This window comes from Syngnathoides biaculeatus, chromosome 5 (assembly GCF_019802595.1).
Source record: "Syngnathoides biaculeatus isolate LvHL_M chromosome 5, ASM1980259v1, whole genome shotgun sequence".
Classification (NCBI taxonomy): domain Eukaryota; kingdom Metazoa; phylum Chordata; class Actinopteri; order Syngnathiformes; family Syngnathidae; genus Syngnathoides; species Syngnathoides biaculeatus.
The window spans coordinates 9,435,643-9,724,000 of NC_084644.1; the positions used below are offsets into that span (position 1 = coordinate 9,435,643).

A 288,358-nucleotide genomic window follows, 5' to 3' on the forward strand; every position below is an offset into this window, starting at 1 on the left:
CAATGTTATTTGCGTGTTGTCTTCATGATGTAGGTGTGTACAATAGTCACCTTTTAAACGGTACAGCGTGTTTTTGTTTGCAGAATAAGGACAAGACCTTTCTTTTAAAACTAATTTTAAAAAACACCACCTATACGACAATTTTTTCTTCATGTTTTTGATATTACAGGTTGAAAGTGTAGGGTGGACCGTATACGTGGCAACAATGGGGAAATTGTTTAGTAATTTGCCAGGTAACAGCTTATCAGCAAAATATTGCAAAAGAAAAAAAAACTATGAAGTAGTTCCTTTTTTTGACTGGTGTACTTAGTTCAAACTTTTGAATTGTGATCTGAACTAGTTAATGTTTGGAACGATGAACGGAGCTTTGAATTAGTTCATCTAATAAATGAGCATTCTCAACAGTGAACTGATTAATACAGCACGATTAGCTATACAGTCCATTTAAAGTCAATGCAAATGAGCACAAATTTGTATTGGGCGACCCAAGAGATGCACTAAACTCGAGTCGGGTGCACAAGTTTCTTAGCGGATTCGTTCCAGGTGGAACATTCCAACTTGAGCCACAAATTCATGTGCTGTTGTTTTTTTCCCCCCTCTATTAATGTTGCATTTTGGCTACTAGTACTGGATGTCGTGAGGGAAGACACGAGGGCAGTTGGGGTTAGAGAGGAAGATGCAGAAGATAGGCTAAGATGGAAAAAGATGGCACGCTGTGGCGGCCCCTAACGGGACAAGCCGAAAGGAAAAGAAGAAGAAGAAGATGCAATTAAACTGTACTAGTAAACCATTGTGCTGCACCAAAAACAGTCCTGTCTTCAAATTGTAGACACGGTAGCCTACTGCACTCTACTTGTCTGGCACCAATATTCCCACTAGTAGTTAGCCTCCTTGTTAACAAGTTGTCCTATTTGGATTTTGAAAGTAATACAATGAATTATTACTACTACTACTAGCATTCAGATGTCAACAAGTGGACTTTTGCCCAACTAGTACCGGTAGTTGTATTACTAACATACTACTATACCAAAGTTTAATTACACCGTATGAGTATATGAACCTGAAACTGGATGTATCTAGTAATAGTACACTATTTGTCCTCATTAGTAAGATCATTCAGTGCACCAGTAGAACAAGCAGATCACACTAGTACAACAAGTTGTCTTACTAGTCAATGTTTCCCACTAATAGCTTGCTTTCTACGACTGCATGACATTTCTGCACACTACTATGACAATTACGTAACTAGAGAGGCAAAACTATTGAAGGTCATTTTAGTGCTATTAGTGGAAGGCTACTAGTATGAGACAAATGCCTACTAGCTGAACTACTACAAATGCTCCGTCCTAACTAGTACAATTTGATAATATTACTAAAAGTACAAGTTGTATGCAGTTGTTAACAAGTGGATTGCTGTGGCTTACCCATAAAATGTAGTTGTCATACTAGTATGCCAAAGTTCTCCTATCAAGTGTTCACAAATGTATATAATATCCATAACTAGGAAAGGCAATAGCGATGTCAGACTAACGGAAGAGAAGCTACTAGTTAGAGGCACTCCTTCTATTAGTGCACTGAATTGTCTTACGAGTAAAGATACATCATAGTACATATATTGTAAGCTGGCTATTAAATACAGTAAATTGAACACTATTTCAAAGGCTTTCTGTTTGGCAATGATGTGATGGATTATTCATAATTTATAAACGGGCGGTGTTTCAGGAAGCTCCTGTTGACGCAAAGGGGGAACTGGCTCTGTCTTGCCACACTTTCTACACAACATAATGCATATACACACTAGATAGGTTAAGTGTTGGTTGTAACCTCATTTATGTGGTGTAAACTAATTCCATTTAACTTTATGGAGCCTTTTTTTTTCTGAATGGTTTTGTTTGTATTCACACTTCTGAGAGGACCAGTGTTTGCTCATAAATGCCTCGACCGCAAAAGAAGCACTTTGTCAACAGGGGTTCGCACATTCTGTGTGTGTGTGTGTGTGTGTGTGTGTAACATTAACAGTTACATAACATCATGGAGCGCTAGACAAGATGTTAAGCAGCAGCGGAAGAGGAAATCCAAATAACAGCTTGTTTGGCTTTAAATATCCTCGATTATTTTTAGGAAATGATCATTGCGGGCCCACAGAAACGTGGGCCACAAACACCGGAGTGGGATAAAATACCGCTGACTGTTGGCTTGGGTTTGGCCTGTCGACAAGATGTGGAAATTTCCGTCTGAGCAGATGATTGGCAAATTAGTCAAGTCAATTTGACAGCAGACTACTGTTACTCTCTGTTGATAAAGAAGTTCAAAATCTGAAGTTAAGTCAACACTCGGTGATGAATTACGTCTAACTCGTGGCGTAAAATACATAACTAATCTTTAAAAGATGAAAGACATGAATCAATTGGTTTAAAATCAGTTTTGGAGTTTCAAGTTAGGGTTTCAAACCGTGGTTGTAATTAGGGCTGGAAGTCACGTTTAGGGTTTAAATTTTTGGTTTTCTGTCTGGTTTGGGATTTTAAAATCAGAGTTTGAAAAAGTGGGTTGGGATTTCAAACCAAGTTTACAGTTTCAAACGTAGGCTAGGCTGCGATTGGCTGGCTACCAGTTCAGTGTGTACCCTGCCTCCTGCCTGTTGACAGCTGGGATAGGCTCCAGCACTCTCACAACCCTTGTGAGGATAAGCAGCAAAGAAAACGGATGGATGGATGGATGGATGTGGGTTAGGCTTTCAGATCCGTGTTTCAAGTCTGAGTCACTGTAATTTCTCGAGTATAATGCATCCTGAAGTATAATGCGCACCCCCAAAGTTGACCTAAAAAAATAAATCAGGAAAACCCTTCTCCCAATGTACAATGCGCACCACCCATTTGCTGCTACCCATATGCTCAAAATATTGGGAATTATCTGTATTTATATTTTGTTAGGTTTCTACTTCATTGTATTGTTTTTCAAAAAAAACTGGTCTGTACAACAATCATTAATAATAATCATTAGACATCGAATATTATATTGAAATGTATCTGTATACCTTTCTTTTTTACACCTTACCTGTACACAACTATACAATGTGATTTTACTTTTTATTTTTCATCCAAACCTAAATATAATGCGCTCTATCAACTTTTTGAAAATATTTTTGAAAAAATTTGCACATTATTATCGAGAAATTACGGTATGTTTTCAGGCCGGTTCACCTTGCTGGATATTTGGAAGCGTCATAACCAGTACATCCAGTATTTGGATTACTACATGATTGTTGGCAAACTATTGCGTTTAGACACTATGTTGAGTGAGTTACGTGCCATTCCCAAGTGCGTACAGTACAGTTTTTGCATCTGTGACAGTAGAAGCAATAAAAAGTAGATTTTTTTCCCTGCTGAGCACAATGCGGTCAACTCCCTGCGACACATTATCATCCAACAATCCTTAACGACAGAGGATTTAATCACAGAGAAACTTTCAAACAGCACAGCATCTGCTTCCGACAGCAAAGTGTGTCATTAAAAAAAAAATAAAAGTGTAGCAAACCCTAATTGCAGTTATGCAAATACACCGTGATGGGCTTTGCTTACCGGCTTTTTGGGTTTGCAGGATCCGCTCGTAGACCCCGTCAGAGTTCTCCAAGAGTGTCTTGCTGGTCTGGATCACCTGACAAAAGACAACGTTCAGTTTAATAATGAGCTACCATGGCTGCACTGTGGTTTTCCAGGGGCTTCCACCCATGCGAGGTCTCTGAAAAAGACAGCAGCCATTATTACAGGAAGGCCTGCGTGGGCGAGGTCGCATTCGCTAAAGCCCAAAATTAGAGGGAAAGTTGAAAGGAGAACTTTTCTATTAAAAGTCACGCGTCTGGAAGACTCAAAATATAGACGTGACTGGCTTTGAAAAGAGAAAATGTGACTCTTGCGAGGTAATTTTAGCTAGTCAAACATCAGGGTGAGTCATAGCAGAATAGTTAAGTTTAGCTGTGATGCTGATAAATGGAGAGCACAGACTGTGGGGACCTGCAGACAGTCGCTCATAAGATTGTACCCCTTCAAGTCGTTGGGAAACCGCATCCACCACATTCCACACATTGCATTTGAAGTGAATATTTACACAAAGTAAAGATAGTCTGATGTCCTAATTAGACTACAACGATATGGTCGGTTGATTGGTATCAGTCAATAATTAATCTGCTTTCATGTCATAATTTGCCAGTCATTAATCGGCTCTCCAAAAGACTTTTACTTCACGTCGCCATCTTGTTCAGTATATTTGAATCAAAATGCTGCTTCATTTTTAGCCTTGTCACGTCTTTTGAGAGAGGAGTGTAAATATCTGACAGTAAGTACATAATAATAATAATGTGGAAAAAAATAGCTGCGTGGGGCAGAGACGTGATCCCTGGCCAGTTCAGACAAATTTGATCTTTTACCATTTTACTGTCAGGCTACTGCAATCAAATCCACTATTCCAATACCGCCATATCCCGTCTTTTACGGGAAGGGGACTGTCTCAAAGTACCTGTAGAAACTTTAAACGTCTACAATGTCTTTTTTTAAGTACAAAGTGTCACTGCAGAGCTACATACAGTACCAAAGATGATGACAGCTGATGTTTAGGCTTCGTTTCCATGCATCACATTTGTATAAATAAATGACAGACGTATTCAACTGATGGCTGAAGACAACAACAAAGAACATTTTAGCGACTTCGGCTTCAAAGAACCATGTCATCAATACAAGTTATGCCCGTTAGCCCAGGAAGTCAGCTATCCTGTGCTCCACGTTGGTTAAGTGATGTTCCACATGTAGTCGAATATCTGTTCAAAACATATGTAAGGTTAATTTTCCACTACTGTCTGCACTCATTTTATTTGCAAAGTAGTGTATAGTCTGATACTTAATTGACTTCACTAGACTCCTTCATTTTTTCATTCATCCATCTTCAGCTCATCCTCACTAGGGTTGCGGGCGTGCTGGAGCCTATCCCAGCTGACATCAGGCAAGAGGCAGGGTACGCCCGGAACTGGTTGCCAGCCAATCCCAAGTTAGATAGAAAACCATTTGCACACACATTCACCTTTATGAGCATTTTAGTCTTCAATTATCCTACTATGCGTGTTTTTGGGATGTCGGAAGAAATCTGAAATCCAAAGAAAACCCACACAGGCATGAAGAAAGCATGCAAACTCCAGATAGGGAGGCCGGATTTGAAACCAGACCCCAGAATTGTGAGGCAGTTGTCTTAATCCTTTACATTTTTTTCCAATTTGTTGATCATCTGTCCATTCCTTTATTACCACAAAGTAACAAGTCTTTTGTTGAATTGATGTGAACAGACTCGGGATGAAAATGAACCAATAATTTCTCAAACATTTGCTTAAACCACAGGTTTCTATCTGATGTTATCTGATGAACAATAGTTAATACAAGTCTGATAAAGAATTTGCTTCAAAAATTAAAAATAAACATTTAAGTTTTCCGTTCAAAGTATTAATTTTGTAAGGTTGCCTGCAGTTGGGCGGCACGGTGTCACAGTTGGTAAAGCATTGGGCTCACAGTTCTGAGGACCCGGGTTCTGTGCGGAGTTTACATGTTCTCCCAGTTCCTGCGTGGGTTTTCTCCGAGCACTCTGGCTTCCTCCCACATCCCAGAAACATTAACATTAATCGGACACTCTAAATTGCCCATAGAGTGTGATTGTGAGTGCGACTGCCGTCTGTCTCCATGTGCCCTGCGATTGGCTGCCAACCAATTCAGGATGTACCTCGCTTCCTCCCTGTTGACAGCTGGGATAGGCTCTAGCACTCCTCACGACCGTTGTGAAGATAAGCGGCAAAGAAAATGGATGTATGGATGCCTGCAGTTGGTTTATGAACACAATGTAATAATATCCCGTCAAATTTACTTTGCATTGTGAAGATAAGCGGCAAAGAAAATGGATGTATGGATGCCTGCAGTTGGTTTATGAACACAATGTAATAATATCCCGTCAAATTTACTTTGCATTGCCACCAGCGAAAATTATACATGCAGATACCAACATTCATCTTAAAGCAATACCAATTTTCAAGGGTTGACAGTTAATTAAAACAAAAAAATAAGCTTGTGGTCGAATATTGTTTACTAGATTCATCCATCCATTTTCCATATCACTTATAGTCGAAGTATGTGGAGAACATGCAAACTCCACACAGGCGAGGATGGATTTGAAGCCAGATCCTCAGAACTGTGAGGCACGTACTAATCAGTCGTCCACCATGATGCCCTTTACTAGATGCACTGTTCATCTCAACATAGCTCAGTGGAGCTCTCCCCCACCCCTTTTTTAAGCGATGATTATATTTTCTAGTAGCCCAGCGAAGGCGCGACGGTGCAATGTCGGCGACACCGGAGCTGCAGTCAACGCACACTGTCATTAGCTCCCCTAGGGTGAAATCAAATGGCCATGTTATTTACTTTCAGAGTCTGCTTCAGCCTCCAATGAGACAAAGCGCTTGACTCGTTCTCAATCTGAGATGCAACTGCACACCCCATCACACGCTTTTTCTTTGGCTTTTACAAAAGAACAGTAATACAATACCATACAGTAGGGCTGCAAAACTAAAACGGATTTTAATAGTGATGACGATTTTGGCTGACACGAGTAAATGAGACTGATTGTGAGTTTTTGTGTTGAAAATGCGGACAGTCTTGCTTATGAAAAATTTTGCGTGCAGCAATCTAGTCAGCCAGCCACCAGGGGACAAAGGTATGGTTAAGGCTTCAAAGCGCTCAGTGGCCAATTTCAAAATAAAAGCTTTAAGAAGCAATGATGATTAATGTAGTAATACACTGTATGAATCTTATATTTTTCAATTGGAGAGAGGCGGAGTGTAGCGGTAAGAAACTTGTTGTACCAGCTGCCTTGACTTACACTTTTCGTCAGGCCTGACTGTGGTAAAAAAAAAAAAAAAAATTACAATAAAAATAAATGGAGAGGGAAATCACAACTGTCAAATTCTTTACAATATGTGACCATGCACAACTAACAAACCAATAAAGCAGAACAACGGAGACTTACTCGTCCTTGATATTTCACTATACTGACAACAGGGATTTTCAAATGAATGCCAAACATATATGTGCGTTCATCTGAGATGACACGCTGTGGCGACCCCGAAACGGACAAGCCGAAAGAAGCTTACTTTTTTAGTGCTTACAGCCCAATGTTATTGCGTTTTATTTGCCTCCCTTAAATTCTAATTCATAATTTCACTTTGAAATAGCATATTTATTCAGTTAACACCTGGTAAATTACATTTTCTGGGGTACGTCCAGTTTTATAATTATTATCTTTATTATTATTTATTATGGCGGCACGATGGTTCAGCTGGTAAAGCGTTGGCCTCACAGTTCTGAGGACTTGGGTTCAATCCCGGCGCTGCCTGTGGAAGTTTGCATGTTCTCTCTGTGCCTGCATGGCTTTTCTCCGGGCACTCCGGTTTCCTCCCATATCCCAAAAACATGCAACATTAATTGGACATTCTAAATTGCCCAAGGTGTGATTGTGAGTGCGGCTGTTTGTCACTATGTGCCCTGCGATTGGCTGGTGACCAGTTCAGGGTGTACCCTGCCTCCTGCCCGATGGGAGGTGGGATAGGCTCCAGCACTCCCCGCGACCCTCGCAAGGATAAGTGGCAAAGAAAATCAATGGATGGATTATTCATTACCCATTATTTATTCTGGTTTTGTTTATTACAGTTTATCACAGTTTCACAATGTAGTAACACCATATAACTTATTGCACAAACGCTCTGGTATAATTTTCAACACACAATCCATTATATGTACAGTATTATATGTACAGTATATGTGAGTTCCAGACTCATTTGCACCCAAGTTTGCACTTTTTGTTCTCATGAAAGTTTCTTTTGATAAGACACACGGGGCAGCCCTGGATTCTCCTATCGCCAATTAAGAACCACAAACATTGGTCCCCCGCGGGTGGCTCAAAAACAGCCCAGTGTTGCTAATGATCTCCACTTTATTTATAGTGCTCCTGTTTTTTTTTTTTATTAGGTTGGTAGCACCTATTAGGGCCTCTGCTTTCAATTGGATTGATTCTGCTCCTCTAACACCAGCCACCCCCCTCCCCTAAATTCAATTGTCCTCTTTCCATCACAAACAATTACCTCCACAAGGGTCACCTTTACAAGCACAAGCGCATATTACATAATCGTGTACCTCCGTGACAAATAAAACGTTAAACAGCCATGGCGTGCTCACGTTGCGCATTTGATTAGCTGCTAAATTATTCAAAGCGGCAATGACTGACTACAACATCCGCTTGTCTAATGTGCCAGGAGGGTCTGGAAGGGAATCAGTCATGCGTGCGTAAATAAATAAATAAATAAATAAAGGGAAGACGGGGATGCCTGGTGTGTTGCGTAATGCCACGGAATTGATTTTATTACTTAACGCTAGCTGGGGCGCTATTACCTCCCCGAGGCCGCTGTCCCCATTAAGAGCGGCAAAGTCGAGGTATCGATCGAAACTGAGAAGATGCTGATTATTTTTCCATGGTGCTAGACGGCTACACGGGCGGGATATTTACAAACACATGCATCTAAGTGCATCCATCCGTGCAGTTTCTACAGCACTTTTACTCATTCAGGTCATGGATGAGCTGGAGTCTTTCCTGGCTAACTTTTGGCGAGAGAGGCGGGCTAGACCCAAGCCAGTTCACCACTCTCCATTTAATCACAGAGCACAGAAAGACAAACAAAAATTCACATTAACACCCATGGACCATTTTGAGTTTTCAATGAAGCTAATGTGCATGTTTTCAGGATTTGGGATGAAACCTGAGTGTCACACAAAACACTTTTGCATGCTCTATGATTGACTGGTGACCAGTTTGGGGGAGTATGTTGGGAGACTGGCTCCAGCTCACCCACAAGCCTAAAAAGAGTAGGCCACATAGATAATAGATTAAACCTATTGGTAGTCTGCCATTTTTGTTTTAAAGGCTCCTATTTTTATTACGTTTTCTGTTCTTCAGTTCAATGTCGGATGATTTTTTTTCCTTCTAAGTGTAAGTACTAATAAATCATGCTATAGTGACACTATCGGTAAATCAATAAACCCCGAGTGAAATTCTGCACTGCTTTAGTGATGTATAACCATCTAAGACCTCACAATAAATTTAATACCTCATAAAATTCAGCTGAGCACCTTTTAACGGTCTTAAATCTTTTACAATATTAAAAATCTTTTTACCTTTAAAGGAGTTAAAAACCTCAGACACACCGATGGAGTCCCCACTCAAAGTACTTATTGTCAGTACACTGCTTAAAGGTCTAGTGTCATCCCTATAAACATTCTAAAATAGATATTGAAATGAAAAACACAGATTATTCACTCCAATGTCTACACGAAAAAATAAATATGAGTGGAGAGCGCGTCATCCATGCGCAAAGTTGCGGAAGTCTCATTTGACATCCAAGTGGTCACCATATTGGCTGAATCTAGTGTCTGTGACGTCACCCCGGATGTTCGCCATTGAAAAAACACTGTGGCCCCTTACTGTAGGACACGCCCCTTCAGACACGGAAACTCTTTTCGAAGAAGACAACATCACACAACCGAGAGAAGTTATCGGGGCAATATTACCCTATTGTTTCGAGCCATATTTAGATGACATGCGATCACGGCCAAACCACCTCCCTGGCCTATCCAACCTAACGCCCACTTCTGCGGTGGACACGAGCCAACAAGGCGACGAGCCACCCCGGCCGACAAGTCCCGAGGCAGGCTCGGCTTTGTCGAGAAGCCCAAGCCTTAGGTAGCGATTCACAAGGCCTCCGGAGGCCGTCCTTCAGTGGCTGCTGCACGGAAGCCTTCCGATGCACACATTGACACATTTAGCACCCCTGACATATGGATTACCCACCCCCACCCCCCAACTATTGCTTTTTTTAGTAGCTGTATCCACACCGACCTGTCATTTGGAACCCACGAAGCTCTTGTCTATTGCAACAGTGCGATCCATCTTTCACAACGAACCGTGTCTCTTGCAAACTTATGAAGGGTAAATCCATCCTCCCAAGTGTTCGAGCAATGTCCAGCAATTCGACGAGCCGACATTTTGGCTAACACAAAGGAACAACGAGCTACCTTCCCGGAGGTAAAATTAAAAGAAACAAACGAGTCCACTTGAGGGCGGCCCTGCCATGTACGTCACTTCCTGCTTCTTCTCAAAAACAAATTCCTCGAGAGGATTTTCATGGCAGTAGTTACAAAAAGCCATTTCCATCCAAATCATGTTTTGTGGTGGGAAAAAAAACAGATGGGTCCATACTGGCTGCCGTTTTTTCATGAATAACATACTAAAAATCGTGCATTTCATGACAGTGGCACTTTAAGAAACTTAATTTTTCTTGTCACTCACCAAGTCATAGGTGGTGACCACTTTTTTGAGGACCTCAGGAAGCAAACCTTGGGGCTCCATGATGGGATAGTGGTCAGCAAGGTTGAAGAGCAGGAGTGGGCCGCTGTCCGGTGCAGTAAGTCGAGGGGAGAGGGCCAGGATACACTGCTTGAGGTTGGCCACAGCCGAAAGGCCACACAGCTCTTTGAAGGAGACGATGGCATTCTGCAAAGTGGAACGAAACATTAGGAAATGACTACTTCGGTGTCATGGCCAACAGACATTCTAGAAGAAGTTGCAATTTGGTTTGCACCTATGACCTTCTGCAATTGTAAACCACTGAACCACAACAGACTTTTGGTGGCAATAATGTACTATGGAAATTGGTACACAGCCAATATAGGAAGTACATCTGGTTCAGTGATCCTTAAAAATCCTTTTGATTGTCCAGCTTTTGGCTCTGCTTCTCTAAGTAGAAGCTGCTCACAGAGTTACAATGGAGTCAGTCTGGCCCAGTCACCATGGTAACGAAAGCTTGGTTAATGAGTATGCTCTTACAGCATTTGATTAGAGCATGTCTCATACAATTTCTCAAGACATCTCGGAAGTGTTTTAAATTTAAATTGGATGACTGGATCTCGGGACTGTTTTATATTATGGAAAGATGGATTATGTTTCCTTTAATTTTTGATTCTTGGCCCATGTGCAAGGACCCTTAGGAACAAAACTGAACAATTAGTGATCAAAACAATTTACCGGCCTGATTTTCAAAAGTGAAATGACAAATTGGTTTATAAAATTTCTGACCTGCATGTTTTCTCTGAGGTCCGTGGCCTCCCTCAGTGGCAGCATGGCTGTCTTGAAGACGTCGTCCAGGGCCTTGATGAGCAGCACCCTCATGCTGGCATACTCCCTGCTCCTTTTGCCCTTGCGCACCGACAGGCCCCTCTTGTGGGGCTTGCCGCCGCCCCTCCGGTTAGTGATGGCCACATGGACGAAGAGCAGGGTGTGCGGCAGGACCTCGCCAGTGAGTGACTGCAGCGAGATGTGGCGGAAGCCTGGCTGCAGGCACTCAAAGGGGATGGTGTACTGGCCGATGAACTCGTCCCCGATGTAGTCGTCATCCAGCACCACAAAGCGAACTATGGTGAGCTCGGGCAGGTTAATTTGGAACTCAAAGCTCTCGTCAAACAGCGGATTGTCCCCGTTCTGATTGACAGTCTTAGTCCTTTGCTCGGCACAGTCAGCAGGAATGCCGTGAATTTCCACGTACACGTAAGGATCGACCACGTCCCCTTTGGCACCTGAGCCTTTGGGCTTGGGGAAGTTCTGTCCACTGATGATCTTAATGTGCAACAGTTGTGGAGACACACCAGGCACTGAATCTTTTGTGTTGGCACTGAAATACGACACCTGCTCGCGCATAATTGCTGGCCGCAGAACGTATCCACAGTTCCCATTCTGCCGGAACCAGCCAATGTTCAAATCCATCATAAGACCGGGAGTTTGGTAATTCATCGCCACAATCTGACAACCGCACTTCCAGAAGTCCTGCGGGTTCATATTGCTGGAGTCGATGCGCATGGGACTGGGGTAAACCCGTGCCAGGAACTTCTTGTTGTAGTTCACAAATTCTCCAGGAAAGTCACTTGCACAACGGCCGGCAAACACCTCGTTGAACGAGCAGAGTTCCCAATGCTTTTGGCCCTGGAACGATGTTGGGAAGTCCTTAAACTCCACGGACTTGCACAATGTGATCAGATCAGAAAGGTCCTTTGACAGCTGGAACTTCTTGGGTGCAACCGTCTGTTGTTCAGGCGAGTCGACGCTCATTCTCTGTGACATCTCCGCCCCCTCATCCTCATCTGTCACCTCCCCTTCAGAGGCAGTGCAGTTGGTGCCAAGTTTCTTACCCTTCAGCAGAATCTTTCCCTTCAGATCTGAGGGGGAAGGGAGGTAGCAGGCATCAGGTTCAGGGGGATCAAGGCAGAGTTTATCTCCCAGGATCTTCTTGAGGTGCTGAAACATGACTGTCTGCTGCTTTAACGAGCAGTGGTTCTCCAAACACAAGATGAGTGGGAACTCGGACGCGACAAAGGCATACTTGTTGACCACGTCAATGACGCTGCGGAAGACAATTTGCGAGGTCATGGTGTGACCCGTGTAAATCACAGGTTCATTATCAGGTCCGTCCCAAACATCCAATTCAACACTGCGACAGCCCATCTTAAGGGCACGGATGTACCCAGTGACGTCAGAAGGACCCCTGAATTGATCCTCTATAAGGTACGTGTTGTGAGACGCATTGATGTAATAGTGTGACAACGGCTGGTTCATGTCTTGGCACACGGTTTTGTGCTCCGGGTCAAATATGTGGCACTCTGGAGACAGAAGATAGTTGGTGAACCCATCCAGAGAGAGCCAGCCTCTGAGCCGACCCTCCTTGGACGGTTCGTATTTCTGGATGACCTCGACACTGGTGTTCTCACTGAGTTGTGCCATTCCCTGCTCGGCCTCCAGGAATATCATTAAGTCCTTTGTATCCAGAAACTCCTTGTTGCTGGAGAACTGTACGAAGAGAAAATAAATTTCCGGCCTTGTGCAGAGGTCATGAAAGACCTCGATGAACTCATCTCTCGTTACCTGAGAGCCGACCTTGTCTTTTACTTTGTGAAGCTCCTTGAACTTTAGCTCGATTTTCACATTTTTAAGTCCCGGATTCAACTTTTTGACCAGCTGCACAGCAGCACATATTGCGATCTGTTGACTGTTGTTACCGTCCACTTCACTAAAAAGTTCACCGAGCCAAGAAGATCGCATGTTATTTTGAGTGCTCTCTATCATGTTCAGCGTATGTTTCCCGTAGGATATCAGGTACCTTAGGCCCGTAATCCAGGTGTTGGCTACATCTGCAGTGTTGGCCACCAAGTCCAAGGACTCATAGTTGTCCCCAAAGATGATGGAGAATGCACAGTCCTCTGAGATCTGATCATAGGTTCCGTTGGTTCTAAAAGTATCCGTATTCTTCCCCGTGCGAACTTCCTTGATAGACTTGACGTCGATCTTGGCCTTGTCAGACTCCTTCTTGGAAGGCTCCCACCGCAGGGACTGCATATCAGCATCCAACAGGAAATAACGATGGTAGATCCGTGAGTTGGAACGCACCTTTTTCAACTCTGAGCCGTCCACCATGGCGGTGATGCAGTCACTGGCGCTGCTCATCTTCTTCTCGGTGGGCATGCTACTGAATGACACAGTCTTCTTCCTCTCCTTACGTTGTCTTGAGGAATCCTGTGAATTTAAAAAAAATGTGTATTTAGAGGCGATCGATTGACTGAAAATGAACATTTGAACAATGTTTCTCAGCAACTTATTATGAATTTTGATTTGTGGGGGGCAGTTACTGCGTATATAAGATGGACTGTGATGTCTCAAACCTATTTATAGAGAAACAACCTCCATGACTAGTTTCTTACATAACTTCGACTTGGCACATAGGCTGGCCGAAGATAGAGAGCCACTCAAGGTTCAACCGGACAAGGCTGTGAAAAACACTCTAATGTCAAAGACACAAGGTTAGAAGAGCTGGACTGAATTTTGTTGGATGCACAGATTACTTTCTATGTGGCAAATACTTGACTGCTTTCTGAAGTTGCCACTGCAGTGTGGTCTGAGGTAGCTGTTTTTCTCATCAATGTGTAACATTTATGCACAAATACATAGATCTGCTACACAGCGTAATCTGGTGGCTTGGTGATAAAGAACTTCCTCAACTAAGGAAAATATTAAATGCTGTCTCTGGAGGTCCAGTACACACTTTGTAGTTCACAATCACTTTTTGTAAATTGGGAGCTTGCCCCATTAACTCCGCCCGGAGTCATTGTGGTAATGGACTCTGCACTTGCGCTGGGTTAGCAAAATATGGTGTAGGGTGAGGCTGGGTTCGCTTAAGAGACGATACCGCCCACTCAATACTGGCTAATTTAGAGATAGTGTGCTACAATTCAATATCCTTGGTGTATTTTGACAAAAGCAGGCAGACATGATTGTGATTATGTCACATAGGAACTGTTCCATACTGTGAAAAAGAGAAACGATTCTCCTTTAGGGCATGAAATCACATCCAAAACTGCCAGCAGCCTAGTCATCTCCCGAACTGTGAACATATTTTACACATCTGACGTTAGCGGCGGACTACCAGTACCTGTCACTGTACATTAGTGAGAAGTTCCTTTCAGGAGAGAAGAGTTACCCACACGAATCAACTCACATCCTCCAGGCAGCGTTGACATTTTCAGTGAACCCAGTTCCTTTTACCTTCCTTTTTTTCCTTATTTCCCCCTCGTCGCCAAAGCAGCAGGTTTAGCACAAGGTCAAATGTATATACCCATTGCGAATTTTGGGGAATTCTTGGAAAGCCAAATTGCTCCTCATCATGTGAGGAACTCATGATAGTTATTAAAATAAAGGGAATAAATTAACAAATATATAAATAAGTAAATTTGGCATTTCAAGACATGACATGCAGCAGCCAGGAAAATACTCTTTCTGCTCATTTTCATTTAGGTGTTCCATGAAAAGGATCAAAATCTCTGTGGTTTAATAGTGTACAGTCAAACTCGGGATTCTTTGATATTGTTTTGTTATAACATTTTATCATCACTTACAACAACTAAAATAAACTTTTTCCCGTTATGGACAGAAACCTCAGGTTTAGGGAAGCCATTTCTTTTTAAATTGCAATAAAATGCACTAGGAATAGGGAATTTTGTCTTATACCATATTTTTAAAAACAATAGTCATATTGCTTATTAGTACATCAAAAAATGTTCACGTCAATAGCTGTTTAATCATCGAAAACATTTTTACATTGGTGTTTATTGATCCATTTACTTTTAAAAAAAAAAAGACATGACAAACATGACACTCAATATAAAAAGATGGTTCGCAAAATTTGGGATTGACATTCTTGACGTATCAAACGATTAAGAAACAGTAAATGTTCAAATATTGTCATGTTTTCCAAAGAACGTCAAAATTTGTCTTTTAGGAATATTTTTTTAAAGACTTTAAGCATCTGAGAACTGGGTTTCCCAAAAACTCCATAAATCCATCTAGATAAATATCTGTACATTGTCATCTGACACAAACAGGTAAATTTACCGCGAACGTCAAATAAGTCATATTCCACGTGTTGAATGTATGAATTCAATAGTTAAATGCATGACCGCAAATCATCCTTGTGAGCAGGGGAAAGAATGCGAGCGTGTTAATGCGGAGTCAAAACAGCGGCGCGCTAATGGTTTGTGTCAACTTCCTGTAGATTAACCTCCACTTCCTTAGGTCAGATTTTTTTTTCTCTGTCCCGTCTGACTGATCTACTCCATCCGAGGCATCGTCCCCTTTAAATTTCTAATGCAAATTGTTTTTCTATGGCCGGGGGCCATTTGAGCAATCCAGGAAACGAGAGCGGGTAAGGCGAGGAACGCTTGTGTAACTGAGTTAACACTCCAGCTGATGCAAGAATAAGCAATGTGCACACACACAGTCACACGCATCAGCAACGGTTGATAGAACATCTTCAACATGCCAGCAGTTGCAGCACCTGGCATACGCCCAAAGACACTAAGTGACAACGAGACCCTCTCTCAAGAGTTGGAGGGTTGGAAATAAATGAAAAAAAAAAAAAAAAAAAACACAACTTGTTGTGCTGAATAAACAAAACACCTTGGTCTTCTCGGAGTCAGGACGTGATGGTCACATGAGATGAGACAAGCGCCAGCTGTGTGGCTGGCTTATGAATGCTCAATGTGGACGTTTATCAACGACGTCAGTGAGAGACCCCATTCTTGAATGGAAAAGGTGTGTGTGTGTGGGGGGGGGGGGGGACAACTGATTTCTATCCCTTGATCGACACAGGGGTATATTAAAAGAACTATTAAAGTTCCTCTAAAGTGAAAATAAATGTCTCCCAAACAGAATTTACGTTGATCTGATAGGTTTGATCACTGTCAGACGATAATTAGCATGTTATGCTGATCGGCTTTGATGTCATAATTCGCCGATCCGAAGAACAGTTAGTTTCTTTTTACCCTTGTGGCATATTTTGACGTGGTACTGTTAATAGCTTGTAAAAAATGTAAAAAAAAAAAAAAAAAAAAAAGTCGAAGGTGTGGGCCAGATCCCAGATCAGGCAAAGACAAATTTGCTCTTTCACAAGTGTGCATCGTCAGACTACAGCCATAAAATCATTCTGACAGCATCACATCACGTTTTTTACAATCACTGAGCTTATTTTGCCAAGTCAAACCTGACTGTATACGCTCGTTACCATGACAACAACAATCGCTTACATCATGTCCATTATCAGAATAACCTGGAGAAAAAAATGCGTTGATAATCAGTGTTTGGGAGATGGCTTTCATTCTAGGATTGGTTGAGGTACCTTCACATAGTAAGTAAGTTTCTCTCGGCTTGTCCTGTTAGGGGTCGCCACAGTGTGCCATCTCAGATGAACGCTCATATTTGTTTGGCAGTTTTTACGCCGGATGCCCTTCCTGACACAACCCCTATTGGGGAGTAGAGGCCCCAGTGAGATACCAACTCACGACCCCTGGTTTACCAAACCGATGCTGTAACCAATGAGCTGTGAGGCCTGGTTGAGGAGCCTTCACATACTTTTAATAAGATACAACTTGCAAAAAAATTGGCAAATATATCCAGTATAATGAGACAAAAATAGTGAAAAATCATGTTCTCTCGGCTCTAAAAATGGTGCCCATGTCCTGCCTAACGATCAATCAAGTACCACTACAATTAGTAGCAATGTTACAAGATTTCCCCAAAAATGACAGTCTGACTATGGTTGGAATGGCCACTTAACCTGAGAACAGCGCACCAAGAATTTAGAAAATTGGATGGTGGGTTCCAGAGAAATCACTTTTTTTTCCTGTTCAGAAAAACAGCATTAAATGGGAGTGTTTTCTGTGACATAATCTACAGAGAATTTTTAAAGAAAAATAAAAAGTAATCATTAAAAAAAATAATAGTAATAATAAAAGTGTACATTTTTAACAGCATAATCTTTTTGTTTCCCTACAACTTAGGGAAGCCACTCTGATTGGGGAAAATTTCAGTTAAAAAAAAAAAAAAAAAAAAAATCCCACCAATGAGTTCATCCATTCATCCATCAATTTTCTTTGCAGCATATCCTCACAATGATTGCAGAGAGTGCCAGAGCCTATCCCACCTATTCACAGGCAGGAGGCGGGGTACATCCTGAACTGGTTGCCAGCCAGTCGCAGGCCACATGGAGGGATTGAACCCGAGACCCCAGAATTGTGAGGCCAACGCTTTGCCAGCTGATCCACCGTGCCACCCCAATGAGCTCATATGGATTAAAACTCCGAGTCTCCAGGTCAACACGTCAGAATTACCATGATGTTTCAAATAGCATCACATGCCTTAAACACTTGATTAAATTGTGCAAATAGTTCATTATTCATTGAAAAAGCAGTATGGGATGTACAACAATAGATTTTATTTGTGAAGGACGATTTTAGAGGTCTTTGAAGTACTCATTCCAAATCTTTAGAACATTTTGTTGCCACTTGTCACATTGCTACAAGTACTACAACCTGGAAAAAAACGGATGCTACTTTCCCTACTTCCCATTTCTCTTGCTTACAGATAGCTAACTACATGTTTGAGACGGCAAAATACAGCCACTCAAAGCCGGTCACTGGGTCCTTGATCGGCTTTTCCAAAGTGTGACAACGAGGCGCTCTAAAGCCGCCAAGCCACCGTAAAGCCTGTCAACGCGTTGGTTGTCACTTGAGACTCCCCACTGAACTGATTGAATTTCTGAACATACCCGAAATACCCAATCATACATGTTATTCATTGTATGAAGTGATTATAGATGAAAGCAGAAGTCTGGCGTCTAACTGTTGCATTCACAGCATGCATGATGTCACTCCCATTCACCACAGCAAAGTTCAGAGTAAACAAGTTACTGTAGCGTTTGTTGTGGAATAACACATCCAGAAAAAATATCTCCAGTCTCCATTGTCACCACACCACTCCTCATCTCAAGCACCTCCACTCCACTTTGCCCACAGTACTCGCCCACCTCCCTCTTCCATTTGCACAATTGTAGGCAGTCTACCAGCTGCGACCTTTTCGCGGCTGTAGCCAGAGTGCTGCCTATCGCGGCGCACAAACAACAATCGGTGACAGAGAAACAGCGCAGATATTCCCATCACCAGAAACAGCGCTGCTGTAAACCTGCTGCCTAGAGGACGCAACAGTCAAGCACCGACAGACGTTCTCCTTCAACGAATGTCTCGCTGCTACTGAAAACAGTCCATCATGGGTCCACACAAGGGACTTCGAATGACACCAAGTGAGAAAAATGTGAAAAAAAAATACAACTGAGATCTTGAAGACAGATGCCTACTTCACATTAATTCACTTGTCACTTTATTTAACAGATTGAACAGATTCTGTTTACTGAAATCCATAATTGCACTTCAGCTTTTGTGAGTAGGAATGAAAAATTCTATCGTAGCGGTTGCCGTGAACAAACACCTGCTAATTTGCAAGTGTTAAATACTGGCAGCCAGATGGACCAGTTCTATGTTTTCACGCTGCAAGGCAGTAAACACGCCATCGGGCCGGCAAACACTACGTTTTTTGCTGAAGTGGTTTCGAGTAAAAGTGCAGTTCAGAAGCCACACCCTTGTTCTTGTCGCAGAATTGATACTACAGAACGTGGTTTGCATTTTGCTCACCACATCCTCCGTCGTTACTTCGCGGGAGTGAAATGAATGTTTAACTTTAACCCTCAAGCCTTTTTCAATTTCACGTTAGTCACAATTTTAAGATGGGTCGTGCTTTTTTTTTTTTTTTTAATACATATATATATTTTTTTATAACACCTCTCCCACAGTTCTGAGGTTAGGAGTTTGAATCTGGGCTGCCAGCCACCCAGATGCGGTTTATTTACGCCCCGGCCAGTATGTTCCAACAGAAAAACAGCAACTGATACGCCACATCTAATACACAAGATTTTTTTTTTATTGAATGGAAAAAAAACATGCCATGACTTTCAAGGAAGAAGAGAACAGCTACATGAAGAGGAAATAAGTGAGAATAAGGTTTATAATTTATAATGTGTATAACACAAGTAACAACAAATTGTAATTGTTTAATGTTTTGTATTATTAAGGTGGGGGGAGGGGGGATCCCACCCAACATGGCCGTGTGTGAAAAGTGATTGCCCTCCAACTGTGCCGCCTTGTATGATTCAATAATGTACATAAGGAATTCAAAAACATGTTTTCATGTGTTTCAACTGGGTCAATGTGGCCACAATACAGCAAAAAATAGAATTTGGTGTAGACGGGATATGTTTGATATACCGAAAGAGCTGAAGTTGCAAAAAAACAGATAAAAATCCCCACACTTGGGAAGTTTCATTACATTTGAAAATTGACTTTAAAAAACTGAGAAAAAGAGAGCGAGGTGGACACAAGTGGCCGACATAAAGCCCACAAGGTGAAAGCATGTGTCCATGTATTGTTTTAATTAAGCAATAATTACATATAATAATAATTAATAATTAAGCAATGTTACTTTTAATTAGCCGGAGGCTAAATTGTCTTCACAATTCCCGAGTAAACAATAAACGACGAGGGCAAGTTAGGTCAGACTGGTTTGCTGCAGTGTAAAGGAAAACAAGAAGCATGTTTGTCCTGCAGTGTTTAGTTTGGTGCAGATGATTGCAATTACCAATTACCACTTTCCTAAAAAGTAAAGATTTAAGCTTACATTTCTGTTATGACAGCTGGATTTTGGTTTTCACTGAGAAATGGTTGATCGTAAACTTCTGTCCGGTATTTGGTATTACAAAGGGAGGCAAGTAGACTTCAGACAATTGAGAGGATTCAGGAGCAACGAGCAATTGGCAATATTTCTGCTTGATAGCTAAGTTTATCACCTCCGTTCCTCTATCAATCCATCCTTTTCCAACCACTTAACCGAGGTCGGGTCACTTGACAGTAGCTTTAGCAGGAACGGTCAGACTTTCCTCTCCCGAGCCATTTCATCCAGCTCTTCCATTCCCAGACCAGAGGAAACACATTTCAGGCACTTGTATCCGGGATCATGTTCTTTCGGTCACGACCCCTAGCTCTTGAGACTAGGAACATAGATCGACCCGTAAATTGAGACTTTCACCTTTCGTCTTAGCTCCTCTACCAAGACGGACCAATACAAAGTCCTCATCACTGCAGACCCTGCACCTATTTGTCTGTGGATCTGTCGTGGGGGTTCCTCCCAATCATACCCTTTCAAGTCTCAGTGTCATTGCCCTGCTAGAGAGGTGACGGTCCATGTCCCTAGAGCCAACTTCTGTAGCCGGGGATCAGATCTCCAAGGTCCCTGCCTTTGGCCACCCCCCAGCTCGCACTGCACATGACCCCTGTTGCCCCTCCCACAGGTGGTGAGCCCATGGGAAAGATGACACATGTCGCCTTTTCGGGCAGTGGCCGACAACCAACACTATTTATCACCAAAAGAACAGCACAGCTACAGGGGAAGCACGGTGGTGGCAGCATCATTAACCCAAAAACTTTTTATATCCACAGTATCTTTCACCTGACCAGGTGAAACTCTTAAAATCATTGAAAAAAATTAAAAATTATGAATTTTTTTAAAGATTACTTTAAAACATAATAAACAGCTGTTTTGAAATCAGCCGGAGTGGCCATAGTGGATCGTCTCTCTTGAAATATACCAAACCACAATACAATTGAAGTATTTACTATTGGATTGATATAACACAACAGCTCGAGTCAATCTTTAGGGCGTTATTTGCTTCATGTGTTCTCTTAATGTCATCTTAACGTCACATTTGAGTATGACTTGGCGTTCAGTGACTCATGCAATGTTTATCCATCTGTGTTGGCAAAGCAAAAGGCCAGAAAAGCATGCCGTGATTTCAAAACTGACTCACCGCGCATATCAATTATCCCCCCATGCAGATTCACAGGGGCTCTGGATGGTGTTATATGATTAGGGGACGCTTCTTTTGTTTTTTTTTTGTTTTCAGGCCACTGAGGATTGTAGCTTTGCAGGGTAAAAAAAAAATAATGTTTGAATGTGTGGCACTGATGATGCTTTGCGTGGAAACTTCTGGACAAGAATGAGAGCAGCCACAGTTTATGGTGGTTTCAAAATCTTCTTTAAGAAAAAAAAACCCAAGAGGCTTTAAAGTAGGTCTATTATTCATTCAGATAGTATATACCTCAAGCGAGGTAAATGCCAGCGTTTAAACTGCACTTTGCCAGCCTGGGAAATTCTCTGACAGTAATAGATTTGGATCTTTGAGGGATATTCAGATCAATATTACTTCAGTGAACCGCAACAATATAGTCACTGGCCTGTAACAACAGCAAAGTGGACAGTAGCAGCACAACAGAATCATGGTGAGCGTCCATTTCTATGCCGTCAAAATAAACTGATTTGTTTTCAAGTCAGGCCATTAATTCATTGAGGATTTAAACAAATTCCATCTTTAACACATCTGGAAAATTGAATGATTTGAGTCTGAAAACAAAAATTTAAAAAGAAGAATGGAGTACTCAATTATCAAAATATAGCGTAACCACCGTTTCACTTATCCTGTTATTTGGAGGCAGGGCTAAATCAGGCCCAAACTATAAAAGAGCTTGATTTCCTTTGTTGACCTAAGCATTTATCTAGCGCAAATGCATTGAGGGGGAGTCCAACATGACAGCTTGCATGTGGATGGGGGCTTCAGGCCGGCTGCGATGTTTTCCATAAACTACGTCAGTCCAAAACACAGGAAACCTTAAATACGACACGCGTGGTTATCATCCGGAAGGGATACAGGCGAAGATGAACGTTCAACTAATCGATTCCAAAATCTCTCGGCAGAACTGCTCATCAATTCTTCACAGCTGATCAATTTTTACACTCTCTACCTACTGTGAAGTAGTCATTTGACGTGGTAACGCTCTAATAGCAACCAAAACAGAGACATCACACAAACGGAAGAGTGTGAAACTGACATGTTAAGAGAAAATCTTGCATATCTGGAATGGATGGGTAGGCATGGACAAACTTAGTTTTAAATGGGATCAGTTCCTAACCCTCCACTGACACTACAGGATGAACCAAGCGAGTGAAACCACACACAAACAAAGAGTATCAGGCACAAATTCGCGCATTTCTCTTCTCCAGTTTAGCCAAATAAAACCACATTTAAAGCAGACATGTTGTGCATTTCTTTCAGAATTCTAAACGGTTAACTTAAAATTATTAACACTTCAGTGTCAACCGGTGTGTCGATCAGTGCATCTCCTGCATGCAGTGTACTGTACACATTTCCAAACAACAAACACCCAGCCACGCACTGTGCTAATGACTTATTCGACCTACCAATAGCTATGTCGGTTATCTGAAGCCAGTGCAGTTCATTAATGCTAATTTGCACAGCCAACAAAAAAAAAATGCAGTGCTACGCCCTATGGCCCTCACTTCAAAATAGCTCATTCTTAACCCAGCCTAGGTGCCATGTCATTGGGCAGAAAAACTCACTGTGATAGCTGATATTATTTTTAAAATAGCGTAAATTTGACTTTACACGGCTACTCATGACCGAAAGAACAAGATGCCGGATACAAGCAGCCGAAATGAGTTTCCTCCACAGGGTGTCCGGACTCTCCCTTAGAGATCAGGCGAGAAGCTCGGTCCTCCGGCAGGGGCTCAGTGTCGAGAGGAGCCAGATGAGGTGGTTGGGGCATCTGATTCGGATGCCTCCCTGGTGAGGTGTTTCAGGCATGTCCCAGCGGAAAGAGACCCCGGGGACGACCCAGGACACACTGGAGAGACTATGTCTCTCGAATGGCCTGGGAATGCCTCGGGATCCCTCCGGAAGAGCTGGAAGAAGTGGCTGTGGAAACGGAGGTCCCCCACGGCCCGACCCGGAAAAGTGGTAGAAAATGGATGGATGGAAATTGGGCTACCTCATAAATGCATTTTGGGAAATAAAGACAAATTTACTTCCGAGATGAACTTCATACTTGATGGCCAAGCCCCCAACAACAAAAAGACACCGTGCTACATATGAACATTCAGATTTCAAACATCCGTACATACAAACGTCCGTATTAGCGAAAAAATTTGTTCGCAACACTTCCACGAGTCGTACTGCGGCAAATCCACAAAGCACCATCGCTGCGGCATTAGTTTGGTGACATCTGTCTGGTTGTGCTCAACCTGTTCATAGTTCCTTTGTTAGGGTTTAAAAAAAAAATGGGGAAACCCCCAGATCTGGCTATGAATCCTCTGACCACAGGAAAAAATATCTAAACGGCATTTCACGTGTGATTTTGAACTGCAATTGCAAATGCCACTGAATCAGAAACAGTTGAAGATTGCTCTGAAAAGGCTAGAAGGAAAGAAACGAGAATTTACCATTCCTAAATGATCACACTGGTACATCCTCTACTTCAGTTTTAGCAGGAAAAATACTGGTGTTTTCTGTTTATGTATAAAGAAAACCCTTGCAATTTCCCAATAATTCAAGAGACAAAACAAATTTCTTAATTTAAGTACAGGAAAAAGCCCTTACTTACATTTACAACCAAAACTGTCAAAACAGATTTTCACGCATGTGTGTGTCTCCATCTAATTTGTCCTGGTCCTTTGCAATCAGCAATACTGACTGACCCATGTGATTTTAAACTACATTAGCAATGGACAAACAAGCTGGCCCCTTAATGACATCACATTCTTTCCATCCTCTGATTGGATGGTCAGAGAAAAATTTCTTACAGCCATTTTCAAATGGTTTCCAATTACGCCATCTTATGTGTCACAGATCTCAGAGAACACAGGTGATAGGTGAAGCGTGAAGTTTTTTTTGTATCGTTAATTTATCCGATTGGTCTAAGGTAGGCGGCATGGTGGCTCAGCTGGTATTGGCCTCACAGCTCTGAGGTCCCGGGTTCAATCCCGGACCCGGCTGTGTGGAGTTTGCATGTTCTCACCTGTGCGGGTTTTCTCGGGGCACTCCAGTGTCCTCCCACATCCCAAAAACATACAACATTATTTGGACACTCTAAATTGCCCCTACGTGTGATTGTGAATGCCACTGTTTGTCTCCATGTGCCCTGTGATTGGTTGGCGACCAGTTCAGGATTTACTCCGCCTCCTGCCTGTTGACAGCTGAGACAGGCTCCAGCACTCCCCGCGGCCCTTGTGAGGATAAGCAGCTAAGAAAATGGTTGGATGGTCTAAGGCACAGGTGTCAAACAAGACCAGGGGGCCAGATCCAGCCTGCCACATGATTGTATGTGGCCCACGAAGCCAACTCTAGAGTGTCAATTCAATTATTCTTGTAAAAATGTGTACAAAAATTTTAAATTGTCATGCATCATAAATGATAAAGTTGAGGTATAACAAGCATTTTTGTGCTACCAAACATGCATAGTTGAAAAACGCATTACCCTTGATTCCAAAAGTAGATCATAAACTGATGATGTAAATACAATGAGACGATTAAATATTTGTATTGTTTCACAGTCATAACGGCCCTCTGAGGGAAACCGGAACCACAATTTGTCCCGCGAGAAAAATGAGTTTTTGACATTCCTGGTCTAAGGGAATCCTGGGACGGTGGTGATGTCATTGGAAACCTCTCCACAGCAGAACACATCTGCAGGGCTCCACACACGATTAAATAATAATTATTTTTACACTGACTTGGTATGACAGACAATTTCTTTTAAATAGCTTACATTTTTTAATCATTTCAATGGATATATTGATTCCGCATTGCCACAGATGATGAACATGGCAGGTGCCAGCTGTTATATTGGCTTTTTTGGATTGTGCTACTATTGATGCTCATCTAAATCCACATGCATGGCCGCCACTGAACAAGTCACTTTTTCCATGTAACTAACTCATTTGCAGCAGACTATTGTGACAACAGAAGAGCAAAACATGACTACTGGTTAGCGAAATCGTCTTCAGGGGGTTTCGACATGAGAGAGGCTGGACTTGTGTGTGTGCTGTCATGATTTTGCTACCTGTTAGGCAAGCTGAAAAATGACTAATGTTTGCAAAATAGTTACAGCACACGTTGTACTTATTGGTGCAGAGAAGCCATTCAAGGTCTCGCGATTATGGGTATACGTTAGTATAAAAGTGGAAATGATCGTAAATGTTTTCCTGGAGGTTGACTGAAATATTTCTACCCACCCACCTTAATGATGCTGCTCCTACGGGGCATGTCCGCCTTGATGTCGGGCTCGACGAAGGCTTCCACACCCCTGCCGCCGCCACCTTGGCCGACCATGTTGTCTTCGCACATTCCACAGTCGCCGTTCGACACCGAGCCCTCGCCCGGCGTCTTCACCGCCGCCTGCACGCCCACCTCGGCCGCCGCGTTATCCAGCAGGCTGGCCCCGTCCTCTTCGAACTCCGCCATAGCCACACACACTCGTTGTCCCTCTCAAACACGGTTAAAAAAAAATAAATAAAGGTCCTAGTTCGGATTTAGTCCAATTTCCTGCTTGGGCACATCCCCGCGGGGTGCTGCTTCTCGACCATCCGCCAGCCGGGTGCTCGGAGCGGAGACGCGAACGCGGGGCGACGGCGGAGGAACCACTGGGGGTGTCGGCACACCACACCGTGACATCGGACCCAGCATGTAGCGAGCTAGTGAGACCGAACACAGACCGGACGGGTGGATACGTGCCCGCTTTTAACGGCTAACCTCCCCGCGGTGAGTCACCGGGGGAGCTCCAGTTCGTCAGCGGCGTAGTAGCTGCCCATGTAAGGGGGGGGGGGGGAGGCGGCGAAGGTGAGTTCACAGCTGCTCGGGCTAGTTAGCCGCGGATAGCCACCTAGCCGTCTACCTAGAACAGCCGACCGGGGGACACTAACTTTACTTGAAAACTTTGGACCGCCCTCAAAAAAAAAAAAAAAAAGGACAGGGAGCCCACCACCTCCCCCAGCATGAGCACTGCGGGGAGGCCAGTTTCCTTCTTTCGGTTGTCCAAGGAACGTGCACGCGGCAGTTGGGACGCTCCAGCAGCGAAGACCGCAAATCGCAAACGTGGACGCGCAACGCAAGTGGGGCCGCCTCGTGGACGCGCGCGGGGCAAAAACAGGATGTGCTGTCAATCAAACTTCATGATTATGACTACAATTGCTGCTGCTTCTTCTTTGTTTTTTTTTTTTTTTTTTTTCAAGTGGGAGGCCAAACAGCGAACACTTTGAATAGTATGGAGAGTTATAGTTTGTCGAGTCGTGACAACACTTGCCACACACGCATATCAAAGTTGTTTCTTTTGTCACCATACAACATGATGAAACACCTCAAATGTCGACATTTTGATGTTTCATCAGCTTATATTACGATGTTACTTCCGTCTTTTTTCTCCTTTGCCATTTGTCGTGGCTGCATTCATTTTGATATCGTGTGTTTAAAAAAAATATATATTTTTGTATGGAAGTTAAGTGAAGGGGCAAATCGGTATAAAGACTCGAGATCAAATGTCGGCATTCTCGCTTTCTGATGGAAACATAATATTTATCGCTCATATGAAGATTTTGACAAAATAACTGATGCATAGTATCATTGTCTGTCGTAGTACAGTACTGGTACAGAAGCATCAAATATAAAAATTAAGGATTTTCAATCAAATCAATCATCCATCCATCCATTTTCTTCGCTGCTTATCCTCACGAGGATCGCGGGGAGTGCCGGAGCCTATCCCAGGTGTCAACGGGCAGGAGCCGGGGTACACCCTGAACTGGTTGCCAGTAATCGCAGGGCACCTAGAGACAAACAGCCGCACTCGCAATCACACCTAGGGGCAATTTAGACTGTCCAATTAATCAAATAATTTTTTTATTATTTTAAGACGGGTTGTCAATCAAACCTCATTATCGTTAGAGCAAATTGTGTGGATTGATAGGACTGTAAGTAAACCATTTAGAATAGCAATGATACATATTTGTATATATATATAATATATAAATTGTATATATGCAATATATAAATAAACAAATAATTCACCAAACTATATCTTTGTTTCATTTCATTCATTTTTTTCTTGACTGATACCGTCATGTATCATAGCTGCAAATCAATATTGCGATGTATTGTCGTGTCATTGTCACAATACAGTATCAGTACACTAGCATCAAATATCAAAATTCATAATTATTAGTTTCTTTTATTGCAAAAGCAACTTATTGAACTATTTCCTGAAAAGTATTTCATTCCCACAACGTAACTACTGCTTCATGTGCACAAAATACTACTTTTCAGAGGTGTGGACTCGAGTCATGAATTTTATGACGTTAGACACGACAAAATGATACAAGACGTGTGACTCAAGTTGGATTTAAATGACAATAACTCGTTATTTCGGATGATGACACGGATGACAAAGTTGCGTTTTTCTTTTTTCAAATTGTTTTGTCACGAGTTAAGCAAGTCAAGTGGACCTTCACTTTTTTTTCATCAGGTTTTCAGATAAAAACAGTTTAGTAGTGTGTTTAGGATTTTCTTTCTTCTTAATTTTTGTTTGACACTATCAAAAAGTGTGATAATTTCCACAGAACTCGAAATGGAATTAGCATGTAAAAACACAGTAACACGGTTGGTACTGTAAGGAGAGGGGGCGGGTAGCTAGTTGTACAACAGCGCTATCTACCGGTTGAAGACGGTTAGCGACGTCTCAATGATCAAATCTGATCATTTTTTTTTTACAATTCAGTTTGAAAGTGAGGATAAACTGTACGGAAAATGGATGGAGTGATGGATGTTGAATTTTAATCATGACATCATTTCTTCATTCATACCAATTATCATATTCTCCACAGCATGCAGCTCAAAGGTTCTCCGTGGTCCAGAATGCATTTGTCATCCCTTGCCTGAGCACTGACTGCCACCTTCTCGCTACTAAAACACAACAAAAATTAAAAGATTAGATTATATCCACACTGGGATTATGAGTGACACCTAAATCAAGGACACACATTATGGAATGTTCTCACCATATAAAACAGACCCCAGGTGTGCACGTAATATGGTGTGCGGATGTCTGTAAAATGTTTTTTTTTTGCAAAGTACCCAGGTATTTTTTTCAATATGTTTGAAAAATAAATAAAGCTCAATAAACTTCCCGAGAGTCCTTTGAATCTTTCCTACACTCTCATTTACATCTACCTTCTAATTTAAACACTTTAATTTCTCTTGAACACATTTTAAACTCTTGAACATAATAATGCACAGTGGGATCGTACACTACTTACGATGTTTTCATGATTATTTTTTAAAAACAATTTTAATGTTTTATGTGTGAAAGTGTTTATTTGACCAAAAAAAAAAAAAAGACAACGAATTATCGACAATTTGAATATGGGGAAAAATGATGAATAAAATGGAAAAATATATGTAAGTTCAGCAACTCCAAAAAAAGTTCAATTCAATTAATTAAAGAGTCAGAGTGCAAATAAATGAATCTAACTTTGATTTTCCTCTCACTTTTCCACAACTTCACACCACAGTCACGTAAAATGTCCTCCATCATCCATCATGAGGTATTGCACAATTTTTTCTTAATCCTGACACGGGAGTTGACACAGCCATTTTTTTTGTGTCTTTGTTTATCCCGTGTACTTGTTTGCGATCCATTAGACTAGATCATATTTGCACATCTCGGGGTGGATATGAAGAGTAAATATCACTCTTAATCATGTTTGCAATGCGTGTTTGTGTTTGTGTTTGCGTAAACATGGCCACCCAACAGGAGATCACCGCCAGTTGAGGCGAGCAGTTCGACCCGATCGGCGTCAGATGTGCTGAAGATGGTCAGTGGTACGTCCTTTAAAGACATATTTTATCGTCAAAAAAACTGAGAAGCAAAAAAAATTGTCATTTGAATGCAGTTAATCACTGCCAATGACAGCTTTAGAAGTCAATGTTAAGTGGGAAAGCTGGGCCTTGCCGCCCAGAACTAATTTGCGTCGTCTAGAACTATTTGGCCAATGTCGGACCAGTGAAAAATATTGCCAAAAACAGAGTGTCTCAAAGTGATTTTTAAGACACTATTAGATATGTACTATACATATAACATGACGTATGAGTGAGCTGGTAGTTAGCATTTTTTTCCCCTATAATGGTAATTGCTAGCGTGCTAATGCAGATTAGCATTAGCGCTCCAGCTCACCGTTTGCTAAAGCTATTTCTGTTGTCTCCAATTCTGTACACAACTTATATCATACACATATGTACTATGTACAATTTAAGGATGAAGTCCAGTATAATGTATTCAAACCTATTTACAAGTTTACAACCTGCAAGGAGAAAAAAAAAAGTTAAAATCAAACGGAACTCACCACAACACGAACTGAGCTCACTCCTGTTAGTATGCTAACTAGGAGCGTAAACAAACATCAAGGCATCTGCACCGAGACATAATTTGAAAAGAATTATCATAAACCTTCTGCTAACAATCCACAAACAGTTTGCAGAAAGCATTCCTGCTAGGTAAAATAAACAAAGTCTTCGTTTGGGAGGCATCTTCACATATTTACACATTTTCCCTCATGCGATAAAAGACAATGGTTAATTTAAACAAACATGCCACTATTAAAATATGATGGAATAATTAAGATAGTTGTCTAGTTGGTGTATGCTTTATGCAGATATTACCTTCTAAACTGAATGCACATTAAAGATAGAAAACATTCTAGTCACTAAATGCTGCCAATGCCAATGCCAGTGGTTGCTTTTTGAACGGGTTAGTTAGTCTTAGCTACATGAAGAAGACGCACCGGATCCTTGTTCTGGAACCTGGGTGACTTCATTTTAACCTCACAGTAAATCCACGATATATCACGGTTTATCTTTTGCAAAATTGAAACCAATCCTTTATTTCACGTTTGTTTGTTTTGTTTGCCACAACCTGCCGGGCAGCACTGAGCCCCAGTGGAAGCGATGCAGCATAATGAACTGCAAGATGAATATGAATAGAACGCTTTTCACGGCGCCATATTGCCAGTCAAAAACAGCTGCTCGACAGTGGGGGAAATTTAACCGGAGCGGAATATTCACAATGCCCGAGACTTGTTGTGCTGTTCGTTGTTACAACAGACGAGACAGATATTGAAACAGGTCATTCTATGGAAAACCAGCTGAAAAGACAAGAAAAGAGCGATGGATTTGTCACATCCCATCGGAACGAGAGTCGGACCCAAATGCAGGACTCGGAAGATGCAAGGTAGTTCAAGGAGACACGTTTATTATATGCAGAGGTAGGAGATCGAGGAGGCAGTCCGGTGCAGCAGCGGTAGTTGGGACGTCGGGCGAAGAGAGCAGGTGAGCGGGCAGGCAGGAGTCGGTACACGGGGAAACAATCAACGCAGGCAAAAGGATCAAGGAGTCAGGCTTGCAAGGTTGGTCGGAGAACGGATGAAGGTCGGTACACACGGGTTCAATCAGGGATACCGGAGCACACGAACGGGACATGAAGATCATTACGAACTGGCGCCGGCCAGTTGTCATCGCGGTCATATAAATCCACAGCATAATCAGGCTGCATGAGGGGCAGGTGTGCACCTCCCAATCAGCGCACCTGCGCGGGCACCCGCACAGCTCGTGCTGGAGCGGCAGGATCATGACAGGATTTCGGCATTTAAACGTGATGATGGTGCCCAACTAAAATACACACACGCCTGTGTAGCGATCGCTTCATTTCAGCTATGAATTATTCTTCTCTCTCTCAAATTACCAAGAAGTATTTATAATGCCCAGTTGGATCATTTGAGAACAATGCGTAAAAAAAAAAAAAAAAAAAAAAGACAGGGAGTCATTTCCAATGTACACAGAAGCATGTTGCGGCCACACATTAAACTTCGGTAAACCTCTCCCGACAGACTTTTTTTTTAATATGCATTGTTCTCAAATGAGTGTATTTAAAAAAAGAAAATAAACCGTCGGTCACAGAGAGGTTTACGTAGGTTAACGTGTGGCTGCAATACGCTTCCTTATACGGGGGCTGAAGCCTATCCCAGCGGTTTATTTACTTGTTTTAAATACGCATTGGACAAATTTGAGAACAATGCATATTTAAAAAAAAAAAAGTCTGCCACAGGGAGAGGTGTACCGAAGTTTAACGTGTGGTCGCAACACGTTTTGTGTACAAAGGAGCCGATTCGCTTTTCAATCATAGTTAATGAATGCGAGTTTGTGTAAAACCAGGGGTCATTTATTGAAATATTGGTATTTGTATTGGAAAAATCTGAGTGGCTAGTCACTATGTGGGATTTCTTCTTGATTGAGAACGGATCCAGCAACGAAGTATTTGTACGCGTCCAGACTTTTCTACGCTTTCAAACTCTTCCGTGTAAATCTCGATGACTTCCATGTGTAGATCGCGTTGTCCAAGACAAGCGGAAGCTGGTTGATAGTCCAATTTCTTATCGGCGAAAACATCGACTTCGGCATTAAATATGGGTCCTCTATGCCAAGTGTCTCCCATTTTTCCACATACCTTCATTTATTATCACCTTCTAAAAGTTTAACGGTATCGTCGTGCCATAAGACATATTTTCGTGCTCTCTCCAACGGTCTTAGCATCGAAGAATGCTTTGCTAGACCGTCAATATGGCCAGTCACGTGACTTCGGTGACGTAGATGCACGAGCTCTATAAGGTTCCCCACTAAACTACAGCGATGGTGATTGTTCCCCAAAAAAGAAAGAATACACTCTATTCCAGTAGAGTAGTTCGCATGTTCTGTTTGTGTGTTGCTGTTCCGTATGGTTTATATTTATATTTATCTTGATAGCTGTGTCATGAGTCACCACCCTTTTGGAAACCGAACGCTACTTTTGGGAAACGAATAAAGCGACGGTCAAGCAGTTTCGTGTTTATTTTTCTTTTGTTGCGTGTGTTTTACTTAGAGAGACGGATAAACAGATTGAAGCGAGCATGGTACGCCTCTAATTTTAAGAACTGTGAGAGCGAGGGAGTGAGAACAGATGGGATGACATATTTTCAAGCGCGTGTTATCATGCATTTAAAATGCGTCAAGCAGAAGATTTGCTGAGATCACATCATCATGTTTGGAGTTTTTCAGCGTGTTGGTTGAGCTCCAATTTATACCACCTTTTGGAGCGTTTCATTTCAATGCTCCTCTTTGATGATGATAAAGTGTTAAGTTGCAGCTATACATAACACTGAGACATCGTTTTGTTTTTTTTTTTTTTTAAACACACATCGTCCTCATTAAAATGTAAACAAACAAGAGCAAGTGGGAATCATCGACATCGGTGGGAATAATCCATATCTCTCACTTTATCTTGTGAAATGTTGCGAGGAGACGCCCGTGTCCTTTATTTCTATTTTTGTTTTAACGAGCTGACAGTGTGAAAAAGAAACTTTGTGCAAGGTTAGCTTTTTAATCTCTCAAGGCACAATAGGCATTTTGTTTGTTCGTTTAGAGTGCGCGTGTTCAAACACGCTACTTTCTCCTTGATTAACGGAGCTTCAGTTGTTTCCCTTACCAAGAACAATGTTGTGGTGCCTTGAGATACGACGGACCCGACTGAGACCTGGACTAAATTTGGCAGTGAATTCAGCTTACTTCGCTACAAGCAACAGTTTGGCAGGCAGTGAACAATTCTTGAAAAAAAAAGATGTTTTAAGATGTTTTTTTTTTTCTTTTGCCACTACCACTTGAAGTTTAAAATCAATTACATGGAGTGTATCTAAAACCAAACTATTTGGCCTTTCGCTAGCTAACTGCTAACGCACAATGCAAAACGCTATAGAGGGGCTAATGAAGAGGATCTCTGTTGAATTTATAACCCTTTCAGCAAAAGATATTTAAAAACAAACAAACACCAGACCAAGAAATATATAAACCAATATTCCCTGTAATTTTTGACGTGTCTGAGCAAACACTAAGGCCGTGAGCTCTCCTTTTGACCACTGTGAGCAACATCAGACGTACGCATTGCGATCAATCAATGTCATCCATTGACGTTACACGGCTCATTAAAAATGTTCAGATTACATTCCCATCAGAACATTTTTTAAGAACAATTTTGTGTTTTTGCAAACTTACACAGGAAAATGCCAACAAACAAAAACATAGATTGCTAACCAAACCAGACCTACTATGAACTATAAATTTGAAATGTCGCTTCTAACTTTGTTTCATTTTTTTCTAACCCACAATGATATCCCCGTCTGTTTTTCTTGGTGTAAAACTGAATTATTGCTTGCAGAATATCTTTCGCAATGCATGTTGAAAGCTGAATGATGCTCCCAAACAGTTTTAAGGTTGTTATGTTGCCTTCTATATTTAAAATACAGAATTTCATCCTCAATCAGGCTGTGCCAAGGAGGAATTTTAACATTCCACATCAATTGTAATTACCCCTTTAAGAGCGGAGGGGGTGGAGTCAGGTAAGTTGAGTGTGTGGCCTATCAGCAGCTCGTTGTGAGAGGCAGAAAAAAAATTGACTTCAGGCTGTTGTTCACTGCGCTGGATCTGCACTGAGAGTGTGTGACAAGTGCGCAAATGAGCTTAGAGGGAATATTGATATATATATATATACTGTTGCTGGCCAATCGCAGGGTACATCAAGACTAACAGTCACACTCCCAATCACACCTAGGGGCAATTTAGAGTCTCCAATTAATGTTGCATGTTTTTGGGATGTGGGAGGAAACTGAAGTGCCCGGGGGAAACCCACACAGGCACGGGGAGAACATGCAAACTCCACACAGGCGGGGCCAGGATTTGAACGCCTGTCCTCAAAACTGTGGGGCAGACGCTTTACCAGCTGAGTCACCGTGCCACCAGGAAAGTATCGGTATGTCTGTATTATGCTGCCCCCGGTGGCCAATGTGAATAGACTAAAAGGAGCAGCACAATAGCCATTGAAGTGATGCAAGCAAAAAGTGGCATTCCTTTTCTTTACATCCTCATTAATTATTCCATTAGTTTCAGTTGTTTTATATGTTCAGTCCAATGCTTATTTAAAAAAAGACACAATTGTTGGATTTTTTTCTTGTTGTTGTTGGCATTTAATTTCATTTAACTGAGGAAACCTCACTGGAGGTACGAGTGTTTTTTGAGTTATTGAAGTGATCACCGCGATGACCAAAATGAACTCTTAAAATCTTAAGGCACCACTGTAGCTAGTATCCCATCGATACGTCATCTGGCCGTATGGCACTCCAGGAGAAAACAGTGCGAAGTTTGGATGGGGCGATTTGAACCTACTACAGCAGAGCACCTTTGAACGAGGAAAAATGCACCCCACTTGAGGTTGGATCCGACATATTTGAAGTAATAGCTGCCTTCAAGTCATCAGCGCCAGCAGTGTGGAAGCTGACAGTTGAATGCACCAAGTGAGAAAGCTGGAAATGATGGGGGCAATTTTTTTTTTTTTTTTTTTTTAAATTTCAAATCTCTTTTGTCTGGAGGGCGGAAAATAGAAAATCACAATGTAGTGAGCACAGCCCGACTTGCTTCTCTTTAGCTCCATTATGTATTCAAATGAACTTTTTTTGTTGCTGTACGTAGATGAACTTCTAAAGCTATTAGAAGGATGACAAAGTCTGTTTTTACTTCCATCCATCCATCCATCCATCTTCTACCGCTTTTCCGGGTCAGGTTGCAGGAGCAGTCGGTTTCCCTTTCCCCAGCCACCTCATCCAGGTCTTCTGGAAGGTTCCTGAGACGTTCCCAAGCCAGCCACGAGATGTAGTCTATCCAGTGTGTCCTGGGTCCTCCCCGGGGTTCCTTTCTGGTGGGATGTGCCCGGAACACCTCACCAGGGAGGCGTCTGGGATTGATATTTCACTACATTGTAAACCCACGCAGGCACGGGGAGAACATCCAAAGTCCGCACAGGCGGGTCCGGGATTGAACCCGGGACCTCAGAACTGTGAGGCCAACGTTTTACCAGCTGAGGCACTGTTCTGCCGTTTTGAATAATAGTTATTTCCACACTAGAAAGACAGTTAAAAATGGGGAAAAAAAAGAGTGTTCAGTGAAGAATGAAATAATATATATATATATATATATATATACACATGTAATTTCTTGCAGTATTTTTTTTCATAAGCACAAAAAAAAAAAAATGTTTACATCTTATTCTGTCCTTACAATTGTTTTAGGGAATAGTTACAGGTAACACATGAAAATGTAACTGGTTAATTCTATCATGTGTATGACAGAAAAAAATGTGCATTGATAATTTTTTTACTACCATTTTTCTTCACTATTTCACCTCAATTCAATCGAATAAATGAAATAAAACATATTTGAAGCGCACTAGGCATTGTAATTAGTACCTGTACCTAGTATTAAAAATAAACTTGTCACATAACCACTTCTTTGGTGCAAATAAAATACATATGAATGCGTAAATAAAAAGTAATTTCAATTTTATTTTTTTATTATTGTTTTAGGGCTTGAGAAGAAACCAAGTGACGACAGGTAACCAAAAGACTGCTTTTCCCCACACTGAACACCAGGAGGCGCTCCGGCCTGGCGAAAAATGAACGCGAACGGCTCCGACACGCCACACCTGTTTCCTGTTCACTGGGCCAACAATGAAGGAATGGCGAAGATTAAAATCAAAGTAGAATCTAAAATAAACACTTCCTCGTTCACTGAACCACCCCAAAGTGAGCATTATCTCAGGGTAGGGACAGAACGTTTGATACAACTCTTGTATTGGGTCACATTAGAAAGTGAAGTTACTGTTAGGAATGGAAACAGTTTATACACAGTTTTGTGGTACTCTATTATATATAATAGCTAGCTAGCTAGCTAGCTTGGTAAGTATCAAATCTCTATTACTGCATTAATATGTAGTATGTAGGCCTATTGTATTGTAATTACCGTGATCACGATCATATCTACTGTATACTCCGGCACATCTATCAGACAGTGTTTTAAATAAATGAATTCTCAACTGTTGCAGGAATGTAAGAAGGTCAAAGCAATGGAAAGATGAATACCGCTCTATAAAACAGAAATAAAACAAAACTACTCATCCGTCGAAGCATTCCTGATGGAGACTCTAGGTCATCCATTACGCATTTTAATATTTTCAAAGTTAATCACTGTGGGGAAAGGGGAAATTTGCCTTATGGCTTGACAGCCGTATGAAAAATGATGTGTGAAAAAAAAAATAAAAGCAGATGTCGGGCCCTATCTTGTCCATCTGATTGAATTTTACGGCGACAGAAGGTGTGATTTCCATAGTGTCAATCATTTGAAGTGCACTCATCACGGACAAAGCTTCACAAAATATTGAGTGCTATAGCAACATCATGAATGAGTTTTTTTTTTTTTTTTTTCTACGGCAACAAGGTAGCAACAGGTCAGCGTGAGGTCGCGGCAGGTCGCGCCTGTGAGCGCGTTATAAATGGCTGACGCTTCGCAACTCGGGCTTTGGCTCTGATTGGGTGTTTTTCTCGCACGCAGTGGTTTATTGTATAAATTAAAGGCACAATATGGGGCAGAAACAGCAAAACTGTTTCCACAGCTCTAATTTAGCATATACTGCAGCCAAGTCAGAATGACTCTTTCAACAAATAAGATCAAAAGATTTATTTATTCATGTTTTGTATTAAACTCACACATTGACAAATTGGGTAGGGGGAGAGTACTGCGTGTCGGGGCGATGACTTGATTCCCCTCAAAGACAAAACACAGTCATGGATAGAATGTAGAAAAAAAATGCATAATTGTATTATTTGGATCGAGCAAAAGAAGGGAGGGAAGTTAGAAGGAAGAATGGTTAGTAGGAAACATTGATGGTAAGGAACAAATTAAGGGTGGTATGACTGGGAGGAAGGATAACGGTAACTCGAGATCCTATTTTAAATTTATAAAATGAAATTGTTTAATCAGTGTAGGCTAATTATAATATATGTGTAAATCCGGGGTGTCCAAAACCTTTTCCTTGAAGGACCGCATAGAGAAAAATTTAAGAATGCAATGGGAACTTTGACAATGTTTGACATTTTTTTTCAAACGTGCTAAAATCAATTCACATGTTAAAAATAATGTTGTAGTTATTTTGAGAAAATGAAACATCAGAGCTTTCTTTTAAACCTATGCATGTATTTTTTTTTGTTTTGTTTTGAGCAGAACCAAAATATTTCATATATATATATTAATTATTATATATATTTCTATAATTCGGTGGCATTCTTTAAATCAGTTTGCTTTTGAGGACCAGAATTGATTGTTGTGATATTTTTACATATCAGACCTTGAGACACTACCGTAATTTCCGGCCTATAAGCCGCAACTTTTTTTCCACACGCTTCAGCCCTGAGGTTTATGCGGCGATGCGACTAATTTGTGCATTTTTTTTCCCCCTCACGGCCGCAAGGGGGCACTCGAGTGGAAAAGGTACGAGTGAGACCGGTGGGATATATGTGCCGAGGAAGTGACTTTTACCGGTCTGACCCTGTTAGTGCTGCGCTAGCGTGTTACTTCCGTGATTTTTACCGGTATGTTTTGTTTTTTTTAACCAGCCCTGTTAGCGCGGCGCTAGCGTTAGTGTTAAAGTCTCTGTGTACCATCTATCTGTGTAAATATCTTGTGTTTCAATGAGGGCACTTGCGGATTTTACACAGCTTCTGCGGCTTATGTATGTACCAAATGGTACTTCCTTTACAAATGTACTGGGTGAGGCTTATAACCAGGTGCGCTCTGCTCCCGCCGAAGTCACAATATCGGGGCGTAGCCATCTTTAGCTTGCTAACTGCAAGTTGTAAACGGACCTTGTTAGGGAAGCTAAGCACAGCTAACACATGACTGAGTAGCATAGCCCCCCCCCCCCAAAAAAAAAAAAACATCACTTTGTCCTTATATGGGAGATGGGGACGGGAAACTTGGGCTAGAAAGTTTACACACCAGCTGACATCACGGGGCAGTTTTAGCCCCACCCACAAAAATATGGAAAATTATAGCGGCGAAAAAAATGCTTAAGGTATATCTCACCAAGCAAGACCTTGTATATATGTTTTCAGCACTTACATCAACGTAAACTATTTCGAAACAATGCATGGATATCTGCTTAGTTGCACATTAATATTAATAAATGTAGTTTGGACACCGCTGGTGTAAATGTAACGAAACGAAATTTTAAAAACTGGATGCAGTACCAACTCTAATTTTGACATGAAAGTCCCATCAGATTGAATGGTCTCACATGAGTCCATCCCAAAAACACGTGCCACCCCCCTCCCTCCAACTCTGGTATTTCTCAGCGAAGCCCCCACCGCTCCGCATCCCCCCCCCCCCTTCCCTCACATCTCCTCAGATGGATTCTTCAGCCAGTCGAGTGGAAGCTGCACGGCAGACGCGGACGCGGACGCGAGGCTGCCGGGTCACAACACTCGCACACAGACGATCGCGTGAACGCGCATTGCACACACGCGCCGGGGGGGGGGGGCGGGGGCGGGAAGGGGGGGACGGAGGGGGAGAAGTATAACAAGGAGGAGGAGGAGGTTGTGAATAATGTGACAGGATGTGGTTTCCCTGAGCTGGCAGAACATCTGCGCGCGCTAAGCGGGGACTTGGAGCGTTTTCACCCCGCTCGCGGAGGACCGTGTTCAGCCAAGGGTGGAGACTGAGCACGGAACCGACGCCGCTTTCAAGCCGTCTATCCTTCGTCCACGCGTGGGATGCTTCTCTCCGCCTGACGCACGCACGCTCTCCACTTTGATCCACCGCGAGAGGTAAGTACTGAACCCGCTTCTCCGCATACATTTCCATCTATAACATGATTATTTGTATTTATTACAATAATACGAACGCAGTCGTGAGCGCGTTTTGGTCAGTCGGAAAGTTGACACCATCGTTTGTTTTCCGTGACACTGGCGGCCAAGTTGGGCGCACGCGTGCTCACGCCGACGTCACGGTACCGGCAGCCGGAGCGCGTGTCCGTTACATCTGGACGTCCGATCACGCGCGCGTGCACGTTAACGGCGCTGACGCACGTACGGCGCGTGTGTGTGATGGTCATGATCGATCGTGGATTACAAAGTATCGATAGTGGAGTCTTTTAATGACCAAATTTGACACTAATATATCGCCAGGTGTTTTGCTATATGAAAGTATTAAAAAATAAACTTTTGTGTGTCTTTGATCATTAGTTTTTGTGGTGGTATTTATCCATACATCAAGTTATCGTTGTTCCACATCAATGTAACATCATACTAAAAATGTGAGGGTGATCCAGCGAGTCGAGATACAAATATAATTTGTTTATGCTACTAATAATTGCCTTTATGAATAGTTTACACCATCACATGTGCAACAAGCTACAGGCAGGAAAACACGTCATCATTTTCAAACCCTAGTTATTTTGTAACAAATGGCTTACTGATGAGTTTATTTTGAAAAAAAAAAATAAAAATGTACTGGAAGTGAGAGGACGCAGGCGTGAATGAACCTGTAAAATTACCACTTCCTACTTTCCAATTTGCCATATTTTTCCTTTATTGATTCTGGGATATACACATTGGCTGTGTTGGGAATCATTCACCGTCATTTGAGCGATTCACTCACTCATTCATTCATTCAGCAGCAGTTTGGCAAATAGTGCGCATTTGGTAAAAAATAAAAAGACAAAGTTTTTTAATGTTGTTTTGTTGTTTATATTCTATTTAATTCTCTTCTTACCACATGTCTTATGAAGTAAATATTGAGTACGATTTTCTCGATTAAAAACACTTGGGGTTTTTTGGCAGACAGTGGAGTATAATAGCATATATCAATTACCTTCAAGAAACTAAGATGATTTTAGATTCCAGTGTTTTTGAGTTACAGGCATGGTAACTGGAAGAATTAAACTCGTATCTCAAGGCACCTCTGGCGAGCGCACATTGCATACTCGGATTCAATATGTTTTTGTTCTCATCCATCCATCCATCCATTTTCTTTGCCGCTTATCCTCACGAGGGTCACGGGGAGTGCTGTAGCCTATTCGCAGCTGTTCACGGGCAGGAGGCGGGGTACACCCTGAACTGGTCGCCAGCCAATCGCAGGGCACAAAGAGACAAACAACCCCACTCACAATCACACCTAGGGCAATTTAGAGTTTCCAATTTATGTTGCATGTTTTTGGGAGGTGGGAGGAAACCGGATTACCCGGAGGAAACCCACGCAGGCTCGGGGAGAACATGCAAATTCTACATAGGTGGGTCCGGGATTGATCCCGGGACCTCAGAACTGTGAGGTCAACGTTTACCAGCTGAACCACCGTGGTGCCCATTATTTATTTTTTACATTTATTTATTCTTTTGTTTCTTTTGGGGGGGGGGGGCGAGAAAGGGGCAAACAAAGAAACACCGGCGGTTTGTCCCCCATTTATTTAATAATATTTTGGGTTTAATCTCCCATCCCCAGTGCAATTATAATGGGCATCAATTATGCCCATATTTGAGGTCCTGGTTCACTGTATTACAAATGACTATCTTTATTTGTAACTTCCTGTATCTTACATTTGGTGGCATAGGAGAGTTTTAGCTTGTTTCCGCAGCCAAAATTCCGACGAGGCGCTGGCCCACTGGATGGTTGTGATACCGCAGTCCAAATATGGCCATGTTGCTGCATCGTATTGTACGTGATGGTGGATTAAAGGGGAAAAAACAAGCTGAGGGATGTCAGTGAGGAGGAAGTTTGGGGGCATGAGAGAGGAAAAGGAGTGCGTGTTTGTGTGTCTGTGTGTGTAGAGAGTGAGAGTGCAGATAATTAGTTCCAGCTGGCGGCCTGTGGAATTAACTTTACACTGTTGGTACACACTCGCAGCAAGCGTGTACACACACTCCACACACATGCACGGTTTTAAATGTGGAAGTGATCGGCGTTGCGTCACGCCGCAGCCATGCCACCGAGCCACGGGAAAGAGGTCAAAGTTGAACTAATGGCCGGGTTAATGCTAACAAAATGTTGTTGTTGTTGTCGTCCCCTTTCTTCTTCCTTCTTTCTTCTCTGCGCTTCAGATGTTTGCATCCCTGGTCGGACGAGACATCACATGAACACAGTCTGTGTTTACCTTTTTCTTTGGCTTTTTTTTTTTTTCCAGTGATACTTATTCCAAAAACCAGAACCCTCAACGAAGTTATCTTTTGTTATTTTTTTACACTTATATGTTAGTTAGTGGGTGGCATGGTGGATCAATTGCTAAAGCATTGGCCTCACAGTTCTAAGGACCTGGGTTTCGATTCCCCCCCCCCGTGCCTGTGTGGGTTTTCTCCGGGCACTCCGGTTTCCTCCCACATCCCAAAAACACATTAATTGGACATTCCAAATTGCCCCTAGGTGTGATTGTGACTGCGGCTGTTTGTCTCAATGTGCCCTGCGATTGGCTGGCAACCAGTTCAGGGTGTACCCCGCCTCCCGCCTCCTGCCTGTTGACAGCTGGGATAGGCTCCAGCACTTCCCGCGACCCTTGTGAGGATAACCGGCTAAGAAAATGGACGGATGGATAAGCAATTAAGAAACACACCGTGAGCAACATGGCTCGAGTTGAATGTCATAAGCGTTTTTTTTTTTTTATGCCAGGAAGCCATGAACTGCGATATCTTTACTCAAGATTGTGACGTATTTTCTATTAACTACAACAATATTTATACATACATGCACATACTCTGTTTGAGTGACAGGTGCCTGAACTCGTTCAACTTTGAAAGTGTTGGTACAGTATTTTGTCACCACACAGTCCTTATTTTCGGCCAGAGGTGGGTAGTAACGTGCTCCATTTACTAAGTTACATTTACTCGAGTAACACTTTCCAAAAACTGTACTTCTCGGAGTACTTAAAATGCTCCGTATCGTTTACTTTTACTTGACTATTGATGCAAGTGCACGTCCATTTTTAGACCCCATCTTCAACTTCCGCATAGGGTGCTCGTTGCGCAAATCAGATCACATAATGCAGTCACAGGCAGTCACTGTGATTTGCGGGCGCGTAACTCGCAAATCTGCACAGTCGAGCGCGAAAAATCACATATGTAAAATTTGTACACAGATATTGAAAGATCGCTTATTTTGGGTAGTCTTGATCAACGTTCCCTCTAAGCTGCGCCACTTCGCAATTGCGCACTTGTCACACACTCTCAGCGCACATGAAAACCGATCCAGCGCAGTGATCCACAGCCCGACATCTTTTTTTTTTTTTTCAAACAGGCAAGCACACGGTCTATAACAGCGACCTGTCGCTCAGCCTACTTCTACTTCATAGGTTTACCTGACAAAGCCCCCCCCCACACCCCCGCTCTTAAAGGGGTACACTCATAATTACAAACAGAACACACTCCCGTAACTTTATGTGTGGGCATGACTGGTGGACCACACCCGTACATTTTTTCAAATGTGAGTGACTGCAGATAGCCTTTGCAAGCCAATCAAAATGACTCATTTTGGGGAGGGAAAAAAATGTATTTAATTAAAAAAAAAAACAGCCCGCCAGTGTTTACTTTCCAAACTATGAAAAAAAATGTGATTGTGATTTATTCCAGCTGACTTCTAACTTGACAATTCATTTTGCCGTTAACTGCAGATGTTTTCTATTTTTGTTTTGGCAGCGATATGGCAAAATTAGCCTTATCATATGGTGTTGGACGTGCACACACAATCGCTCAGTTTGCTTAGCAAATAGCTTCTTCATCAAGTCGTTTAAGTAAATAAAACAAATAATGTTTCTGCACACTATTATGCACGTGTTGATGTTTTAAGGGCATTTTAAAATTGAAATAGCGGCAGATGTGTGTTGACTCCCATATATTTATTTGATTTCATGTTTATGCTCCAATTAAAAAAAAAAAGAAATAAAAATAAGAAGTTAATCACAAATTACTCTTGAGTGGTTCCACCCCCGAATCAGAATCATCTTTATTCGCCAACTGAAACAGATGAAAATTACTATTATTCTTATTTTTTTTTTTTTTTTTTTACAATTAATTGTGGAAAGGATGCAGAGTCCTATAGGATTTAGAGAAGTTAGAGTGCCTAATAGAGCATTGTGCAAACGGTTTCAAGACTTCAAGGAATGTACGCGGTTTAAAGTGCCTCGTCGTGCGGTAATTTGTCGGTTCTGCAAGTGTTGCAGATTTGCCTCAGTCAACTGTGCAAGTGGAGCAGCTGCTACTCTGGTGCGAGATGCTAGTATCGGTCAACAACAGATGAACAGATGGTACAGCGTAGTGAAATTACGATAATGACCGGACGAGCAATGTATGATATATGATAATAATTGGAATGTGACAAACTTTCTCCCTCAGATCCAACATCATCTTACAAATTGACGAAATTTCCCACAGACGCTCTCCAAAATTCTCAATTATGACACGTGCGTACTGTAGCTAACTCGGTAGATAAGCGCATGTTTACACTCATGGCTCAGGCGACGCCCCCTGGGGAGGCCCGCCTCACGCTTTGAAAACAACGTCAACACAGACGGCGACACGGGTAGGAGTGGACATTGGCACGAACTTTCACACGTTGGCACTTCCGCTGATGGGATATTTACCACCACGCGTCAATGTCTGCTTTAATGACTTCATGGTGGAGTCTGTGTGATTCCCATGTGCCCGATTTAATGTCATTGAGGTAAATTGACTGCTGACTCCAATGTTTTCTTCCATTTATAGACAGACGAGGATGAGTTGAGGAGCTTTTAAAGTGCAGGAACCTAATCCCAAAACTTTTGGTAGAACTATCATGTTTGGAACAATTGTAATCTAAATTTAGTTATGGGGCCAATTTAATGTGAACAAAAAGAAAATTACCATTTAGGGGTCATACTTGAAACTCTAACCATGGATTTAAACACTGATTTGAAACCCTAACTGGAGTTTGAAACCCTGATTAGAAACCTTAATCTCCCTTTGAGATGCTAACCGTGGTCTCAAATCCTAATTTGAAACCTTAACCTAGACCAGTGATTCTCAAACATTGTGCCGGGGTACATTAGTGTGCCGTGAGCGCTCTTCAGGTGTGGTGTGGGAAGTTATCCAATTTTATGTAATTGCTAAAAAAAACAAAAACATTTATTTCAAGAAATAATGTATCAGTATTCATCTATTTATGCCAGTGAGGCAACAATGACAGACAGAAAAAAAAAAAATCAGGAAAAAATCATGGCAGGAAGTACATACAGTAATTAATTGATCAATTTTTGGTGATATTTCCTTTTTTTGGTGTGCTGTGGCATTTTTCGATTGTAAAATATGTGCCTTGGCTCTATAAAGGTTGGAAATCACTGATTTAGACTGAAATTATAATACTAAATCCTAATTTGAAATGCTAAAACTATCTTGAAGACTAATTTGACACATTTAGTTTGAAACCCTAGCCTGGCTTCAAACACTGATTTGAAAATTCTCACGTTTGAAAAGGTTTGAAACACCAAAGCCCAATTAGGAATCCAACATCCAGGTTGAAAATTTAATTGGCTTGACACAAATGTCCTTCTTTAAAATGCAAATTTTGACTTCAAACGTTAATTGGCATTCCTAACATTAGTTTGAAATGGCAACCTTTGAAAACCCGACTCGACTTTGAAACCCTAATTTGAAATTCTAAATCTGAACCAGAATAGCCAACCTTGATTTCAAACCTTTAACCTAGACTGAAACTATAATCCTAAATTCTTATTTGAAATGCTAGAACTATCGTTAAAGACTAATTTGACACATTTAGTTTGAAACCCCATCTTGGCTTCAAACACTAATTTGAAAATTCTCTCGTTTGAAACACTAAACCCCAATTTGGAACCCAACATCTACGTTGAAAACCTAATTTGAAAGCGTGACCTTGTCTTAAAAATTCTAATTTGAAATGTTACCATTGGCTCGACACCCAAGTCCTTCTTAAAATGCAAATTTTAACTTCAAACCCTAATTTGAAACCTTAACCTAGACTGAAACTATCATCCTAAATCCTTTTATTTGAAATGCTAAAACTATCTTGAAAGACTGATTTGATACATTTAGTTTGAAACCCTAGCTTGGCTTCAAACACTGATTTGAAAATTCCCTCGTTTGAAAAGGTTTGAAACCCCAAAGCCCAATTTGGAATCCAACGTCTCGGTTGAAAACCTAATTTGAAAGTGTGACCTTGTCTTCAAAATTCTTATTTGAAACACTAAGATTGGCTTGACACAAAAGTCTTTCTTTAAAATGCTAATTTTGACTTCAAACCCTAATTTGCATTCCTAACATGAGTTTGAAATGGCAACCTTTGAAACCCTAATTTGAAACTCTAAATCTGAACCGGAATAGCCAACCTTGACTTCAAACCCTAATTTGAAACCTTAACCGAGACTGAAACTATAATCCTAAATCCTTATTTGAAATGTGAAAACTATCTTGAAAGACTGATTTGATACGTTTAGTTTGAAACCCCATCTTGACTTGAAACACAAATTTGAAAATTCTCTCGTTTGAAACACCAAAGCCCAATTTGGAACCCAACATCGAGGTTGAAAACGTAATTTGAAAGAGGGACCTTATCTTCCAAATTCTAATTTGAAACTCTAACGTTGGCTTGACACCCAAGTCCTTCTTTAAAATGCAAATTTTGACTTCAAACTCCAATTTGAATTCCCAACCTTAGTTTGAAATGGGAACCTGTGAAACCTTAATTTGAAACTCTAAATCTGAACCAGAATAGCCAACCTTGACTTCAAACCCAAATTTGAAAACCAGCATTTTTAATCGCTGACACAGGTGTCAGCACAGTCTTACTCCCCTTTCATTTAACCTCCTGCGGATTCAAACTGTGCAAAATCGTCCGTTTCGGTGGCGTTAAATTGTCTTGTTTCGTTTTGGATGGCGGGAGCAGTCGGACGACACGCTGAGCGACCCGTTTCGAGACGGCCTTTGGCATTTTCACCACGAGTGATGTCATCTCCATTGTTGTCTTTTCACTCCTGCTGCAAAATTAATTTTTCCTGCCCTCCCGACAAAGACACCGCGCATACGTCTTTGAAATGTATGTAGCGTCGCTGTTGGATAACAACCATCCACCTCCGCATTTAGTCTTTATATTCATGCAAGGATCACTGACTTGTTGGGAAAATTGCGACGCGCATTGATTGTGTAATGTGCACATCGATAGACGCCTACGGAGAGAACAATTTCAGCTCCAGGCAGCTTTTTCATTTATTTATTCACTTAATGAGCCAGCTCGGTGCAACTTTTTGCGTAAGTTTTGTCATCTTTAAGAAACCAATATGACACTAATGTCGCTAAACCCAAGATAGCTAATAACGTGATATATACAATACCATGTGTGGAAAAGTACTCCAGATTCACACAAATTGATGAGATAGTATTACCACCAATAAAGATATATAATATGCTTTACACCAATTTTGATGTGCTACGATATGATACTAGACGCAATACAACATTGACTAATTATGATACAATTCATTCCAATTACGATACCATCAAATCTACATACGAATGCATTATAATACGATATCATTTAGTCTAAGCACGACACGATGAACCACTACCAATTATAAAATGATACAATACGATTCTTTTTAATGACAATATGCTCCAATACGATTCAGTCCACTTACCGAGTGATATACTGCCATTACAAAGCGATGCAATACAGTTTATGATTGGCACAAATTTCAATAATATATTTTTTACAAGGCGGTAAGCTGGTAAAGCGTTGGCCCAACAGTTCTGAGGACCCGGGTTCGATCCCGGCCCTGCCTGGGTGGAGTTTGCATGTTCTCCCCATGCCTGTGTGGGTTTTCTCCAGGCACTCCGGTTTCCTCCCACATCCCCAAAAACATGCATTCATTGGAGACTCTAAATTGCCCCTAGGTGTGATTGTGAGTGTTAAAAGTGGTTTGTCCCTGTGTGCCCTGCGATTGGCTGGCAACCAATTCAGGGTGTATCCCGCTTCCTGCCCGCTGACAGCTGGGATAGGCTCCAGCACTCCCTGCAACCCTCGTGAGGATAAACGGCAAAGAAAATGGATGGATGGATGGATATCATTTACACTTATTTCAGTGCGATACAATATGATTTATTCTCATTGCAATGTGATAATAATGTGACTAATCTTGCTGCAGCTGACTGAGTAAATTTTCAATCCCTTTTCTGTGTGCTTCTGGCTATATTATACTGCCCTCAAGTGGCCAAGGCGCAGACAGCAGAAGGAGCAGCACACTGTCCATAGAACTGAACAAAAATATGTTCAAAACATGGTTTAATTCTTTATATTATGATTGTTAAATGTTTTCATAAAGTATCTAATTATTAATATTATACAGTCGGCTTTGTGATAATAAGGCGATCCGATCAATGACATCATCGATTGGCACCACTAAAGACATTTACTCCGCGTCAGAATATTTGAAACCTAAAGATGATTTCTTTTTAGCCTTGTCACATCCCTTTTGACATAAAAAAAAAAAAAAACATGTCGGCAGCGTGAGAAAGACAACACGTACTGCCCGGGATGAAATTGCAAAACAAATTCGGTCTTGTACGATCGCACTATTTCAGACGAGCGCAAGAAAATATTGTTTTCTGGTACAACGACATCCCGTCTTTTCCAATCGCCGGGGCTTTGTCCTGCCAACTCAAATGCCACCGTATACAGTCTACGCATTACCATAGCAACAACAATCGATCACATCATGTGCATTATAAGGCCAAATGAGGAAACAAAATATGCTGGAGGTCACCGCTGCTCAGGAGAGAACTTTAATTCAAGGCTTGCTTGATGTATGTTCGCATAGTTTTAATACTGCTAGGAAGTGTTTTAATTATTATTTCTGGCATGTTATGTTGGTTTGACATGAGCAATTGGACTAAATGATTTGACGCTATTTTTAAAGATGTGCAGTGTACAGTACACAGGAATCCACCCATTCGTCCATCCATTTTCTGAGCCGCTTATCCTCACGAGGGTGACAGGAGTGCTGGAACCTAACTCAGCTGTCATCGGGCAGGAGGCGGGTACACCGTGAACTAAATTCACAAGTCATTTAAATAGACACGTTACTCCATCTTGTCATCGGTTCGGTGATTTTGATTTGATTTGATTTTTTAACTTGCTAATCTATGATCGGCCCCAAGGATCCTGATTGTGTAAATGCTGTTAAAAACACTTGAATTTTTGCTGGGTTTTATCAGGAAGTTTGAATGGATTAGTACAATTTTCCTTCATTTCAATGGAATCATTTTTATTCAATTTCATCACAATCATACAATCTATAATATAATACAATCTATCCAGATCAGTAAAACGTTTCTTTTGTTTTTGTTGTTTTTTTGCCACATTTGCCACACTACACCACGATAATATTTCAAAACTTATGACCATGCCTCTGTGGCTGTTTTTGTTCCCCATCTTCCTCCCCAGACACAACCTGGAATCCCCTCGTGTTTATTGAATTCACAAGTTTTAGGCCGGCCGACATCCTGCGGGGTGTTTGCGAACGTATGCCTCAGACGCTTTTTTTTTGGGTGTGTGTGTGTGTGTTTCCCTCAACAAATCTCGGCGTGGAAGTATTATGCGGCGCAAATCCAACTCATGACCGCCGAAGGCATGCAAGAGGAGCTGCAAAGGGGAGGAGGTGGGAGAGGAGAGAAGAGGAGGAGAAGGTGGTGGTCCTGAACAGAGGCAGAAAGGGAAAGTGACAATGAATGAAGGGACAGGCAGAGATAGAGATTGCTGCCTATTATTCTTCTGAGAAGCTGACATATGGTGAGGGGCTCGTTCCCATGGCGATAGCTGTCTTTGTGTGTGTGTGTGCATCTGCGGGCCTTGCGACAGCGCGGAGGCACGGGCTGGTTTTTCGCCGTGGTCTGCGTTATGCCACTTACTTCAGACTATTGTTTACTCGCCATTTCATCGTTTTCATCCGCAACTCCTCTGCAGCATCCTCTAATGTCTGTGACCCGACTGAGAAGTTTTTGGAGACCGGGCCAATCATTCGCTTGATGGACTGTTGGTGTTTTTAATACTGGACCTGGGGAAATATAGCTTTATAAAATCATCTCCAGGCCTACAGTAAATCAAGATTTCACATCTATAGATCCATCCAGGGCGGTACGGTGTATCAGCTGGAAAAACATTGGCCTCACATTTCTGAGGTCCCGGGTTCAATCCCGGCCCTGTCTGTGTGGAGTTTTCTTGTTCTCCCCGTGCCTGCGTGGGTTTCCTCCGGGCAGTCCGGTTTCCTCCCACATCCCAAAAACATGAATTGAACACTCTGAATTGCCCCTAGGTGTGATTGTGTGTGTTAATAGTAGTTTGTCTCTGTGTGTCCTACAAATGGCTGGCAACCAGTTCAGGGTGTCCCCTGCCCCCTGCCCGTTGACAGCTGGGATAGGCTCTAGCACTCCCCGCGACCCTTTTGAGGATAAGCGGCAAAGAAAACGGATGGATAGATCCATCCATCCATTTTCCAAAATGCTTATCATCACAAGGGTCACTGAAGCGCCGGAGCCTATCCCAGCGATTGTCTGGCAGGAGTCGGAGTACACCCTGAACTGGCTGCCAGCCAATCGCAGGGCACACAGAGACAAACTACTATTAACACACACAATCACACCTAGGGGCAATTTAGAGTGTCCAATGAATGCATGTTTTTGGGATGTGGGAGGAAACTGGAGTGCCAGGAGAAAACCACGCAGGCAGGTTAGAACATGCAAACTCAACACAGGCAGGAACGGGAATTGAACCCTCGGTCTGCAGAATTGTGAGGCCAACGCCCTAACCAGACATCCCACTGTTTTTTTTTTTTTTTTCTAACTCGATTACAATACTTGCTTCATTTTTGGCTTGTTTTCCAGGTATGAATCTTCTTGAAATCTACAAACTATTCAAAATTTTCTCTCCTGAACGTGCTTCTGTTGTGAAATATTGCAAATCAACAAATGACCGATAAAACCTCTTGCACTGAAATAAACGTGAAGACGTTGGTTGCTCCTTTAGCAGAAGGGAAACCGACTAATCTCTTCTTCCTGTTTTTGCCCGACAGCTCTTGTTGCACAAAGCAATGATTTGAATCTGGGTGCACACTTGTGCTAAAAAACTGATCCGTGCGGTGAACTGACAAAATGACTGAAAACAGGGTCAACTGACAACAATTTCCTGCAATAACTCATCTCTAGAGATGCAGAGTGAAATTCTGCACCTCGGTGACGATACAGTTTTACACCGAACCTCCCAAAAGAAAGACTATGCACTCTTCTTTCACCTCAAAAAGTCTGTTTCTAGCTTTTTCCTTTCTTGAACAGAGCATTTCACCAAAATCACGGATTTATCATTAAAAATTAGAGAAAGTGAGCTTTTTGTGACAATGTCAAGGAAAATAATCATTTATTAACACGTATACTGCCAAACATAGCTCGATTTTAATGTCAGTGCCCTCCTGAGCCGTGACAGAATCTTGGTGGAGGTCTTTGTGTGTTCCAATGATCCTAGGATCTAAGTTGTCTGAGGCTTCATGCCCCTGGTAGGGTCAACCCATGGCAAACAGGTCTAAGGTGAGGGACCAGACAAAGCACAGCTTCATAAACTCCCATGATTAGTAATACAAACGGAGATTTAGGTCATTGGGGCCCCCGTCTGGAGCCAGGGCTCAAAGGCGACCCCCTGGTGGCTAGGCCTGCACCCATGGGGCCCGGCCAGGCACAGCCCGAATGGGTAAAGTGGGTCCCTTTTCCCAGGGACCCACAACCTGTTGGTTGGGCCATAGAGTTTGAGTGTAGTGTGAGCTAGATGGTGGCCAAAACCAGGGACCTTGGTAATCCAACCCCGGGCTTCAGAAACTGGCTCTAGGCACGTGGAATGTCACCTCTTTGGTAGGGAAGGAGTCCAATCTGGTGTGTGACTTTGAGAAGTTCCGACTATATATAGTCAGGTTCTCCACACACGGCTTGGATTCTGGTATCAGTCCTCTTGAGAAGGGGTGGAACCATGTGAGCAATGACAGTGAGACCTGGAAAGGCATGATTTGGAGGGACGATCCTAGCGATCAGAACCTCGAGTGGTGTTCTCTTATTGGAGGAATCTGCTCACCATGGATTGTCCATAACAAACACCATGTTCAAGCATAAGAGTGTCCATACTTGCACTTGGCACCAGAACAACCACGGACGGCATTCGATGACTGACTGCGGTTGTGTCATCGGACTTGCGGTCGCTTGTCTTGGATGCTCGGGTGAAGCGAGGGTTGGACCTGTGCACTCATCACCACCTGGTGGGGAGATGGCTCCGATGGTGGTGGAAGATGCAGTTCAACCGGGCGGGCCCAAAGTCTGCTGTGAACGTCTGGCATAATCTCCGGTCGGAAGGAATTTCAACTGACACCTCTGGCAGAACTTCACCCAAGTCTCGGGGGAGACGTGGGACAAGCAAGTAGGTCTGTTCCAACTTTAGGGGATCACACTCCAAATTAAAATGTCTATGACCTTGAAATTGTTTTTCGACTCTACACAACAGGATAATCACTCAGGATCAGCTTTAGAAACATCCAAAAGTGTATTTTAATTTGAAAGGTGTGAAAATGCTTACATTTGTCTCGATTGTCAGTCCGCATTTGCACCGCCCAACACTTTCAATTGCTGGCCGTGACTGTTTTCCGAGAAAACTGGGGAACAAAATATCTCTTGACACACCCCACACCACAAGATAATCACTCGAGATGATCTTTGGAGTCATCTGATAATTGAGTTGAATCAGAAGGGAGGAAAGGGCTCAAATTTGGCCCGCTGTCACGCACGTTACCACGAAGCTGTCGGATTATGTCGTGTCGAACTCGTAGGTTTTGCAGCTTATCGTGATATGAGTCACGAGTGCCGTCTGCCATCCTGTAAAAGGTTTCGTTAGCCACAAGACTTCCTGTTTGTCCGTAAGACTCTGATATACGTTGACTGGCACGAATTAATCTGCGGCATCTCCTCCCCTCGCTCCTTTTGTTTGCTCTGCCGCCGTATCTTCATTTCTCGCTCTTCAGTCCCGCGTTCCCGTTTTCTCCCTTGATTGAGACTCACCTTTCCCATTCTTGCCGCTCACCTCATTAGCAATTCCGCCGTCTGCTCATTTCCTCTTCTTGTCACGCGACCACCTCACGACAGCGCACACTTCCTGCGGTTCAAACCCTGCAAGTCCACAATCTCCCCCCCCCCCATCCCCCCCTCGCACTTCCTGTCCTGTTGTTCATTGTGTTCCGACAAAACCTTCTTAGGTTCCCCAAATAGACCCGCGCTTTTTGAAAGATCAAGGATACAATTTAATATGAATTAATGTATTCAATTAATAACCCATCTGTTCTATGTCATAGAGGGGTGTCAATCTAATCTTTTTGTTTTGATTTTGGTGATTGAAAATACAATTTTGAATTTTCTTCTTTTGTATGTCAGTGTTTCCGTAAATGTGTATTGGCTAAAAATGTTGGAGAACAGGAAGCGAGAGTCTTCTTTCGTCAAAGTGATGTTATATGATAATAATATTGTTTCTTGACAGCAAGCGGGAGAACAGTATAAAAAATAATGCTTTAAAAAGTGTTTTAATGAGTTTAAAGCATTAAGGAGCGTTAAAAATATTTTATATGGTCTCATGCAACAATCAACGCAATAATCCATCCATTTATTCAGCTAGCCTTACATACAGTGAAGAAAATAAATATTTGAACACTCTGCTATATTGCAAGTTCTCCCACTTGGAAATCATGGAGGGGTCTGAAATTTTCATCGTAGGTGCATGTCCACTGTGAGAGAGAGATAATCCAAAAAGGAAAATCCAGAAATCACAATGTATGATTTTTTTTAACGATTTATTTGTGTGATACAGCTGCAAATAAGTATTTGAACACCTGAGAAAACCAATGTTAATATTTGGTACAGTAGACTTTCTTTGTAATTACACAGGCCAAAATGTTTCCTGTAGTTGTTCACCAGGTTTGCACACACTGCAGGAGGGATTTTGGCCCACTCCTCCACACAGATGTTCTCTAGATCAGACAGGTTTATCGGCTGTCGCTGAGAAACATGGAGTTTCAGCTCCCTCCAAAGATTTTATATTGGGCTTAGGTCTGGAGACTGGCTAGGCCACGCCAGAACCTTGATATGCTTCTTACGGAGCCACTCCCGGTTTTCCTGGCTGTGCGCTTCGGGTCATTGTCATGTTGAAAGACCCAGCCACGACCCATCTTCAGGGAAAGAGGTTGTTCCCCAAAATCTCACAATACATGGCCACGGTCATCCTCTCCTTAATACGGTGCAGTCGTCCTGTCCCATGTGCAGAAAAACACCCCCAAAGCATGATGCTACCACCCCCATGCTTCACAGTAGGGATGGTGTTCTTAGGATGGAACTCATCATTCGTCTTCCTCCAAACACGGTTTGTGAAATTATGACCAAAAAGTTCCATTTTGGTCTCATTTTGTCAGAATTGTAGCTGATGGACAGGTGTTCAAATACTTATTTTCAGCTGTATCACACAAACAAATCGTTAAAAAAAAATCATACATTGTGATTTCTGGATTTTTTTTTTTAAGATTATCTCTCTCACAGTGGACAAACACCTACGATGAATATTTCAGACCCCTCCATAATTTCTAAGTGGGAGAACTTGCGATATAGCTGGGTGTTCAAATACTTATGTTCTTCACTGTACATTCTTCTATCCATCCATTTTCCTAGCCACTTATCCTCATAAGGGTCCTGCAATTGTCAATTCACCTGGTATTCAATCCACCCATCCATCCATCCATCCATCCATCCATCAATCCATCCATCAATCCATCCATCCATCCATCCATCCATCCATCCATCCATCCATCCATCCATCCATCGTTTCTTCTAGCGCATCCATCGCATAATGTTTTTTTTAACGAATACAATTACTCCGTATTCTGATCCAGTCATTTGTGGCCTGAAGATATCTGTTTGTTGTCTGAGATACAGTGGGGTTTGCCTTCTTCTCTTATTTTATTTCATTTTTTTTTAACTTTTCTTTTAATGTGGTCTGGTGGGAACAAGGAAGAGCAAAGATGTGAAAAAAATCAACCTTTTCTACTCCCCTTTATTTACTCATTTAATTGAGGATGCCGATCCATCTTCCGGTTCCAGTTTCAATTTCCTACACATTTTTTTAAACTTTACGCTTGTCTACCTTCCACACACTGTACAGCATTACCTACCACCCGCATAGTAGATTATGTTCCATAATTTGAGGAAAAACTAGTTGGGGTACAGTCGTAACTCTACTGCTGTTTTAATGCGGATTACATATTCATAGGTTTTCCTTCATGTCTTTGAACCTGATATTAAAAAATTAATGAGCTCGCTCACTCCAAATATGTTTAGCAGTACTTACAGCATCAAAGGGAAAAGACGATTACAAAGTGGCTGCATTGATATGTTCTATTATTAAAATGCGGCATTACGGCACTCTAATGTAGTTTTTTTTTAATACAGTAAAAACAAAGTTGTTTAATACTTTTTTATTAAAACAAAAGATTTGTAATAATCCACAGCACTAAATTAAACGTGTATTGTTGTTTTTTGCAGGAAACCTCACTAATCTGCCGGCTCATCATTTGCTCCGATGGTTCTGTTGTGGGTTTTTTTTCCCCTCCTCCTCATTCCGACAGACTCCCGAGCCTGGCGGTAAAATAACAACAGTTTAGTCTGTAAAGAGGTTGGCTTTGGAAGATAATCGTAGGGGGAAAAAGCTCTCAAAAGTGAAGGCTGAAATGGAAAATCATCCGTGGTGTATTTCATGTGTTTCGATAATGAGTTGTGACTTTAATAAGAGTTGACGATCTGGGACTTTTTTTTTTTTGTTCAGTGTGTCATCATACTGACGGGGCCCTTATCAAGTGCTTTTATTCGAGATATGACTCAATCCCGGTTTGTTACATGAGTACAGGTGAAGTTTTGCATTACTAATTTTTTTTTTTTTTGGTTATAACCAGAACATTTGGACCAAAAGAAAATATAATTTCCGCTGTGGAAAGCGTTAATCAAGGAGCTATCGTTTGAGGTATGATTAAATGCGGTGTGTCGTAAATTGATTTTGAAATAATTACAGGTGACATTATCAAGAAAATTACTTAGTTCGTCATTGTGTCGAGATATGAGGATGTGCTGTATTTACATCCATCTGTTATCTGAGCCGCTTATCCTCACAAGGGTCGTGCTGGAGCCCATCCCGGCTATCTTTGCGCAGGACCCTGAACTGGTTGCCAGCCAATCGCAGGGCAGAGACAATTTGCACTCACAATTACACCTACAAGCAATTTATACTCTCCAATGAATGCATGTTTTTGGGGATGTGGGAGGAAACCGGAGTTCCCGGAGAAAACCCACACAGGCACGGGGAGAACATGCAAACTCCACGCAGGCGGGGCCGGGATTCGAACTCTGGTCATCAGAACTGTGAGGCAGATGCTCTAACCACTTGCTCCACTGTGCCGCCCGATATAAACAAACTCATAAGATGCAGAAAGCTTTTGTCAAGGGCATTCGTTTGAAATATGATTAAATTTGTTGCAAATTGGTTTTGACACAACTGAACCGAGACATCAAGCAAATCACTTTGTTTAGTCACTATGGCAAAACTAGGACAGTTTAAATGCTTTCATAAAAGATATGACAGTGTAATTTTTTTGAAATACATTTTTGGTTGATCACAGGTATATTTTATGGTTTTTCGATTCAAGTCACAATCAATTTCCATCAAAAACTAATCACCCGAGTGGTCTGCTACTTACTACATGTCCACCGAATTTGGAGTTTTACACAAACACTTTGTGATGGTGAAACTTTTCAAAGCAAAGAACCTTAACAGCTAACATCGAACGTTATCGTGATGATTTGCGAGTGAAAAGTGAACATTTGTTGGCTCTTCAGGGTTGACGGTACACCGAGCGGCGTCATGGGCTGTGGACTCCGTAAAATGAAGCCCACCTCGGAGGATAAGTCGCCGGGCAAGATTTATTCTACGTTGAAGAGACCTCAGGTGGAAACCAAGGTGGGCGTGGCCTACACGTACCGCTACTTGGACTTCCTCATCGGCAAGGACGGTAAGACAAATTTAGTGCAGTACAGTATCCTACCTCTGTGTTAAAAGACATTTCCGGAAACAATGTTTAATATTTAAACTTCAGTCGTGCATTTTCCATGTAGATGAATAACGTACAGCAGGGGTGCTCAATGCGATCACAAGGCAGTTTCGGTCGATCTCGAAACAACAAAAAAAGACATCAGCCATATTATCTTTTTAACTGTAGCTCACCGCACGTGGGCAAACAACGAAATTTAGTACTGTAAAACACGCTAGTCGGCAAGTTCCCTCCTATTTTAAAGAAATCTTGTCAAACGTGAGTATGGATGTTGAACTAAAGAAGACAAAACTTTCATACGGACTGGGAGGCGGACGACTTTTTCCACAATGTTTCACATTTTCAAAGGGCGTTTGACTCATCTGCCAGAGTAGTGAAATGTGGAGCGGCATTTTCGAACTATTTATGGAAAATACGACACCGACATTTTGCCAAAAAGCGAGCAGAGAATGAGAAAGGTGAACGAACTAAATCCCATTTGGCCACACAGCAGTCACTTTTCACACAATCTAGTTCAACAGCGAAAGCCACCACCGAAGTCAGAAAAAAATGTTTAAAGTTAATGATGTGTAATATTGGCTCATGCTGTTATGCAAGACACACAAATATACATTTACACAAAGACTCCTCAATGTACTTTAAAATAAATATGTTTTGCATTTTTGTAGTCGGTAGATCTTTGTGACTTGGTCATTCTATTTCATTAAAAAAAATAAAAAATAAAACAAAATGAGGAAAAAAGAGAAGTCCGCCACCCCCCGTCGATGGTGAGTGGCTGGATGCTTGAAAAGTAGATCTTGGGGCAAAAAAGTCTGGGCACCCCTGACGTACAGTTTCTATAAAATGTGTGCTTGAATCATTTGTTTTATCTCTTTCAATTGACTGAAGAAAAAAAAAAGGGAAAGGGACAAAAGTATTTTCAATATGAAAAAAAAAGAAAAAAATGTTTTCACATTTCAATTTTTGTCTTGGATCGAAAATACAATTTTAAACTTGAATTCATCAGATCTATGTGACCAGAACGTTTGATAACAAACATTAATAGAGCCACATGAGCTTGTTAACTTCTGCAGCCAATCAGGAACGCGACCATCCATCCATCAAATGATGGGAGTGGGGGGAAATCCAGATTTTCCAAGATTTCATTTGCATTGTTTTGGTTAAGGAATGATCAGTCATTTTTATTAGCTTGGCAAGTGAAAATTCATTAAACAAATGAAATACAGATTAATCAGCTTCTTGATGAATGAACTTTCCGATCGCATTATTTCTGTGATGCCTACACCGGAGGAGATTAGACTCCTTTCGTGAAGCCGCCACCAAACATTTAGCGCTTAAAATTCATCGACTTGTGGCTCCTTGTTCATTAAAAAAAGACGACGTCTTTTAATTAGTTTTACGCCACTGCTCTCTAAGCACTTTATGTTTTCAGTGACGATGAAGCCGAATTACAATCACCCATCTTTTACTGTGAAGCGAGCTGATTTGTTTTTTAATTTTTTTTTTTTTTAATGAGAAACATTTTAGGCCGAATGTGACATTCTGATTATGAATGTAACATCATGTATTGAAAATGGACATGAGAATATGTCAGGAAGTTGGACACACTTGCCTGTGGCCTTAATTTATGTCGCTCTTGGATTTGGGATTATTATCATAAACGTACCTATTATTATAAGGAAATAAATTGTGTGATGATTTTAATCATCAACCGAGGGACCTTAGGTGTGTTCGATAAATTGGGTGTGCTGATTCTGTTGGGATTCAAGAGGGAAAGAATAAAATGGTGAGTGTGCATTTTTCTGCCGAGTGCAGACAGACTAACCATATTGTTTCCACTTTAAAAGTTTTTGCGCCTGCTGACTAAGGGGAAAGAAACCAAAAAAAAGAAAACAAAACAGAAAGGCACCGCCCACTTGGCGGGAAGTGAGGTGGAGGCTGAGTTCACTTCCTTGTTTGTTCCTCTTAGCGGAGGCGCTTTTGTTAAATTTAGACGCTTTGCTCCTCTTCAGTCGGCCCAGACTGCATTTCACCGCCCTCGATAGCGACGTATTGATCCCAGCCAGAGGCCACTCAAAGCCAATGAAGCTTTGCTTTGATGTTGGCTGAAAAGAAGCAGCAAGGAAGCACGCCGGGTAAATAAAAACGAACGTTGTGGGGTTAGGAGGGCTGCATAATTTACACCATACGTCATTTTTCAGACGCTTCTAAATGAGTAGAATATTAAATGTCATTGAAATGTTTCCTAACTGTCCCCTGAAGAGTGCCCAAATGTCCCCTAAATGTTTACTAAATGTTTCATAAATGTTCCCAAAAGGTTCCAAAAAATGTTACCCAACTATTCCCAAAATACTCCCCCAAATCTCCCTTTAATTTTCCCCTAATATTCCTGAAATGCACCCATAATTGTTGGTAATGCTATTCAAATCTTCCCTAAATGTCCCCTCACTGTTCATCAACTCTTCCCCGAATGAGCCCCAACTCATTACAGGTGTAAAGATATTAATAAAGTGTAAATAAGGCACTTTGGACATCTATTGAACATTAAATGTTGTAAATGACAATCTTCCTGAACCGTTCCCCCAAAATTCCCGAAATGTTTTCCAAATGTTCCCTAAATGCTCTCTATATGATCCACAAATGTTCCTTTTCTAATCAGCAAGGTTTTGTTTTGCTCTGTTATTAAAATCTTAAAGTTTGCTGTTGTATTTGAGGGAATTTGCGCAAAACATTTATGGATTTAACCCTAAATGGGGGCGTCACCATAATTAATAATGACCTTTTTATTTTGGAACCCTTATTCTGCAATTAATCATTTTGGGGGTATTTTTTAAGCCAAACCATTTTGCCGGACTAGAAAGGGGGGAGGGTGCGGGGGGAATAAAGGATGGCGAATTCCCGACTCAATGTCACGGTGGCCTTCAGTGAGATGGATTCAATTCCAGCTCTCCATCCGGGGAGCCGCGGGGATAAGTCCCGGCTACCCTGGCGTCCTGTCACTAATCCCCCTCCAGTAAAGACACTCCGGCGCGACGCTTTCACGTTGACCTCTTCTACGGCGCTGAGGTGCATCTAAGAGCCACTGAGCAGAAAAATCACAGGGGGTGGGGGGTGAGGGGGGCAGCAAGTAGAGTGCCACGGGGAAATAGTTTTATGCATGAACCTCACCTGACGCAATGACAACCGCTCATGTCAACTGAGGAGGGAAGGAACTCCGGGGGTCTCATTTCACATCACAAGGTGATTTCAAAAGCCGTCTGATGTGTCATTTTTCTGGCGTTGTGAGGACAGAACTCTGTGACATTGCAATTGCATTGTGATCTATAATCCATTGGGGGGATCTATAGAGTTTGTGCACCTACGTCATAAAATCACGTGACTTTTGTTTACCTCGCCGTATTGTCGGTCTAGCAAAGCATTGTTCAATGCTAAGTCAGTTGGAGACGGCACGAAAATATTTCTTATAGCACGACGGCCCAAGTCTTGCCCGATACCGTTAGACATTTAGAAGGTGAAAATAAACGAAGGTACGTGGAAAAATTTGATAACTCGGCACAGAGGACCTGTATTTAATGCCGAAGTCAATGTTTTCGCCGATAAAGGGGACTGTTAATTTGCTTCCGCTTGTTTTGGATAACTGGAACCTACACATGGATCTGGTGAGTAAGTCGTCGAGATTTACACGGAAAAGTTTGAAAGCGTAGAAATGTCTGGACGCATACAAATACTTCGTTGCTGGATCTGTTCTCAATCAGGAATAAATCCCACACAGTGACGGGTTGACGGCTCGTGAACGCAGAAATGTGTTCGCGCGACACGTGAACCTTTGCAGGAATCCATCGATCTTTTCAGCTAGTATTCAATACAAATACCAATATTTAAATAAATGACCCCTGGATTTACACAAATATCGCATTCATTAACTATGATTGAAAAAAATAAAAAGTGGACAGAGTCGTATCCACGGAACGCACACGGAAGCGATTGCGGCCACACGTTAACCTCCGTAAACCTCTGCGACGTATGCAATATGTCAACAACAATATGCATTTTTCTCAAATGAGCCAACTTGGCATTATAAATACTTCTTGGTAATTTGATATTGAGAACAATAATTCCTTCATGAAATGAAGTGATCGCTACACAGTCATGTCTATTTGGTTGAGCACCACCCATCATGCTTAATTGCCGAAATCCATCGACCTTTTCTGATCTTTTCAGCTGGTGTTCCTTAGAATGATCTGTGACAACCAACAGCACAACGAGTCTCCAGCATTGTGAATATTCTGCTCCGGTTCAATGTCTCCCACAATGTCGCGCAGCTGTGTTTGACCGGCAAAATGGCGCCACGAAAATGGTGACGTCACGTGCACGAGCGCTATAATCCATTGGGGGACGTGCTGCATTATGGGAGACCAGCATAGCATGAAGTTGAGGCAAATGTGACGATGTATTGATGGCGTCATTATTTTTTCAGTAACATACAGCAGTCCCCAACGTTGATTGCACCACTGACCGGTTTCTATTTGAAACGTATAAACACTAAGGATTTAAAACACGGGTGCCAAACTCAAGGACCTGGGGCCAGATATGACCCGCCACATGATTTTATGTGGCCCGCGAAGAAAAAAATCATGTGTGTCAACCATCATTTTTGTTAAAATTTGAAACAAAATTTCAAACTATCTTATCATAAATGATGACGTTGATATATTGCAAGCATTTTTTGTGTTACCAAACATCAACAATAGTTGAAAAAACCCTTTACCCTTGATTTCTGATTCCAAAACCAGTTGGTAAATTTCACTTGTAAATATGATGGGTCAATTACAGATGTTCTTGGTTTCGGTCATAATGGCCCCCTGACAGAAACTGTAACTACAATGTGGCCCGCGATAAAAATGAGTTTGACACCCCTGATTTAAAATATGGAATCTGAACTCGTTATCTTAAAAAAAGTTGTCTGCCCATTATTGAACGTAACATTTTGTTAAAACATATGATTCATGTTTTTGTTGACTGTTTTGATGACATTTAGTTTTTGTTTTATGCCATGTCACGCGTTCCCGATGTCCTCACTTCATCCATTCATCCATTTTCTACCTCTTATCAGAGGTCTGGTCGCAGGGGCGGTAGCTTTCGCAGGGAGGACCAGACTTCCCTCTCCGCAGCCATTTCATCCCTTGTCATTCTCGGGCAAGGCGAGAGACGTTGTCTCTCCACCGTGTCCTGGACTGGCTCTGGCTGTAAACCTCACTGCTCCACCTAAATTTAAGATTCGACTCCCCAACCCACCCTCTTCTTCAGCACCCCTGAATAGACTTTACAAGAGAGGAGTGTGATCCTCTTGGAGTTGGAACACACCATCCGGTCCTCCTCCTTAAAAAGGTGGACCATCATCCCAGTCCCCCATCCAGATGCACTGTCCCCGATTTCCAAGTGATGTTGCAGAGGTGTGTCAACCAGGACAGCCCTACAACATCCAGAACCTTTCAGAACTTTGGGCGAATCTCATCCACTTCGGTGACCTCAACCCAAGAAATAGAAGAGCCCAGGAGGCTACCTTTTCGTCCACCTGCCATGGTTCTGCCGGTCCAGCCCTGGCGCGGGTTTTTTCCGATTTATCTCTGCGTCTCCCGAGTCCTGCATTTGGGTCCACCCTCCGTATCGATGGGTCGTGACACTGCCGGAGTAAACCTCAACGTACAGGCACCTGGCCGGGGGCAATAAGTATACCCATATCTGCTGGCCGCCTCTCACCGTGGGCAACTCCAGAGTGGAAGAGAGTCCAAAACTTCTCAGGAGGACTTGTACCAGAGCCCAAGACAATCGTGTAGGCAAGCCTGACTTTATCTAGTCGGAACTGCTTGACCTCACACACCAGCTCTGGCACCTTCTCGACCAGATAGGTCACATTCCTGGCTAGAGCGATCTTCTCGAGCAAGAGATCAGCTCGCCAAGCTCCCTGCCTCGGGCCACTACCCAGCCCACGCTGTACCAGATGTCTATGCCCCCTCCCACAGGTGGTGAGCCCATGGGAAGTCATATGTTCTAATATTTTTATCAATTGCATTTGGGCTATATCTGATTTTGGGCGCTTTCCCAAGGCTGCAGCAGTCACATCAACAACATGGGAGCGCTTTCTCATCGCCGTGGCCTTGCCACCCCAATATCAGCCTCTTTCGGGTATGTGGCGGCTGTGAAATAAAAGCAGATCACAAGCTTTATTACTTACAGCTCTTCTCCAATTTACACTGGCTTTCATCAGCCAAAGCTTATTTTGGTACACTTGGAAGCAGTTGAGCAGCCTGTCGAGGCATCCGCTCTCTCTCTCTCTCTCTCTCTCTCTCTCTCCCCCTCCCTCTCTCTCCCTCCCTCCCTCCTCCTGTCTCTCCAACCGTCTGTCCCCACGGCCTCTCAGTCTCAGGACAAATGATCAGGGAGTCTAAATCTTGTTTTCTCTCAAGGAAGCATTGATGCACGAGAGGTTTTCCAGCCTCGGGAGTCTCACTTGCCTCATTCAAATTCTCATGATTACAATAATGAATGACAGATATCTATTTTTTTTATATCCATCCATCCATTATCTGAGCCGCTTATCCTCGCAAGCGTCACGGGAATGCTGGAGTCTATATCCCAGCTGTAAACTGGCAGAAGGCGGGGTACACCCTGAACTGGTCGCCAGCCAATCGCAGGGCACGTGGAGACAGACAACAGTCGGACTCCCATTCACACCTAGGGGCAATTTAGTGTCCAATTAATGTTGCATGTTTAGGGGATGTGGGAGGAAACCGGAGTGCCCGGAGAAAACCCACGCAGGCACGGGGAGAACATGCCAACTCCACACAGGCGGGCCAGGATTGAACGCTGGACCACGGAACTGTGAGGCCAATGCTTTACAGCAGCACGACCATGCTCTCGGACATTTTTTTAAATATTCAAAATGATCCTTTAAAGTGTTTTTTTTTTTGTCTTTAGTGCTGAATAAATTACATTTTCTAAATATATATAACTCACAAAATGCGCTTTATTGAATTGGACAATAATAATCATTGATACGAATACATTCCCTAATTTTTTTCCCAAAACACTGAAATTATTAAAAAAATTTTTTTTGCTTTTTAAGGTTTACATACATAAATTCATTTGATTATTTGTAAAACAAATAAAATTTCGCTTTATCCTTTAATTTATTACTTTACTTTTTACTGTTGAAACAATATTGGGAGTTGTCTGAGTCATCTTCATTGAACCAACATATGAGTTATCACGTTATGACCGGTCAGATTAATAAAAGCGCCTAATTCCATCATAGATATGAATCTTAGATCGATTCAACATGACCGCAGTTCTGAAGAATCACAAATTAATTTCAAAATGGCTACTGAATACCCATGATGCTACAGTCATTTTTATTGCCTGCACCTGCCAATCAAACACAGATAGCAAGACGCTGACCGAAGCAAAAAAAAAAACCAAACCCCATCATCTCACACTTATCTTAAAAAAAATGATCTTTTCATGAAGGTGTTTGTATTTCTGTGCGCCCATCTCACACTTCTACCTGGTCTTCTTCGCATCTTTAATCGAATAAAGCGCTACAGTAAAAAAGAAACGAGGTCATTCGTTAGGAAAGTGGGATGCGAAATGTGCTGATGCATTGAAGTCAGTCAACCACTGGGGCGGCGCCGGCTGGGAGACCTTCAGGTCTTACGGCAGACGTGCTCCCTCGGGTAAGGCCGTATATGCGCACACGCACAAAACCTTCTTCCATCAATCCCATCCCGTCCCGTCTTGTCATCCTGACACACTAATGGAGACTAATCAAGCGCCCGGGGGAGCACAATGGGTCCTTCGTCTCCAGACTTCCCGGACCACCCGGCTCCCCTCCCACCGTGTCATCCGTAATGTGATTCATGTGCAGAAATAACTACGTAGACGCTTACTGACTGCTTCATTTTGGTACACCTGCCTCAATCACATTGGATACGGAGTTGACTGTATTGTGTCGGTATTGCGCCGTATTTGGAGTTATTTTTATTCTTTTTTTAATTGGAAAGAATGCTATCGTCACTGCAACCAATTGTATTCTAATATTGTCATAGGAGTGAATCGTATTGTATTGTAATTGGAGCAAGTTGTACTGCATCATGCAGTAATTGGAGTTACTCGTGGCATAATTAGAGTGAATTATATAGTTTTATAATTGGAAGTCATTTTTATCAATAACTGGAGTGAATCCTATTGTAAATGGAGTAAGATATATTAACTGGTGTAAAATGTATTGCAATATGAGTAAATTGTATGATATTGTAGTTGGAAAGAGTCGGATTGTAACTTGAGTGAATCGGATCATAATTGGAGTGATTTAAATCTGATTTTAATTGGAAAGAATCCCATCATAACTGGAATCCATCCATCCATCCATTTTCTTGGCCGCTTATCCTCACAACGGCCGCGGGGAGTGCTGGAGCCTATCCCAGTTGTCAACGGGCAGGAGGCGGGGTACACCCTGAACATGTTGCTACCCAATCGCAGGGCACATTGAGACAAACAGCCGCACTCATAATCACACCTACGGGCAGTTTAGAGTGTCCAATTAATGTTGCGTGTTTTTGGGATGTGGGAGGAAACCGGAGTGCCCGGAGAAAACCCGCACGGGCACGGGGAGAACATGCAAACTCTGGGATTGAACCCGGGACCTCAGAACTGGGAGGCCAACGCTTTCCAGCTGATCCAGCGTGCCGCCACTGGAATACATTCTATTGTAATTGGAACTAATTGGATTCTATCATAATTAACATCGGAGTCACTGATGGTGTAGCGGTACACACGCCTGCCTTTGGTGCACGCAGCGTGGGATCAATTCCCACTCAGTGATGGTGTTGATATCTACCCTGCGACAGAGTGTAGCCTCTCGCCCGAAGCTACCTGGGATAGGCTCCAGCTTTCTGCAACCCTTGTGTGGATAAGCGGCTTGGATAATGACATGACATAATTGAAGTCAATCATATCGTAATTTGAGGAAATTTTATCGGATCATAATTGAAGTGAATCATATCGGAATTACAGTGGACTATATCATATTGTAATTCGAGAGAATCATATCACATAGTAATTGGAGTGAGTTTTGTTGTAGTTGGAGTCAAATAGTATCACATCATAGTTAGAGTCGTTGGTATCGTAATTGGATATTGGAGGTCACCGTATCCTAACAGGAGAGAATCACATATTACAATTTGGGTAAACTTGATCATGTTTGGAGTGAAATCTTATCATATCAGGATTGGAGTTACCGGGAATGAATCGTATCGTCATTGCAGTTAATTTAGTCGTTACTGGAGTAAATTATGTGACATCATAATTGAAGAAAATCACATCACAATTGACGAGAATGAAATCATTGCAGATAATCGTCTCGTGTCGAAATTGGAATTTTGTACCATAATGTAGCATATTCAGTAACTTCTTACCGTATGTATACCAACGGTATTGTACCATTGGCGATGTATGAAGAGTGTCCCCACTAATTACCACAATCGCGGACGTTCAGGCCGGACCAATCAACCACAGATCCTCGGTGAGCGCAGCACGCGTGACCTTGAAAAGCAACAAAACAACTTTTTTTCCCCCCAATCCAGCAGGTCGCCCCTGCCTCTACTCCGCTCGCACATAATTGATGAAGGTTGCATATCATTAAGGCAACTTGAAAGTAAGACGGATGTGACTGAACAGATGTTAGCATACAGCCAGCGTGTGCTAGTTCAGAACGTGCTGATGCAAACTGTCGAAGTGTCATGGATTTTCCAATGCATTTCAAACTCGTAATGTTTCACTCAGGTAAAATGCACCTTTCGCACTGTGTATTTTGTGTTTCACAATGTGGTAATATGGTTGGAATCTTTTGTGTGTGTGTGTGTGTGTGTGTGTGTTTGTGTGAGAGAGAGAAAACCTCCTGGAGGTTATTCATTTTCCCAATGTCATATTTCTTTTGTTCATTTCAGAGCGCTTGTCCTTTATTGATTTGTGCGTCTCCTTGTGGGGAATTTATGTAGATTTTAAATTTTAAAAAAGTTTCTGCTGAATTATACTATTTTTTTTTAACTCTTTGGTGCTTCCTAAAGGCCTGAAAATCCTATCTTGATCCTACCTTCAATCTAAAATGGCTGACGACAAATGTATTATACAGCTGAGGTTATTCTTCAGTTTGAGTGCATCTTGTCGAGATGAACGTGTGCTGCATTTAGAAAGCACTCCGAAGGAGCTGCTGTAGGCCATAATTCACGCCCGAACACGCACTCGCAGTCTCACCACCTAACCAGACACCAGCACCTTATGTCACTTACTAAGCCATAGACCCTAAAGGCACACGACACAATACGTACAGTACGAACTGTAATTATAAACCAGGTTGTTTCTTTAATTCTATTATCAAGATGAACAATTCCTCCCAAAAAAGATTGGTCTTTTTCATACCACTTGCACTTGAAATTTACTGTCAAAACAAAACAAAAGAGAATTATTCGTTGTGTAATCAAAACATCGGCTGTATTTTACATTCCGCTTCCTCAATAATAACACATGATGCAAAATGCCAAAACTAGTGAAAAAATAGTATAGATAGTCCCTCAATGACTCTTAAAGCAGTGGATATGTGAACACAAATGGTGCATTAACACAAGTAGACTTCCAATACCCAAATATTATATCATTTACATCATATACCGCAATTCCCGCCCAACAGAGGCAACCTGATTATAAGCCTCACCCAGTACATTTGTAAAGGAAATACCATTTAGTACATACATAAGCCGGACCTGTGTAAAAGCCGCAAGTGCCCACATTGAAACACGAGATATTTACAAAGAAAGATGGTACACAGAAAGAGTTTTCAAAGTTTTGATACCTAAGCTTAGCTTAACATGCTTACGGGCATGCTAGCCCGAGAAAGCCCGATCATGTCAGATCTCGGAAGCTAAACAAGTTTGGGCCCTGGTTAGTACTTGGATGGGACACCGCCTGGGAATACCAGGTGCTGTAAGGTTGTCTCCCAGGCTAAATTGCAGAGGGGTTGCGTCAGGAAGGGCATCCGGCGTAAAACTGTACCAGACAAATATGCGTTCATCTCAGATGACACGCTGTGGTGACCCCTAACGGGACAAGCCGAAAGGAAAAGAAGAAGAAGAAGCTTAGCTGAACCCATTCGTGGGCAGCGACATCAAGATTTTCACGTATTATATCCTTCAGTTTATCAAAACATTTAAGTGTTTTAATCTGATTCTGATTCTGGTTTTTGTGACGATCTACTAAGAAAACCCAAGTACCCTCTTCGGGCAGCTTCCCATTTTTGGGACGAGATTATAAATTAGTAAAGTTATCATATAACTTAACCATAAATGAAAAAGAAGTGTTATTTCTTTGTGGCCTGTTAGGAGACTTTTATCTCAATAAGGCAAAATATTTCCACCCTGGGTTAACATAGCAACAACACGGAAGCACGAAAAGGGCTGGTAAAAAAATAAAAACAAAAACAAACTGGTCACAAAAAAAAAACCAAAAAACAAATGCTGTGGCAGCTACACAGTAGCAACACGGGAGCACAGCACTAACAGAGTTGGTTAAAAAAACAAAACATACCGGTAAAAATCCCCAAGACAGCAGCAACACGTTAGCACAGCGCTAAAAGGGCCTGTTTAAAAAAAAAAACATACTGGTAAAAATCCCTGAGACACGGCAGTAATACAACAGCAACACGTTAGCGCAGCTCTAACGCGAGCCCAGCGCTAACAGGGCTGGTTAAAAAATAAACATACTGGTAAAAATCCCTAAGACACGGCAGTAACACAGCAGCAACACGTTAGCACAGCTCGAACACTATAGCACAGCGCTAACAGGGCTGGTTAAAAAAAAAAAAAAAAAAAAAACATACCGGTAAAAGTCACTTCCTCGGCACATATATTCCACCGGTCTCACGCTTACCTTTCCCACTCGAGTGCCGCCTTGCGGCCGTTAGAAAAAATGCACAAATTAGCCGCATCACCGCACAAGCGTGTGAAAAAAGTCGCGACTTATAGGCTGGAAATTATGGTATATTCTTTAGCATCTGTGAAAAATGACTAATGTAAAGTTACAATAAATCAATGTCATCAAGATGTTTAAATTCTTTGCATTGTATTTAAATATTACAACCATCCATCCATTTTCTGAGTTGCTAATCCTCACAAGGGTCGCGGGAGCGCCTAACCCTACCTAACAGAATAGGAAAAATAGTCCAAATACCAATAAAGGTGTGTTTTTCCAGTAGTAGTTCTAGTAGAACAAATGAAAGACGTATGTCACGATGAACACACACGCGGAATTGAGTGTACTGTACATCGGACAAAATGTAGTGAGCCAGCGTTACATGTATTTACCTGCCGTCGTTTTTTTTTTGTTTTTTGTTTTTTTTATTCCTGTCGCGGCCAGTGAAGGGCGGCCTGATTGAGGCGCTTTTGCATGCGCGCGGCTCTTTGATTGCAACCATTTGTCGGCGTGATGAATTTGCAGACGTGCGAGAAAGACGACGAGGGGAAAAGCAATCAGAGTTCACCTTGCCGCTGCCGCTACGGATTCTCTCGTAGCGATAAGGACCCCCCACCCCCCACCCCCCTCCCTTTGGATGCCGTCATGTTCCAATACGCTACGCTTAGTCCTGCTCGCTTGCTTTTGGTTCAGCTTGTCCCTGCATTGTCACGTGTATTCCCTTCATAGCGTCTTTGCTTTCACAATGTTTACCTTTTACTCCACTCAGTCGATATTTTTTAGTACACTCGAACCCTTCTTTGAAATCCTTACTTTTAAACGCTAACCGATTCTTGTTTGAAACATGATTTGAAAACCAAAAGTTGGCTTGAAACCCTAACGTCAAACCCCTGAAGCCTTGCCCCAACCCTTGAAACTATCCATCTTCTTATCTCCCTGCTTATCCTCACAAGGGTCGCGGGGAGCGCCGGAGCCTGTCCCAGCAGTCAACGGGCAGGAGGCGGGGTCCACCCTGAACTGGTTGCCAGCCAATCGCAGGGCACATGGAGACAAACGGCCAATCGCGCTCACAATCACACCTATGGGCAATTTAGAGTATCCGATTAAATTTGCATGTTTTTGGGATGTGGGGAGGAAACTGGAGTGCCCGGAGAAAACGCACGCAGGCACGGGGAGAACATGCAAACTCCACACAGGCGGTGTCCGGGATTGAACCCGGGACCTCAGAACTGTGAAGCCAATGCTTTACCCAGATGATCCACCGTGCCGCCATCCTTGAAACCCTTAACATGAAATTCTCAGCCAGCCTTGAAAACCTAGTTTGAAACCGCAAACTTTACTTGAAAATATAAACCCGTTTTAACGTTTAATCTCGAGTTCTTACTGTGATCTTGATTTGGTTTGACACCGTAATTTTAATGCCTCAATCAAGTTTGACATCTGGTGGCACGGTGGTCCAGCTGGTCAAAGCGTTGGCCTCACAGTTCTGAGGTCCTGGGTTCAATCCCGGATCTGTCTGTGTGAAGTTTGGATGTCCTTCCCGTGCCTGTGTGGGTTTTCTCCAGGCACTCCAGTTTCCTCCCACACCCCAAAAACATGCAACATTAATTGGGCATTCTAAATTGCCCATAGGTGTGATTGTGAGTGCAGCTATTTGTCTTTATGTGCCCTGCGATTGGCTGGCAACCAATTCGGGGTGTACCCCGCCTCCTGCCCGTTGACAGTTGGGATAGGCTCCAGCAGTCCCCGCCACCCTCGTGAGGATAAGCGGCAAAGAAAATTGATGAATGGAAATTTGACATCTTAATTTGAGAAACCAAACCATACTTGAATCAGTAATTCAAACCTTAGTTTCGAACCTGAAATTGAAATTATAATCTTGACCGCAAACATTATATTGAAGCCCAATTCAGATTTGAAAATGAAATTTCAAACTCTTCCCATCTTGAAACTGTAATTTGAAACCCATCCTAAAAGTCACCCAGACTCAAACAGTGAGCGTCACTTTAAGTCGCCAAATGAAAAGACATACTTTCATTTCATGAAGTTAGTCCACTGGTTAAAATGGAGAAAAAAACAAACAAACAAACAAAAAAAAAAAACCCCACTGCATAATCCGAACAACAAAATGTAATCAATCAGGAGTGAAACTAAATGAATCTGCACGCAGATATTTCACTCCTGTGCGTCTCCAGCGTTCGCATTGACACGGCAGAGGTGGGCGTCAGGTTTTTTTTTAATACCGGGAAAGACCACCTGTCGCTCAAAGGGGAGGTTGGGGCCCCATCTATAATTAGACTTAATTACTTCTCACGAAGCAGGGTGATGGATTAGCCCCGTTTCCCTATTAGCATACGCTGCGGCTCGCCTTTCGTTTGCCGAGATAACGCTTCATTACGTGCGATCTAACGGCCCTTGACTTTGAAGGGAAGAAAAAAAAAAACAAACAAAAAAAAAAACACTTTCATATTTGTCGCCTTTGGTTTGTTAAACATCGTAAAATCAAGCGTTAACGCACAGTTGTTGTCTGTGCATAATGACGCCACGGGTATTAACTTTTTAAGACTAATGGCAAACAGAATAGCCAAAGCTAGCAAGGATAATGTTGTTCCAGACATTTCGGTGTGTTACAGTGAGGAAAATAAGTATTTGAACACCCTGCTATATTGCAAGTTCTTCCACTTAGAAATTATGGATGGGGTCTGAAATTTTCATTGTGGGTGCATGTCCACTGAAAAGAGAAATCCAGAAATCACAATGTATGATTTTTTTAACGATTTATTTATGTGATGCAGCTGCAAATAAGTATTTGAACACCTGAGAAAACCAATGTTAATATTTGGTACAGTAGACTTTGTTTGTAATTACACAGGCCAAAATGTTTCCTGTAGTTGTTCACCAGGTTTGCACACACTGCAGGAGGGATTTTGGCCCACTCCTCCACACAGATGTTCTCTAGATCAGACAGGTTTATCGGCTGTCGCTGAGAAACATGGAGTTTCAGCTCTCTCCAAAGATTTTCTATTGGGTTTAGGTCTGGAGACTGGCTAGGCCACGCCAGAACATTTATATGCTTCTTACGGAGCCACTCCTTTGTTTTCCTGGCTGTGCGCTTTGGGACATTGTCAGGTTTCTGGGCTGTCGCTGAGAAACACGGAGTTTCAGCTCTCTCCAGAGATTTTCTATTGGGTTTAGGTCTGGGGACTGGCTACGCCACGCCAGAACCTTGATATGCGTCTTACGGAGCCACTCCTTGGTTTTCCTGGCTGTGCGCTTCGGGTCATTGTCATGTTGAAAGACCCAGCCACGACCCATCTTCAGGGAAAGTGGTTGTTCCCCAAAATCTCACAATACATGGCCGCGGTCATCCTCTCCTTAATACAGTGCAGTTGTCCTGTCATCCTACCACCCCCATTGCTTCACAGTAGGGATGGTGTTCTTGGGATGGAACTCATCATTCGTCTTCCTCCAAACACGGTTAGTGGAATTATGACCAAAAAAAGTTCCATTTTGCTCTCATCTGACCACAAACCTTTCTCCCATGACCCTTCTGGATCATCTAAATGGTCATTGGCAAACTTAAGACGGGCCTTGACGTGTGCTGGTTTAAGCAGGTGAACCTTCCGTGCCATGTATGATTTCTAACCATGACGTCTTAGTGTATTACCAAGAGTCACCTTGGAAACGGTGGTCCCAGCTCTTTTCAGGTCATTGACCAAGTCCTGTCGTGTAGTACTCGACTGATTCCTCACCTTTCTAAGGATCATTGAAACCTCATGAGGCGAGATCTTGCATGGGGCTCCACTCCGATTGAGATTGAGCGTCATGTTTAGCTTCTTCCATTTTCTAATGATTGCTCCAACAGTGGACCTTGTTTCACCATTTTGTCTCTGGTATCTTTGGACAGCTCTTTGGTCTTGGCCATGTTACAAGTTTGAGTCTTACTGATTGTGTGGGGTGGACAGGTGTCTTTATGCACTTCACGACCTCACACGGGTGCATCTGATTCAGAATAATACATGGAGTGGAGGTGGACTAACAGGTCTTTGAGGGTCAGAATTCCAGCCGATAGACAGGTGTTCAAATACTTATTTGCAGATGTATAACACAAATGAATTGATGAAAAAAATATACATTGTGATTTCTGGAATTTTCTTTTTAGATGATCTCTCTCACAGTGGACATGCACCTATGAGGAAAATTTCAGACCCCTCCAGGATTTCTAAGTGGGAGAACTTGCAGGGTGTTCAAATATTTATTTTCTTCACTGTATGGCAATTCCTGAAAGTGAATTGGACAGATTTCTTTTTTTTTTTGCTTTTGCCATCTCATGTGTCAAAGTTTGATCATTTTGAAGATTCGCCAAGTGTTGGACTTTGTCAAATGGATGTTTGATCATTGGAACTCTTCATGTATTGTGGTTTAAATTTGACTTATTGGACTCCAAAGTGCAAAAGGGCTCCAACTTTTGTTTCCAAACTGTTGAACTCAAATATCAAGGGTACAAAGCAGAAATTGTGGCTGAGATGAAGCATTGTTGTCCGATGGCCATCATGCACTTTGTTTTATGAGAGCGAGGCCACCGAAAGAATAAAAGACTGCTCAATGGTTTTGGAGATAACGCCGAGTGTTGCGTTCAAACTTGAAGCAGTGGTGCAGCGGATTCAACATGGTGGCTTCAAACTGCAGCAAATAGCTCACTGGAGGCCTCGCTCGGTTCCGCGGTCGGGAGCAATTTGCGAGTCTGAAACCGTTTTCACACATGCGCGCTATTTTTAGACACTCCAGCGAAGGTGAACGCACTTGCTCGGGAAACGGTTCGTCGAAGCTTCAGGCTTTCGAGGAGAAGCTTTTCGCGTCATTTTAGGTGGCTGCGTACTTGCAGAGTGTTCGACTCCGCTCATCTACGAACAGGACTATTAATTAATCGGATCATCAAATGCAGCCAGTGGGATACATTTTTGTTTTGTCACTAAATATTTCATGCTCATTAGAATTCCATTTAAAGGTAAGTCATTTAACTGGATCTCAGTCTTGGCGTTCGGGCTGTGGTTCAGAGGCAGTAGAAAGCCCCTTCCACCCTCCCTTTTATCCATTCATCCATTTTCTGAGCTGCTTATCCTCACAAGGGTCACGGGAGGGCTGAAGCCTATCTCAGCTATCTACGGACAGCAGGCACGGAATGTAACCAAACTGGTTGCCAGTCTATCGCAGGGCACATAGAAACAAACGCTCAAAATCACACCTCGGGGCGATTTAGAGTCTCCTATTAATGCATGTTTTTTGGATGTGGTGGGAAGAAACCGGAGTGCCCGGAGAAAAGCCACGGAGGGAACACGCAAACTCTACACAGGCAGGACCGAGATTTGAACCTCAGTCCTCAGAACTTCACCCATTCGTGGGCAGCGTCCCATTTTTGGGACATCATGATTTTCACGCATTATATCGTTCTTTATATCAAAATATTTAAGTGTTTTCATCTGATTCTGATTCCGGTTTTTGGGGACCATCTACTAAGAAAACCCAAGTACGCTCTCGTGCGCAGCGTCCCATTTTTGGGAGGAGATTATAAATTAGTAAAGTTATCATAAAACTTAACCACAAATGAAAAAGAACTGTTATTTCCTTGATTTTGGCCTGTTAGGGAACTTTTATCTCAATACAGCAAAAAATTGCATGAATGGGTTAATCAAACACAAGACTTACTTATCCAGCCCTGTTCTATTATTGTCACAGTCTGACAACTATTAGATAATAATTTGATATTATCTGAATGCAGAAAGCTGTTCTATGTAAGTAAAATCATGCTCTGCTGGGTTTTGTGTGAAATGTGCAATTTTTTTTTTTTGGGGGGGGGGGGGGACCTCAAGCCACTTTAATCAGGACCCAAGCAAATTTTTTTTTTTTTTTGATTGATCCCCAGAGGCCAATTCGACTTAGCAATATGAAACTTGGCTGGCATGCTTATCAAGGGTAGAGCTACAAAAACCAAGTTCTTTGTAAACTTGCTTTTGAAAATTCAGCCCCTGAAGCGAGAAAAAAAAATGATGATAGGCACGTCTATAAAGAGTGCGCTCACAAAAAAAAAAAAAAAAAAGTCTCTACAAGGGATGCCCAAAAAGCACATCAAGTGTGCAATTTTGGTTTACAGCAGCAATCTGACGGTCAAGATGTTGTGGTCCAGGGGGTCCTTAAAAAACGAAGTGGTTTTTGGGGGTGCGACGCCATGAAGGGGGGGTGGTAATTTTTTCAGTGCCCCAAAAAGTTTGAAAACCACTCTGTGACAGAATTAGTCTGATAGTTACCATCTGAAGCAATAGAAAGAAGGGCACTGTGAATTTGTGTGGGTGAAGAAGGGTGGCAAAAGTTGAAAAATCATAAAAAAAAAAAAAAACTCATGTAAGGGCCAAAAACATAACATACAGTGCCCTGAAGCCAGTCAAGAAAAAATGTATGTTCATCATGAGTAGACCAATAAAAAGGTCTCAAGAATTCATAGCATATTTAAAAAAAAAAAAAGTTTAAAGGTCAAGTGTCATCTCGATAAACATTCTAAAATAGATATTGTAATGAAAAATACGTATAACATTATTCACTTCAATGTCTATATGAAAAAATAAATATGAGCGGAGAGCGCGTCATCCATCCGCAAAGTTGCGGAAGTCTCATTCGACATCCGAGCGGTCGCCATATTTGCTGCATTTACTGTCTGTGACGTCACCCCGGAATTTCACCATTGAAAAAACGCCGTGGCCCCTACTGTGGGACGCGCCCCTTCTGACACGGAAACTCTTTTCGAAGAAGAGAACATTTCACAATCGAGTAAAGTGACCGGAGTAATATTACCCTTTGGTTTTGAGCCGTATTTATATGATATGCGGATCACGGCCAAACAACTACTAAAAAAAAAAATAATAATAGTTTGGGGTGGACCACGTAATCCATCTCTCATAACGTAACAAAAGATCAGCGTACGTATGACAGGGGTGCTAAGTGTGTCGAGGTGCAAAAGCCATCCGATGCGCACATTGACAGGTTTAGCACCCTTATCATACTTATGCGGATCTTTTGTTACGTTATGAGAGACGGATTACGTGGTCCCCCCCCAACTATTGTTCGTTTTTTAGTAGCTGTAAACACACCGACCTGTCATTTGGAACCCACGAAGCTCTCGTCCTTTGCACCCATGCAATCCATTTTTCACGACGAACCGGGTCTCTTGGAAACCTATGAAGGGTAAATTCATCCTCCCAAGTGTTCGAGCAATATCCAGCAATACAACGAGCCGGCAGTTGAGCTAACACGAAGGAACAACGCGCTACCTTCCTGGAGGTAAAACTAATAGAAACAAACGAGTCCGCTCGATGGCGCTCCTGCCCCGTGCGTCACTTCCTGCTTCTCTCGAAAACAAATCCCTCGAGAGAATTTTCATGGCGGGAGTTACAAAAAACCATACACGTCAAAATCATATTTTGTGGTGAAAAACAGCATGGGACTACACCGGCTGCCATTTTTTCATTAATAACATACTTATTTCATGACAGTGGAGCTTTATAAAATGCTTAAAATTCCTTAAGGAAACAGGAGTGATGAGATAGATCCAAGTCTGCAGAAAGCACACAGGACTCATTTTTCGCCCGGTCAACAATTTACACACCCTTGAGGTACGAAGCTTAGCCGTATCCTGGCCAGGCACGTAACGCTAAATAAGAACAGAGGTCCTCGGGGTAAACAAGGCATCTAAATGCTAATGCAGACGCATTCGCTTTTGTGCGGGCATCATTTAAGACACCAAACGCTAGCCGGGCTGCCGTTGGCTAAAAATTGGCTAATTTTCTCTTCGCTCAAGACCAAATGTCGTGTTTTGAAGGCACGCTAAGTGACAAGGCAAGTCAAACTACCTATAATTTGTTCGGCGAAAAGCTTTTTCAAGAAAAGCAGGGTCTGGGATTAAAGTGGACCTCGAGCACAGGAAGCGACTGTATTTAGTCCGTCTTTTCCACTGCTGACAGTTGCCAAGAGACGAGCGAGGGGCTTAGACGTGGAGGCTCTTTTTTTTTTTTTTTTTTTTTTTTCTTAGTTCCGAGCTGCTTTGCGCAGGCTGCCGCACACAACGTCCTGGTCTTCAAACACGCTGCCATGAGTCAAATATCACGTGATCCTTAAAAGGCAGACGTTCGGTTGCCATTAGCATAATTTAGACGTGGAAATGCAATGATTACGCTCTCAGGGTGTCGAGGCGGCGCCGCGGGTCTTCCATTAGGGTGCACTGGATTGGTGGGCAATTACCTTGTCATCCTTGAATCAACTGGGGCAAACAAATTACTGTATAATGGGGGGTGAACAATTTGGCGTTTTCTGATTGAAATTGCAATTTCAGAAAACGCGATCATGTAACCGCCAAAGCTGCATTTTTATCTTGTTTTTTTTTTGCAACGCACATGACTAGGGTTGGCCATCCCTTTGAATTTTCGAGAGATTCCGTTCCCGATTCCTTACGATTCTCGATTCCGATCCATTTACGCGGACGGGTCCAAAAAAAAGTTTTCATGGATTCAATAAAGGGCAGCACGGTGGAGGCGCGTTGGCCTCACACCCCCGAGGACCGGGGATCAAATCCTGGCCCCGCCTGTGTGGAGTTTGCATGTTCTCCCCGTGCCTTGTGTGGGTTTTCTCGGGGTATTCTGGTTTCCTCCCGCATCCCAATGACATGGATTCATTGGCGACTCTAAATTGCCCCTAGGTGTGATTCTAAGTACGACTGTCTCCATGTGACCTGCAATTGGTTGGCAACCAGTTCAGGGTGTACTCCGCCTCCTGCCCGAAGATAGCCGGGATAGGCTACAGCACTCCCGCGACCCTCGTGAGGATAAGCTGCTCAGAAAATGGATGGATGGATAGATTATTTTGCCCTTAAAGCCCTTTCTCAGTCTTGCTCTGTGGTTTTATACTCAAAGTCTGCTTAACATGTTCTTGTTCCCGTGAAGCTCGTTTCCTCCAGTTTTTGGTCAGAAACTGCTGTTTTTGTTCATGTTCTAATGTTGATGTACTGAAGAATTTAAAAAAAGCTACGTTTTTTTTTCTCAGGATAAAGAAGACAATTTGCTTTCTTTGCTAGGTTCAGTGCTTATATTGTCACAGTCCAAAACGATTTGTGGGTCTTAGGAGATCAGACAAAATGCTCTCCAACTCCAAGCACTTATACACACGCAAAGCAGCAACGCTGGAAAAGTGGGGCCCTTTTTAACAGGCTCATACTGTCTCTGCTCCGTATGAAAAATGACTATAACTGAAGATGAGTTGGGTATCCCCTCTGCATCTTCTTGCTGTTAATTACACTCCATCTCCTCCAGAAGAACTCTGCGCCGCATATTGTAGAACAAGGTAGTAATCTACTGAAAGGGCACAACTTGAAAGACCCTTGTGAGGATAATCGGCAAAGAAAATGGATGGGTGGCTGTAACATGTGTTATCAACAGTTTTAATCAAATCTGATGCCATTGTTTAGCATTTATTTTAGTTGGTTGAGGGATTCTGTTCTGACAATTGCAGGGAACAGGACAAGCGTGTCCTGTGCCCTGTCCCGAGATATATATTACCCCTGCATCAGTACATGCATAAAGAATATTATTGATGATTGTCATATGGATGATTTTTTTGAAAAACAATACAAGTACAAACCTAGCAAAAAAGAAATACAGATAATTCCTAATACTTTGGATAGCAGGAATATGGTGGTGCGCATTGTACATAGGTAGAAGGGTTTTCCTGATTTTTTTTTTTTTTAAGTCAACTTTGGGGGTCCGCATTATACTTCAGGACGCATTATATGCGAGAAATTACAGTAGCTTTTTACTGAAGTGCGTATACTTTTTGTGACATTTTTGTTTGCCGTCCTGTCAGATTTTTAGCACGGAAATTACGAGCCCAAGTACAATCAAGGCGGGAAAAGGAATTTAGGATGAGTGGCATATAGTCTTTCATGGGACAAAAGTGGAAGTGTTTTGACTTTCACTTGACATTCTTCCAGCGCGGAGCTTGAAACGTCAGTCCTGTAGCGACTGCCTGCCTCATCGCTTCCTTAGCGACAGGAGACAAATGCAACTTGTCACCTGGGAGGTTCCACACAGACAGCCAGACTTCCTGACTGGGAGGCGGTCGGTGTCACTCTATTCTGGAGATTCGTGTCAGAATTTACTGATCAGTGCAATTTCGTTCGGGAACATCGAGTGACGGAGGAAATGTAGACGTCAGCGTATTGACAGACGGCATCGCGTTACACACGTAATAATTACACATTTGGAATGTGCTGTTCCCAAATGTGACTTTCTTCACTGCTTAAAAAGAGGACAAACTATTGAGTTGTTTCACCTTTTAAAATCTATGATTATCTCATTTTTGTCTAGATCGTATATTTGAGAAGCTGCAGTTTCGGAGAATTTATTTATACTAGTTTGACAATTTAGGGTAAACTTTCTTAAAAAGAAAGGAATGGAAGTGAGCATATGTTTTAAAAACTTACTTTTAACATTTTCATAGTGGGCACGGCGGATGATTGCTGAGTACATTTGCATCACATTTGTGAGGACTGGGGTTCAAATCCCAGCCCTGCCTGTGTGGATTTTGCATCCTCTCGCCGTGCCTGCGTGGGTTTTCTCTGGGCACTCAGGTTTCCTCCCACATCCCAAAAACATGCGTGGTAGGTTGATTGAAGACTTTAAATTGCCCCTGCGTGTGGATGTGAGAATGGTTTTTTATATGTGTCCTGCGATTGACTGGTGACCAGTTCGGGGTGTACCCCATCTCTCCCCCCAAGATTGCTGGGATAGGCTCCAGCACACCCGCGACCCTTGTGAGGATACGCGGTGAAGACAATGGATGGATGGATGGATAGACATTATCTGGTTGAATTCACAATATTTAATAATAGGAGGCTCCATTGCTCGAAGTTTTTGATTTTCATGTTCTTGTTTGCAGAAAAGCAGTTTTTGTATTTTGGCTGCTTTACATTTAACCAGTGTGTACCGACCTGTGATTTCTTTGGGCGTACCAACTCTAACCATGACTTGAAGCCTTATTTGAATACGAACCCTGATTTGAAAACCCCTAGTTTGAAACAGTAACCCAACGTTGAGATGCAATTTTGGCTTAAAACCCCAACCCTGGCTTGAAACACTGACCTGAGCATTAAACTGTGCCTCGAATCTTAACCCAGGTTTCAAACCCTAATCCTCCTCTAACCTTCCTTAAAACCCAAATTTTGAACTCCCAAGTCGGAAGTGCAACCTCAGTTTGAGACCTTAATCCCATCTTTAAACTCTAACCCGATTTGGAAATTTGGTTTGAAACACCAATCATGTTTGAATCGTCAATTTGAAACAATAATTCAAATTTAAATCTCAAATTCTGCAAACTTTGAAAGACTAATCCTGTTTTAAAACCTTAATCTCAGTTTGTAAAACTAACTTGAAGCCTCAACCAGGGTTTAAATATGTTAATAAAAAACCTTACTTTGAAATCCTAACCCAGGGATCATGAAACCCGAATTTAAAAGTCTAAACCCTGTCTTGATTTTTTTTTTTTTTTTAAGCCTGAACACCGTCTTTAATCCTTGATTTGAAACACAAACCCTATTTTAAAAGCCTGACCCTGATTTGAAACCCTAAACATTACTCGAATCCTTAATTTGAAAGCTAATAATTGTCTTGAAATCCTAAATCTGGATTGAATCCGTGTTCGGAAACCCTCACCCTTTGCTTCAAACCCTAATTTGAAACTCTAACCCATATTCAAACTCTAATTCTGTTTTCAAACCCCAAAGTCGGCTTTTATTTGAAACCCTAACCCTGGCTAAAACCCGAACAAACGCATCGTCGAAGAGCAGCAAAGTCCTGAGTGCGGCAGCAGTGGTCCATTGAAGCGGCTCCCTGGGAGCTTCAAAGTGGCAAAGACAGAAGGTACTCGTCTGCCACGGTGAGTAAAGGAAGAAAAGATGAGGATGAGGAAAAGAAATAGAACGGAAGGCAACGGAAGGGGAGGCGAGTGCGGTGGATGCATTTTGTGGGGCTAATGATGGGAAACAGGGACGGCCGCAGGGGTCCCTGCAGGTCTGAGGCCTTTTTTTTTTTTTTATTTTATTTTTTAATTGGATGAATAACAAGACCGTGACTTTGCGGGGAGGGAAAAAAAAAAAAAAAAAAAAATCGACCGCAAAAGGCCAATTACAGCAAAGACTTAATGGGGACGCAGGGTTGTATGAAGCATGCCATTCATTATTCAAGTGCTCTCATAAAGGAAGAAGTACGGTACTTTCTGGAAGTGGTGGAACGGGCGTCTCAGATTACCACTGTTTTGTTTCTGGAATCATATTTTGAAACACAACGGAGTGCCAAGAGAGGAACTGTGGTACTGCGTGCGCAAGTCTGGTGTGTCCGAAGAATTTAAGGTAGAGGTGGGACTGCATCAGGGATCCGCGCTGAGCCCCTTCCTGTTTGCGGTAGTGATGGATAGGCTGACAGATGAGGTTAGGCTGGAATCCTCGACAGAAGAGTCTCCGTTAGGATTAAGCGCAAGGTTTATAAAACAGTGGTTACGCCGGCCATGATGTACCGATTAGAGACGGTGGCACTGAAGAGACAACAGGAAGCAGAACTGGAGGAAGCAGAAATTAAGATGCTGATGTTCTCGCTCTCGAAGTGAGCTCATTCGCAAGAAGAAGAAGAATTTTTCCCCTTGATTCAAAAACTAATTTGAAGCCTCAAGCTTGTCTTGTCGAAATCCTACATTAAAATCCAAACCCTGTGTTTGAGGGCCTAATTTCAAACCCAAACCCAGGCTTGGAACCTGATTTTCAAACCCTAACACTAGTTTAAAACTCTGAGACTGTCTTTGAAGCCCTATATTGAAAGCCTAAACTTGGTTTGAATCCCTTTAAAAACCTTCAACAAAGTCTGAAACCTGAGTTTCAAACCCTCTAACTCGAGTTTGAAATACTAACCCCATTTTAAAACCCTAATCCATAAGTGAAAACCTAATATTTGTTTAAAATCTTATCTGGAAACATTAACCCTGTCTTGAAGCCCTAATCCAGCCTTGAATCCTACATTAAAATCCAAACCCTGTCTTTGAGAGCCTAATTTCAAACCCAAACCCAGGCTTGGAACCTTATTTTCAAACCTTACACTAGTTTAAAACCCTAACACTGTCTCCGAAAACCTAAATTGAAAGCCTAAACTTGATTTGAATCCCTTTAAAAACCTTCAATGAAGTCTATAGCCCCAGTTTCAAAGCCTCTAACTCTGAAGTCTTATCTGGAAACATTAACCCAGTCTTGAAACCCAACTCTGAAACCCTAATCCAGCCTTGAAACCTACATTTGAAACCCAAGTCCTAGTTTAAAACCTTAGTCCTGTTTTAAATTTCTACTTTAAAACATCAATCCTGCATAAAAACCTTACTTTAAAACCGCAACCACTCCCTTGAAATCTTAACTTGAAACCTCAACCCTGTCTTGCAATCCTAATTTAAAATCATAACACAATTTGAAACCCCTCATCCAGTTTTGAAACCTAACTTTTAAATCCAGACCTTAGTATGACTAACCCAGGTATAAAACCCGAATCTGAAACCGTAACCCAGGTTTAACACCCTAATTGTGAATCCTTAACATTAATTTGAAAGCACAATTGAGTCTGCGTGTGTGTGTGAGTTTGTCTCAGGGGAGGCTAAAACAAACCCACCACAAAGCTCCTGACATTCATCGTCATGGTAGCGGGCACATAATGGATGGCAGCCTATTTTTCCCTCTCTCCGCATGCAAATTTTTCCTCCCGGAGGCGTTGCGCGTGTGCATATTAATTTCATATTTATTCATCTATTTTTAAACCTGCTGAGTGATGGCGGGCTCGCACAACCGAGGCGCCAGAGTAGACTTGATTGTGTGACTTTCTCACTTTTGAGGATGAAATGTGCCGCTTATTGTTACGTTGATTTTGTCGCCTCCCGGGTATGATTAATTAATTGTTCTATATATTTATTCATTCATTTTCCATAGCGCTTATTCTCAGAGGCATGCTGGAGCCTATCCGACTTGACTGCGGGCAAGAGGCACACCCTGAACTGGTCTCCAAATAAATATGCCATAATTTCCCCACGTTTTCAACCCTGCGGTTTATGCGGTGATGCGGCTAATTTGTGCACTTTTTTCTAACGGCCGCAAGGGGGCACTCGAGCGGAAAAGTTAAGAGTGAGATTGGTGGAATATATGTGCCGAGGAAGTGACTTTTACCGCGCTAGCGTGTTACTGCCGTGTCGCAGTGATTTCTACCAGTATGTGTTTTATTTAACCGGCCCTGCTAGCGCGGCGCTAGGGTTAGTGTGGCACGAGCATTGGCGTGGCGCTTGCATTAGCATTAGCACGGCGCTAGCATAAGTGAGGCGGCGCTAGCGTTAAACTTTCTGTGTACCGCACCGTTTTTCTTTGTAAATATCTCACGTTTCAAGGTGGGCACCTGCGGTTTTCACACAGCAGCGGGCGTATGTACAGTATGTACCAAATGGTATTTCCGTTACAAATGTACTACGTAAGGCTTACAACCAGGTGCACTCTGTAGGCCAGGAAATACGGTATATAAATAAACAACCATTTACATCGCGGCCCCACCTGTGTGGAGTTTGCATGTTCTCCCCGTGCCTGCGTGGGTGTTCTCCGGGCACTCCGGTTTCCTCCCACATCCCAAAACCACGCATCGATTGGATTCTCTCAATTGGCCGTAGGTGTGATTGAAAGTGCGACTGTTGTCTGTCTCCGTGTGCCCTGCGATTAGCTGGAAACCAGTTCAATGTGTACCTCGCCTCCTACCTGAAGATACTGTAGCTTGGATAGCCTCGAGCACTCCTGTGACCCTTGTGAGGATAAGCGGCTCAGCAAGTGGATGGATGGATTAGAGTTTCAACCAAGAGTTACGGTTTCAAATTAGGCTACAACACAGGATTAGTGTTTCAATTGTTCTTTTCTTGCCAGGGTCAGTGTTTCAATTTAGGGTTTCCAGTTAGACTCGTGGTTTTCAATTCTAGGTTTCAATCTCGGTGTCAACCTTGTGTACCAGACTAATCTTTGATGAGTCAGATGACGTTAAAAATCAGTAAGCATCTTGTCGGGGCATGAAAGAATCACCGGTGCACTAGACCACCTGTGATGTTTGACGCTCTCTGATAACGGTTCTGATCAATAAACCTTTCCCTCGGACAAGGAACGGCAAAATCAATGTGGTTCTTACTGACGTGAGACAACAGTTTAATTAAAATGGAGAGCTGACGACTTTTGGTGACGCACTTCATTAATTAGAATTCACCCTCAGGGTCCAGGAATTATTATTTTTTTTTTTCTTCATTAACAAGGTTCTCGTTTTGTTCATAATTAATTCGGTGCGAAACATTTACCATAACATGCTTCGACGCCGACCTGTTAAACACTTTTGGGATGTTTGTCCATGCTTCAAATTAAGGTTTTCAACAAGAGAGGGTTGAGATTTCCAATTAGAATCGAAGACAGGGATAGGGCTTCAAACATAGATTGAGTTTCAAATCTGGGTTAGGTTTTGAATTAGGATTTCAAGACAGGTTTTTGCTTTCAGGCCAGGTTTACGTTTTCAAATTTGTTTTCAACAAGTGTTGCGGTTTCAAGACAAGCTTATAATTTCTAATTAAGGTTTTAATTAAGGTTAATTAAGGTGTCAAATTAGGGTTAAGGTGAGTTTAATGTTTCAAACCCATCCAGCCATTTTATTTGCCGCTTATCCTCACAAGGGTCGCGAGGAGTGCTGGAGCCTATCCCAGTTGTCAACGGGCAGGAGGCGGGGTACATTCTGAACTGGTCGCCAGTCAATCGCAGGGTGAAACAGCCGCACTCACAGTCGCACCTCGGGGCAATTTAGAGTGTCCAATTATTGTTGCATGTTTTTGAAATGTGGGAGGAAACCGGAGTGCCCGGAAGAAAACCACGCAGGTACCGGGAGAACATGCAAACCCCACACAGGCAGGGTCCGGGATTGAACCTGGGACCTCAGAACTGTGAGGCTAACCAGCTGAGTCACCGTGCCGCCTGTTTCAAGTCTGGTTTTGTAATTCTTATTCGGGTTTGGAGCTGGAGTTGGGGTTTGAACTCTGAGTCAATCATTTATATTCCGGTTTCAAACCACATTCGTGATTCAAACTTGGAACTTTGATCCTGGTTTAGGGTTAAAAATTAAGGTGAGGGTTTAAAAATCAGGGTCCTCAGCCTTTAATTTTGGGTTTCAAACCTGGCAGAGGAGTCTGTAATTAAGGTTTCAAGTCCTGGGTCAGGATTCTAAACTTAAGTGTCGAGCCAATTGTGTTCTAAATTAAGGTTAGAGTTTCAAATTAAGTTCGGCTTTCAAACGTGTGCATTAACACTCACCTGCTCCACATTTTAAGGCAGTAGTTTAATTGAGTATTCGGCCTAATCTTTGGAAAAGGCTCCAAAATTCACAGTTCTCCATTTCCGGTAATTTCCATTCCCGGTCTACTCGTTTTGAAAAGGTTTTGCTGCTCCAAAGCGCCTCACGCTTCGAAATGTGTCTGCATTCAAATCCTTCGCTTACGTATCCCGTTTCACGTCGGCAGACCACTCTGACTCACTTTGACGCGTCTCGTAACAGATACATGGAGCAGATGTGCTTTAGTTATTCATTTACATAATGTTTATTTCTGGATGTGCTCGACATGAATATTCACACGGCATGTATTGTTCATTATTTTAACATTGTTTTCACCCTTTGCTGTTTGTTTATTACGGGCGTATAAGTCTCTCTCATCAAGTGGGAATTTGTTTCCCCATATAATTTACTTTCCCCATGACACAATCTTTGAAATGATCTAATTTTGTCATCCAAAAATGGATTCTCCAACAACATCCCAAAAACTTGCATTCATTGGAGACTCTAAATTGCTCGATGTGCCCTGCGATTGGCTGGCAACCAGTTCAGGGTCTACCCCCCCCCCCCGCCCGATGATAGCTGGTATCGGCTCCACCACTCCCGCGACACTCGTGAGGATAAGCGGCTCAGATAATTGTTTTTCCATAGTTACCTTAACATGAAACTCCAAAGGCCAGAGGAATTTTGTTTTGTCATTTGTAATCTGGATTATGCAAAAAAAAAAAAAAAAAAAAAACGGCAAATCTGAGTTCCTCGAAACGTCGCGAATAAAAATGTCACGGCCCATTAGAGCAGCGCAGACGAACGCGGCGGGTGGCGTCATGTCACCTGCAGGTCCAATTTCCTCCTCAAATTGTTCGCCGCCCTCTTTGATTAGGAGTTGTCACTCCGTCAGCCCTTCGGCGTCCAACCCCCGAGGTTACCTGTGCCAACTTCGTGCTACATCCACAAAAACAAGATCGCCAAGCCGCGCTGTGTTTAGTGTTCCTGTCTGACACTGCGCTAACATAATTACACGGAAAACCAATTTGTTGTCTGTCAGACAGAAAAGCGTCTATTTTTGCCGTGATTAGTTATTACGCCGGTTTGTTTCCAGGTACGTTATACACACACGCGCGCACACACACGGACGTCAAGAGCATCCTGTGTTTCATATCTTTTTTGTTGAAGATGCATTTTGCTGCTACATGGACGGTTACTTTCATGACTTATACAATATATATACACACAAAAATGTACTACAAAAGCAACACAATTTCCGTAATTCCCGGCCTACAGAGCGCACCTGGTTATAAGCCTCACCCAGTACATTTGTAAAGGAAATACCATTTGGTACATAAATACGCCGCAGCAGTGTAAAAGCTGCAAGTGCCCACTTTGAAACACTAGATATTTACTAAGAAAGACTGTACACAGAGAGTTTAACGCTAGTGCTAGCACTAACGCTATTGCCCCTCTAGCGCTAACACCACGCTAGCGCTAACACTAGCGCTACACTAACAGGGTCGGTTAAAATAAAACTTCCTGGTAAATATCCCTGAGACACGCCAGTAACAGCAGCAACACACTAGCACAGTTAACACTAGCGCAGCGCTAACAGGGCCGGTAAAAGTCACTTCCTCGGAGCATACATTCCACCAGTCTCATTCTTACCTGGTTAAAAGCCAGACCTAGTACATTTGTAAAGGAAATACCATTTGGTACGTACATACCCCGCAAGTGTGTAAAAGCCGAAGTGCCCACATTGAAACACGAGATATTTATAAAGAAAAATGTTACACAGAGTTTAACGCATGCGCTGCCACGCAAACGCTAACTGGGCCAGTTAAAAAAAAAAAAAAAACGGGTGAAAAATCACAGACACGGCAGTAACACACTAGCGCAGCACTAACGGTCAGACCGGTAAAGGTCAGTGCCTCGGCACATATATTCCACCGGTCTCACTCTTACCTTTTCCGCTCAAGTGCCCCCTTGCGACCGTTAGTAAAAATGCACAAATTAGCCGCATCCCCGCATAAAACCGCAGGGTTGTAAGCGTGTGAAAAAAGTCACGGCTTATAGGCGGGAAATTACGGTAGTCATCATAATATAGTATTATTAGTATTTTACCTGTTATAGTCATAGTAATAGAGTTTCAAGTACGTGTGACTTGAGTTTCTGTGCAAGTTTTACATTTTCTTGTCATTGGCTGGAATTTCCGGGACTTTTGATGGACTACATGTCAATCATTATAACAGCACTGATTAGTCGTGGATGACAGTAGCAAACGAATACGAAGGACTCCATTTTTAGGGGTCCAAAAAAAAGCATCGTACATTTTTTGGAAGTATGTATGTAGCACTAAAAATGTTTGTATTGCAGTGGTCTTGGATATGACAACCTGGAACTGACTAAGTCGTGCCTCCTCCCACCTACAAATTTTGGGAAAACAACAGGTTTTACAAACACAAAATTATGTGTACACGTCTATCACAAGGCGGCACGGTGGATCAGTTCTGAGGATCCGGGTTCGATCCCGGCCCCGCCTGTGCGGAGTTTGCATGTTCTCCCCGTGCCTGTGTGGCTTTTCTCCGGGGAGTCCAGTTTCCTCCCACCATCCCAAAAACATGCAACATTAACTGGACAGACACTCTAAATTGCCCCTAGGTGTGATTGTGAGTGTAGCTGTTTGTCTAGATGTGCCCTGTGATTGGCTGGCAACCAGTTCAGGGTGTACCCGGCCTCCTGCCCGTAGACAGCTGGGATAAGCTCCAGTACTCCCCACGACCCTCGTGAGGATAAGCGGCAAAGAAAATGGATGGATGGATGGATGGATGTCTATCATAACAGAATACACATAAAAGTCCCAAGCAACCATTTCCAAAATTGAACATTTTGGTTTGAAGCAGCCATTTTGGGTCAATTCCTCCACTCTTATTTTGATGAAATCCTACTTGGGAATTTGTCCAGATAAGCCCCCTTGAATAGCGCACGCAGGTTTAATTTTTAGTTTTGTTTTTTTTTAAGACAGAAATTGGACTTGGATCAAATTTTTATTTCAGCCATAAATATACAAATAAATAAAATATTAATTAATTAAAAATATTGTCCCCAGTATTTCCCAGGCATAGAGACAGACCCCTGCTACAAACCGTGGAAATCTGTAAATTATTGACAATCCCTCACAAAATTTGTGGCAACTGCTTTTTCCATTGATTGATTCAAATCTATACTTCCAACATCTAAACCAAAATTGAAACGGGATTTTTTTTAAGGGTTGAAAAGGAGTAGGATCAAGTTAAAAAAAAACCAAAAAAAACCCAACAATTTCCTTATGATTACTACGTAACTATTTCACACTTTCACTGCGGCTCTGTGATCTCCAATGATGAAATTAACGTGTGTGTGTGTTTTTATAAGACGGGATTAATCGCGACTCCCAGGGTGATTAGCGCCCACTCGCGGAAGAAGTTGGCCGGCGGCGATGTTTCCACAGCTAATTGAAATCGCTTCTTATTTACTCTTCTCCCGCTTTTCACGTCTACTCCGAACCTCGTCGCGCCACTACAGCTTCCCTCCTCCAGGAGTTCTTCTAGCACCAAAGGCAAGGAAACCAAATTAGGGATCACAGTAGGATTAATGCGCCAGCGGTGCGGGAAGATGGAAATTGGAGGAGGGAGGCGTGTTTCAGTCATTTTCCATGGCGGCCTACTTCTTTGTGTTAATTCCTTCATGCCTGTTAGTTTCCGGAGCGGCGGCATTGTGGTGCAGTAGGACAGAGTGATTGAGAAATTTGGGGGAAGTATTTTTAGACGGGGATCACTTACGCCCACTCAGGACACTTTTTTTTTTTTTTTTTTGATCTTCTCTTGCTTCTTCTGTCAGCGCTTCTGTAATACTTTGGTTCCTGGGAGGACATGTTTGGATGTCAGATTTGTACTCTCGCGACCAGGCGCAGTTCTCAACCGGGCTTCTTCAAACGTGACTCAATGTCATGTCAAAGACTATTGATTTTGGATCATAAATGGATGTATTCGGCAAATGTGGAAGAGGATTTATATTGTGTCTCGGTAGACACGTTTTCTATACCGCGAGTCCTCATTAGGATCACATGTGAGATGGACTCTATCTTGGCTGACTTTTAGTGAGAGAAGTAAGGTTGCAGCTATGAAATATTTTTAAGACCAAGTACTCCTAGCAAGTACTGTATCAATGAATCCGACAATATCAGAGTTATTAAACAGTAACATGTTTTTATGTGATGCAGGTATTATTTTTGTCCATCTGACTACCATGCTCATATTCGAGTGTAGTATCTGTGACTTTGGGTTCATATGACGGGCCCTGGCCTGGTGAGTGACATAGGCGTCAGCAATGATTGTCGAGTTAGCTTGCTGTTAACGGGATAGGCTAGGGGTCAGGAACCTACTGTCATGAACCAGCGGTGCGGAGGCTGACCCAAATGCAGGACTCCCAGGCAAAGGCATGATGTTCAGTGGGCTTTCTTATAAAATAACTTGTGCACGACAACACAGTCCAAGAAGGCAGGATCCAGAAAACAAGAAACGAGGTCTGATAACTATGAGACAAATAAAGAGCATAACAAAAAACGCGACTGGACTATAATGGCGCAGTGGCGGAGTAATCCACGATGCGATAAAGCATACTCAACGAACTGGCAAATGCCAGTGACAAAACTCCAAATTATATAAATGGTCTAATCACAGCGCCTCATGTGAAACAGCTGTGACCGACGACAGGTGTCATAGATGAAACCGCTCAACCGCAGTGGCCAGGCCATGCCCTTCTTGGCCGTGGTCCAGCCTTACATATAACAGAGCCGACCCCCTCGCCCCCAAGGCGCATATCCCAGATGTGACAAAAACCAAAAAAAACAGAACAAAAAAGATGACCAGGGAAGGTGGAAGGGGGACCGGGGGAGGGCACCAATCCCCCAACCCCGTCAGTCTGGTGGCCGTCCAGGCCACCCAAAGCGAGGCATCCTGCCGAGCAGGTCAGGAGGTCGGCCAGGACGCCAAGCACCAGGACTCCCAGGCAAAGGCATGACGTTCAAGGGGCTTTATTATAAACTAAGTTGTGCACGACAACACAGTCCAAGGAGGCAGGATCCACAAAACAAGAAACAAGGTCTGATAACTATGAGACAACTAAAGAGCATAACTAAAGCGTGACTGGACTATAATGGCGTCGTGGCGGAGTAACCCACGATGCGGTATAAGCATACCCTTCTTGGCGGTGGTCCAGCCTTGCACATGACACCTGGCTCTTTTGGTGGTTGCATATGGCTCGCGGAGCCCTCATAACGACATACTGTTTATGTGATTTCTGTCGTGCAGGGAAGGATTGTCCTAGTGGGGTTGCCGGAGTTTGGTGTGGGAGGCAACGCAAATGACGCAGACACAGTTAGTCCTAGTCGGGTTGCCGTAGTTTTAGAGTGGTCGTCGGTGTCCACAGGCTCAGAAGTTTCTAACGCCGATCTCGTCGGAACAGCTAATTATGGAAACGCTTTTGACAAAGGTCGCTCAAAGAAAAAACACGCCTTTTGCCGGCAAGAACTGTTCACCATCGCACCAGCACGATAGCAAATTATTATTTAAAATAATTCATTATTTATTGTACTCTAAAAGTGTTGTACTGTACTTAGTTTTTTAAAGACTGTATCACTCTTTTGAAATGACATTTTAAAATATTTGGCCTTTACAGCTCCCCCAGTGGAAAAGGTTCCCGACCCCTGGGCTAGGCTATTAGCCAGTCTGCATGTTGCATGATTTGTGGCCACCGGGGGCGTCTGTGTGAATATGCTTATTATGTATTTCTTTTCTTACCATTTGCTCATTAGGTGCGCCGACACAAGCTGATGATCTCTCATGGTGCAGTCGCTGGAAATTATACTCTAAATGTTACCGGCATTCTCTATCAAGCCCCCCTAGACCATGAACGATCTTAGCAAAATGAGTTGGAGGCCGATGTACATTTCTGTGCGGCTAACGTGTTTTTTTTTTTTTTTTTTTTTTTAATTTAACAACGCTGGCTGATTGCGGCTCATTAGCCCACCGCTAACTACCACTCTCGGACCGCCGAGCCAAAAAAGCACGTGCGGCGTCAGCAATCAGCGCTGATTGGATTTTGATCTCCTCTGATTAAGTCTGAAGCGGCGAGGCCAATTTCGCAAAACCAACCTGGAGTGAATTCTTAATCACTTTTGCTATCTGAATTGCCAATAATCAGATCTTTTATTTACATCTTTTTTTTTTTTTTTGCATCACAGTTTTAATTATCGTTAACTGCCACTGCAGCTGGAGATTCTTGCTCAAAAATGTCAGCCAATGTTTGTGTTTCATCAGTTGTAAAAGTCATTTTTTTTTTGAGGTGTTTTTTTATGTATGTTAATGAGGCAATCAAGTTATAGTTGATTAGTTTTACGGTGAGTCATCAAACTTATTAGGCATGCTCTGCCTACATTTAGTGATGAACAGGAACCCTGGAGGTGGCAAAATGGCCGATAATATTTGCTTCAAACTCAACTGGCAGTCTTCTTGTATCTTTTCAGGCACGGTTTCCTGAACTGCGTTTGCGAGTCGATATATGATTGTGATTGTTTACCAAATTTCATGCCGTTAAATGAAAGTGTTTTGGATGCTACGGGAAAGCCATGAACATTTTAGATTTACTGTATATGACAAAGAAATAAACTTATGTCCCTGTTTGTGTTTGTGTCACTCAGGCGGGACGTCCACGTTGCGTCTGTCGTCAGTGCGAGAGCTGCCGGAACAGTTGCAAGAGCTCTACCAGCAGGGTTTCCTCCTGGCGGCCATCCACCCGTTCATCCACCCCTGCGGCCCAGAGTCCAACAGCCTGCAACACCAACTCTACCGCGCCATCTTGGTCCAGAGCAACGATGTGTACGTGCCCAATTATTATTATTATTTTTTTTTCATATAAACACACAATGTATTTACTGGACAAGTAATAGTTTGGTGTTTAGTAGCTGAAAAGGAGTTTCTATAAAAGGTCAATGTTGTAGCTGGGCTGCCTGGACAATTGATAAATGATAGTACGTGGGGATCGGCTGGAAAGCGTTGGCCTCACAGTTTTGAGATTCCGGGTTCGATCCCAGACCCGCCTGTGTGGAGTTTTCATGTTCTCCACCGTGCCTGTGTGGGTTTTCTTCGGGCACTCCGGTTTCCTTCCACATCCCAAAGAAACGCAACATTAATTGGACACTCTAAATTGCCCCTAGGTGTGATTGTGAGTGCGGCTGTTTGTCTCGATGTGCCCTGCGATTGGCTGGCGACCAGTTCAGGGTATATCCCGCCTCCTGCTCATTGACAGCTGGGATAGACTCCAGCACTCCCTGCACCCCTTGTGAGGATAAGCGGCTAAGAAAATTGATGGATGGATAGTACGTGGAGAAAAGCCATGCATGCAAGAATAGCACACGCAAACTCCACACAGGGGAGCCCGGATTTTCTATTTATTAATTTAATGACAAGTTCTAACATACCAAAGTTAAAAAAAAAAAATGCTATTCAAAGTTATTTTCTGTATAATTAAAATCTTAACTCTAACTAATATCATGATTTACTTAGTCTTGGAAAAGAATTAAAATGTGGAGAAAAAGTAAATTGTTTTTATATTGTGATATTTTTTTCAATGTACTGAATTTATGCTCAAGCGGTCATAGCAAATTTAGAATTAAACATCGGAAGACACTTATGCTGTGGCATTACTAAAGCTCCTCTGTAAAAAAAAATTACAATATTTTTGATTCATTTTAATAGTGAATTTGATGACATGGGATAACAATAATTGTTTAAAAATACCATTTGAAATTAATTGACTTATGCAAAGAAAAAAAAAGAAGAAATTCACTCATCTACATTACTGCTAAAAAAAACTGACCTAAAAAAGCTCATTTTTGCCTTTTTTTGCATAGATGAAAGCACAAATTGTCAAAGGACAACAACAAAACATGATCAAAAACAGTGTAAACTCTTTAGCTCACAGGACTACCTCTCACTTGTCTGACAAAGGGTGCAACTTGCCCCCCCCTCCTCCTCCCCCAACCTTGCATCATAACAAAAATGTAAAATGTCAACTGTCAAACCCGTCACTGTTCCATTAGTGAGTGACGTTGCGAGGTTACAGTTGAGCAGGCGTTGGCTGATGGGAGGTATTCGTCATTACTGGCTGATTGCAAGAGAGGAAGAAAAAGTGTGTGCGTGTTGGGTGGGGGGGGGGTGTGCGTTGGGTGGGGGGGTGTAATAATGAGGTCCCCATTAAAGAGCAATAGAGGTGAGCGGGCAACATAAGAAGACTCGCAAACAGGTGAAAATGTGAAGAAATGTTCTCTGGCACACCGTTGTCATAGTGATGGATGGAAGCCGTGGATGGATGGAGAGAAGAAAGGAAGGCGGCAGGGAGGGAGCGCTTGAGTGGTGGGGGGGGCGGGGAGGGGGAGAAAAGAAAGGCACCGGGAGGGAGTCGACTTCTCCGCCTGGATTTCTTTTTATAGTCTGGTCGCCTTTTTACATGAGAGAAAGACTTATGATGTACATTGAGTGCGCCTTCGCCCGTGCCTCATAAGCGTTCACTTATCTCGCAGGAAGTGATGTCACAGAGCCGGCACGCAAACAAGTTGCATTTGAAAAGGTTGACCAACCAGGGTTTCGAAATCTAAGCATCTTGCTTCATTGCTCTATTTTCATCCTTCGGGGTTAACCTCAAGTTGGCTTCAGATAGAAAATAAAAATGTAAAAAATATTAATAAGGTTCTTGTTTTTGAATTTTGCTCTTTTATCTGTAAAACTTTCACAGGCGGTTGTCCATAGCATGCATTTTTAGCTTGACTTCTGTGAACGTATCGTATCTTTTTTTGTTTGTTTTGAGTCGTGACCATGAATCTCCGATTGATTTCCCCTCCTCACACTGGTGAGCGTGGTAAGGAAGTGAAGAAACGGGTCCAAGCGGGGTGGAACAGTTGGCGGAAGGTGTCCGGTGTTCTATGTGACAGAAGGGTTTCCGGTAAGATGAAGGGCAAAGTTTATAACAGAGTGGTGAGGACGGCCATTTTGTACGGAATAAAGATGGCGGCAATGAAGAAACAACAGGAAGTAGAACTGCTAAGGCTTGAAACCAATAGCGTTGACGCTTTGACAAACTATTTCAAGTCATCCATGATCACCAAACAGTGTCATCAGTCGCCTTAAGCAAACGTGAAAGTTGTTCACACCCAGTGTGGGTGACAAGCCTGGGGGGGTCATGAGGTGTGTTCACCCAGCAGGAAGTTCCCGTCTGTGGCTGGAGGACATTTGTCAGAGGGTTAAGCAGGCGACAGTCGTGACGCAAGAAGACAAGAGTTCACACCGCAGGTGACGCGCTGCCATTTTTAACATGAACGCCCCCGGGATGCAAACACTTCTGTTTTCTATTTCTGTCCTTCTTCGTCACTCCTTCTCATTTTCTCTGTCTCTCTCTTTTTACTACACAGCCGTCACTCTGTCATCCCCTGATCTTTACTTACATGCTACCTCTTTCCCCTCGCCCTCACTCCCTTCTTCCGATCCCTCATTTCCCCCCTCCATCCTCTTTCTCACTCTGGCTGAACCTCAAAGCTATGATCCTTCCAGTGACGAAAATAAGTATTTGAACACCCTGCAGTATTGCAAGTTCTCCCACTTAGAAATCATGGAGGGGTCTGAAATTTTCATCGTCGGTGCATGTCCACTGTGAGAGAGAGAATCTAAAAAGAAATATCCATAAATCACAATGTATGGGGTTTTTTTTGGACAATTTATTTGTGTGATGCAGCTGCAAATACGTATTTGAACGCCCAAGAAAAACAATGTTAATATTTCATACAGTAGCCTTTGTTTGCAATTACAGAGGTCAAACGTTTCCCGTAGTTGTTCACCAGGTTTGTACACACTGCAGGAGGGATTTTGGCCCACTCCTCCACACAGATGTTCTCTTGATCAGACAGGTTTATCGGCTGTCGCTGAGAAACACGGAGTTTCAGCTCCCACCAAAGATTTTATATTGGGCTTAGGCCACGCCAGAACCTTGATATGCTTCTTACGGAGCCACTCCCTGGTTTTCCTGGCTGTGCGCTTCGGGTCATTGTCATGTTGAAAGACCCAGCCACGACCCATCTTCAGGGAAAGAGGTTGTTCCCCAAAATCTCACAATACATGGCCACCGCGGTCATCCTCTCCTTAATACGGTGCAGTTGTCCTGTCCCATGTGCAGAAAAACACCCCCAAAGCACGATGCTACCGCTCCCATGCTTCACAGTGGAGATGGTGTTCTTGGGATGGAGCACATCATTCGTTTTCCTCCAAACATGGTTAGTGGAATTATGACCAAAAAGTTCCATTTTGGTCTCATCTGACCACAAAACATTCTACCATGACTCCACTGTATCATCCAAATTGGCCTTGACATGTGCTGGTTTAAGCAGGGGAACCTTCCGTGCTATGTATGATTTGAAACCATGACGTCTTGTTGTATTACCAACAGTCACCTAGGAAATGGTGGTCCCAGCTCTTTTCAGGTCATTGACCAAGTCCTGTCGTGTAGTACCGTTTAGCTTCTTCCATTTTCCCAATGATTGCTCCAACAGTGGACCTTTTTTTCCCACCAAGTGGCTTGGCAATTTCTCCGTAGCCCTTTCCAGCCGTGTGGAGTTGTACAATTTTGTCTCTGGTGTCTTTGGACAGCTCTTTGGTCTTGGCCATGTTACAAGTTTGAGTCTTACTGATCGTGTGGGGTGGACAGGTGTTTTTATGCAGCTAACGACCTCACACAGGTCCATCTGATTCAGGATAATCCATGGAGTGGAGGTGGACTTTTAAAGGCGGACTAACAGGTCTTTGGGGGTCGGAATTCTAGCTGATAGCAAGGTGTTCAAATACTTATTTGCAGCTCTATCACACAAATAAATCGTTAAAAAAAAATCATACACTGTGGTTTCTGGATTTTTCTTTTCTCACAGTGAACATGCACCGACGATGAAAATTTCAGACCCCTCCAGGATTTCTAAATGGGACAACTTGCAACATAGAAGGGTGTTCAATACTTATTTTCTTCACTGTATCTATATGTCTGTATTATACAGTCCCCAGTTGGAAGCAGTCGTTTCTTATTTATTTACTTATTTAAAAAAATTGTTGTTCTCGGGGAGCTAGAACAGATTCATGGCGTTTCCATTCATTTCAACGGGGAATTGTTTATCGTTAAAATCGTGCACATGGAACAAGTCAAACCTGCATGTGAGGGTACCGATAGACCCCCCCCCCCACCCGACGCTCCCACCCCGTAGTTGCCTCCTTTATCGTCGATGCCGGTGACGGATGCATTGCTGGATGCGGTCTCAACCTTTTCCCGTCAAAATCAAATTACGGCGCATTAGAGCCCCCGACGTCCGGATGGTCTCAGAGGAACCGTTTTTGACGACTCTCGGAGCATGAATGACAAAGTGGACGCCCACCCGCCATTTGCGTGTTCATGCTGAAAGATTTTCATTTCTTTTTGTCCGCACAGTAACACGAGAGCAGATTGTGAAAAGGTCCGTCATGCGCGTATGTGTGTATAAACGACAGCTCCTATCACTCCCTGGACGCTTGCAAACGGGGGTACAAGAGTGTATGGAAAAATAGATTAAATGGAAAGTTACAAACAGAAATGTACGTTTGTTCGTCTTTGATGGCAATTTCGACATTATGACTGTGAGCGGCAAAACAACAGGATTTCATTCCTGCATTTATTTTACCAATTGGACCATAACTACATGACACGGGGGGGGGGGAATACTTTTAAAACGCAGCAGATGAATGTGACGCCACATTGCTGGACTCCAGTGACACGTTGGCTCTTACTGTTATAACAAATCACCATGACGACCGAGCCGCAACGCTTTCTTAGACCAGGCCGACCAAGGTTTTTTGTTTTGTTTTTTTCATATCATGCATTTTTTTTGCGCCCGACAATTTAAAACAGTAACAGGTCTCTTCATAGAAGTATACAAACATTCTTTGGTCAAAAATCCACAATGGATGAAAAAACGGCACATCCCATTTCCAATTTGCGTCGCTGCATTTATGATGCGATTCAGTCCAATTTAAATACAATCCAAAATGATTCAATCCATTTCCAATATAACTCCAATTCCACTATAATAGATGATGATTCCATTTGAATTGGGTTCATTCTATTTATGATACACTCGGTTGGTTCACAATATTATTCAGTCCAATTCTGATACAATACAAAACTGTTATTTGTAATCTATTTCGGACATTGATCATCATTTGTAGTACTTGCACTCCAATTATTTTGATTCATTTCAATTTCGATATAATTCACTCAATTTATTCCAAGCAATGAATCCCTCCAATTATGATATAATTCACAATTTCAAAATAATTAACGCCAGTTACAGTATGATTCAATCCAATTATGTTGTGATACATTTACAATGATAAGATTCACAATAATTACAATAAAATTGACTTGAGTTATGATATGATTCCCTCCGATTACGATGCAATACATTTCACTCCGATTTTGATGCGGTTCACAACTACTTAAATGGTGAACTTCAATTATGATGATTCACTTCGATTATGATGTAACACTCCGTTCCGAGACACGTAAATCCAGTTACAATGTGATCCATTCGACTCCAGTTATGATTCGATTCACTTACTGTAACTCACCTTACACTCCAATGATGATGTGATTCACGCTAATCGCGCGATGATTCACTCTTAAGTACCGTGCGATACAATTCACGCAGATTATGATACGATTCACTCATTCACTCCAATGGCGCGTTTCACCTGAAATGGCCAAAATTACAGGTAGAGAAGTCGCCACGACTGCTGTGGCCGAACAGTCGCAGCACCGTAATTCTGGCTTACAGAGCGCACCTGGTTGTAAACCTCATCCAATACATTTTTAAAGGAAATACCATTTGGTAAAATCCGCAAGTATGATAGAGGTAAAATGATTCACACCAATTACGTCTCACTCAAGTTATGTGATCCAGTCCACACTGGCAGAAAGCAATACAATTCAATTCCATTATGAGATAATTTTATATATATATTTTTTTTATATATAGTGTATTGTTTGTTGATGCCTGGACCTTAAAGCCCCACTGACATCCCTGTATACATTGTAAAATAGATAGTCATGAAAAATACACGTAACATTATTCACTTCAATGTCTGTCCGAAAAGATAAATATAAGCGCAGAGCGTGTCATCCACGCGAAAAGTTGTGGAAGTTTCATTCGACATCCAAGTGGCGGCCATATTGCCTGCAACGTCATCAGCAGATGTTACACCGGGACATTCGCCATAGAAAACACGTCGTGGCACCTGCTGACATGGGAGCTCTTTTCGAAGAAGACAACAGCTCGCAATCGAGTGAAGTGACCGGGACTGTATTACACTATCGTTTAGAGGCATATTTAGATGATATGCGGATCACTTTTCACTAACAACAGACTCCGCGACAGTATTTATTAGCATCCGCCAGGGACGAGGGGCAGCACCGACGGGCACAGACACATTTAGCAGCCCTGACTTTGTTACGCGGATCTTTTGTTACGTTTTGAGAGAAGAATTACGTCACCCTCCCCCGCAACTATTGTTTTTTTTTTTTTTTTTTTTTTTTTTTTTTAGTAGCTATATACACACCTACCTGTCATTTGGAACCCACAAAGCTCTCGTCCTTTGCAATTAATTTTTCACGACGAACCGGGTCTTTTGGAAAGGTATGAGGAGTAAATCAATCCTCCTGAGTGTTCAAGCAATATCCAGCAATGCAACGAGCCGGCATTTTGGCTATCACCAAGGAACAAAGAGCTAAATTCCAGCAGTTAAAACTACCATAAACAGACGAGACCGCTTGAGTCCGCTACTGCCCTCTACGTCACTTCCTGCTTCTTCACAAAAACAAATCCCTCGAGAGGATTTTCATGACGGGAGTTACAAAAAACCATATATGTCAAAATCATGTTGCGTGGTGAAAAAACGGATGGGTCCATTCCGGCTGCCTTTTTTTTTTTTTTTTTTTAATTAAAAACATACTAAAAATAATGCATTTCATGTCAGTGGGTCTCTAATTCTGAAATGAAACTGAATGTATAGCTTGATACAATTATCATATATGCAAATCAGTCATTGAACTCAAAATTTACGAGAAGGATATAAATCCAAAGTTTTTCCTGGATCGGGGGTCGCCGCCCTCGGTGCCGTCATAGTTTCGTACTCCTTTGATCCAGATCCACTCCACACATCCACACACATGTAACTTTGTGTGTGGATGAAATGTTAAAAGTCAGCAAGTGTCAGATTATCCGGGCGTGAGGTCGAACACCAGAAGGTTTAATGCACCCTGCAGGATGTCGGGTGACTACGTTTTAGTCATGTGCGCGCACACACACACACACACACACAGGCGTGGGGTGAGGAAAAGCCCATGCGGGGCTTCTTGTCAACAGGATGAGCGGCGGGGAGATGGAAGTGGTGGCGTTGTCCTCCTGGGGGCCGACGGAGGGGAAACGTCTTCTTATAAATAGAAAGCAGCCGGCTTGAATACACACGTGTGTGAAGGGAGCTTGCGTGTGTTTCTGTGTGTGTGCGTGTGTGTTGTGGGGAGGGGGGGGGGGGGGGATTTGCATGGAATTTATTGCCTTTGCCTCCTTTTAATCTGCGAGTGTCGAAGTTTGTTTGATTGCCGTCGTCGTCGTCGCTACCCACAGGCCGGCGGTCCCGCCAGCAAGTGTTTACATGCTCGGCGTGTTTACACGGCCGCAGAGAACGACGCGTTATTCCCTTTTTTTTTTTTTTCAAAGTGAAATCTCCATTTTAACTTTACATCAAAGTCAGAGCGAAGATAACGCGATGCTCTCCCCCCGCAGGGCGGACAGGAGGCAGGCGGCGGTGCGCCCGCCGTGCCGGCTGCAGCTGGAGCAGTGCCTGCCCGCCGAGCAGGCGCCGACGCCTGAGCTCATCCAGGGATACGTCAAGAAGGTTGGATTGCAAATACGAACGCGCACGAGACCCGTCGCTCGAATTGTGATGCAAATTACAATTACCGAGCGACGTGATTGTGCGAGGTTATGACGCAATATGATGGCCCACTTTTGTGATACGATTCATTTCATTTGCAATAAAATCGCCTGCAGTTCCCGTCTTTAGGATTCACAGCGTTTATGACAAAAATGACTGAAGATTGAAGATGCGATACGTACCATTCAGCCCATCGACAATAAAACAAAATCCGATTCACCCCGATTTACAATTCACTTCACTCTTTTTACTCGATAATACAATTCAGTAAAATCGCAATAGAATCCACCCATTCATTATCCAAGATGCTTATCCTCACAAGGGTCACAGGAGAGCTGGAGCCTATCCCAGTTAGTGTCGGGCGAAAGGCAGACTACGCCCTGATCTGGTCGCCAGTCAGTCGCACGGCAGATAGACGCCATCACTGTGCGGGAATCGATCCCACATTGCCTGCATCAAAATCAGACGTGTGTACCACTACACCATCGGTGATTCCTCACACTGCAGAATATGAGACATAATTACAAGATGATTTACTCCGTTTTGGCTACAATTTTACACAAGTTAGAATATTATTCACTCAAATTGCCTAGGAATGCATGAATTCAATATGATACCATTGACAACTCATGATGCAATTAACTTCATCCATCCATCCATTATCCAAGCCGCTTACCCTCACAAGGGTCCCGGGAGAGCCGGAGCCCAACGCAGCTAGCTCTAGGCGAAAGACGGACTACACCCTGAACTGGTCGCCAGTCAATCACAGGGTAGATATCGACACCATCACTGAGCTTGAATCGATCCCACGCTGCCTGCACCAAAGTCAGGCGTGTGTACCACTACACCATCAGTGACTCTACTTCATTAAACTTAAGTTCACGCGAATATTTGCCGTCTAAGGCGGTCAATGGCAGTGAAATTCAGGTACAATTGTCTCATTGCCACGATATTTATCGCTCCGGCCGGCTACGATAAAACAGAATTCCTGAAATGTATTTTTTAAATGTACTCCAGCTGTATAAATGTGGTGTACTCCAGTTTTGATACAATGCAATTAACGTTTCAATCTAATATGATAGCTCCCATTTATGATCTGATACACTCCAGCTACAGTTCATTAAGATTGTATGGTACGATTGATCTTAAGCTCCGCCCCCTTCGCCGTGTCCCACAAGCTTACAAAATGATGCTTGAACAGAACAGGTTTGAAGTGGATTCTCTATCGCGTATTCCACATAATATTCTATGTTTTTTGCCAAATGCGTCAGACAGTTCGACAGAGACGTCTCAACTATTTCACGCAAGGATATGTACACAGAATTAAGATTCTTGGACGGAGCAGGAGGCAATGGCAGAGTTACAGCAAAACGTTGGCGATCGATGCAAAAAAACCAAACTTCACATTGAAATCCGACGGGATAAAATAGTGGAATCGTACTGCGCGTGTAAAGCAGGGTGAGTACTTTTTCCTCGGAAAGATCACGAGTAATATCGTTGTAGTCTTTAGAAGTGAGTGGGTGCATTCATCTGACTTGAACCCAGTGCTCAGTCCGATGTGATACAAATTGGCAAATGGGCATTTCTCTTGCATGATGTGGCGCATTTATGTATCACTCACCCGACTCTCCGGCATAAAACATGACACACTTCATCCGGCAGGTCAGTGATACACCAACAAAGTGAAAGTTGTTCTCCTGTAATGTATAAAGCACTGATAATAATTCAATCAAACTCAGAGAAGATACTTCTCCCTCACTTACCTTTGAAAATACACCCTTGTCTTTGTTGATATTGTCCACATTTATTCGTACGTACGTGCTTCCGCGAGCCTTAATCCGTCGTAGACACTTCATCAACTGTCTTTTAGGCTTTGGAAAATGAATCAACCTAGCCGGATATCTTTCATCAGAACTGCACATCCCCCAAGCGCATCTGAAGACCATTTTCTTCGTAACATTAACTTTTCCAAGCGCCTGCTACTGACAACCGGCATTGCATGTGGGACAATATGGCGAGAGGGGCGTGTCAAGCCGGCGGTTAAGACAATGCGGCTATCTGATTGGCTATTATTGTACGAGTGATTGACAGGGCGGAGAGGTCCATTACGATGCGATATAATTCACTGACTTTCTCATCTACTTCACTCCAGCTACGATGTTGTTCTTAAATTAACGTGATACGAATTGCTCTGATTGCAATCCGATTGGCGCCAGTCAAGATCGTATATGATTCACTGATATAATGCCGTACGAGTCTCCCAAATCACGGCAATATCTATTGTAATTACGATGCAATGTGATGCGTCTTATCTTCGGCGTGAGCGCCGGCAGACGTAAACACTTCCTCTATCTTCATCGTCATCTCCTCCGCTGTCTAACCTGCGCATGTAGCTACCGCCGTGATGTCGGCCCCTTCCCGAAGTCTCCCCTCGAGCCCTCTCTGCCCTTCCATTAGTCACGCTTCTGCCGTCCTGTTGGACCTCATTACCGCTCCTTATCGTTTTCATCTTCCGAATGCTGGAATTCTATTCCAAGCGAGATGGACACGGACGTTTTTTTTCCTCCTCTATCATTAGTTCGGGCTTTCTCTCAATCTGGATTCCATCATGACCTTCAAATGCCTGCCCCTTAATTCCATCACCGGGAGAAAATAGGAAGCATTCAAAATCGTCCCCGAGTCCGCGGGGGGTGGGGGATGCTTCCGAAATATTGTTCAGCCGAGTTTCTGCCTCACAATCATCTCGCCTAACGAAGGAAAGGAAAGAGAGCAGCGCAAAATGCTCCGACCTGAAAGGCGTCTGGCTCACCTCCTCGCTACCTTCTCGGTGTTTACGCTGCGGGAAACGGTCGCGCCCGAGGCCGTGTCTGACGGGTGCATCTGTTCGCGGAGGATCCAGACGGAAGTATCTCAACTGTGTCATGAATATATCACCGCGACGCCCGGAGCAATCATTCCTGATCCCGGGAGGTCTCTGCTCATTGCACAAACATCAACAGGACTTTTTGAATTTCTGGATCGCGAGGCACAAGATCAAACGCTGCTCGCAAAAGTTCCGATCTTAGGCTTGCAGGATGACTCAAGACGCGCTGTAATTTTTACAGTTGACCTTAGTTTGACATTCTCTCATCTTTTCATTTTACATGTCCAACTGTATTTAAGAAGTTTTTGCCCAACTTGCTGTTCTCAAACAAGGAGAAAATCAACTTCACCTGTAAAGGCCAACTTGGATTTTAGGCTAATCCAAAAATTTCCTCGGAACGCTAACTTTTTTTTGCAACCTTACAATACATTCATAATACGTAAAAATGTACTTTGATGAGGATTCTCAACAGTTACAAATCAATTTACTCCATTGAGGATCGAATTCACTGTACTTTATCTCCAATTTCAATGATATAATACTTGATTTGCTTCAGTTACAAGAATATGCAATGCAGTACAATTATAATGCTGTACAACTCACACCGATTATGATACAATACTATCCGCTGAAATTATGATATGATGCACTTCAACCATAAGGCAAGATAAATCACCCCATTAAAGTACAATACACTTCACTCTGGGTTAATTCCAATTACAATACATTCTGATTTCTTGTATATACAAATCCAATCCAATTCACTCCGTTTATGGTGTAATATGATTTCAGTACGTAACAATAAGGTTCATTCCAATTACAATTGATGAAATCCACTCGAATTACAATTCAGTACAATTCACTGTAATTATGATACCATGTGATTCTCTTCGATCATGCCACAATTCCATTCACTCAAAACTCTGATATGATTCTCTCCAATTATATAAATGTTAATTTCAGTCCAAATGCATTACGATCAACTCTAGTTACAATCCAGTATAAGTCACTACAATTATAATACAGTATAAATAACTGCAATGTCAATACATTAAGATTCACTCAAATTACAATCAAGGACATTTCAATTATGATACAAAATGATTCATACACATTTTAGGGCAGGGCAGTAAAATTCACTCAAATTATGATTCAATTATGACACGGTACGATTCACCTCAATTCCAACACAATCCAATTCACTGTGAAGAACCAACAGTGCGGGGGCAGAGCCAAATGCAGGACTTCGAGGCAGAGGCATAATGTTCAATGCGGTTTATTCCGGAAACTTGGTCATACACGTTGTAGCAGTCCGACGAGGCAAGACTAGGCGGGATCCAAAAGACATACAGCAAGGGTTCGATGACTCTGAAGCAAAACTAACTAACTCAACAGGACAGGATCAAACGAAAGGGCACAGAATCGCTGTGACTAGGGTTACTCGAACTTACGCGTACAAGCGGCGAGTCCCACAGGCAGTGAATGCAACTCACTCACACAGAGCAACAAACTGGCCAATGCCAGTGGCAAAACTCCACCTTAAATGCCCGTGTAATTACACTCCGAATGTGAAATCACTGTCACCGCCGACAGCAGTCGCCTGGCCACGCCACTCTTGGCAGTGACCAAGCCTTGCTCACGACATTCACTGACATTACAATTCGCCCCAATCGCGAAACTGTACGGTTGACTTAAATCACAGTACAATACGATTCACTCCAATTACAGTAGGATGCAATTCTCTACAATTATGAAGTGATGGAATTCATTCCAATGCCATATGATTCAATCCATTTACGATACAATACGATTTACTCAAATTACAATACGATTCCATTTGTGCCAGTTATGGTGAGTTTCACTCCCAATTCGACTCATACACGGCTCACGCCAGCTTGAATGCAACGACAAAATTCATGTTAATTACAATATGATTCACTCAATTTATGATCTAATACCATTTGCACACATGCACAACAGTAAACACAAATACTGTAATCTGGTATAAGATGATTATGCGGGATGTAATTATTTCAACACAATTTTACAATAGTCAGCGATATATTGCGTGATTACCTTGGAAGGAAGGTAAATATATGCAGTCACGGGCCACAGGCTTATGATAATAACCTAAACATTAAAATAAAGATTTTCTAATAAACACCTCACTGACTGTCATTTAATAGCGAGCATTATCATCTTTGGACAGGCAGATGTTTTGATAGCAGATCTCATTAGATTGCCGACCTAACACTGAGGGTCTGTTTTGTACAACGTTGCTATAATTAATGTGTGCGTGTTCTACGTGGCCAAACAAAGCCCGTAATAAAATTATGCTAAAGACGATAGCGTTATTGAAAACGAATTCATTCAAATGCGCCGGTACCATCCATTCATCTCATCCCCCTTTCGCCCAAGCGCTCCCATCGCCCCGTCCATCACCCCTTCCCACCCGCGTTAGCCTTAAATGGAAGAAAAAAAACATCCTTTTATCTGCGTGATTGCATTTGGACGCATGGCGGGGAGCACCGCGGCGTGGCAGCCGTCGCCTCGCATGAAGCAATAAGGCCGAGAAGCCATTTGACTGTTTTCCAATTTAATTTCATAGTGAATAACCTGCAATTTGATTTTTTTATTCTCTTCCATCACGGAGACGGAGATGGCGGGGAGGGCCGCGGTTGTCTTTTTGGCAGCTGGCGAGCATCGGCGTGATTTTATGCGCGTTGTGTTTCAGTGCCGAAAATGATGTCCATTAACATTCTTCGACAGCAAATGGCGCCATCTGTCTCTATGGCGCAGTTGCAATATCGACATAAAATGGCAGTCGACGACAACACCTATAAGTGTGTGTGTGTGTTGGAGGGTATTTCATGAAATAAATGACGAGAGAAAATAAAAACAGAAATTTGAAAGAAATCGGTGATGTTGCATTTGTCTTTCTGCCAGTAGTTGGCGCCTGTGAGGCTTCTCCCTCACACACCAGACCTTCAATCAAGCTCTGACTCATTAGGGTTTATTATTTCTGTATTTTCCGCACCGCAGTATAAGTATTAAGTGTATTTATTTTTCTACGTTATTGTGTATCTCATCATCATAGACATCCTCAGCAAATTTTGTGTTCCTACAGAAAGCACACCGGCAATGGGGGTGATTTTGAAATCCTCATATGAGGTTTTCCTATTGAGTGATTTGTTGAAGGAAACCTGGAAGTTACCATGCTCCTAAAATGGGAGCTTCAGAACAAAACATCGGACTTCCTGTCTTTTTATAGCACAGAGCCTGTATGACTTTGTGACTGACTTGATGTTTTTCGTCCCAACAGCAGATCCAAGACGCAGCCGACCAGGGCGTCACATTCGTGGGCTTCGTGCAGGAACCCTACAGAGCCCCCTGCACCATGATCCCAGAACCAGACACCCCTTCGCTGTCCCTGCACTCTAGCCCCAGCTCCGTGCTCGGCTCTCTGGGCAGCTGCAGTCCCTCCGTCCCCTCCAGCCCTTCCTGCCACGGAGGTCCAGGAAAGGAGACAGACCCGTGCAAAAACTCTGGGAACCACTCGAGAGCCCAGGGCGACGTCTCAGCCACCTCGTCGCCAGTATCAGAAGAGCTGACGGAGGAGGAGGAGTCGCCGTACCATAACAACAACAAGGACAGAGCAACTGATTCAAAGCAGAGGACCAGATACCTCCAGAGATCATATGGTGAGTCGTTTCCATCTTTCAATTCCATCTGATCGTGGTGTCTTATTGTTCGTCAATCTTGGCTTTGATATCTCAATTTAAACACACTTGCACATTTTTAACTCAAAATGGGCCATTCACGTGACTTCTACGGATCCAGTGGGGGGCTGTTTCGTACTCGCTGGCAGCAAGATCCATTCCACATTGCCAAAATGCGCACACCGATTTGATTGTGAATATTACTCCACGGTGGACTAATATGTGAGCGCTTTGGCCTGAGGTCCCCTCTGTGTGTTCAGAACCTGCTTTCCTTGGAGTTGATGAGCCTAGAAAAAAACACTTTTGCTGTTAAGAGGTATTGGTACTTTGACTCCGTCACAATGATCTAAATGTTGCTTGCTACTCTAAATCATCGAATATTGGTGATTTTTCAACTGGTTTCAAATATCTCATCCACGAGACTACGAACTCCGTTTTGGTCGCCGTTTAAACTCATCTAATTGATTTGAATTAAGCATTAGTGACATTTAAGTCCAGTTCGCCCATCATACAACACAAAACGGTCACATGACTTCACACGTTTTCAAGTGGGCTTCCTGGATAATCCAGCCTGGCTGATCCTCGCACTTAAACGGCGTCCATGTTGGGAAGGTCGTTGTTACTATGAAGGCGACAGCGCGCTACTCTTGTTTACATTGATACGAAGAAAATCAACAGCTTTCGTGTAATCGTAGTATTCGTCTGGCACTGTCTGCCAAAACGTTGATATTTCAGATCATGTATAACTTGACAAAAAAAAAAACGCACAGTAATTTTCAAATATTTTCAGTTATTTGTTCATTATTTATTATTCTTTGTGCAATTTAGTCAGTATTAAAGCAAAGCAAAGCTAACTTATTTGTATAGCGCATTTCATACACGAGGTAACTCAATGTGCGTTACACGATTAAAGGCATTTGAAAACAAAGAGATAAAATGTTTAAAAGGGGATGAAAACAATAAAAATGACAAAATATTAAAAAAAGACAATTTAAACCGCATACAGTGCAAGTAATACGATCAAAAAGTGGATATATTCTAAAAAGCATGAGAAAAAAAGAAGAGTTTTCAACCTGGATTTAAAAACATTCCCACTCGGGGCTGACCTCACCTCTGTTGGCAACTTCTTCCATTTGTGTGCAGCATAAGAGCTAAATGCTGCTTCACCGTGTTTGCTTTGGACTCTGCGCTCCGCTATTTGACCTCAGTCAGTCGATCTCAGAGGTCTATTGGGTTTGCATTCCGTCAGCATTTCTTTCATGTATTCAGGATCTAAATCATTTCGTGATTTATAGACCAGTAGGAGAAATTTAAAATCTGTTCTCAAGCTGACTGGAAGCCGGTGCAAGGACTTTAGGATTGGAGTTATATGCTCTGACCGCTTTGTTTTGGTCAGCATTCTGAATGAGCTGCAGCTGTTTAATACTCTTTTCGGGGAGTCCAGTCAGAAGACCATTACAGTAGTCAAGTCTACTTGAGATAAATCATTACTAGAGTAATTATTTCACAGTGTACTTTTTGGGAGGACTTCTTTTTATTTTTACTTGAGTCACATTAATGTTAGGTCACCGATGGTGTAGTGGTACACACAGCTGCCTTTGATGCGGGCACCGTGGGATCAATTCCCGCTCAGTGATGGTGTCGATATCTGCCCTGTGACTGACTGGTGACCAGTTCAGGGTGTAGTCTGGCTTTTGCCCGAAGCCAGCTGGGACAGGCTCCAGCTTTCCCGCGACCCTCGTGAGGATACGCGGCTTGGATAATGACATGACATTATTGTTAAGTAACGATACTCTTACTAGAGTACAATATTTGGCTACTCTACCCACCTCTGGAGCAGATGTCCTATATTGCTACTCTTCGGTTTAAGCGACATTTTTCCTCATCACATCAGGCCGTGTCGTATTTATTGCACTGGCGTTTTTTAATTTTTGCAATGAGGTGCTGCAGGTCGTGGCCTTGGAGAAACAGACAATAATTTTACTCAATTCTTTTCTAGAATGAGTGCACATAAAGAGGAGGACGCTATTCTTATGGCACAGTTTTAAGCAGGCATCGGGTGCAGGTAGAGATGGACCTGGCTCAAGTTGGAGGTCAAAACAAGCAAAAACAAAAGCAAATAAATGAGGCAAATTTAATTATAGTCTGATATTTGTACATCTACATGAGCGGTGTAAATGGTTTTCTGTGGGAAGAAAATTTGTTTATTTCGATCAGGGGTCACCAACGCGGTGCCCGCGGGCGAATGGTAGCCCGCGAGGACCATAAAAGGCGCTCGCGAGGTATGTTCTAAAAATACCATGGGCCACAAATTGTTACGATTATTTGTGCTTTAAATTCCGAATCTGACTTGATTACGTGAATTAAAATTTTAAAATACCTGTAATGTCATTTACTAAAATAAAATTAAAACAAAAATATTTGATGTCCGTGTAATGAACGGAGTCTGAAATTTGCCGCAAACAGGTCACGTACCCCTCAGCCTCAAAAAGGTTGCTGAGCCCTGATTTAGATTGTATAATCTTCCAGATTGAAGTTCTCTGGAGTGGCCTGGGGGGTACCCCCTCACCCTCCACAATAATTTTTTGGGTCACCTTTTTCATGCTTTTGTTGGTTGCATGTATAATTTTTTTTTTTTTTTAAAGATCGCCTGCCATCATGTCAGTGTGAAAAGGGTTTACGTGTAAATGGAGGAGGAAGTCAAGAAAGGCGTTTGTGTTGTTCAGTGCGTCTCCAAGTGACACCGCGCCCCCAACCCCTAAACTAATTGGCCCGTGGAGAGTCCGCAAAGGTCATCATTGCAGCCTGTGCGCAGCTTGTAGACCCCGAAAGACACACCAGACATTTTTATCCCCCGCTCGAAAAATCCAAACAATTGTGATAAGGACGTCACATAAAGCACGAACAAGCCGTAATTAAGATAATGAAAGGTCAAAATGTCCAACCGTGAAAAGGACAAAGCTGCCTGAATCATCGCTCGGAACGTTGACTCTGAATTATTATTACTTACTCTGTTTAGATCTCGTAGTGGTCATCGTGAATAACTGACAAAATAAGTCATCCTTTTAATCATCAGACACTTGTATGCATTTTTTATTTTTGATGGTGTGCTTGGTGTTGGTTATCAGGGATTACTGACAAGCAATGATCACATTTACAGTCGTTGTATTGAACTGCTACATCTTTAAAGGGGAAATCCAGTGCTTTGCATGAACAGTGTGTCCAATAGGTCATGTAATATGTACCCTATTTTGACAATGTGATGTTAAATCCTCTCTCATTTAATCGTGTTTTGAGATGATTTTTATTGACAGTTCTGAATTTTCAGGGGCGCTGCCATTTTCGCGAGTCACATGACCTACGTGCGCTGATGTGACGTGTACAGTACCGCAACAAAGGCTCGATTACATGGGACACCATTTATGCCCAGCGCTGATTTTTCGGATTTATCCTCATCTGATGAAGAAATAGCAGTATCGGTTGATCGGGAAGACTGAGGAATACTTCCATACAGATTTGAACCTGTGGCTGTAATTAATGTTGAATATTCAGATGGTTCTTTGGGCGGAATGACGCAGATTCTGATTACTCGGAGGCCTACGCGCGGGACATAAGTGTGTGAACAAAGGCCCCCCAGAGCTCTGGGCCGAAAGGCATGGATGGTTCTTCGGACAGGAATGACGCGAATACTGACGAGCGAGCTCCGTCGGCGCGCCACGAGCCAAGCTTCCAGGCGGTGGAGGCCGTTTGCCCCCGACGGCAAAGCTAGGCTAAAGTCCTCCCCCGCCACCGAAGCTTGACTGACGGCCTCCGCCAACTGGAAGCTCAGCTCACGGCCCGCCGCCGGAGCTCGCTCGTCAAACTCCGCGTCATTCCCGTCCAAAGAACCATCTGCGGCTGCTGGCCCGGAGCTCCCGGGGGCCTTTGTTTACGCACTTATGTCCTTCATAGGCCTCTGAGTATTTAGACTCTGCGTCATTCCGCCCGAAGAACCATCCGAATATTCAACATTAATTCCAGCCACAGGTTCAAATCTGTATAAAAGTATTCCTCCGTCTTCCCGATCAACCGATACTGCAAATTCTTCAACTGATGAGGATAAATCCGAGAAAAATCAGCGCTTGGCATAAATGGTGTCCCATGTAATCGAGTGTTTAGAACAGCACAGTACACATGACATACGCACACGTACATCATGTGACTCGCAAAAATGGCCCCCAAGCGCCCCTGAAAATTCGTAATTGTCGGCAAAAATCTTCTCAAAGTACTAATAAATGAGAGATGATTTAACATCTTATTGTCAATATATTGTACATATTACGTGACCTATTGGATACACTGTTAATGCAAAGCACTGTATTTCCCCTTTAATCATGTCGTAGTCCACGTCTCAAAGATCTGTGATGGGAGAAGATGTCTACCGAAGTTCTGTACACATCAGAGCACACGCACTAGTCAAACACACCGGACATTACGTCAAGTGGGCCCGAGGACGTCACAGATTACGGGCCCTGAACTTGTCTCTTGGTTGTTAAAGTAAACAACCACAGTGGGATGGTTTCCCGCTATTGCCTCAACATTACACAACAACACTCTGCCCCGGGCTGTAAATCCTCCTTTGCAAAAACAATCATTTCACTTAAAAAAAAAAAAAAAAAAAAAAAAAGATCTTAAAAAGAATCCCATTTGGCACGACCACGTCTGTGAAATCATCTGCAACTGTTACGTCGGGTTCCTCGCAGGCTTCGCGTGAATTATGCCTCCCGTGGATCGAGTAACACCACGTACAAGCAGGAACAGATGGAAACACCCACTTCTTCACTTCAAGATGCACTCTAGATAGCACAGATCACGTATACTGTCCCTATAATATTACAGATAAATATACAGCATGCGTGACTTGTATGGCATGACAGTGTCTCCATCTGGGCCTCTCCACAAGATCCTTCCCGAGTCCCGCACCCCCTTCGGCTTCCATCTTTCTCGGTTCGCAGTGGCCCAGACGGCATGTGAAGAGGAGGCCCCGTGCCAAGCTCCCATGTTCCCGTGTTCCCTCGCTTTAACGCCCCGAGGTTCTGCTGGCTTGTCAGCGCTAATCCCGAACATGACGGCCAGCCTTGGCACGCCAAGAGAGAGGAGGAGATGTGAACGGGAAAGCTTTGAAGGCTGGCATTGATCTGTCCCAGAAGAGCTCTCTTGCTCAGATTCGACAAATGTAACGTTAATACCTTAAATCGCTGTCTTTAGCCTCATCCCGGTCCTTGTATGCCATGGACTTGTCTGACTGTGGATTCTTTCTAGTCTTTGTGTTTGTTTCTATTGTGGAAGAATACAATTACCAGACATACCGTAATTCCCGGCCTACAGAGCGCACCTGGTTGCAAGCCTCAGCGAGTACATTTGTAAAGGAAATACCATTTGCTACATAAGTACGCCACAGCTGTGTAAAAGCCGCAAGTGCTCACATTGGAACCCACATTCAAACACAAGGTATTTACAAAGAAACACGGTACACAGAAAGAGTTTAACGCTAGTGCTAGCGCGACATTAGAATTAGTGCTAAGGCCGCACTGGCGCTAACGCCGCACTAGCGCCAACGCTAAAGCTAACAGGGGCAGGTTAAAATGAAATTTACCTGCGTGACGTCTTAGCGCTCCCCCGTGCTGAAAAGTCCCCTTGGGATTAATGCCCATGCACCTAGAATTTTTTTAATTTTTCTACTTTTTCTACATCTGTGCCAGCAAAAAATAGCAACCAGAACAGTGACTTTGATGCCAATATTCATGATGAGAAAGACTGTTGCGAAAACTTTCTTCCAGGACATTCATCATACCAGGTGCCTTCACCAACATGTCCAATAAAATCTACACCAATCACGACTCTCTCTGCCTGGGATGCGTGAAGCACATCTCTTAGCTGAATCCAAAATCTCTCACTCTATTTCTCTTCTCATCTATAGCATAGTAAAATAACGCCAAAGCTTCTAGCCCGGCTACCTTTTGACATGCTCTTCTAGGCACACAGTATGCAATGACTACTTTTGCCACTAAGAGTACCGTAATTTCCGGCCTGCAAGCCGCGGCTTTTTTCACACTCTTTCAACCCTGCGGTTTATGCGGCGATCCGGCTAATTTGTGCATTTTTTTCCAAATGGTCGAGGTGAAAAGGTAAGAATGAGACCGGTGGAATATATGTGCCGAGGAAGTGACTTTTACCGGCCCTGTTAGCGCTGCGCTGGTGTTAACTCTGTGCTAGCGTGGTGCTGCTGTGTTACTGGCGTGTCTCGGCGATATTTACCAGTGTGACGGTCGGAGCGCTCCCAGTGCTGAAAGGTCTTCTGATGTGCATGAAGAAGAATTTTTTGAATTTTTCTACTTTTTCTACATCTGTCCCAGTCTGAAACGTCTCCATCCATGCTTCCTTCCGCGTCTTCATTTTCGCTCCGCGTGCATTTCGCTACGGACGTCTCACAAAGCCGAACACAGCGAATGAAAGAATACAGAAACAAATGCGAACATATTGTTTGTTACTTATCAACTGGAAAGCACGTTCCAGCATTGAACAAGAATCAACAGAGGATTGCTCGGGCTCGGTCATTGAGGCACATTTGGGATAGTGAAAGTAAGTCTCATATCACCCGAACTCACACCCGAACAATCCTGAGACGTCCATAACAAAATGCACGTGGAGCGAAAATAAACACGTGGAAGCGGAGCGAAAATGAATGCAGAAGAAGTATGGATGGGGAAGTTTCAGACTGGCACGGATGTAGAAAATATAGAAAAATTCAAAAAAATTCTCCGCGCATGCACATTAACCTGTAGAAGACCTTTCAGCGCTCAGACCGTCACACTGGTAAATATCCCCGAGACACGCCAGTAACACAGCAGCACCAAGCTAGCACCAAGTTAACACCAGCGCAGCGCTAACAGGGCCGGTAAAAGTCACTTCCTCGGTGCATACATTCCACCGGTCTCATTCTTTTCCCCTCGGGTGCCCCCCCCCTTGCAGCCGTTAGAAAAAAATGGACAAATTAGCCGCATCACCGTATAAACCGCTGGGTTACGCTAGCAAAGAGTTAACACTAGTGCAGCGCTAACACGGCCTGTAAAAATCACTTCCTCGGCACATATATTCCACCGGTCTCATTTTTACCTTTTCACCTCAAGTGCCCTCTTTGCGGCCGTTAGAAAAAAATGCACAAATTAGCCGCATCACCGCATAAACCGCAACAATTCGCTGTCTAAAATTCACCGTCTGTGCCAGCGGGCAGGGTTACTTCAGGCCAGAACTGAACACCCAGCCAATCACAGTTTCACTTCCTTAGTCAGGTGACATCACATAGTCAGAAAGCGTCACTGGATTGGCTGGCTGTTCGGTTCTGACCTGAAGTAACCCTGCCCGCTGGCACAGACGGTGAATTTCAGACAGCGAATTGTAGCCAGTTGAATTGTTAACATTGAAAAGTGACACTGAAATAAAACTCTTGAAAATGTGATAATTTGACATTTCAAATTCAAATCCTGTTTTCCGTGGCGTTTCAAATTCAAATCCTGGTGGCAGGTATTTACTTCCATAGTTTTGGGTGCTTATATTGTTACAGAACATCAGAATATTCTGCGGATCTAGAAAGTTGAGTCAAAATGCTCAAAAAGGGATGGCAATTTGGAGAACTGCTTCCAAAACACCTGGCAGTAAATGACTAATTTGGTGATCCGTAACCGACCGTAATGACCATTTTAGCGCTTTGCTGCACGACGCAAACACAAATCACACATCTCGTTTTTTTTGGCCCTGAAAGCCAAAGAAACACACTGCGTCCTCAGAGGAAGGTCTCACACACACACACACACACACACACACACACAACACACACACACACACTCGACAAAGAAAACTTATTTGTCTTTATCATCTGAATTCCGAGGCCTTACTAAAAGATTGACGCTGTTTGCTGTTGAGGCTGTCGTAGATAATTATGTGCCATCATGGATGGATTGTTGTTACTGGGTTATTACAGCACTCCGGACTCAGTTGATTATTTCTACTCATTTTGTTTATTTTTATGATTCCTCTTTCTAGTTATCATGAATAACTACTTTGCCGGGAATGCAGTGGAGTTGTTCAAATGTGGTTGATTATGTGGTTATATTTCTACTTTGCAAGATGGTTATCGATAACTGGGAGCAATTTCCTCGCAGTCGGTGTTATGACATTTGGTATTAGTGATTATTATCAGCCGCGGGACCCAGTTTACGTGGCGCTTCGAAGACGGGTGCGTATGTGCGGGTGTCATTTGGCGCCAACGTTGGCCGGCTCGGTTTCCAATGTTGCGCTCGTGGCCTCGTGAGAATTCGGCAGTGACTGGACGAAATGTCAACATTTCGGGGGAGGGTAGTTTGGCGCCCGGCCGCCACGTCAGTAAAAACCGGCCTGACAGGAAGTCCTCATGAATGATTCATTTTTTTATTTTTTTATTTTTTTTGTCGATGCGCTGACACCAGAACCGAGCCCTGACTCCCATGCTACCAAATCCAAGTGTGCGAGTGTGTTTGTTGTGTACGTCTGTATGAGTTTGTGCTTCAGTTTGTTTGCATGTTTGTGTTCATGTGTGTGCTGCATTCAGTGTGTATTTGTGTTAATGTGCGGTGTGTGTTTGTAGTTAAGCGTTGGTGTGTCTTATGCTCATTTAAGTGTGTTCACCTTTATATTGTGTATGTTTGTGTTTTGTTTGTTTTTATATGTTCAAGTGTGCGCTCGTTCGAGTGCATACCGTGTTCCCTCATTATTGGCGGGGGTTACGTTCTTCCTCCCCCCGCGAATCCCCAAAATCTGCGAATAATTGGTGCAGTTTTAAAACGCTTATTCGCTTATATTTTCACGACCATAGGGCGCACGTAAAGGTCAAGTGTCACGCCTATAAACATTCTAAAGTAGATATTGTAATGAAAAATATGACATTATTCACTTCAATGTCGATACGAAAAAATAAATATGAGCAAGAGCGCGTCATCCATGCGCAAAGTTGCGGAAGTCTGATTCGACATCCAAGTGGTGGCCATATTGCCTGCAACATCTGTCCATGATGTCACACCAGGACATTCGGCATTAAAAACACGCTGTGCCACCTACTATGCGACGCGGAAGTTTTTTTTAAAGAAGAGAACATCTCACAATCAATCGAGTGAAGTGACCGGGGCAATATTACCCGATCGTTTCGAACCATATTTGGATGATATGCGGATCACTTCTAACTAACAACAGACTCCAAGACGGGATATATAAGCCAGAACATCTCACAAACGAGTGAAGTGACCAGGGCAATAGTACCCTATCGTTTTGAGCCATATTTAGATGATATGCGGATCACTTCGAACTAACAACAGACTCCCATGCAGTATGTATGAGCCAGCCCTGAGTGTTCGAACAATATCCAGAAATACAACGAGCCGGCATTTTGGCTAACACGAAGGAACAACGAGGTACCTTCCAGGAGGTAAAACTAGTAGAAACATACGAGACTGCTTGAGTGTGCGTCTGCTACCGACGTCACTTCCTGCTTCTTGTCAAAAACAAATCCCTCGAGAGGATTTTCATGACGGGAGTTACAAAAAGCCATGTCTGTCAAAATCTTGTTGTGTGGTGAAAAAACGGATGGGTCCATTCCGGCTTTTTTTTTTCCATCAATAACATACTAAAAACCATGCATTTCATGACAGTGGCACTTTAATAAGCGTCTTTAAATTTCTCCAAACCGGATGGGTGCCTTGTTTTACGACACACCTGATGTGTACTCTAATTTCAAAAATCTGTAAAAAAAAATTTATGACTGACTCTTTCAAGAAACTACAACCAAACACGCCGGTTACATAGACGGCATGCACGCCACCACATGGTGAATGGGCAAGGCTGTATTATATTTGTTAGTTTGTATTTTCGTGCACGTGCTGCGTGTGTGCTCATTGCTGATTGTGTGAATGTTCGGAAATGTAAGTGTTCCGGTGTGCACGTTTGCGTTTCGGCGGGCGTTAGTGGTCGCGTGTGCACGTGTGTTGCGGGGCAGGTCTGCGGTCGTCTCACATTCTGCTCATCAGTCTGGTTGACTGCGACTGAGGTGCACTCAGTAGCCGCTCAATTCATCCGCCATCCGCAATCCGCAATCCGCTCGGCTTCACGGCTTCTGTCATTTTTTTTAATTATCATTTTTATTTTATTTTGTGAGCGCAAGCAGTGCAAAAAATATTTCCACTTGGGAAAAAAATAAAAAACTTTACTCGTCTTTGATACGGGGACACGTGCGCTCTTTTTTTTCTTCTTCTCCCTCCCGAGGGCGTCTGCATTATGTATACACTTCCCCTTGATGTAAACAGCGAGCCGGCAGCCGAGCCTTTAATGCATTATTCACTCAGTCTGCCCGCAAATTAACTTACAGTGTAAACGCTCCCTCTTAACTTGCCGCATTCCTGGAAAAAAAAAATAAAATAAAAACAATCGCAGGAAATTCCGAGTTGCTTTTAATTCGCAGCACGTCTTGGCTCGGACAGAAGACAAGCGGCAAAGTTGAGATCGGATTTTTGCGGCTCAGCACATGCCGTTTCCGGCGAGCGCGGCGTATGCTAATGGCGCAGAACAGACGGAGCGGAGTCGCAGCACGCCAAAAGTTCTGACTTTCTTTTAATGAACCGAGTGACTTTGTAGTCGAGCAGTATGCCGCAAATCAGGGTTGGGTGCACACCTTGGTTAAAGGGCACGGGTCGGGGACAGGTAAGGGGGGGGTGGGAGTTGAATGGGGGTGGCATGCAAAACACGATCTTAAAACTTTCTTTTGAAATTTTAATCAACCGGGTGACTTGAGCTTGGAAATCAATGTTGGTTTAAAGGTCGCGGTTTTGATCAAGTGAGGGAACAAAAACGCCAAATACAAGCAGAAATGATTACTTCTCAAAAGTTCTTACTTTGTTTTAATGACCCAAGTGACTGTGAGTGGTGAGCCCGGTTTGGTACCGGCAGTACCTTGGGTTTTAAGGGCATGCTTCTGTACAGTAAGGGAAGAAAAATGCAAAACGAAAAAGTCTAAATATTTGCTTTTGAACTCCTTACTCTGTATTCATGAACCAAGAATGAATTTGGACCGAACGGTGTGAATACTCGACGTGAGACGCTCCTAGAGACGACTAAAACCAGCATTGGTGCAATCTTAGTACCCAAATTGGAGCCCTATCGTTCGCGTTGAAGCTGCTCGGCCTAAATTAGCCTAGCCTTAATAGCTAAAATCAAAACGCGTCTGGATTCTAATATTTAACGGAGCTGAACTAAGACCTAGAGAAAGCCTATGACAGAGCACCAAGAGAGGAACTGCGGTACTACATGCGTAAGACCGGTGTGGCGGAGAAATATGTTAGCATAGTACAGGACATGTATGAGAGCAGCAGAACAGTGCCGGAGGTGTGTCAGAAGAATTTAAGGTGGAGGTGAGACTGCATCAGGGATCCGCGCTGAGCCCCTTCCTGTTTGCGGTAGTATTGGATAGGGTGACAAATGAGGTTAGACTGGAATCCCCTTGGACCATGATGTTCGCAGATGATATTGTGATATGCAGTGAAAGCAGGGAGCAGGTGAGGGAACACTTAGAAAGATGGAGGTACGCACTGGAAAGGAGAGGACTGAAGATTAGCCGAAGTAAAACAGAATATATGTGGAGGGGGAAGAGTGAAACTCCACGGAGAAGAGATGGCGAGGGTGGACGACTTCAAATACTTGGGGTCAACAATACAGAGCAATAGTGAGTGTGGTAAAGGAAGTGAAGAAACGGGTCCAAGTGTGGTGAAACAGTTGGCGGAAGGTGTCTGGTGTGTTATGTGACAGAAGAGTGTCTGCCAGGATGAAGGGAAAAGTTTACAAAACAGCGGTGAGGCCGGCCATGATGTACGGATTAGAGACGGTGGCACTGAAGAGACAACAGGAAGCAGAACTGATGGTGGCAGAAATGAAGACGTTGAGGTTCTCAGGTTGGATAGGATTAGAAATGAGCTCATTAGAGGGACGGCTAAAATAGGATGTTTTGGAGACAAGGTCCGAGAGAGCAGACTTCGATGGTTTGGATGTGTTCAGAGGCGAGAGTGAGTAAATTGGTAGAAGGGTGCTGAGGATGGAGCTGCCAGGCAAAAGAGCGAGAGGAAGACCAAAGAGAAGGTTGATGGATGTGGTGAGGGAAGACATGAGGGCAGTTGGGTGTTCGAGAGCAAGATGCACGAGACGGGCTTAGATGGAAAAACGGGACAAGCCGAAAGGAAAAGAAGAAGAAGTTTTAATGGACCAACAAATGAAGGCTTCTGTGCTGGAAGTCATGGTTGGCTCTGCACCTTTGTTTTAAAAATATTGTTCAGTACAGTAAGGGAAGAAAAATGCAAAACACGAGTTTAAAAGCATTTTTTAGGAATGCGCAAAATTATTTGTGTTTATGAAACTGAATTTTGAGGCGATTTAAAATGTTGATTAGCTGTGACGTCTGCTATCAAGACGCTGGGATCTACTGTGTTTGCTTACAAGATAGTCTGCTAGTTCGACTTCCTGTTTCTTACCCAATATGGTCTATGTGGGAGCTCACTATGCCTCAGTACCATCCAAAAATCAATCAAAATATAAATATGAATATGAATATATGTGAAACTGCTTTGGTAAACTCCTTTCTGGATGTAATAACCATGTGTGACAGTACTCAAAAGACTGTTGAACAGTAGCAACTTATGCTATGATCTGAAACCATCTTTCCTCCCCACAGGTGCTGAACTTCTGGCTTTGTACAACCACCCGGCAGTGCGCGAGGGCAGCACGGTGAAGTACTACACGGTCAAGGTACCGCTGCGGGTGCACGCTAGCGGTAACGCCGGCGGCGACGACATCCGGGAGGTGGAGGCCAACTGGCTGGATCACATGACGCAGCACTTTAACAACGGCGCCTCGCTGGTCGACGGACACTTCCACCTGGGAAGCCTTCACGGTAAAGAATGTTCTTGGGGTTTTCTTGCCGCCACCCGTTTGATTTAGTCGGAGTTGATCAAATTACAAGCCCTGGAATTTGACTGAAATGGCGGTCTTAAAGCAAAATGGCTGACTTCTTGTAACATTTTGGGCTCGTCAACTTTTTCTTCCATCCATCCATTTTCCGTACTGCTTATCCTCACTTGGGTCACGGGCGACCTGCAGCCTATCTCAGCTATTTTCCAACAAGAGGCCGACCCTGAACTGGTCACCAGCCAATCGCAGGGCACATATAAACAAGCAATCATTCGCACTTATACCTATGGGAAAATTAGATTCTTCAATCATCCATCCATTTTCTTTGCTACTTATCCTCACAAGGTCATGAAGAGTGCTGGAGCCTATCTCAGCTGTCAACGGGCTGGAGGCGGGGTACACCCTCAACTGGTTGCCAGCCAATCGCAGGGCACATGGAAACGGACAACAGTCGCACTCACAATCACACCTAGGGTCAATTTAGAGTGTCCAATTAATGTTGGCCTCACAGTTCTGTGGTCCCGGGTTGAATCAAGGCCCCGCCTGTGTGGAGTTTGCATGTTCTCCCCGTGCCTGCGTGGGTTTCCTCCGGGCGCTCCGGTTTCCTCCCACATGCCAAAAATATGCAACACTAATTGGAGACTTCAAATTGCCCCGAGGTGTGATTGTGAGTTTGACTGTTTGTTTCTATGTGCCCTGCGATTGACTGGCAACCAGTTCAGGGTGTACCCCGCCTCCTGCCCGTTGATAGCTGGGATAGGCTCCAGCACTCCCCGTGACCCTTGTGAGGATAAGCGGCAAAGAAAATGGATGGATGAAACTTGGCATTGTTTGGCCTTCACTTGTGCATCAATGACATTTCAATAATGTCGTTGCACCCTCCAGTGGACAACATGAACAACAAAATGTACTTTGTATCCATCGCCCCCCGATGAGCTGGTTCTGAGCCACGGGCCATATGTTTGAGACCCATCATAAGTAACAAAAGCTTGGCTACCTGCTCCGCATTGCAGTGCATTTGGTTGAATTTAGCAGTTCATCAAACTGTGAGTCTCGGGATTGGCCCAAAACGACTGACTTCCTGTTCAATTTCAGGCACGGGTCCTCGAGACTTTTCCATGCATCCTATTAAGATAGACCCGTTCACCCAATTTATTCTCGATCAGTCAAACTGGTGTTGGGGGATAATTTTTTTTTTTTTTGGGGGGGGGGGGACTTTCCCTGGCTTCTGCGTGGTGATTGGAGAGTCTGGATTTCCAGGGTGTGGCTTTGCGACAAGATTGCTTGAATTTACTAAATCAAAAAGACAAAACATTATCCATCTGTACTTCCAAGGAAACGTGTGGAAAGACGTTAAAATTCATAAATTCCAAGGAATCAAATCATAGTGTATTACTGTGTGTTTGAGTTTTAAAAGTGGATATTAAGTTTTATTTCTAAGAGTATGGTCGAGATTCCCGTAATTCCCGGCCTACAGAGGTCACCTGGTTATAAGCCTCACCCAGTACATTTGTAAACGAAATACCATTTAGTACACAGGTGTCAAACTCAAGGCCCGGGGGCCAAATCTGGCCCGCCGCATGATTTTATGTGGCCGGTGAACCAGAATTATGAGACTCAACTTGCATAATTTGTAAAAAAATATGTACTAAAGTTTCAAATCGTCATATCAGAAATAACATTGAGATATTGCAAGCAATATTCTGTGCCCAAACAACAATACTTCAAAAACCCATTACCCTTGATTTGTGATTACAAAACTGGCTCATAAATTTCATCTGTAAATATGATGAGGCGGAAGATTTTCATGGTTTCACATTATAACGGTAACTAACTACAAAGTGGCCTGTGACAAAAATGAGTTCGACACCCCTGATTTAGTACATACTGTACATACGCCGCAGCTGTGTAATAGCCACATGTGCCTAGTTTGAAACAAGAGATATTTACAAAGACGGTACACAGAGAGATTAACCCTAGCGCCCACACGCTAACGCCGCGCTAAAAAACATACGGGGTAAAAATCACTAAAACACGGCAGTATGACGCTAGCGCAGCGCTAACAGGGTTACAGGAACCGGTAAAAGTCACTTCCTCGGCACATATATTCCACCGGTCTCACTCTTACCTTTTCCACACGAGTGCCCCCTTGCAGCCATTTAAAAAAAATGCACAAATTTGCCGCATCACCGCATAAACCGCAGGGTTGAAAGCGTGTGAAAAAAGTCGCGGTTTATAGGCCGGAAATTACGGGAGTGTGAGGAAGATTAATAACAGTCCGGGGTAGTTCATACAGCTTTAAAATAGGTATATTAGTACTAGTGGTAATAATAATAATAATGAATAATAATATAAATGATATGTGATCACTACTTTGCAGACGTTACCTATTGCGGGTGTTTTTTGGAACTCTCCACCACGATAAAACATTTGTTGACCTACTTTTACCCAACAAACATCGGTGTCATGTTCCCTGATCCGGTTTGTTCCAGAGACCCACGGGAGCGAGTGCGCCGCATCGGAGCGTCAGCGCACGTCCCTCTGCTCTAATACGCGCGTTGTCATGGTGACGTGGCACGAGAGAGTGCATTAGGGGCATTGTTTGCATACCCATGCGCACTGTTATTTGTTTTTGGTTTTTTTTGTTTTTTATGTGTGCATGCACAGTCATGATTTTGTGTGTTAATGTGTGTATTTACGTAGGGAGGGTTGTGTGTGTTTTTTCATGTGTTAATGTGTATGATTTTGCATTTCCCTGAGTGCTTTAATGTGTGTATATGTCTTTGTGTACAGTATGTACTGTACGTGAGTGGGTTTGTGTGTGTTTGCATTCGTTTGTATGTACTCTATGTATATGGACGTGCGTGTGTGTTGTTCAAATGTGTTTATATTTGTGTGTGCGTCTATATGTTGTGTTTAAGTGTGTGCCTGTGCTTTGTGTGTGTGTTTGTTTCATTTTCATTTTTTTTGGGAGTGTGTTGTGAATGTGAACTGTCTTTGTGCGCGTACGGGCGTTTGTGCTCAATTGTCTTCCGTGTGTTTACGTGTTGCATTTAAAACATTGAATTTGCCAAATGCATTAAACATTAATATGCACGCACACACACACACATGCACACAAACCCTCTGGAGGGTTGTGTTTCCTGAGGAAGTGACAGCAAGAAGTGCCAAGCGGGACTGTGCCTTTTGTTATCCGAATAGCTTAATCTCTCTCTAGAGCCGCTGTGAGGATTTACAGCCTTTCTTTCGTTCCTTCTTTCTTACCCCCCCCCCCCCCCACCCGCCATTCGCCATGCGCCACACTCGGCCCGCCACACGTTCTAAATTTGGGCAAAGATGACAGACATGCTGGCACTGAAGTCACGCATGCAGTCTTCCCCCCCCCCCCCCCTCATACATAAGTTTAGCGAGACGTTCAAGTCCTTCAACAAAATACAGGAATGATATACATCAGAGAAAGAAAGGTAATACATGACCGCGTATTGTAGAAATCTCCAGAGCCTGTTCTTAAAATTAAATGGATTAAATTTTTGATTTATTGCATGAATTACAATTTCAAGTGATGTAATGTGAATTTTATTATTGGAGTAAAACTGAAATTTTTAATTGAGATTAAATTATTTTTTTATTTAAATTGGATTAATGTAGGAAATTTAGATTAAATTAACATAATTATATTCATATTTATACATGGACTCAAATTAATCAACAATCAAACATACATTAAAATAAAATTATTACTGTAATTATTTTAAAACTGAAATTGAATATTTGTATTTAATCCAATCAGTGTATTAACATTAAACTAATAATAGATTACTCACTGTATTAAAATTAAATGTTTTAAGTTCAAATCTATTTTATGTATATATATATGCGGCACAGTGAATCAGCTGGTAAAACGGCCTCACAGTTCTGAGGTCCCGGGTTCAATCCCCGACCCGCCTGTGTAGAGTTTCCATGCTCTTCCCGTGCCTGCGTGGGTTTTCTCCGGGCACTCCAGTTTCCTCCCACATCCCAAAAACCTGCAACAGTAATTGGATACTCTAAATCGCCCCATGGTGTGATTGTCAGTGCGATTGGTTGTTTCTCTCCAGGTGCCCTGCGATTGGCTGGTGACCCGTTCAGGTGTACCCCGCCTCCTGGCTGTTGACAGCTGGCATAGGCTCCAGCACTCTCCGTGACCCTCGTGAGGATAAGCGGCAAATAAAATGGATGGATGGATGGATGGATTAGTGTATGAAATTCAGATTCAATTAACATTAGAATTATATTCAAATTAATCAAGAATCAAACATACATTAAAATAAAATAATCATTGTAAGGTAATTTAATCATTTTAAAAAAAGAAATTGAATATTTGTATTAAATCCAATCAGTGTATTGACATTAAACTCATAATAGATTACTCAATGTATTAAAATTAAATGTTTTCATGTTGAAATGTATTTAACATTAAATTACCATATAAAAATTAAATTGACATTAAAATTGAATTCATGTTTTTCATGTGCAAGAAAACTTGGTGGAAGAAAAATTTGCAAATGGACACCCCAGCGTTCGACTCCAGTGTCTCCACTTAGCTGCAGCTGTCCTTTCTTACTGCCCTCAGTCTCCTCTTGAATAAAATTGACCTCTTGACCCCACGGCCAAGGTCGCGATTACTTTGACTGACGCGCTCAACAATGCCGCAGGGTTTCTGCAGTTGCCTCCGACTGATTGTGCTACGATGGTCTCCTCTTTGCTGCATCTCTATTTTTTCGATGCTCAAATAGAATTTAGGTGGTCCCAGCATCCAGATTTATACAGACTCGTCACAAACATCTAAAAAAAAAAAAGACGTTTCTGGAGTGATAAGGGAACCGGCACTGAGCCAATCCCTTTGTTGCACAGCACAAACGGCGTAGAACTAACAAAGGATTAGTCTCCACCCACAAACGTTACTGTTGCTTCTCCACCTTTTGCTTTTCTGCATGATGGGAAATAAAAAAAATGTTTTTTTACTACCTTCTTTAGCTATCAGGCGGTCAAATTGTTAGTAATATCAGATACAAAAATAAATATATTGTTAAATCTGGTGGTAATCATGAAAATTCACAGCTACTTTCTTGAATAAGGTGAGAATTCTCGTCTACTTTTGTCAAAATGAAGCTCCTCAACTCCTTCCAACGTAGTTCCTTGGCACTTAGATGCACAAGATGGCACCAAAGAATGAAAACAAGTTGGACACATCTGCCATAGTTGACTCAGCAAAGACCAAGTAAAGAGAGCGTGCCAAGAACTTTATCGTGTACCCCTGTACCCAGTATTCGTGGTTCACATATTCATTTTTTTTTAACCTATCCTTTTTTCAAAGTATTACTATGCCGCCAACCTGTTGCATCTTGGCATACTGAAGTGAATTGAGGAGCTCCATTTACACGAAATTTGTGCTTTTCCACGATATGGTGATTGATATCTTGATGCTTAGAAACTACCGTAATTTCCACGATTTTTTTCACACGCTTTCAACCCTGCGATTTATGTGGTGATGCGGCGCTGGCGTTAGCGCAGCACTAGCGTTAGCGCAGTTGTAGCGTTGGCACACCTGGTTATAAGCCTCGGTACACAGAAAGAGTTTAACGCTAGTGCAGCGCTAGCTAGGTCAGGAATTACAGTAAATTGAAGTGAGTTGAGTAACTTTAGTTCAACAAAAATATTGCTTTCCCACCACCTAGTGGCATTTGGTGCCAAGAAAGTCTGTTGGCTTCAATGTTTAAAGAAAAAAAAAAAAAAAGTCTCGTCTTCTCTCTCTTGGAGATGCTTCATTTGTACCATGTTTTTCAAAGTTTTACGGGAGATTAACTTTCTTTGCCCACTCCCCATCCTCGTTTGAAATATTCTCTGGCTAAAAGTAGTGCTTTGTGGCATCCTGATACCAAGGAGCTTTTTGAAGTAAGTTGAGGAGCTTCACATAGACAAAAATAATGCTTTACTGTCATCTTGTGACCTTTGGTACCACATCGTTGAATTGAGTTGAGGCGCTTCATTTAGATAAAAGTAGTGCTTTTGCATCATCGCGACGCACCTAGAGCAATTGACCGTATTGGGGGGGGGGGGTGTCACCATTTATTATCGAAAGCCCCGCCCCCGACTTCATTATGCATGTCGTGGACTGCCATGTGAAATCTGCCCAGCAACAGGGGTTACCAGCCTGCCTACCATCCACACACACTTGCCGACACACACGCACACACAACGTGAAATATAGATGAGCTGTCAGTGGCGCGACTGGCCTCCATTTTGAAATGGGCAGACATGACCTGGTCACACGCCGTCTCCTCGTCTTAATGCGCACGCACTAATGAGCACAAAATGATGTCTTTTGCATTTTTCATTTGACGCGGTCATTTATTGATGATTACCCACCCATCATCCACTGCGCTGGCATCAGACATCAGCATTCGCCCGGCAGTCTGGTTTTCCCCTGTAAATACGCGTCACTCCGGGGGGGGGGGGCAGACCTCCACCACAGCTAAACTAAATCCAGAACATCTCTAACGCTTTTCAGGCTGCCCTTCTCGGCAAATTAATGCATCAGAGGCGGAACGGCGGCGCGCGTTTATGCGCTTGTGTTATGCACCTTGGTTCGCAGAGCATATCGCAATCAGATAATTTGATAACACGGTCGCAGGTTGCCTTCGACGCTGACATTTCGTTTCAGTGCAGCGGCGCAGTGAAAGAGACAGCTTTGGTGAGGGGTGTACGGTAGCAGTTTAGAGTTACTAAAGGCGCAAACGAGTAGCGCTGGGTGGGTTCTATTCAATGTTCCCTCTAATTTATGACGTGTCTGAGCAAACACACTAAGCCCGTGAGCGCCCCCTTTGACCGCTGTGAGCAATGCACTGCACTGCCCTGTGCTCAATCAGTGTCATCCCGTTGAAGTTACATGGCTCATTAAAAGGTTCAGATTAGATTCCCATCAGAATATTTTTAAGAACAATTTTGTTTTTGCTAACTTTCAACAAACAAAAAAACACTTTACAATACAAATACATACCGAGCCAACTATTAACTATGAATTTGAAATGTCGCTTCCAGCTTTGTTTCATTTTTTTTTTTTTTTTTACCCCACAATGATATCCCCGTCTGTTTTTCTTGCTGTAAAACCGAATTATTGCTTGCAGAATTTCTTTCGCAATGCATGTTGAAAGCTGAATGATGCTCCAAAACAGTTTAAAGGTTAATGTTATGTTACCTCCTATATTTAAAATACAGAATTAGCTTTTTGGGCAACGTATCGTCTGCTCTTTTATCCTCAATCAGGCTGCGCCGAGGTGGAATTTTAGCATTATACACCATCTCATCCTTTACTTTCTACTTTGGCTTCAGACCAGACCTTTTTGACTCAAAAATGAGAAAATCTTGTCTAGTTTCACCACTTTTTCTTCTATTATTCCCATACCCCGGTGTTTGTAATTATGAGTGTACCTTTAAATTGGAGGGGGGGGGGTGTCAGGTGAACTAGGAAGTAGAGTGTGTGGCCTGGTGTGGCCCAGCGGCAGCTCTTTGTGAGAGGCAGTGTGAAAAAAAAAAACACGCCAGGCTGTCGTTTACTGCGCTGGATATGTTTTCCTCTGCGTGGAGTATTGCGACAAGTGCGCAAATGCGCAGCTTAGAGGGAACATTGGTTCTATTGTTAATGAGAAAGTTGTGGGTGATAAACCTCGTCAATATTGCAAATCGCAATTGGATAATTAAATTACGACAGTGCACCCTTGTTTATCGTGAGGGATGCGTTCAAACCTCCTGTTTTCTTCAGTGTCTCTTGCTGTTGAAAAAAATTAGTAAAACTAGTATTTATATACATTTATAGTAACATCACTTTGAGAAAACAAAGCCTTCCTCGCAGTTCTCCCATAAAACTGCTTTCTTCAAGCTGTTTGTCACTCCCAGTGGAAGTTTCTTGTAAATCTGACACATTTAATAAAAGAGAATGCAATTTTGCATATTTTAACACATAACGAATAACGAATCTGAATTTCGTATAAGCTAGCTTCATGCTAACATATTATGAGAAACGCCATGGACGGCCTAACAGAAACGAGCTCAAATGTTACAGTAATTATGTACCTTCAAACAACTGCAACCTTAGCACACAGAGGAGGATGGACCTTGACCAAAATGTAAGTAGGGTGCATGAAGGACACAGTGCAGTGTGTTTGATTGGATGACCCAGAATAGTCAATTCCAGAATAAGAAGAGGACCCCCACCCCCCCAGATAAAAAAGAATCTCTGGAAGGTTGAATAGTATGGAAGGAGGGTCTTCAGGGGTCTGGAGTGAACAATGTCTGCATTTGAGCGAGCCGGCAGATGTCTGAAACATCTTCAATTGAGAGTGCACCGGCCCTAATTAGGTTTTGGGGGAGAATATATGAATTCCCCCCCCCCCCCTGCTGTCTGCCTGGTTTTCTATCCTCCTTCCTGTCGCTCCAGCCACAGGGACCCCCCCCCCCCCCCAACACTATTATTGGGGTCTTGTAATGAAATGTGGAGTGTCTTGTGTTGCGTCTGGGCTCCGGCAAACTGTATTAGTGTGGAAATGGCAAGGCAGTAATGAGAAAGCACTCAGGGGCGGCCAGGACGACCGCATGTGTGTCAAAGGGATAACAAGAGACGCTGGGGGTGTAGGGGGGAGAGGATGGGGGTCATGAAGGCCAATCTGTCTGGTGTGTCATGCGGAGGAAACATTTCAGTGTTGGCGCATGTTTGAGATCATGTGACCGATTTACCCGCTTTTACAGCGCCTGCCAAGGCTGGCTTTGCCCGCATCGTTGTCAAATGCGGGACTCCAAGACGAGGACATGATGTTAGGCGTAGTTTTATTCAAAGCCGAGGTCATGGACGGTGTAAGCAGTACGAGAAGGCAGAGGTACAAAAACGCTAGGCTAGGCAGGATCCAAAAGACATGCAGCGAGGTCTGATGACTAGCAGACAACCTATGAACTAGGACTTGACTATGGAACTAAGACTAGACAAAACTGAGGTGGCAGAGAAACACTGCGATGAGGATAGCTCAACACTACACTATTTTCAGTGACGGAGATACCTACTGTCAGTGAATACAACTCACTAACTCAGGGCAACGAACTGGCAAATGCCAGTGACAAAAACTCCAACTTAAATACACCATCTAAATACAGTCCCAATGTGAACCAGCGGTGATTGGTGTCACCGAGCAGGGCAGTGGCCACGCCCCTCTCGGCCGTGGTCCAGCCTGCCTCATGATGTCGTGTGTTAAATTTTTTTTTTTCTAAATTAAACTGCAACTGCCTAAGCAGATGAAGAACTGGTCCCGAATGCTGCTGGCCGAGTGCTGACTAGGACTAGAAGAGATCATGGCAGTTTAAGAGGTGTGACAGGTGCTCCGTGAAAGGTTGAACAAAAAGAGCAGTGTCACAACCAGAACACGGGGTTGGACCCAAATGCACGACTCGGGAGATGTAGAGGCAGTTCGGGAAACGTCGGGGATAAGGCAGGCAGTCCACGGGAGCAGCAGTAACAAGGTCGTCAGGCGTGAGAGGCAGGTCAGTGGGCAGGCAGGAGTCGGTACACGGTAGATCAGGTACGGAACCAACGAGAATGTGGGATCGAGGCGTGAGGCAACGATCTGGCAACGGCCAGACCGTACGAGGAGTCCTATTAGTATCTGTGATAAATACGAGGAACGAGGCGCAGGTGTGCGACTCACTGATTCCTGCCGGTGCGTGCCGTGTCGGGGACCGGCAGAGCCAGGACAAGGACCGGCAGGACCACGATGAGCAGTTACTGTTGCAGTTTTAATATGTATCAATGTCTCGGTACTTTTTCCTCCAAGCCCATTTCTAAGACCCTCAAAGGTTGTAAAATGAGTACTAAAACCGTCACGCTCGTTGTTTGTTCATGGCTGTTACATCTCCTCTGCAGATTTGCTTCACAAGTCGGTGGAAAGCGTCTTCGTGTTCCAGGAAGCGAGCGAAGGGGAGGCCCACGCGACCTACGACGCCATCGTCGTGGAGCAGTGGACCCTCATTGACGTAAGTGTGTCGATTTTAGCTACAGGACGTACTGTATACGTCTTCGGGCGCTGGTTATTCTCAAATCGGCACACTGATTGAAAGCTTTTGATTGTGAAAGGCAATGGAGCTTTCCGATGGCAATCTTAAGCTCCTCCCCTTTTCCTTGTTCCGCAAGGTTCCAAAATGGCGATTGAACAGAACAGGTTTGAACTGGATTCTCTGTCGCGTATTCCAGATAATATTGGGGTATGTTTTTTTGCCAAATGCATCAGATCTGTCCAAGAGAGTTCTACGGAGAGGTCTCAACTATTTCACGCTCGGACATGTACACTGAATTAAGATTTCGGACGGAGCAGGACGCAATGTCAGAGTTACAGCGAGACGTTGGAGATCGATGCAAAAAAGTTTGACGCCTCACAAAATTCATATTGAACTCTGACAGGATAAAATAGTGGAATCGTAGTGCGCATGTAAAGCAAGGGTGGGTACTTTTTACTTGGAAGATCACGAGTAATATTATTGTAGTCTCTAGAAGTGAGTCGGTGTATTCATTTGACTTGGCTCGTAATGGAACCCAGTGCTCTGTCTTAGAAGTCTGATGTGATACACAAATACACACTTTTCTTACATGACATTGCACACTTTGTATGCCTAACCGGACTCTTCGGCATAAAACATGACACACTTCATTCAGCAGGTCAGTGATACACTAACAAAGTAAAAGTTGTTCTCCTGCAATGTATAAAGCACTGATAATAATTCAGTCAAACTCAGAAAAGTTACTTCTCCCTCACTTACCTTCGAACATACAGCCTTGTTTGTTGATATTGTCCACATTTAGTTGTACGTGCGTTCTTCCACAAGCCTTAATCCATCGTAGACACTTTGTCAACTGTGTTTTAGGCTTTCGAAAATGAATCAACCAGGGCCCTTGCAAACTAGCCGGATATCATTCATCAGAATTGCACGTTCCCCAAGCGCATCTGAGGATCATTTTCCTCGTAACATTAACTTTTCCAAGCGCCCTCTACTGACAACCAGCATTGCTTGTGGGACAATACAGCGAGAGGGGCGTGTCAAGCCAGGGGTTAAGACAATGCGGCTCTCTGATTGGCTATTATTGTACGAGTGATTGACAGGTCGGAAAGGTCCATCGCATGTAACATCCTGACAATGCCAGAACAGCAATATTTTGAGCGATATCGCAAACAACTCAAGGCACAAGTTAACGTGATGTCACAACAATTGCTTTCCTGTCTCCTCCAATAATGTAAAGACCCAAACCACATGGGTAGAAATCCAAGAAGAACCCTAATTTAAACCCTACCTAACACCTGTGGGGGTTCTTCAATCCCAGGGTACCACGAATTTTGTCTTTCGTGTGTGTACAGCATTTGTCACCGTCACAGTTTTGCTGCTTTTAAGATTGTTTTCATTGTTTGCGGAATGAAACATTGAAACGTGCAGTACATCTTATCAACACATTGACCGTCCGTGTGTGTGTGTGTGTGTGTGTCCGTGTGCGTCGTCGCAGTAAACAAGCCCTTATCTGTTCCCGATTATATCATCTGTCAGCAAAGGTTTGGTGTTAAATTTGATTTCTGCCCAGTGTCGGTAAAAGGTGTGTGTAGTTGCTCGCTTGTCCATGCGTGTACTGTGTCTGCGTGTGTGTTTACAGATGATATCTCACTAATTGAATTTAGACTTTTCTAAGTGTGAAAGGACATTTTCTTGTCCCACAAATTCGCTCTCGACAGTCTGCTACTGCACTAACGGATTTAACAGGCTTATAGTCAAGCTAGTCTGGGGATACATGAACTACAGCAAAGTCATTATATCGAGGACAAAAAAAAAAAAAAAAAATTCAATACATTTTTTTTTTTTTAAATCTCAATCCGTTGAAATTGGATTTAAATTGGAATTAAAGCCTTGAACTTTTGGGAAAATTGTGGACTTTACATGTTGCTCATTAGTAGGATACATCCCCTAAACTAGTTGTTTTTTTTATATGAGAAAAAAAAATAGAGGATGCAAGTACCTCCTGCTAGAGATTGTGGAGAGAAAAAGGCGACACATTTTCACACGTTCTAGGACTGTCCAATAATTTTAAAATACTGGAAAGACAAACAAAATATGGAGAAAATTATGAAAGTCAAGATTCCTTTAAAATTTGAAACCTTATTCTTGGGATTAATACCGGACACTGATGTTACTACATAATGACAAATCAAGTTTATCTTAATTTTGTTCATTGGTTCCCACCATTTATTCCTTTTGTTGTTGTCATTATTATTATTACATGATGTGCAGTATATTTTTTTTAACTTGCAAGTATTGCATCATGTCTTGTTGTCAGAACAGGTATCACCCAAGGGTTTTGATACCAAGAAAATTTGAAACCTAAAAATAAGATTTTTACTTGACGCGAATATGTAAATCATTGTACATTGCTTTTGGAACATTTGTTGTAATGTGCTTAGAGGTGGAATAATTTTTCTTCACAACTATGATTATTTTTCTTTTCCCTTTAAGGTATTTTTTTTTCTTTTTTTTCTGCTCACTTACGGGTAAGAACTTGGTTGAAGATGACCTACTAGAATAGATAATTGGAGATGAGAGAACCCCTCCTCTTCTGTCATTTATAAAGGTATTATTACCCCACTGTTAATGAATGTAAATTAATTATTTTTTCTTGCCTTTGTTTTTTTTCTTTGTTTGTATATAAAAATGTGGAAAAATGCAAATGATTTTTTCCCTTTTTTCCTTTTCTTTTTTTTATAAAAATGTGGGGGAAAAAAAATATAGAAACTGCATCTTAACGGAAATGACATTCATCACTGTACAGGATATGTTAAACATGTTATCTTAAGACAACAATGCAGGAAATGTTGCATTTAAGAAAAATACCATTCACCACTGTAGAGAATACATTGAAGATGACATGCTTCAACATTAAGATAATATTTCAGGATGTTATCTGCTCTCCGCACAGAGGTTATTTATTATTTATAACTTCCAATTTAAACTACTCTAAACTGTCCACAAAAAAAAAGGAAACATATAAATACAAATGAACATATATAAAACACCAAAATGTTCAACCAAACCGGATCATTTAGTCTAAGAAAAAGTCCACTACTTATTATACTTGAGATATAAATGTGAATGGAAATTAGTATAGATGTTATGCTAATTCGAAAGTTTCAAATCGCTATTACTCTTTCACACGGTGTAGTCTGCCTATTGCCTGAAAGTTGCTAGTAGTAGTAGTAGTAGTAGTTAGTTTAACTTTTAAAAACAAGACTCAAAAACAATCGTAGGCCCGGTAAACACACACACAAAGACAATCAACCTGGTTTTGTGCCAGTTTTGCCCGTTCCCGACCAGGAACCTCAAATGCCAGATTGTCCTTTGGTCTGAGTGGGTTACCTCAACAGAATTATTTTCCAAAGCAAGTTATTTTTTGAAGTTCTTGCCATTTTACACGACTCCGTCAATATTTGCCAAAGATCAGCACATATCCGGAAACCTTTCTTCCTCCCTGGTTTTACGACATCACGTGATCAAGCGACGTTTCAAGATCGGTGCCGGAACAGAATCTGTGTGTGTGGTGTGTTCTGTATTGAGTTAATAGGGGGGGAGGAGACACCACACAAAAATGCAACCAAAAGTGATAAGTTTCTGACTTTGTGGGGAGTCTGTCACAGATTTAAAAAAAATAATAATAATAATAGTAATATTTGAACAATTCAAAAATGGGTTTTGGAAGCCAATTTGGATTACTCTTCATTTACCTTTCCAGGGAGTCATCAGTCAATGACTGAGATCCGTTCCTACAGTAGCGACTGAACTCGAATTTCAACTCAAGTCGGATTACACCATTAAAATCAGAATTTACATCAAAATACTTTGTATAAAAAAACAAATATATTGAAAGAAACAAGATGATGTACTTAGCATTACTGCTGAGAGGTGGATGGAGAAGAAGAAGAAGAAGGGGAGGCGGTGCTTAGCAACTGCAAAGGAACCTGTTCCTCAATCCTCTCCATCTCGACAAGTATCAAAGAACCTTGTTTTGTGATCATTGAACAGAACCCTTCACATGCGCTAAAATACGGGCTTTGTCTTTAATAATTGTCACCACGGTCGACCGACTGAAGCCTCGGTGGTGTTGGTTTCTCTCCTTTCTCCAATCTTTTAATAATCTTGACCTTCGTTTCCATGGTAATGGATTTTCTTTTGGCTGCAGAAGCATTGCGAAAAGACACAGCGTTCTTCTTTGCGGCCATAATATCGAAAAAGGACGGCAAAAAAATGCGAAGATACTCCTGGCGGACAAACACGGACGAGCATCCGCCAGACAAAATGGCGGACGGGGGACGGGCGTTGTAAAGTCGGAACGTCTTAGTCGTCGAGACCGTCTTAACCCGAGGACTCCCCGTACTTTTAAGTTCTTCTCAAATTGAATTAAAATCAAGCAGAATGCGTCCTTAAGAAATGTTCACATTAATTCCAACTTTCGGAGCAATTGCGAGTCAAAATGAACTGATTTAACATTACGGGACGCCCTTTCCAGCGACTGGCGATCATTGTTCCTTCATTCTTATCGAAGCGGCGGAACCTGACACGCCGAGCGCGACCTCGCACGCTGAGCGGCGGCGCAAATTAGCCCCGCTGCTATCTGGGTCGCCATTTCTCTCACCTCTGCCAGGGAGAGAACTGAGATATCACACACCGCAAGCCATGTGCGACATGCAATCTGGAGACGTCTCAGTCTTCAGCGCGGAAGTCGCTTTCCGTCATTGAAGACTACCCCAGTGTACGCTCACAATCTTAAATTTTAATTCATCATTTTATACATCCAATGCCTTCGCGGCGTTTAAAATCCAACTCCATATGGACTCATTTCTTATTAATGACTCATTCTAAGATGAATACAGTGACTTACAGCAAACATTGCGCATTGCGTGAAGTTTCTCTTAAAAAACAACAAAACCTGAGCGCAGATGTGTCATCTATAAACAAAAGCTGATGAAATTCAAAACTCTCCCCATGAATAAAAATGACACAGCAGCAAGGAGAGGTAAAAAAAAAAAAAAAAAAAAAAAAAACAAGCCGGACTTCAACGTGGTTTTTGACAAAGACGACTTTTTGTGATTTTAGGAGACAGTTTAACGCTGTTGACATTTGAATGCAGCACATGCATTTGTTTACTTGAACGCGTCCTGCTGCTTATTATCACTTATTTCTCCCGCCTGACATTTTTATATTTATTTTTCCCGCTTTCCCCTCCAGGCTATGTTTGGCTCGTATGTCGCCGAATGAATTCGGATTGCATTTGAATGTTAGTGATGTTCGACATTTATTATTTGTGTCAGTTTGCGGGCCTCATTACCTTTTTTTCATTTATTTGCCTTATCGAGCCGCATTCATTCAGACTTGAGTTGTTTCATTTCCTGTTGGGGCTACTTGTTGTTTTTGTTATGATTTGGTCCACACATTTCAACATCGGTGATGTGGGCAATTTACATGAAGAATGATAGCGTTTGATTATCCCCCCCCCCCCCCACACACACACACACACACACAAACACACACTCAAATCTTGTCCTAAAGTAAATAAAGTAAATAGTCCACACAGCTGAGTGTCAGGATTCGCCATTAAACAACTCAGAATTCCTCCCACAATCCCAAAAACATGCAACATTAATTGGACACTAAATTGCCCCTAGGTGTGATTGTGAGTGCAGCCGTATGTGAGCCCTGCGATTGGCTGGCGACCAGTTCAAGGTGTACCCCGCCTCCTGCCCGTTGACAGCTGGGATAGGCTCCAACACTCCCCGCGACCCCCGTGAGGATAAGCGGCAAAGAAAATGGATGGATGGAACTTACAAACTAAGACGTTAGCTAAAATACGCAATAAATGTGAAATCTTGGAACAAACGACTTGTGTGAAAATGACACAAGGCAACTTCAAATCTTCTCCCAGATCACACTACACGTCGAGTCTCATGAGAATTCAGCTAAATCACAGGAAACTTCGAGATCTGACAAAACAGTTTAATCACACAAGAGTTCAAGTACATCACGCCTGACAACTTTCAGTCCCGCAAGGTTTACATGAAATCCCAAAGACGTGACTGTATGGCACAAGATTTCTGTGAAATTTCACAACTTTTTGCTTTGGCCCCATTATCATCATCAGCATCCCTCCTTGGCACCCACCACCATTGACTCTCGACCAGAAATTAAGATCACGCTCAAATCGCACTGTATTTGCTTTGCCCTGACAGGAATGGGTACATTACTCAACTGATTATTCTGCTACAGTCTTGATAAATGTATATAATTTAATACAATGTCCATAATACACAACGGTGTACCTTGCTGCTTATTATATAGTCACTGTGGTTTGGCAGGCGCGTATGCGCCCGCGCGCCGTCGCACTTGCAAATCTGCATGGTCGAGCACGAAATATCACGCCAATAAAAATGGTTAGGAGTAGAAATACATAGATATTAAAAGATGTCGCTTATTTTTGTGTAGTCTTGACGGATGTTCCCTCTAAGCTGTTGTCGAAAATCGATCCAGCGCAGTGAACCACAGCCTGACGTCTTTTTTTTTTTTTTTTTTTAACACGGAAGCACACAGTCACTAATAACTCACTGCTGCTCAGCCTATTTCTACTTCCTAGTTTACCTGACACCACCCCCCTGCACTCTTAAAGGGGTACATTCATAGTTACAAACAGAACACACGCCAGCAACTTTATATCTGCGGGTATGACACCTGAAACTTTATATCTGCGGGCATGACTGATGGACGACACCCGTAACTTTATATCTGCAGGCATGACTGACCACACCCTTACATTTTTCAAATGTGAGTGACTGTATTATATTAATACCACTTATCTACGTATACTGTATATAGGAATTGCAGTTCTTAACATAGCCAGATTGACCAGATATTGTCTATAGTATAAGGCACAATGCACATATTTCAGACAAATCTCTAGGCATCTGCTATTTTGGAATTTGCTTCAAAAAAATTTTTATGAAAATCTTTTCTGTAACATAAATGTATGGCTACAGTCTGCCAGTGAGGCATCTCATCCCAAAAAGGAAAAACATAAAAGGCAGAAAATGTGAATGTTTGCCACAAAGTGAGCAGTTTCACTGAACAGCCTGTTTTTTTTTTTTTTGTTTGTTTGTTTTTCCAAGGTCTTAGATTGCTTCCCTCAGCCCATTGCGCCTTTGACGCATAGCAACCTGGGATTTTGCTGTTTGTTACAGTTGTTGATTTATTTTTCCTGCCGTTGTAGCAAACTCCAACATGACACCAAAACCTTGTACGAGAATTACAGCCTTAAATCTTAAAGCCTTATTACAGGTTCATGGAGTTGCAATGTGCAATGTTGAATGTAATGGGCGGTGTGTGTCTTTTCCACGTAGGGTTTGCAGGTGAAGGCTGATTATGTTCCCCTGCTGCAGTCCTTAGCCATGTACGGCTGGAGACTCACCTGTGTTCTGCCAACACCCGTCATCAGGACCAACAGGTATCACCTACACTTAACATTTAGTAGCAATGATGGCTACTGTAATTTTGTGAAAAGTCAGAGACAAACAGGAGGATGTTTTGTATATTGGCTGAGGCTTCTTTTTTGGTTTGACGCTACCATTATGGGGTCACGTTGGACATTTCCAGGGTCCTTCAAAGACAAACCAGTCTTGCAGATTTTGTGTGATAGCTACAAAATTGTTAAGAATCTACTGTATACTTTAGCAGTCACTCACATTTGACGAGTGCGTTTGCACCCGCGCGCCATCACACTCGCAAATCTGCACAGTCGAGCACGAAAAATCACGTGCGTAAAATTAGTAGAAAAAATAGATATTGAAAGACATCGCTTATTTTGTGTAGTCTTGACATTAATTTATGTGTTTATTTCATAAACGTCATTAACTAAACAAGCCTCCTCCAAAACAAAACAACCATACTGAGCATGTACGGAACTGATGCCAAAAGCGGACGTTCGGAGCTGCTTCACGTTCTGCGAGCGCATTTACGTCGAAAGTAGTCAACATCATGAGTCATGTCAAAGGAAATTCAGTTACACTAGAGGTACTCAATCCGTCGATCGCGAGGCAGTGTGACGGCGTGCGCCCCCCCCCCCCCCAAAAAAAGACGTTATACTATCATCCACTTCGTCGCTTGATTCAAGTCTCGCCAATACGTCGAGCGGACGCACATAAAGGCGCGTTCTAGCAAGCCAGCCTCCTATTTACGGCAGTCGCGGCGATGCGCTCATGCATCCCCCTCAACATGGTTTATAGATTAAGATATAGATTTCATTAATGGATTGACAATAGATACCGCCGTTAACTACGCTAGATTATAACAATATATCATGATTGCCGACAGGAATGTTTGTTCCAATGTATTGCTAGCTTGTTGTCACTACCGCCGATGATGTTGAACTAAACATTCAGCATTTTCAAAACATTGCGGGGATAGACCATTCGTGTTTAATCCTTGACAGGCCAGCACATTTTACTTTTTTTTCAGGTAGTTTGTCAGATCAAGAATTTTTTATTGATGAAAAATTTTAAATCATGTTCTACTAATATCAGTTGAAATTGAAAAAGATCATTTTTGAGTTTGAATTTTTTTTTCTATTTTATTTGTAATTAACAGTTATGTTTAATATATATATATATATATATATATATATATATATATATAGTAAGTTTCTTTCGGCTTGTCCCTTTCGGGGTCGCCACAGCGTGTCATCTCAGATGAACGCACATATATGTTTGGCACATTTTTTTACGCCGGATGCCCTTCCTGACGCAACCCTTCTCAGGGAGTGGAGGCCCCAGTGGGATATGAATATATATATATAATTTTAAGGTCTCCAGATTCCATCCCTTATCACACCCGCAACTTTATCTGCGAGCATGACTGACCACACCCGTACATTTTCCAAACGTGAGCATGAGAGAAAGACGGAGATAAATTCCAAAACATTTGAGTTTTTGTCATGGGCAGAGCACGGCTAAGTTTTGATGACTCACCAAACCCAAAATGTTAGCTTAACTTCACAAGGTCAGAGTCCAGTTTATACACCAGAATGAAATTTGGTAAGTATGTCTACCAAATCAAAAGAAAAATGTCTCAAGAAGAGACAGCAAGTTTGCAAATTTGGTTTGAAGTGACCATTATCAATTTCCAATCCCTTCTAATGCAAACACGTCCTGGAGTTATGGTCCCATTACACCAATTTTGAAAGGCATATACTGGGCAGATTCAGCAATGGTTTGTGTCTGTAGTGACGTTTCTTTCCACCCTCGTTTGGCCTAGATTGTATAAAGTGGAACATGCACTGAAACACATACCATGCACACCTTGTCTTGAGTTGCGGTTGAAACTTCCTCCACTAAGACATTGACCTAAATCTGCGCCTCAGAACCGTTTAAAGCAGAGCGGCTGCCGCCCGTCACAGGAAAATCTCCACCCGGAAACGCTTTCTCTGCTCAGTACGCAGGCGGTGCATCGCTAGTGGCAACGAAGACATCCGTTTTTGGTTAAAAGGAAGAAATCTGTGACAGAAACGTCATATGTGGAAGCCTCAACGCTCAAATGGAAATTTCCTCTAAATGCTGCTATTCAAGTTACTTGACAAATTCAAGTCACACGTACTTAAAATGATCAAATATTGGAGGCACACAAAGTCTTCTTTTAGGTTGAGGCCACGACAGGCATGGGAGAGTAAAAACTAGCCCTATCATTAGTCCATTATGCCAAGAATTTTCTTACTGATACGAAAACAAGTCTGAGGGTGACTACAGTTCAATTGAGGTATTGTGCCACTGTCTAAATCAGATGAATAACTGGATGAGCCAAAATTTTCTAGAACTAAATCACAACAAAATTGACGATTGTTTTTGGCAATAAAGAAAAGAGAATTGCTGTTATTAAACACCTGGACTCTCTATCTTTAAAAACCAAAGACCAAATCCGAAACCTCGGTGTTCTGATTGATTCCGACCTGATTTTCAACAGGCATATCAAATCAATCACAAAAACCATCTGAAGAAAGTAAAAGTATTGAACTGAAAGTATTAAACAGCTGAAGACCAAAACAAAGCGGTCAGAGCATATACCTCCAATCCTAAAGTCCTTGCACCGGCTTCCAGTCAGCTTTCAAAGTTCTGCTACTGGTCAATAAATCACTCAATGGTTTAGGTCCTGAATACATGAAAGAAATGCTTACAGAACACAAACCTAGTAGAGCTCCGAGATCGACTGACTCGGGTCAAATAGCGGAGCGCAGAGTCCAAAGCAACCAAGGCGAAGCAGCATTTAGCTCTTATGCTGCACACAAATGGAAGAAGTTGCCAACAGAGGTGAGGTCAGCCGCGAGTGGGAATGTTTTTAAATCCAGGTTGAAAACTCTTCGGTTTTTTTTTTCCTCATGCTTTTTAGAATATATCCACTTTTTGATCATTTTACTTGCACTGTATGGGGTTTTAATTGTCTTTTTAAAAAATATTTAGTTTATCATTTTTTATTGTTTTTATGCCGTTTTAAATGTTTTATCTCTTTGTTTTCAAATGCCTTCAATCATGTAAAGCACATTGAGTTACCTCAAGTATGAAATGCGCTATACAAAAAATTTGCTGTGCTTAGCTTACCAACCGGGATACTTATACTTTAAAAACAGAAAAAAAAACATCTCATTGAAAATATTCCAGCACGAAGGTTAATGCATCGGTCTCACAGTTCTGAGGACCGGGGTGCAAATCCCGGCCTTGGCCTGTGTGGAGTTTGGATGTTCCAACAGTGCCTGCTGGGTTTTCTCCCGGCACTGCAGTTTCCAACAACATCCGAACAACATGCTTTAATTGGAGACTCTAAATTGCCCGTAGGTATGATTGTGAGCGTGACTGTTGTTTGTCTCTATGTGGGCTGCGATTGGCTGGCAACCGGTTAGGCTGTACCCCTCCCCCTCTCTTGCCTGAAGTCAACTGAGATAAGGACCAGTGTGTTTGCAACGCTACTGAGTTCATGTAATGGATGGATGGATGGCTGTTAAAATATCAATATTTTGTCCTGAGAATTGATTCTTGGATAAGGAACGTTGGTATGACAGTACCAATATTTCAGTATCAGCCCGCCCAATACTTCCCAACACTGCCCAATCCTTTTTATCGCAAGCCATTCTGGAGTAAACGGGACATAAAACAATTCACTCAGTTCACAATTCTATTGACAAAAAGTTACATCTAATATATATATCCCACGAAAGCGAGCGTTACATATTCCCAACAGCACACCGTCCGAGTTTTTTTCTACCCTTTCACAACTGATTCATTATCTCACTAGCACCCCCCCCCCCCCCCATCCCGTCGCACACAAAGCGCCTCCGCGCCGCAACAGCGCTAATTAATCAAGTCGGCCTAGATAGAGTACAACAAGCAGCTTATTTCTCACCCGGCCCGCAAACAGTTTGATGATACATTTCACTCCGATACTCATTAGGCTTGTTTGTGCGGCGGCGACTGTTCGCTCGCTCACTTAAACAACACGTCTGCAAACGTTTTTTTGTTGTTGTTGTTGTTTTCGCCTGGTCTGTAATGGATGCTAGCGGGCGCTCGGCTGGCGTATCCGCGCAACATTAACCCCGGGTGCTCGTCTCGCCTTGGCTGCATTCAATTAGCGTAGTCGGTGATTACATTTCGAAGCCATTAAGTCGTTTCTCATCATTTGCCGACAAAAATCGCGCGCGGCGGAGACGCGCTAAAGATGTTTGACGGATGTACGAACGAAAACAAAAGGTCATTATGGCAAAGACAAAGACCGAGTAGGCTGTTGGATCAGTTGTTTGAAAACTTCCGAAATAAATGTGCTTTTTGCTCAGACATTGAATAAAACCTTCAAATTGGAAGTAAAGTGCTGACAAGAAACTACTCAAGTACAAATGCTACAGTGTAGTCCACTTTTCATTTAGTAGTATAAGATTTTCTTGTCTCTTTTTGAACCTTATTCCATGTTGCGTTAGAACACGACCACCTCCAGTTCCATTCACTGCTGAATAGATGTGAAGTCTTAATGGCGCAGCAGAGTGTGTCGCACAAAGGCCTGTCATTTCCTCAACAAGCCAGACCGAAGCTTCTGCTGGGAAAGCGCACTCCCTTTTTTTTTTTTTGCCTTTGATTCCCCAGGAAGCCGTCCAGCATTCTTGACAGCCCAGAAAATAGCTCGCAGAAACGGCGCGAGGAAGGCGCTAATGGAAAAAAGAGACACTTTGTGAGGCTATTTGGGTGGTTTATATAAGAACTCTTGCATCTATTTCATGTTGAGAACAGGGAAGATTTGTAGCTAGGCTTTTAATGGAGTCGAGTCATCATCAGCTAGCCGGAGTTGTTCTTCGTGGCCGACGCGGACGGGGTCTCGCTTTAGCCCGAAAACAGCACGGGGGGAACATGAAAGCCGGGAAAAACAGAAGCAAATCACAACGCTCTCGGCGTCGGGCAGAGCAGATGTCTCGTTAATATGAACGGCGTGGCGAAAGAACAAAAGAGCGCGGGATTACAGAGGGGCGCCGACCTGAAGCATGGCACCGTCCTGCGTGGAAGCGATAGGAAATGTGCTCAAAGACATTTTAAAAAGTCTCACCGGTGTGAAAGTAACACTGATAAATGACAGATAGGGGGGCCTAGCTTAGGGTAACTGACAGACAAGAGCGGTCGACGAGTTCCATCCATAATCACAGTCATATTCACACCTACGGACAATTTAGTGTTTAATTAACCCACCGTGTGTATCTTTGCAACGAGGGAGGAAATCAGTATCTGGAGAAATCATCCATCCATCCAGTTTCTTTGCCGCTTATCCTCACGAGGGTCGCGGGGAGTACTGGAGCCTATCCCAGCTGTCAACCGGCAGGAGGCGGGGTACACCCTGAACTGGTCGCCAGCCAATCGTAGGGCACATAGAGACAAACGGTCACACTCACAATCACACCTAGGGGCAATTTAGAGTGTCCAATTAATGTTGCATGTTTTGGGGATGTGGGAGGAAACCGGAGTGCCCGGAGGAAACCCACGCAGGCACGGGGAGAGCATGCAAAAACTCCACACAGGCGAGGCCAGGATTGAACAAGGGTCCAAAGGGCTCAGTGTCGAGCCGCTACTTCTCCGCATTGAGAGGAGCGAGATGAGGTGGCTGGGGCATCTAATTCAGATGCCTCCTGAACGCCTCTCCCTGCTGAGGTGATCCGGGCACGTCCCACCGGAAAGAGACCCCGAGAACGACCCAGGACACACTGGAGAGACTATGTCTCTCGGCTGGCTCGGGAACACGTCGGGATCCTTCCGGAACAGCTGGAAGAAATGGCCGGGGAAAGGGAAAGCTGGGTATCCCTGCTGAAGCTACTTCCCTCGCAACCCGGCCCGGAAAAGCGGTAGATAATGGATGGATGGATGGATGGATGGATGGATGATCGATCAGTGAAATATTTCTTTGTCCAGTCTGCGGCCTGGTACCAAATGGGCTACAGCTGCTAAAGATTGGTCTACGGCATGATGTTTGGGGACCGCTCCTGAAAAGTACTTTGTCGCCTCTGTCTGTAAAAGGTGTTAGAGAAACTTTGCTTACGTAACACTAAATTTGATCTCAAACTTAAGGCACCTAGATTTTATTCCCAAGACTAGTCAAGACCAAGTCTCCAAGGTCATCAAGCACATCACATTTTTAAATCACTACTCGTGAAATCATTTGGGAAAAGCTTTATTCAAGTTTTTTCAAGACCAAGACCTAATCCAGTCTTGGTCTTGACTTAGGTTTCAGTCGACGTGTGTGGTTTTTGATGCTACAACTCCTCAGTAGTACATGACTTGGTTGGCATAAATAGGGGAAGTGAGTATCGAAAGCAACTTGGGATAAAACAATGAAATTTGCTATTTTTTTGCTGTTAAGCCATGAACGGGAAAAAAAAAAAAAAAAAAAAATCAACCCTGTATCCAAGAAGGTTTTGTTAAATCTTGGCGGATGAAACCAACTACCAGACAAACAGAATTTTTGGGACATTTCGACCTTGGCAGACATCTGTATTCTACTGAGTACCAAATAGTTGGTAAAAAATGGGATATCGGCTTGTCAGATGATTTATTTGTTAAACTAATCTAATAAAAATCTGCAAAATATAAATATGTACCAAAGAACTAAACGCCTACAAAGAACCATTTTCCCTATATGTATTGATCATGTCATTCATTCTTCTTGTGTCCTGCGTAGTGATGGCAGTCTGGCCACCAAACAGATTGTGTTCCTTCAGCGACCTGTCCTGGGTCGTAAGCAGAAGGAATCCAAGGTACGTGACTTCTCCATTTCTCTCTGTTTTCTCGCCCAATGGCACAAATCCATGGCCATTTACACGCAGATGTTTTCCCTTCTAACCCAAACACAAAACACTGTGGCCACTGTTGTGAATTCCTGGGCAGAGTGCGTAATGTTTACAGAAGTCAAGCTGGACATTTATTGGAGACGACCTTGAATAGTAGTGATAACCCCCAAGGCTAACCTTTGTGCGAGTGAAATGACGGGTCTAATAGGCCAAAGATTTTGGAGATAGCAAGACTCAACCAGATTTCCTGATTGTGGCGTTGCACTTTCGCTCTATAGAACCATGCTCTGTTTGTTCAAGTGTTAAATTGTTGTTTGTTCAGACCGTTGTCCTTGGGGCCACAATTTATCTCCCATGACTGCAACAGTCAGATTCATTTCAATTCGACAGTTGTGTCCAAGTACAGGTACAGTGAAAAAAATAAGTATTTGAACACCCTGCTATGTTGCAAGTTCTCCCACTTAGAAATCATGGAAGGGGTCTGAAATTTTCATCGTCGGTGCATGTCCACTGTGAGAGAGATCATCGAAAAAGAAAAATCCAGAAATCACAATGTATGATTTTTTTTAACGATTTAGTTGTGTGACACAGCTTCAAATAAGTATTTGAACACCTGAGAAAACTAATGTTAATATTTGGCATAGTAGCCTTTGTTTGCAATTACAGAGGTCTAAGATTTCCTGTAATTGTTCACCAGGTTTGCACACACTGCAGGAGGGATTTTGGCCCACTCCTCCACACTGATCTTCTGGAGATCAGACAGGTTTCCAGGCTGTCGCAGAGAAACACGGAGTTTCAGCTCCACCCAAAGATTTTCTATTGGGTTTAGGTCTGGAGACTGGCTAGGCCATGCCAGAACCTTGATATGCTTCTTACAGCGCTACTCCTTGGTTTTCCTGGCTGTGTACTTCGGGTCATTGTCATGTTGAAAAAAACCAGCCATGACCCATCTTCAGGGAAAGAGGTTGTTCCCCAAAATCTCACAATACATGGCCGCGGTCGTCCTTTCCTTAATACAGGGCAGTCGTCCCGTCCCACGTGCTGAAAAACACCCCAAGGCATGACGCTACCGCCCCCATCCTTCACAGTAGGGATGGTGTTCTTGGGATGGAACTCATCATTCGTCTTCCTCCAAAAACAGTTAGTGGAATTATGACCAAAAAGTTAAATTTTGCTCTCATCTGACCACAAAACTTTCTCCCATGACTCCTCTGTATCATCCAAATGGTCATTGGCAAACTTAAGACGGGCCTTGACATGTGCTGGTTTAAGCAGGTGAACCTTCCGTGCCATGTATGATTTCTAACCATGACATCTTACGTCTTATTGTCTTACCAACAGTCATCTTGGTCTTGGTCCCAGCTTGATCCCAGCCCTTTTCAGGTCATTGACCAAGTCCTGTCGTGTTGTCCTGGGCTGACTCCTCACCTTTCTAAGGATCATTGAGATCCTGCAAGGTGATATCTTGCATGGGGCTCCACTCCGATTGAGATTGACCGTCATGTTTAGCTTCTTCCATTTTTTTAATGATTGCTCCAACATTCGACCTTTTTTCACCAAGCTCCTTGGAAATTTCTCCGTAGCCCTTTCCAGACATGTGGGGTTGTACAATTTAGTCTCTGCTGACTTTGGGCAGCTCTTAGGTCTTGGCCATGTCCCAAGTTTGAGTCTTACTGATTGTATGGGGTGGACAGGTGTCTTCATGCAGCTAGCGACCTCACACAGATGATTCTGATTCAAGATAATGCATGGAGTGGAGGTGGACCTTTAAAGGCGGACTAACAGGTCTTTGAGGGTCGCAATTGTAGATGGTGTTCAAATACTTATTTGCAGCTGTATCACACAAATAAATCATTTAAAAAAAATCATACATTGTGATTTCTGGATTTTTCTTTTTCGATGATCTCTCTCACAGTGGACATGCACCTACGATGAAAATTTCAGATCCCTCCATGATTTCTCAGTGGGAGAACTTGCAATATAGCAGGGTGTTCAAATACTTATTTTTTTCACTGTATATTATCTTCATGGAAGTACTGTTTTGTGTCAAATGTCACGCTAATGAGAACGCCCCTCATGTTTGCAGAAACTGATCTTCAAACCTCGTGGCAAGCCCACCAAGAACAGTAACAAAGACAAAAATAGAAAGCCCAAACCTAAACAAGATAAAGACATCAAGATTCCCAATTACGTTGAAAATGTTGGGAATGAGGAAGAAGGGAAGACCCGAGAGAGCGTGAAACCGAATGTGCAAGATGGAATAATTGAAGACGCCATCAAGGTAGAAACTATCCAAACAAAAGAGGAAGCAGCTGAAGTAGAAGAGAGAGAAAAGGAAATGCCCAAAGCTCACAAAGCAGGATTGATGGAGACTTTGGAGAGGAAAGACACCCAGGATGTGACAGAAACTGCTGCCGGGATCGAAAATGAGGACAAGACCACGGCGGAGCAGGAAGTTGAAGCTTTAGTGGAAAATGGCGTGGAAATGGAAGAAAAAAATGAATCTAAAGAAGAGCAGAACAAGTGCAAGACTGAAGAGTCGGTCGTCCTCGATGTCACTGCCAAGGACACGGTGGTGGATTCACAGTCCCCAACGATGAATATAATCCCACAAGAGTAGCCTAAAATTATGAAAACCCTACCTCTAAAACCTCAAACTCAAGACAGGGTTCACAACGGCAAATTTTTGAAGCTTGGGAGCGTCATAAGCTGGCACGACCTCTAAAACTATCATTTTTCATCCACCAACTCTGCTGTATAACCACACTTTGTGAATGTACCATGTATCCTAGGAGGACCTGAAGGGACCAGATGACAATGATCGGTCTACCCCGAGAACTGCAGTCTCTTAGCTGGCTTGCAAACCTTCTGAATTTTAAGGAACAGGGCGTGCTACATGATTAATGTATGTGCATTGCTGTTGGACTCTCGGTGAGGTCTTCTTGCTTTTAGAAAAGTATTTAGCGAGAAGATGAATTTAAAGTCATCGGGCAATGATGAAGAACACTGGCCAAACTCTGTTGTACTACTGACTGCCTAAAGACAGCAAAGACTCTTGATTCATTCAGTTCTGCTTGATTCGAAGGATTGCTTGGACTCGAGGGCCTACACCGGGGGAGGAATTTTGTTTGCGACAGACAATCCAAAGTAGCGTCAAGGGAACTTCGGAGCGACGCGACAATGACGACTACACTCACCTTGCGTACAGAATGTTACGAAGTAGCGGATGTGAAATTCGCGGGAATGTGATGTAGCTTTTTGACCTTCGAGGATGTATTCCCGTTTAGTGTTTCTCATCCGCCAAAAGAAAGTCAGTTGTACCATTCCCTCTGGGCTAAAGATTAGCATCATTTACAATTGTGGTGTCCTTGCTGTGGGCGTGAGTTCAAATACAAGGAGTCCTCGGTTCACAATCGAGTTAAGTGGCTACTTAACAATATGAATATTTCATTCTTTGACGAAATGGACGTATTTTTGTCTTAGTTAGGACGCACCGGGCAGTGTTTGTGTGGTAGACTCAAATATTTATGCCCCACCGTAGAGCCTCAAAGGACAGCCGTAAACTAAAGTCTTGGGAATGTCTACATAACATAAATTTGTAAGAAAACCAGAACACGTTGGGGGCTATCACAAACCTAAAATCATAATTACAGTAAATATTAGTCTGAAAAATAATTCTTTGTCATGAATATAGAGTGTGGGCACTTGGAAGCTAATGCTACACCCTGTGAGGAAATACCTTAATATGAATATTGGAAAGTACTGGAGCAGTATTTACTACCTTTGAAATTGTGTGAATAACCAGATCTTGAATGATTTTTGAGGTGTATTCTCAACCTTGCTCTTAAATTGAGGTCAAATTATATATATGTATTCATCGTAATAAAACAGGGAGTCCTCGGGTTAAGACGGTCTCGACCTAAGACGTTTCAACTTTAAGACGCCCGTCGCCCGTCCGCCATTTTGTCTAATACTTGTCCGTGTTTGTGTGCTGGGAGTAACTTCGCCCTCCTTTTTCGACATTATCGCCCCAAAGAAGAAAGCTGTGTCTTTTAGCAATGCTTCTGTAGCCAAAAGAAAATCCATTACCATGGAAACGAAGCTCAAGATCGTAAAAAGATCGGAGAAAGGAGGAGACAACAACACCACCAAGGCTTCAGTCAGTCAACAGTGGTGACAATTATCAAAGACAAAGCCCGTATTTTAGCGCATGTGAAGGGTTCTGTTCAATGATCGCAAAACAAGGTTCTTTGATACCTGTCGAGATGGAGAGGATTGAGGAACAGGTTCCTTTGCAGTTGCTAAGCACCGCCTCCCCTTCTTCTTCTCCGTCCACCTCTCAGCAGTCATGCTAAGTACGTCACCGTGTTTATTTCAATGTATTTGTTTTTTTATACAAAGTATTTTGATGTAAATTCTGACTTTAACGGTGGAATCCCACTTAAGTGGAAATTCGAGTTCAGTCGCTACTGCAGGAACGGATCTCAGTCGTCGACCGAGACGTACACTTGTCTACTTGTCTACTTGTCTTGTCTGTGTACACCCTTGTACACAGCATCTTTGGTTTACAACAAAGTTTCGTTTCTCCACTAGCAATGTAACCCGATTTTGTCCCAAAAATCAAGCTAGTAACCTGCGCTAACCGTAGTCGTCTATTACATTAAACCTCTGTATCAAATATACTAGTAAGCCGTAAGCATTTTTTAAAAAATGAAATGCAAAGGAGTAAGTGTGGCTCTAATTGACGTATTGTTACGCCTTTGTACAAACTAGTTCGTTGTATGGCATTCGTACAAGTAGTAGTATTTGGCTCGCCATCACAAGGATTTCATATATTTGACAATAAATTTCACATCAAAGCAACCCCCCTCAAAAAAAAAAAAATTACTTTTATGAAAACTACATTCATGCCTTGAAACTGCCTACCTGGGTGCCGTGGATCGTTCATTTGGTGGCTGATGGGTTTTGTCGGTTGGGCATGTCAGGAACAGAAATCATGCCTGTATCATATAAAAAGGGGGGGGGGGGCTGGTCTGTGATTATTGTCATTCATCTAGGTCATTTCATTCGTAGGTTCTTGACTCAATCGCAACAGGACTGTTCTGTTTGTCTTAGAAGACGTTCCGCCCGTCATCCAAGCTGGCTTCATATGGCGACGCTTAGTAAAGGTGCGCTAGCCGGTGTATGTGTGGAAGAAAAATGTTTGTTTTTGCGAAGTGGCCCGCTTGCCATTGCGACCGAGTGGCGGGCCGGGCTACCTCCCTCGCTGGAGATTTGGGGGCTCTTGGTTTTGAACTGAAGGTCTGCTCTGCGCCCTTCCTTGCGGCAAAGTCTGAGGTCATCCTGAGTGGCAGCTGGAGTTCAAGGGTCACGTTTGGCCTTCAGATTGATTTTTCCAGAGGAGAAGCACTCTAATTGTGAGCCGAGATGTGAAGTGTGATTAAATTCTCTCACTCGTGAGTTTGTTTTTTTTTTGGCTATTCTTGCATTTGTTTATTTTGTTTTACAATTATTTTATCCAAATAACATAAGTTTTATCATGGTTCCTCGCTTTCCATAAAGTTGAGGAAACAATTCAGTGTCACCACCATATTTCAAATTATAACATTATGATTAAAGTGATCGAGCAATAATAAAAATATTGGAATAAAACTTACTTAGAATATATTTTGCTAAGGGAAGAATAAATACTTTGGCAAGAGTTTTTGTCTGCATTAAAAAATTTTAATTTTGGGCCATCCATCCATCACATCCTGGTAAATGTTGACATTATGAAAACTGCTCATTTTTAACTACAATTGTGGTATTCAGCATACTATTTTGTCAGAAACAAGACATCAATCCTTATAACTGTCGACAAATTTCCTTTAAAACTGGCAATTTCTGTGACGATTTCATGCATTTTCAAACATCCATCCATTTTCTTAGCCGCTTATCCTCACAAGGGTCCCGGGTAATTCTGGAGCCTATCCCAGCTGCCAACGGGCAGAAGGCGGGGTACACCCTGAACTGGTTGCCAGCCAATCACAGGAATCACATGGAGACAGACCACAGTCACAGTCAGAATCACACCTAGGGACAATTGAGAGTGTCCAATTAATGTTGCATGTTTTTGGGATGTGGGAGGAAACCTGAATGCCCGGAGAAAACCCACGCAGAGACGGGAAGAACATGCGAACCCCACACAGGTGGGTCAGGGATTGAACCCAGGACCTCAGAACTGTGAGGCCAACACTTTCCAGCTGAGAGCCACCATGCCGCCCATTTTCAAATTCAAATTTTCTTTTTTTTTTTTGTTCCCATTCGTAGCCAAGTACAACTGCTGTGCCAGGGGGAAAAAAAAATCTTAAATAAGCATTTCGCAATTTTACATTTTCAAATTTCCACAGATGTATCGGAAAATAAGCAAAAATTTTGCAAGACAAGGTGAGAATGATTTCATAGTATGAAAACAATAAGGGAAAAAAATAAAATGTTTGTAAATACTTTGTGTTTGTTTGAACCGATGGGGTCACGGCATATAGAACTCTGTGAATTATTTCAGTTTCATGAAGAAGGGGTTAGGGTCAGACTAATATAACCCAAATAAAATTAATGCTCTTTGAAATGATTTCATTTATTTTTTGGGGCAAAAAAAACTATTCAGTTACCTAGACCTGTGTGGAAAAAGTAATTGTGCCCTAAAAGAAAACCGTATCTAAAGAATAATTAATAATTCACAAACTGAAATATAAATGACTGAAAAAATGTGGATGAATTAACATTTAGCTTAATTTATTTCAACAATTTTTTTAGTAAAGACTTGATGGCATATGGAAGACAGTCAGAGAATATTTTTGTACTTGGCTCGGCGTTCTTTCTAGAATTCTCTCGTGTTTCTCGCTTTTTCTATCAAATAGCTAACACAGAACATTGTTGCATTGTGTTAAAAGTGTTCGTCAAGGGAAAGGGAATAACAAGCCTCCCGGTCTGCTCGGCAACACAAGGACAAGTTGGGGCAATATTGGCGTAAATTTCCGTCAAAAGTCAGGCTTTCCGGGAAAAAAAAAAAAGCATAAGCATAAAATAAGTTTCGCCTTGTTTGCTTTTGCTCTGTGGTGGCTTATTTGAGAATCACAATGAAAATATTTTGTTTTTGGTTTATTGTGTGCGACTGCTAAGTAAGTCTTCATGTGACCGAAGAAAGTGTATTGTACTGCGTGCTTTTATTTTGAAGGTGCGGCCTTTGACGGGATGTCTTACATTGATGTTACCAAAGTGTCCGACCAAGGTTTCGCTGTACTTGAGCTTCATCACGCGGCAACAATATCATTATTCCATACAACTATGCGATACATAACTGTATCACCCACAAAAATATACTACATGAATTATGACTTTTACAAAAGTGATGGGAAAAATGTGGTATTGTTTAGATGTGCAGGGTTGACAGTACACAGAGAAATTATAGACCGGCACCCTTGACTTCACCAGATATTGACGTTAATACTTGATAGTACTGTAGCGGTGCCGTGTCATGATGAATATGATCCGCTGCAATGTCGACGATGACAGAATAAAAATACAATCATGTTCGTGTTTATATTTGCATTGTTGGCAGTAGACAGGCGGGTTATGAATCTTCACACCTGGCAAAGATTAATATGTCATGGTGGGGTATCAATACCGTATCGTGACAAAACAGTACATGGTGATGTCGATGTCAAAAAACGTATAGGAAGTTTTCCGTTTTGCCTTATTATTCACTTTCAAATTTTCCAGGACTTTAATAAATATTACATTTATGTTTTGTTTATATCCCCCCCCTTCCTCCATGTTAATCCTGTCAATCACCAAGATCCTTGGCCTGGCCTCGCTACGGTGACATTATCAAGGTCACATGATCGCCATTTATTTGTCTAACGTTCCATTCAGACACGCGTGAACGGTTGTAACTTTCACAAACAGACTAGCGGAACGCCATCTTTTCCCCGATAAGGGAGCTCCGAGACCGGCTTCGCTCTTTTGTTTTGCATTAGGGAGAAAATGTTTGAATATTTCATCTTTGCAGTTGCCTGTTTGTGTCGGAAAAGCTAACGTGCCAGTGATGATGTAAAAGTATTCTTTATCTTAATGCCGTCCTGTCCGTCCACGTCGTTATTATGGTTAACCGCCCACCGCCGCATCTGTACAATTTGTATATTATAAAAAATATTTATATTTAATGTCTGTGTGTGCTTCTTTATTGCGACAAGGAACTGATGGCCTTTGATGCAAATTAAAGTCTGTTAATAATAGTGATTTAGCAATAATTTTTAAAATGTGAAGGCAAAATACACAGTTCTTGAACCCTTAAAATTGCTGCTAACCAAAAAAAGACAAAAAATATTTGAAATATTTGAATAAATATAAATACATACATTATAAACAAATATAAATTTTATATAATACATTATATATTACAGTGCACAAAGAATATATATGTATATATTAATATATTAATGTAATTAATAATATATTAATTTCAACCAGTTCCTGCACCAGTTAAATTTCAAATGGATTGAATATTTTATGGGTTTTTTTTCCACAACCAAATTTACTGTAATTAAAAATAAGGAAAGAAAGCAATGAGAGCATGTGTAGAATTTTCTGCTCTAAATAGCAAGAAAAGTGTATTTAAAAGAAAAAAAAATCTGAAATTCTCATTGTATATCTTTTTTATGTAATTTAGCGGATCATATTCATCATGACACGGCACCGCTACAGTACTATCAAGTATTAATATCAACCACTTCCTGCACCAGTTAAATTTGGGTTTTTTTTACACAACTAAATTTACTGTAATTAAAAATAAGAAAAAGGAAACCAATGAGAGCATGTGTAGAATTTTCTGCTTTAATAGCAACAAAAAGTATATTTAAAAAAATTAAATAAAAAGTATGAAATTCTCATCGTATGACATCTTTTTTATGTTATTTACATTCCACAAAAATAAACAAAATATATTATTTCAACCAGTTCCTGCACCAGTTAAATTTCAAATGAATTGAATATTTTGTTTTGTTTTTTTTACACAACCAAATTTACTGCAATTAAAAATAAGAAAAAAGAAACCAATGAGAGCATGTGTAGAATTTTCTGCTTCAAATTGCAACAAAAAGTGTATTTTAAAAAAAAGTATGAAATTCTCATTGTATGACATCTTTTTTTATGTAATTTACATTGCACAACTAAATTTACTTTTATTTAAAAAAAATTTATCTGGAAGTTGTATGAATTCTAAAATTGTCAGGAAAAGGCAAAACTTATTATTTTATTATTTGACAGGTTTATGTAATTGACTTGTGAGAGGCCCCATAGCTCAGTGGTTAGAGCACTGGTTTGGTAAACCAGGGGTTGTGGGTCCATATCCCACTGGGGCCTCCACTCCCTGAGTAGGGTATCTGGCATAAAAAAAAAAAATTGTGCCAAACATAAATGTGCGTTCATCTGAGATGACAAGAAACTTACTTACTTACTTACTATGTAATTGTCTTGTGCAACATTCATTGTGATGCATAAAATAAATATAGTGCACACGTTTTTCATTAAAACTCTCAATCCTCATAAAATCTGTGTAGTGTGTGTTTCCCGTGACCCTGAACAGGATGAGCGGCATTGAGAATGGATGCAGGATAACGATACAAAAATACTAAGACATTACCGAAATCAAGTTATCATAAGAGTACTCCAGTAATGCATGTTCTGTTGATGGCATCATTAAACATATTTTCCGCCTCTATTTTGCCGACAGCGGTAAAAAGGTCAAGTTTGCACCTTCCACTGATGGGATATGAGCGCCGTTGTCGCTGCGCAGCGTGACGCCCCAGGGCCACATTACAAACACCGATTCGGTGTAAAAATCACACAAATGTGCCTTGTTTAAGTGGAGAAAAGAGGACAAATGGAGGCAATAGAAGCACAAACGCACACCGCGCTCCCATCCGTTCCCGTATGGACGTGAAAATCTTAATAATGCCACCGAGGCCCCAGACGCAGTCCTCTCGCGGGTCAATATTTCAGCCCAGACAATAACGCGGCTCGGCGTTATGAAGTTCATTTAACGGCCGGTCCGCGAGGCCCGACTGAATCCATACGGCTCAGACTAAAGATCATTAAGACGAAACTGCAAACACCAAAGCGCTCCTCCGCTTCCTGCATCGATCGATTGATCGCCAGCTGAAGCAGATTGAAGACTCCATCGCACACGCGGAGAGACTCCGTGTCCATTATGGATCATAACGCAGGACCTGAGTGAATCCCGACTATTTTCAACAATGGTCTTGTTCGAAAAGATCTTTAATGTACCATCTAGTTGAAAGGAGGCTATAATTGACACCAATGGGAGTTACAAATAAATAAATAAATAAATACATTTAAAAACCCGCTCAATTTTGTGCGCCAAATTGAATTCAAGCCTTGGAAAAAAAAAATTATAATAAAATCAAATCGCATATCGGATGTTCTACTGGCTCATGTTCATTTTGCTCCCTCGATGTCACACCTCCCCCTAGTGGACAACACTTTCAATTGGATCAACTATGGAGCTACAATTCAATTTATTGTTCAAAGGGCAACAAATAAGTTGATGACAAAATAGATAAATAATTGAAAAAGCGATGAGGGGACCTGTGTGTACCCCAAAATTTGTCAATAAAGCAGATGTGTAGACTTACTTCCTTACTTGTCGATTCGAACCAAAATGGCCAACTTCCTGTTGGGCTTCAGGCCTAGCTTCTTGAAACGTTTTCATGCATCCTCATATAATGGGCATAAGCTGCCAATTTGCTATTGATTATTGACACACAGGTGTTGGGGGTCGGTGGGGGTGGGGTGTAATTTTTTTGCAACTTTCTGAGAATCCTCAAAAATGACCCGAACAATTGGGACACCAAAAATTGTAACATAATGGCCAACTTCCTGTTCCATTTTGGGTCTAGGTCCCTTTCGACTTTTTCATGTTATACCAGACAAGACCAAATTTTTTTCGCCTAAATTGATCACACGGTATCAGTAGCTGATTTTTTTCATACTTTCCAGGGAGTATTACTAACTTAGTGCTAGGTGGGTCGTGCTTGGGACCCTTAAAATGCATTTTTATTATGTAATCTACAATTGGACATTTTGTTTACATCCTGTGTGGCACGGTGGATCAGCTGGTAAAGCGTTGGCCTCATCTTTCTGAGGACCCGGGGTTCGATCCCTGCCCAACCTGTGTGGGGTTTGTATGTTCTCCCCGTGCCGACATGGGTTTTCCTCCGGGCACTCCGGTTTCCTCCCACATCCCAAAAACATGCAACATTAATTGGACACTCTAAATTGCCCCTCGGTGTGATTGTGAGTGCAGCCGTTTGTCTCGATGTGCCCGGTCATTGGCTGGTAACCAGTTCAGGGTGTACCGCGCCTCCTGCCCGATGACAGCCGGGATAGGCTCCAGCATTCCCAGAGACCCTCATGAGGATAAGCGCCAAAGAAAATGGATTGATGGATGTGTTACTTCCAGTTAGCCTCTAAAATTAGCTTGAGTGCCTTTTCCACTGACAGGGAGAGAGAGTTATCGGTATGTCTAACTAATGTATGGGGGGAGGGCATAGCTCAGCGTTAGAGCATCGGTTTGGTAAACCAGGGGTCATGACGTCATTTCTCACTGGGGCCTCCACGCCCCAAGAGGGGTTGCGTCAAGAAGGGCATCCGGCATAAAAACTGCGCCAAACAAATAGCAGCGTTCATCTGAGATGACACGCTGTGGCGACCCCAAATGGGGCAAGCGGAAAGAAAGTTCAAGGGAGAGAAGACAGTTCTCTCAAAAGGAGCTCTCAGGAATGGCTGACAACAACAAAAAGTTGAAATCTAGAACCATTAGAAGTGGCGTCATCAGGTCACGTGGTGAAGTGTGATGTCACTATGCCACTAGAGGAATTACATCAGAGACGTGACACCTCATCACATAGCTTTGTGACATCAAAATTACATTTTCTGAAACCACTGGCAGTGACAAAAACACTAATAGAAACTTCATTTTACAATAAAATTTGAAAATCTGGAGAAAAAATAAAAATAATATTAATATAGATTAGTACCCTCCTGAAGTTACTTGACTTGATTTTAAAGTGCTGCCAAAGGTGGAAGTGTTCTACTCATTTGTCTGCCATGAAAGCAAAATGGATGACGAACAGGTTAGTAAGCAATAAAATGATAATGGAGGTTTAAACGCCACTGTCCAATCTACTAAAATTAATTGTGACAAAATGCAGCTTGAAAACCTAACCTGGTATCAAACCCTTCTCACTCTTAATTTTGAAACTAACCCCGTCTTGGAAGCCTTATTTGACAGCCTAACCCAAGAATGAAACCTAACCCCTTGCTTAAAATCTCAGCATGAATCTCGAGCTGCGAGCTTTGAAACCCTAACATTTAAATTCCCCTATCAGTGAAGACCTTTCACATCCTGAAGATGCCAAATTTGAAACCCTAACCCTTGTTTGACACACCAGTCATGGCTTGAAAACGCAACCCTGTCTTGAATCAACCAGACACGGTTCCAAGGTTCCCACTGGTGTTGCTTTGTTCCTTGTTACGGGAAAAACGGCGACCAGAAATGACTCAATTGTGCTGAGGAAACTCCATCCTGTGTCGTCCTAGGCGATACCAGCCGTAGTGACACAATTTAAAAACTGCACGTGGATTGCGCTCGAGTATAAAACCAAACGACCCAGAGTAGTCCCGCAGTGATTTCAGCGCAGTCGCTCAATACGCGAGCATAAAGAAGCCTTAAAACGGACTTGGAAATGAATTCCAAAACCTTACCCCGGCTCTAAACCATGGACAGGTTTGAAATCCTATTTTGAAACATCAACCGTTCCTTGACGCCCTAACTTAAAACCCTAACACAGGCCTAAAACCCTTACTTAAAACGTTACCCCTGGTTTGAAAACCATACCCTTAAACTTGAAATTCTAGCCCTTGAAACCAATCACTAGCTTGAAACCCCAATTTGAAACACAAATCAAGAACAATTTGTGTTTGAGCTCTCTCTGATCCAGTACAAGGGTTGATTTCTACTGCGCCCCCGCAGAAACCCCCTTACAGGGTGCAAGCCAAAGACATCACGTCATCCGAAGCGGAGGCGATCGCCATCCGCCCCATGCTCACCAACGCTGACAGATACGTGACGGTGCTCCACTCACCCGCCTCTGACTACCACATCCTGGACTTCCTGGGCGAGGGCACCTTCGGCGACGTGGTCAAGTGCTTCAAGACGTCCACCAGGGAGGAAGTCGCCGTCAAGGTCTTCAAGCACATCGACGCCCCGGAAGAGTTTGAGAAGGAGGTGCTGAACGCATGACGTGACGACTTCGCCGATAACTTGATTTGATTTGAATGTCTCTGTCAGGTCAGCACGCTGAAGACGTTAATGGCCTTTGACACGGACAAGTTCAACCTCATCCAGTGCAAGAGCATGTTTGTGGACAGAAATGTGGACAGAGTCGACAGACTGTACATGTGTCTTGAGTTTGAAATGTTAGACATCAACCTGTGGGACTTCATGAACACCAGACCCACCAAGTGCCTCCTTGTCAAGGAGATCCGACCCATCCTGCATCAGGTACAAGCCTTCGCATAAAGTTCGGGCTGTTGTAGGGATGTTGGGTTCCTCGGCATCAGGCCGAGCGAGATATTGCAGATAAATGTTCACCCGTCGATTATATCAGCACAATTGTCGTCTGCCAACAAGTTTTTCTGTCCTCATCTGCAGTTCAGCAGCAGCTTGAAAGGTTTTATGCCCACTACTTCAAGGCGTAGTACAATCTACACTACCCATGACAAGTTTCTCGAAACAGGATCTGTTTTTCTGTCTCGAGCTGCAGTCCAGCACCACTTTGAAAAGATTTACGCCCGTCACGCTCATTCAATGCGTAGCACAATTTACACTGCTCGTGACGTGATTTTCGAAACGTGATCTTTTCCAAGCAAACCAGACTGGAGAAGTTCTTGTTCCTCAAACTGGTGGTGAACTGTGTGATTATGTGTGTGGTCGAGGTCATAAAAACTTCTTGCCAAGTGACAATTCTGCAACGTTACCGCAGTGTCGTTTGGCAATCCTTATTTTTTATATAACCCGCTTAGTCATCGGTAACATGATACTAGCGATATTATAAGCTAGCAAGGCATTCTCAAGGTGATCCATTTTTGGTCATGGAATCATTTCAATGGCTGGTAGTTTTTCTGGCGTTATATAAACGTTTTTGATACACTAACAAACACATAGTTACATTATCACACAAACCCAGTATTTTTTGTCCATCCTTTGAGCGAGAATATATCAACGGACCTGACCCGGTGTGTCTTATAAAGCTAGCGAGCCGGGCTGCTGGAGCTATTATAATTGAATATCATGTACCCGTGTCTTCAGCTGGCCGTCGGCCTGCATTTTCTGAACAGTATTGGACTTATCCACGCAGACCTGAAGCCCAACAACATCATGATGGTGGAGCACGTCAATCGGCCATACAAAGTCAAAATCATCGACTTTGGCCTGGCCCAGCACATCTCCGAGACCAACCAGGGCCGACACTTTCAGAACCGCCGCTACAGGTGCCTTGAGATTCTACCTGGAGTTCTTTTGTTCTACTAGATTTTGTTGAGATATAGCTGATAGTGGAATTGCAGCACGGTGATATTAGTTTCTATCTATTAGGGCTCCAGAGATCATCCTCGGTTTGCCATACTCAGAGGCCATCGACGTGTGGTCTCTCGGTTGCATTATGGCAGAGTTATTTCTGGGTTCCGCACTTTTCTACAGCACCTGCGAATACGACATGGCAAGTTGCCGCACCAACACACACTTCCGAAAATATATGTAATGCATAACAATTCTGACATTTGACATAAGGAAGAATCGATCGTGAACCTTTATCCACAGTTGAGAAAGATCGAGCACATCCTTGGTCACTTTCCACAAAGACTACTGAACATTGGACTCAACACTCTTTCCTTTTACAAGAAAGAGAGAAGCTACCATACATTTCGCTGGAAACTGAAGGTATAAAATGTATTGGATGCATTTCAAAAATCTTCAGATTAGCTACAAAACAGCAGCTTCGGATCCTGGCCAATGGCTCAAAAAGTCTTGCGGTTTTGAACTTTCTTGTAGCCTGTACTGTGTTTCTGATAGTTCACCCACAAATCACTTCTGCCTAGACGCCCAACGAGTACGGCTTCGTAACCTGCACCGACACTTTTATCAACTCTCTGGACGACCTTTGCAAGGTATTAAGCTCTCTTCTTCACCTCAACAGCATACCCACAAGGAACAAAAGGACGACAAATGTCATATTCTCCAGAACCGAATCCTTCTAGAAAAAACGGCAAAGGAGAGAAATCAATTGCGGAAGATTAATTGATAGATATTGTGAATATAACGGTATGGAACATTTGGTACGTTGCCGAGGTCTTACCAAGTTCCCACGCATAATCACACAGTATTAATTAAGGGACAGGATGTACCTTGGCCTCCAAGACGTCAGTGCTGGCAATGTTTTGGTCGTAGGCTACGCCAGACTTCTTAATTCATTTGAAACGTCTGATCCCACTTTTGTTTCCTAAGAAGAAGAACTAATTTTTTTCATGAAGGGAAAAGATTTAAGACTTAAGGAAACGGTTTCTGGTAAAAAAAAAAAAAAAAAAAAAAAGAATTGAGAATGAGACATGGTTTCTGGGAAGATTTGCTCTTTCCTTTGCCATACAAAGGCACATTCTGTAAAGTTCTCTGACTACCAATAATAAACTGAACAATAAAACCCAGGTGCAAACGCGCCAGTGTGGAGTTTACATGTTTTTCCCGTGCCTCCTTGGGTTTCCTCCGGTCACTCCGGTTTCCTCCCACGTCCCGAAAACATGCAACACGCTAAATTGTCCCTAGGTGTGATTGTGAGTGCGACTGTTTGTCTCGATGTGCCCTGCGATTGGCTGGCAACCAGCTCAGGGTGTACCCTGCCCGTTGGGATAGGCTCCAGCTCTCCCCGCAACCCTTGTGAGGATTAGTGGCAAAGAAGATGGATGGATGGATGGATGGATGGATGGATGGATGGATGGATGGATGGACTGTATCCTGCAATCGGTGGTGTAGCCATGCGTTTCACCCAGTCAGCTATATGCGCTCCAGTGCACTCAGTTTTTAGTGCTTAATATTTTTTTGTGTCTTGGATGCTTGTCTCAGTTTTAAAGTTTGCAGTGTGTTCCGGTCCAGATCAGACAAGTGGTCCACCTGTCGAACGAGGATACCACAGCAGAAGCTCAAGACCAAGAGAGTTTTGTGGATTTGCTAAAACGGCTCCTGAGGCCTGACGCCAGCCAGCGACTGATCCCCGGTCAGATTCTCCAGCATCCCTTCGTCACCATGGCCGGCCTCGCACTCAGCCACGCCAACAGCTTCTAGTAGGTGCACGGTAAGAAACTGTACACCCAACTAAAGTGGGTTAAACCCCTGATTTTCTTCTTTTCAAGTCTGAAACTGAGCTGCGAAATGATGCAGGCCTGTCAGAATTCCAGCTTTCGTACTGAAGCCGATACGTCTCTGGCCCCGCACCACGAGACCGTAAGCACTCATCCCACTTGGTGGAGCCACGGAGAACATCCTGAAATCGTGGGGATCTCGTCTCGCATTTCAAGGGGCCTCAATCTGGACAACCTAACCTCAGATCCGCAGATGATGCTCTCAGATCGGCTCCGTTTGGTCAGACTTCACAGGTCTCCACCTCATGATAAGATGTACCACATGGAAGGGTAACCGGTGGAAGATTTTAACATCTTCTGGTTGGCGTTTTTGGATATCTGATAGCATTTGATTTGCAGAAGACCACAACAGAAAGAGGATCAGGACTCAGTCCAAGAGCAAAGAGGTACGTTTCAACTCGCTGTTGGATTCAAGGTACAATTGCATCAATTCTAATATTTCTGCAGGGCGTTCCTCCATGATGACCACAGAAGTGGCTAAATCTGAGCCTTCGTTACAAAAGAGCAACCAGTCAGTTTTTGACTTTTTCTTTTCATTTGGTTTGGCTTAGTTTTCATCCACCCAATCAGATGTTCCCGGCTTTTTTGCAGGATGTCTAAAAGTACCGACAGAGATGGGAATCGAAACAAAAACCCCGATAGTGACCAGACACCAAAGGGTAAGTCACATTTACTAGTTCCTCTTATTGTTTCAGATTAAATGTCAGGGCTAATAGAATAAATAATAAACTCACTAATGGTTGTACTGTATTTATTTGAGGAATAAAGTATTTAAAAAAAATGAAAACATTTTACCTTCAAGATTATGACAAAGTAAAATTATGACTACAATTGTTTTTTTTTTTTTTTTTTGCTTTTTAAAAAAATCTTCTCATATGCACAAATGTTACATCGGCATACATCTGTATTTTAATTTTGGAGTGTAGCATTGACTCTGACCTGGAATGTCTTTAAAAGTTAGCGAGCAAGACTGATGAAGCTTGTTAGATTTTAATACCGTCCATCCATCCATCCATCCATCCATCCATCCATCCATCCATCCATCCATCCATTATCTACCGCTTTTCCGGGTCAGGTCATGGGGGAAGTAGCTTCAGCAGGGATACCCAGACGTCCCTTTCCCCAGCCACTTCCTCCAGCTCTTCCGGAGGGATCCCGAGACGTTACCAAGCCAGCCGAGAGACGGTCTCTCCAGCGTGTCCTGGGTAGTCCTCGGGGTCTCTTTCCAGTGGGACATGGCCGGAACACCTCACCAGGGAGGCATCCAGGAGGCATCCAAATCAGATCCCCCAGCCAACTCATCTAGCTCCTCTCAATGCGGAGGAGTAGCGGCTCGACACTGAGCCCTTCCAATATGATCGACCTTCTCACCCTATCTCTAAGGGACAACCCGGACACCCTGTGGAGGAAACTCCAAACTATTTTAATACCATTTTAATTTAATATTTATTTTAATACCATTTTATTCATATTCATTTTATTCAGACGGCTGTCCTAATGCAGTTTCTGAGCAGATTCGGACTGTTTAAAACAGCCTTGAACAAAACCTTTGTCTCTTTCTCCCCCAGACATTCCCAAGCAGTTTAACGAATCTTCAAAGACCAGTATGGAAACTGCAAAGTCTTCAGTCCCAAGGAGCATCAAGAAACAGTTTGTTTGTTTTATAGTTGATCATATTTAACGACACATTCGGGTATCTTACCTTTCACGTCTTTACTGTTCTAGCAACAATAAATGGAAATGGAAGACGAAGCCAGACAATGGCCACACGCCAATAGGTAACGTTTTTATGAACTACGCATCTGGTGAATGCGTTCCGTTCTGGCTAATCGGCATTTGGTTCAGTAGGAAAGGGAACACTGAAAAGCAGGAGGCCAAGTTCACTCAACACCGCCAGGTTAGTATCGTTTTTGATTAAGTCAGTCGTCGTCCTGTACCAGTGCTTTCCACACAAGCACAAATAAAGTGGATTTGAATCAAACCCAAGTTGGTTCAGTTGGACAGTTGGCAACCCAGCAACCCAAATCATGTGGAAAATAATCTAATCTCCAAAAGGGGTACACTTCAAAAAATGTTTGGGAATCACTGGGCTATACAGATTTTAATGAGGTAACGCTATGTGATTGTTTTAAATAGACGAAGTGTATTTTCGTTTCATGTTTAGCTTGACGGTAAACTTCAACTGTTTGTAGCAACAAACATTTCAACGCATCCTTTTCCAACATTTCTTAACTATTTTCCAAACAGCTGCTTGTTGTGCAGTGAGTTAAGTTTACTGCCACCACACAGCGTTTGCCTCTCAAACATTTGCGTACAATTCAATGCAAGAAATCGACAAACAACGGCGAATAAGTAAAAAAACTCACTAATATCTCAAGTCGGCACTGTGGTACAGTGGTGCCTCGGTTCTCGAACGCAATCCATTCCAGAAGGCCAGTTGAAAACTGAAACGTTTGAAAACTGAAGCGCGTTTTCCCATTCCAATGAATGGAAAATGAAATAATGCGTTCCAAGCCTAAAAAAATACTTTTTTTAAAGCATTTTTTTTACGTTTTCCTGATAATAAACTGCATAGTAGAAATAAATGTAAAGTTTAAATATTTTATATAATTAAATCATTTCAGAAATGTTTTTATTTTTTTGCTTAAAATATATGCTTTAGTAGTAGAGTACGCTAGGCTGGGAGTGCATTGCCAAAAGTACGTAGCGTACAAAAATTTAACTTGCAACTAGAGGTAGGGTTACTGGAACAAAAAAAAAATGCAATGCAAAAAAACTGTGTCAAATGTCTTCGGTGGGGGTGACTCACCCCTTAACAAAGAAAGAATCTAATGTTGACTGTTTCTACAATCTTATGAGTACCTTCCTGAAGTGGCTCATAACAACGTCATTGAAATTTTTCCATTGCTCTGTTCGAATACCGATTTTCGTTTGAAAACCAAATAAAAAAAAAAAAATCTTGAAATTTTTGAACAAAAACCGATTTGTACGAAAACAGACGTTCAAAAACCGAGGTAGCACTGTACTTGCATTGGGTTTCTAATGTGCACCAGTTTAATCGCTGGTGTGTTGTAGTCTGATTGCTTGTTGAGATAGTACAACTATCAAAAGTTGTCAACAAACACTTGTGTTGTGGTTTTTAGCGTTACTAAATGATCACACTCTAGTTCAAACAGCAGTCCTAACTCCTGTTTACATTTTTGTGACGAGTAAAATAATTTGACATTGCAATCTGGCGTACATGTATTTTTTTCCAGGAGGGTTCATGGACAGTTTACAAACCATCAGCTCAAAGAAATAAAACTACAAGCATTCAGGTTTTCTGAACTTTTCATATTTTACCTTGACAGGGACTCACCAATAACAAAGAAGAGAAAACTGAACCCAAAAGATGATGCTAATACATCTAACTGGACAAGAACCGAGTCCACGGCTAAAGCTACAGAACCCAGTGTGTAGGTATCACGAGCTGACGGACATACTGTCTTGTATTGGACATAATAGCTAGCTCCCAATCAAATATAACATGATTATATTTCCTTTGCAGACACACGACTCATGATGGCATCCCGACGCAAAGTCGTAAGTCAGCTTGGAGAGACATTGAAGCGCCAGAGACTTGAAAGTAGTTCATTCGCTTACTTGTGTTGACGTCTTCGCCCAAGAAACTCCAAAGACCAAGAGGGCACGCAACTGGAAAAGGAGTAATAAATCCTCGGGGAAATCGAAGGCTACCGCCAGCGAGAGCAAAACCAAACCTGCAACCAAAACACAGACACCTTTTAGAACTGCAAACCCCAATGGGTTGGTATTAAAGAGTCATGTAGACCCCTATCTTGTGCGAATTAACCAAGAATGATGTTTTCTTCACAACAGTGCGGACACTGACAAAGCAGAAAAAAAGAAATATGGGAACACCGCCAAAAAAAAGAATGATAAAACCTGACGGTGCCCAAACACTTTATTGTAAGTACCAACGATCATGTGCAAGTGGGACTTTTCTGAAAGCCATTAAGTCGTCTCATCTAAAAAAATATCACCAGACCACGTCGACAGGTTTGCTTTGTTTAGTTTACAAGTTCATTATATTCTCAAAAGTTTGCCTTTCTTAAATACCATAATTCGCGCCCTACAGAGCGCACCTGGTCCTGAGCCTCGGTACACAGAAAGAGTTTAACGCTAGCGCTGCGCTAACGCTAACTTACAAGCCGCAACTTTTTTCCCCACGCTTTCAACCCTGCAGTTTATGCGGTGATGCGGCACTAGCGTTAGTGCGGCGCTAGCGTTAAACTCTTTATGTGTAGCGAGGCTTATAAGCAGGTGCGCTGACGCTAGCGCCGCAAAAAACGCAAGGTAGAAACAGTGTGAAAAAAGCCGCGGCTTGTAGGCTGAAAATTATGGTCGTTACATTCACCAGATAATCTTGATAAATTCCGCTTTGCTCATTTGGCAAATGTCACCAAGTCAAATGTCTTTCTTTCTGCAGACTTTCGTAAGAGGAAGAGAACGTGATTCACTTAACGTGATCGCAGTCTGGTTCAGAAGTTCTGAACCTGAGGTGACCAAAGCTTTACCACAGAAGAAAAAGTCATGGTATGAGAGCTGGAATTTTACCCATACTTTATATATCGTACTCTTTTTGTGTTCATACAAGCTTTCTGTCTTTTCAAAACTAACCTGACAGTGACTCTACAGAATCTGAAGATGAGTTCCTGGAGGAGGTCCAGGTATGACATGTCACCTTAAGTAAACAAATGAATTGAATTTATAAATGTGCTTCTTTTGTTAAGTCTGTCCAGGGTTACAATCTCAATCTGAGTGTAAAGAGTTCACCGACTGACACCGGTGCCAAACGGGTACAGACCTCTCCGCAGCTGCAAAACGTGAGAGATGTCGCATTTCATTTGGAATGCTTTCTGTTCAGTGCTGTACCTGAACGGGGTCAAGGAACAAAAAGTTTATGAACTAGTGCATATTTTGGGTGAAAGTGGACCGAACTAAATTCATTTCTTCCTGGTGAACAAAACTGACCACAAGATCTTTTTGGTGTCAAAGAATCCTTTTTGAATGTAAGTTTAAACAGTTCCAGGTTCACAAAACTCCCAATTTACCAACTACGATTGAATATAGATGACTTTGTATTAATACTGATCATCTTTGAAAATACACAGCATCAACAATCAGGGCAAAATTAATCAATCTGAAGCATATTAGACCTGGGACCTGAGCGAAAGACTCGGTAGGTCATTGTTTTTTAACACTGACCTGAGAGAAACTTGTATGCAAACCTATATATAAATAATACAATAGACAACAAAACTGTGTCATACAATGTTAAAAGTCGTTAAATAAATGAAATAGAAATACACAGTGGCGACATTATAGCACCAGGTTGAAGATTAGCATGCTAGTTAGCTGCTTGGATGTTACTGAGAAGAGGTAGCATGAGTTAGTTGTCTGTCTGCCTTCACTTGATTTATGTCCTCAAAATTGACAAAATTCAAAATTAAATATAACTTGGACAAAATACAATTGGTTATTTAGATGATCAAATCGTCAAAAATGACGACAATGCTCATTAATCACTGTTTCGCCCTCCGTTTCCCACGGCAGCCAATCTGTGACGCGCAGATGTCAGGTGACCAGATGCCGATTCATACCAGCAGTACCGACGAATACCCGCAGATGGCGCAAGAGGAACACGAAGCTTTATCAACACTGCATTTATTAAATGTGTTGCTCCACCGTGCTTCATAGTAATATTTGACCTTTTGTTTTAATAGTTAAAGACACAAAATTTGAGGTTGATAAATGTTCTAAAGTTTTGTGTCCACACATGGGAGAAATAAGCAGATGGAGGATGGAGTTTTGCGCCTGCCGGCGGACAGCAGCAGCAGCAGCAGCAGCAGCAGACATCTGTTTTAGAAAAGAAAACATGGAAGCAAAAAAAGTGACTGCGCTGTGCTGGAGGCATCAGAAAAGGCAGACAGACAGACGGCCTCCAATCTCACACATCATAATATTTGAAAGTTGCTTAAACAACTACCTCACAAATTCTGATAAATGCTCACACAACTCTTAAGTTCTTTCGAAAACAACACAATTGGTTTCCGCACAAGATTTGGCAATACTTATTTATAAAGAATCACAAATGTGTTTTGTACCTGCCATCTGATGATAGTATTACTTTGGAATATGAATTGCAATCAGAAAAAAAAAAAAACCTCAGATGTGGTTAATTTAGTGTGTAAGCAGGTGTGTCATCGCTACGGAAACGGTCTTGTTTTTTTTTTTTTTTTTCTAGAAGGGTTTGAGCGGCCATCTTAATCCCGCTGCCGCAGATGGCCGGATTACTGGCGCACCTCGACCGCCGGCGTTTTCAATCCCCGACTTTTCCGGACAAAAGCCGCCGGCAGGCTCACCTGCCGCCGCGATGTGCAGATAAACGACAAAATACTGATAGCGATCGGAGAAGCGATCGGAGAACGCTTTCATTACACTAAAACGTTCCACAGGGCTGTCCACGTAAAATCTGAAATTAGGGTGTGAAATCAACGGAAGGGGGGTTTCATTTGGAGAACAAAAGTGTTTTGCCCGCATCTTTTGTAATCTTTCTGTCAAAGAACTGTTGGATTGAGTCAAAAGAGTTTTATCCACCCATCTATTTTCTTAGCCGCTTATCCTCACGAGTGTCAACAGGCAAGAGGCGGGGTGCACCCTGAACTGCCAGCCAATCGCAGGGCACATGGAGACAGACAACAGTTGGACTCACAATCACACCTACGGGCAATTTAGTCTCCAATGAATGCATGTTTTTGGGATGTGGGAGGAAACTGGAGTGCTGGGTTGGGATTGAACCCGGGTCCTCGGAACCGTGAGGCCAACACTTGCCATCTGAGCCACTGTGCTGCCTCCAAGAGTGCCGCTTATCCTCACGAAGGTCACGGGGAGTGCTGGAGGCCATCGCACCTGAACCGGTTGCCAGCCACGTCGAGACAAACGGCCGCACTCACAATCACACCTATGGGCAATTTAGAGTCTCCGATTAATGTTGCATGTTTTGGGGATGTGGGAGGAAACCGGAATGCCCGGAGAAAACCCACGCGGGCACGGGGGAGATCATGCAAAATCCACAGAGGTGGGTCCAGGATTGAATCCGGGTCCTCAGAATTGTGAGGTCAATGCTTTACCAGCTGATCCACCGTTCCGCCTCCAAGAGTTTTATTTAGATAAAAACAGTGCTTTGGTATTTTGGAGTCAAGGACCTTTATTGAAGTAATTTAGACCAAAGTAGTTTGTTTTGCTGTCAACTGGCAGGTTCTTCATGTTAAAAGAACTACGTTGAAGTTAGTTGCGGAGTTCCAAATTGTCTTTTAAATACACAAATTAAGGTTTGAAGGCAAGGTTAAGTTTATAAACAGTGGTTATGAGTTTGAATTATACTTTCAAGCCTTCATCTTTCTGCAGTTTCAAATGAGGGTTTTTAATCATACGCTTTCAAATTAAAGTTAAAAAATATGGTCAGTGTTGCAGGGTTTCAAATAATTTTAAATTAAGGTTTGAAGCCAAGGTTAGGATTTTAAACACAACGTTACAGCTTCAAAAAATGAGGGTTTCCGTTGTGTTTGAAATCGAGGCTTGAATTCAAGGTTGGGGTTTCAAACACGGATAAAGGATTCAAGCCTTGTGGTTTCAAATTGGGGTCTGAAGCCACAATTGACTTTTACAATTGGGGTTTCAAGCCTATGTTAAGGTTTTAAACAAAGTTTAGGGTTTCAAATTCAGGTTATAAACATGTTTTACCGGTTAATAGATTGCACTTTTTTTTTTTCAAATATTGATGGTGAGGATTTAATAAAGTAGGGTTTGAAGCCAATGACAGCATTTTAAACAAAAGATAAGGTTCCAAATGATTTATTGTGCCCAAGGATATCGAGCCCACGATTTCAAAACAGGTTTAGGGTTTTAAACTAGCGTTGGGGTTTTCACTTAACACTTTCTAATCTGGATGAGGGTTTCAAACCTGGGTAAGGCTTTCAAATTAAGAGTTTCAAGTCAGTGTTGAAGCCATGGTCAGGGTTTCCAACCCGGAATTATGGTTTCAAAATGAGCTCATTTTTCACAGTTGGGTCAGCCGGCTAAGTGAAAGCGAGACGACGTTAGCGTAGCCGCGGAGGAGTCGTTCCATTGAAACTGACAAATGTCTTTGGAATCTAATTAGGCTCAATTAGCGTTGTTCCATTCAGAGCACACAATAAGGATGGGGGGCGGGGGGGTTCTCTGCCACCCAACGTCGACCTCCCCCAGGGAAAGGTTCAGCTGGGACTGTGCGGCTAATGGACTCATGACGACCGAGACTGGATGGCAAATGTCGGCCACGCGACTCACAGCTAAATGCAAGAAAACCAACGAGAGTCCACGGGGGCTGGCAAAAGCGGGGTTGGATTCAGGGACAGGGTTTCACATCAGGGTTTCATATCAAAATTCAGGTTTTAAATTAGGGTTTAAAATGAGTGCACAGGAGTTTTGGATTTCAAAGCCGAGGTTATGATTTCAAGTAAGGGTTTGAACCTAAGGTTAGGGTGTCCAGTTGGAGTTTGTAGCGAATGTTAGGGTTTTAAATTGGGTTGTCATGACAGCATTACGGTTTAAAAATTGGGTTTTGGACCCTAGATTAGGGTTTCAATTACAATATGAAACCAATTTTGAAATTTCATCTCTGGATTAGGGTGTCCAGTTAAGAGTTTGAAGCAAATGTGAAGGTTTCCATCTTGGGTTTCAAACAGGTCTTAGGCTTTAGACCCTTGGTTTGGGGTTTCAGGATGGGTTTGTCAAACCTGGATTAAGGTTTCAACCAGAGGTCAAGTTTTCAAATCCAAGAGAGGTGTCGCAGTTTTGGATTCAGGCGCTTTATGAAGGGATCCGGTTCGGGTTTCCGGCCGAGACTAAAGTTTTATTTTGGGTTTTAGAATCAGGGTTCAAGCCTGGATTAGGGTTTCATGTTATGTTCTCAAATCAGAGTTTGACAGAAGGGTATCAGTTGATGACTTCAATTGCCAGACTTCATCTTTTTCCTCCTCTCATTTCTCTTCCCCCTCTCTTTCCTGATCTCTCCTTCCTCACCCTCTTCCTCCTCTCATTAGCGTTCATTTAGCTTAAGCCTCTTAGTGCCGCAGACAGAAGCGGGCGAGTATTGGAGAACAATCTGGAAAGCCAATTGCTTTAATGAAGGTGAGAAGCAGTCTGCAAAGGCTTGGCGTTTGGGGGGGGGGGGGGGAAGGGGGGTTTAGGGGTTGAGGGAGTACGGAATGAGACTCCTGTGTCACTTGTCAACACCCTGACGCTTAAATCTCTCATGCCTGCGCACGTATTAAAAGATTATGGCCGCGTTCTGCATGGCTTCCCGCACACCGCATAAGGGGCTGCTTCTGGAGAGGGGCCTCGCTTTACGCAAAGGGGGTGGGGTGGGGGGCTATGGGGCGGCACACCGAGGCCCTTGTAGGGAGAAGGGAGGTGGACTCCACCCTCCTTGTTCCGCTCCGGAACGGCAAAAAGGCTACTGGGTCGATTTGACCCCCGGACATGTTTGACCCCCTTCTGACGCGGACGCTCTTTTCGAAGAAGAGAACATCTCACAACCGAGTGAAGATACCAGGGCAATATTACCCTATCGTTTCGAGCCATATTTAGATGATATGCGGATCACGGCCAAACCGCATGCGGCCAAACCACCTTCCCGCTTGATCCACCTCCGCGGCGGCGACAACAACGCCGCCCGCGAGTGACGAAGACAGTGCGGCAAAACCGCCTCCCCGTCCGAATCAACCTTCGCAACGGAGATGAGTCCCCGCAGCCCGGCACCGCGTTCGCCGATCACGGCTTCGGCCGGGGTGGCACATCGACACATTTAGCACCACTGATTTACAGATTCCGTCCCCCCCCCCCCCCCAACTATTGTTTTTGGGGGTTTTTTTTAGTAGCTCTATGCACACCTACCTGTCATTTGAAACCCACGAAGCTCTCGTCCTTTGTACCCGTGCAATCCATTTTTCACGATGAACCGGGTCTTTTCCAAAAGTATGAAGAGCGAATCCATCCTCCCGAGTGTTCGAGCAATGTCCAGCAATGCAACGAGCCGCACTTTTGGCTAACACGAAGGAACGACGAGCTACCTTCCCGCAGGTAAAACTAATGGAAATAAATGAGTCCACTAGGGGGCGCCACTGTCCTTTACTTCACTTCCTGCTTCTTCCGGAAAAACAAATCCCTGAGAGGATTTTCGTGGCGGGAGTTATAAAAAGCTGTATACGTCAAAATCATGTTTTGTGGTGAACAAAAACGATGGCTCCATACTGGCTGCCGTTTTATCATTAATCCATTCATGGGCAGGGTGGCAATTTTTTGCCTTATTGAGATAAAAGTCTGCTAACAGGCCACAATCAAAGAAAATAAATATTTTTCGTTTAACGCATAAAACAAAGATGTACCCCTCTCGCGGGCAGCGTCCAAAAACTGGAACGGGTTTGTTATAATTTCTGTGAAGTGGTACATACTAGAGATATGTTTATTAGTTAATTTTCATTCTAGAACGAGACTTCCGCTTTAATAATACTGATGGATTAGCATTTTGAGGACAAACTTGGTTGCATAAAGACCTTTCTCCCTTTCTTCTCTTGGAAAACGCTCCGTGTACTTGAGGCAGCCATGTTGGGTCAGGAAGGAAAGCGAAATAACTCTGTGCTAACTTTGACCGATTAGTTATCCTCTCCTGATCCCAAATTACAGCTTCAGATTAAAACACTTAAATATTTTTGATATACTGAAGGATATAACGCGTGAAAATCATGATGTCCCAAAAATGAGACGCTGCCCACGAACTTAATAACATACTAAAAAGTCATAAATTTCATGACAGTGGACCTTTAAAAGTAATAATGATGTTAAACATGGGTTCATTTGAACCACTACATGTTGTTCACCCTTCCATCCTCCTCCAAAAAAAGGTCCAAAATTATGGAAAAAAAAAATTGGAATGGGAAAAAAAAAAATACAACTTTCTTTTTTTTAAAAAAGCAAAACAAAAAAAGTTTTCTCCTTTAATTTTTGTGATGTTCTGTTGTAAGTCAAATGAACCCACTCGCTTGGAATCATGGAAAACAATTTCTTTTGAAGATTTCAAACCCTATCTGTGGTTTGAAACCCTAACCTTGTCTTCGTTTCCTTGCTTGAAATCCTAAACAAGGCTCTAAGCCCTCTTTGGAAACCCTAAACTTGGTCTGCAACCTTAAAACGGGCTCGAAACCCGAATGTGCTAGCAAACTTCAGATGGACTCATTGATAAATAGGCTGCTGAAAAGTGTCTTTCTGCACTTGACTCGGGCAACAGTTTTCCTGCGCACACACTTACCGAGTCTGGTATCGGCGTCCGGCTCTCAGCACGCGGGGGTCCTCGGCCGAGGGGCCCCTGCAATAATAAAGCGCTAATTGAAGGAGCGCAGTGAGCGGCGAGGCGGCCGGACACGATGAAAGATCCGCAAGAGCAGCGAACCTGCGAGGGCGACGGGAAGGGAGACCACCGGTTAGCTCGCTTCTGTGTGGCCCCGTGTGTGGAAGAAAATACCAGTGAGCCCCGGCCGGGCTACATCGTGGATCGTCCATGTTGCAGACTTTTACGATGCAATATAAAATGTAATATATATTTGTGGTAAAAAAAAAAAAAACGCTTTAAAACGAGTGATTTACTCTGCAGGGGAAGTCTGAAATTCGAGTTGCGCCAATTTGTGGTCCAACATGGGGGGGGGGCAGTGCAGCGCTTTCCTGGAAAACATCCAGCGTCATTATCAGAGAGAAGAAGAAACGTGCCTCCCACTGATTAAAAGAAATAAATAAAAGAGTGGATGGCTCATTGGCCACCAAAACTGAAGTCGCCATCCGCCATCTTGATACTCCCAAAACAGCCATGCCGACCTGTGCATCGATCGCTCGTTTCATGGCTGTGCGAAAACATTCCACAAATAAGTTAGATAAATTTACTTTGGCTCTGTTATTTTTTTTTTTGTCAAGGTTTTTTTTTTTCTTTTCCAATTAGCTTAATTCACTCGAACAAAGTTTTGTTTACGGTTGTTGTTGTTCACTGTTCACTCTCTGCTTCACTTTTATAGGCCGCGACGGTTTTTCCTGTAAAATGCGATGAAAATATTTTCTCGGACTTCATTAATGGATAAGCAAGAAAACGCATTTTCTGTGAAAGTTTCATTATGATTTCATAATACAGTACTCTGTAAATTGAATTTTATTTTCAAATGCGAGGAAAAAAGTTAAAATTTTCTGTCTGAAATAAGACGTCACAGAGACAACAAATGAACAATGCGTTTAGCATTTATTTTCCCATTGCGAGTCCTTATCTCCAAAAATATATCTGATTGACTTAAAATGTAAAGTTTTCATGACAAAAAATGTTTCGTTTTTTGCTATGTTATGATGATAGTGCTTCACAGCGTATTTTGGGAAAAATTAACATACCATGGAAATTAGGCCCTAGGTAATATGCAAGCTTTCTTGGTAGTCACGGTGTTCTATGTCTTGCCTTTGCACTTGGCCTTTTTTGGCTTACCAAGTCGAATTAAAAATCCTTCATGTTACCAGAACTGAAAAAAATCTCAAAGTCACACCGCCAGTTTTAATTCTACATGCCAAATTTTGAGGAAAAACCCTGCCATAATCCAACCTGTAAATCATGTCCTACACACATTTTGGAAGTACCAAGATGGCGGCCAACTGCTAGCTATGTATGCTCTATCCAGTCTTTTTTTTTTTTTTTTTTTTTTTTTTTAAGATCAGTGGCTTCTAGTCATTGGTGCCTCCCCACCAAACTCCCAAAAGTGTTGTCATTCCCGCAGAACAGAGAATGTACTGTATGCCTGTGAATATTCTATTTGTTACTGCTCCCTGTCTCTCAAATAACAATTTATTGAAGGTTAATATTCCGCAACTAACGCTAAGCTAATTTCTGTTAGCCGGTCTATGCCGCTGTATGTTAGCATTAAGCTAGCTGACGTTTGTTGGACATAATGCTGTGATTTGTTGACACTTTTTGGAGTTTTACTAAAATATTTAATGTGTTTAATTTTGTGTGTCAGTTTTACACAAAACTTCAAATGGGAATGGGAGTCTTGTTTTGTTTTTTTCTTGAAGTGATGTCATGGAATATTCGCCCATATCTTGACAGCGAGAGGGTGACTGAGAACACGGGCTAAGAATACTTTTAAGACGTATTTAATACGTTGAAACAATCTCAGGGGGGCAACTATATTCCCAAAATGTTTTTATATGGTTTGTTATTCCTAATGTACAGTTCACCGTGATTTACAAGTGACCTGACTTATGACCCCTTGCTAGGTTGATTATTTCTTTATTTTTAATAAATGTGAGAGTGCTGCACGCAACACAAATCACTTGACAAGCATCACTTTGGCAGGTGGTGAAGAAATCTTCACAAAGGGGGTTCAAGCTGCTCCCACTGTAAGTTTAGTGTCAAACTAAACAAACACAGAAAATTACATGTGGATTTAAAACATTGCTTTGCATTACAAAAGTTCAGGAAATTAATGCAAAAACACAGTTTAATATCCTGTACGCTAAAAAAATAGCACCTAGGGGGGATTCTTGCAACCCTTTAAGCATGGGACATTTGAACACAAATGGTCGGGCAACACAAGTAGACAAACAATAGTTGTCATTATGTTGTGGGAAAAAAATGACAAATATTATTTTGTCTTAGTCACTTAGTGAAGCTCTTCTTTGTTTGCATATATATGTCTGTATTCTATTGCTCCTTTGTGGCCAAGATACACCAGAAGAAGAAACTTAATTAGCTCCTCAATCAAGGCTTCACGATACATGATTGACCGCTGTACATTAACTTTTCTGCTCATTTGTAGTGCTTAAAAAGTGAGCTCGATAAGGTGTTATAGCTCTAAAAAGAGTGTAGAACAATGCACGTTGATTGACAGACTTTCATTACTTGTGGGTATGAAATACACACGGGAGGGCACGCACACACACACACACATACACAGATATAATACGTATCAATTTCCCGTGTTGGTTGCGTGCGTGACATCGGTGAGCAATGTGTGCTCTTATGAAAATGAAAGCAGGGTTACTGTAACCCTGTTAAAATCCAATGAGATTCTGATTCAATAGAATATTAGTATGACTAATTCCCCGCGGCCCCCCCGAGCCCGGCGCGTTATTGATAGGCCGGCGCGTAAGTGGTCTCCGCGGGCCGGCCGGGTCCTAATGGCAGCAATAATGCATTAGAGGGGCAGCGCTTATTGTGCCCCATTGAAAACACCTGCGGCAGGAATCCATCAAGGTGAACTCAGCGGGGGGCCTTCACGAGCCCGTCACTGGACGTCTTGATTGACTCTCGGAACCGAGGTCTGGCCCGAGGGTGGGAGGCGGCGGGGTCCAGGAAATTTGGAAGACCAAAGCTTCCTGGAAGAGACGCCATCTTGGAAGAATGGATAAACGTGTAAGGGTGTCGGGCAAACTCGAATGATGATGTCATCTTTTTTTACTTTGTGAAAAATTATCACAAATGCGTGAAAGAAATTGATTGTCATTTTATTGAGTTTCCTTTTAATTGGTCATTGCATCGATTTTCAGACAATTATGACTTGAATCAATTACCGTAATTCCCAGCCACCAGAGCGTACCTGGTTATAAGCCTCACCCAGTACATTTGTAAAGGAAATACCATTTGGTTCATACATAAGCCGCACCTGTGTAAAAGCCGCAAGTGCCCATGCTGAAACACGAGATATTTACAAACAAATATGGCACACAGAGAGAGTTGTCAAAGTTTTAATACCTTTACTTAGCTTAACATAGCAACAAGACGGTAGCACCAATGGCTGGTAAAAACAAAAAATAGCCGCAGCAAGCTACACGGTAGCAATGCAGTAGGACAGCACTAACAGGGCTGGTTAAAAAAAAACATACCGGTAAAAATCACGGGGACGCGGCAGCAACACGCTAGCGCGGCGCTAACGCTAGGGTGGCGCTAACAGGGCCAGGTAAAACAAAACATAACGGTAAAAATCATTGAGACACAGCGGTAACACAGCAGCTACACACTACCTCGGCGCTAACAGGGCCAGTTAAAAAAAAAAAAAACTACCAGTAAAAATCACTGAGACACGGCAGTAACACAGAAGCAACAAGCTAGCACCACGCTAAGACTAGCCTGGTGCTAACAGGCCCAGTTGAAAAAAAACTTACCAGTATAAATCACTGAGAAAGGACAGTAACAGCAGCTACACGCTAGTGCAGCACTAACAGGGCCGGTTAAAAAAAAAAAAAACATACCGGTAAAAGTCAATTCCTCAGCACATATATTCCACCGGTCTCACTCTTATCTTTTCCGCTCGAGGGCCCCTTTGCGGCCGTGAGGAAAAAAATGCACAAATAATCCGCATCGCTGCATAAGCCACACGGTTGAAAGCGTGTGAAAAAAGTCGAAGTTTATCAGTCGGAAATTACGGTATTCGCTTCGTTGGTATATTTAATTTTTTATTATTAATCTAGTTTGTGTTTAGTGGGGTGACTGGAAATGTTCTTCTTTGACGGTGAAAGGTTGTAAAGTCTCTTTCAGTCAACATTTTGCTGGTCTGCCGCTTAACCTTGTCTTGACCTCGTGGCCTCTCGCAACATGTGCACTTTTTAAACAGTGAGTAAATTTCACCCGTGTTCAAATTGCCGTCGTCAGCACATGCGACGCGATGACAACACGTCTATGTTGCTGTGAGACAATAAATACGTACGCGCGCACACATGGGCGGCGGATGGCAGCCGGCGTTGAAGAATGAGAACGCAAACCTTTTAAATGTGTCAAAGGTCAAAGCATCTGTCAGTAAACAGCCTGGCCTGAGCAAATACGCAACGCAAACACACTTGGTGTGCGACTCCGTTTCACTTGTGGATGGCGTTAGCGAGCAAGGCCTTCTCTGCTAGCCTAAACAATATCATATTTAATGCGGCCTTCATGTACAAGAGGAGGTTTCAAGTTTTCTGCCAAACAGCAAAAAACAAAGAATATTACATATTCAAAATGATCGCATAATTTTGCTTTCGATGAGTCAGTTTAGCTCAGTGCTAGCAAACAATGCAACATAGCACAGACAGGCTAACAACTAGCATTGGTACCACGGTGTTTTAAGCCTTTAGCCAATGGGTATTTGATTATTTTGCCGCGCTAAATATAATTTCATCTCCAAAAGGGGGGCACTGCAAAAAAAAAAAAAAAAAAAAGTATAGGAGACACTGATGTACCGTATTTCCCGGCCTACGGAGCGCACCTGGTTATAAGCCTCACCCAGTGCATTTGTAAAGGAAATACCATTTGGTACATACGTACACCGCAGCTGTGTAAAAGGCGCAAGTGCCCACATTGAAACCCACATTGAAACACGAGATATTTACAAAAAAAGACGGTACACAGAGTTTAACGCTAGCGCCGCCGCACTAGTGCTAATGCTAATGCTAGCACCACGCTAATGCTAACAGGGGCGGTTAAAAAAAACATACCGGTAAAAATCACGGGGACGCGGCAGCAACACGTTAGCGCGGCGCTAACAGGGCCGGACCGGTAAAAGTCACTTCCTCGGCACATATATTCCACCGGTCTCACTTTTACTTTTTCCGCTCAAGTGCCGCCTTGCGGCCGTTAAAAAAAAATGCACAAATTAGCCGCATCACCGCATGAACCGGAGAGTTGAAAGTGTGTGAAAAAAGTCGCGGCTTATAAACCGGAAATTATGGTACATTGTAAATCCAAGACATTTTTATGCAGCATTTTTTTCCCGATTTTTAAGTGACATATCAGCACCGCTAAGTGACTTTGTCGTTTGGCATCATCAGTTTTAAAATCAGCATCTTGAGTAGCGCCGTGAAGACTTCCCGACAGGGTTATACACGACGCACGCGCCCCTCCTCTCCGCCGTTGCCCCCCCCCCATGACAACTTCCCAATGACTAAAATGATGCGATTACGTTGAGGCTAATGACGGCGGGCATCCTTAGATCCATCCGCGACGTTTTTCTTTGCTTCTGTCCTCATTCAGCGGCCTGTCAGCGGCTTCTTAGAAACGCTTTTCACCACCGCCGCAACAAAGCGCCGTCGGATACGGGAACGCGGGCAAAGCTTTACGGGAAAGTTACTGAGCCTTTTCTATTTTTTTTTTATGATTTATTTTTTTAAAAAGTCAAATTGGATGGAAGAAATCAAGCACTTGTATGCCTTGACACAACCAAACGTGGTTCCATAAGAATACTTTTGGCCAGACTGAAAAGGAACTAAAGAGTCCAAAAAGATAATGACCCCCCCCAAAAAAAACAATTATTTTTCAAAGTTTGAAATTGAACATGGAAAAAAAAAAAATCACAGCAAGTGGATTGTACAGATGATGACAGAGACATTTATAATTTCATTTTTGGTTAAACTAATGCTAAAACAAGATTCTAAATGTAAAAAAAAAAAATACTCCAAATTTTATTTGTTTATTTGTCATTCATCGTATGTCATTTTATGAAGACACTTACTATGATAAAATTATGACTGCTTGCATAAAATCAGTACCTTTCGTCTGAAAGAGTATAAATTTACCCTTGAGATTATTGATTTGTTTTGGGTTTTTTTTTTAAAGGATGGGGGAATAAGATTTTCTTTTTTTTTAATCAATTATAATTTCATAATAATTGTTTATTATGATTGGTCTTTTTTTTAGGAGTGGGGTAAAAGTGGGATTTTTATTCATTAAAATGTTATTTTCATTTTAAAAAAAAATTGTTTCATTCTTTGGACTTTTATTCCCCAATAACAACAAGAAACTTCCTCATCATATTATAATTTTTTCTTGTAAACCAATGACATTTTTCTTCTGGTATAATTTTTCCCCTTTTTTTAAAGTTTTATTTTTTTGTATTTTTTTACTGACTACTCAGGCTTCATTTGCACTAAAATAGGGAAAGAGTGAATTATAATATTATATTTTTAATGATTCTATTATTTGTTAGCGTACATCACGCGTAGTCTTTCATCAGAGTCCAGATTGTGTGACCAGAGATCATTTGGAGGCACTAACGGAACCACAAAGGCCACACTTTGAACAACAATCAAAACCAGCGTTTGACTGACAAGGCGCTGACCTCTACTCTACCGACAAAGACGCTCGTCGTGCCCGCGGAGGCAGCTGCGATCCTCCGACGCATTACTGTAAAAATGCCGCAAATCAGGTTAGCGGCGGCGGGCTCTCGTGCTAATATTAGCCGCGCTTTTGTTTGCGGCTACAGCTGCGAGCTTTGTGACGGGTCGGAAGATTCAATTTTGCCGTCGTCCGGACAAAGCCGGGATTCGTTTGTGTCTACTTTTTTCACAGAACGCCTCTCGTCCGATCACGTGACGTCACTCGCCTCGTTACTGCCTGCCCGCCGCGGGATGTTTTCACAAATTATTTTGCATAGTGGCGGAACGGTGGGATGGCTGGAAAGCGTTAGCCTCACATGTCTGAGGACCCGGGTTCGATCCCGGACCCGCCTGTGTGGAGTTTGCATGTTCTCCCCGTGCCTGCGTGGGTTTTCTCTGGGTGGGCACTCCGGTTTCCTCCCACATCCCAAAAACATGCAACATGAATTTTTAATTACTAAATTGCCCCTAGGTGTGATTGTGAGTGCGGATGTTTGTCTCAATGTACCCTGCGATTGGCTGGCGACCAGTTCAGGGTGTACACACCGCCTCCTGCCAGTTGATTGCTGGGATTGTCTCCAGCACCCCCCGCGACCCTTATGAGGATAAGCGGCTAAGAAAATGGATGGATGGATTTTGCATAGCAAAACAAACAAGAACATTTGGTACAAAAATAGGATATTTTGTGTCCTTCAATATCATAATGGGTATTTTTTTTTAATCTAGAATTGTTAATTTACAGTTTACTGTGCGTTTATGGATAATCTGTGTTATATCAAAGGCAAATGCATTCTTCTTATTTGTTGAATTTGTGTTTTTTGTTTTACTTTATGATTTAAAAAAGTCAATTATACTATTCGGCTATCGATGAAACAGTTCAATAGCATATGAGTCGATACCAACTCACACAAAATGATACTATTCAAAGTTATAGGAAACGATATAGATATGATACCATGATGCAAAACTAGAAAATATACAACGATTTTGTTGCAAAATTTGATGAGATGCAAAAACACGTTTAAACGCTAACGTGACACAATCCGATTCCATATGATAAAAAATGGTACGATCCAAGTGGATACAAAATGATATCATACGTCATGATAGCATATGTTACCAAATTATATAAGATGCAAAACAATTTCATAAAAACAATGATCAAAAAGGATCTGATACAAATCGATACAAAAGGATAAAATAGGGTGCAAAACGATACGATAAGTTAAAAAAAAAACCCGATATGGCGCAAAGCAACTAACGGTATGATACAAAAACGATAGCATGAGTAACGGAGTGCAGGCAGGTTGCTCGGACGAGCGGGTGAGGAGCGGCCCGCGTAATCACATCAGGACGGAAAAGTTTTACTTATGGCAAACGCAATCGAGTTACGATCGAGCGGCGGGGGGGGCCTGAAGCCGATTTGCATCGATCCACATAGTAAAGAGCGGTCGCAGTCAGTCTATCTATTCAGCGCGGGAATGAAAGGCCGCTCGGCCTATAGAGCCAGACCGTATAATCCTATGTTTCCCGATCGATACCGGCTGAAACCCGACTTTTCCCGTCCCGCCGCTCCCGGAATATTCCCGACCGCTTGGAATTCGCGTGCGTGCCGGAGGTGGTGAGGGGGCGAGGTAATAAGTGTTACCCATCATGCCCTCTGGCAGCGGCACCACCCCCCACCCCCCCCGATCTCGTTTCAAAGTCGAGCGACGGCAAATCCAGTGAAAAGATTCATCTTTTTTCTTCCGGTTCCGACGAAATATCACATTTGAAGAAACTAAATTGAAGCAAAAAAAATAGTATATTTGAAAATTGTGGGGGGGGAAAAAATGACTCACCCAACTCAGTCCATTCCCTAATAACATGTTACAATACAATATACGATATAATGTACTGTACTGAATGTAGTACAAAGTAAAATCAATATCAAACGGTATGAAATCTGACAATTTGATGACATATGCTACCCCACAAGCTAATGCTACTGTACAAAAAAAAATATGTAACAATAACACATGATTAACATGAGATTCTGCTATACCCTAAAATTAATAAAATACAACATTAAAATCCAGCTGGGCATTCGTGAAGTTATATTTTGCAAATATTGAAGGGGACCCCATCCTTGGGTTTTTTTTGTTTTTTCAAAAGTATTTCTGTCCAACCATCTTGTGCCAACTATGTCGAAGTTAGTTGAGGAGCTTAATTTAGACAAAAGTAAGGCTTTGGTGCCCTCTTGTGCCAAGGAACTATGTTGAAGTTAATCAAGGAGCTTCATTTAGACAAAAGTAGGGTTTTGTCACCATCTCGGGGCCTCTTGATGCCAAGGAACTATGTTGAAGTGAGGCAAAAAGCTTCAATTAGACAAAAGTAGGGATTTACTGCCATCTTGTAGCATCATGGTGCCCAGGAACTATGTAGAAGTCAATCAAAGAGCTTCATTTAGACAAAAGTAGGGTTTTGACACCATCTCAGGGCCTCTTGGTGCCAAGGCACTATGTTGAAGTGAGGCAAGGAGGTTCAGTTAGACAAAAGTAGGGATTTGCTGCCTTCTTGTAGCGTCATGGTGCCAAGGACTGATGTTGAAGTGCATCAAGGAGCTTCATTTGGACAAAAGTAGGGTTTTGCCACCATCTCGGGACCTCTTGATGCCAAGGAACTATGCTGAAGTGAATCAAGGAGCTTCATTTAGACAAAAGTAGGGTTTTGACACCATCTCGGGGCCTCTTGATGGCAAGGAACTATGTTGAAGTGAGGCAAGGAGCTTCAGTTAGACAAAAGTAGGGCTTTGCCGCCATCTTGTATTATCTGTACGGCAATTCTAAAACTCTTTGGGGGCCGTCAAGTACTTGCATATTTTCACTGTTCACAGCAGGGCATCCGTCGCATCCCCTGTCCCCATGAATCGTATCCCAAATCATACGATAACAGCCGTTAACCGCCACTGTATATGCAACAATAATGATAAATGATGCCATACAAAACAATACCAAGTGATATGATTCAATCCCACAATATGAAACAAGAGGATACAAGATGATATGATAGCATAGTGATACGATACATAATGATACCAGACGTAACAATACGATTAGATGCAGTATCATGTGATACACTATCGATACTATACGATAAGAAATAATAATAAACAGTAACGTATCATATGATACAATATAAAAATATGATACCAAATGATACAAAGTGATACGATACAAGCCGATACGCTGCGATGTGATATTTGAACTTTCGATAAAAGTATCATCCCATCTATCAATATGGATGTCAACAGAAATTCCCCCCCCAATTATCGTGTTGTTTTGACACCCTGGCGTCACACAGGCAGATTAGCTGCTTGAGATCGATTCCCCAAGCAGTCCATCAATCATCCACATTCACTCCCGGCGTCCGACGCGTCCCCCCCCCCCCTTCCCCCAGCGGGGCCGCCAACGCGCTAAACGTCAATACGGGCGACCTCTCGTTGCTAAAACGCACAAACAGCCGTCGGTCAGGAGGTCTGGATGACCCGCCGCGGCTTTGACATTGGCCGATCTGATGACTAAGAAATCCAAATATGAGATTAGCCCCCCCCCTTGACTATCTCGCTCTAAGTGCCCCCACCCCCATGCACAAATGGGGCCCTAAGAAGATAATAGTAGCACAATTGGTTTCACGAGGGGGGAGCGGGGAGATAGGGGGGTGCTTGTTATTCGATTACAACCCCCCCCCCCCCCCCCCCCCCCGCAGAGAAATGTTCCGTGAGTGAAAACGCAGACGGGACAGCGGACCAGTCCGTGTTGGGACCGACCCAGAACACTTCAAAAACGGAGTCCCTCAAAAACTGGTTCTGAAGCCTTTCAGGACTACAATTTTGGTTCATACGAACAACATTGGATGCAAATTTTGGTAGATCCGGATTTGTACCGGCGACTTTGACCTGCGACGTTCAATCGACCAATCAGCATTTTCAACTACGTGGGGGGGGGGGGGGGTTCCACAATATTTTTGGACAGTTTGATCGACATCCTCGGGTAAAGCGATCATTCCAAGGTGACTAAAATATAAAATATGATTCATTCTGTTGTCCAATCGATTGGTCCCCCCACCCCCAGGGGAAAATCTTACAGCAAAAGATTATCAGCAGATATTATAATTATTGATTCATGGAGTCAAAGGTGAAGGCATCATCACCTCGTGTAGAGCCTATTAAAGTACAAGAAGATCAAAGAAGATATCACGACCTATTTAGATAAATTTCACGTTTCATTTCGGGCGTTTAGCTCGCTATTCTGCTGGACCACCCACCCGCACACATACACACATGCATAAATTTCTGGCTGTCAATCATCCTTCGGAGCGGACGCGGTGACACAATACGTGGATGTTGCCGTGTTTTCTAGGAAAATAAAGCTGTCGCTCACGGAGGAAATGCGCAGAAGTTTCATTCCTAATATTTGGACTATCTTGCGCCGTAAAATGAGACCACCAAAGGATTAGTCAATTATAAAAAAAAAAAAAAAAACCCAAAACTGTATTTGAGTCTTCTGGTGTGTTTGGTCAGAAAGGGTTACGTTCCTTACATGTCAATAAACGGATGCAATATTAATTAATACACGCTGGTTACGCTGTCAGTAACGTGATGATGACTGTTACAGTATTTGACTCCAATTCACCAATCAGACGAGCTAACCCAGTCACGTGACTGCACACGTAGCCTTCACGAGCCAATCAAAATGATTCATTTTGGAGGGGGTTGGGGAATAGCTGCGCCAGTGCTTTACCGCATGGGGTCCCAAACTTGAGGCCCGCGGGCCATTTGCGGCCCCCAAGATGATATTTTGTGGCCCCCACCTTACGATGAAAGTTCAATGATAGCGTGGCCCTGATATGATTGATATGAATTGCAATTGTACAGCGTTGTTTACGTAGCTGATGAATTTACCCATCACGGTGGGGGCGTGACAGCTCCACTTCTAATTGGTGAAAACACCTTACGGTAAATTGCAGATGTTGCGATTGTTGCTATGGAAACAATTTGGAAAAATTAACCAATAATGACTCAGTTTGGTCAGGGAACAGCTTCTTCATCAAGGTATTTAATCCAGCCATCCATCCATTTTCTTCACCGCTTATCCTCACAAATGAAGCAAATAATTTTTCATGTACAGTCCAATGTATGTTGTCATTTTTTTGGGCCAGTTGAAAATTAAAATGTTGGCAGAGGCCGTCCACTCCCATATATTGTTTTAATTTTTATGTTCCTGCTCTGATTTAAAAAAAAAAAATATATATATATATATATATATATATATATATAAATGAAGTGATTCCCTAGCTACTTTTTACTTGAGTATTTTTTTTAGTACTTTCTTACTCTGAATCAAGTAAATATTTGGGTGACTGCTTTTAACTTTACTTGAGTCCTATTCTAAAGCAGGGGGGACAAATTCATTTTTCATGCAGGCCGCATTGTAGTTCTGGCTTCCCTCAGAGGGCCGTGGTGACTGAATCAATAAAAATATTTACATCTTCAATTTGTTAACTAGTTTTGGAATCCGTGTGTTTTTCAACTGGTAACACAAAATTGCTTGTAATATCTCAACTTCACAGTTCTGAGGACCCGGGTTCAATCCCGGACCCGCCTGTGTGGAGTTTCCGTGTTCTCCCTGTGGCTGCGTGGGTTTTCTCCGGGTGTGCACTCCGGTTTCCTCCCCCATCCCAAAAACAGGCAGCAATTAGAGACTCTAAATTGCCCCTAGGTGTGATTGTGAGTGTGATTGGTTGTTTGTGTCTGTGTGCCCTGCGATTGGCTGATATCCAGTTCAGGGTGTACCCCGCCTCCTGCCCGTTGACAGCTGGGATAGGCTCCAGCATGTCCTGCGACCCTTGTGAGGATAAGCGACTAAGAAAATGAATGGATGGATGGATGAATTTTGCATAGCAAAACAAACAAGAACATATGTTACAAAAATGGGATATTTTGTGTTACTATCATAATAGGTATTTTTTTTAAATCTAGAATTGGTAATTAAGAAAATAGATGGATGGATGGATGGATGGATGGATGGATGGATCTCAACTTCATCATTTACGATGATGACATTTTTTAAATTTTGTGAAAAAATGATGAAAATTGACACTAGTTTTGGCTCCGCAGGCCACATAAAATTATGCGGGCAGGCCGAATCTGGCCCCCCGGGCCTTGAGTTTGACACTGGTGTTCTAACGTAACAGTACTCTTATCTGAGTACAATATTTGGCTTCTCTCCACCTCTGGTCGTAGCAGAATATGACTTATCTATGTCATCAAAAGGAGTTACACACACACACACACACACACACAATGTGACCGTAAACGAAGTTAGCTATACCTGGCACACACACACACACACTCGTGCAGACGTGGCTAACCTGAGGCTCATCCACCAGCAGGCGAGCTAATCAGCTAACGAGCCGCTAATGGCGTCAGCAGCGGCCTTTTAAGGCGGAACGACGGACGGCGGCTTCTGTCATCGGCGTCCCGATCGCACCTTCGCTCGTTCTCTCTCCTCTCGCGCGTCCTTTCGGATGTCTCACTCCATCACGCGCACACACACACACACGTTAGCGTCCTCCTCGCCTTCCCAATTAGGCCTCTAATTTGGCTAATGGACCATTAATGGAGAAAGAGGCCGCTGAAGACCCGAGCTCAGCACAATGTCGCCGCGCAACAATACACACGCGCCGGTACCCGAGCATCTCTGCCCCGTATAACCCAATAAAACGTACAGATTAGATTTCACTAACAATAGTATCACAATGTGGCCCTCAGAAGACCCACACCAAAAAAAATAAAAGTCTTTTGTGCAAAAGATGACTGCGTTTTTGCTTTTTCTTTGGCTTTTGGGTGACATTTATAAACAGTAGGCGACAAGATACTTCCAGGTTCTGAAGTGAAAAAATAATAAAAATAAATAATAACAGTAATAAAGCTCACAGCCAATCACGTGGCCATTTTAAGTATATATGTATTGTCATTTACTGTCACTGTGATTTGACGGCCGCACCATCGCACTCGCAAATCTGCACAGTCGAGCACGAAAAATCACGCGTGTAAAATTTGTTACGAATAGAAATACATATACAAATATATTGACAGACGTCGCTGAGTTTGTGTAGTCTTGACCAATGTTCCCTCTAAACTGCGCCACTGCGCAATTGCGCACTTGTCGCCACTGTTCCCTCTAATTTTTGACGTGTCTGAGCAAACACACTAAGATCGTGAGCGCCCCCTTTGGCCACTGTGAGCAACATCAGACATGTGCGCTGTGGTCAATTGGTGTCATCCATTGACGTTACACGGCTCATTAAAAATGTTCAGATTACGTTCCCATCAGAACATTTTTTAAGAACAATTTTGTGTTTTTGCAAATTTACACTGAAAATGTCAACAAACAAAAAAATACATTACACTGCAAATGCATACCTAGCTATTACCTATAAATTTCAAATGTCGCTTCCAACTTTGTTTCATTTTTTTTTCAACCCACAATGGCATCCCCGTCGTTTCTTGATGTAAAGCTGAATTATTGCTTGCAGAATAACTAAGGTTGTTATGTTGCCTCCTATATTTAAAATAAGGTGGTACCTCGGTTTTCGAATGTCTTGGTTTTCGTACAAATCGGTGTTTGAATGAAAATTTTCATGTATCTCTACTATGCAGTTTATTATCAGGAAAATTTTAAAAAAATCACTTTAAAAAATGTTTTTTAGGTTTGGAACGCATTATTTCATTTTCCATTCATTGTAATGGGAAAACGTGCTTCGGTTTTCGGATGTTTTGGTTTCCAACCAGCCTTCTGGAACGGATTGTGTTCGAGAACCAAGGCAGCACTGTACAGAATTAGCTTTTTGGGCAACGTATCATCTGTGCTTTCATCCTCGATCAGGCTGTGCCAAGGTGGAATTTTAACATTTTACACCGTCTCATCCTGCACTTTCTACTTTGGCTTCAGACCAGACCTTTTTAATCAAAAAAAGAGAAAATCTCGTCCGGTTTCACCACTTTTTCCTCCATTATTCACATACTCCGAGATTCATTCAAGCAACACTTTTTTACTTTTCCCATTATTATCGAGCCTAAATGTAAGCAGTGTGTCTAACCTCTTTGCTCTACAGGCCGTTTGTAATTATGAGTGTACCCCTTTAAGAGCAGAGGTGGGCGGGGTCAGGTAAAGTAGGAAGTAGAGTGTGTGGCCGGTGTGGCCGAGCAGCAGCTCGTAAGATGTCAAGCTGGAGTTCACTGCGCTGGATCTGTTTTCATGTGCGCTGAGAGTGTGTGACAAGTGCGCAAGTGCGCAGTTGCGCAGCTTAGAGGGAACATTGCTTGTCACACACGGTCTCTTAACAATGAGCTGCTGCTCAGCCTACTTCTACTTCCTACTTTACCTGACACCGCCCCCCGCCCCTCTCCGCTCTTAAAGGGGTAAGCTCATAATTACAAAACAGAACACACACCCTCAACTTTATATCCGCGGGCATGACTGGTGGACCGCACCCGTACATTTTTCAAATGCGAGTGACTGTAGTTACATTCACACCAATTCTGAGACCTCAATGAGGCTAACAGCCGTTTTTTGGGAACGTGGAAAAGGTTACACATGTACGATGAAAACGTGCAAACACGCTAGAACCAATTGACTGTGAGATGGATCCGCTCACCCAGTTCTTCCAAAACTATATTTGCGGCGCCCCCCTTTTCAGCACCCCCACCCCCCATTACCAAATTTCAACACCATAACACCCCCCCCCCCCTGTGTTTGTCAACACTATTCCTTATAAATCAACGAAAAAACTGAACAGCTGGGTGTAACTTAATAACGAGATTTTTTTTTTTTTTTTAAAGTAATCCACAAAAAAAATGGATTCTTGCACATTTTTGATCCGGGTCATACGCGTGCAGCACGTTGACACAGAACACACACTCATTAAAAAAAAAGATGTGGACAGCGTGGGAACAAGTGTGGCGTTGTTGAGAGGAGGCTCAAACGTGGCGCCGTCACACTTATCCTTATCACACACACACACATAAATACACATAAACTGTGTGTGCGTGTGTGTGTGTGTGTTAAGTACAAGTACAGATACTGTACTTGTGTAAAATAAAAACAACAGGTAAAAGTACAAGTAATGATTCGTCTTCTCTACCCTGAAAAAGTCAAAAGTACAGACTGAAATGTAATTAAGTGCAAAGTTAAAAATTTATGAATTTATTGTAATGCATTTTAATAAGTCAATTCAATGCAATATTACGTTGAAGGATTAAATATTTTGCCTCAAACTTTTACAGTGCTCCTAATGAGAAGAACCAAAAAACGGGACTTGTTATCAAAACTATGTCCTGCTGTAGCTATGCTAACATTGTAGAAAAATTAACAAGCTAGCTAAAAGTATTGATATAATTTTTTTTATTGTAGGGAATAAACGTGAAAGGTTGTAAGAAAATAAATACTCAAGTACAAACAGTATCTGAAAATCTGCTTAGGGTTCAGTAATGAAGTATTTATGCTGTGTTCATGAGCAATATTTCAATGAAACATATTCTTATCATTATACAGTGACGAAAATAACTATTTGAACACCCTGCTATACTGCATGTTCTCCCACTTTGAAATTATGGAGGGGTCTGAAATTGATAGATGACAGATATCATCAAAAACGAAAAATCCAGAAATGACAAATTATATATATATTTTTTATGATTTATTTGTGTGGTACAGCTGCAAATATGTATTTGAATACTTGAGAAGACCAATGTTAATATTTGGTACAGTAGCCTTTGTTTGCAATTACAGAGGTCAACGGTTTCATGTAGTTGTTCACCGGGTTTGCACACACTGCAGGAGGGATTTTGGCCCACTCTTCTACACAGATCTTCTCTAGATCAGTCGGGTTTCTGGACCGTCGATGAGAAAGATGGAGTTTCAGCTCCCTTCAAAGATTTTCTATTGGGTTTAGGTCTGGAGACTGGATAAACCACACCAGAACCTTGATATGCTTCTTACGGAGCCACTCATTGGTTTTCCTGGATGTGTGCTTCGGGTCATTGTCATGTTGAAAGACCCGGCCACGACCCATCTTCAAGGAAAGAGGTTGTTCCCCAAAATCTCACAATACAAGGCCACGGTCATCCTGTCCTTAACACGGTGCAGTGGTCCTGTCCTGTGTGCAGAAAAACACCCCCAAAGCATAATTAGCATAATACCACCCCCATGCTTCACAGTAGGGATGGTGTTCTTGGGATGCTTCACAGTAGGGATGGTGTTCTTGGGATGGAACTCATCATTCGTCTTCCTCCAAACACAGTTCGTGGAATTATGACCAAAAAGTTTCATTTTGGTCTCCATGGTCTTCTCAGAATTGTAGTTGACAGACAGGTGTTCAAATACTTAATTTAAATTTCAGACACCCCCCCCCCCCCCATGATTTCTTAGTGGGAGAACTTGCAATATAGCAGGGTGTTCAAATACTTATTTTCTTCAGAGTAAGTAATAGCAACGTTGACGGTGAATTACTTCCCGCCGGTGCTGTGCCGTCGCCGTCGATAACGCCCTTCCCATGATGCTTCGCGACCGCTCCTGAAGTTTCCGTGGCGACAGACGTATCTGACGCTTTTGACCTGTTTCAAATCGACACACAGTGCGGAGATAGCGTCAGTGGCCCAGTCTCCAAGCCTTCGATAAGGGGAGCGGGGAGCGACCCCCCCTTAACTAAAATGGAGCGGGGGGCTTCTTACAGTGAGCAATGGAAACGCTCCCGTCGCTCCTAATCTCCAGCTCGGCTCCATAAACACAAACTGGGGGGGGGGGGGGGGGGGTGTCACGCCGATTAGCCGATGACGTCACCGAAATGCACCCCGCCGCCGCGTTTGACCAGCAGCTATGCGAGGCATGCACGCGTGTTTGGGTCATTTTTTTAATCATACATTCTTAGAAGAAGAGGTTATTATTATTGTCTGTAAATATGAAGGCCTGTGGTCGGTCCGCTAGTTGATTGCGAGTTGGGACCAGAGCCTGATAAGAGCCGGAGCCGGGCCAGCGCAGGCCAGCCGTCTGTTAGCATTCCTGGTCTTTCTGCATATCCTGTTGACACACACACACACACACACACACACACACACAAGCTCAAAGTTCGGATCCGTTCAGGTCTGACTAGCTAGGACACTCACTTGAAGCACAATTCTGGAATTTGCCCAAAATGGCTACTTCAAACCAATCCAGCTAACTTCCTGTTCAATTTTGAGCATGGACCCTCGAGACTTGATGGAATCATCCACCGAATTTCGCACCAATTGCTCAAAATGATGTCAGAGTGAGGTTCGGGAAGCCCTAATATATGTTTTTTTCACAATACCGTAGATAAATACATAATGTATGATGTAGACTCATAGATATATTAGAATAGATGGCCCCCCCAAGTGTTAATCATCGTCCCTTTTTGAATCCTGGAAGTACGTACAAGGCTAACACAAATAAGCACACAAACTATGTTAAACACTGATAAGATACACACATGTGCGTGCACACACACATACACACGCACACACAAGACCAGTCAGTTATGATAAAAATGTCGCGTGCTCCACAGCTTCACTATTTTTTTACGTGTTTACCATCAAAATGTTGAGATTTAGCATGTAAGCTAATTGTGCTAAAGCATGTTTAAAATAAGAATCTTTTTGTGCAACTTTATATTGAGTTGTTTTTTCCATATAGAGTTCTAATATCCGCCATCATTTACTGAAAACGAATAGAGAATGAGAAAAAAACAGCAAAAGGAGCAGAAGAACATTCGCGCTGTTCACTTGGACTTGTGACAGGAAGTTAAGCATCCAATACAGCCTAAAACGAGTCCAAAATAACATGAATGGGAGATAAAGGACAAAAAAAAACATATTTGCTTGTATGAATGTAAAAAAGAAGAAGAAAAACTATTAGGGGTTCCCGGGTGCACCGCGTAGCCGACGAAAGCCCCTCCATGACGGGCGGCCATTTTGTGCCCAACCTTGACTTCCTGGTGGTTCAGAACGTCCTGGCGCTGTTCACCGCTTCCTCTTTTCCTATTTGCCACTTTCACTGCTTCGCGCGTCGGGAAGTCAGACGCCATTCGTCACGGGCTTTTGTTTTGCCCGTGTCAGGTTTAACGAGCCAACTGGGGGGGGGGGGGGGGGCGCGTCGGCTTCCTGAGACCACCCGGCTCGCAGACCCCGCGGAGGGACCCGAAACGCGGGCCGAGCTCATTTTTTCGATGCTTTCTGAACTTGACATTTCGTGAGCTGTGCTATTTATATATCCATCCATCCATTTTCGTTGCTGCTTATCCTCACGAGGGTCACGGGAGTGCCAAGGCAACCAACAGTTATGGCATTATGTTTTCAATAAATTCTGAACTTTAGTGTTATTTCAACCCAACATTTTTTATAATTTCCCCAATTCTGATTTCAGTGGCATTTTCCCCAAAATTTTACAATGCATTGGAATTTTTCCCCAAATTTGGGGTAAATTACAGTTTTGGGGAACATTTTTAGAGAGGTTATTCCGTGAATTCCAAAGTTGGCCCAAGTTGTTTTGTTAAATCCAGAACAGTTATGGGTTTGTGTTTTCAATAAATTCTGAACTTTAGTATCATTTCAACCCAACATTTTTGATGATCATTAGTGGCATTTTCAGGCCAAGTTTGTGTTTAATTTCCAAATTAGGGAACAATTTATCCCAACATTTTTTTTTTGTTACATTTAGAGCTTCAGAGTATGGAAGTAAATTAGTGCCACCAGGATTTGAATTTGAAATGTAAAGCAATTACATTTTCAATAGTTGCTACAATTCGCTGTCTAAAATTCACCATCTACCAGGCAGGGTTACTTCAGGTCAGAACCAAAACAGCCAGCCAATCCAGTTCCACTTTCTTTGTTTGTGACGTCATGTAACTAAGGATGCGAAACTGCGATTGGCTAGTTCAGCAAATTGTAGCAACTATTGAAAATGTGATCACTTTACATTTCAAATTCAAATCCTGTTTTCTGTGCCATCCATCCATCCATCCATTTTCTTTGCTGCTTATCCTCACGAGGGTCGCGGGGAGTGCTGGAGCCTATCCCAGCCGTCAACGGGCAGGAAGCGGGGTACACCCTGAACTGGTTGCCAGCCAATCGCAGGGCACATGGAGACAAACAGTCGCACTCCCAATCACATCTAGGGGCAATTTAGAGTGTCCAATTAATGTTGCATGTTTTTGGGACCTGGGGGGAAACCAGAGTGCCCAGAGAAAACCCACGCAGGCACGGGGAGAACATGCAAATTCTACACAGGGCGGGCCGGGATCAAACCCGGGTCCTCAGAACTGGGAGGCCAACGCTTTTCCAGCTGAGCCACCGTGTTTTCTGTGGATTTCAATTCAAATCCCGGTGACACTAATTTGCTTCCATACTGAGGCATTTTGTCACCAAAATTGCAAGATTTTGAAAACTTAAAAAGAAATTTGGGAACATTTCCCCCAAAATGGGTAATTAAATTCTGAAATGTAACTGCATTTTCCCCACATTTTTTTGTTATACTTACATAATTTTCACCTGAACATATATTTTTTTAATTACTGTATAAAAATGAAAGTGTTATGACATTTACCTCAAATGTATAGTAAACATTCTTATTTCATTGCCATCTCCACAAATATTTCTTTTTAAATTCCCAAACATTGGCATCCATTTTGTTTCAAAATTCTGACTTATAGTGTTTCCCCGCCACAACTTTCATAGCTTTATCCTCAAATTTGTAGTTAAATTTAGGAATGTCAAGCTATTTATTTTGACCTATTCTTTTGTTAAATTCGAATCTTTTGTGTCATTGTTTTTACATTTTGTGAACAATTTCGAATTGTTTTTATTTTCCCTACATTTGGAGTAAATTACAAAATTAAATCAATTCCTCTCACACTTTTCGGCTAATTTCCAAACTTTCGAGGCCTAGCTCTTTTTTTTTTTTTGGAAATGGAAAAAGGATGGCGGGATTAACGGCGGCATGGGCGGCTGGTGGTGGGTTGTGGGGGGGGGGGTCGGGGGGGGGAGGCAAGGAGGCGTCGCCGGGCCTCGCCCGCCTCCGTTCCAGTCGCGCTGGGATGCCTGAGGATTAAAGTGCGTGCTGACAATCGCATCTGCTTTGTTTCTCCGGCGTGGAGAAATAGCGTGTGAAAACAGCGATACGGGAGCCCCGTAGGTGTGCGCCTGCCGCGCCGAGTCATAAATACGGCGAGGCTTAAGGCCGTGTAAACAGGACCGCCGAAAGGCCTGACGGGAAAGCGGAGTGCTGCAATATTTCTCGCACTTCTCGGAGTCAAAACGAGATCCCGTCCGAGCTGCTTTCACCACGACGAACGTGGATGAATGGGCGGCTCGGCTCGGAGGCCGCGGGAAGTGGTCCATCAAGTCCGGGAGGCCCCAAAGAGATAACAGATCAGCATTCAGAACTTTGAAATTTCAAATTTTACTTTCAGAATAATGAAATTAACGAGAGTTCAAAGTTCACAAACATTTTTGCAGTTGGTGCTCTGACTTTTCAGTGGCTCAATTGTGCCTTTCTGTCTGCTAGCTTAATGCGTTCTCCCCGTTCCTGCTTGGTTGGTCTCCGGTTGTTTTAAAAATAGTTCTTCTTTTCCTTTCGGCTTGTCCCGCTAGCGGTCGCCACAGCGTGTCATCTTTTTCAATCAAAACCTATCTTGTGAAAGAGAGGGCTGGTGGGGGAAGAGTGAAGCTCCGGGGAGAAGAGATGGCGAAGGTGGACGACTTCAAATACTTGGGGTCAACGACACGGAGCAATGGAGGGTGTGGTAAGGAAGTGAAGAAACGGGTCCAAGCGGGGTGGAACAGCTGGCGGAAGGTGTCTGGTGTTCTATGTGACGGAAGAGTCTCCGCTAAGAGGAAGGGCAAAGTCTATAAAACGGCGGTGAGGCCGGCCATGATGTACGGATTAGAGACGGTGGCACTGGAGAAACGACAGGAAGCAGAAATAAAGATGCTGAAAAAGAAATTCTGGAAAGAACTAAACAAAGTAGTTCTGAGCTTCAGCATCTGAGACAGAGAGAGAGTTGTGATTGGTGCAGATTTCAATGGACATGTTGGCGAAGGAAATAGGGGCGATGAAGAAGTGATGGGTAAATACGGCATTCAGGAAAGGAACTTTCCTCCCACGTCCCCAAAACACGCAACATTAATTGAACACTCTAAATTGCCCCTAGGTGGGATTGTGAGTGTGATTGGTTATTTGTCTCTATGTGGCTTGCGATTGGCTGGCAACCAGTTCCGGGTGTACCCCGCCTCCTTCCTGTTGACAGCTGGGATAGGCTACAGCACTTCCGTGACTCTCATGAGGATAAGCAGCTCGGAAAATAGATGGATGAATGAAAGATCTCAACTTTTGACTATCACCATATCTTATTTTGGACCTTCTGAACTAAAGTTTAAACTTTCGCTGTTGTTGTTGAATTTGAAATGTTGGTCATATTTTTCCAAACTGTTCCAGTTCATAAAATATTCTCCAAAATTGCAACTAAATTCCAAACTTAACATAATTTTTCCCCACAATCTTTCACTACACTGTGAACTTTAATAAAATCCAATTTAAATTTCAGTCCGTTTAATTAAATTCTAAACTTCAGTGGCATTTTCCAGTAATTTCACTACACAGCGAAGTTTAGGGAAAAAAAGACCAAAAAAAAAAAATCTTTCATTTTAATTCCATTCCTAACTTTATGGCATTTTCCCAAAATGTTTCGTTGAACTTGAACATGAAATAAATCTCCCCCAAATTGAACTTCATGGAATTTTTTCCAAGTGTGACTTTATACTGCAACACAAAGTATTATTTAGTCTACTACTACTCTAAAAAAAAGTGTTTTTTGTGTGTTGCCTACAAGTGTGATCTTGCGTTTGTTCACCCTCAGGCGGCACACTGGGGAGCCCAAGTGGTTTACCATTGTCCTCAAATCCTCCCAAACCTGCCTCCCCTTTCCTCTCTGATCCTCCTGGATGCCCGGAGGGCCCCCCCCCCCCCCCGGCCTCCATCCCGCCCCCTTCCCGTCGCACAATCGCAATATGGGACAATTAGCGCCCAACGCACGCACCAGCGCCTCTTTGAAGTGATTCGCAAAAGCGCCTCGTCTGTTAACGCCGCACTCTCCCGTGCCCGGGAAGCTCAGAGACACCGGATGGAAGTCGCGATGGCCGACCGGGGCCTCGTCACCACCTTTAAGTCCACCTTTCGATAAGTCTTAAATCGCAACCCGACGAGCTGAAAACAAACATCGCCGAGCCGCGAAAAATAAACACCACTTGGATTTGAAGTACCTCCGTTCTGATTGTACGTGTTGCTCCTCTGAGAGTGTTAAGATAGCGATTGTTGGAAGGTTTAGATTCACAGGAACGCCACTGTGCTCCTTTCTGTTAGCATATCTATGGCTCTTTGAAAGCCAGCAGACGAAATGGCAACATTTGGTCGATGAATTGGTCTTATGTTTGTGTTCTAAAGTAAGCTTGAACTAGGAGTGGCAAACAGCTTAAGCTTTGCCTCTTCGTGTGAGTGAGTCTTCTTTTGTTTTCGCTGGTGTGATGTTATGCCATATTTATAATTGTGCATTTTAATGAGTTGCAAAGTTTTTAACGATTCTGGGAACGGGGAAACTGTTCAAGTGTTGTTGTTTTTACATTGTTCCTCAGCTGTGCAGTAAATCTGGGGTGGGCCTGGAATGTATCCCCACAATAAAAAGGGGCTCTCTGTATTAAAAAGTAGACAGAAAAAGTCTACACACCCCTCTTCAAACAGCAAGAATTTGAGATAAGAAAATGAGACCAAAAGGAATCAGTTCAAAAGTTTTTGTTTTTTTTTCCCCAACTTGATTTTAATGTATGTCCACCAAGTTTAACTTTCACCATAACACGTTTTTTTACGTGTTTGGTTGTTGTTGTTTTTACTTATTTATTTATTTATTTATTGCTAAGTTGGACAAAAGGTACGATACGTTTGGGACAAAGACAAAACCATTTTCCATTTTCTTAGCCGCTTATCCTCTATCCCAGCCGTCAACAGGCAGGAGGCGGGGTACACCCCGAACTGGTTGCCAGCCAATCACAGGGCACAGAGAGACAAACAGCCGCACTCACAATCACACTTGGGAGCAATTTAGAGTGTTCAATTAATGTTGCGTGTTTTGGGGATGTGGGAAGAAACTGGAGTGCTCAAAGAAAACCCACACAGGCACGGGGAGAACATGCAAACTCCACACGGGCGGATCTGGGATTGAACCCAGGTCCTCAGAACTGTGAGGCCAACGCTTTACCAGCTGCTCCATGGTGCCGCCTTTTAAACAAGTCATTCATACTTATTTTAAATTAAACCCATAAAAACAAGAAGCTGAAACGTGATTTTGTGATTTAAAAAAAACTGAAACGTAGGAGTGTTAGAATTATTATCATGTGCAATATGTTGTTGTTTCGGGCATTTGTTGTCTTGTTAAGTGACTTAAATGATGTTAAATATGTCTTCCCACTCTCATGCTTCCCACAAATGGTCAAGTTAAAAGGCTTCTGTGAGAACGTCAGAGTGAGTGAAAGGCCCGCAACAAGTGGATGAGGACACTTTGAGCAATGGAGACGTTTATAATCCGCCCAGAAACAAATGGATGCTTGAACAAGTGCTTGCAAAGTAGCCCATCCATCACTGTAAAACATGGAGGGGTGGGTTAAGGGGGGGGGGGGTGGACTCTCTGGGGGGTATGTGAGTCATCGGGGGGGGGGGGGCTGTTTTGGAGAAAGAGGAGGATGCTGGCTGGGTTTAGCTTGATAAAGGCGAGCTCTGCCGGATTAACTTGTCCCGAGTTTTGCTTCAGCGGCGGCGAGGCTGAGCGACGCGTCTTTCAGCTCGCCAACATCTGGAACGTGTCAGAGGGGGCCAGACGCCGAGTCTGCGCCGGCGTGCACGCTTGCGCGCGGTCGGAGGAACAATAACACCATCACACGATTCAATAGAAATTGAATCACAAATTTTACAAACACAACAGGAACATTTGAATAATGTCAACACGTACAAAAAAAAAAAAAATCAACACAAATGTAAAAATAACATCAACACAAAGGTTTTACAAAAACAATACAAACATGAAATGTAAACAGATCAAATAAAAAAACGAGAAAAAAAAGGCCAAATCATGCACACAAACTCAACAAAGACGACGGAAAATATAACCAACATCGACACACATAGTATAAAAATAAAGGCACAAACACACACTCGTGAATGTAAAAAAACAGCAACACAATAGGCACACAAACAAAATCATATACACAAACAATATGTACAATCAACTCAAACAAGTTACTAATTACAAACATGCACAGATATGGATTTAAACACATTGACGCAGACATCAAAGTAAATATTAAACACAAACAGCACATGGTGAAATAACATCAACACACACAGTCCAAATAATAATATGCACACACACAGACGCATAAATAACACTAAGAAACATAAAAATGACACTTCATACTTTCAAAGGAAATAACAGACATGAACAAATCCATACAAAACCGTACACACAGCCACATACACAAATATAAAAAATAACAAATGCACACATACACGTTAAAATAAGATAAATTGACTCACAAAAACATATCAGGACAAACGCACACAAATGTTAAAAGGAACAAACATGCACAAATTATTTCAAATGCACAAATGCATGTACAAGCACAAATGTGGAAATTACACACATATAATACAAATGCCTGCTTGAACATCGATAACGCGCAAATGTGAAAATTGCATTGATGCACAAATAGGAAAATGTAAAAGTAACGTTGATATAAATAATATTAAAGATGAACACAATGGCACCAACAAATAAATGTAAAATAACACTAGAAAAATTGCATCAACGCACACTAATGTGAAAATAACATCAACATAAACACAAATGTAAAAATAGCATAAACACACACATACACAAATGTGAATTTAACAGCAACACAAATACAAAAAAATTAACAAACAAAACAATTATGCAAACACAAAGGTAACGAGAAAATACCATCAACACATACAAACGTAAAAAATAACCAATGCAAATGTAAACTAACAAGCATAAATGTAAAAATAGCGTCAGTGCCAAACATGAGTGTAAAAATATCATAAGCACACACAAACAAACATGTGGTGATGAAACAAAAAAGTAACACAAACACACATGCCAATAAATGTTCCAATCACATAGACAACTTCGAAATATCCAGATAAAAATCCAAGAACAAAAAAATTGCATGTGAAAATGACACAAGCGCAAGATTGAAGATTTAAAACAAGACAAATCTCAACATCTTGCAAGGCATCGCGGAGGACGGAACGGCCGCATAGCACGCGAGCTGCTGCTTTGCCGCCTGTCCCAAACGTGCTAACATTATTACAATCTCAAAAGGAAGTGAACAAGTCCGTTAAAATTGGAAATATCTGCGTGTGGCCAAACGTTGATTGCATCGTGAAATCCTGTTTTGGAAGCTTAATTTGAAACTCTAACCTTCAGATTAAGATCCAGATTTTACCCCAAATTTCCAAACCTTAACCTGAGTTGTGAAACTCAAAACATTATTAGAACCCCTAACCCCGACTTGAAACCCTAAACTAATCACGGCCTGAAATGTTGCTTTTAAGACCAAACTCTAACCTAACCCCAACCCTAACCCTAAAGCCAAATCGTCCCTGCTTATCCTCACAAGGGCCGCGGGAGTACTTGAGCCAATCCCAGCTGCCATCGGGCAGGAGGCGGGTACACCCCGACCCCAAAATTGAAACCCTAACCCAATATCGTATATAACCCTATGACACTTACCTGAAACCCAAATTTAAAAGTGGAGTTATGCCTTAAAATCCTGCTTTTAAACCTTCACTCTAGCTAAAAACCTTATTTTGAAACACTAACCTTAATTTCAAACCCTAACAGGTAACTCTACTTGTTAACATAAGACATATTAATTGTGGAAAAAAATACTGAAGCAAGCGCTAAAATTATAAGATACAGAAAAGCCTCAGTTCTCAAACGTCCCCGTTTACAAAAAAATCGGTTTTCGAACGAGAATTGGTACTCGAACCCCCCCCCCCGACAAAACCTAGAAATAACATATCGCATGCAGTCAGACCAACTGACCTACGACGAGCTTTGTTGTGAATTCCCACACCCCTGAAAAAAATGGAAATAAGAAAATGCGCGCGGCGCAACCAGCTGACCCACCCACGACGCATTTTGTTATTGTCTATTCAAACCCCCCCTGAAAAAAAAACAACGGAAATGACATATCGCGGGCAGTGCAACCAGCGCAATTTCGTTATTCACTCAGCCTCTGTACACAAACGTGTGCCTGTAGTGACTGTTGTTTTTCTTCTTATCAAGAACTACCATATTATCCCCCAATCGTGGCTCAAAAAAAAACTAAAAAACTAAAGTAGACATTTTAAGCAATAAATAACTCTATTTCTTAGATTATTTTATTATATAAAGTATTTCAACTATACAGTTTATTATCAGGAAAGGCTAAAAAAAATGCTTTAAAAAGCCCAATTTTTTTTAGGCTTGGAACGCATTATTTGTTTTTCCATTCATTGTAATGGGCACCATCGATTCAGTTTTCAAACAAATCCCTTTTCGAACCGTTTTCTGGAGCGGATTGTGGTCGGGAACCGAGGCATCACGGCATTTAAAAAAAGATGACTGCATAAAAATTTTTGGGGGTGGCTGGGAATGGACTTTATTCTTGTAAAGATACAATTTTTTTTTTCTTCAAAGCCGTATTCCTGAAAAATCCAACCGTTCAGGCAAGATGACATCGTTCACGGCCGACTCTGACTTTGGCTCATGACTAAAACTAATATTTATAAGGCCAGGGGCCGAGTCGCTACAGGTAGGACAATGCACTCCCAGCCTCGCGTACTTTACTCCTAAAGCATACATTTTAGGCAAAAAAAATATATATTTCTTAGATTAATTTATTATTTTAAGTATTTCAACTATACATTTATTTCTAGTATGCAGTTTATTATCAGGAAAAGCTAAAAAAAATGCTTTAAAAAGCCTAATTTTTTTAGGCTTGGAACGCATTATTTGTTTTTCCATTCATTGTAATGGGAAACATCGATTCAGTTTTCGAACAAATCACTTCTCGAACCGTTTTATGGACCGGATTGTGGACGAGAACCCAGGCATCACTGTAAAACCAGATTAAACCATTGCACAGTAGTTGCGATGGTAATTTTGGTCAAACTAAATTCTGGAAATACGCATGGGGGGTAATTTGACCTTTTTTTACATTTAAAGTGTGACGTATTTCCCCTAATTGATTTCCATTCCGTTTGAATTTCTCTAGAAAAGTCCACATTTTAGGAATTCTACCCTCCTGCACAGTTCACAGAGAAGCATCTCTAGACGGGTTCAGGAAGGCCGCAAATGACCACGGGCATCAATTTGGACACCCATGCTATAGTTTATAACGACGTAATTTGCTATATGGCGTCGATCTAGTCGTACATTGGCCTCGCCCGCTTCTTTTGTGTACATCATCTTCGCCGGCGTCCTACCGCGACTCGGGGAGTGTTGAGGCCTGCTGAAAAGCCAACAGAGAGGAGGCAATGAGCTAAGTGACGCTTCGCTCTTTGGTGCCTCGTGCAGACACACACAAGATGGAAGCAAAAAAATAAAATAAAATTAAAAAAAAAAAAGCACACAACAAAGCCACCTCGGCTCCGACCAATCAGCACTCAACCGCCAGTCGACAGGCCGCTCTTTTGTCCGTCATTCGAGCGCAGACGAGAGCACAAACAAGCAAAGGGGGATATATGTGTGTGCGTGGTTTTTTTTGGGGGGGGGCTGGGGGGGGTGAGATAAAAGCCCTCCCCCCTGCTCGCTGTAATCCAATTACAGGCCTGCAAATTTGATTGGCGCCCCGAGAGTGTGCCTTCAGCTGTCCATCATTAGTGGCTGCAGTGTGGCTTTCGGGGAAAGGGGTGTGTGGGGGGGTGGGGGGTGTAAGGGAGGGGGGGCTGTCAGTGTGCATGTGTGTATTTGTGTGTGTGTGTGTGTGTCCGTGTGACAAGGAGCAGGACCCTCGCTTTATCTCGACTGCCTGAAAGACGACAACTCTGTCTTCGTGTGTCTGTCGTGTAAGTGTGCGTGTGCATGTGTGTGTTACGTTAGTGTGTGTGGGGGGGGGGTCACGGGACACAAAAGCGGGTCCGTTTGATGGATGCGCGCATTTTATCATTTTGCCAGATTAACGCGGTTCGGAAAAGTAAACTCATCACGTAAACAATGACAACGACGATGAGGATCGTCAAGCTTGAAAAATATTTCATGTATTATATAACAATATTTACAATATTCCATTTAAATATTAAAAATACTTATATTGGATTGGTCTCATGGCAAAAAAAAAAAAATCAAACGACAGCCCAAGAAATGCAAAACAAATATTAAATAAAGAAAAGAAAACGTTGGGGAAATTTGTGCAATGCATTATGGGATGTGTCGCTACACAAAGGAAGTGCCGCTAGCTGGCGAGAAAGTCGGTCGTCCGCACGGATGGCGACGAGACGCCGAAGGTATCAGCAGAACGTCGCCTATCAGCCCGGCCGGGAAGTCGCAGACCTACGCACGCACCGAACCACCTCCCGCCATCTTATCTTTTATTGGCGGGCCTGTTCGGACGCTTATCTTTTATTGGCTGACTCCTCTGTCGCGCTTATCTCTATTGGCTGGCTCCTCCTGAGCGCCGGGACGAGGAGAAGAAAGAGAAGGAGGAAAAAAAGAGGAGGAGAAGGAGAGCGGTCCACTAATATCGTGGGAGAAAAAACAGGAGCCTGTTTCCACCATCTCTGACTTCCTGTCCTGCAGCCAATCACAGCGAGGCGCACGCAATCAGCTGAGGAGACGTACACAATATATACAGTGAAGAAAATAAGTATTTGAACACCCTGCAATATTGCAAGTTCTCCCACTTAGAAACCATGGAGGGGTCTGAAATTTTCATCGTAGGTGCGTGTCCACTGTGAGAGAGAGATAATCCAAAAAGAAAAATCCAGAAATCACAATGTATGATTTTTTGAACGATTTATTTGTGTGATACAGCTGCAAATAAGTATTTGAACACCTGAGAAAACTAATGTTAATATTTGGCATAGTAGCCTTTGTTTGCAATTACAGAGGTCAAACGTTTCCTGTCGTTGTTCACCAGGATTGCACACACTGCAGGAGGGATTTTGGCCCACTCCTCCACAGAGATCTTATCTAGATCAGACAGGTTTCTAGGCTGTCGCTGAGAAACACGGAGTTTCAACTCCCACCAAAGATTTTCAGTTGGGTTTAGGTCTGGAGACTGGCTTGGCCACGCCAGAACCTTGATATGCTTCTTACGGAGCCACTCCTCGGTTTTCCTGGGTGTGTGCTTCGGGTCATTGTCATGTTGAAAGACCCTTCCACGACCCATCTTCAATGCTCTGACTGAGGGAAAGAGGTTGTTCCCCAAAATCTCACAATACATGGGCGGGGTCGTCCTTTCCTTAATACAGGGCAGTCGTCCCGTCCCATGTGCAGAAAAACACCCCCAAAGCACGATGCTACCGCCCCCATGCTTCACAGTAGGGATGGTGTTCTTGGGATTGAACTCATTGTTTGTCTTCCTCCAAACACGGTTTGTGAAATTATGACCAAAAAGTTCCTTTTTGGTCTCATCTGACCACAAAACTTTTTCCCATGTCTCCTCTGTATCATCCAAATGGTCATTGGCAAACTTATGACGGGCCTTGACGTGTGCTGGTTTAAGCAGGGGAACCTTCCGTGCTATGCATGATTTCAAACCATGACGTCTTCGTGTATTACCAACAGTCACCTCGGAAGCGGCGGTCCCAGCTCTTTTCAGGTCACTGGATTTTTCTTTCTAGATGATCTCTCACAGTGGACATGTACCTACGATGAAAATTTCAGACCCCTCCATGATTTCGAAGTGGGAGACCTTGCAATATTGCAGGGTGTTCAAATACTTATTTCCCTCGCTGTAAAGATGAAATCTCACGAAGGCACTGAACATACTTGAAACCTGAACAGGCAAGTTGTCAATTTGAAACCCCAGTTTAAAACCCCAACCTTGATTTCAAACAATCATTTATAAATAATAATGATGATAAAAGCCGAAATATGGTTTGATGGCCTGATTGTGAATTAATCTGAAATCATAAATCAGGTTTGAAACCATATTTTTTGGGGGTCAGAAAAAGAAGTCCGTCTCAACAGTGGCTTCCTGGAGTCAGGCCTATCAGTGAGATAAACCGCAGACGGGCCTGGAGCAAGACCCGCCCACGCAAGAAACGACGAAGGATACAAGCGCAATACTGCGGGGGCCTTTTGCCAGCATTTTTATTTTTCATGTAAAAAGCAAAAAAAAAAAAAAACAGCATTCATTTCACGTAAAGCGCATTCTACTCCCGTAAAAGTGAGCTATTTTCAGGCAAAAAATGAAAACCATAACAGCAATATTGCTTACGTGCAAACCCCCTTTATTTCTTCTAAAGACCGATATGAAAATATGAAGCATTTTTACAACGACTGTCGACTTATGACGGATTCTTTACAAAGTTTTCCAAAATTGTGCCTGCGTCGTTTGAAAGACCTTTAAACATTTTCATCACGCCCCTTTTCTTGCCACACCTAAAACTAGTAAAGGCCTTGATGTTTTGAAATATAAAGAAAATATTTTTAAGGATTTGTGGGGCGAATGAAGTAAAGACCACAGAAAAATGCAATAAAAATACAGTTCAGATATATTGTAGAACTACAAGCCATACGTTCGAAATGACATAATGCGCAACTTAACTCAAACGTAATAATAGCCTCTGTTTGTGTGTGTTTGTGTGTATACGTGCATGTGTGTGTGTCAGCGCCCGGTTCCCATGACAACCGCATCCAACCCACGGGCAGGAGCGCTGGTGGCTTATCGCTCTGAAAAGCTTTTAAAAGCTAAAAAAAAAATGAAAATAAAGAGGTTAATGCAGCAGGAAGCAGAGCCTGACGGGTAAATACGTTAACCACACGCCATGTCCGCCATTTACGATCAGTTTCCGCAGTTCCCGGTCGTTATTAACCATCGCGGTCTGCGTCTGTCGGCATTAGGCGGAAAAAATTTACGACCGTTTTCGAGCCCCTCGACCGCGTTCGCGTTTTACGTCTTCTTCACAGGAGCTCGACTGGACCGAAGCGCGGCTTTCGGTCTTCCACTCGGATGGTGAGACTGTAATTCTCGCCACCCCGCAAAGCGACGACAGTCCAACGATCGGGATTTCACTCACCGACGTATTGGAATGCGTGACAAAAATTTGGGGCAACCACGTAGAGAGTCTAGCAAGTACAAAACTTTTTTCACGATGTGGGCAAAACAGTCAAATTCGGGCCGATCAAGTCAGCACGTGTACCGCGATTTCGGACGTACTGTAATTTTTCATGTATCATGTGCATTTTTTTTTTTTGCCCGTAAAAGTGTCAAAAGTCAATAGTGTGAATTATACACAGGTATAAAAACAACTTTCATATTTTATAAATCTAGGCCACCTCATAGAGTACATAAAAAGGAGGACAGCGCACTTTCATTCCAATATGCCAACGCCACCCAGAGGTCAGGCAATGTAGCTTACATTTTCATTCTAATATGCCGGATGACTGCATATGGATACAGTTGTGCTCATAAGTTTTCATACACGGGAAGAATTGGTTAAACATAGTTAATATGTAATATTGTATATAATATTGAATTTTTTTATGGTTATGTTTTATATAACAATAAAGCTTTTCCGAAATGCCTGACAGTTTAATATGAATCCCATAAAAAAATAAAATTAAACGTGTTTCACCTAGTCCTTGTTTTCTCAAAAGAATCTTACAAATCCTGCCTGGGTAATCAAACATTAGGAAAACTGTGTTTTTTCATCTTGTGAATACAAATGGGGGTGAGAATTTCAAAACAAAAGCAAGCATATTAAAAGAAAGTATTGCGTGTTCAAATAAAGTGCTTAACTTCAGAATAATTATCATAATATTTTTTAAAAAACAAAACAGATAATCATCAGATAATAAAAATGCATTATACCTGGGTACAAGGGTTTTCCAGAATTTAGAGTACATACGTGCGCATTATACACGAGAAATTACTGTAAATGTGTATTTGGACGTCTTTGTTGTCATCTCGGCGGCATCTTGGAACGCTAAACATGGGCAAATAGTGGATGGAACGAGTGAGGCAACGCCATCCCAGACAACGCACGCACAGACACGACCCCGCCTCCCTGGGAACAGCGGGGCCGTCGCTGTTAGCGTTACGTGCCACTCACGACACCTGATAAGACAAGCGGAGCCAACCGGGCTGGCGACCGTGCAGAAGCGTTCAAGAAGGTCTGTTTTCTTTTGTGAGCCTCTGAGAACAAAGCGACTGAAACCTAAAAACAAACAACGCTCACATGAAACACTACCAATTGATCATTAGCGACGAGCATGAGAAGCTAACTAAGTAGTCTACATCCTCATTTGGCGCTCCTTGGTCAAGAGAAATGTGGACTTGAACACCCCAAAAAAAAAGCTTCTTGATTAAGACTCAATTAAATGGACAGCAGCTACTAAATGAACTAACCTAGTTAGCAACTATGGAAAAAAAGTTAACCGTCTTCAAACTGACTTCCTTCTTGCCTAGACACAGATGGACTCAAATTTATCACATCAGAGACACAAACTCCACAAAAAGTTCCTTCGTGATGGCTAAAACAAGCAGCCGGCGGCTAGCAAAATAAGCTAATGTCTCGCAACGTATGTGTCAACGACTTCATTCAGACTTCCTTCTCGTCAACGAACAGATCAACTCAAACGCGCCATGCCAGTCCCACAACATCCTAATTAAAAGCCTTTGTTCACAAAAAAGCTGTTCAATGAAGTCTACAACAAACACGTAGCGCTTAGTGCAATAAGTTAAGCTAGCAGTCAACGTCTTTAGGCTCCATTCCTGCTTGACAACAAGCGAATTCTTTCGAACACAACAAGCTAGTCAATGGTGACTTGAACAAATAGCTACCGACTACAAAGGAAGCTACATGGCAGACTTTCTATAAAATCTGTCCACTTTTATATTATCTATTCACCTCAATATTGCGTCTGTTTAAATTTGTATGCAACCTCTCCATCTTTATATGTACATGGTCATCCATCTTTTTAAAAATGATGTTATGAGTTCTCTAGCTTTATATACACCGTGCCTGTCTTTCTATCGAGTTTTTCCGACTTTATTCGCCGACATTAATCTTTATAGCCTGTACAATGGATTAGTTTAATGTGTGTTGTATACAGTGCGTGTCTATACATACGCGTGTGTGTAGCATCAACTCCTAGATAGACTTATCTCGCAGACGCTAATGGTGTCTATGTTGCCCATTAGCGAGCCACAATTAGTCAGCGTCTCAAATTAGCGACGCGCCCCAAGTGTCTGCTCTTTTATCAGAGAGCTTTCAGGACGTCTTCGCAGGTCTTTGTTGACCGATCGAGGTCAAGAGCTGCGCTGGACGCTAAAATAAGCTCGGCGGTGCGGTGCGCTCGAGGGAAGGCGAAGACTACAATGCTGTGTTGCCTTCTCAAACAAGTTGGTGGATGATCGACTGCAAGTGTTGGTTCTGTTAAGTCGTGTTTAGCCTCATTGTTGCTTCTATTTTATTACATGGTCACTTTTTTTGGGTGGGGGGGGGGTGAACCTACATTGAGACGTTTTTGATGAACAAAGGACCTTCATTTTGTTGCTTCAGTAACTCCCGTGGTGCTTTTAAGTCCTTCTTTCTGTTAACCAGAAGCAACACTGAGTGAAAATATAAACTGCTGCTTTAGCTTCTCCTGCTAGCTTCTGGCTAGCTAGCGAGCGGTCACTGGATTCCTCCTGTTTTTAATCAAAAACTTCATCCATAAACAGCTTTTTGTGAACAAATAATTTTGATTTGGGATATGACATGACTGCTGTGCTGCTTTAAATGTCTGTTGACAAGAAAGGGAGTGATGAGGTAAACCGCTATGATTGGTTCTTTTGCTAGCTCCTACCCGGTTTTTTTCCATTTTTTATGGGCAAAATAATTCAATTTAGATCTTGTGTGAGTGCCATGTGAGTCCATTTGTCTACTGACAAGAGGGTGCGCTGAGTAAAGATGGAGACGGCTAAGTTAGCATCACAAAAGTGCTTCAAATTAGATAATAATTTTAATATTCACAGGCTAGCAAGATTTTTGCAATGGTACATTATGTTTGCGAGACGATATGTCATTAAATCGTTGTTTCAGCTAATATATCGCATGTAAAGTAACAAAGTTTGAGTTATTTATAAAAGGTGAAACCCTCCTTGGGGTCTGTCAGGAGAAGTGCACGGACACGGTACAGTAAATGTACCGTACACGCACAGTTTGTGTGTGAACCTCGAGGGAGAAGCATTAGCTGTGAAAACCAGCCGCTAAAATCCGAAGATATGGAACATACGTACACGCTCGCACCTCTGAATGGGCTTCTCGCACTTACACGCGTTGCGATATAACACATCCACAATGTCACACATCCAAACCCTCGACATAAATAAAAATCGTGTCCGCTTTGTCGTCTGATGGAGTCTGACGTTCAGCAAAAAAAAAAAATAATAATAATCGTGCTTTAAAAATGCACCATTGATTTCGCTCGTGTGATACATTTAGTATCCAATTCACTGCATTTGGTTGACTGTTGGGTTCTAAAGGTCAAGTGTCACGCCTATAAACGTTCTAAATTAGATATTGTAATGAAACATACATATAACATTATTCACTTCAATGCCCATACGAAAAAATAAATATGAACGGAGAGCGCGCCGTCCACACGCAAAGTTGCGGAAGTCTCATTCGGCATCCAAGTGGTAGCCATATTGTCTGCAACGTCCGTTCATTACGTCACACCGCGACATTCGCCATTGAGAACACGCTGTGCCACCTACTATGGGACACGGAAGCTCTTTTCAAAGAAGAGAACATCTCACAATCGAGTGAAGTGACCTGGCCGATATTCCCCAATCGTTTTGAGCCATGTTTAGATGATATGCGGATCACTTCTAACTAACAACAGACTCCCAGACAGTATGTACGAGCCAGCCCGGCCGAAGCCGTGCTCAGCTCCGACGGGTACATCGACGCATTTAGCACCCCGTGTACCGTGAAGAAAATGAGTATTTGAACACCCTGCTATATTGCAAGTTCTCCCATTTAGAAATCATGGAGGGGTCTGAAATTTTCATTGTAGGTGCATGTCCACTGTGAGAGAGATATTCTAAAAAGAAAAATCCAGAAATCTTTTTTTTTTTACCGATTTGTGTGATACAGCTGCAAATAAGTATTTGAACACCCGTCTATCAGCTAGAATTGTGACTCTCAAAGACCTGTTAGTCCGCCTTTCAATGTCCACCTCCACTCCATGTGTTATTCTGAATCAGACGCACCTGTGTGAGGTCGTGAGCTGCATAAAGACACCTGTCCACCCCATACGATCAGTAAGACTCAAACTTGTAACATGGCCAAGACGTTAGCTCGCTACCCGAAGCTCGGCTAACGCCCTCTCTTGACGCCAAAGCTCGGCTAACGGCCTAACCGGACGCCGATGCTCGGCTAGCGGCCCGCGGCCGGAGCTAGCTCGTCAAGCTCCTGCGTCATTCCCGTCAGAAGAACCATCCCCTGCTGCCGGCCCTTAACGCCGGGGGCCTTTTTTCACGTACTTATGTCGCGCGTAGGCCTCCGAGTAGTCAGACCATCCGAATATTCAACATTATTTAGAGCCGCAGGTTCAAATCTGTATGGAAGTATTCCTCCGTCTTCCCGATCAACCGATCCTGCTATTTTTTCCATCAGATGAGGATAAGTTAGTTCACCCACTGACTTGAGTTCTCCACAGTTTCTGGTTCTATGCATTATTTCGGTACCGGCAAAATAATAAAGTTGACTTTTATCTCTCGGTTGTTTTAGCCGGGTGTACCTAATAAAGTGGCACGCAACCGGGGTGAAGAGACGTCTGGGGGGGTTGGGGGGGGGGGCGTCCGAAGGTTCTTAGCGGGTGCCGGGTGTTTATGTGGCACCTCTTCATGGTGCTAATGCCGGAGGGGCGTTTAACAAGCCGGGCAGGGTAATGGACGCTCGGATGGCGGCGAGGGAGATTTGAAGGGGGAGCGGGGATGTTGTTAAGCAGTGCGAGAGGGGGCCGATTGGGCGGGGGGGGGGGGGGGGGCGCTTGTGCCGCTGCGCTGGATGAAAGCTCCCCGACCGGCCGTCGTCGCGGTAACTAATTTGCTGAGATTTTCCACTCGACTGGAGGCACGAGGAAGAGGCCCCCTCGGAGCCCCCCCCCCCCCCCCAACCTTAAATCCCAACTTCCCCCCTCAGCACTTTCACTTGACATCAGGCTAACAACACCACTGACAAGAAGCCACAAAGCTAGCTTGCACTACACTTTCGGTACTGCCTTCTTTTTGGGTTTTAAACAAATAAAAATGAAATTTGTTTCGAAATAGATTATATTGTCCATCTTTTGTTAAAATGTTTTTCACCATGTCGTGATTCCTGATTTTTTCGGGCAGGGCTGTTAGTCGTTTCCAGCGCAATTGTGACTTAGAGTTAGTGCCTCCTACCCGAAAATGCTTCTTTAGAGTGCCTCGTTGTTGGCCACGGGTGGACACACTTGACAGGGAAAAGACGGAAGAGCGAGTGGAAGAAAAACAAAGTCCGAGGTGACTCCCTGACATCTGCGGCTTCACGCTGTCGCAGTAATTTTAGAGTGCCTCGTTGTCAGCCCTGAGTGCATTCATGTGACACGGAGAAAAACAGAAGAATGTTGGGTGGGTTTCAGTCCGATTTGACCGTCAACAGGTAGACCGGGCTTTCCGGCGGTCACAGATACACGAGATGGGTTTAGATGGCTGTGGCGACCCCTAACTGGACAAGCCGAAAGAATAGGAAGAAGAAGAAGACGCCCAATTTTGAGTGCCTCATTGTTGGCTGTGAGTGGATACACGTGACATAGGAAAGAGGGAACAGTGAGCGGGACAGCCTGACATTGGGCATGTAGGCAGCGGCTTCACGCTGGCGCAGTACATTTAGAGTGCCTCGTTGTCTGCCCCAAGTATGTGCACAGACCGGGTGGGGATGGGGTCAAACTGCCTTAAGAGGAAAGCCCCCCCCGAGGACCCGGGGGACTATTCCAGCCACTGGTGGGGGGGTTAAGGATGCATTTTTGCAGCTGAAATATGCATTTATCTGCAAACTTGAGAATGGCGCTGGATAATGTGCCAGCCATTTTTTTTTCCCAGGTCCTAGCATGGTCCTGGCTTCAAGGTCCCACGGCTTTTGAGACCCGAGAGAACGGCTTGATTTTCCTCCTTTTTGAAGACTCGTTACATTCATATATATATATATATATTTTTTTTTTTTTTCTCTGCGCCGCATCAAATTGAGAAGACATATTTTCCCTTTTGAGGGAAGCCTTTGAGAAATGTTGTGTCGAGTTTCCGCGTCGAATTCCGTCGTGAGTTTCTCACTGCGAGGGTTGAGACGGGGTCCTTTCCAAAGGCCGTAATCCCCTCCTTCCACTTTCACCCCAGACAGACGCTAAGCGCTAAGCGCAGATTATTGCGGGCAATAACAACACTTCCAACAATGGAGGCTTTTTTTTTTTTTTTTTTTTTTTTACCTCGGGGCCGCTTGGCTCCGCTCCAGTTAGCTCGCTGTTGGTTTAGCCGTCATGCTAATCCGTCAATTTGGGAGAGTCGGCCGCGGCCAAGACAAACGCGAGACCGCCGGATTACGGCGTCGCTGAACATCGTCGCTTTCGCTTCTTGGTACACTTGACCGAGTTTTGTTCAAGGGGGTCTTACGATTAAAAAAAAAAAAAAAAATACAACTGGAAATAATACATACAGTACTTTCTCTAAAAATACAAATTTATTCTCACAAAATTATAGCGTTTTATTTCCTTAAAAAACAAAAAAATCAGATGTAATTCTTGGAAAATGGTAACTCTGTCTTCTGGTTTTAGTCTGGATTATTTACTTTATTAATTATTTTATTTATTATTATTTATTTAATTAAATTATTTATGTATTTATTTATTTACTTACTTACTTTCTTCTCAAACAGTTGAATCTTTTTTTTTTCTTAAGGGAAGGTTATGATTCCAAAAAAATATAACTGGAAATAATACATACAGTACTTCCTCTCGAAATACAAATTTATTCTCACAAAATGATAGGGTTTTATTTCCTTAAAAAATAATCTGATTTAATTCTTGGAAGATTGCGACCCTATGTCTTCTGGCTTTAGTCTGGATTCTTTACTTTATTGCTTATTTTATTTATTATTATTTATTAAATAAAATTATTCATGAATGTATTTATTTATTTACTTACTTTCTTTCTTTTCAAACAGTTTTATCATTTTTTTCTTAAGGGAGGGTTATGAATCCCAAAAAATATAACTGGAAATAATACATACAGTACTTCGTCTCAAAATACAAATTTATTCTCATAAAATTATAGTGTTTTATTTCCTTAAAAAATAATCCGACTTAATTCTTGGAAGATTACGACTCTATGTCTTCTGTCTTTAGTCTGGATTATTTACTTTATTACTTATTTTATTTATTATTATTTATTTTATCTATTTATTTACTTACTTGCTTCTCAAACAGTTTAATCTTTTTTTTCTTAAAGGAGGGTTATGATTCCAAAAAATATATAACTGGAAATAATACAAACAGTACTTCCTCTAAAAATACAAATTTATTCTCATAATATTACTGGGTTTTATTTCCTTAAAAAAAAATCTGATTTAATTCTTGGAAGATTGCAACTCTATATATCTTTTGGCTTTAGTCTGGATTATTTAGATTATTACTTACTTTATTAATTATTATTTATTTTATGACTTATTTATGTATTTATTTACTCTCAAACAGTTAAATCTGTTTTATTAACAATACAAAATGACTCATACTGACATTTCAACTTTTTTTAATATAAAAAGTGATGCGTCTGTCCAAATTTCAAAATTAATTCTTATATGAATGAATGATGAAAGATGTGGTTCATTGTGAAGATATTTGCAAATGACATAAACGAGAAAGTTATTAATCCTGTTGTTTGGAAAATAATCTATTAGTCACATCAGATTGCAATTTTAAAAAGGTTCTTGACAAGTTTATTTTTTTTAAATTAAAAAAAATATTATATTTGCCCATTAGCATTGCTGTTGGTAGGTGTTGTTGGTCCATGTACAAATTGTTTGAAAGTTTACAATAAATTACAATAATATTTATGATAATTTACAGTAGCCCGTCTATGGCGTTTGGCATTATATATTAGCGTTCATCTTGCAGATTTTTGGTAAAATGAAATGATATGGTGTGGCTGAAAATTTTGTGTAAAATAATGTTTAATCCCCTTTTCGTTTTTATGTGTCAGTTTTCTCGAAAACTTCAAGGGACACGTAAACATCTGACGACAAGCACGCGTTGCCTCTTTTTGGGAGAACTGTGTGAGTACGCGTGAGAACAGGAACTAAAGAATACTTTAAAAGTGTCGTTTTCTATGAGTTTAAAAGTCTGTTAATAAGTTGTGGGAGGGGTGTAATAACTCCATTTTTATATGACCTCTCAAAATCGTAACGTTTCACCGAACGTGAGTGGCTCTTGCGATCAACAGGGTTTTACTGTATTCTACAAATACTTTTTACTCTTCATTATTACTTATAATATTCTAAATCAGGGGTGTCAAATTCATTTTTCTCGCGGTCCACATTGTCGAGGACCATTATCACTGTGAAGCAAAAATATTTAGTCATCCCATCCTATTTACATCATCAATTTATGATGTAGTTTTGGAATCAGATATCAAGGGTCATGTGTTTTTCAACTATTCACATTTGGTCATTGGTAACACAAAAAATGCTTGTAATATCTCAACTTTATTATTAATGATAAATGACCATTTGAAATTTTGGTAGAGATTTTTACTAGAATCATGGAAATTGACACTCTAGATTTGACTTCGCGGGCCACTTAAAATCAGGTGGCGGATCAGATCTGGCCCCCGGGCCTTGGGTTTGACACCTGTGTTCTAAATGTATGCATTATTCTTGAAAAAATATATATCAATATGTGATGACATATACCGACTGCCGGAGACAAATTCTTGTGTGTTTTGTTCCATACTTGTCCAGTAAAGCTGATTGAGAGATTGACACACAGTTCTGAAAAATGATCTGCTAGACTATCATAACTTTTTGATCAGGAGCGTCTTTTATTTTTTTCTGCTGAGATAGAAGTACAATGAGGCGAAGCGGTCGACGTTACGTGACAGGATGACTTTGCGGCGAACGTGTCCTTTTTTTTAGTACGGCGGCATCCCAACCCGATGACGTCAGGAGAAGGCGCGGAAGCCTCTTAGCTTTTAGCACCAGGCCGCTGCCGCTAAAATGTCGTCGCTGTGCTGCAAAAAGCCTCCCGGCTTGTTCGTGACTTCTCGCGTGTCTGTCGCGCTCAAATACTCTCAAGAGAAGAAGAGCGCGCGCCCTTCGTTAGTCGCGAAAGTCCAACGAAATCGGTTTTGACATACGACGCTTGCATGAGTCGCTAAGTGACGACGTCGCGACTCATAATTTTGTGCGGAAAAGCTACGCAAAACGCGTTACCGCAAATTTTACAAAAGGATTGAAATCTTGCGTGAAAAGGATATACATTTTTATTTTTTATTTTGCTTGGTTAGAAATTTTTGTTGCAATGTGAAAAATGGTAAGTGAAATATAAAAGTCTTTATTTTAATTGTAAACTTTCACAACTAAAATTTAATATTTCCTGTAACAAATAAGGCAGCTGGAAAGCATTGGGCTCACAATTCTGAGGTCCCGGGTTCGATCCCGGCCCCGCCTGTGTGGAGTTTGCATGTTCTCCCCGTGTCTGCGTGGGTTTTCCTCCGGGCACTCCGGTTTCCTCCCACATCCCAAAAACATGCGACATTAATTGGACGCTCAAAATTGCCCCTAGTTGTGATTGTGGGTGTGATTGGTTGTTTGTCTCTAGGTGCCCTGTGATTGGCTGGCAACCTTTTCAAGGTGTACCCGGCCTCCTGCCCGTTGACAGCTGGGATAGGCTCCAGCAATCCCTGCGACCCTTGTGAGGATAAGCAGCTAAGAAAATGGATGGATAGATTATTTGGTTCCAAGTGATTCAAGACATATAAGCTAACACCATTTTCAACTCCTTTCCTGGAAAGTTGTCAGATATTTCATTGTTCAGCTGCAGTGGATATGAATAGTCTACACACCCCTGTTCTGATACCAATATTGATCTATCTATCTATCTATCTATCTATGTACCCTGCGATTGGCTGGCGACCAGTTCAGGGTGTACCCCGCCTCCTGCCCGTTGACACCTGGGATAGGCTCCAGCACTCCCTGCGACCCTTGTGAGGATAATCTAAGAAAATGGATGGATGGACAAAATTGAGTGAAAATGTAGAATGAAGAAAATGTACAAAAAAGTCATAACCCAGAGTGACAAACGTCAGAATCTTGTGCGGAAAAACTTTGAGGAAAAAAATATGTCATTTGGCATTCAAAAAATTGCAATCTTGTGTAGGACATTTATAATCTTATGTGGATTAAAAACCAAAAAAAAAGTAATCTAATGGGTCAAAGGTCAGAAAAGGCAGAATCCTAGAAAGAATGAAAATCTGACATAAAAAAAAGAGATTATTTTGTACGAAATAAATGAGAATTAGTCGTAATCTTGCCGGTTCAAAAATGTTATATATATAATGAGCCAAAGTCAGAGTCAGGTGTGAACGATGTCATCTTGTCTGAAGAGTCGGATTTTTCAGAAATACAGCTTTGAGAGAAAAAAAAAACTTTATCCTCACAAGAATAAAATCCATTCCCAGCCCCACCCAAATTTTTTTATATAGTCATCATTATAGTCATACAGTGATGACTCGGTTATCAACCACAATTCGTTCCAGAAACTGGTTCGACAAGTGATGTGTCTGAAAACTGAATCGATGTTTCCCATTAAAATGAATGGAAAAAGAAATAATGCGTTCCAACCTAAAAAAATTGGCTTTTTAAAGTATTTTTTTTTAGCTTTTCCTGATAATAAACTGCATAGTAGAAATACATGTATAGTTTAAAAACTTTATATAATAAAATAATTTAAGAAATATATTTTTTTTTTACTTAAAATGTATGCTTTAGTAGCAGAGTACACTAGGCTGGGAATGCATTGCCGTAGCTGTAGCGACTCGCTCCCGGCCTTGCAAACTTTTTTTTATTGACAGAAGTGCAGAATAACTTTCAACAAGCAACTCGTTCTTTGGAGCCACAACAAAGCACGTCGTGGGTCAGCTGGTCTGGCCGCCCGCAACGTTTTATTTCTGGGTTTTTTCGGCGGCGTTCGAGTACCGATTTTCGTTCGAAAACAGAAGCAAAAAAATCTCGAAATTTTCGTTTGAAAACGGGGACGTTCGAGAACTTCTACAAAATCAACTGCATATGTTTTGTCTTCTTTGCATTCTCGACTTGCTCCCGTTTTCCTCACAGACTGCGAGCAGTTACCAAAAATAACATGCACAGTTGAACCGAAGTGACCCGAAGTGTCTTGTTTGGGTGTACGAGTGGATTATGGTGGAGGTTACAATGGGGAGGACTCAGGGGGGGCTCAGGAGAGGGAGGAGTGGGGAGGATGGGGGGGGGGGCGCCTTGGTCCTGCATTTGAACTTAACCCGACTGACTGACGCAGCAATTAACATCAAAAGCGGCAAAGGCAGCAGCGCAGTGTGACGCTGCCGCTAATTAGTCATATGAAGCGAGCGTGTGTGTACCAACAGCAGGTGGATGAGGGAAGACTGCGGAGACAAAAGTGCTGCTCAGTCATCTCATTGGAATTTATTTTCACTGGGATGAATGCAAATGGAAATAATCCACTCAAGGACCAAAAGGTTGCTTGGCCCGTTCCCTTTCTGAGCGCCAAAGGGAGGCTAAAATATGGGAACTTTTTGTCAATATCATACATTTTTAATATATTTCAATGACTCCCAACCAGTGTTTATTGGAGCAGATAAGTGCCCGACCCCAGACCTCATCAGTCAAAATCTGCCAAATGAGCATAAAATCATCATTTTGTATCATTTTTCTCCTTTCCGACATGCTTCATAAGAGTACTCATACTACCCAAAACTGATATATAAAACAAAAGAAGCTTAAACATTGTGGAATCGTATTGTATTGTTTGCTATCTTGAATGTACATAACATGTGAAATGCCATAGATGGGCGAACAGTAATTCGCACAGATGTTACAGTAATTATGCAGCTTTAAATAGCTGGTAGGTTAACAGAAACACAAGCAAACAAAGCGTACAATAATAGACATTTAAACGTTACATATTCAAAAGTCCCCCAAAAAATGAACCATAATCAAACTACATTATTTTGTCTAAAAAAAAAACAAAAAAAACTAAAACGTCATAGACAAGCTAACAGACTTTCACACTCTTCCACATTAGACCTAATCACTGATTGCAAGGGGTTTCATAGTTCTTCAAAATAAAGTAGCTTAGTTTGACAACTGTATATTATCCATCCATCCATTTTCTTTGCCGCATATCCTCACGAGGGTTCGCGGAGAGTGCTGGAGCCTATCCCAGCTGTCAATCAGCAGGAGGCAGGGTACAAACAGCCGCACTCACAATCACACCTACGGGCAATTTAGAGTGTCCAATTAAAAGTCTAGTGTCATCATGATAAACATTCTAAAATAGATATTGAAATTAAAAATACATATAAGATTATTCACTTCAATGTCTACACGAAAAAATAAATATGAGCGGAGAGTCCGTCATCCATGCGCAAAGTTGCGGAAGTCTCATTCGATGACATCCAAGCGGTCGCCATATTGGCTGCATTTACTGTCCGTGACGTCACACTGGGACATTCGCCATTGAAAACGCGCCGTGGCCCCTACTGCGGGAGACCAACACGCCCCTTCTGACACGGAAGCTCTTTTCGAAGAAGAGAACATCTCGCAACCGAATGAAGTGACCGAGGCAATATTACCCAGTTGTTTCGAGACATATTTAGCTGACATGCAGATCACGGCCAAACCACCTCCCCGCCCTGTCTACCTCCGCATGGCGGTGATAAACATCCACTTCCGCGGCGGACATGAGCCACCGCTGCTACGAGTCACCCTGGCCGACAAGGCCGGCGGGTAGGCTCGGCCTTGTCTGCTGCACGGAAGCCGTCTGATGCTCACATCCACACATTTAGCAACCCTGATTTATGGATTACGACCCCCACCCCCACACACCCAACTATTGTTTTTTCTTAGTAGCTGTATCCACACACCTACCTGTCATTTGGAACCCACGAAGCTCTCGTCCTTTGCACCCGTGCAATCCATTTTCCACGACGAACCGGGTCTCTTGCACACTTATGAAGGGTAAATTCATCCTACCGAGTGTTCGAGCAATGTCCAGCAATGCAACGAGCCGCACTTTTGGCTAACACGAAGGAACGGCGAGCTACCTTCCCGGAAGTAAAACTAACTTGAGGGCGGTCCCGCGATATATGTCACTTCCTGCTTCTTGTCGAAAACAAATCCCTCGAGAGGATTTTCATGGCGGGAGTTACAAAAAGCCATACACGTCAAAATCATGTTTCGTGGTGGAAAAAAAACGGATGAGTCCATACCGGCTGCCGTTTTTTTCATTAATAACATACTAAAAATCAGGGCATTTGATGACAGTGGACCTTTAAACAGCTGGTAATTTAACAGCAACACATGCAAACGTAACGTACAACAATAGAGATTTCAATAATACATATTCAAACATCCCCGACAAATGAACCATAACAAAACCACATTATTTTGTCTATAACAATAATAATAATGATAATAATAATTAAAAAAAACTGCAAACAACACTATACAAAACGTCACAGACAAGCTAACAGACTTTCACATTCTTCCACATTAGATTGCAAGTGGTTGAATATTTCTTCAAAATAAGTAGCTTATTTTGACTACTGCATATTATCCCATTATTTACTTATTTATTTATCATCAATTTTCTTTGCCGCTTATCCTCACGAGGGTTGCGGCGAGTGCTGGAGCCTATCCGAGTTGTCAACGGGCAGGAGGCGGGTTACACCCTGAACTGGTCGCCAGCCTATCGCAGGGCACATGGCGACAAACAGTCATACTCACAATCACACCTTGGGGCAATTTAGAGTGTCCAAATAATGCATGTTTTTGGAAACTGAAGTGGACCAAGAAAACCCACGCAGGCACGGGGAGAACATGCAAACTCCACACAGGTGGGGCCTGGGATGGAACCCCGGTCCTCAGAACTGTGAGGCTAACGGTTTACAAACTGAGCCACGGTGAAACTCAATCAACCCGAAACAGGAAATAGGCCATTCCGTGGCCACGCTCATAACGTAAGACTCATATCTCGTCGTTCCTGATCCAAAAGAATGGCAATACTGTTAACCAGCTCCAGCCCCCCAAAAAAACACCAACAAAAATGTTTGCGGAATGTTTTTAGATAAGAAGATGCCAGGCCACAATATCATATTTTGAAAAGGAATGTAAAGAATTGATAATTCAATGGCCATTGTGCTGCTCCGCCTGGTGTAAATACACAAACAAGACAGTCGCCAGAGCTCGCTAAGCTGCAGTAAAAAGTACCGTTTTTGGCGGAGGATAAGGAATGTATGCTTGTGAGTGCTGTTGTAATCGCTTTCTCCGTGTGTTGCTAGCATCTCTGTTCAAATAGCTCTTCTAAAGCCTGACTATAATGACCGCAACATTGATAAGAATTATGATAACCCGTGCGTTGCATTTAGCATTGTGCGTTAGCTAGCTACTTTTGTAAGACAATATGCACCGTAATTTCTGGCCTATAAGCCGCGGCTTTTTTCACAGGCTTTCAACCCTGTGGCTAATGCAGTCTTCTTCTTTCGGCTTGTCCCGTTAGGCATCGTCACAGTGTGACAGCACAGGTAAACCCTCATATTTGTTTGGCACAGTTTTTACGCCGGATGCTTATGCGGTGATGCGGCTACTTTGTGCATTTTTTTCTAACGGCCGGAAGGGCGCCACTCGAGCGGAAAACGTAAGCGTGAGACCACTGGAATATATGTGCCGAGGAAGTGACTTTTTCCGGTATGTTTTTTTTTACCGGCCCTGTTAGCACTGCGCTAGCGTTAGTGCTGTGCTAGCATCTTGCTGCTGTGTTACTGTCGTGTCTCAGTGATTTTCACCGGTATGTTTTTTTTAACCGGCTCTGTTAGTGCCGCGCTAGCGTTAGCACCGTGCTAGCATTTTGCTGCTGTGTTACTGTCGTGTCTCAGTGATTTTTACCGGTATGTTTTTTTTTTCTAATCGCCCTGTTAGCGCCGCGCTAGCACCATGCTGTCGTGTTGCTTCTGTGGTACTGCCGCATCCTAGTGATTCAGGTATGTTTTTTTTTTTAAACCGGCCCTGTTTGTGCCATGTTAGTGTTAGCGCTGTGCTAGGGTTAGCGTTAGAACCGTGCTATCGTGTTGCTGCTGTGTTACTGCCGCATCTCAGTGATTTAGGTATGTTGTTTTTTTTAAACCGGCGCTGTTAGCGCCACGCCAGTGTTAGCGCCGCGCTAGCATTAGCATTAGCACCGTGCTATCGTGTTACTGCTGTGTTACTGCCACGTCTCAGTGATTTAGGTATGGGGTTTTTTTATGTTAGTGCTGCGCTGCCGTGTTGCCACTGTGTAGCTGCCTTGTTTTTTTTGTTTGTTTTTTTGTTTTTTTGTTCGTGCTACCGTGTTGTTGCTTTGTTAAGCTAAGATCAGGTATTAAAACTTTGAAAACTCTTTCTTTGTAAATATCTCGTGTTTCAATTTGGGCTCTTGCAGCTTTTACACAGGTGCGGCCTATGTATGTACCAAATGGTATTTCCTTTACAAATGTACTGGGTGAGGCTTATATTCAGGTGCGCTCTGGAGGCTGGAAATCGGTAATTCTCTTTGTCAAATTTTTAGTTTTACAGTAGTCTTTTTGCTTTTTTTTTTTTTTTTAAAGAATCGTTCGCTATTTTGCTGCTTGTTGTGAAGTTCACTGCTCGCAACAGTTGAGCTAAAAAAATTCAAATCTCGAAAAATACATTCGTCACATCACTGGAAATGCCGAGGTGAAAATGGCGAGGTTTTGACTCTGAATACGCTTCGAATAAAGCTTTTATTTCACATTGAGTCTCACCGACGAAAGTCAAGTATCAATTTTTTCAGGTGATGGTATTTTTAATACAGTGTGTTCTACTTTGGCCATAAAGCCCTTAGAAAGGCTCAGGAAGGGGAAAAGCGTGAGTGGCCCGTAACAAGATCTGCGCTGCACTCAAAGATATGACAATGAAAGCATCTCCGCCGTCAGCCCGCCGGATAAATGGCCTCCTTGGCGCGAGGTCGGCCGTCCGCGACCGCCCCGTACCCCCCCCCGGAGTGGAATTTGGTGGAAAAATAATCGCCTCGTGATTGAATTGCCCGGCGGGACGTTTGAGCCCGGCCCGTAATGAAATGGCCGCTGTCGCCGGCCGACCTTTCCGGCCCCGCGTGGCCGCTTTTGCAGCAGATTACGCCGACTATTTGCCTACGGGAAGGCGTGTAAATGTATGTACGCGGCCCTGTTTTGGCAATGTAAATCCGCATTACCGTACACGAGATTCGGTTTATTACACGAAGGCGGTCACCCGGATGGCCGACCGGATCCCGCGTGGAACCTTCGCATGGCCCGGGAAAAAAAAAATGGCTGACAGGTGCTAAAATAATATACAAATGTTTTAAGAGTTTAAAGCAAAGCAAAGAAAATGTATTTGTATAGCGCATTTCATACACAAGGTCACTCAATGTGCTTTACATGATTAAAGGCATTTGAAAACAAAGAGATAAAACATTTGAAATTGAACTAAAACAATAAAAATGACCAACAAAATATTTTTTAAAAATTAAGTAATTTCAAGTACTAAGAATAATTTTTTTCCAAGAGCGGTCTTTGTGTGATAGTATAAAAGGTGTAATACTATGAATATATGTAATATATGTATAAATTTTAATATATGTAATGTTATATTATTATTAGTAGTAGTAATATTATTATGATTATTATTATTACAAGAAGACAAAAATGTAGCCTCACATGAATAGACTTTTTTTTTTACATTTACAGGCACATTGGACAAGAACAACCTTTTTTTTTTTTTTTACAAAAAAATTCACAGTTTGACGTGGAAACAAATTTCAGGAGAATTTGTCATTTTGAGATAAAAAAAAAAAATCATCAATTTACATGAAGACAAAATCATATTTTTAAAAGAAATCCTTGTTTTACTGAATTAAAGATTGAGTTTTCAAGAAACCTAAACTCATAAACTCACAAAGCTGTAAGTGCAGTGTATTTGGAACAGATGCTAAAGGCTAGTTTATATTGTTTCTTATTAGTCATAGTCTTCATGAATTATCCTTGAAATCTAGTTTTAATTTCGCTACAAGATGCTCAAAAATAAAATAAAATGAAAAATTCTGGCCTCTCTGGCACTCAGAAATAAAAACGCTGCCTGAGGAAGTTGTCGTTGGAACATGCGCTAAAGGCAAAATGCTAACGTCTCCTTAAAGTCATTGTTTTCTCGGCTAAAGTCTGAAATGGTTTTATTTTGGTTAAAAGTGCTAAACTAGTGAGATATTTTTGCCTCTCCGTTGCTCCAAAAAATAAACACATTCCCTTTTGGAGTTGTAAACATATTTGGAACACGCATAAAGTTTGCCAACGTTAGCAGCAGGCGCAAAAGGCTAAATGCTAACATTGACGCTTAGCTAATGTTATCATGACTACTGCTCGATTTAGAGTTTTGCTTTAACTAAATGCGGTAAACACTTAAAAATGGCCTCGCTTTCTTCGATGATCACAATCGGAAATCCTAACGTTTGTGGAAAATTGCGGCATTCGTTTCTCCACCGGCGGACTCTCCTACTTGTCGGCTTTTTGGGCGTGTCATGGGGGTGGCTAAAGTAATTTTTTTTTCATAATGTACACTTCAAATTTACTTTCATCTCACTAAAAGCACTAAAATGCTAAAATACCCTTGCCTCCCTGCTTCTTAGAAATCAAAGCACCCCCCTGATAAAGTTGAATTAGCAACAGATTGGGAACACGTGCTGGAGGCTAAGTGCTAACATTTGCAATTGTCTGCCATTATTCTTCCCTGCAAATATTTAACGTAATTTTTTTTTTTTTCGAGCCTCAGAGTCGGCGCGAGCGACTCGACCGTTTGGCCGGCCGCCGCGTTGCCCCTTCCGGGGCCCCGCCGGCCCCTCAAAGTGTGAATAATATCCAGCGAGCGCCGCAAGGGAAAGCTTTTAGCACATTATCCACTGCAGACGCCAACGCTCACTAATCCACTTTGTCAGCGCGGGTCTCTTATTAAATAGCCGCACAGGCACATTTGCATTCTGGACTTCTGCTCAAGGCTTTCAAACCCTCGCACATCCTTCGCAAACACACGCACACACATGGAGGACACACACACACACGTTTGGGACACTTTAGAGGACACGGCACGCGTTATAAATAGCGCTCTCGGCCAGCATTTTGTAAAATAAAAATTTACCTGAAAACTTGGAAAAAAAGACAATAACAACAAAAACAATAACACACAACATAACAACAAGCATAACACAAAATAACGACAAACAGCGACAGTGCAGGTACAAAGAATTAAGCCCACAAGTGTGTTTTGCTCTTGACTTTTTAGGAGGGTTTGTTTTGTAATTGTAATTAATATCATATACTAAATGAGATTACATTTGAGCGTACTTGATTATGGCAACATAATACAAAGATGTAAAAAGTGTGAAAGCTGATTGGATTTCACATATGCGGCGCTGTCACTTTAAGGATTTTTTGGGGGTTGGGGCGTATCAGAAGCCCGAAGGAACTCAATCGGAATGTAAACTAAGTATCACTCAACAAATGCAAAAATGTCAAAATTATCGTAATGTCACATAGTACTCATGAAAATATTTGTAATATAAAGTGTGACAAAGTAGTGAATTACCCCAAACTGCCATATTTAAACGACAACGTTATGAATATTATCATCAATCGAAATGCAAAACCCCGGACCTGATGTTGAGGCTAATGCTAAGCTAACAATTAATAAAAATAAAAATAATGAATGAATAAAATTCGACGGCCTCCGGGGGGTGACGCTAACACAAAGCTAAAATCGGCAATCGAATTGTGACACCGACGAAATTCAACAACGTGCAGTAACGAGGCTAACGCTAAGCTAAAAAGATGCGAAAGAAATACGTAACGAAGCATCTGAAAAAAATTAAAATAAAAACCGGGAAATCCAACACGGTACACAAATGATGCTAACATGAAGCTAATAATTTTTTTTAAAATTAATAATTGTCTTAGTGCAGCGCAGATGAAACTGCACGACATTCTGAAACGAGAAGCTGACAATAAAAAAAATAGCGTTGCCGCAGTTGAAACTCAATAATGTACAAAATTATGCTAAGACCAAGTTAGCGGTCACTGGCGATCTAAATTTCTCACTTTGGTTTTTCTCTTTTTTTTTTTAATAAAAGAGATTATTTTTTTAAATTATCTTGTGTTTTTGTTTTTTTTTTTGGGTGGGCTTTTTCTGCTTTCCTATACAGAATTTTAAAAACGTTCTTTTTTTGAGGCGGGGAGCTTTTCTTTGGCTGTCGTGGCAGCCATTTTATTTGTTTATTATTATTATAGTTGTGGCGGCATGTTGGTTGAGCTGGTAAAGAATTGGCCTCTCAGGTCCCAGGTTCAATCCCGGACCCGCCTGTGTGGAGTTTGCATGTTCTCCCCGTGCCTGTGTGGATTTTCTCAATTTTTTATCCCCAAAAACGTGCAACATTAATTGGACATTCAAAAATTGCCCATAGGTGTGATTGTGAGTGCGACTGTTTATCTCCATGTGTCCTGCGATTCGCTGGTGACCAGCTCAGGGTGTACCCCAACCTTCTGGCCGTTGACAGCTTGGATGGGACCCATCACTCCCCGCGACCCTCGTGAGGATAAGCGGCAAAGAAATTGGATGGATGGATTACAGTTGTCATTATAGTTCTTTTTTTTCCCTCCTCCAAAGCCAGAAGAAGATAGCAGTTGACTTCCTCATGCACGCACGCGACCGCCGTGCACCGTGACGTCTTTGAAGCCCCCCCCCCCCCCATCGCCCCAGACCACCCGCCCACCCCTTCCTCGCCCACCCACCCCTCCTCTGATTGGCCACCGGGACGGGACAGGGTGACGTATGAGCTTCTGCAAAGTGATTGGAGTAAAACAAAACCAAAACCCGAAAAAAAGGAGCCTCAAATTGGCTCTGAGCTCCCCACAAAGATCGGGAAAGCGCCTCCGAGTCACCTGCGAGTCTTGGATGTCCTCCTCCTTCTCCTCCTTCTCCTTCTTCTCCTCCTCCATCGTTTTCTCCTTCTTTTTCCTCCATCATGCGGCCAAACCGGACTTCCTAAAAGCCATCAAACAAGGGGGATTTATTTTTGTATCATTTTACATTTCGTGGGGAGTTGTCTATTTATTTATTTTATTTTAGGGGGTGTTGGGGGTGTCGGGGGTTGGTGGTGGTGGCGGTGGGGGCGGAACGACATGGAGTACAGCAGCTCCCCGAAGCCGCAGCTCTCCTCGCGGGCCAACGCCTTCTCCATCGCCGCGCTCATGTCCAGCGGCAAGCCGAGCAAGGACAAGGACGACGGGGGCAGCACCATCAAGCCCCTCGGTAGGTGCATTTCCCTGGGGGGAGGGGGGATTTTCAATTTAAAAAAAAAAGTGTTTTAATCATACGCAACCTCAAATTAATTCATTTGTCCAATTCAGTACATAATAGAAATTTCTTATAATAGTTGAGGAAATGTCACGTTTTTCACGCACATGCGCGCTAGTGGACTTTATGAATGGAATTTGACTGAGTCAATAAATCACAATATAAACGTCTAACTTCTTTGTTATGTTTGTACTATTTATGAAAATAATGCTCTCAATGACAATATTCCCATTTGCCATTTGCTAGTTGTGTTTTTACAGCGCTTCATAAGATAAAACAAAAGTGCTTCCACGTAGAAATAATAACATTTGGAACTTTTACATTTTTTTATTGCATAAGAAAACTTCTCTTTTTATGCATACTGTATTTACAGTTTTCCATATGGGTGTAATATTCAGATAATAAATATGCTTAATCCCAACATGTATTTTATAGCAGGATGACTCATTCATCCAAAAACAGGAATTCTCTTCTATTTATTAATTTTATCAACGGTTTTTATAAATTGAAATGTTTTGAGAATCGTAATAATCCATTAGTAACATTTCCCATTGCATTTACTTTTTATATGACGGTCAAAAAGTGCGTTGAAAAATAAGAATATATTTCACGTCCACTTGCATTGCTCGTGCGTTTATTTGTTTTTAATTAAATATCTTCTGATTCGGTTATAGATTGCAAATACATAATCACAATTTGTGTTCATCCACGTGCAACATTTTTTTTTATTTCGTGTTTTGTATTCATCTGATTTATAAAAGATATATTTAATCGAAACAGACAATTTTTGCTTTTTAGGGGTTATTTATATTTATTAATGCACAAAGCGTGTTGTAGCGTAATTAATGCTTTGCTAAGTTGTCAATTAATCGTATATTTTATGAGAAATGATAAATGTAATTTTCCTGAATTTATTGACAGTTTGATTTTGCGTTGTTGAGAACGCGATATATTGTCGCAATTGCAATTATATTTTTAAAAGGCGACTTTAATTTAATATGTGGTGGTCTTCCTGTGCAATTTTGTTATATAATTAAAATACACATTACGATAAAAAAAAAAGTAACTGTTCAAAATGTTGTCCATTTTTTTGCCGAAAATTGTATCCTTTAAACAAATAATTATATAATCAAGATTCCATATTATATGTTCATGTCGCCTTCACAAAACGTGTAACAAAGAAATTTACTCCTCCTCAAAATATAATAAACATATCAGTTCTGTTTAGTAAATTCGTTCTTGGTGACAAAATGTAACAACAAATTCATCTCTAAAGTTCTTTTTTTTTTACTCACGAGATGAACTATATTTCATCTAATAATATTATTTAAAAAAACACTTGTATTAATTGGTCCATCCGAACATTTGTCGTTTATTTCCATCATCGCAATCGGATCCCGCCACGAATGCAACCCGATAAAGAAACGAACTTTTTGGGAATATGTTGTCATTAATGTGTCCAAAATTAAATTAATAAATCTAATTTGGCCTTTTCAGAGCAATTCGTGGAGAAGTCTTCGTGCACCCAGGCGGCACCCCCGGACCTGTCGTCGTCCTCATCTTCCTCCTCCTCCTCCCCATCCTCCTCCTCCTCCTCCTCGCTGGACCTGGTCGGGAGCGCGCCTGCGGTGGCCGCGGGGGCGTGCACGGAGCCCCTGATCCCGACCAGCCCGGGGGTCCCGTGCAGCGAGGAGATGGCCAACATCTCCTGCAGCCTCGAGACCAAAGAACTCTGGGACAAGTTCCACGAGCTCGGAACCGAGATGATCATCACCAAATCCGGAAGGTGACGCGACAAAATCCGTCACGATTGCAGACTTTTAAATATTGAATCAGTTCACAATTTTAGACTTCTTAGCAAACGACGAAAATTCCCTTTTATTGCTGACATCAATTTCAATTAGATTTTAATTGAGTTGTTTGGAATAATAATAATAATAAAACAATGGGAAACAAATTTGCAATATGGACCGCGAGCTTCATTTTTATGATTTCGTGCATTTTATTCCCTTTGTCGATCTTTGCTGTATTTGTAATTGGCAAAAGAAGCATTTGATCAGGTTAAATCGAACACTACCTGATATTAAATTATGTATAAACAAAAATTATATATATATATATATATATATATATATATATATGTCTTGACCAGACAATTATTTACAGAATAATAAATGTAAAAGCATTAACACGCACTGACATTAAACTACATTAACACCACCCCTAACACGAGTTTGTTTCTATTTTAATATTCACGAGAAACCATGTCAACATTTTATTATGAACTCATTTTTAGTGTTGATTGCACACTATTGTGCGCGTGCGTGTTTTGCATATTTACTTTTGACATTTCGGTAAGGCGACCTTGAGAGCCCTTAAAGGCAACCAGAAAGAAATGACTAATAATCTTTAAAAAAGAAAAAAAAAAAACCACTCCTCCTCATGACGATATTGAAGAGTGTCGTGTGTGTGTGTTCTAGACGGATGTTCCCGACAATCCGGGTGTCTTTTTCGGGCGTGGACCAAGAGTCCAAGTACATCGTGTTGATGGACATCGTACCGGTGGACAACAAGAGGTACAGATACGCTTACCACAGATCCTCGTGGCTGGTGGCCGGCAAGGCTGACCCTCCTCTACCTGCAAGGTAAACATTAAAATTATAAATATACTATATATTAGACATTTTAGTAGAAGTGTATGAAAAACTGTAAATAGTTGTGTGTGTGTGGGGGGGGTGAATACATACATTAATACCTATAGTAAATCTGAAATAAATAATAACACATAAATTACAAAAGGAAAAAATAAAACAAAAAAACGCTGGAGTTTTTTTTTTAAATAACCAGTTCATATTTCCTGGAGGAAAAAAAAAAATCATCAAAATGACGTCACGTAGCAGTTAGTTCCGTCCGTGAAATCTGATTGGACAAGTCTTCCCATCCCCGCAGTTCAATAGTTGATGGGATTTTAAACTGTACACATCACTCCGCTTGGCAGGTGCTCCTCAACCGATAATTTAACGAGCAAGTGTTACCAACTAGCTAAAAAAAAAAAAAATAGTCAAAAAAATGGATGTAATATCAAAAATTGCATTTAATTTGAAGCATCAAACGGCGGTAAAAATAAAGTAAATTCTATTATAAATGTACAAACAGGAGCGCGAAGTGCTCACGTCACTTGGCATTTCCGGATTATTAGGTGGAGAACTTTGGTGGAGACACATTGACCCTGGCGTGAATTGATGAAATGTGGACAAATCGTCTAATTGGGTCCGTGAAAAGGAAAAAGTAATAGTAAACTTTGTTCGTGTATTCATGTTTAAGTGTGCGTGTCAATGTTGACGTTTTGCGGAACTATTTTTGTTGGCGGAGCTGGACAACTGATTGAATAAACATGCAAATTATAATTTTCTGGCGCTTTTCATTGTTAATTATTAAGAGGTACGCGTAGATGTGTTTTTAAAAATTATATTTCCTTCAGAGCTCAGTCCGCCTCTTACTTACAAACAAATCACAGCCGTGGCGATCACCAACACGTCACTCAATGTTGTCAATCCTGTTTGGAATAAAAGTGATTTTACTCAAACATCAACCGAAATAATTTCAGTAACTCAGCAATTTATTTGGAATTTTGATATGTGTCATATTGTCTTATATTGTTTGAAAAAAATAAATAAAAAGATCGACAGATTCTGTGTACGCCAACCGTTTCAGAAATATATGCGCTGATTGGGTACTTCGAGGGCTCTCGGCCAATCAGAGGCGAAGGTGTGACGTTTCCGCGTTGGTGTTGCATTCACAGGTTGTACGTACATCCCGACTCTCCGTTCAGCGGCGAGCAGCTGATGAAGCAAATGGTTTCCTTCGAGAAAGTCAAACTCACCAACAACGAGCTCGACCAGCACGGACACGTCAGTTATATGTTGATTAAAAATAATCACTTTGAAATGTAAAAAAAAAAAAAAAAAAAAAATCTAATCTTGAAGTGATAGTAGCTGCAATCAAATCAGGTGGATTGATATTGCGGTGATTTATATTGCACTGAATGACGTGACGTGCGCGCTTTCAGATCATCCTGAACTCCATGCACAAGTACCAGCCTCGGGTTCACATCATCAAGAAGAAGGAGCACACGGCCTCGCTGCTCAACTTCAAGTCGGAGGAGTTCCGCACGTTCGTCTTTGTGGAAACCGTCTTCACCGCCGTCACCGCGTACCAGAACCAGCTGGTGAGTCCACAACAACCGCCGATCAATTATCTAGTTTTATGGCCGCTGGAGCAAATTTGTGGGATCTCGAGGTGAAAGAGGCGACTGAGTCTAGGATGTACTCAAGATTTCAAGTTGACTTCTTCGCACTGCTTGTCAAGCTGTGTTTTACCTCCATTGCTGTTCTGTGTGGAGGCTGCTGACAAAGAATTTGGTGGAATGAAGTCAACCGTGCAATTGACCACCTTAAAGTTACAGTGTCCCTTAATTGACCCCCCAAAATTATTAATATTAACACAAGATGACAGGAAAGCACTAGTTTGTTTAAATGAAACTCCTCAACTCCCTTCAACATAGTTCCTTTACACTTATGCCAGGAGATGGTTGCAAAGCCCTACTTTTGTCTAAATGAAACTCTTCAACTCACTTCATCAAAAGCCCTTCGCACATAAATGCTACAAAATGAACACAAAGAGCTATTTTTGTCTAAATGAAACTCCTCAACTCCCTTCAACTTAGTTCCTTTACACTAATGCCAGGAGATAGTTGCAAAGCACTACTTTTTTCTAAATGAAACTCTTCAACTCACTTCATCAAAAGCGCTTCGCACATAAATGCCACAAAATGAACACAAAGAGCTACTTTTGTCTAAATGAAACTCCTCAACTCCCTTCAACTTGGTTCCTTTACCCTAATGCCAGGAGATAGTTGCAAAGCACTACTTTTGTCGAAATGAAACTCTTCAACTCACTTGAACATGAGCCCTTTGCACATAAATGCCACAAAATCAACGCAAAGAGCTAGTTTTGTCTAAATGAAACTCCTCAGCTACGTTCAACATAGTTCCTATACACTAATGCCAGGAGATAGTTGCAAAGCAGTACTTTTGTTGAAATGAAACTCTTCAATTCACTTCAACATAAGCCCTTCACACATAAATGCCACAAAATGAACACAAAGAGTGAGTTTTCTCTAAAGGAAACTCCTCAACTCACTTCAAAATAGCTCAATATTGAATACAAACGCATGGATGGACTAAATTTGTGTGTGTCTGTGTGTGTCAGATCACCAAGCTGAAGATCGACAGCAACCCCTTCGCCAAAGGATTTCGGGATTCGTCTCGGCTGACGGACATGGAGAGGTACAGGGAATTCTGGGAATGCCATGTGGAACGTGGAATTTGTCCCGCCCCTTTCAACTCGGTGTAATTGGAGTTTATTTCAAGTCAATCTTGTGCAATGTTTAAATTGAGCCAGAGAGGTTATAGGTCACAATGGTAAAGCGTTTAGAATGAATAATCTTAGTTTCATTTTTTTTTTTCCCTCCCTTATGTTTCAAAATCCTGGCATTTCAACAGGGGTGTGGAGACTTTTGCAAGCCCGCACTTGACGGTTGCGTCAGCGTATTTGAAGGCTGTCAATTGGGAGCCGATCAATTGATCTTTGGGGAGCTGGCGAGGGAAAACGCGATTAGCGGGCAGTTGGACGACGCTGAGTGATTGAAGCCAACAAGCACCGCCCTCGTACCCTCCCTCTCGCGCTGCATTGTGGGACTTTGCCACAGGGTCGCGCTGATAAAAACGCACATTTGTACTGGTCCGCTGACACATATTGCACTTTGCTAACCTGATTGGGCGCGGGGGGGGAGGGGGGGGGGGCTAATGTGGACACATGGATGGCATCATGCAGACCGCCACATATGCTTAACACACACCCGCGCGCACACACAATTTGTGTCACTGGGCTTGACAAGTGCAGCTTGACAAGACTCAAATGAGGTAATGGACTTGGGGGAATGTGTGGGGGGGGGGGGGGGCGGTTACACACACGCACACACATGCACGCATGAAATAATGTTCTAAGCAATACAATGTCAGATTTGATTCTGATACGGGTTATGTCACAACAAGGAAGTCACAAAAGTCAATAACAATACATAAACGGGATGACAAACATGTTTGCTACAAAGTTCTTGTAGTAATATGTAAAAAAAAAAAATGTAATGATCCCTTTCCTAACAAGAATTACCGTACAGTACAACCTCGGTTCTTGACCACAATCCGTTTCAGAAGGCGGTTCGAGAAGCGATTTGTTCGAAAACCGAATCCCACGTCTGCGTACAGAGGCTGCGTTATACACAATAAAAACGCGCTTTATTTTATTTCCGGGTTTCTTTGCGGTGCGTTCGAATTCACAATAGTCGAGCCAAGCAACTTATGTTATTTCCGGGTTTTTCGGCGGCGTGGGAATTCACAACAAAGCACGTCGTCGTGGGTCAGCCGGTATGCAATGTTATTTCAACAGGGGTGTGGAGACTTTTTATATGCGCCGTACATAACGCGCATGCTTTTCCAAGCATGCACTTGGCGGTTGTGTCAGGTTGTTGCAGGCGTTCAAGAACCGATTTTCGTTCAAAGCAGAAGCAAAAAAAAAAATCTAAAAATTTTCGTTGGAAAACTTCGAGAACGCAGACGTTTGAGGACCGAGTATTCACTGTATTTCTGCTTTTTTTTTTAAGTAACTTATTTCTGGGGGGAAAATAATTTTCTTGGGGAAAAAATTATATGTGAAGTCATAACTTTGCTACTTACATTATTCTGACCCTAACTCGGAAATATTCTACATATCTACACACACACACAGTCGTGAAAAAATACTGGGCGCCTCCTCAAATTCTTATTCTTGCATAGTTTCTTTTTCAGACAACAAATTACTTAAACAGAATGTGTCCTGACAAAATGAAGACAAAAAAAGTCAAAAAAAAAAAAAAATCTGCAATATGATCCAAAGAAAAGTCAAGACATAAAGTAATTAACATCTATCAGTTTGGAAATAGCTACAAAGTCATTTCTTAAAGCTTTAGGACTCCAGCGAACCACAGGGAGAACCATTATCCTCACATCGGAATGATACCCAAGACTTGACAACGAGATGAAAAGTTGAGCGTATTGGAAGGTGCGCGTCTCGTTACATTTGGCATAATTGTAGCACAGTATTTTACAAAAAGCAGATCATATCGTTGCTAGTCTTGGGCTGTTGTGGTCCTTTAAGACCTGGATCACAAACAGAAAATCGCAAAGAAGAATGTTCAGGAGTCAGTTTGTGACCTCATCTGTCGCGGTGGAGAAGGAGCTGGGCTCAACGAAAACAACGGAGATTCATTTTTGGGGCTTGTTGTTCTTGGGATTCTGCTGCAGGGAAAGTGTGGAGAATCTGATCCACAAGCACTCGTATGCCCGCTCGCCCATCCGGACGTACGCCGGAGACGACGACCACATGCCCGACGACGGACACCCGCCGCACCCCAGAGGTGACTGAATGTCCACATTATTGTTTGAATCATTTGGATGATTATCGTCAGCACGTGGGCTTAGTACCAAAGCTTTTTCTCATACACTAAAATAATAATTATTATTTCAGAATCATCAGACAGCTTGATTATTATTACAGTGTACAAGCAGGTTTATTCTTGTAAAAATGGTTAATTTCTTTATCTTGGAGAAAATCCGAGTTTTCATTATGTACAATATGTACATACGATCTATGTGGTGTGATAAAATCTGAATTATGTCTTGTGGAAAAAATGATCTCTGAAAAATATTTTTGAAAAAATAAATGAAAAAAACTTCTCGGGGAGAAAAATATTTTCTAATATGATCAACTTTTTTTTAATTAACAAAAATAAGTAAAACGTTTTTCCCCTCATAAAATGACTTTTTAACTCATAAAAATCTAATTTTTCCCAGAAAATATGTTTTAAAAAATTTTATGGAGTTTAAATATTAAAACATTTTTGTTGAAAAAATAATAGCCGCAAATTTTTTTAAACCAAATATCTTCTTCAAAAAGTCTTGTTAGGGAATATGATTTTTAAAATAATCATTAAATTATTCCTGGAAAAAAATATTATTATTCTCTAAAAATGTTTTTTAAAATAAATAACCACCACTCTAACTCTCTAATGATTGCATAGAAATTGTGCGTCAAAAATTAAAAATGAAATGCAAATGTATGCAACTCCAAAGCTAAATGCAAGTGGACTTTACAATGAGGGTCATTTAACTGGGTAAAAATAAATAAATGAAAAAATGAAAAAAATTGAAATATGACAAAAGATTTCTACGTTGTTGTGCGCAGGCTCAGCATTTAGCGCCTCGGACAACCTGTCGCTGAGCTCGTGGGTGAGCGGCGGCGCGACGGGCTTCTCGGGCTTCCAGCCCCCTCCGTCGCTGTCGGCCATGGGGGCCTCCGGGGCCGCCTCCCTGCCGCACCCCATCCAGGGCTCGCTGCCCCCCTACGGCCGCCTGGGCGTCCCCCTGGCGCCCGGAGGCGGCCCGTCCTTCCCGTCCTTCCACATGCCCCGCTACCACCACTACTTTCAGCAGGGTCCCTACGCCGCCATCCAGGGTCTGCGTCACTCCTCGGCCGTCATGACGCCCTTCGTGTGACTTGACGCCCGCACCCCCGCACTCGCCCCCCCCCCCCCCCCTCGCCCGGACAGCCTCTCTTTTTCATCTTTGTGTAAATAGTTCAGCCGACCCGCCAACAGTAACAGAAAGGACCTCCGACAAGCGGAAGTAACCACCCAAAAGTCCACGGAAGGAACGCAAGGAGCGGAAAGCAGACCCATCGATGTCGGAAAGGTTTTGTTGCCAAGGCAACAAGACGGCGAACCTCAAATCAATGGCTTGGATGTTATCGAACGCGATGGAACCTTGTACGGAGGCCCAGACTGAAAGGAAAACAATCATTAATTATACAAGAAAAAAAATTAAGACTCGGTTTCTCACAAGACTGCAATTTTTTTTTTTTTACCCCTCATTGAATTCATACCCTTTATTTGGAGGAAAAATTAATTGACTTTTTCTTCCATTTTTTTTCAACATGAAATATTCAGATTTTTTGTGTCTGAAGATAATTATTTTGTAAGATTGGAAAGTTTTTTTTTTTGATATCACAAATTTTTTTCTTAATAAATTAAGGACTTTTTCCCCTCACAATTGAGACTGAATTAAGATTGAAATTTTTTGGAATTTTTTTTATTTGTTTTTTTTAAATTAAAAAATACTTTTTCCAAAGCAAATATTCCCAGAAATTATGAATTTGGACTACTAGTATGTTTTTTTTACATTTACTTTTTTTTTCCAAATCAAAACCTTTCCTTCTTATTTTTTTAGCATTTTCAAAAATGTTTTTATTTTTTTATTTTTCCTCCCCAAAAGATTTTTTTCTTCAAACAAAGACTTTTTCTGATTTATTTCTTCAAGAAATGTAGGCCTTTTTCCGCAAAATTAAGACTTATTTTTTTTTTTTTACTGAAAATTATTTCCCCATTACAATACATTTTTCTCCGTTTGAAACACATTATCTATACTTCATTCTTTTTAATAAGACGACTCCAGTATATTTTCATCCTATATTGATTTTTCTTTTCCACTGCGGTCCTTTCGTGAAGCAGAAACTGCAACTGTAAGAAAAACCATGAGAAACCAGTCCAAGGATCCTGGAGGAGCAGAAAGCGGATTCGGGAATATGCAAACCGACGAGAAAAAAAAGAGGAAAAACTTGATGGTCTTCGCGAGGCTGCCGACGACGTTTCCGAGCTTCCAAACTCGTGTACAGTAACAAAATTGAAGTTAGCGCTGGCTCAGTATAGAGACAAGCAAACGCCAGCACGCATGCCCGAGTAAATCACTTGAAAAATGAAAAAAAAAAAAATTAAAAATAAAGTTTTGCTTTGAGGTGCTAACTTCCAAGTTTGAAAACGTCAACTTCTCTGCTTGGTTAACGAATGCTAACCAGTTGCATTTTGTGTTTTAGTTTGAAAGGGATAAAAGAAAAAAAAAGGTCTTCCTGGGAATTATCATCATTATTTATTTATTATTTGGCTTCTAGTACAGTGGATTACAAAAGTCCACACACCCCATTACAAAGACCAGGTTTTTGTCATATTAAAAATGGGATGAAGGTAATTTACGTCAAAGCTTTCATTTTCCACAAATGTAACCTCTAACCTGTACAACAGAGAGCTTAATAACTTGAGATAATGGAGTTGCAAAAGTCTGCACACCCTATTGTACCCGCTATGTGGCACATTCAAACTGATGGTAAATGGGAGTCAGTCCACACTTGCCTTTGAGTCAAGATCAGATGTTTTAGTCTACTTTTCCTGATTTATTTTAGTTTTTAGTTATTTTCACAGCAATGGATGGGAAAGCTTTGAAATTATTTATCTTGATCTATTTTTTAAATAGAGTTCACAAAAGCTGGGAGTTAAACAGGGTTGTGTAGACTTTTTTGTGTATCCTGTTATTAACATTGGCGTCCAAATGACTACATTGGATAACATTGAAATGAGGCCTATAGGATATTATAAATATCAATTCAGCTTAATTGTCTTCTCATAATTGTTTTTGTGATTTTTTTTCTTCACAATTAGAATTTTAAAATTCATATCACTGAAACAGAAAGGTTTGACTCCAAAGTCACATTGCTGATGTCATATTTTCAATTCTGGTGGGGCATAAGAATATGTACATTAAAAAAAAATCATCCTGATTATTTATTTGGGTTCCATGAATGTAAAATGTACAAATCACATTTGCTTGTTTGTTGTCATTTGAGCACCAAACAATCTTGTTTTGTTTTTTTTACCTTGTTTTTTAAGTGCAATATATTTATTTTGTTCTCTGAAAATAATGTGTAATGTATCACCTTGAAAAAGTTGTCAAACATAAAAAATATATATCACCACCCAAATCCTGACTTGTTTTTGTTCCATTCGTATTTGCACATAACATCTGAGCTACATATTTTTGAGTATTTATACATCTAGAAAATGTTTATTTTAAAGTTAAGGTTATCAGGGTTATGTAAATGACTGCGATGGACTCCATTCAAGTAGACATTGACAAAATAATACTACTGATCAACAGCGCCCTCTGGTGGCGACTTGCTTTTGTGTGGGGCTATTTTTTAAAATGACACGAGAATTTTAGAAAATTTAGAAAAATAAATATAAAAAAATGAATGTGAAAAATAATAAAAATGTATTTATAAAAAAATACAGGCTAAAATTGGCATAAATACAAACACAAACACACAAAGGACAAATTACAAATGAGTGTCATAACTAAACGAAATGGAAAAATAAAATGAAGAAAAATAATGTCAAAAACTTAAAATTAGATGTGGGATTTTTAAATAAAATGTTAAGTGAAAAACGTGTTTATCAAATTAGATATTAGATTAAAAGTCTATGGAAAAAATGGGGAAGAGCTTTTAAAGGATGGATAAATAAGTGAATCGGTGAATAAGTGGTATAATTTCTGAGTTGTGAAAATAAACAGGCGTAAAATTAAAGAAAAAATTCAAACTTTGCAAACTTGATTTTTATTTTATTTTTTTTATTACTTTTGCACTTAAGTTTGTTAACTTTGTTAGTTAACTTTGCTGTGATGTACATTTCAGAGATTGTATTTCACTTTTGTACCGTACCTAACTTCCTGTCACTTTGTACTTCTTAAACTTTTTGTACTTAATTACTTTCCAGAATATATTGTTTTTACCTTTGTACAGGCATTTCATGAATATTTCTACCTTTACCAGTATTATTCTTTTTTAAACGTATAAGAAGAGAGTGCGAGTACATTTGCCCCAACCCCTGCCTGGTTTCTATCAATTTAACATTTAGCCCATTTTCTTCCACCCGGGGCTTTTAGCAATCGCTACGAAACGAGCTAACGGGTCGGTTCCGCGGCTATCTTGCTAACAATATGCTAATAGATTAAGAGCAGGCCGCGTGATGGATGGCGTGTCTGCGGGCATTTAGCGGCAAAGTGCTTTCTGAGCTCCAAGACGCCACCAAAGTGCTCGGAGGACAAGCGACATGTCCGTGATGAGACACCAACAAGACAGGAAGTGGAAGCGGGATTCAAACCCAATGTCGCCGGAACGCGTTTAGCATAAAAAGCTTGACGATAAATGACATTTATAAAGATAACATGCGCCGCAGTTTGCATCGATTAAATCATTTATTGCTTTTCTTATTTGTACTGTTTTATTGAAGCGATTATTTTTTTAATCAGTATTGTGATTACGACGATGATTAATACTAATGTGATATAATGGTCAGAATTGTATTTTATTATTTTTATTCGTGCAGTTATATTTTGGTATTCATGTTGCTATTTTCATTCACAACTGCATCACAATAAACGTGAATATGGTGGAAATCTGGATTTTTTTTTTCAATCACTCAAATCCAAAAGCAATTTTTAAAAATATTATTTACAAATTATTGAAACGTAAACAAACAATGCTACTGACTATCCTTGCTGCTTGTTCTCACTACATTCATATATACATAATACTATGCATAGAATAGCATTACTTCATTCTCTACCATAGATGAGATGAGAACCAGTCACGTCACTTTACTTTCCTCATACAGTACAATGTTTCACAAATTAGCCAACCACTCCCTTTGAAGCCAACCCCTCCTCCAATTTTCTAGAACTGAAGCACTACAACAATAATAAACATTTGGCTAATTTATGGCTTACCGTAATTCCCGGTGTGACGGTCTGAGCGCTCCCGGTGCTGAGAAGTCTCCTTGTGATTAATGCGCATCCGCGTATTTTGTAAACTTCCGGCCAGTCTGAAACTTCCCCATCCATCCATACATACATACACACATGTACCATTCGAAAACTTGTCGCCGAGTGTTCATTTTCACTATGGACGTCTCAGAAAGACGAACACAGCGAATGTACATATACGTGTATATCTTTTTATCAACTTTTGTTTGAAGGTTAGGTCATAACGTATGTTAGCTCCGTCTATGTAGAAGAAGAGGAACTATGGGACCGGGGGATTTCCCAGTAAGCGTTTGCTACGTACCCAGAGTTCCCCTCTCCGTAACGCGCGCGCATTAATCACAAGGAGACTTTTCAGCACATGGGAGCGCTCAGACCGTCACACCGGCCAACAGAGCGCACCTGGTTACAAGCTTCACCGAGTACATTTGTAAAGGAAATACCATTTGGTACATACGTACGCCGCAGCTGTGAAAAAGCCGCAAGTGCCCACATTGAAATCCACATTAAAACATGAGGTATTTACAAAGAAAGACTACACAGAAAGAGTTTAACGCTAACGCTAGTGCTAACACTAGTCCTAATGCTAACAGGCCCAGTTAAAATAAAACTTACCGGTAAATATCACTCAGACATGCCAGTAACACAGCAGCAACACGCTAGTGCAGCGCTGACGCTAGTGCAGCTCTAACAGGGCCGGTAAAAGTCACTTCCTCAGCACATGTATTCCACCGGTCTCATTCTTACCTTTTCTGCTCGAGTGCCCCCTTGCGGCCGTTACAAAAAATGCACAAATTAGCCGCATCACTGCATAAACCGCAGGGTTGAAAGCGTGTGATAAAAGTCGCGGCTTGGAGGCCGGAAATTACGGTATAAACGATCAAATATGTATAAAAAAATTAACATGATTTTAACAACGTAAAGTCATAAAGTAGCCAATAAGTCTCAATCAGCCACCACCTTTAGCTATGCGAAAAGTAGACCAACCCCTTTGGTGTCTGTGTGTCGACCTCAAATCAACTGAGCAAACTGTCAAACACACTCGCACGGTTGTAATGAAGTGAGTATGTCCTCTAAAGACAAGGAGGTTTGATAGGAGAGAAACAGGCTGAATAACAACAACTTATTATGATGATGAAATGTCCTACAAGAGTCCAAACACTTAAAAAAAAAAAAAAAAAAAAAAAAAAAAAATCAGCTCAGATAAGGAGCGTTGGAAGGCACAAGGGGGGACACCGGGGTAAGATCCTAACCCGATTGGATCGACGGGGCGGGGACGTAACCAAATCAAACGTCCGTCAAGCCCATGTCATGCATAATTAATTGAGCCCGCTACAGAAAAATCCATGCTGATTGCATTACGACTTTTCGGGGGACTCGTCTGAAGTGCATCGCGTCGTGTCGTTTAATGCCGCTGCCCATTCTTGCTGCTTTTTGTGCACATTCACATCTGACATTAATATCGGCTGCATAATATCAGCACTGAGAGTTCACGTTATTGGTATTTGAATGCTTCTATGGAGATTATTGTTACATTACAGTCATTAGTCACATCCAACGCTGCTGACTATTCTTGCTGCTTCCAATTCAATTCAAATCTACATTTATAGTTCAAACCAGAATTTCGCTTTTTTCCCCCATCTAACATGAAATCACACTTAATTCCTGCTATTAATAATTTTTTTGTCATCCTACTTGCATTCATTTATTCAGATTTTTTTTTTTTTACTAAAACCTGTATTGCATTCCTAAAACCAATTCTACTCATCATATTAAGTTCAGTGCATATGTGTATCGTGTCAATTCATATTTAGTTGTCACTTTCCAATTTTGGTGTTCGTTTATTGTCAACAAAATTTATTGTTTACTTATATCTATTCATCGTTGCATTTATTTACGCATAGTTGTGACACCATCGTTGGTCTTTAACGTAATTCCCGGCCTACAGAGCTAGTGCCGCGCTAACACTGACGCGAACAGGGCCGGTTAAAATAAAACTTACCGGTAAGTATCACTGAGGCAGGCCAGTAACATAGCAGCAACACGCCAGGGCAGCGCTAACAGGGCCAGACCGGTAAAAGTCACTTTTTCTGCACATATATTTCACCCGTCTCACTTTTACCTTTTCCACTCGAGTGCCCCCTTGCAGCCATTACAAAAAATGCACAAATTAGCCGTATCACCACACAAACCGCAGGGTTGAAAGCGTGTGAAAAAAGTCGCGGTTTATAGGCCGGAAATTATGCTAATGCTTGAAATTAAAATACAAGAAAAAAAATGTTTACTGCACGGCAACAACCTAGCAGAGTATTGGCCAAGGCCAAATTGTAACATCTTATTTGCAGTGATTGTGACTCCAATACACTTCTTGATACTAATGTGAATTATTTAAAAAAAAAATATATATATGGCATATTAAACTGAATCAAAATATCCATACCATTACATTAATACACAAATACTAAATATGCAAACATTCAGCTCATGGATGTAATAGAAAACTAAACAAATTGTCTACATATAAGCAGTTTAATTTCCGGACTACAAGCTGCGATTTTTCACACGCTTTCAACCCTGCGGTTTATGCGGTGATGAGGCTAATTTGTGCATTTTTCTCATGGCCACAAGGGGGCACTCGAGCGAAAAAGGTAAGCGTGAGACCAGTGGAACATACAGTATGTGCCGAGGAAGTGACTTTTACCGGTCTGGCCCTCTTAGCGCTGCGTTAGCGTGTTACTGCCGTATCGCAATTATTTTTAGCTAGCTGCACTAGCGTTAGCTAGTGTTGCTGCTGTTACTGGCATGTCTGAGTGATATTTACCGGTAAGTTTGATTTTAACTGGGCCTGTTAGCATTAGCAGTAGCGTTAGCACTTCGCTAGCGTTAAACTCTTTCTGTGGACTGTCTTTCTTTGTAAATATCTTGTGTTTCAATGTGGGTTTCGATGTTGGCACTTGCAACTTGCATATTAATGAGTTGTCACAGCCGTTGACATGGGCAGCAAAGAACTAACGAGAAAGAAAAACAATTGAACAGACGGAAAGCTTTTTATTCTCCAAAAAAAGAATAAGTGTAGCCATGAGATCAAAGTAATATCTTGCGTATGAATTGTTAAATAGACAAACCACACCATCATGATGCACATTGTCAAACATTCACCTTTGCCCTCTTTCCTATCGGAAGGTTGCTCGCTCCCTTTTGTGTTATTATGCATCTATTCATAATTACTGTACAGTATTTCCAAAACGTTCTTTGTCAGACTTTATCGAAGAGCCACAGTAAAAAAAAAAATCTACATGGGTTCACTAGTTTAGGCCTGTGGAGGACTAACGAGGACGCAGCCCAGGGGGGAAATCGGGAGGTTGCTGGGGCCAGCCCTCCGGAACGAGGGAGGCGAAGAAGGTGCTGACGAAGGACCACGCCGCGGTGAGCAAGCCGCGGTCCTCTCGCTCGGCTTCCTCCATGCCGTGGTCCATCACTCGCTCCTGAAGACGAGCAAACATGTCGTTCAACGCTCAGGCCTTCTTGGATTTCACGGAACTTTCAGCTTGTTCTGGAATTTCTCACTTTCTTTTTTGCTTCTTTTACTGCATAATGAGTTTAACTAACAACACAACTCTTGTCATTATTATAAAAAAAAATATATATATATATATATATATATATATACACACACACATTTGTTTTTTCTTTATAGTGCTTGAAATTGGAAGTTTGTTTGCACAATGAATTTTATTTTAAAATAATTTGTGCATTTTTTTCTCACGGTCACAAGGGGGCACTCGGGTGTAAAAGAGTGACACTGGTGGAATATATGTGCCGAGGACGTGACTTTTACCACACCGGCCCTGCTGTGTCTCAGTGATGTTTTCTGTTTTTTTTTTTTTTTTTTTTTTTTTTAATCGGCCCTGTTAGCACAGCGCTCTCATTAGCATTAGCGCAGCTGTACTAGCGTTAAACTGTGTACCGTCTTTCTTTCTTTGCAAATATCTTGTGTTTCAATGTGGGCACTTGCAGCTTTTACACAGCTGCGGCATACGTATATACCAAATGCTATTTCCTTTGCAAATTTATTGGGTGAGGCTTATAACCAGGTGGGCTCTGTAGGCCAGGAATTACGGTACTTCAAATCAAATTAGGACTATTCACTTGCTCCATTGGACTCTAGTAAACCATTAAAAGCCTTCCAGAAACTAAAAATATCATGTGAAAATACATTTCTTGTCCAAAAATTAATGAATGTGATTTGGTAGTTGAGTTTAGAAAGTAGGAAAACTTATTGTTACCACAACATAAAAAAAGGTTAAGTGTCAATTTTTACAGCAATATGACCTTATGATCTTATCACATTTCTAGATTTGGGGAACAGCATTTTGTATGTCTTATTTTCTATCGTTTAACTCTTGCTTGTTCATCAAGATTCAAAGTAAAAATTTCTTGAAATAACTTGGAAATTACACATCACAACGCAAAGAAGTTACTGTTGCAGCTCCTCTTTGTTTACGAACATACGTCAGACGAGACACGGTTTGAACTTCGGAAAAGGCAATAGCGTCCGATAACCGGTTACGCTGTGATGCAATGTGTCAAAACGCACCAATTCCCGTAAGCCCCGCTGCATCTCAGCTTCCTCCCGAGCTTGGATTTGCTCAGGATCCTGAAAGTCCGGTGGCTGCGGCTGCGGCTGCTGCTGCTCCAGCGTCCTGAAGGGAAACCAGCCCACCTGGTGCCTAAAACAAAAAGAACTTTCTAAACTTCTGCTTCAAACAGCATTTAATGGAGACATAACATGTAAAAGTATATATAGAGGTGCAATGATCGATCAATAATCGAATCAACTGATCATTTTTGCTGATTATCAAATCAATTGACAATTCTTGATCTATTAACACTTTGAGCACCAGAATATTCAAAACTACATTTATTTTGATAATAATAACGCATACTTATCTTTGTTTTTCGTTAAAATAAGATATTTGCAAACATACTTGGGAAAACATTTTTGCCCATATTCTGACAGATATAAAGAATTTGTCTCATATACAACTCGATGTGTCTAGATCATCTTCCCTTCCTTAAATCCATCCATTTTCTTAGCTGCTTATCCTCACAAGGGTCACGGGGAGTGCACGAGCCTATCCCAGCTGTCAACGGGCAGGAGGCGGGGCACACCCTGAACTGGTTGCCAGCCAATCACAGGGGAGATAGAGACAAACAGCCGCACTCACAATCACACCGAGGGGCAATTTAGAGTGTCCAATTAATGTTCCATGTTTTTGGGATGTGGGAGGAAACCGAAGTGCCCGGAGAAAACCCACGCAGGCACGGGGAGAACATGCAAACTCCACACAGGCGGGTCTGCGATTGAACCCGGGACCGCAGAACTGTGCGGCCAATGCTTTACCAGCTGCGCCACCGTGCCGCCATGTTCCCTTCCTTCAAGTGTGAAATTAAAACAACTAAGTAAATCTTTGCTCGTGTACCTATTTCTGAAAATGTGTGAGCGAGCGCTTCACAATTTCCACTCTCACGTATCAGAGTGGCTAATTTAAATAACCCCCACCCTCACGCAGACCTTCACTGCCTATATCTTGGCAACCAAATTTTTAAGCGGCGCACTATCTAAAAGAAAAGTAAGCAGAGATCTCGGCTGGTGAAATCTTTTGGCTTGTCACAGCGTAACATCTCAGGTCAGTTACCAAATCTCAGGCAGCGCGGTGGAGCAAGAGGTTAGCGTGTCTTCCTCAAGACTTGAGGACATGGGGTTACTCCGGATTCCTCGCACAAACCCAAAACATGCCCGTTGGCCTCAATGAGAAATCTAAACTGTCTCTAGTGTGAATGAGAGCCTGAATGCTTGCTTGTCCACACTGCACGCGGCCTGCGATTGACTGGCGATCAGTCCAAGGCGCACCCCGCGTCTCTCGCCCAAATCCCTTTCGACTCACAGATAAACCAGCATCATGGCGCCCGCGACCACGACCAAGCGGCCGAAGGTGGAGTAGAAGTAGACGAAGCTGAGCAGGACGCAGACTCGGAACAGCGCGTACAGCCAGTCCAGCCAATCACGGTTCAGCCCGTCCTCGTTCAGCACGTCCCCCCCGGCCTGCGCGTTCATCTGGATGTTGGCATCCGCCGCGGCAGGTGGCACCAGGTTCTCCGGCACGGGGTCGGCGGCCCGGACGGGCGCCAGCGGGGGGCGCGCGGTTTCATTAGGCCGGGGAGGCGGCGGTGGCTGCGAGGTGGCAGCGGGGAAGCTTGGAGGCTGAAAGGCCGCCACCGCCGCTTGACTGCGATGAGGAAGATGGAGGAGGACATTTACAAGACCCTCAAAATTAATTTTTACATCACCAAGACAAAAAAGCCGCTAATTAAAAAAAAGTACACAACTGAATTGATTAATCACCCAGCGCTATTTCTGTCATAATTTAATGAAAAGGTTGTCAGCAGCTTCCATTTTGTTAAACGCTGAAAAAAAAGAGGATGATTGTTTCCTGCTGCACACAAAATCCCAGTGACGAGATATTATTGCGTTTATACTGTATGTAAACCGCACAACAATGCAAGACTAATCATACTCACTACTGCATGTAGTAGTGTCGTGCATAGATCTGCTGCCACCACCACATCTGCATGGGCATCAACATCTGGGCACCTTGCAAAGGCAACCGGGCTCCTCCTTGAGGCCTAGTATTGAAAATGATGAAAAAAAACAAAACGTTTTCTTAAAGAATAAAGCAGGAGGTGATAAATGTGCTATGCGCACCATTGAGGTATGCCGGCAGGGCTGCGAGGGTTAAAGTTGAGGATGGCGCCTCGACGCCTGAGCCCATCTGGACCTTCCGGAAGGGAAGTGTCAGGAAGCGCCGACGTTGCAGTTTTTGAATTCTTAACAAAGATGAGAGGAGCAATCAGAAGTTGACACGTGGCGGAGACAACGGGGGGCGTGATACTCACGCCGGCGTTGAGCATGGAGACACTACTAGGTCCATGTGAGTCCGGCTGAGTGCAAAAGTTGTACACCAGATGCAACACGTGGTGCTCGTTATGCTGCCCGAACAGACACAAGAGACAAGAAACAAGGGGAAGATTTGGGTGTAGGTTTAGAAATTCTGGGGTTAGGCCAGGATTTAAAAGTTGATTATTATCCACTCGGCAGAGAAAAAAATAAACTCACATGCGGCAAAAACTGTCAATCGCTTCGGCTAACAGCTCAGTTTAAAGTTAGCTCCTCCCACAATATATTGTACAAAGGTTTAAGTCTTTAAAAAAAAATTACAAAAAGGTGGATTTGCGAGTACCAAACCGCAAATGAGCAGAGGTTCCCTGCGTATCCTTTAAATTTGGAAGCTATCGGACAAGATGTCTAAGGCAAAAAAAAAAAATCATTTTTGAAGGACGACAAGAAATGATCAAATTGACACTAAAATGGCGACGCCAAACCAAATAGCAGACTACTGCGGTCAACGTGTACCTGGCGCAGCACATCTCGGAGATGGAGGTGGTCCTCCAGGAGATTTCCCAAGTACACCAGCCGCTGATCTCTGGAGCGCTGCAGTAAACATTGAGAAAATGTTGGGGATTTTATTTGATTTTTTTATACAGGTGCGACCAAGATAAATCCTGTTTTTTTTTGGGTCCTTCTTTTGCGACCCGGAAGTACTTGTGACATCACGGTGAAACGTCCAATACCGAAGAGTGGTAGAATGACTCACAGGCTTGCCGGGGTATACGTTGGCGATATGACTCTTCAGCTTCTCCACCGTCCAGCTCAGGAAGCAGTTGACGGTGTGGTCTTCATACTTCTGGTCGGGGGTCTTGATGACCAGGGTTACCGGGGTGTCTGCTGCCCCTGACGCCATGATTCATAGTTGTCGTGTCACCGCCTGAGCAGAAGCCCCCTTCAAAGCATCGCTGAGGGACGTTACGCCTTCTACATCATTCCTTGAGGGGGGGCAGGTTTGTTCAGTCGGTGGAGATTTCTGGTAGGGGGAGGAAGAGATGACACCTGGTCAAAATCGCATGGCAAATGTCTTGTATCTTCTTGAGGCTTTCTGATTGTTTAACGCTTGGAATGTCTGCTAAATGCCTTGCACTTTCGTGAAAAAGGCTTCAGGGGATGAATTTTGAATACTAACATACTTGCTGACTTTAGTAGTAACTCTTCCCACTATGGCTGTTAAAAACTGTGCGTTATCAAGTTTAATTTTTGTAACCGTTTTAAGCATTTAACCTAACGGCACTAAGCCCAAGTACAGATTTTACCATATTGCGTAAAGTATTATTTATTTAGCATGTTTACCAACTAGTGTTCGCTCGGCGGCTAACGTAGCTGCTAGCTCTCGTTAGCAATTAAAACATCTCGGCTTCTCTCCTGTTTCCACACAGCGACTCTCGGCTTTGAGAGCGCCTTTAAAAGGTAAAAAAAAAAAAAACCTTTGCCTTCCGCGTTTACCTCTTTGGAATGCGTCGATGGTGAAACGACGCCGTCGCCTTCTGTTTATTCGGACTTGTTGTTGTCAATGACGTAATTGCGAAAACATGTCTGACGTTTCCGCGTGGTGTGACGTAACATGAGCGCGACAACTAAAGGGAAAAATGTCGTCGTCGTCGCTCAAGAATATAGCATTTAGTTCGATTGCATACGAGCAAAATATGACATAAGTGCACGTTTTAATATTTTATAATTTCCATGCATATTTTAAAAATATATTTTCAGTTATCCAAAATATTAATCATTTAGGTGCAACGACACTCAACAATTATAATATTGGGGGCGGGGCGAATATTTTCATTCACATGGTCACGTGCGCTTCCTGGCATCAGCAGTATGTGCAGATGTGGGGAACAGCACATGACTTACATGAAATAAACATCTCTAAAAAAAAAAACTTTTAAACAAATTAGCCCTTTTTTAATGAGCATTTGTATGTAATTATTCCAGATATATGACAATATCACATTTTAAAACTTCAGAAAGGTGGCTTTGATTGTCGTTTAAAAAAAAGAAGGGAAAATTAAAGTCTTAATTTGGCAAAAAATTTTAAATGTTGGGTCGAAACTGGGTCAGACTACATATTAGAGCCGTACATTTACATGATTTATCAAGTTTTATCATTTTTGAGGCCCTGTAGCTCAGCGGTAAGAGCACTGGTTTGGTAAACCAGGGGTTGTGGGTTCGTATCCCACTGGGGCCTCCACTCCCTGAGAAGGGTTGCCTCAGGAAGGGCATCCGGCGTAAAAATTGTGCCAAACATATATGTGCGTTCATCTGAGATGACACGCTGTGGCGACCCTGAAAGGGACAAGCCTAAAGATACTTACTTACTTTATCAAGTTTTATCATTTATTTGACAACAATTTATTTCTAAATTGCAGTTTTACTCAAAATCATACTTGGATTTCCTGTTGAGGAAATACAAGAGTTAAGTGGATTTTAATGTTACTGTTTTTGATACAATTGATCCATTTTAAAGAACTTTGAAAGGGAGTCCGAAGGAAAATGTATTTTTTTGAAAAATGTATTAAAATGAAATTGGGTCAGACTTAAAAATAAATGTTAAGCCACAGACAATTTTTATTTTGTCAGTCATGTAAGGAACAAAATGTATATATTTTTTTAAATCTGAAATAATGTTAATGAAATAATTTTTCTGCTGGTGTGTACTGTATCACAACACTCACAAAAAGATGATGAAGATTTTGAGATGTTGGGCGCAAAAGGCAAATATTACAAAATTATTCTAAGTGCTGTATATATATATATATATATATATATATATATATATATATAAACTGTTATAGTGATGTTTTTGTTTGCATTCAGAGCTTGAGCTTGTGCAGAACCTCATCAGCCAGCCTCTTGCTGTAGCGGTCGACCTTCCTGTGTCCCGGCATCCACCCCAGCAGGAAACGACGGAAGTCGGTCCAGGCGAAGGCGAACATCTCCCGCCACTCTTCCTCCAGCGCCGCAAAGTCTGCCTGGGTGCTCACCCCACGCTTTAATTCGGCAAAGTAATGGTCCAGCAGGCCCGGCACCTTCTTGTCGCACTCTCTCTCCTCAAGGCAGCTGGACAAGAAGTACGCCACATCCTTCATCCCGCAGCCGCCACCCACATACTGGAAGTCCACGGCCGCCACGTCCCGTCCGTCCCCAGGGAAGCAGAAGTTGGCCAGCTTGGCATCGCCGTGGACGACCGTATGGAAGCGGCAACCGTTGAGCGCCGCATCCAGGGCGCCGGCCGCCGCCTTCAGCCTGGCGTCGCCCATGGCCTCCAGCTCGTCCGGGCGCGTTTCCAGGTGCCAGTAGGTGCCGATTGGCCACAGGCCCTGTGGGGACACGCCCAGGAAGTGAGCGTGGAAGTGGGCCAACCAGCTGAGGCAGGCCCTCATCTCGTCGTCCTTCACGCTGGTTCTGCAAGTACAACAATAAAAGGGCCTATTTAAACAACTACATCCATCCATTTTCTTAGCTGCTTATCCTCACAAGGGTCGCGGGCTAGAGCCTATCCCAGCTGTCAACACACAGGAGGCGGGGTACAGCCTGAACTGGTTGCCAGCCAATCGCAGGGCACATCGAGACAGACAACAGCTGCAGTCACAATCACATCTAGGGACAATTTTGAGTGTCCAATTAATGTTGCATGATTTTGGGATGTGGGGGGGAAACCGGAGTGCCCGGAAAAAACCCACACAAGGCACAGGGAGAACATGCAAAGTCCACACAGGCGGGTTCGGGATTGAACCCTGAGACTTCAGAACTCTGAGACCAACGCTCTACCAGCTGCTCCACCGTGCCGCCTAAACAACTACAAGTGGTGCAAAATCTATTCCTGTGTGGGGGAAAAAAATGTTGATTTCATACCAGGTCATGTGGTGTGAAGTAATTGTTTACGATGTTGTGCTATATTTATTTTCCTTTTATATACTGTATGTGGCGGCACGGTGGAGCAGCTGGTAAAAGCAATGGCCTCAAAGTTCTGAGGACCAGGGTTCGATCCCAGCCCTCCCTGTGTGGAGTTTGCATGTTGTCCTCTCAAAACCATGCAACATTAATTGGACACTCTAAATTGCGCCTAGGTGTGATTGTGTTTGTCTCCATGTGCCCTGCGATTGGCTGGCGACCCATTCAGGGTGTACCCCGCCCCCTGCCCGTTGACAGCCGAGATAGGCTCCAGCACTCCCCGTGACGCTCATGAGGATAAGCGGCAAAGAAAATGGATGGATGGATACTGTATGTGCAGGAAAAAAATAATACTGAAATTATCCTAGATCATGTGGTGCAAAATCTACCGTTGTTTAAATTATATTAGATTTTATTTTTACAACCAACTACAAATTGTGCAAAACAACAAGGAAATCATTCATGGGTTGCAAAATATGTTTCCCATTTAAGTTATTAGCCTCTGACATAGTGACATCAGGATTTCATTTCTTTGTGAGTTGTCAGGAAGTCCACTATCTTAATGGGGTGTAAATTAAAGTACAAAACCTCCTTCGGTCGTAACCGGCCACGTCCAGGTCCTCCAGCACGATGAGCATCTCGTTTCCATGGGCGCAAGCGGTCAGACAGGCGGGTATCCTGCACCGAGGATTGGTGGCGTAGTTCTGGTACCAGTAGGTCTCCACCTCGTAGGACCTCACCTTCCTCAAGTGGGAGCGCTCGGCCGCGGGGTCGGCGGCTGCGTGCTCAGCCCGCGCGGGAGGGAACTTGACGTGCTTGACGATTACAGATGGCCGCTCGCAGCCTTCCAGGTGCAGGCGGACGATCTCGCCGTAGCCGCTCCACAGAGTCTGGATCGTGGCGCCGACGCGTAGCGAGGTCGCGCCGCACGCCCGTAGTACCACATCACGGTGGTCCGGCTTCATTTACGGTCACTGGGAAGCGTCAGAACCTTTTATTCATGGACTCCGGAATGAAAACTATAATGCGGAAATAGTACGGCAAGTCCGTTTGGACAAACTACATGGCTGCACAAGTGGAAAACACGTTAGAACAAATTACATGCTGCCACTGCCAACTTGCGAAATATTTAACACACGAAGGGTCGTTAGTGCCAACACAAAACAAGGTATACAATACTTTGATACTAACCGATCCCTTTCCACCTCTGGCGGAGGAAGACGGCTGTTACAAAGTCCTTCGAAATCGAAAGTGCCAAAGTATACGACGGTGTGGCCGGTCACGTGCCAGAATAAACTAGCCAATCATAGTGCTGCAGCGTGTGTCCTGGAGCCAGTAACATTAAAGTAGGGCGTGTCCTGCCAGGAAACCAAGTGCGAGCCCACATCAACAAGCAAATGAGAAAAACTACTTTTTGGACACTGCCTTTATACATGTCTTTAAAAGCAGTAAAACAGAACAGAACTTATTCCACCAACATTATGATGAATAATCCTGCAAAGTTATGCATAGAATCAAGACAAAATACGAGTATATTCATTGCACCCTTTATTTCGATACAAAACAACTATTAAAATGTGCAATGCGCTGACCAGCAAGTACAGTACATTAAAAACAATTGGAAACATATATTAAAAAAAGCTCTGTGGATTTGTTTTCATGCTCCCTTTGGCACACAGGCTTACGAGTTTAGCGCATTGCTGCGATGCTAAGCTCGATTGAAGTCACCTCGCACTGCATTATCTTAATATTTTTGCGTATTTTGCTTCTTCCACACGCTGCTACAGTTAGGATGTGATGAACCGCTACAGTTAGTTTGGCAGTAAAAGAGGCTAAAAACAACAGTGGAGGTGTGCTTTTTTTCTTCTTTTTTTACACAACAGGGCAACTGAAAAAAGTCCACATTTCTTCAACATGACAATGAAGGTCTTACATGCCGTAATTCCTCTGTCAAACTTCAGAACATTTTTGTAACAACAACAAAAAGAAAAGAGCCCACAAATTAACGATACAAAAATAGTCAATTACTGCTGTACAAAAGGTTAGGCAGGCATTTATATTCAACATGTGAGTAGGGAACTTTCACAAAGTTAGGTAGTATCCAAGGTGTAACAAAGGGAATAAATGGATAGCACTTGCTTGATTCTGTGTGTAAGACACAAATGAATACCGTAATTCCCGGCCTACAGAGCGCACCTGGTAATAAGCCTCACCGAGTACATTTGTAAAGGAAATACCATTTGGTACATACATAAGCCGCAGCTGTGTAAAAGCCGCAAGTGCCCACATTGAAACGGACATTGAAACACGAGATATTAACAAAGAAAGACGGTACACAGTGAGTTTAACGCTAGCGCCGCTGTGCTAATGCTAACGCCTGCGCCACCGCGCGTGCTACAACCAACGCTAGCGCCGCGCTAACACTAACACCATGCTAACAGGGCCGGTTAAAAAAAAAAAAAAACACTGGTAAAAATTTCTAAGACACGGCAGTAAATCGCTAGCACAGCGCAAACAGGGCTGGTGTGATGGTCTGAGCGCTCCCCCGTGCTGAAAAGTCTCCTTGTGATGAATGCGCATGCGTTACTAACAGGGGAACTCTGGGTACGTAGGAGACGCTGACTGAGAAATCTCCAGGTCTCATAGTTCCCCTTCTTCTACATAGAGGGAGGTAACATACGTTATAACCAAACCCTAACCTAACCTTAAAACAAAAATTGATAGATAAAAAAAGATATACACAGATATGCACGTTCCCCGTGTTTGTCTTTCTGAGACGTCCATAGCGAACATGAACACTCGGCGACAAGTTATCGAATGGCACATGTTCAAGTATGGATGGGGATGTTTCAGACTGGCCGGAAATTTACAAAATATACGTGCATGCGAATTACTCACAAAGAGACTTTGCAGCACCGGGAGCGCTCAGACCGTCATACCGGACCGGTAAAAGTCACTTCCTCGGCACATATATTCAGTCTCACTCTTACCTTTTCCGCTCGAGTGCCCCCTTCCGGCCGTTAGAAAAAATGTACAAATTAGCCACATCGCCGCATAAACCGCACGCTTGAAAGGGTGTGAAAAAAGTCGCGTCTTATAGGCCGGAAATTACGGTAATACTAAAATTTCATCAATATCCCAGTTTTGGGTGCTTTGTATAAAAGGAGGACGTGGAAAAATGATCCTTGAAATTTACTGGATCACTGTTTCAACAACCTACTGGCATAATTCTCATGATATGATTGTTGGACCCAACAATATCCTGCTTCACTGGATTCTGTGTGAAAGCCACGTGAATAAATACAACTACGGCTCTGATAATCTCGTTGTAAAAGAGGCCTGTAGACAAAAAAAAAAAAAAAGAATTCACTCCTTCCCTCAGGAATCAAAAACAGTAATCCTGCAACAAACCTTCCTTCCGTCGCTGCATAAAAAAATGGGAGTTTTGAGGATTTGGGGGGTAAAAAACAGTGGAGGTCGGGTGCCGTTATCTGACCTCTTTGGGCACTTTAAGGACTTTGTAGATGTGATTGGCAAAGACGGTGGTGAAGTGGGGCCGCGGGTTCGTGGACATATGAGTGCAGAGGGGAATTTTACCCACGTTCTCGGGGTCCTCCACGTCCCAGATCTCCGGCATGCTGCACCCGGGCCTTGTGAAATGTGGAGGAAAAAAAATACAAAGTAACAAAAGCTTTATTCTAAACGGTATTGTGAATCTTTGCACTTCATTCAGGGGACAAAGGCTGCAAATAAAACCTTTTAATGTGAACGATGTGTTTAAATTAATTTTAAAGGTTGTCCGCAGCAGGTTTATTAAAATAAAGTAACGATGGTTGGGTCTATTATTGAGAGTCCTTTGAGTCTTCATTATCATGCGGAAAAAGTGAAAATGTTTTAAACCGAAGATAAAAGTATAACACTGATTTCCAAAGTTGCCGACACTTGGTTTGTAAAAATAAATGACAGTCGAGGCTCTTAAAGTTTTCACTCTTCGTCAGAAAACAGCTTTAATCTATGCAGAAAACTGACAAAAGTATAACGTTAATTTTAGAATGTTTTCGACACTTGCGTTTCTTAAACAATGGTCAGCTTTACGCAAGTAAATATGTGCCACCAGGATTTGAATTTGAAATGTAAAGAGATCACATTTTCAATAGTTGCTACAATTCGCTGTCTAAAATTCACCGTCTGTGCCACCAGGCAGGGTTACTTCATGTCAGAACTGAACACCCAGCCAATCCAGTTACGCATTCTTAGTATGGGACGTCACGTGACTAAGAACGCGTAACTGCGATTGGCTGGCTGTTCGCTTCTGACCTGAAGTAACCCTGCCTGGTGGCACAGATGGTGAATTTTAGGCAGCGAATTGTAGCCGGTAGAATTGTTAATATTGAAAAGTTACACTGAAATACAATTATTGAAAATTCAAATTCAAATTCAAATTCTGGTGGCACATATTTACTTCCATACAGCTTGACTCTTGGCATGAATTTTGGATTTCCCAAACAATTGAACATACCGTCACTTCTATTTCACTTCTTTGCTTAGAAAATAATATTTGCAAAGGCTGCCAATAACTAACTCATCTGAAAAAAGTGAAAATATACTTTAATCAATCATCTTTTTTTAAACAAAGTTCATTTTAAAACCTTTTTACTTAGTACTTTTTTCATTAAAACCAAACCAACAACGGCTGGCTTTATTGTTGAAGTTGTTTAGAGTCTTCACTGAAAAAAAAGTTAAAATGTACTTTTGTTGCCACTCAGCTGTTTAAAGCATAGAATCTCTGAATGTGGTCAACAATTGTTTTATTCAAACAAAGTAATGATAGTCGGATGTTGAATTTACTAGTATCTTTTATTTTCTTTCATCTGTTCAATGTATCTGGTTTATTTTGAAGGCCTTTTGGAACTTGGTAATGATAGTCTTATTTCAAAATTATTTCACCAGTCTCACTGCAGTAAGAAAAAAAAAGTCAATCATCTGTTCAAAACAAAATATTCACTTTCCAAAGTTGTCGACACTGAATCCATTAAAACAAAAGTAACTACGAGGTACAAGTAAGATACAATATGTCTATTTTGTCCCAGCCCTAGTGTGCTGTGGCACGCCGTACCTGGTTCTCCTGGTGCACCAAGAATCTTCCAGAACAAAGAAATCAACTCCCAACTTGTTCAAGTTCTTCTTGACAGTGTCTGCAGACATGCGGCTGTACATGGAGTACACCAGCTTGGTTCTTTCCCTGAGGGGTGCAACAACACATCACAACGCAACATGTTCCCTTCACAGTTCATTCACAACGTGGTCATGTGACTCGCGCTGACCTCAGACCAGCGTCTTCGTAGTGGGGATGGTTGACAATGGGACGACCTGTGGACAGTTTCACGCTGGCCATAGTGGGCATCGCACCGGCAAATACAGCGTCTATGTCACATAACACACATGGGGGAAAAATAAACGAGTGTAATGTATACACTATTGTGTCTGGGGCACAGTGGGTAGGGAATACCCCAAACGTAAACATCTTTTATGTATGTAAGACAATGAATAGAATTGAAATGCTGCTTAGTTTAAACATCACTTGTACAGTTAATGAAGTTATTACGATGGTGTCAGTCTGATGCTATTCCTCACCAGGGAGGGTGTTGTCCTGTATCCAGTCCAGCAGCTCCTCCTGAGGCATGTTGCTGAACTCCCCGATAATCCCCCACTGGGCCTTCAGATTGGCCGCTCCCTTCACCGCCATGAGGGCCAGCACCAGGACGACGGCGGCCCTATGCTTGGTCCTGTCTCCGATCCAGCCCAGCAACTGAGAACACAGTCGGCAAGGTGCGGAGCTCAGCGACGTTAACGTGCGACCGCGGGGGCGCTGCCGTTCTAGAGTCACCTGTCTGGAGCAAATCAGCGAAGCCACGATGCACATGTGCGGCGTGAGGAAGAGCTTAAGGCGCATTATGAGGATGGCCAACACGGTGAAGGCCATCAGCTGCAGGCAGTGATACGCCATCTGCAGGACCACATAGGAAACGCTCACACAAAAATCCATCCACCCATCACTTTCCTGTACCACTTACTGTATCCTCTTTATCGTAATTACTCAAGTATAATACGCATCCTCAAAATTGCCACGTTGCAGGTGTATTTCCCTTTTACCAATATATAATATAATATATATGCTCACTCACCTCCGCTTTTGTGACAACTTCACACCTATAACAGAGAGTAGAAGGTGAATTGTGGAAATACAAGTCGATTATATCCATTGCACGGCACTGCCACTGCTTAAGGTTTTGTGCGTTCAATTTTTGGGTGTTTTACTATATGTGTGCTCAGACTTTGTGTATAAGATGGCATCTAAATAAAGGCTAAAAATTTGAAGGAATAATTAAAATCATTCAAAAATTGTCATAGATGGATTACCTTGTAAAAAAATTGTCATTAATGTTTATTAACCTTTGTTTTATTGTGAAAGATATGACAAGTAATTATCAAATGAACACACACACTGGGCTTTACACACAATTTTTGGGGCCGATCACAGACTTAAAAAAACTGACAACTGATCACTGATCAGATCACAAGATTGAGCAATATATACTCGTGTACTTAATTTTTCCCAAAAAATATCCATCTATCTATTTTCGTTACCGCTTATCCTCACGAGGCTCGCGGGGAGTGCTGCAGCCTATCCCAGCTGTCAACGGGCAGGAGCAGGGTGACACCCTGAACTGGTTTCCAGCCAATCGCAGGGCACATCGAGACAAACAGCCGTACTCGCAATCACACCTAGGGGCAATTTAGAGTGTCCAGTTAATGTTGGATGTTTTGGGATGTGGGAGGAAACCGGAGTGCCTGGAGAAAACCCACACAGGGATGCGGAGAACACGCAAACTCCACACAGGCGGGGCCGGGATCGAACCCGAACTGTGAGGCCAAGGCTTTACCAGCTGATCCACCATTCTGCCCTTAAACAATTGTTTTAATGATAATATTATTATAATATTGTAGAAGTCTAACAGTGCAATTGTGAAAGCTGAACTAGCTTTTGAATTCAGATATACTGTGCAAGACGATGACACAGAGCAAAAGTCTTTCTGGGAGCTGATCAGATCGGCAAATTATGTCATCAAAAATTGATCAGCGGATCAGCAAATGCCAAATATTGGCTGATCAATCAGACCAATCAAATCAGTGTAAAGACTAATAACACGACATGTAAAGTACAGGTTCCTGTTAAGACTGTGAAGATATATCTAATGAACATTGAAGTAAAGTCACATCATCAGCTGACCTCACAACGTCCTTGTCAGTAGGATCATTATTTTGATCAGATGCCTTCCTTCCATCCCTGAGGAAACGGATAACATCTTGCACAGTCTGAAAAGTGAGGGGGGGGGGGGGGATCAGCTTGTGTATTTTTATGTTCGCAATCTTAAGATTTCTTTTAACTTTTAACTACTTACCATGATTCCAATCAAAGTTACAAGCAACAAGTTGATGGGCAGCAGCAGCGTTTTCAGGTAGCGTACAGGAGTCTGGTCAGAAAAGGAAAAAGTGTTAGAGGACAAAAACACACACACACACACACACACATTCTGGGCGCAGGCACACCCGCACACAACAATTTCGGTCTCACCTCCCACTCCATGAAGTCAAACTCGGCGGCACACGTGTACATGAGCGTGTGGAAGTCCTTGTAGTTAGTAAACTTGGACTTGATTAGTCCACTGATGTGAGCCTGGGGAACAAGTGTGTAAAGTCTAATTAAACACACAATAAATTAAAAAAAAAAAAATGTATTTTGTTAAAAGTTCAAAAAAATGACAGTGACTCCTCCAGCTACTCATTGGGAGAGTAACAAATAATAACACTGTAATAACCCTAACATTCTGATATAACAAGTAGGAGTAATTTTTAGAGGGACAGTACCTCTTAATGTGTCACTAGTGCTAAATATGACAACGGCTTTTTGAACCTAAAATAGTCATACATCACAGCAAGGCTTAAGAGTTTTACTCCGGGCATGTAATACTAATGAATCTTTACTTTATTAAAGAGAAAGTACCAATGAAAACAATAATAACTTAAAATTACAATCGCTTTTTTTGAATGATCAGGGTTGAAGGGGAGTAATACAAATGATCCCTAATGTTTTTTTTTGTCTTTGTATTCTTCTCCCTCTCGAAACCTTGTTCTGTTCAACTTATCGGCACACAATAAACATCAATATTAATTTTTTTTTTTTTTTAAATCACGGAGCAAGCCTTGGAACTGTAATGCAACAATAAAACTGTTCTGGCAGAAAACAGATATAGATGCTCCATTCTGTTTGATCTGACAGCCGATCAGGACATAAAAAATTTATACGGTAAAGCCTCGGTTCTCGAACATCTCCGTTTTCAAACAAATTGATTTTCGATCTAAAATTTCAAGATTTTTTTGCTTCTGTTTTCGAACGAAAATCAGTACTCGAATGCCCCCGACAAAACCCGGAAATAAGATTACGCGCGGCGCAAGCAGGTAACCCACCCACGACGCGTTCTGTTATTGTCAATTCGAACGCCCCCCGAAAAAAAAAAAAAAAAAACATAAATGAGATAACGCCCACGGCACAACCAGCACACTTTTGTTATTCTGTATAATGCAGCCTCTGTACACAGACGTGTCCGGGTAGTGACTGTTGTTTTTCTTCTCATGGAGGACAACCGTATTAAACCCCAATCGTGGCTCCAAAAAGGGTAAGTTGCTTGTTTTGATGTTATTCTGCACTTTTGTTAAAAAAAAAAAGTTTACAAGGCTGGGGGCCGAGTCGCTACAAATACGGCAATGCACTCCCAGCCTAACGTACTCTACTACTAAAGCATACATTTTAAGCAAAAAATAAATGTATTTCTTAAATTATTTTATTACATAAAGTATTTAAACTATACATTTATTTCTATTATGCAGTTTATTATCAGGAAAAGGTAAAAAAAAAAAAAGCTTTAAAAAGCCAAATTTTTCAGGCTTGGAATGCATTATTTCTTTTTCCATTCATTGTAATTGGAAACATCAATTCGGTTTTCGAACAAATCACTTCTCGAACCCTTTTCTGGAACGGATTGTGGTTGAGAACCGAGGCATCACTGTATATAACTTTGAAAGTGACAGTAAAAACTGTACTTAACCGGCAATACCTTTTAATCAGTAGTCTAGTATACATCACAGCAATTCTAAAAGTAGCACTTCCATCTATCCAATTTCTGAGCTGCTTATCCTTTTTGGGAAGGTAATCTTTTTAATTATATGACAGTAACTTTTAGAGACAATAAAATACATCATCTGAAGCCCCGAGAATGGTGGACAGCAGGAATTTGAGTAGAATAGTGGACCCCAGCCAAACCAAAGTCTGCATGACCTAAGAAAGACAAAAGAAAAATATTTTTATCACATGGTGTCTATTAGAAGGAGACGTAAATAATCTTACCCAGAAGACAAGGCCACTTCTAAAGACCCTTGTGAAGCAATCCCTCAACGCAATGATAGCCTGAGAAATAAAATAATGATTTCAATAGATTGAATTGGAAAAAAGGAACATCATCATCTTGAACCGACTCACCCAAATTGAGACGAGCGTGGAGGCGTAAAAGGACGTGAGCAGCATGGCGTTGCCAAACATAAGCACGAAGCAGAAAGCCAGTGTGATCTGCAGTTTTTGTAGACAAAAGAGAGGAGGCGCCATTGAGCACAATTCATCAGCAATGCAGTTTTAACTGCTTGAGTGGCAACCATTTTGCATTGAGTGTTGGGATTTAAAAGGGATCGGAAATGAATCAGTTCAGTACAGTTAGGGGCAATCATATGAAATTAAGGAATCATCTGTGATATAGAAAGATCATTTCTAGGAGGTACGGTGTACGACTGGTGTGCACATCTGCTTCACTGTTCTGAGGACAGGTGTTCAAGCCCCACCTCCCCCGTGTGGACTTTGTATGTTCTCCCTGTGCCTCCCTGTTTCCCCCCACGTACTTTGATTTTCTCCCCAATTGCAAAAACACGCGTGGCAGGTTAACCGAAGACTCAAAAATGCAAATGTGAGTGCGAATGATTGCTTGCTTATATGTGCCCAAATGAAAAGGCAAAAGGTTCGGCCGAAGATAGCTTGGAATAGATTCGGCGCGCCTGTGATGTGAGTAAGAATAATGGATATCATCCATCCATTTTCTTTGCCGGTTATCCTCACAAGGGTCGTAGGGAGTGGTGGAGCCTATGCCACCTGTCAACGGGCGGGCGGCGGAGTACACCTAGAACTGGTTGCCAGCCAATCCCAGGGCACATGGAGACAAACAGCTTGACTCACAATCACACTTATGGGCAATTAAGAGTGTCCAATTAATCTTGCATACTTTTTGGGATGTGGGAGGAAACCGGAGTGCCTGGAGAAAACTCACGCTGGCACAGGGAGAACATGCAAACTCCATGCAGGCGGGTCTTGGATCGAACCCAGGACCTCAGAACTGTGAGGCCAATGCTTTACAAGCAGATCCACCGTCCCGCCTCTAAAAAAATCTATTTGAAAAATGACTAAAAATCAGCGGTAAAGTGAGGATGACTGAATTGGAGATCAAATATCAACTGTACCATGTGAGTTACCAGCACTGACTTCAGCTTAGCTGCGCTGAGATAACCCAGGATGTAGGAAGCAAACAGGGAAGCCACCTGAGAAAGGAAAAGGATTTTAAAACCCTGATGTGTTGATTTGATATGTGATGTCCTATTAAAAAAAAAAAAACGTGTAATGACTCATTTGGACTTTCTTTCTGTCTGTCTTGCTCCTTACCTGAGTGAGCAGCACAAACTGGGCAAATTGCCATGGCAACATGAAGCACAACGTGGAGACGCCCAAAGCGAATAAGGCCATCCGGCTTGGGTTCCGGCTCCTGGTGGTAGGGGGGCAGATAAAGACAGAGTGGGTGAAAAACTACACAGATACCCACTGGACACTTCATTAGATACTACTAAAAAGAACTATTATTACTACATACTAGATCAATACAAGAGGTACATCAAAGGTTTCTTGATAAAGATAACCTTTAGAGCCCAGACTATCACAAAGTACGGGATGAAAAATCCCAAATTAGTTCGTAAGAATACATCCATCCATACATTTTGTCTACAGACTCCAGGGTTTACTTTCTAGCCAAATGTCCACATGAAATTACAAATACAGTTGATTGTTTTTTGTGAAAGCGCTGACATTTAAAATTGGCTGTCACATCTGCAATGTTGATATACTGTTCACCAACGATTCAGATTTTTTAATGGCAGAAAAACTCATGGCCGCACCACATAAACCAAAAAATGTATGAGTGTGGTCAGTCATGTCCGCAGATATAAAGTTGCGGGTGTGTGTTCTGTTTGTAATTACGAGTGTACCCCTTTAAGAGTGGAGGGGGGCGGTGTCAAATAAACTGGGAAGTTGTTTAGGACACCGAGGGGCAATTTAGAGTGTCCAATTAATGTTGCATGTTTTTGGGATGTGGGAGGAAACCGAAGTGCCCGGAGAAAACCCACACAGCCACGGGGAGAACACGCAAACTCCACACTGAGCAGCAGTTTGTTAGAGACCATGCGCTTACATGGTTAAAAAAAAATGTAGAAAACGGTGGTGGTCAGGCTGTGGATCACTGCGCTGGATCGGTTTGCATGTCCGCTGAGAGTGCGACAAGTGCAACGAGTGCGCAGTTATTCTTAGTCTTGACTCAAGACTACACAAAATAAGCGACGTCTTTCAATATCTATGTATTTCTACTTGTAACAAATTTTACGCGCGTGATTTTTCGTGCTCGGGTGCAGATTTGCGAGTGCGATGGCGCACGGGCGCAACATGTAATTTAAGACCACCCAAGACTCTAAATATCCAAAAGGTGTAAATAAGAGTGAGAATGTTTTTTTGACTACATATCCCTTTGACCAGTCTAAAGTGCGTCCCGGAATGGAACGTTCTTGTACTGGATTCCATTCGATTCAATTTGATGTTGTAGCTTTTATTATGTCCAATGGCTTCAAAGGGGGAAAAAAAAAAAAAAGATGGGAAGCATGATGGGAAGGGTGCGTACCTCAAGATGATGGTGAGAAACAGCATCTGCAGGACCAGGAAGGGGTAGGCAAAGCTTTCCCTCAGAGGAGGAGTCCACATCACACGAGTGCTCTGACATACAAAATGTGAAGTAGCTGTTTTTTGTTTTGTTTTATTCCAGCGTTAACATTTCAAATAGCCTGCACCCACCTCTCCGTGATTGAAGAAGAAGCACACGGTGGTCACGACGCCCCCCAGACGGCTGCCGCTGAACGGGAAACACGAAGGGACTTATTTACCGAAGGTGTGTACTTTGTGTGTCACAAAAAACTGGCACAAAGTTGTTTGTCCGAGCAAATAGATATGGGACCTGACCGAAGCGACTGCCTCTGGCCTCTAACCCGAACCAGTCACAAAATGTATTCAAGTTTCCAACCGAACAATTAGTAATGTCAAATCATCTTTCTCATAATTGTTTCTACTCCCAGTCGAACCGGAATGATTACCTGAGGAAAGCACCGTAAAGGAAAAACAGGCTCATCATCAACCCATTCAACAGGAACACACAAGTCACGTAGAAGTAAGCCGGGTCACCCAAGCCTGAAATAGACACACACAATATTATCATAAATATGAACAGCCAAATGGTCAGGTGGGACTTATGGAAAGGACATAATACTGCATTGTGAAACCAGTGACATTCAAAGGGATGACATTTACATGCAAGCATCTACAGTAAGAGGACACCATTAATTTGTGTGTAATACTGGAGAGATTGTAACGACTGAGGAGAAAATAAACCATAATATATAAATGAATGGTATATTAACCCAAATTGATGACGTACTTTTTCGAGCAACACATATAAGCTAATTAAAATCACAAATTGTGGGGTCAGTCTTTAATAATGACAATCTTTTAAGAATCCAGCACAATCCTTTCTATAGTATAGAAAATAAACACGATGACACATTTTCTATCAACTATGATTTTTTTTCTTTTAAGTATGAAAATGTATTACCATACACCCTGTGTCATTACAGTTATATTACCATTTTGAATTTCAAGTTGTTTGAGTTTCAAGAATATCAGTGAGTTCTCCACATATCAATAATTTGACCTCATTTCAGAATATTTCACAAGACCTCACGCTGTTTGTTCCACTCACAACTGTACCCAAAATATCACAAAGATCAAACAAGTCCGTTGCATCACATTTATGTAAACCTCGGCTAATCGATAAGCGAACCCTCTCCCAAAAAAAAAAGTGTTTGTGTCCCATTTTCATTTCGGAGGACTTCAGTCCTAGCTTTTCTTCTTCCTACACACCACAGTGTACACTCGCTACGTGTGTACGCGTTGTTGTGTATTTGGAGACGACACACAGTCTCCATGGCGACTGCCAGTACCTTCACAACTGTCCACGGGCGTCAGGCCTTCTCCTCGGTTGATAGACCAGCACATCTTGGTGGGAACCCCAAAGTAGCCCATGACAGCTGTGTACACCCGGTACCAGCTGGCCAAAACCACCTGGGGAGTACACATGCACACAAACAAACAGTCAGTGAAAGGCTTCATTTCTCTTATAATATTTTTTTGTCTCAGCAAGAATTCAGATCAATGGCCATCTAAAGCTGTAAATCCATTTATCTATTCTCAAAAGCGCTTAACCCACGGGGTGTCAAACTCGTTTTTTGCCGCGGGCCACACTGTGCTTGCAGTTTCCCCTCAAACGGCCATTATGGCTGTGAAACGATAAAAATCTTTAACCGCCTCATCATATTTACATATGAAATTTATGAATTAGTTTTGGAATCGGAAATCAAGGGTAATGTTTTTTTCCAACTGTTGTTGTTTGGTAAGACGGAAATGCTTGTAATAGCTCAACGTTATCATTTATGATATGACAATTTGAAATTTTGGTACAGATTTGGGGAAAAAAAAGAAAATATCAAGGAAGTTGATACACATGATTCACGTTTGCGGGCCAGATCTGGCCCCGGGCCTTGAGTTTGACACATGTGGCTTAACCTGTTCAGGGTCGCAGAGCGCTTGAGCCCATCCTAGCCGACATCAGGCGAAAGGCAGACTACACCCTGAACTGGTCGCCAGTCAGTCACAGGGCACATAAAGACAACCGCCCAAACTAACATTCATCATCAACTATGTCTTGCTATTTCAGTTTGGGTTTTTTTGTAATATTGTAAGATATAATGTTTTTTCATTTAAAATTTTTGCTTTGTCACCCGAAACACAAAACTCAGATTTCAATACTTTAACTGTTTTACAGATGTTGACCGCAGCATACAGATTTTTTTTTTTTTTTTTTGCCAGTTTAATGCACAATTCAGTTTTTCAGTATGTGGCCCTTAGTGTAAAATGTTGGCCCGTCCCTGCTGTTGAACATGTAGTGTAATTTCTATTCTTATCGGGGGGAAAAAATGACAGATACAAAATAAAACCTGCTCTAAACATTAAATTAAAACCGCCCCGAAAAAAAAGAATGCACCTCCGGGTAGAGATTGAACCTCTTGAGGGTGTTTATGACCAGCGGGTACTCGGTCAGGCGGTCGTTCATCACTGTGTGTAACCCTTGCAGGAAGGAGGGTGCCTCGATGATGGTCTTGTAATACGAGTAGTACAAACCCTGCAAGCCGGTAACAAGAAACATAGAATCACATCAAAATATCTTTGAATTTCAGTGTGTGTGGCTTGAAAAGTGAGTAGAATACTCACTGGACCATTCATTGAAAAACATGAATAATTCTGGAGTGCCTATAAAACATGTGCACGTGACGTCACCGTTTTCACGCCGCCAAATTGCCGGTCAAACAGAGCTGCTCGACAGTGTGGGGGATATTGAACCGGAGCAGAATATTCACAATGCTCAAGACTTGTTGTGCTGTTGGTTGTCACAACAGATGAGACAGATATTCAAAGAGGTCATTCTATAGAATACCAGCTGAAAAGACGAGAAAATATCAATGGATTCCGGCAATTAAACGTGATGGATGGTGCCCAACCAAATACACGCGACTGTGTAGCGATCACTTCACTTCAGGTAGGAATTATTCTTCTCAATCTCAAATTCCCAAGAAGTATTTATAATGCCAAGTTGTCTCATTTGAGAAGAAATTTGAAAAAAAAAAAAAAAGGGGGGGGGGACATCTCCAATGCACACGGAAGCGCGTTGCGGCCACACGTTAAACTTCGGTAAACCTCTCCCTGACAGACTTTTTTTTTTATATGCATTGTTCTCAAATGAGTCCAACGCGTATTTAAAAAAAGAAAACAAACAGTCAGTCGAAGAGAGGTTTACGTAGGTTAACGTGTGCCCGCAACACGCTTCCGTGTACGAGGGCTGAAGCCTATCCCAGCGGTTTATTTTCTTTTTTTAAACACGCATTGGACTCATTTGAGAACAATGCATATTTTTTTAAAAAGTCTGTCACGGAGAAGTTTACCGAAGTTTAGCGTGTGAGCACAACACGCTTCCGTGTACCTTGGAGACGACTCCGTTTTATTATCTTTTTTAAACGCATTGTTCTCAAATCTGCCCACTTGGCATTACAAATACTTCTTGGGAAACGCTACGGAGGAGCCGACCCGCTTGTCCACTTTTTTTTTTTCCCCAATCATAGTTAATGAATGCGCGTTTCTGTAAAACCAGGGGTCATTTATTCAAATATTGCTATTAATATTGAATACTTGCTGAAACGATCCATGGATTTCGGCAAAGGTTAACGTGTAGCCGAACACACTTCTGCGTTCATGAGCCCTCTCCCTCGTTGAGAACAGATCCAGCTATTTGTATGCGTCCAGACTTTTCTACGCATTCAAACTTTTCCGTGTAAATCTCGACGACTTGCTCACCAGATCCATGTGTAGATCCAGTTCTCCAAGACAAGGGGAAGCGGGTTAACTGTTCAATTTCTTATTGGCGAAAACATCATCATCAGCATTTAATATGGGTCCTCTATGCCAAGCGTCTCTTTGTTGTGTTTGACTGACTATATGGCAACGTAAATAAAAGTCACATGATTTTATGATGTAGGTGCACGAGCTCTATAGATAGTGGGGCATCTTTGGGGAGCTTCCTATTTCTGAAAATCTGTAAGTGAGTAGTTCTACACTAAATAACAGTATAATAACATTTGCACAGACACAATCTAACTTATGAAGTGGTGCCTCCATTGGTGAAAATACTTTTACTGTCATTCCAGGTACTAATTTCCCCTCCGACCTGTCCCATTCTACATAAAGAGGTCCAAATATTAGCTCCCACTATGATGCAGAGCAGCACTTCGACACCACTGGAAACCACAATAATAAACATTATTATTTGAAAATTTGGAAAGGCTCATATTCACCATTTCTGTCCGGAAAGCCATTTCCTTCTCCAGGTTGGACAAGTGTGAAAAGTGTCTGTCATTCTCAAAGAGCTGTGTGAGATGAAACCTGAAAAGGTGGAAAAAGCCAGGAAAGGTCAGATGGAAAGATCAAGCCATAAGGAGACGGATGCGTGCACTTGATGGAGGAGGAAATTCTCTGGTCGGGTCATTTAGATGCAGCTCTGAAGCTTTGCGCATACAGTACCAACTTATACTAAAGTCGTGTTTTGAGCAAGGTACACATAAAAATAGCGGTGCAGTAAGTGTTTAAGAAAACCTTTTCACCTGCTGAAGTATTGTACTGCCAGCGGGACGTTTGTGTTTCATGATGGTTTATCCCTTGGTGAAATATTACGCAACAGCGTAATTGGTATAGTTCAGCTAATGGCAATAACGTCTTCTTTGAGGCTAATACAAATTTCTTTGGGGACAGTCTGCAAATGTGGTTTTTCGCACCAGGTTATTTTACATCCTCATTTATATTACACACTCTTAACTTGTGTATTTCTTGAGGAAGTATGTTGGACTGTATATGGGGTAAGTCATAAAGTTTCCAGGACTGGTGTGACAAAATGTGTATTTCAAAATGTTCTCCTTATAATGTGGGCCAAACAATTAAAGGGGAAATCCAGTGGTTTGCATGAACAGTGTATCCAATAGGTCATGTAATATGTACCCTATTTTGACAATGTACTGGTAAATCCTCTCTCATTTAATACTGTTTTGAGAAGATTTTTAAATCAACAATGACGAATTTTCAGGGACGCTGTCATTTTCGCGAGTCACATGACCTAGAGGTATGTGGACGGATGTGACGTGTTACGTGCCGTTCCAAAGGCTTGATTACATGGGACATCATTTATGCCCAGTGCTAATTTCTCATATTTATCCTCATCTGATGAAGAAATAGCAGTATCGGTTGAAACGGGAAGACGGAGGAATACTTCCATACAGATTTGAACCTGTGGCTGTAATTAATGTTGAATATTCGTATGGTTCTTCGGGCGGAATGACACAGTCTGAACACTCGGGAGCCTACATGCCTAAGTGCGTAAACAAAGGCCCCCGGGAGCTCCGGGCTGGGAGCCGCGGATGGTTCTTCGTACAGAAATGACGCGGAGTCTGACGAGCGAGCTCTGGCGGCGGTCAGCGAGCCGACCTTCGGCGGCAGCAGAGGCCGTTAGCCGCGGATGCTGAAGCTCGGCAAAAGGCCTCCGCCGCCGCCGAAGCTAGGCTAACGGCCTCCGCCGCCGCCGAAGCTAGGCTAACGGCCTCCCCGGACGCCGAAGCTAGGCTAACGGCCTCCCCGTACACCTAAGCTAGGCTAACAGCCTTCCTGGATGTCGACGCTCAGCTAACGGCTTCCCCGGATGGTGAAGCTGGGCTCGCGGACCGCCGCCAGAGCTCGCTCGTCAGACTCTGCCTCATTCGCATCCGAAGAACTATCCAAGGTTGCCGGCCCGGAGGTCCAGGCCCTTTGATTACACACTTATGTCGCGCGTCATTCCGCCCGAAGAACCATCTGAATATTCAACATTAATTACAGCCACAGGTTCAAATCCGTATGATCCATACAGTATTACACGACCTATTGGATGCACTGTTCATGCAAATCACTGGATTTCTAATTTAAGCGTCCGCACTTTGTGTCTTGAAACTCGTCTTTCCATCGTGCGTTCTGCGTAACATGGCCTTGAAAAGTGGCCGACTAACAAGTGCATGATGGTAATTATATACCGTAATGCTTGTTATTGTTATTGTCCTATTACACAATCTATTGGATACAGTGTTCATGCAAACCACTGGATTTCCTTTTTAAACGCCGCTTCGAAAGAGATCTGCTGAGATCAGGCAACCCTGAGCATCAGACACTTCCCGGACGTGCTGGAGCAAACGCCTGACTCACCTGACCTGGTTGCGTGTGACAGTTTTCCTCTTTCGCACGGTCAACTGGGTCATCAAGGGACCCATTTTGAAGACATGAATGACAGATAGATAAAAGAATCCTCCAGAACTGCATGACAGTAGTAAAGGCTGGGAAAAGTGAGTTTGACTCCAGGGGGCTACTTCCAATGGCAATTTAAATTTGCAATAAATCTTTTGATGCACCAGTCCTGGAGCTTTTCCGGCACACCTGGTAATCAGATTTTCCTAATGTTCTCAATTTTAACTGAGTATCTTTTTTCAACATTGTGTCTGAAATGAAAAAGTGAAGTCAACTTAAATGAGGTTTTTCGTCGTTACAACTCACCAGTGAAGGTATCCGCTCAGACCAGCTGTGGACAGACAGAAATACAATTTAAACATTCTAGTTCACGTCAAGCAAGTAGTTCGTATGTGCGAAAAAATATTTATAAATTCATTTGAAATAAGTGGTGGCTAATGCTCACGTAGCTACCACATAAACACGGGTTAGCTAACGTTAGCTTGGATGTAAATGTACGCTGCAGAAAAGAACAAGTTAGTTTAGCCGCTTGTGTAGCTCAGTTTTGCGTGTGCAAATCGAAGCTAGCTCGGATGTCGAGCTGACGAGTTTACCGAGCAGTAGCGTAAATCCCAACCCGGCCGCTCCGGAGTGAGTGAGCCCCAGCTTGTGCCGGATGCCCGACGACCCATTGGCGGCTTTGGCGTCCCTGGCAGCGGTCGCGGCGGCTCGCCTGGCGCCGCTTTTGCCGCCGGGAGAAGCGAGCGGGGGACTCTTGTCCCCTTTGTCGTTCTTGCCGGTCTGCTTTCGGTTTTTGGCCGCCATGGTGAGCCTTCTCCCCCGAGCGAGACAGGAAGCCAGATGTGAACGCAACCTGAGCGCTCGCGGAGCGGCGGTGCTTGCCTGCCTGCCTGGTCCTCCTGAGCTCCGGAGGAGAACATTTCACTAGTTACTACGGCGGTGGGAGGGTCACTACAAATATCTATAACATGACGCCCACTTTTTTATTGATATTTATCGATATCATTGTAATAATATCGATTCTAAGTTCACTTTTCTATCCTGCATGCACTGCTGCACTATTAACGAAGACGTCGCTTCTTGCGTTTTTGGGTCACTTTTTACTATCTACAACTTAAATTCACTGTAAAGATAAAACAAAGAATCGTGTGATGTAAACAATTCTGCCAAATTTGAGTGGTTAAAATTCTCTGCAACGGAAGTTTCTTTCGGCTTGTCCCTTTCGGGGTCGCCACAGCGTGACATCTCAGATGAACGCACATATTTGTTTAGCAGAATTTTTACACCGGTTGCCCTTCCTGACGCAACCCTTCTCGGGGAGTGGAGCCCCCCCAGTGGGATACGAACCCACAACCCCTGGTTTACCAAAAACAATGCTCGAACCACTGATCCTCTAAAATTCTCTGCAACAAGGCTTTAAAATTTCAAAAACTCAAGCCGTTGTCTCCCCTCTCAAATGCAGTGAGCGTGTCCACCGAATGTATGAAAATACATCCAGCTGCAAAATGGATGCTGCTTTGTACACTTGAAAGCATCTTTCCAATGCAAAAATCTATTTTTTCTTTCGGCTTGTCCCGTTAGGGGTCGCCACAGCGTGTCATCTTTTTCCATGTAAGCCAATCTCGTGAATCTTCTTCTCTAACACCCAACTGTCCTCATGTCCTCCCTCACAATGTCCATCAACCTTTTCTTTGGTCTTCCTCTCGCTCTTTTGCCTGGCAGCTCCATCCTCAAATTCTGCTTCCTGTTGTTTCTTCAGTGCCACCGTCTCGAATCCGTACATCGTTGCCGGCCTCACCACTGTTTTATAAACTTTACCCTTCATCCTAGCGGAGACACTTCTGTCACATAGAACACCAGACACCTTCCGCCAACTGTTCCACCCCGCTTGAACCCGTTCCTTCACGTCCTTACCACACTCACCATTGCTCCGTATCGTTGACCCCAAGCATTTGAAGTCGTCCACCCTCGCTATCTCTTCTCCCTGGAGCTTCACTCTGGAAATGCAAAAATTGGATCCACGTAAAGCCTCCAAGGATTTTTTTTCACGTGCCACCAGCCCGCTTGCAAACAAACGGGCTGATCTCGGCAAGCCACGGGCGGTGAGCTCGTCTATGGTGTCACCTTCACACTGAAATGATGTAAAACAGTATACCGCTGTATTTATGCAATTGAGTATTTTTTTCAGCCTTTGCACATGTTCACCATTCATTTTCCAAACATCGATAATTGATTTAGAAACAAATGAAATAGACAAGCTTGGCCTTGATCCCAGAGAGAAAAATTCAGTTTTATTTACAGGCAAAAACTATACAATGAGAATCTGTAAAAACTGGGTTGATAAAAACTTACCCCACATCCTTTTATGTGTTAAAGTCGTTAATATTCCAAAAGGAAGTTTTATTATTTAAAATAATTGATATAGCAATTTCATGAGACACTTAAGTTGTCAAAAGTATTGCTATCAATATTGATGATCCGCTGCTGTGATTGTTCGGGATCAGATCCAAACAAAACGTGCAGTTCCGCCTTCAGCAAATACTTTGGTGAAATACTTCCCCCAAGTGGACGTTTGGCGCAAATACAGTGACTTCGTTTCGTAACCATGGTGACGCCCGGCGTCCAGGAAGCTCTGGTGAACCCCCTGAAGTCCGGATCAAGTTTGTTAGGATATCATACGTCCCGCATACTTTTGTGTTTTATCGTTATCAGAAACTTATTTTAAAAAAGAAAAAAATCAACTCCAGTCCTTGAGGTTTTTTTTTTTTATTACTTTTTAGCAGACTTACGGAAGCGTATTACTGCAACACCAAAAAAAAAAAGGTCGCGTTTCACATAATGATGTGAAACGATTCACATTATCATGTGAATTGTCTTTTCTTCCATTGCTGTATTCGCCCTCTCTTTTCTTAATTTCACACTTTTTCCCCATCATCTCTTCCATCCTTTTTTTATTCCTTCCATCTCCTTCCATTTAGTCAGGCTCCTTTTTTTCTATTCTTTTCTCAATTAATTCCATCCTTTTCTTTTAGTTCAGACTTCCGCCCTTTCATTCTTCTCTCCCATTACTTGTACATTTTTTCCCCTCCTTTCTTCCATCCTACCTTTGTTATCCTTTCATTTAACACCAGCCTTCCTTTCTTTCTTTATCTTCTCTTCCAACCTTTCTTCCTTGCACACATTTGTGCATTTCCATCCTTCTTCATCCACCTCTTTTCTTTCGTTCATCCTTCCCAAACTTTTTGAGCACCATTCTATCACCCCCCCCCATCTTTCCCTGCCATTAATCCTTTCTTCATCCGTCCATTTCTGAATTATTTTTCATATCTTTTATAAGAAAGATATTCTGCAAGCAATAATTCACCTTTACACCAAGAAAAACAGACGAGGATATCGTTGTGGGTCCAAAAAAAATCAGTCAAATTTGGAAGCGACATTTCAAATTTATACAGTGATGAAAGTCCCCCCCCCCCACACACACACACAAACAATACGTCACGATTGCCGACAGGAATGCTTGTTGCCACGAACGCCGATTATGTTGAACTAAACTTTCTGCATTTTCAAAACATTGCGAGTGTGGTGGTCTACATAATTCACCTACGGGATCGCAAGTTAGGGTACGAGGTTCCGCACGGACTGTTTTTGTTGTTACACTTCCGGTGTTCGAGTGTTGAGAGAGTTCCCTCCGTAACGGGTTGACTCTGTCCATGTCTGCGTTAAAGCGAGGGTTTGCTCCCCTTTTCAACACTCCTCATTTCACATAATTATGTGATACGATTCACATAATTCTGTGAAACATCACATAATTAATCACATAATTCTGAAACGTTTCACATAATTATGTGTAGCGTTTCGCATAATTATATGTAACGATTCACATAATCCTTGGATAAATTTCACATAATTATGTGAAACGCGACCTTTTTTTTTGGGGGGGGGGGGGCTAATACGCTTCCGTACAGACTCTTAGACATTTGTAGATCCAAAAGTAAAAATGATTTTTTTTTGGGGGGGGCGGTGGGGAGGCATCTTTTATATACAATATGTCTATTGTGTGTTTCTTGAGACTGAACGTGCATTTGGACCTGGAGACTGTGAACAAATTGCCCACACTGGGATCTATGACGTCTTATGTGTCTAAATACCTGTTTTAATAACCGGACAGATGGGGGGGGGGGGGGACAAAAAAATATATGTACATAGGCAACAAAAACAATTTCCCTTACGTTCCATGTCATAAAGTACAGATAAGTGTTTTCGGATGGAGGGAGAATGAGTAAAAAGACATTATAAAAATACTCAAAGAAAGTAGCGAGAAAACTACTTTAGTGTAGTCATCAAAGCATTTGTATTTTGTTACACCTGACCACCGCTAACAAAATATGCAAAACGTAAGTATCTTGGTTCTAAAGAAGCCTTTTTATACATTTTTATCAGTTAGTTGGAGTATATTCGAATGAACAGAATTAGACACGGTTCATTTAGGTATACAATATATATGAATATATTGGGGACCAAAAAAAAGTGTTGAGGTGAAGTGGTTGCACAAGTATGAACAAATTCCCATTCAAAACACGTTCAATGGGAGTCTGCACACGCCTGCCGCCTTTTAAAGTGCCTCTGATTAAATAAAAGTGAGGTTCAGATGTTCTAGTAGGATTTCCCAGACATTTTTCTCGTCAGATCTTACAAGAGCAGCCGCAGAAAGCTTTCACAGGAGCTGAGGGATCTCTTACGTGTTCTCTGGTCCTGTGTTGATGCTCCATATGTGTTAAAGTAGCAGTGTTTTAAAATTTATAATTATCATTACGCCTATGCTGATTTACATTAGCTGCTCTATTGGGTCTAGCAGTATACAAGCATTAATCTAGTGGACTTTCCATCCATTTTCTTAGCCGCTTATCCTCACAAGGGTCGCGGGGAGTGCCGGAGCCTATCCCAGCTGTCAACGGGCAGGAGCAGGGTGACACCCTGAACTGGTTGCCAGCCAATCGCACGGCAGATCGAGACAAACAGCCACACTCACAATCACACCTATGGGCAACTTAGAGTGTCCGATTAATGTTGCGTGTTTTTTTTTTTAATGTGGGAGGAAACCAGAGAAAAGCCACGCAGGGGCGGGGAGAACATGCAAACGCCACGCAGGCGAGTCCGGGATTGAACCCAGGACCTCAGGACTGTGAGGCCAACGCTTTCCAACTGATCACCGTGCCGCATAGTTGATTTTTGTTCGATAAAATGATTTAAAGTCTATTTAAATGTAAATTGTCTAATCCTAATCGGGCACTCGAAATTGCCCCTCGGCGTGATTGGGAGTGCGGCTGTTGTCTGTCTCTATGTGCCCTGGGATTGACTGGCAACCTGCCCGCTGGGATAGGCTCCAGCTCTCCCCGCGACCCTCGTGAGGATAAGCGGCAAAGAAAATGGATGGATGGATTTCTAACCAAGCTTGAAGCCAGCACGCTTTGACTCTTATTTGGAGAACTGTGTGAGTGAGTTTTTTTTCTTCCTAAAAATGATGTGATTTGATTATTTCCCATTTCTTGACAGTGCTGTTTACAAAGTACATTTAAAAGTATTTGAAGCATGTAGTTGTGAGTAAAATATCTTTAAAAAAAAAAAAAAAAAACGACTGTCATATGTGGCAGTTTTTCACCTTAGTGGTTTGGTATGACGTATATCCCGTAATAAATAAAGGTTACACTATGTGCTTTACCATTGTCCCAGTTCTTTAAACGTAATTACTTAATTGCGGGGAAAAACAGCTCACCTATTTCTGTTTCTGTACTAAATGTGGTTAGCGGTGTTTATTTCCTTCCAGGGTTGGGGAAACTTCCTCTTCTGCTGGGAAAGATGATGACACACATTAACAATCAGCGGCAGAGGGAGCTGCTGGAAACAACACGGACGACACTGCAAAACATGTTCCCCCCCCCCCCCGCCTGTTGCGCGCATACACATTGTAGTGGAGGGTTAGTTAGGGAGGGGGGGTATTTATAGGCCCATAATGAACATGTGTCCTCCAAAACCACGTTGGTTGCTCACACACGCGGAGAAAGTGTCAGGCTGACACATTTTCAATATAGTTTGAGTCACAACAAGGCGTTCCCGGAAGTCAAGGAGAGAGAAAAACAAGTTTGGAAAAACAAAGTGTGTTTATTATTAAGACAACCCAAAAAAAAAAGGGGCCTGAATACTCAGGAACATTATCAAGATACTTCGTTACGAAGCAGTCGTGCATTTTTCTTGACACGGAGCACAAATACAAAAAAAAGAAGAAAAAAAAATAACAGCAGAACTTGCTGACGGAATTCCAAAAAGGTGTAGAGCACCACAAAAGTGTTGTCATGTGACCGTTGACCACCCCCCCCAAACAGAACCAAGTAATAGGAAGTAAGCCCTGTGGGAATTGGCCTTACTTTCTCATGGGCGCCCCCCCCACTATCCCACATATTTGCTCACCGGGATCCCCTTTCAGATACCTTGAGGCTCCCGTCCACAACAGACTTTTTTTTTGTTGTTGTCATGCTGCTTGGCCAAGGGGAATAAAAAAAAATATATATTTATATGTATATATAATAAATTCTGTACTCATCCCAATGTAAGGTCCCCAGCCAATTGCACACATTTATAGACAATTTAGCAGTCTCAAATTAAAGGTAACACTTTTTTTGTTTGTTTGTTTTTGGGAGGGTGTGAAAGGAAGTCGGAGTAACCACAGAAAACAAACCAAAAAAAAAAATACACACGAGGGGGGGGGGGGGGGGGACATCTGGAGCCGGAATTCGAAACCCGTACCTCTGAACTGCAAGGCGGAATCGCTAACCACAAACAGCATCCGCGTTGTGTATATATATATAAAAAAAAACTGCTTTAGAAAATAAGAGACAAAATTGTGTCTTAGTTGAGGTTTTGAGTGGTGAAAGTAGCTGCTCCGAGGGAAGTTAAAGGAATTGGGGGGGGGGCGAGAGAGAAAAGCATGGTACACATTTGCTTCCTCTCTCCTCTCCACGAGTGTAAACAAAATGGCCACACATACAACACTAAACTAGCGTAACCGTCCTCCACGATAAAGTTCATGTTTTTGTTATGGATATTGGACGAGGCGAGAGGTTTGTCCTCCGGCCGCCGAACACGAGGACAGATTAAGGGAGAACTTGGGACAAAACAAAACGTGTTGACGGGTGTACGGGGGTCGCTTTCTGGGGAGTCTTGAAAATGGCGTCCATTTTACATTTTAAAAAAAAGGCCCCATGTGAAATGTCATTTCATTAATGGGTAAAGGTGGAAATGTGGATGAAAAATGAGAAAATCCCGGTTTGTTCGAAGCCTCTCTGACGCCCCCGAGCCTTGCAGCTCGGTGGGGGGGATTTTCAAACATAAACAACACGGCTCATTAGCCGGGCGGCTAACTGGCAAGCTAACAATTTGCCGCTGACGCAACGGAGCCGAGGTTCCGAACAAATAGAACGAAATTGGGGGGGGGGGGAGACACAGGTACCGGTCTTGTTGAGTTCAACTTGAAAGTCCAAAGGAGGACCGTGGACGGGGGGGCAGTGTTTGAAGCCTGTCAGCACGGCACGTTGTCCGCCGCCTTGGAGAAGTCTCCACAATCCGCCGCGGAGAACTGCAGCCGCCTCACGGCCTCTTTAATCAAGTTGCCCGACAAGATTAGCTCTTGTAGCAGCCGGTGCGGGTCGTCCTCGTCGGCGTGAAGCCTCTTTTTGTTCCACGGCTTGATTTGGTCCCACTCCTGGTCGCTCGATCCGGGGATGTGGTAGGGGCTCGCCCGGCTGCTGCCGCGGTTCCGCAGCCGCATGCAGCAGCCTTGCCGCTTCGTTACCGGCGCCCCCGCGGTGGTGGTCGCGCCTCCGACTCCTCCCCCGCCGCCGCCGAGGACCCCCGCCGGGTTGACCAAGCTCCCCACGCCGGGGTTGAGACTGTGCATGCAGGCAGTCTTCTTCGGGTGGCCGCCGCTATTGTTATGGAGCTGCAGCGCCTCGCCGATTTTCGTAACCAGCGCGTCCACCTCTTTGGGGTCGACGGTGACGGACTGCTCCAGGAAAATGTAGTTTTCCTTTCGACAGGGCATCGTGAACGCCGGTGGTTGTTTTGTTGTTGTCGTCGGAGATGAATGAGAGAGGCGCCGCTCCTCGCTGTCGCCACGCCGCCAACCACCAACAAGCTCCGTTGATTTGTAAACAATGGATGACGTGTGAGACGGGACGTACCAAAACTCCCGCCGAGGGGGAGCTGTGGGATGTTTTGAGATGAAACATCCGACTAGTGTTGGCGAACAGTCGGCGCGATTTTTTTTATAGACACACTCACGTTTTTGAATTCTTTTGAAAACAAGCAATGTATTTAATATTGTAGCTCTGCCTGTTTATTGAAGCAACACCTTAAGGGCGACCCACCCCACCGCGCTACTATTTTTGGACTCATCTCGCTGAAATATGGACGTTACATAACTCCTAACTGCTTGTCAAGGGGACCCAAACAATGCACATTTTCGGTATTTCGGTAACAGGTCGAAGAAAAGCAACCAGTTAACGTATATCTATCTATCTATTATCTATCTATCTATCTATCTATCTATCTATCTATCTATCTATCTATCTATCTATCTATCTATCTATCTATCTATCTACCTATCTACCTATCTACCTATCTATCTATCTATCTATCTATCTATCTATCTATCTATCTATCTATCATCTATCTATCTATCTATCTATCTATCTATCTATCTATCTATCTATCTATCTATCTATCTATCTATCTATCATAGGCTGTGTGTCTGCAAGGACGTATTTAACGGACGTAATTTGTACGTGTTGAGACATTTTTCTTACTCTTACCTGACGAGAAAGATAGATAACTCAATTCCCCCCCCCCCCCCTCCCCCATATATATATACAAGAAGAAGAGCTCCCTTCAGGTTACCATTTGGCTCGTGTTGCACCGTCTCCATGTGTGAAGCTGCTTGTCAACAAGAGCTAAGAACGTGACTGGTCCCCACTAACCGGTAGGAGGGCGCCTGGGTGCTGAAATTGTAATCGCTCCAAATTAAAGCGCACGTGACGCCGCTCCCCTTGGCTCCAAACCGACGTTTCAATGTAAACAAACAACTGCAGCTTTCTACTAGCTGTGAGTTTTTCCGCTGGCGAGTAACACACACACTCAAGGTGTGGTTAAAAATTTCTCTCATTTTTTTATTGCCGTTTGATCACATCCAGCGAAGCCCCATGAAATATTTGCATTCCAATCATATCCCAAAGAAACAAATCAATGTTTTTTTCAGTGACAAAGACAGAAAAGCAACCCTATAGTGTTCCATTTTGCAAGGGGGGCAAATAATATTGCACGCACAACTTTTCGGGTTTTTAGTTGTTTAAAAAAGTATAAAATATCCAATACATTTCGTTACACTTCACGATTGTGTGCCACTTGTTGATTCTTGCCCCCCCCCCCAAAAAAGTTATATTTTTATGTGGATTAATTGGACACAAATTGCCCGTAGGTGTGATTGTGAGTGCGGCTGTTTGGCTCGATGTGGCCTGCGATTGGCTGGCGACCAGTTCAGGGTGTACCCTGCCTCCTGCCCGTTGACAGCTGGGATAGGCACCAGCACTCTCCGCGACCCTCGTGAGGATAAGCAGCAAAGAAAATGAATGGATGGATCTTTATGTGGCAGCACGGTGGATCAGCTGGTAAAGCTTTGGCCTCACAGTTCTGAGGTCCCGGGTTCAATCCCCGTGCCTGCGTGGGTTTTCTCCGGGCACTCCTGTTTCCTCCCACATCCCCAAAACATGCAACATTAATTGGACACTCTAAATTGCCCTCAAGTGTGATTGTAAGTGCGCGACTGTCGTCTGTCTCAATGTACCCTGCGATTGTCTGGCAACCGGTTCAGGGTGTACCCCTTCTCCTGCCGGTTGACTGCTCGGATAGGCTCCAGCACTCCCGCGACCCTTGTGAGGATAAGAGGCTAAGAAAATGCATTATTTTTGAAGCTTGAAATGTGACTAAAGATTGAAAAGTTCAAGGGCGCCGAATACTTTCACAAGGCACTGTACAGTGCTAAAGGGCACTAAAAAGACAAACTGTGCAATCTTAAAAGTTGTAAACAAAATTGAAAACTCTATTCAAGACGAGACATAAAATGTGCGGCTTTGTGCGTTGGACCTTTAAAAATAGCCCACGTTCACGATTCGCGAGCACCTGGTTGCAGCACCCAGCATGCATATGCCGACAATAGCGTGTGTGTTGCCGTGGGGAGTACGCGGTGTTCAGTTGTGCTTTCTGAGAAACGCCACAGCTCAACCCGACGCTCCAGTCAATGAGAGCCCTCGTCACCATATAAGGAGCTACTATGGCCGCCAGCGCGTGGCGCCGGGAGCCAATCGTAGGGGCCCTGACTCATGCTTCCTGTGCGGCTCGAAGGGCGAGGGGCAAGTAAGAAGATGGCGGGGGATTGGGGATTGGGGAGTGGGAGGCGAGGCGCGGTTGGGAGTGGTACCAAAAAATGTTGGACATGCGAGTCGGTGCCAGCAACGGCGGCGAAGCCAAACACCACACGCCAAGCGGCCCCATCACGTTTTTAGTAAACACAAAACAACTTTTACACTCATGAGGAAGTGAGTCAGTGAAAGCCATGTTTAATTTTGACTAAGTGGAAGTGTGTATGCAACAAAGTTTTCAACGGAACAAAAGAAATCCAAAACAAGGCTCCTTTCGGCTGTTTGTTTCCATGACAAAGCACGTTTTGGAGCCTGAAAACTAAACAGTAAGAAGTAGCCTAAAAGTGAAAGTTGAGTCAAGATGATTCCCTATTACAATACTCAGTTACTTAACTGCAGAGGGAGCAGGGTTTGATTAGAAAGGAGCAGGGGTCATTTGTCCAAACGCATTTTAGGAATAAAAAGAAACAATGTTATTAGTATATTTCAACTGATATCAACTAAAAGTGTATCCATCCACCAACGTTCTTTGCTGCTTATCCTCACAAGGGTCGCAGGGAGTCCTGGAGCCTATCGCAGCTGTCAACGGGCAGGAGGCGGGATACAACCTGAACTGGTTGTCAGCCAATCGCAGGGCACATGGAGACAAACATCCACACTGACAATCACACCTAGGGGCAATTTAGAGTGTCCAATTAATGTTGGATGTTTTTGGAAAGTGGGAGGAAACCGGAGTGCCCGGAGGAAACCAACGCAGGCACGGGGAGAACATGCAATCTTCACACAGGCGTGTCCGGGATTAAACCTCAGAACTGTGAGGCCAACGCTTTACCAGCTGCCCCACCATGCTGCACAAAAGTGTATAACTAACCAAAATAAAAAGAATTGTTTTGAACCCAAACAGCATTGAGGATGCGCACAACGTTGTGGAGCGGCCACATTAGTCTAGTGGAACTAGCAAATTGTCGGTGAAGATGCAATCTCAAAACAAAAATATCTTTTAAACTGCACGGGGAACTCCTTCACAACATGAATGTGATCGGCACACAACACTGTGGACCAATCACATATCAGAGTCTACTGGATGGCTAATCGTGGCTATAAAATGATGGACACACCTTGTGGAACGACCAACTGGAACTCTGATTAAAGATGCTGCCCTCACACAGTGTAAGATTATTTTTAAGACATTGAGTGTGAACAAAAGTAATTTATAACAAACATAGTCGCGCACAACATTGTGGAGCGATCACATGTCAGTGTCATATGAACGAACGATAATAAAAGCAAATTGAAGACGCATCTCCACACAATGTAAAATCTTTTTTAATACTGTGAGTGGAAGAAATTTACAAGGTAAACGTGGACACACACAACATTGTGGAGCGGCCAAGTCATAGTATAATAATAACTGGAATTCTAATTAAAGACGCTGCCCTCACACAGAGTAAGATCATTTTTTATACTGTGTTTGAACAAAAGTAATGCATAACAAATATAGTCGCACACAACATTGTGGAGCGATCATATGTCAAAGTGTCATACGAACAATGATGAAGGCAAATTGAAGACATCTCCACACAACGTAAAATCCGTTTTAATACTGTGAGTGGTACGAATTTACAACATAAACATGGACACACAACATCGTGGAGCGGCCAAGTCATAGTATAATAATAACTGGAACTCTGATTAAAGACGCCGTCCCCACACATTGTAAGATCATTTTTAATGCTGTGTGAACAAAAGTAATTTAGAACAAACATAGTTGCACACAACATTGTGGAGCGATCACATGTCAGAGTGTCATATGAACAATAATAATGAATGGAAATTGAAGACGCATCGCCACACAATGTAAAATCTCTTTTAATACTGTGAGTGGAAGAAATTTACAACGTAAAGATGGACACACACAACATTGTGGAGCGGCCAAGTCATAGTATAATAATAACTGGAACTCTAATTAAAGACGCCGTCCCCACACAGTGTAAGATCATTTTTAATGCTGCGTGAACAAAAGTAATTTATAACAAACACCGTCGCGCACAACATTGTGGAGCGATCACGTCAGAATGTCATACAAACAACAATAATGAATACAAATTGAACATGCGTCTCCACAGAATGTAAAATCTGTTTTAATACTGTGAGTGGAACGAATTTACAACATAAACATGGACACACACAACATTGTGGAGCGTCCACTTATGTGACAACTGAAGTTAGTTTATTCAGCAAAAATGATTAATCTTTAATCCTGCACAGGGAACCTTTTTTACAGAGTTTAGTGGAACACAAATAACAGCCATTGACTCTTTAACATCATGTTAAAATGGTGTCAGCCATTGTGAAGTGAAACAATTCTGCTTCGTTTGAAGTGAATGCGACTGGTGAGCACATTTTTGTTTTTATGTGAAACCGAAAAAACAAAACAAAAAACAACTGTTAGCACAGAGCTTGTCAACAACATCAAAACACAAGAGTGAGATTAAACGGTAAACCAAATCCAGTAATTAAGCTTGTTTTTTTTTTTTTTTTGCCCCGTTTGTTTGTCCTGACGTGTTGCCGTCCATCTGCTGACGGGATTATAGCACAAACATAGCCGGATCATTCTCGCCGCACGTGTTTGGATCGCGCTTATGTTCATTTATAGTGGCAGATGTCGAATAAATTATGTTAGAAGTCAACTATCAAGAGTGTGGCAATAAATAAACTGAGAGCGAGTTCAAACTCGTGAGGCGAAGCGAAGCGATTTTGCTTGCTCAATCGCGGGGGTCACACGGTTCGTCAAAAGGCACAAGCGCAGGATATGATGTCACGCAAAAGCGGCTGCAGCTGGACGCCGTTTTATTGTCGCGCGCTCTCCCGATTGTAGTGTTTCTTGTTTGCTTTCATTCCCGCAAAACAATGGGCGAGGACGTGTGAGAAATGAGCACGGGCGACGTCAACGGAACGATCGTGTGATCCGCCGCGGGGACGTGGCCCTCCGGAGCAGAGGAATGCGCCGGAAGCCGAGTAGAAAAGCCTGTTTGTGGCCAATCGGGCCTTGCCCCCCCCCCCCCCCCCCCCCCCCCTCAGAAAGAGACGTGAGTCATCTTTTCAACGTTTGCTTTGAAAGAGGAAGTGAAGCTGGCCCGGTGAGAAGAACGAGGGCAGGCGCTTCCTCCTTCTGTTTGTTTACTCGGGAGGGAGACGCACGAGGCGACGGGCGAAGTTATGATTCTCCGCACCGTGTGCATCATAAACTGATCAAGTTTATTACCACTCCGATGTTTGCTGACACAGGCGCAAGCACATCCTCAACTAATCGAAAAAAAACCCACACACACAAACTAGTGTCTGCTATTCAATGCATCCATTTTCTTTGGCGCTTATCCTCACGAGGGTCGCGGGGAGTGCTAGAGCCTATCCCAGCTGTCCACCGACAGGAGGCGGGGTACACCCTGAGCTGGTCGCCAGCCAATCGCAGGGCACATAGAGACAAACACCCGCACTCACAATCACACCTATGGGCAATTGAGAGTGTCTAATAAATCTTGCCTGTTTTTGGGAGGGAACCGGAGTGCCCGGAGAAAACCCACGCGGGCACGGGTAGAACATGCAAACTCCACACAGGCGGGGCCGGGATCGAACGCGGGTCCTCAGAACTGTGAGGCTAACGCTTTACCAGCTGAACCACCGTCCCGCCTAATAACTGATTCAGTCGTCATTTTTAATCAAGCAAAGCTACATTTCAAACATGACAGTGCGGAAAATTCCACAAAACATAAATTGATTCTGATTCACTTCCTGTTTTGGTCCATCACGTTAGAGAAGAATGTCAGTCGTTGTTTTCCAAATGAAAAGCAGATATTCGCATCCATCCATCCATCTTCTTTACTGCTTATCCTCACAAGAGTCGCGGGGACTGCTGGAGCCTATCCCAGCTGTCAACGGGCAGGAGGTGGGGCACACCCTGAACTGGTCGCCAGCCAATCGCAGGGCAGATCGAGACAAACATCCACACTGACAATCACACCTAGGGGCAATTTAGAGTGCCCAATTAATGTTGCATGTTTTTGGGATGTGGGAGGAAACCGGAGAACCCGACGAAAACCCACACAGGCGGGGCCGGGATTGAACCCATGTCCTCAGAACTGTGAGGCCGACGCTTTACCAGCTGCTCCACCGCTATTTGTACATTAAATTATGTCGGACAAGAAACAAATGTTTCATATTATCCATCCATTTTCTTAGCTGCTTATCCTCACAAGGGTCGGGGGAGCGATGGGGCACATCCTCAACTGGTCACCAGGCAATCGCGTGACACAGACACAAACAACCATTCGCACTCGCATGTATTGTCATTCATATCCACATCTGCATATATATAATCTTTTCTCCTTGACCAAATACTGTAGTTGCTTTCACGTCAATATCCAAAAATACAGTACTAAACTGTGAGCATGAATGCCATCAAAGGTAAAACCTCCGAAACGGGACTCAAGCACAGGGTCTCAACTGTTCACACTCACACTCGTGTATTTATACATGCAGAGCATTAAAATACTATGAGAGGCCGCGCCGGAGTTGAAATATGAGCCGCTGCCGGATGGCGCTTGAGATGAGGCAGTATTTACAACCAGAGGTTTACAACCTTTGAGGGGGGGGGGTGGCTAATGGAGACAGCAAAACAAAAACATGTTGATGACTTTATGGAGGTTTCTCGTCACTGACATCAGGTGTTGTTCTCTAAAAATTGCGTGAAAGCTCCAAACAAACAAACATGACAGTCATATGGCACATTATGCAAAAATAAAATACAAAATATTTTTTAAAAATCTGTTCTTTGTTCAGGAAATGATGTCAGACAAGAAACAAATGGTTCATTTATGAAAAATGTCATTCTCAAAAAGAAAAACAACACAAAACATTACATTTATCCAGCCATTCCCTGAGCCGCTTATCCGCACAAGGGTCATGGGGGTGCTGGAGCCTATCGCAGGTGTCAACGGGCAGGAGGCGGGGTACACCCTGAACTGGTTGCCAACCAATCGCAGGGCACATGGAGACAAACAGCCACAATCACACCTAGGGGCAATTTAGAGTCTCCAATGAATGTTGCATGTTTTTGGGATGTGGGAGGAAACCGGAGCACCCGGAGGAAACCCACGCAGGCACGGGGGAGGACATGCAGACTCCACACAGGCGGGTCCGGGATTGAACCCGGGTCCTCAGAACTGTGAGGCCAACGCTTTACCAGCTGATCCACCGTGCCGCCTCTAATGAAATCCATTACAAAATCGTTTTAAATCATTTTACATACAAATTAAAAAAATATGAATTGATTATTTAATGTGAAAATTGACAATTTTCCACATTTGAGATGCACATATTAAGTTTTTCAAATTTTATAATTTTTTTTATTTCCCTCATCTACAAATTACCATTTCCGTTGTGTCCCTTTAAAAAAAAAAAAATCGTTGGGCCACCCCTGCCTTGGACAATAATACAAACATTTCAAACACGCCGGCCCATTTTTTTTTATTTTCTAAAAAAAAAAAAAAAAAAAAAAAGTTAAATATTTCGAGATATGGCATCAGCCAAACAGTTCGGCATGCACTCCTTGCGGGTGTCGTCAAACATTTGCCTTTGCGGCCGCGCTCCTGTCTGGAAAAGAAAACAAGGGAATCAACTTTGATAGCCGTTGGCAAGCGGCCAGAGGCTCAAGTTCACAGAGTTTGTTTCCTCCATTCAGACAGAGAGAAAGAAAGAGAGCAAGAGAGCATTTTTCAACTTGCTTTCTGGAGGAATGTGAGCCACATGGCTGCCAGTACTATGAAAGACTTTATTTGTTGCGTATTTCTAAAACACACGCGGGGAACGTGATCCCCGGCTAGCAGCAGTACAGTATATTCAGACAAAGAACAAGTACTTTATTTTGAAACGGATACACGCGGCACGGTGGGTCAGCGTTGGCTTCACAGTTCTGAGGTTCCGGGTTCAATCCCAGGGACCCGCCTGTGTGGGTTTCCTCCGGGCGCTCCGGTTTCCTCCCACATCCCCAAAACATGCAACATTCATTGGACACTCTAAATTGTCCCTAGGTGTGATTGTGAGTGTGGCTGTTTGTCTCCGTGTGCCCTGCGATTGGCCGGCAACCAGTTCAGGGTGTACCCCGCCTCCTGCCCGTTGACAGCTGGGATAGGCTCCAGCGCTCCCCGCGACCCTCGTGAGGATAAGCGGCAAAGAAAGTTGATGGATGAACACACAGAAGGAAACACAGGCTACGCAACTCACGACTGACCGCGCATACATGGCTAAGCTAAATGCTACATTCGAGAGCGCTTACATGTATCATGTATGCTGTAGTATTAGCTGCTTATGCTACATGCTCAAGAACAAGTGATCTTTGCTTATCTATGCTACATGCAACATGATATATTGATTATGCTATGATGGTAAATCTTTCTGATGTCCATACAATTCATGTCTGACCACACAAACACAGTTAAGACAAATATCATTTATGGTATATCCTAAAGTATTCCAAGTATATTCTATAGCCGAAACAACTTGCTATATTCTGTTTTGTTTTGTTCTGTTTTTGTCTGTGTTATCTATTTTGTATGTTCTATGACACTATCGTAGACTATAAACAACCTGATATCCAGTATGCTGCGTTCTTTATTTACCGTATACTCCATGATTTATACGATATATGACATACTATAAACCGAAGACGCTAACTGTAACCCTCGGATACGCGCTGGAAGAGCTTGTTGACCCCTGCGTCCACAACGACCAAATTCTCACTAGCGCCGTCAATAATTTGTTAATCTGCAGACAAGATGGCTGACGCTCTTCGAGGACTGGAGTTCACTTCAAGGGGAGACCGTTAATCATCCTCGTTGCCGTTTAAAAAGTACACCGAGCAGCCGAGAGACTCGCTCAGGTGTTTTGGTCCCCTACCGATCGTTACATCACGTTATATAATCTTTCCGACATACTTGATTTAGCTTCACGTGAAGCTATGCCAACAGTCTGCAGTTGTTGATCCTGTTGTAACCTCTAAACCTGGTTGGGGGTGCTGGAAGGGATTTGGACAAAGGTCTCCAAACAAGGACTGAAGTTACTTGAAGTTACCTGACTTTTTCTTTTTTTTTTTTTTTTTTAACTAAAAACATAGTAAAAATTATGCCTTTCGTGTCAGTTGACCTTGAAATGAATGCTTTTAGTTTACAGTCTCTTGAAACTGCCCAATTCATGTTCAAAGTGGAGTTCTTGTAGACAGAAATGTCAAAATTTTTCGGCAGACGCAAATAGAGTCCATGACAGAGCTGTTGTTTGTCATAGTTTATTCATTAGATTTTATATACTGTTTATAGATCCCCCCCCCCCATGTTTAACGTAAATGTTGGCGCAGTCCTGTGACTTCTTAGCGACAAAAAGTTGAAAGTTCAAGTGACTTCCTCTGAAACTTTTGTCCTTTTTGACCACATGTGCTTTACAACTCCTGGTGTTGCTTCAACACGAGGAGGAGTCTGTATGATGCAATCGCCTGCGCTGTACACATCAAGTGTGTTACATAATGCCACAAAGTGGGTCCACAACGTGTTTTTATAGGACGTTCCGCACAAGTGAAGAAACACACGCTGAGTGGAGGGAGGACAATATGATTGACAGACTTCCTGGAAGGAGGGGGCGGGGGGTGGGGTTGATGAGGGCACAGTGACACCCCACCCCCCACCCCCATACACACACACACATGGATTCTCATATTGCTGAATGTACAGACAACACACCCGGAGCACCAAATTATGTAATGTTCCTTTACGTGAGTGAAGAAGCGCTGACTCGGTTTTGATTTCGGAGCCAGAGTGAGACGTCGGCTGGTGTTTTATCCTCGTGAACTGATTGAACTCATGTTATAGTTTGCGACGAACGTCGATGATATTTTTAACCTCTCTGGTTTTGTTTATCAAGTACAGTCTGTACAGTGCAACAAGTTTAAATTACAACCACGCTGATAATAAACATGATGGACCCCCGAGAATATTTTGGTCAACGCGTCGGCTATGTTGGAGATTTTCTTTTTATATATATTTTTATGTTTTTACCGTTTACAGGAATGTCTGAATATGGATTTGTGTGGATCCCATATTATTTTCCGAAAAGTAAATGGAAGAGGCCGAGAAGTTCCTCAACTAAACTTTAGTTATAGTGTAGTTGCTTCCAAGGAATTGTAATTCTCACAAAATAAATATATTTATAAACAATTACCTTTTTAGGAACTAAAACAAATTGTTGCTATCATATAATCGAAGTGCACCAAAATCAACGCAACACCACCCCAAAACCATGTTCCCTCGCTAATTTTCAACCAAAAAAAACATCAATTTATTACCCCCTACTACAATAACAAAAAGGCTTTAAGATGTATTTATTTATTTGTTTATTCATTCATTTTATCATCCATTTATTTATTTTGTTTGTTTGTTTATCTATTTATTTATGTGACTGTCTATTTATTTATTTATGCGTTTGTCTAATTATTTATTTATTTATTTATTCATTCATTCATCTATTTATTTATGTATTTATTCATTCATTTGACTGTCAATTCATTTATGCGTTTATTTGTTTATGTATTTAGTTATTTATTCATTAATTAGTTCATTAATCTATCTATTTATGTATATATTTATGTTTGTTTGTTTATTTATTTAGTTATTTATTCATTAATTAATTCATTCATCTATTTATTTATGTATATATTTATATGTTTGTTTGACTGTTTATCAATTCATTTATCTGACTGTTTATTTATTTATGTGCCCGTTTATCCATTTATTTATTTATTTCTCTATATATTTATTTATTTATTTCTCTGTTCATTTACTTGTTTTTTTTTTTATGTATGTATGTATGTATTTTTTTTATTTATTTAAGAAACGCTAAAGAATGTGGCCACGTCATCTTCCCATGCTCTTTTTTAACGAGCGATGCAATAAATTAACGGATGACGGCGTGGCGTACTACTTCATAACCGACCGGTTCCTTCTGCAACGAAGCACAGCAGCAATAATTTTTTTAACAAAACGAGCTTACTCAAGTGTATCTAACCAAACTATTTTCTTTTGTTGTTGTCCACTAAACACTCGGACTTTTGATCTCGAGGCAACATAATGCAGTTCACGTGTGATTCTCGATACTTTAAATCGGTTAATAAAGTGTTAATAACGTGGGGATAGGCCAATAGTATTCATTTGTAAAAAAAATCAAATAAAAAAACTATGTTTGAACACATGTGGTTTACACCAGAAAGTGACAATATGGATGTTGTGTAGCCTCTTTTTTGTGTTATGTGTATTACAATAACAGTTGTTAAAAGGATTATAATTACTGTAATAAAACCATAATTGTTGTTTTGCATTAAATGTTAGCATTGAGCTAAACACATATGCTATGATTGACTATTTTGCTACATAAACTTCTTTCAAAATTAGAATGAATTCATCCATCCATCTAGCAATTTTCTTGGGCGCTTATCCTCATGAGGGTTGCGGGGAGTGCTGGCGCCTATCCCAGCTGTCGCAATCACAATCACACCTTGGGGCAATTTAGCGTGTCCAATTAATGTTGCGTGTTTTTGGAATATGGGAGGAAACCGGAGGAAACCCACACAGGCATGGGGAGAACATACAAACTCCACACAGGCGGGTCCGAGATTGAGGCCAGCTGTTCCACCATGCCACCAATGAATTCATATATTTTTAAAAAAATTAAATGTTAATTATTTTATTCATGAAATAAACAATTTTACATACATGATGTACCTTTTCTTTTTTTTTTCAGATGCTGGCCCATCGGTCCATGACAAATTTGGCCCTGGAGAACAAAAGCTCGGCCGCTCTGGATATGTGTACCTAATAAAGTGTCCAATTGGTACATGTGCATACTCAAAACGAAACCGGTGTGTTTATGGTGGCGAACTCTGGAACCTTTTATTGCTCATTTTTTTTTTTTTTTATCAACGTCGTTATGGCTCAAATCTGTCAATTAACTGTGTTGTCATACTAGCGCGCCGCCGACTACCCGAGACACATCCATTGTGTGTTTTTGACATATTTGTCAAATTAAGATGATTCGGATGTTTTCACGGTTAGATGTTATATTCTGCCGACACACCGACGCACACGCACACAGCTGTAAAGTCATTTGAGCTGATAAGATGTTCTCATTCTTTCTGTTGCCGCTGTTATCTAAGAGGAACAAATGGGCCGTGATCCAGCCGCCTTCTGTTGCGCGGTGGTCGAGGCAGGTAAAACTGGAAGTTGGACGCCGGCCTATCACATTAACGCACCCCACGCGCACACACACACAACGCAATCACCTGGGTTGTGTTATTGTAGCAACCATTGTGTTTCATGCTTTTTTTTCTCGGTGGAGTCAGTGACGACCTGGGAGATAATCGCATACACACACAGCAGGAGGTCTCATTCCCTGATAAATGGCAGACTTTTCCAGAAAATAACATAGTAAGTGTTGTCTTTTAATACATCTGCAAAAATATTGGGACACCGAGCGAGCGCAGAAAGTGATGTGAGCGGTCTTTGATGTCGCTCGCAGTCACATTATCTGCGTGCCACGACATCAAACTCACACCCCTCCGAGCGAGTGAATAATGTTATATGTATTTTTCATTACAATATCTATTTTAGAACGTTTATAGGGATGAGACTTGGGCTTTAATGTGTACTTG

The 288,358-nt window shown here is 42.4% G+C and overlaps 8 protein-coding genes and 1 pseudogene across 18 annotated transcripts in view; 4 read left to right on the plus strand and 5 right to left on the minus strand.

Annotated features, from left to right (window-relative positions):
* LOC133500985 (inactive phospholipase C-like protein 2) overlaps positions 1–26,580 on the minus strand; it is a 39,784-nt gene extending 13,204 nt beyond the window's left edge. Inside the window, exons 1-4 of the mRNA XM_061820312.1 lie at positions 25,700–26,580; positions 11,209–13,692; positions 10,423–10,626; positions 3,579–3,654 (exon numbers count right to left, since the gene is read on the minus strand). Of these exons, the coding sequence (XP_061676296.1) occupies positions 3,579–3,654; positions 10,423–10,626; positions 11,209–13,692; positions 25,700–25,924 (2,989 nt within the window). The 5' untranslated portion in view covers positions 25,925–26,580. The remainder of the gene's footprint in view (positions 1–3,578; positions 3,655–10,422; positions 10,627–11,208; positions 13,693–25,699) is intronic.
* A 12,418-nt stretch (positions 26,581–38,998) lies between these two features.
* On the plus strand, positions 38,999–153,644 carry LOC133500805 (raftlin-like). The gene is made up of 10 exons (XM_061819946.1): positions 38,999–39,237; positions 56,407–56,579; positions 91,821–91,998; positions 100,026–100,137; positions 106,362–106,740; positions 119,540–119,758; positions 129,722–129,831; positions 137,268–137,371; positions 144,115–144,190; positions 146,310–153,644. The coding sequence occupies exons 2-10, from the start codon at positions 56,432–56,434 to the stop codon at positions 146,841–146,843; spliced, it is 1,860 nt and encodes a 619-aa protein (XP_061675930.1). The 5' UTR covers positions 38,999–39,237; positions 56,407–56,431; the 3' UTR covers positions 146,844–153,644.
* LOC133501591 (5S ribosomal RNA) lies at positions 67,543–67,662 on the plus strand (annotated as a pseudogene).
* A 2,637-nt stretch (positions 153,645–156,281) lies between the features above and the next one.
* Positions 156,282–166,503, plus strand: LOC133500803 (homeodomain-interacting protein kinase 3-like). Of its 6 annotated transcripts, none has more exons than XM_061819940.1 (23): positions 156,282–156,417; positions 157,317–157,571; positions 157,635–157,847; positions 158,655–158,836; positions 158,940–159,063; positions 159,165–159,284; positions 159,443–159,511; positions 160,491–160,678; positions 160,748–161,026; positions 161,096–161,142; positions 161,204–161,267; positions 161,348–161,415; positions 162,325–162,406; positions 162,482–162,534; positions 162,602–162,653; positions 164,107–164,211; positions 164,304–164,338; positions 164,422–164,560; positions 164,633–164,722; positions 165,243–165,349; positions 165,441–165,483; positions 165,547–165,639; positions 166,370–166,503. In XM_061819940.1, exons 1-19 carry the CDS (start codon positions 156,403–156,405, stop codon positions 164,700–164,702), a joined length of 2,160 nt encoding a protein of 719 aa, XP_061675924.1. In that variant the 5' UTR covers positions 156,282–156,402; the 3' UTR covers positions 164,703–164,722; positions 165,243–165,349; positions 165,441–165,483; positions 165,547–165,639; positions 166,370–166,503. The 6 variants fall into 6 exon arrangements, with proteins under 6 accessions (XP_061675924.1, XP_061675925.1, XP_061675927.1 ...); XM_061819941.1 differs by having other exon boundaries at positions 165,556–165,639; XM_061819943.1 differs by having other exon boundaries at positions 162,605–162,653.
* A 58,218-nt stretch (positions 166,504–224,721) lies between these two features.
* Positions 224,722–234,250, plus strand: tbx20 (T-box transcription factor 20). 3 transcript variants are annotated; one of them, XM_061820203.1, is made up of 9 exons: positions 224,722–225,000; positions 226,543–226,831; positions 227,526–227,690; positions 228,848–228,956; positions 229,115–229,273; positions 230,317–230,393; positions 231,531–231,533; positions 232,449–232,561; positions 233,389–234,250. In XM_061820203.1, the coding sequence occupies exons 1-9, from the start codon at positions 224,871–224,873 to the stop codon at positions 233,697–233,699; spliced, it is 1,356 nt and encodes a 451-aa protein (XP_061676187.1). In that variant the 5' UTR covers positions 224,722–224,870; the 3' UTR covers positions 233,700–234,250. The 3 variants fall into 3 exon arrangements, with proteins under 3 accessions (XP_061676187.1, XP_061676185.1, XP_061676186.1); XM_061820201.1 differs by lacking the exon at positions 231,531–231,533 and having other exon boundaries at positions 230,317–230,411; positions 232,437–232,561; XM_061820202.1 differs by lacking the exon at positions 231,531–231,533.
* Positions 234,251–240,876: 6,626 nt separating this feature from the next.
* herpud2 (HERPUD family member 2) lies at positions 240,877–246,430 on the minus strand. Of its 3 annotated transcripts, XM_061820981.1 has the most exons (9): positions 246,151–246,297; positions 245,564–245,830; positions 245,323–245,400; positions 244,806–244,898; positions 244,615–244,736; positions 244,431–244,535; positions 243,797–244,138; positions 242,446–242,578; positions 240,877–241,333 (listed from the first exon to the last, which is right to left on the minus strand). In XM_061820981.1, the coding sequence occupies exons 2-9, from the start codon at positions 245,708–245,710 to the stop codon at positions 241,175–241,177; spliced, it is 1,179 nt and encodes a 392-aa protein (XP_061676965.1). In that variant the 5' UTR covers positions 245,711–245,830; positions 246,151–246,297; the 3' UTR covers positions 240,877–241,174. The 3 variants fall into 3 exon arrangements, with proteins under 3 accessions (XP_061676965.1, XP_061676964.1, XP_061676963.1); XM_061820980.1 differs by lacking the exon at positions 246,151–246,297 and adding an exon at positions 246,304–246,430 and having other exon boundaries at positions 244,615–244,898; XM_061820979.1 differs by having other exon boundaries at positions 244,615–244,898.
* A 971-nt stretch (positions 246,431–247,401) lies between these two features.
* On the minus strand, positions 247,402–250,076 carry pkdc (protein kinase-like domain containing). Of its 2 annotated transcripts, XM_061820983.1 has the most exons (3): positions 249,943–250,076; positions 249,340–249,725; positions 247,402–248,262 (listed from the first exon to the last, which is right to left on the minus strand). In XM_061820983.1, exons 2-3 carry the CDS (start codon positions 249,714–249,716, stop codon positions 247,671–247,673), a joined length of 969 nt encoding a protein of 322 aa, XP_061676967.1. In that variant the 5' UTR covers positions 249,717–249,725; positions 249,943–250,076; the 3' UTR covers positions 247,402–247,670. The 2 variants fall into 2 exon arrangements, with proteins under 2 accessions (XP_061676967.1, XP_061676966.1); XM_061820982.1 differs by lacking the exon at positions 249,943–250,076 and having other exon boundaries at positions 249,340–249,936.
* A 210-nt stretch (positions 250,077–250,286) lies between these two features.
* On the minus strand, positions 250,287–268,049 carry dpy19l1l (dpy-19-like 1, like (H. sapiens)). Its single transcript, XM_061820977.1, has 22 exons — positions 267,739–268,049; positions 267,452–267,476; positions 265,180–265,267; positions 263,319–263,456; positions 262,219–262,339; positions 261,316–261,409; positions 261,020–261,077; positions 260,850–260,941; positions 259,571–259,670; positions 259,372–259,449; positions 258,350–258,436; positions 258,218–258,277; positions 258,068–258,148; positions 256,388–256,489; positions 256,215–256,286; positions 256,043–256,128; positions 254,937–254,961; positions 254,639–254,758; positions 254,386–254,560; positions 254,076–254,175; positions 253,868–253,993; positions 250,287–252,401 (listed from the first exon to the last, which is right to left on the minus strand). The coding sequence occupies exons 1-22, from the start codon at positions 267,947–267,949 to the stop codon at positions 252,239–252,241; spliced, it is 2,202 nt and encodes a 733-aa protein (XP_061676961.1). The 5' UTR covers positions 267,950–268,049; the 3' UTR covers positions 250,287–252,238.
* Positions 268,050–273,195: 5,146 nt separating this feature from the next.
* On the minus strand, positions 273,196–276,137 carry gbp (glycogen synthase kinase binding protein). Its single transcript, XM_061821171.1, has 2 exons — positions 276,095–276,137; positions 273,196–275,401 (listed from the first exon to the last, which is right to left on the minus strand). The coding sequence occupies exons 1-2, from the start codon at positions 276,120–276,122 to the stop codon at positions 274,719–274,721; spliced, it is 711 nt and encodes a 236-aa protein (XP_061677155.1). The 5' UTR covers positions 276,123–276,137; the 3' UTR covers positions 273,196–274,718.
* Between the last annotated feature and the right edge of the window lie 12,221 nt (positions 276,138–288,358).

Bases quoted from the DNA above. Each gene is read 5' to 3' on its own strand.
- LOC133500805 (XM_061819946.1), top strand. From the start codon at position 56,432: ATGGGCTGTGGACTCCGTAAAATGAAGCCCACCTCGGAGGATAAGTCG. The intron at 119,759-129,721 runs GTAAAGAATGTT...TCTCCTCTGCAG, and splicing joins CCACCTGGGAAGCCTTCACG to ATTTGCTTCACAAGTCGGTG. The intron at 137,372-144,114 runs GTATCACCTACA...TGTCCTGCGTAG, and splicing joins CCCGTCATCAGGACCAACAG to TGATGGCAGTCTGGCCACCA.
- LOC133500803 (XM_061819940.1), top strand. The intron at 157,572-157,634 runs GTGCTGAACGCA...TGTCTCTGTCAG, and splicing joins CGGAAGAGTTTGAGAAGGAG to GTCAGCACGCTGAAGACGTT. The intron at 159,064-159,164 runs GCAAGTTGCCGC...CTTTATCCACAG, and splicing joins GCACCTGCGAATACGACATG to TTGAGAAAGATCGAGCACAT.
- tbx20 (XM_061820201.1), top strand. From the start codon at position 224,871: ATGGAGTACAGCAGCTCCCCGAAGCCGCAGCTCTCCTCGCGGGCCAAC. The intron at 226,832-227,525 runs GTGACGCGACAA...TGTGTGTTCTAG, and splicing joins ATCATCACCAAATCCGGAAG to ACGGATGTTCCCGACAATCC. The intron at 232,562-233,388 runs GTGACTGAATGT...TGTTGTGCGCAG, and splicing joins ACACCCGCCGCACCCCAGAG to GCTCAGCATTTAGCGCCTCG.
- herpud2 (XM_061820980.1), bottom strand. From the start codon at position 245,710: ATGGCGTCAGGGGCAGCAGACACCCCGGTAACCCTGGTCATCAAGACC. The intron at 245,401-245,563 runs GTGAGTCATTCT...TGTTTACTGCAG, and splicing joins ACGTATACCCCGGCAAGCCT to CGCTCCAGAGATCAGCGGCT. The intron at 244,536-244,614 runs GTGCGCATAGCA...TTTCAATACTAG, and splicing joins CCTGCCGGCATACCTCAATG to GCCTCAAGGAGGAGCCCGGT.
- pkdc (XM_061820983.1), bottom strand. From the start codon at position 249,716: ATGAAGCCGGACCACCGTGATGTGGTACTACGGGCGTGCGGCGCGACC. The intron at 248,263-249,339 runs GTTTTGTACTTT...TTGTACTTGCAG, and splicing joins GCCGGTTACGACCGAAGGAG to AACCAGCGTGAAGGACGACG.
- dpy19l1l (XM_061820977.1), bottom strand. From the start codon at position 267,949: ATGGCGGCCAAAAACCGAAAGCAGACCGGCAAGAACGACAAAGGGGAC. The intron at 262,340-263,318 runs GTGCATTCTTTT...TGTACTCCCCAG, and splicing joins GGTTCAATCTCTACCCGGAG to GTGGTTTTGGCCAGCTGGTA. The intron at 258,278-258,349 runs GTGAGTCGGTTC...TTTATTTCTCAG, and splicing joins CCACGCTCGTCTCAATTTGG to GCTATCATTGCGTTGAGGGA.
- gbp (XM_061821171.1), bottom strand. From the start codon at position 276,122: ATGGAGACGGTGCAACACGAGCCAAATG. The intron at 275,402-276,094 runs GTAACCTGAAGG...AACATCCCACAG, and splicing joins GGTGCAACACGAGCCAAATG to CTCCCCCTCGGCGGGAGTTT.